Below are 288,358 nucleotides of genomic sequence, written 5' to 3'. Positions count from 1 at the left end.
AAAAGTGTCTCCTGCAACCCGTTCCCTTGGTGCTAGATGAACGAACGTCTCTCCACTTGCTCAGTTCTGAGAGATAAGTGTGTGTGAAAGCCGTCCTTCACCTAGCTTGTTGGGAACACAAAGTTTCTTTTCAGTTGCAAACTCCATTCCATACAGATATATGGGGAGGTACTAGCTCCAACTCGATTTGACAGTTAAAACTGCAGGAACTTCAAACTTGCACTAGGAAACAGACTGAGAAAGCTGAGAATAAGTGTCTCCTGCAACCCATTCCCTTGGTGCTAGATGAACGAACGTCTCTCCACTTGCTGTGTTCTGAGAGATAAGTGTGTGTGAAAGCCGTCCTTCACCTAGCTTGTTGGGAACACAAAGTTTCTTTTCAGTTGCAAACTCCATTCCATACATATATATAGAGAGGTACAGGCTCCAACTCGGTTTGACAGTGAAAACTGCAGGAACTTCAAACCGGCACTAGGAAACAGACTGAGAAAGCAGAGAAAAAGTGACTCCTGCAAACCGTTCCCTTGGTGCTAGATAAACGAACATCTCTCCACTTGCTCAGTTCTGAGAGATAAGTGTGTGTGAAGCCGTCCTTCACCTAGCTTGTTGGGAACACAAAGTTTCTTTTCAGTTGCAAACCCCATTCCATACATATATATGGGGAGGTAGAAACTCCAACTCGATTTTACAGTGAAAACTGCAAGAACTTCAAACCGGCACTAGGAAACAGACAGAGAAAGCAGAGAAAAAGTGTCTCCTGCAACCCGTTCCCTTGGTGCTAGATGAACGAACGTCTCTCCACTTGCTCAGTTCTGAGAGATAAGTGTGTGTGAAAGCCGTCCTTCACCTAGCTTGTTGGGAACACAAAGTTTCTTTTCAGTTGCAAACTCCATTCCATACATATATATGGGGAGGTACAGTCTCCAACTCGGTTTGACAGTGAAAACTGCAGGAACTTCAAACCGGCACTAGGAAACAGACTGAGAAAGCAGAGAAAAAGTGTCCCCTGCAAACCGTTCCCTTGGTGCTAGATGAACGAACGTCTCTCCACTTGCTCAGTTCTGAGAGATAAGTGTGTGTGAAAGCCGTTGTTCACATAGATTGTTGGGAACACAAAGTTTCTTTTCATTTGCAAACTCCATTCCATAGATATATATGGGGAGGTACAGTCTCCACCTCGGTTTGACAGTGAAAACTGCAGGAACTTCAAACCGGCACTATTAAACAGACTGAGAAAGCAGAGAAAAAGTGTCTCCTGCAACCCGTTCCCTTGGTGCAAGATGAACGAACGTCTCTCCACTTGCTCAGTTCTGAGAGATAAGTGTGTGTGAAAGCCGTCCTTCACCTAGCTTGTTGGGAACACAAAGTTTCTTTTCAGTTGCAAACCCCATTCCATAAATATATATGGGGAGGTAGAAACTCCAACTCGATTTTACATTGAAAACTGCAAGAACTTCAAACCGGCACTAGGAAACAGACAGAGAAAGCAGAGAAAAAGTGTCTCCTGCAACCCGTTCCCTTGGTGTTAGATGAACGAACGTCTCTCCACTTGCTCAGTTCTGAGAGATAAGTGTGTGTGAAAGCCGTCCTTCACCTAGCTTGTTGGGAACACAAAGTTTCTTTTCAGTTGCAAACTCCATTCCATACAGATATATGGGGAGGTACTAGCTCCAACTCGATTTGACAGTTAAAACTGCAGGAACTTCAAACTTGCACTAGGAAACAGACTGAGAAAGCTGAGAATAAGTGTCTCCTGCAACCCATTCCCTTGGTGCTAGATGAACGAACGTCTCTCCACTTGCTGTGTTCTGAGAGATAAGTGTGTGTGAAAGCCGTCCTTCACCTAGCTTGTTGGGAACACAAAGTTTCTTTTCAGTTGCAAACTCCATTCCATACATATATATAGAGAGGTACAGGCTCCAACTCGGTTTGACAGTGAAAACTGCAGGAACTTCAAACCGGCACTAGGAAACAGACTGAGAAATCAGAGAAAAAGTGTCTCCTGCAAACCGTTCCCTTGGTGCTAGATGAACGAACATCTCTCCACTTGCTCAGTTCTGAGAGATAAGTGTGTGTGAAGCCGTCCTTCACCTAGCTTGTTGGGAACACAAAGTTTCTTTTCAGTTGCAAACTCCATTCCATACATGTATATGGGGAGGTACAAGCTCTAACTCGTTTTGACAGTGAAAACTGCAGGAACTTCAAACCGGCACTAGGAAACAGACTGAGAAAACAGAGAAGAAGTGTCTCCTTCAACCCGTTTCCTTGGTGCTAGATGAACGAACGTCTCTCCACTTGCTCAGTTCTGAGAGATAAATGTGTGTGAAAGCCGTCCTTCAATTAGCTTGTTGGGAACACAAAGTTTCTTTCAGTTGCAAATCCATTCCATACATATATATGGGGAGGTACAGGCTCCAACTCGGTTTTACAGTGAAAACTGCAGGAACTTCAAACCGGCACTAGGAAACAGACTGAGAAAGCAGAGAAAAAGTGTCTCCTGCAACCTGTTCCCTTGGTGCTAGATGAACGAACATCTCTCCACTTGCTCAGTTCTGAGAGATAATTGTGTGTGAAAGCCGTCCTTCACCTAGCTTGTTGGGAACACAAAGTTTCTTTTCAGTTGCAAACTCCATTCCATACATGTATATGGGGAGGTACAAGCTCTAACTCGTTTTGACAGTGAAAACTGCAGGAACTTCAAACCGGCACTAGGAAACAGACTGAGAAAACAGAGAAGCAGTGTCTCCTTCAACCCGTTTCCTTGGTGCTAGATGAACGAACGTCTCTCCACTTGCTCAGTTCTGAGAGATAAGTGTGTGTGAAAGCCGTCCTTCAATTAGCTTTTGGGAACACAAAGTTTCTTTCAGTTGCAAACTCCATTCCATACATATATATGGGGAGGTTCAGTCTCCAACTCGGTTTTACAATGAAAACTGCAGGAACTTCAAACCGGCACTAGGAAACAGACTGAGAAAGCAGAGAAAAATTGTCTCCTGCAACCCGTTTACTTGGTGCTAGATGAACGAACGTCTCTCCACTTGCTCAGTTCCGAGAGATAAGTGTGTGTGAAAGCCGTCATTCAACTAGCTTGTTGGGAACACAAAGTTTCTTTTCAGTTGCAAACTCCATTCCATACATATATATGGGGAAGTACTAGCTCCAACTCGGTTTTACAGTGAAAACTGCAGGAACTTCAAACCGGCACTAGGAAACAGACTGAGAAAGCAGAGAAAAAGTGTCTCCTGCAACCCGTTCCCTTGGTGCTAGATGAACGAACGTCTCTCCACTTGCTCAGTTCCGAGAGATAGGTGTGTGTGAAAGCCGTCCTTCACCTAGCTTGTTGGGAACACAAAGTTTCTTTTCAGTTGCAAACTCCATTCCATACATATATATGGGGAGATACTAGCTCCAAATCGGTTTGACAGTGAAAACTGCAGGAACTTCAAACCGGCACTAGGAAACAGACTGAGAAAGCAGAGAAAAAGTGTCTCCTGCAACCCGTTCCCTTGGTACTAGATGAACGAACGTCTCTCCACTTGCTCAGTTCTGAGAGATAAGTGTGTGTGAAAGCCGTCCTTCACCTAGCTTGTTGGGAACCCAAAGTTTCTTTCAGTTGCAAACTCCTTTCCATACATATATATGGGAAGGTACAAGCTCCAACTCGGTTTTACAGTGAAAACTGCAGGAACTTCAAACCGGCAAGAGGAAACAGACTGAGAAAGCAGAGAAAAAGTGTCTCCTGCAACCTGTTCCCTTGGTGCTAAATGAACGAACGTCTCTCCACTTGATCAGTTGTGAGAGATAAGTGTGTGTGAAAGCCGCTCTTCACCTAGCTTGTTGGGAACACAAAGTTTCTTTTCAGTTGCAAACTCCATTCCATACATATATATGGGGAGGTAGAAACTCCAACTCGATTTTACAGTGAAAACTGCAGGAACTTCAAACCGGCACTAGGAAACAGACAGAGAAAGCAGAGAAAAGTGTCTCCTGCAACCCGTTCCCTTGGTGCTAGATGAACGAACGTCTCTCCACTTGCTCAGTTCTGAGAGATAAGTGTGTGTGAAAGCCGTCCTTCACCTAGCTTGTTGGGAACACAAAGTTTCTTTTCAGTTGCAAACTCCATTCCATACATATATATGGGGAGGTACAAGCTCCAACACGGTTTGACAGTGAAAACTGCAGGAACTTCAAACCGGCACTAGGAAACAGACTGAGAAAGCAGAGAAAAAGTGTCTCCTGCAACCCGTTCCCTTGGTGCTAGATGAACGAACGTCTCTCCACTTGCTCAGTTCTGAGAGATAAGTGTGTGTGAAAGCCGTCCTTCACCTAGCTTGTTGGGAACACAAAGTTTCTTTTCAGTTGCAAACTCCATTCCATACATATATATGGAGAGGTACAGGCTCCAACTCGGTTTGACAGTGAAAACTGCAGGAACTTCAAACCGGCACTAGGAAACAGACTGAGAAAGCAGAGAAAAAGTGTCTCCTTCAACCCATTCCCTTGGTGCTAGATGAACGAACTTCTCTCCACTTGCTCAGTTCTGAGAGATAAGTGTGTGTGAAAGCCGTCCTTCACCTAGCTTGTTGGGAACACAAAGATTCTTTTCAGTTGCAAACTCCATTCCATACAGATATATGGGGAGGTACTATCTCCAACTCGATATGACAGTTAAACTGCAGGAACTTCAAACTTGCACTAGGAAACAGACTGAGAAAGCTGAGAAAAAGTGTCTCCTGCAACCCATTCCCTTGGTGCTAGATGAACGAACGTCTCTCCACTTGCTGTGTTCTAAAAGATAAGTGTGTGTGAAAGCCGTCCTTCACCTAGCTTGTTGGGAACACAAAGTTTCTTTTCAGTTGCAAACTCCATTCCATACATATATATGGAGAGGTACAGTCTCCAACTCGGTTTTACAGTGAAAACTGCAGGAACTTAAAACCGGCACTAGGAAACAGACTGAGAAAGCAGAGAAAAAGTGTCTCCTGCAACCCGTTCCCTTGGTGCTAGATGAACGAACATCTCTCCACTTGTTCAGTTCTGAGAGATAAGTGTGTGTGAAGCCGTCCTTCACCTAGCTTGTTGGGAACACAAAGTTTCTTTTCAGTTGCAAACTCCATTCCATACATGTATATGGGGAGGTACAAGCTCTAACTCGGTTTGACAGTGAAAACTGCAGGAACTTCAAACCGGCACTAGGAAACAGACTGAGAAAACAGAGAATAAGTGTCTCCTTCAACCCGTTTCCTTGGTGCTAGATGAACGAACGTCTCTCCACTTGCTCAGTTCTGAGAGATAAGTGTGTGTGAAAACCGTCCTTCAATTAGCTTGTTGGGAACACAAAGTTTCTTTCAGTTGCAAACTCCATTCCATACATATTTATGGGGAGGTACAGGCTCCAACTCGGTTTTACAGTGAAAACTGCAGGAACTTCAAAACGGCACTAGGAAACAGACTGAGAAAGCAGAGAAAAAGTGTCTCCTGCAACCCTTTCCCTTGGTGCTAGATGAACGAACGTCTCTCCACTTGCTCAGTTCTGAGAGATAAGTGTGTGTGAAAGCCGTCCTTCACCTAGCTTGTTGGGAACACAAAGTTTCTTTTCAGTTGCAAACTCCATTCCATACATATATATGGGGAGATACTAGCTCCAAATCGGTTTGACAGTGAAAACTGCAGGAACTTCAAACCGGCACTAGGAAACACACTGAGAAAGCAGAGAAAAAGTGTCTCCTGCAACCCGTTCCCTTGGTGCTAGATGAACGAACGTCTCTCCACTTGCTCAGTTCTGAGAGATAAGTGTGTGTGAAAGCCGTCCTTCACCTAGCTTGTTGGGAACACAAAGTTTCTTTCAGTTGCAAACTCCTTTCCATACATATATATGGGGAAGTACAAGCTCCAACCCGGTTTTACAGTGAAAACTGCAGGAACTTCAAACCGGCACTAGGAAACAGACTGAGAATGCAGAGAAAATGTGTCTCCTGCAACCCGTTTCCTTGGTGTTAGATGAACGAACGTCTCTCCACTTGCTCAGTTCTGAGAGATAATTGTGTGTGAAAGCCGTCCTTCAACTAGCTTGTTGGGATCATAAAGTTTCTTTTCAGTTGCAAACTCCATTCCATACATATATATGGGGAGGTACTAGCTCCAACTCGATTTTACAGTGAAAACTGCAGGAACTTCAAACCGGCACTAGGAAACAGACTGAGAAAGCAGAGAAAAAGTGTCTCCTGCAACCCGTTCCCTTGGTGCTAGATGAACGAACGTCTCTCCACTTGCTCAGTTCTGAGAGATAAGTGTGTGTGAAAGCCGCTCTTCACCTAGCTTGTTGGGAACACAAAGTTTCTTTTTAGTTGCAAAGTCCATTCCATACATATATATGGGGAGATACTAGCTCCAAATCGGTTTGACAGTGAAAACTGCAGGAACTTCAAACCGGCACTAGGAAACAGACTGAGAAAGCAGAGAAAAAGTGTCTCCTGCAACCCGTTCCCTTGGTGCTAGATGAACGAACGTCTCTCCACTTGCTCTGTTCTGAGAGATAAGTGTGTGTGAAAGCCGTCCTTCACCTAGCATGTTGGGAACACAAAGTTTCTTTCAGTTGCAAACTCCTTTCCATACATATATATGGGGAGGTACAAGCTCCAACTCGGTTTGACAGTGAAAACTGCAGGAAATTCAAACCGGCACTAGGAAACAAACTGAGAATGCAGAGAAAAAGTGTCTCCTGCAACCCGTTTCCTTGGTGCTAGATGAACGAACGTCTCTCCACTTGCTCAGTTCTGAGAGATATTTGTGTGTGAAAGCCGTCCTTCAACTAGCTTGTTGGGAACACAAAGTTTCTTTTCAGTTGCAAACTCCATTCCATACATATATATGGGGAGGTACTAGCTCCAACTAGATTTTACAGTGAAAACTGCAGGAACTTCAAACCGGCACTAGGAAACAGACTGAGAAAGCAGAGAAAAAGTGTCTCCTGCAACCCGTTCCCTTGGTGCTAGATGAACGAACGTCTCTCCACTTGCTCAGTTCTGAGAGATAAGTGTGTGTGAAAGCCGTCCTTCACCTAGCTTGTTGGGAACACAAAGTTTCTTTTCAGTTGCAAACTCCATTCCATACATATATATGGGGAGGTAGAAACTCCAACTCGATTTTACAGTGAAAACTGCAAGAACTTCAAACCGGCACTAGGAAACAGACAGAGAAAACAGAGAAAAAGTGTCTCCTGCAACCCGTTCCCTTGGTGCTAGATGAACGATCGTCTCTCCACGTGCTCAGTTCTGAGAGATAAGTGTGTGTGAAAGCCGTCCTTCACCTAGCTTGTTGGGAACACAAAGTTTCTTTTCAGTTGCAAACTCCATTCCATACATATATATGGGGAGGTACAAGCTCCAACACTGTTTTACAGTGAAAACTGCAGGAACTTCAAACCGGCACTAGGAAACAGACTGAGAAAGCAGAGAAAAAGTGTCTCCTGCAACCCGTTCCCTTGGTGCTAGATGAACGAACGTCTCTCCACTTGCTCAGTTCTGAGAGATAAGTGTGTGTGAAAGCCGTCCTTCACCTAGCTTGTTGGGAACACAAAGTTTCTTTTCAGTTGCAAACTCCATTCCATAGATATATATGGAGAGGTACAGGCTCCAACTCAGTTTGACAGTGAAAACTGCAGGAACTTCAAACCGGCACTAGGAAACAGACTGAGAAAGCAGAGAAAAAGGGTCTCCTGCAACCCATTCCCTTGGTGCTAGATGAACGAACGTCTCTCCACTTGCTCAGTTCTGAGAGATAAGTGTGTGTGAAAGCCGTCCTTCACCTAGCTTGTTGGGAACACAAAGTTTCTTTTCAGTTGCAAACTCCATTCCATACATATATATGGAGAGGTACAGGCTCCAACTCAGTTTGATAGTGAAAACTGCAGGAACTTCAAACCGGCACTAGGAAACAGACTGAGAAAGCAGAGAAAAAGTGTCTCCTGCAACCCATTCCCTTGGTGCTAGATGAACGAACGTCTCTCCACTTCCTGTGTTCTGAGAGATAAGTGTGTGTGAAAGCCGTCCTTCACCTAGCTTGTTGGGAACACAAAGTTTCTTTTCAGTTGCAAACTCCATTCCATACATATATATGGAGAGGTACAGGCTCCAACTCGGTTTGACAGTGAAAACTGCAGGAACTTCAAACCGGCACTAGGAAACAGAATGAGAAAGCAGAGAAAAAGTGTCTCCTGCAACCCGTTCCCTTGGTGCTAGATGAACGAACGTCTCTCCACTTGCTCAGTTCTGAGACATAAGTGTGTGTAAAGCCGTCCTTCACCTATCTTGTTGGGAACACAAAGTTTCTTTTCAGTTGCAAACTCCATTCCATACATATATATGGGGAGGTACAAGCTCCAACTCTGTTTGACAGTGAAAACTGCAGGAACTTCAAACCGGCACTAGGAAACAGACTGGGAAAGCAGAGAAAAAGTGTCTGCTACAACCCGTTCCCTTGGTGCTAGATGAATGAAAGTCTCTCCACTTGCTCAGTTCTGAGAGATAAGTGTGTGTGAAAGCCGTCCTTCACCTAGCTTGTTGGGAACACAAAGTTTCTTTTCAGTTGCAAACTCCATTCCATACATATATATGGAGAGGTACAGGCTCCAACTCGGTTTGACAGTGAAAACTGCAGGAACTTCAAACTTGCACTAGGAAACAGACTGAGAAAGCTGAGAAAAAGTGTCTCCTGCAACCCATTCCCTTGGTGCTAGATGAACGAACGTCTCTCCACTTGCTCAGTTCTGAGAGATAAGTGTGTGTGAAAGCCGTCCTTCAATTAGCTTGTTGGGAACACAAAGTTTCTTTCAGTTGCAAACTCCATTCCATACATATATATGGGGCGGTACAGGCTCCAACTCGGTTTTACAGTGAAAACTGCAGGAACTTCAAACCGGCACTAGGAAACAGACTGAGAAAGCAGAGAAAAAGTGTCTCCTGCAACCCGTTTACTTGGTGCTAGATGAACGAACGTCTCTCCACTTGCTCAGTTCTGAGAGATAAGTGTGTGTGAAAGCCGTCCTTCAACTAGCTTGTTGGGAACACAAAGTTTCTTTTCAGTTGCAAACTCCATTCCATACATATATATGGGGAAGTACTAGCTCCAACTCGGTTTTACAGTGAAAACTGCAGGAACTTCAAACCGGCACTAGGAAACAGACTGAGAAAGCAGAGAAAAAGTGTCTCCTGCAACCCGTTCCCTTGGTGCTAGATGAACGAACGTCTCTCCACTTGCTCAGTTCTGAGAGATAAGTGTGTGTGAAAGCCGTCCTTCACCTAGCTTGTTGGGAACACAAAGTTTCTTTTCAGTTGCAAACTCCATTCCATACATATATATGGGGAGATACTAGCTCCAAATCGGTTTGACAGTGAAAACTGCAGGAACTTCATACCGGCACTAGGAAACAGACTGAGAAAGCAGAGAAAAAGTGTCTCCTGCAACCCGTTCCCTTGGTGCTAGATGAACGAACGTCTCTCCACTTGCACAGTTCTGAGAGATAAGTGTGTGTGAAAGCCGTCCTTCACCTAGCTTGTTGGGAACACAAAGTTTCTTTCAGTTGCAAACTCCATTCCATACATATATATGGGGAGGTACAAGCTCCAACTCGGTTTTACAGTGAAAACTGCAGGAACTTCAAACCGGCACTAGGAAACAGACTGAGAATGCAGAGAAAAAGTTTCTCCTGCAACCCGTTTCCTTGGTGCTAGATGAACGAACGTCTCTCCACTTGCTAAGTTCTGAGAGATAATTGTGTGTGAAAGCCGTCCTTCAACTAGCTTGTTGGGAACACAAAGTTTCTTTTCAGTTGCAAACTCCATTCCATACATATATATGGGGAGGTACTAGCTCCAACTCGATTTTACAGTGAAAACTGCAGGAACTTCAAACCGGCACTAGGAAACAGACTGAGAAAGCAGAGAAAAAGTGTCTCCTGCAACCCGTTCCCTTGGTGCTAGATGAACGAAAGTCTCTCCACTTGCTCAGTTCTGAGATAAGTGTGTGTGAAAGCCGTCCTTCACCTAGCTTGTTGGGAACACAAAGTTTCTTTTCAGTTGCAAACTCCATTCCATACATATATATGGGGAGGTAGAAACTCCAACTCGATTTTACAGTGAAAACTGCAAGAACTTCAAACCGGCACTAGGAAACAGACAGAGAAAACAGAGAAAAAGTGTCTCCTGCAACCCATTCCCTTGGTGCTAGATGAACGATCGTCTCTCCACTTGCTCAGTTCTGAGAGATAAGTGTGTGTGAAAGCCGTCCTTCACCTAGCTTGTTGGGAACACAAAGTTTCTTTTCAGTTGCAAACTCCATTCCATACATATATATGGGGAGGTACAAGCTCCAACTCGGTTTTACAGGGAAAACTGCAGGAACTTCAAACCGGCACTAGGAAACAGACTGAGAAAGCAGAGAAAAAGTGTCTCCTGCAACCCGTTCCCTTGGTACTAGATGAACGAAAGTCTCTCCACTTGCTCAGTTCTGAGAGATAAGTGTGTGTGAAAGCCGTCCTTCACCTAGCTTGTTGGGAACACAAAGTTTCTTTTCAGTTGCAAACTCCATTCCATACATGTATATGGGGAGGTACAAGCTCTAACTCGGTTTGACAGTGAAAACTGCAGGAACTTCAAACCGGCACTAGGAAACAGACTGAGAAAACAGAGAAGAAGTGTCTCCTTCAACCCGTTTCCTTGGTGCTAGATGAACGAACGTCTCTCCACTTGCTCAGTTCTGAGAGATAAGTGTGTGTGAAAGCCGTCCTTCAATTAGCTTGTTGGGAACACAAAGTTTCTTTCAGTTGCAAACTCCATTCCATACATATATATGGGGCGGTACAGGCTCCAACTCGGTTTTACAGTGAAAACTGCAGGAACTTCAAACCGGCACTAGGAAACAGACTGAGAAAGCAGAGAAATATTGTCTCCTGCAACCCGTTTACTTGGTGCTAGATGAACGAACGTCTCTCCACTTGCTCAGTTCCAAGAGATAAGTGTGTGTGAAAGCCGTACTTCAACTAGTTTGTTGGGAACACAAAGTTTCTTTTCAGTTGCAAACTCCATTCCATACATATATATGGGTAAGTACTAGCTCCAACTCGGTTTACAGTGAAAACTGCAGGAACTTCAAACCGGCACTAGGAAACAGACTGAGAAAGCAGAGAAAAAGTGTCTCCTGCAACCCGTTCCCTTGGTGCTAGATGAACGAACGTCTCTCCACTTGCTCAGTTCTGAGAGATAAGTGTGTGTGAAAGCCGTCCTTCACCTAGCTTGTTGGGAACACAAAGTTTCTTTTCAGTTGCAAACTCCATTCCATACATATATATGGGGAGATACTAGCTCCAAATCGGTTTGACAGTGAAAACTGCAGGAACTTCAAACCGGCACTAGGAAACAGAATGAGAAAGCAGAGAAAAAGTGTCTCCTGCAACCCGTTCCCTTGGTACTAGATGAACTAACGTCTCTCCACTTGCTCAGTTCTGAGAGATAAGTGTGTGTGAAAGCCGTCCTTCACCTAGCTTGTTGGGAACACAAAGTTTCTTTCAGTTGCAAACTCCTTTCCATACATATATATGGGGAAGTACAAGCTCCAACTCGGTTTTACAGTGAAAACTGCAGGAACTTCAAACCGGCACTAGGAAACAGACTGAGAATGCAGAGAAAAAGTGTCTCCTGCAACCCGTTTCCTTGGTGCTAGATGAACGAACGTCTCTCCAATTGCTCAGTTCTGAGAGATAATTGTGTGTGAAAGCCGTCCTTCAACTAGCTTGTTGGGAACACAAAGTTTCTTTTCAGTTGCAAACTCCATTCCATACATATATATGGGGAGGTACTAGCTCCAACTCGTTTTGACAGTGAAAACTGCAGGAACTTCAAACCGGCACTAGGAAACAGACTGAGAAAGCAGAGAAAAAGTGTCTCCTGCAACCCGTTCCCTTGGTGCTAGATGAACGAACGTCTCTCCACTTGCTCAGTTCTGAGAGATAAGTGTGTGTGAAAGCCGTCCTTCACCGAGCTTGTTGGGAACACAAAGTTTCTTTTCAGTTGCAAACTCCATTCCATACATATATATGGGGAGATACTAGCTCCAAATCGGTTTGACAGTGAAAACTGCAGGAACTTCAAACCGGCACTAGGAAACAGAATGAGAAAGCAGAGAAAAAGTGTCTCCTGCAACCCGTTCCCTTGGTGCTAGATGAACGAACGTCTCTCCACTTGCTCAGTTCTGAGAGATAAGTGTGTGTGAAAGCCGTCCTTCACCTAGCTTGTTGGGAACACAAAGTTTCTTTTCAGTTGCAAACTCCATTCCATACATATATATGGGGAGATACTAGCTCCAAATCGGTTTGACAGTGAAAACTGCAGGAACTTCAAACCGGCACTAGGAAACAGAATGAGAAAGCAGAGAAAAAGTGTCTCCTGCAACCCGTTCCCTTGGTACTAGATGAACTAACGTCTCTCCACTTGCTCAGTTCTGAGAGATAAGTGTGTGTGAAAGCCGTCCTTCAACTAGCTTGTTGGGAACACAAAGTTTCTTTCAGTTGCAAACTCCTTTCCATACATATATATGGGGAGGTACAAGCTCCAACTCGGTTTTACAGTGAAAACTGCAGGAACTTCAAACCGGCACTAGGAAACAGACTGAGAATGCAGAGAAAAAGTGTCTCCTGCAACCCGTTCCCTTGGTGCTAGATGAACGAACGTCTCTCCACTTGCTCAGTTCTGAGAGATAATTGTGTGTGAAAGCCGTCCTTCAACTAGCTTGTTGGGAACACAAAGTTTCTTTTCAGTTGCAAATTCCATTCCATACATATATATGGGGAGGTACTAGCTCCAACTCGATTTTACAGTGAAAACTGCAGGAACTTCAAACCGGCACTAGGAAACAGACTGAGAAAGCAGAGAAAAAGTGTCTCCTGCAACCCGTTCCCTTGGTGCTAGATGAACGAACGTCTCTCCACTTGCTCAGTTCTGAGAGATAAGTGTGTGTGAAAGCCGCTCTTCACCTAGCTTGTTGGGAACACAAAGTTTCTTTTTAGTTGCAAACTCCATTCCATACATATCTATGGGGAGATACTAGCTCCAAATCGGTTTGACAGTGAAAACTGCAGGAACTTCATACCGGCACTAGGAAACAAACTGAGAAAGCAGAGAAAAAGTGTCTCCTGCAACCCGTTCCCTTGGTGCTAGATGAACGAACGTCTCTCCACTTGCTCAGTTCTGAGAGATAAGTGTGTGTGAAAGCCGTCCTTCAACTAGCTTGTTGGGAACACAAAGTTTCTTTTCAGTTGCAAACTCCATTCCATACATATATATGGGGAGGTAGAAACTCCAACTCGATTTTACAGTGAAAACTGCAAGAACTTCAAACCAGCACTAGGAAACAGACAGAGAAAACAGAGAAAAAGTGTCTCCTGCAACCCGTTCCCTTGGTGCTAGATGAACGATCGTCTCTCCACTTGCTCAGTTCTGAGAGATAAGTGTGTGTGAAAGCCGTCCTTCACCTAGCTTGTTGGGAACACAAAGTTTCTTTTCAGTTGCAAACTCCATTCCATACATATATATGGGGAGGTACAGGCTCCAACTCGGTTTTACAGTGAAAACTGCAGGAACTTCAAACCGGCACTAGGAAACAGACTGAGAAAGCAGAGAAAAAGTGTCTCCTGCAACCCATTCCCTTGGTGCTAGATGAACGAACGTCTCTCCACTTGCTCAGTTCTGAGAGATAAGTGTGTGTGAAAGCCGTCCTTCACCTAGCTTGTTGGGAACACAAAGATTCTTTTCAGTTGCAAACTCCATTCCATACAGATATATGGGGAGGTACTAGCTCCAACTCGATTTGACAGTTAAAACTGCAGGAACTTCAAACTTGCACTAGGAAACAGACTGAGAAAGCAGAGAAAAAGTGTCTCCTGCAACCCGTTCCCTTGGTGCTAGATGAACGATCGTCTCTCCACTTGCTCAGTTCTGAGAGATAAGTGTGTGTGAAAGCCGTCCTTCACCTAGCTTGTTGGGAACACAAAGTTTCTTTTCAGTTGCAAACTCCATTCCATACATATATATGGGGAGGTACAGGCTCCAACTCGGTTTTACAGTGAAAACTGCAGGAACTTCAAACCGGCACTAGGAAACAGACTGAGAAAGCAGAGAAAAAGTGTCTCCTGCAACCCGTTCCCTTGGTGCTAGATGAACGAACGTCTCTCCACTTGCTCAGTTCTGAGAGATAAGTGTGTGTGAAAGCCGTCCTTCACCTAGCTTGTTGGGAACACAAAGATTCTTTTCAGTTGCAAACTCCATTCCATACAGATATATGGGGAGGTACTAGCTCCAACTCGATTTGACAGTTAAAACTGCAGGAACTTCAAACTTGCACTAGGAAACAGACTGAGAAAGCAGAGAAAAAGTGTCTCCTGCAACCCATTCCCTTGGTGCTAGATGAACGAAAGTCTCTCCACTTGCTGTGTTCTGAGAGATAAGTGTGTGTGAAAGCCGTCCTTCACCTAGCTTGTTGGGAACACAAAGTTTCTTTTCAGTTGCAAACTCCATTCCATACATATATATGGAGAGGTACAGGCTCCAACTCGGTTTGACAGTGAAAACTGCAGGAACTTCAAACCGGCACTAGGAAACAGACTGAGAAAGCAGGGAAAAGTTTCTCCTGCAACCCATTCCCTTGGTGCTAGATGAACGAACGTCTCTCCACTTGCTCAGTTCTGAGAGATAAGTGTGTGTGAAAGCCGTCCTTCACCTAGCTTGTTGGGAACACAAAGATTCTTTTCAGTTGCAAACTCCATTCCATACAGATATATGGGGAGGTACTAGCTCCAACTCGGTTTGACAGTTAAAACTGCAGGAACTTCAAACTTGCACTAGGAAACAGACTGAGAAAGCAGAGAAAAAGTGTCTCCTGCCACCTGTTTCCTTGGTGCTAGATGAACGAACGTCTCTCCACTTGCTCAGTTCTGAGAGATAAGTGTGTGTGAAAGCCGTCCTTCACCTAGCTTGTTGGGAACACAAAGTTTCTTTTCAGTTGCAAACTCCATTCCATACATATATATGGGGAGGTAGTAGCTCCAACTCGATTTTACAGTGAAAACTGCAGGAACTTCAAACCGGCACTAGGAAACAGACTGAGAAAGCAGAGAAAAATTGTCTCCTGCAACCCGTTCCCTTGGTGCTAGATGAACGAACGTCTCTCCACTTGCTCAGTTCTGAGAGATAAGTGTGTGTGAAAGCCGCTCTTCACCTAGCTTGTTGGGAACACAAAGTTTCTTTTTAGTTGCAAACTCCATTCCATACATATATATGGGGAGATACTAGCTCCAAATCGGTTTGACAGTGAAAACTGCAGGAACTTCATACCGGCATTAGGAAACAGACTGAGAAAGCAGAGAAAAAGTGTCTCCTGCAACCCGTTCCCTTGGTGCTAGATGAACAAACGTCTCTCCACTTGCTCAATGATGAGAGATAAGTGTGTGTGAAAGCCGTCCTTCACCTAGCTTGTTGGGAACACAAAGTTTCTTTTCAGTTGCAAACTCCATTCCATACATATATATGGAGAGGTACAGGCTCCAACTCGGTTTGACAGTGAAAACTGCAGGAACTTCAAACCGGCACTAGGAAACAGACTGAGAAAGCAGAGAAAAAGTGTCTCCTGCAACCCATTCCCTTGGTGCTAGATGAACGAACGTCTCTCCACTTGCTCAGTTCTGAGAGATAAGTGTGTGTGAAAGCCGTCCTTCACCTAGCTTGTTGGGAACACAAAGATTCTTTTCAGTTGCAAACTCCATTCCATACAGATATATGGGGAGGTACTAGCTCCAACTCGATTTGACAGTTAAAACTGCAGGAACTTCAAACTTGCACTAGGAAACAGACTGAGAAAGCAGAGAAAAAGTGTCTCCTGCAACCCATTCCCTTGGTGCTAGATGAACGAACGTCTCTCCACTTGCTCAGTTCTGAGAGATAAGTGTGTGTGAAAGACGTCCATCACTTAGCTTGTTGGGAACACAAAGTTTCTTTTCAGTTGCAAACTCCATTCCATACATATATATGGGGAGGTACAAGCTCCAAATCTGTTTGACAGTGAAAACTGAAGGAACTTCAAACCGGCACTAGGAAACAGACTGAGAAAGCAGAGAAAAGTGTCTCCTGCAACCCGTTCCCTTGGTGCTAGATGAACGAACGTCTCTCCACTTGCTCAGTTCTGAGAGATAAGTGTGTGTGAAAGCCGTCCTTCACAAAGCTTGTTGGGAACACAAAGTTTCTTTTCAGTTGCAAACTCCATTCCTTACATATATATGGGGATGTAGAAACTCCAACTCGGTTTGACAGTGAAAACTGCAGGAACTTCAAACCGGCACTAGGAAACAGACTGAGAAAGCAGAGAAAAAGTGTCTCCTGCAACCCGTTCCCTTGGTGCTAGATGAACGAACGTCTCTCCACTTGCTCATTTCTGAGCGATAAGTGTGTGTGAAAGCCGTCCTTCACCTAGCTTGTGGGGAACACAAAGTTTCTTTCAGTTGCAAACTCCATTCCATATATATATATATGGGAGGTACAAGCTCCAACTCGATTTTACAGTGAAAACTGCAGGAACTTCATACCGGCACTAGGAAACAAACTGAGAAAGCAGAGAAAAAGTGTCTCCTGCAACCCGTTCCCTTGGTGCTAGATGAACGAACGTCTCTCCACTTGCTCAGTTCTGAGAGATAAGTGTGTGTGAAAGCCGTCCTTCAACTAGCTTGTTGGGAACACAAAGTTTCTTTTCAGTTGCAAACTCCATTCCATACATATATATGGGGAGGTAGAAACTCCAACTCGATTTTACAGTGAAAACTGCAAGAACTTCAAACCAGCACTAGGAAACAGACAGAGAAAACAGAGAAAAAGTGTCTCCTGCAACCCGTTCCCTTGGTGCTAGATGAACGATCGTCTCTCCACTTGCTCAGTTCTGAGAGATAAGTGTGTGTGAAAGCCGTCCTTCACCTAGCTTGTTGGGAACACAAAGTTTCTTTTCAGTTGCAAACTCCATTCCATACATATATATGGGGAGGTACAGGCTCCAACTCGGTTTTACAGTGAAAACTGCAGGAACTTCAAACCGGCACTAGGAAACAGACTGAGAAAGCAGAGAAAAAGTGTCTCCTGCAACCCATTCCCTTGGTGCTAGATGAACGAACGTCTCTCCACTTGCTCAGTTCTGAGAGATAAGTGTGTGTGAAAGCCGTCCTTCACCTAGCTTGTTGGGAACACAAAGATTCTTTTCAGTTGCAAACTCCATTCCATACAGATATATGGGGAGGTACTAGCTCCAACTCGATTTGACAGTTAAAACTGCAGGAACTTCAAACTTGCACTAGGAAACAGACTGAGAAAGCAGAGAAAAAGTGTCTCCTGCAACCCGTTCCCTTGGTGCTAGATGAACGATCGTCTCTCCACTTGCTCAGTTCTGAGAGATAAGTGTGTGTGAAAGCCGTCCTTCACCTAGCTTGTTGGGAACACAAAGTTTCTTTTCAGTTGCAAACTCCATTCCATACATATATATGGGGAGGTACAGGCTCCAACTCGGTTTTACAGTGAAAACTGCAGGAACTTCAAACCGGCACTAGGAAACAGACTGAGAAAGCAGAGAAAAAGTGTCTCCTGCAACCCGTTCCCTTGGTGCTAGATGAACGAACGTCTCTCCACTTGCTCAGTTCTGAGAGATAAGTGTGTGTGAAAGCCGTCCTTCACCTAGCTTGTTGGGAACACAAAGATTCTTTTCAGTTGCAAACTCCATTCCATACAGATATATGGGGAGGTACTAGCTCCAACTCGATTTGACAGTTAAAACTGCAGGAACTTCAAACTTGCACTAGGAAACAGACTGAGAAAGCAGAGAAAAAGTGTCTCCTGCAACCCATTCCCTTGGTGCTAGATGAACGAAAGTCTCTCCACTTGCTGTGTTCTGAGAGATAAGTGTGTGTGAAAGCCGTCCTTCACCTAGCTTGTTGGGAACACAAAGTTTCTTTTCAGTTGCAAACTCCATTCCATACATATATATGGAGAGGTACAGGCTCCAACTCGGTTTGACAGTGAAAACTGCAGGAACTTCAAACCGGCACTAGGAAACAGACTGAGAAAGCAGGGAAAAGTTTCTCCTGCAACCCATTCCCTTGGTGCTAGATGAACGAACGTCTCTCCACTTGCTCAGTTCTGAGAGATAAGTGTGTGTGAAAGCCGTCCTTCACCTAGCTTGTTGGGAACACAAAGATTCTTTTCAGTTGCAAACTCCATTCCATACAGATATATGGGGAGGTACTAGCTCCAACTCGGTTTGACAGTTAAAACTGCAGGAACTTCAAACTTGCACTAGGAAACAGACTGAGAAAGCAGAGAAAAAGTGTCTCCTGCCACCCGTTTCCTTGGTGCTAGATGAACGAACGTCTCTCCACTTGCTCAGTTCTGAGAGATAAGTGTGTGTGAAAGCCGTCCTTCACCTAGCTTGTTGGGAACACAAAGTTTCTTTTCAGTTGCAAACTCCATTCCATACATATATATGGGGAGGTAGTAGCTCCAACTCGATTTTACAGTGAAAACTGCAGGAACTTCAAACCGGCACTAGGAAACAGACTGAGAAAGCAGAGAAAAATTGTCTCCTGCAACCCGTTCCCTTGGTGCTAGATGAACGAACGTCTCTCCACTTGCTCAGTTCTGAGAGATAAGTGTGTGTGAAAGCCGCTCTTCACCTAGCTTGTTGGGAACACAAAGTTTCTTTTTAGTTGCAAACTCCATTCCATACATATATATGGGGAGATACTAGCTCCAAATCGGTTTGACAGTGAAAACTGCAGGAACTTCATACCGGCATTAGGAAACAGACTGAGAAAGCAGAGAAAAAGTGTCTCCTGCAACCCGTTCCCTTGGTGCTAGATGAACAAACGTCTCTCCACTTGCTCAATGATGAGAGATAAGTGTGTGTGAAAGCCGTCCTTCACCTAGCTTGTTGGGAACACAAAGTTTCTTTTCAGTTGCAAACTCCATTCCATACATATATATGGAGAGGTACAGGCTCCAACTCGGTTTGACAGTGAAAACTGCAGGAACTTCAAACCGGCACTAGGAAACAGACTGAGAAAGCAGAGAAAAAGTGTCTCCTGCAACCCATTCCCTTGGTGCTAGATGAACGAACGTCTCTCCACTTGCTCAGTTCTGAGAGATAAGTGTGTGTGAAAGCCGTCCTTCACCTAGCTTGTTGGGAACACAAAGATTCTTTTCAGTTGCAAACTCCATTCCATACAGATATATGGGGAGGTACTAGCTCCAACTCGATTTGACAGTTAAAACTGCAGGAACTTCAAACTTGCACTAGGAAACAGACTGAGAAAGCAGAGAAAAAGTGTCTCCTGCAACCCATTCCCTTGGTGCTAGATGAACGAACGTCTCTCCACTTGCTCAGTTCTGAGAGATAAGTGTGTGTGAAAGACGTCCATCACTTAGCTTGTTGGGAACACAAAGTTTCTTTTCAGTTGCAAACTCCATTCCATACATATATATGGGGAGGTACAAGCTCCAAATCTGTTTGACAGTGAAAACTGAAGGAACTTCAAACCGGCACTAGGAAACAGACTGAGAAAGCAGAGAAAAGTGTCTCCTGCAACCCGTTCCCTTGGTGCTAGATGAACGAACGTCTCTCCACTTGCTCAGTTCTGAGAGATAAGTGTGTGTGAAAGCCGTCCTTCACAAAGCTTGTTGGGAACACAAAGTTTCTTTTCAGTTGCAAACTCCATTCCTTACATATATATGGGGATGTAGAAACTCCAACTCGGTTTGACAGTGAAAACTGCAGGAACTTCAAACCGGCACTAGGAAACAGACTGAGAAAGCAGAGAAAAAGTGTCTCCTGCAACCCGTTCCCTTGGTGCTAGATGAACGAACGTCTCTCCACTTGCTCATTTCTGAGCGATAAGTGTGTGTGAAAGCCGTCCTTCACCTAGCTTGTGGGGAACACAAAGTTTCTTTCAGTTGCAAACTCCATTCCATATATATATATATGGGAGGTACAAGCTCCAACTCGATTTTACAGTGAAAACTGCAGGAACTTCAAACCGGCACTAGGAAACAGACTGAGAAAGCAGAGAAAAAGTGTCTCCTGCAACCCGTTCCCTTGGTGCTACATGAACGAACGTCTCTCCACTTGCTCAGTTCCGAGAGATAAGGGTGTGTGAAAGCCGTCCTTCAACTAGCTTGTTGGGAACACAAAGTTTCTTTTCAGTTGCAAACTCCATTCCATACATATATATGGGGAGGTAGAAACTCCAACTCGTTTTGACAGTGAAAACTGCAGGAAATTCAAACCGGCACTAGGAAACAGACTGAGAAAGCAGAGAAAAAGTGTCTCCTGCAACCCGTTCCCTTGGTGCTAGATGAACGAACGTCTCTCCACTTGCTCAGTTCTGAGAGATAAGTGTGTGTGAAAGCCGTCCTTCACCTAGCTTGTTGGGAACACAAAGATTCTTTTCAGTTGCAAACTCCATTCCATACAGATATATGGGGAGGTATTAGCTCCAACTCGATTTGACAGTTAAAACTGCAGGAACTTCAAACTTGCACTAGGAAACAGACTGAGAAAGCAGAGAAAAAGTGTCTCCTGCAACCCATTCCCTTGGTGCTAGATGAACGCACGTCTCTCCACTTGCTCAGTTCTGAGAGATAAGTGTGTGTGAAAGCCGTCCATCACTTAGCTTGTTGGGAACACAAAGTTTCTTTTCAGTTGCAAACTCCATTCCATACATATATATGGGGAGGTACAAGCTCCAACTCTGTTTGACAGTGAAAACTGAAGGAACTTCAAACCGGCACTAGGAAACAGACTGAGAAAGCAGAGAAAAGTGTCTCCTGCAACCCGTTCCCTTGGTGCTAGATGAACGAACGTCTCTCCACTTGCTCAGTTCTGAGAGATAAGTGTGTGTGAAAGCCGTCCTTCACATAGCTTGTTGGGAACACAAAGTTTCTTTTCAGTTGCAAACTCCATTCCTTACATATATATGGGGATGTAGAAACTCCAACTCGGTTTGACAGTGAAAACTGCAGGAACTTCAAACCGGCACTAGGAAACAGACTGAGAAAGCAGAGAAAAAGTGTCTCCTGCAACCCGTTCCCTTGGTGCTAGATGAACGAACGTCTCTCCACTTGCTCATTTCTGAGAGATAAGTGTGTGTGAAAGCCGTCCTTCACCTAGCTTGTGGGGAACACAAAGTTTCTTTCAGTTGCAAACTCCATTCCATATATATATATATGGGAGGTACAAGCTCCAACTCGGTTTTACAGTGAAAACTGCAGGAACTTCAAACCGGCACTAGGAAACAGACTGAGAAAGCAGAGAAAAAGTGTCTCCTGCAACCCGTTCCCTTGGTGCTACATGAACGAACGTCTCTCCACTTGCTCAGTTCCGAGAGATAAGGGTGTGTGAAAGCCGTCCTTCAACTAGCTTGTTGGGAACACAAAGTTTCTTTTCAGTTGCAAACTCCATTCCATACATATATATGGGGAGGTAGAAACTCCAACTCGTTTTGACAGTGAAAACTGCAGGAAATTCAAACCGGCACTAGGAAACAGACTGAGAAAGCAGAGAAAAAGTGTCTCCTGCAACCCGTTCCCTTGGTGCTAGATGAACGAACGTCTCTCCACTTGCTCAGTTCTGAGAGATAAGTGTGTGTGAAAGCCGTCCTTCACCTAGCTTGTTGGGAACACAAAGTTTCTTTCAGTTGCAAACTCCTTTCCATACATATATATGGGGAGGTACGAGCTCCAACACGGTTTTACAGTGAAAACTGCAGGAACTTCAAACCGGCACTAGGAAACAGACTGAGAAAGCAGAGAAAAAGTGTCTCCTGCAACCCGTTCCCTTGGTGCTAGATGAACGAACGTCTCTCCACTTGCTCAGTTCTGAGAGATAATTGTGTGTGAAAGCCGTCCAACACTTAGCTTGTTGGGAACACAAAGTTTCTTTTCAGTTGCAAACTCCATTCCATACATATATATGGGGAGGTACAAGCTCCAACTCTGTTTGACAGTGAAAACTGCAGGAACTTCAAACCGGCACTAGGAAACAGACTGAGAAAACAGAGAAAAGGTGTCTCCTGCAACCCGTTCCCTTAGTGCTAGATGAACGAACGTCCCTCCACTTGCTCAGTTCCGAGATATAATTGTGTGTGAAAGCCGTCCTTCAACTATCTTGTTGGGAACACCAAGTTTCTTTACAGTTGCAAACACCTTTCCATAAATATATATGGGGAGGTACTAGCTCCAACTCGGTTTTACAGTGAAAACTGCAGGAACTTCAAACCGGCACTAGGAAACAGACTGAGAAAGCAGAGAAAAAGTGTCTCCTGCAACCCGTTCCCTTGGTGCTAGATGAACGAACGTCTCTCCACTTGCTCAGTTCTGAGTGATAAGTGTGTGTGAAAGCCGCTCTTCACCTAGCTTGTTGGGAACACAAAGTTTCTTTTCAGTTGCAAACTCCATTCCATACATATATATGGGGAGATACTAGCTCCAAATCCATTTGACAGTGAAAGCTGCAGGAACTTCAAACCGGCACTAGGAAACAGACTGAGAAAGCAGAGAAAAAGTGTCTCCTGCAACCCGTTCCCTTGGTGCTAGATGAACGAACGTCTCTCCACTTGCTCAGTTCTGAGTGATAAGTGTGTGTGAAAGCCGTCCTTCACCTAGCTTGTTGGGAACACAAAGTTTCTTTTCAGTTGCAAACTCCATTCCTTACATATATATGGGGAGGTACAAGCTCCAACTCTTTTTGACAGTGAAAACTGCAGGATATTCAAACCGGCACTAGGAAACAGACTGAGAAAGCAGAGAAAAAGTGTCCCGTGCATCCCGTTCCCTTGGTGCTAGATGAACGAACGTCTCTCCACTTGCTCAGTTCTGAGAGATAAGTGTGTGTGAAAGCCATCCTTCACCTAGCTTGTTGGGAACCCAAAGTTTCTTTTCAGTTGCAAACTCCATTCCATACATATATATGGGGAGGTAGAAACTCCAACTCGGTTTGAAGGTGAAAACTGAAGGATCTTCAAACCGGCACTAGGAAACAGACTGAGAAAGCAGAGAAAAAGTGTCTCCTGCAACCCATTCCCTTGATGCTAGATGAACGAACGTCTCTCCACTTGCTCAGTTCTGAGAGATTTGTGTGTGTGAAAGCCGTCCTTCACCTAGCTTTTTGGGAACACAAAGTTTCTTTTCAGTTGCAAACTCCATTCCATACATATATATGGGGAGGTAAAAGCTCCAACTCGGTTTGACAGTGAAAACTGCAGGAACTTCAAACCGGCACTAGGAAACAAATGAGAAAGCAGAGAAAAAGTGTCTCCTGCAACCCGTTCCATTGGTGCTAGATGAACGAACGTCTCTCCACTTGCTCAGTTCTGAGAGATAAGTGTGTGTGAAAGCCGCCCTTCACCTAGCTTGTTGGGAACACAAAGTTTCTTTTCAGTTGCAAACTCCATTCCATACATATATATGGAGAGGTACAGGCTCCAACTCGGTTTGACAGTGACAACTGCAGGAACTTCAAACCGGCACTAGGAAACAGACTGAGAAAGCAGAGAAAAAGTGTCTCCTGCAACCCGTTCCCTTGGTGCTAGATGAACGAACGTCTCTCCACTTGCTCAATTCTGAGAGATTTGTGTGTGTGAAAGCCGTTCTTCACCTAGCTTTTTGGGAACACAAAGTTTCTATTCAGTTGCAAACTCCATTCCATACATATATATAGGGAGGTAAAAGCTCCAACTCTTTTTGACAGTGAAAACTGCAGGAACTTCAAACCGGCACTAGGAAACAAATGAGAAAGCAGAGAAAAAGTGTCCCCGGCAACCCGTTCCATTGGTGCTAGATGAACGAACGTCTCTCCACATGCTCAGTTCTGAGAGATAAGTGTGTGTGAAAGCCGCCCTTCACCTAGCTGGTTGGGAACACAAAGTTTCTTTTCAGTTGCAAACTCCATTCCATACATATATATGGAGAGGTACAGGCTCCAACTCGGTTTGACAGTGACAACTGCAGGAACTTCAAAACGGCACTAGGAAACAGACTGAGAAAGAAGAGAAAAAGTGTCTCCTGCAACCCATTCCCTTGGTGCTAGATGAACGAATGTCTCTCCACTTGCTCAGTTCTGAAAGATAAGTGTGTGTGAAAGCCGTCCTTCACCTAGCTTGTTGGGAACACAAAGTTTCTTTTCAGTTGCAAACTCCATTCCATACATATATAAGGGGAGGTACAAGCTCCAACTCGGTTTTACAGTGAAAACTGCAGGAACTTCAAACCGGCACTAGGAAACAGACTGAGAAAGCAGAGAAAAAGTGTCTCCTGCAACCCGTTCCCTTGGTGCTAGATGAACGAATGTCTCTCCACTTGCTCAGTTCTGAGAGATAAGTGTGTGTGAAAGCCGTCCTTCACCTAGCTTGTTGGGAACACAAAGTTTCTTTTCAGTTGCAAACTCCATTCCATACAGATATATGGGGAGGTACAAGCTCCAACACGGTTTGACAGTTAAAACTGCAGGAACTTCAAACCGGCACTAGGAAACAGACTGAGAAAGCAGAGAAAAAGTGTCTCCTGCAACCCGTTCCCTTGGTGCTAGATGAACGAAAGTCTCTCCACTTGCTCAGTTCTGAGAGATAAGTGTGTGTGAAAGACGTCCTTCACCTAGCTTGTTGGGAACACAAAGTTTCTTTCAGTTGCAAACTCCATTCCATATATATATATGGGGAGGTACAAGCTCCAACTCGGTTTTACAGTGAAAACTGCAGGAACTTCAAACTGGCACTAGGAAACAGACTGAGAAAGCAGAGAAATAGTGACTACTGCAACCCGTTCCCTTGGTGCTAGATGAACGAACGTCTCTCCACTTGCTCAGTTCCGAGAGATAAGTGTGTGTGAAAGCCGTCCTTCACCTAGCTTGTTGGGAACACAAAGTTTCTTTTCAGTTGCAAACCCCATTCCATACATATATATGGGGAGATACTAGCTCCAAATCGGTTTTACAGTGAAAACTGCAGGAACTTCAAACCGGCATTAGGAAACAGAATGAGAAAGCAGAGAATAAGTGTCCCCTGCAACCCATTCCCTTGGTGCTAGATGAACGAACTTCTCTCCACTTGCTCAGTTCTGAGAGATAATTGTATGTGAAAGCCGTCCTTCACCTAGCTTGTTGGGAACACAAAGTTTCTTTTCAGTTGCAAACTCCATTCCATACATATATATGGGGAGGTAGAAGCTCCAACTCGGTTTGACAGTGAAAACTGCAGGAACTTCAAACCGGCACTAGGAAACAGAATGAGAAAGCAGAGAAAAAGTGTCTCCTGCAACCCGTTCCCTTGGTGCTAGATGAACGAACGTCTCTCAACTTGCTCAGTTCTGAGAGATAAGTGTGTGTGAAAGACGTCCTTCACCTAGCTTGTTGGGAACACAAAGTTTCTTTCAGTTGCAAACTCCACTCCATATATATATATGGGGAGGTACAAGCTCCAACTCGGTTTTACAGTGAAAACTGCAGGAACTTCAAACTGGCACTAGGAAACAGACTGAGAAAGCAGAGAAAAAGTGACTACTGCAACCCGTTCCCTTGGTGCTAGATGAACGAACGTCTCTCCACTTGCTCAGTTCCGAGAGTTAAATGTGTGTGAAAGCCGTCCTTCACCTAGCTTGTTGGGAACACAAAGTTTCTTTTCAGTTGCAAACCCCATTCCATACATATATATGGGGAGATACTAGCTCCAAATCGGTTTGACAGTGAAAACTGTAGGAACTTCAAACCGGCACTAGGAAACAGAATGAGAAAGCAGAGAATAAGTGTCTCCTGCAACCCATTCCCTTGGTGCTAGATGAACGAACGTCTCTCCACTTGCTCAGTTCTGAGAGATAATTGTATGTGAAAGCCGTCCTTCACCTAGCTTGTTGGGAACACAAAGTTTCTTTTCAGTTGCAAACTCCATTCCATACATATATATGGGGAGGTAGAAGCTCCAACTCTGTTTGACAGTGAAAACTGCAGGAACTTCAAACCGGCACTAGGAAACAGACTGAGAAAGCAGAGAAAAAGTGTCTCCTGCAACCCGTTCCCTTGGTGCTAGATGAACGAACGTCTCTCCACTTGCTCAGTTCTGAGAGATAAGTGTGTGTGAAAGCTGTCCTTCACCTAGCTTGTTGGGAACACAAAGTTTCTTTCAGTTGCAAACTCCATTCCATATATATATATGGGGAGGTACAAGCTCCAACTCGGTTTTACAGTGAAAACTGCAGGAACTTCAAACCGGCACTAGGAAACAGACTGAGAATGCAGAGAAAAAGTGTCTCCTGCAACCCGTTCCCTTGGTGCTAGATGAACGAACGTCTCTCCACTTGCTCAGTTCTGAGAGATAAGTGTGTGTGAAAGCCGTCCTTCAACTAGCTTGTTGGGAACACAAAGTTTCTTTCAGTTGCAAACTCCATTCCATACTTATATATGGGGAGATACAAGCTCCAACTCGGTTTGACAGTGAAAACTGCAGGAACTTGAAACCGGCACTAGGAAACATACTGAGAAAGCAGAGAAAAAGTGTCTCCTGCAACCCGTTCCCTTGGTGCTAGATGAACGAACGTCTCTCAACTTGCTCAGTTCCGAGAGATAATTGTGTGTGAAAGCCGTCCTTCAACTATCTTGTTGGGAACACAAAGTTTCTTTTCAGTTGCAAACTCCATTCCATACATATATATGGGGAGGTACTAGCTCCAACTTGGTTTCACAGTGAAAACTGCAGGAACTTCAAACCGGCACTAGGAAACAGACTGAGAAAGCAGAGAAAAAGTGTCACCTGCAACCCGTTCCCTTCGTGCTAGATGAACGAACGTCTCTCCACTTGCTCAGTTCTGAGAGATAAGTGTGTGTGAAAGCCGCTCTTCACCTTGCTTTTTGGGAACACAAAGTTTCTTTTCAGTTGCAAACTCCATTCCGTATAATATATGGGGAGATACTAGATCCAAATCGGTTTGACAGTGAAAACTGCAGGAACTTCAAACCGGCACTAGGGAACAGACTGAGAAAGCAGAGAAAAAGTGCATCCTGCAACCCGTTCCCTTGGTGCTAGATGAACGAACGTCTCACCACTTGCTCAGTTCTGAGAGATAAGTGTGTGTGAAAGCCGTCCTTCATCTAGCTTGTTGGGAACACAATGTTTCTTTCAGTTGCAAACTCCATTCCATACATATATATGGGGAGGTACTAGCTCCAACTCGGTTTACAGTGAAAACTGCAGGAACTTCAAACCGGCACTAGGAAACAGACTGAGAAAGCAGAGAAAAAGTGTCTCCTGCAACCCGTTCCCTTGGTGCTAGATGAACGAACGTCTCTCCACTTGCTCAATTCTGAGAGATTTGTGTGTGTGAAAGCCGTTCTTCACCTAGCTTTTTGGGAACACAAAGTTTCTATTCAGTTGCAAACTCCATTCCATACATATATATGGGGAGGTAAAAGCTCCAACTCGGTTTGACAGTGAAAACTGCAGGAACTTCAAACCGGCACTAGGAAACAAATGAGAAAGCAGAGAAAAAGTGTCCCCGGCAACCCGTTCCATTGGTGCTAGATGAACGAACGTCTCTCCACATGCTCAGTTCTGAGAGATAAGTGTGTGTGAAAGCCGCCCTTCACCTAGCTTGTTGGGAACACAAAGTTTCTTTTCAGTTGCAAACTCCATTCCATACATATATATGGAGAGGTACAGGCTCCAACTCGGTTTGACAGTGACAACTGCAGGAACTTCAAAACGGCACTAGGAAACAGACTGAGAAAGAAGAGAAAAAGTGTCTCCTGCAACCCATTCCCTTGGTGCTAGATGAACGAATGTCTCTCCACTTGCTCAGTTCTGAAAGATAAGTGTGTGTGAAAGCCGTACTTCACCTAGCTTGTTGGGAACACAAAGTTTCTTTTCAGTTGCAAACTCCATTCCATACATATATAAGGGGAGGTACAAGCTCCAACTCGGTTTTACAGTGAAAACTGCAGGAACTTCAAACCGGCACTAGGAAACAGACTGAGAAAGCAGAGAAATAGTGACTACTGCAACCCGTTCCCTTGGTGCTAGATGAACGAACGTCTCTCCACTTGCTCAGTTCCGAGAGATAAGTGTGTGTGAAAGCCGTCCTTCACCTAGCTTGTTGGGAACACAAAGTTTCTTTTCAGTTGCAAACCCCATTCCATACATATATATGGGGAGATACTAGCTCCAACTCGGTTTGACAGTGAAAACTGCAGGAACTTCAAACCGGCACTAGGAAACAGAATGAGAAAGCAGAGAAAAAGTGTCTCCTGCAACCCATTCCCTTGGTGCTAGATGAACGAACGTCTCTCAACTTGCTCAGTTCTGAGAGATAAGTGTGTGTGAAAGACGTCCTTCACCTAGCTTGTTGGGAACACAAAGTTTCTTTCAGTTGCAAACTCCACTCCATATATATATATGGGGAGGTACAAGCTCCAACTCGGTTTTACAGTGAAAACTGCAGGAACTTCAAACTGGCACTAGGAAACAGACTGAGAAAGCAGAGAAAAAGTGACTACTGCAACCCGTTCCCTTGGTGCTAGATGAACGAACGTCTCTCCACTTGCTCAGTTCCGAGAGTTAAATGTGTGTGAAAGCCGTCCTTCACCTAGCTTGTTGGGAACACAAAGTTTCTTTTCAGTTGCAAACCCCATTCCATACATATATATGGGGAGATACTAGCTCCAAATCGGTTTGACAGTGAAAACTGTAGGAACTTCAAACCGGCACTAGGAAACAGAATGAGAAAGCAGAGAATAAGTGTCTCCTGCAACCCATTCCCTTGGTGCTAGATGAACGAACGTCTCTCCACTTGCTCAGTTCTGAGAGATAATTGTATGTGAAAGCCGTCCTTCACCTAGCTTGTTGGGAACACAAAGTTTCTTTTCAGTTGCAAACTCCATTCCATACATATATATGGGGAGGTAGAAGCTCCAACTCTGTTTGACAGTGAAAACTGCAGGAACTTCAAACCGGCACTAGGAAACAGACTGAGAAAGCAGAGAAAAAGTGTCTCCTGCAACCCGTTCCCTTGGTGCTAGATGAACGAACGTCTCTCCACTTGCTCAGTTCTGAGAGATAAGTGTGTGTGAAAGCTGTCCTTCACCTAGCTTGTTGGGAACACAAAGTTTCTTTCAGTTGCAAACTCCATTCCATATATATATATGGGGAGGTACAAGCTCCAACTCGGTTTTACAGTGAAAACTGCAGGAACTTCAAACCGGCACTAGGAAACAGACTGAGAAAGCAGAGAAAAAGTGTCTCCTGCAACCCGTTCCCTTGGTGCTAGATGAACGAACGTCTCTCCACTTGCTCAGTTCTGAGAGATAAGTGTGTGTGAAAGCCGTCCTTCAACTAGCTTGTTGGGAACACAAAGTTTCTTTCAGTTGCAAACTCCATTCCATACTTATATATGGGGAGATACAAGCTCCAACTCGGTTTGACAGTGAAAACTGCAGGAACTTGAAACCGGCACTAGGAAACATACTGAGAAAGCAGAGAAAAAGTGTCTCCTGCAACCCGTTCCCTTGGTGCTAGATGAACGAACGTCTCTCAACTTGCTCAGTTCCGAGAGATAATTGTGTGTGAAAGCCGTCCTTCAACTATCTTGTTGGGAACACAAAGTTTCTTTTCAGTTGCAAACTCCATTCCATACATATATATGGGGAGGTACTAGCTCCAACTTGGTTTCACAGTGAAAACTGCAGGAACTTCAAACCGGCACTAGGAAACAGACTGAGAAAGCAGAGAAAAAGTGTCACCTGCAACCCGTTCCCTTCGTGCTAGATGAACGAACGTCTCTCCACTTGCTCAGTTCTGAGAGATAAGTGTGTGTGAAAGCCGCTCTTCACCTTGCTTTTTGGGAACACAAAGTTTCTTTTCAGTTGCAAACTCCATTCCGTATAATATATGGGGAGATACTAGATCCAAATCGGTTTGACAGTGAAAACTGCAGGAACTCCAAACCGGCACTAGGGAACAGACTGAGAAAGCAGAGAAAAAGTGCATCCTGCAACCCGTTCCCTTGGTGCTAGATGAACGAACGTCTCACCACTTGCTCAGTTCTGAGAGATAAGTGTGTGTGAAAGCCGTCCTTCATCTAGCTTGTTGGGAACACAATGTTTCTTTTCAGTTGCAAAGTCCGTTCCATACATATATATGGGGAGGTAGAAGCTCCAACTCGGTTTTACAGTGAAAACTGCAGGAACTTCAAACCGGCACTAGGAAACAGACTGAGAAAGCAGAGAAAAAGTGTCCCCTGCAACCCGTTCCCTTGGTGCTAGATGAACGAACGTCTCTCCACTTGCTCAGTTCTGAGAGATAAGTGTGTGTGAAAGCCTTCCTTCAACTAGCTTGTTGGGAACACAAAGTTTCTTTTCAGTTGCAAACTCCATTCCATACATATATATGGGGAGGTACAGGCTCCAACTCGGTTTTACAGTGAAAACTGCAGGAACTTCAAACCGGCACTAGGAAAGAGACTGAGAAAGCCGAGAAAAAGTGTCTCCTGCAACCCGTTCCCTTGGTGCTAGATGAACGAACGTCTCTCCACTTGCTCAGTTCTGAGAGATAAGTGTGTGTGAAAGCCGTCCTTCACCTAGCTTGTTGGGAACACAAAGTTTCTTTTCAGTTGCAAACTCCATTCCATACATATATATGGGGAGGTACAAGCTCCAACTCGGTTTGACAGTGAAAACTGCAGGAACTTCAAACCGGCACTAGGAAACAGACTGAGAAAGCCGAGAAAAAGTGTCTCCTGCAACCCGTTCCCTTGGTGCTAGATGAACGAACGTCTCTCCACTTGCTCAGTTCTGAGAGATAAGTGTGTGTGAAAGCCGTCCTTCACCTAGCTTGTTGGGAACACAAAGTTTCTTTTCAGTTGCAAACTCCATTCCATACATATATATGGGGAGGTACAAGCTCCAACTCGGTTTGACAGTGAAAACTGCAGGAACTTCCAACCGGCACTAGGAAACAGACTGAGAAAGCAGAGAAAAAGTGTACCCTGTAACCCGTTCCCTTGGTGCTAGATGAACGAACGTCTCTCCACTTGCTCAGTTCTGAGAGATAAGTGTGTGTGAAAGCCGTCCTTCACCTAGCTTGTTGGGAACACAAAGTTTCTTTTCAGTTGCAAACTCCATTCCATACAAATATATGCAGAGGTACTAGCTCCTACTCGGTTTGACAGTTAAAACTGCAGGAACTTCAAACCGGCACTAGGAAACAGACTGAGAAAGCAGAGAAATAGTGTCTCCTGCAACCCGTTCCCTTGGTGCTAGATGAAAGAACGTCTCTCCACTTGCTCAGTTCCGAGAGATAAGTGTGTGTGAAAGCCGTCCTTCAACTAGCTTGTTGGGAACACAAAGTTTCTTTTCAGTTACAAACTCCATTCCATACATATATATGGGGAGGTACAAGCTCCAACTCGGTTTGCCAGTGAAAACTGCAGGAACTTCCAACCGGCACTAGGAAACAGACTGAGAAAGCAGAGAAAAAGTGTCTCCTGCAACCCGTTCCCTTGGTGCTAGATGAACGAACGTCTCACCAATTGCTCAGTTCTGAGAGATAATTGTGTGTGAAAGCCGTCCTTCACCTAGCTTGTTGGGAACACAAATTTTCTTTTCAGTTGCAAACTTCATTCCATACATATATACGGGAGGTACAAGCTCCAACTCTGTTTGACAGTGAAAACTGCAGGAACTTCAACCCGGCACTAGGAAACAGACTGAGAAAGCAGAGAAAAAGTGTCTCCTGCAACCCGTTCCCTTGGTGCTAGATGAACGAACGTCTCTCCACTTGCTCAGTTCTGAGAGATAAGAGTGTGTGAAAGCCGTCCTTCAACTATCTTTTTGGGAACACAAAGTTTCTTTTCAGTTGCAAACTCCATTCCATATATATATATGGGGAGGTACAAGCTCCAACTCCGTTTTACAGTGAAAACTGCAGGAACTTCAAACCGGCACTAGGAAACAGACTGAGAAAGCAGAGAAAAAGTGTCTCCTGCAACCCGTTCCCTTGGTGCTAGATGAACGAACGTCTCTCCACTTGCTCAGTTCTGAGAGATAAGTGTGTGTGAAATCCGTCCTTCACCTAGCTTGTTGGGAACACAAAGTTTCTTTTCAGTTGCAAACTCCATTCCATACATATATATGGGGAGGTACTAGCTCCAACTCGGTTTTACAGTGAAAACTGCAGGAACTTCAAACCGGCACAAGGAAACAGACTAAGAAAGCAGAGAAAAAGTGTCACCTGCAACCCGTTCCCTTGGTGCTAGATGAACGAACGTCTCTCCACTTGCTCAGTTCTGAGAGATAAGTGTGTGTGAAAGCCGCTCTTCACCTAGCTTTTTGGGAACACAAAGTTTCTTTTCAGTTGCAAACTCCATTCCATACATATATATGGGGAGATACTAGCTCCAAATCGGTTTGACAGTGAAAACTGCAGGAACTTCAAACCGGCACTAGGAAACAGACTGAGAAATCAGAGAAAAAGTGTCTCCTGCAACCCGTTCCCTTGGTGCTAGATGAACGAACGTCTCTCCACTTGCTCTGTTCTGAGAGATAAGTGTGTGTGAAAGCCGTCCTTCACCTATCTTGTTGGGAACACAAAGTTTCTTTTCAGTTGCAAAGTCCATTCCATACATATATATGGGGAGGTGCAAGCTCCAACTCTGTTTGACAGTGAAAACTGCAGGAACTTCAAACCGGCACTAGGAAACAGACTGAGAAAGCAGAGAAAAAGTGTCTCCTGCAACCCGTTCCCTTGGTGCTAGATGAACGAACGTCTCTGCACTTGCTCAGTTCTGAGAGATAAGTGTGTGTGAAAGCCGTCCTTCAACTAGCTTGTTGGGAACACAAAGTTTCTTTTCCGTTGCAAACTCCATTCCATACATATATATGGGGAGGTACAGGCTCCAAATCGGTTTGACAGTGAAAACTGCAGGAACTTCAAACCGGCACTAGGAAACAGACTAAGAAAGCAGAGAAAAAGTGTCTCCTGCAACCCGTTCCCTTGGTGCTAGATGAACGAACGTCTCTCCACTTGCTCAGTTCTGAGAGATAAGTGTGTGTGAAAGCCGTCCTTCACCTAGCTTGTTGGGAACACAAAGTTTCTTTTCAGTTGCAAACTCCATTCCATACATATATATGGGGTGGTACTAGCTCCAACTCGGTTTTACAGTGAAAACTGCAGGAAATTCAAACCGGCACTAGGAAACAGACTGAGAAAGCAGAGAAAAAGTGTCTCCTGCAACCCGTTCCCTTGGTGCTAGATGAACGAACGTCTCTCCACTTGCTCAGTTCTGAGAGATAAGTGTGTGTGAAAGCCGTCCTTCACCTAGCTTGTTGGGAACACAAAGTTTCTTTTCAGTTGCAAACTTCATTCCATATATATATATGGGGAGGTGCAAGCTCCAACTCGGTTTTACAGTGAAAACTGCAGGAACTCCAAACCGGCACTAGGAAACAGACTGAGAAAGCAGAGAAAAAGTGTCTCCTGCAACCCGTTCCCTTGGTGCTAGATGAACGAACGTCTCTCCACTTGCTCAGTTCCGAGAGATAAATGTGTGTGAAAGCCGCCCTTCAACTAGCTTGTTGGGAACACAAAGATTCTTTTCAGTTGCAAACTCCATTCCATACATATATATGGGGAGGTACTAGCTCCAACTCGGTTTGACTGTGAAAACTGCAGGAACTTCAAACCGGCACTAGGAAACAGACTGAGAAAGCAGAGAAAAAGTGTCTCCTGAAACCCGTTCCCTTGGTGCTAGATGAACGAACGTCTCTCCACTTGCTCAGTTCCGAGAGATAAGTGTGTGTGTAAGCCGTCCTTCAACTATCTTGTTGGGAACAAAAAGTTTCTTTTCAGTTGCAAACTCCATTCCATACATATAAATTGGGAAGTACTAGCTCCAACTAGGTTTTACAGTGAAAACTGCAGGAACTTCAAACCGGCACTAGGAAACAGACTGAGAAAGCAGAGAAAAAGTGTCTCCTGCAACCCGTTCCCTTGGTGCTAGATGAACGAACGTCTCTCCACTTGCTAAGTTCTGAGAGGTAAGTGTGTGTGAAAGCCGTCCTTCACCTAGCTTGTTGGGAACAAAAAGTTTCTTTTCAGTTGCAAACTCCATTCCATACATATATATGGGGAGGTACTAGCTCCAACTCGGTTTTACAGTGAAAACTGCAGGAACTTCAAACCGGCACTAGGAAACACACTAAGAAAGCAGAGAAAAAGTGTCACCAGCAACCCGTTCCCTTGGTGCTAGATGAACGAACGTCTCTCCACTTGCTCAGTTCTGAGAGATAAGTGTGTGAGAAAGCCGCTCTTCACCTAGCTTTTTGGGAACACAAAGTTTCTTTTCAGTTGCAAACTCCTTTTCATACATATATATGGGGAGATACTAGCTCCAAATCGGTTTGAAGTGAAAACTGCAGGAACTTCAAACCGGCACTAGGAAACAGACTGAGAAAGCAGAGAAAAAGTGTCTCCTGCAACCCGTTCCCTTGGTGCTAGATGAACGAACGTCTCTCCACTTGCTCAGTTCTGAGAGATAAGTGTGTGTGAAAGCCGTCCTTCACCTAGCTTGTTGGGAATACAAAGTTTCTTTTCAGTTGCAAACTCCATTCCATACATATATATGGGGAGGTACAAGCTCCAACTCGGTTTGACAGTGAAAACTGCAGGAACTTCAAACCGGCACTAGGAAATAGACTGAGAAAGCAGAGAAATAGTGTCTCCTGCAACCCGTTCCCTTGGTGCTAGATGAAGGAACGTCTCTCCACTAGCTCAGTTCTGAAAGATAAGTGTGTGCGAAAGCCGTCCTTCACCTAGCTTGTTGGGAACACAAAGTTTCTTTTCAGTTGCAAACTCCATTCCATACATATATATGGGGAGGTACAGGCTCCAACTCGGTTTGACAGTGAAAACTGCAGGAACTTCAAACCGGAACTAGGAAACAGACTGAGAAAGCAGAGAAAAAGTGTCTCATGCAACAAGTTCACTTGGTGCTATATGAACGAACGTCTCTCCACTTGCTCAGTTCTGAGAGATAAGTGTGTGTGAAAGCCGTCCTTCACCTAGCTTGTTGGGAACACAAAGTATCTTTCAGTTGCAAACTCCATTAAATTCATATATATGGGGAGGTACAGGCTCCAACTCGGTTTTACAGTGAAAACTGCAGGAACCTCAAACCGGCACTAGGAAACAGACTCAGAAAGCAGAGAAAAAGTGTCTCCTGCAATCAGTTCCCTTGGTGCTAGAAAAACGAACGTCTCTCCACTTGCTCAGTTCTGAGAGATAAGTGTGTGTGAAAGCCGTCCTTCACCTAGCTTGTTGGGAACACAAAGTTTCTTTTCAGTTGCAAACTCCATTCCATACATATATACGGGGAGGTACAAGCTCCAACTCGGTTTGACAGTGAAAACTGCAGGAACTTCAAACCGGCACTAGGAAACAGACTGAGAAAGCAGAGAAAAAGTGTCTCCTGCAACCCATTCCCTTGGTGCTAGATGAACGAACGTCTCTCCACTTGCTCAGTTCTGAGAGATAAGTGTGTGTGAAAGCCGTCCTTCACCTAGCATGTTGGGAACACAAAGTTTCTTTCAGTTGCAAACTCCTTTCCATATATATATATGGGGAGATACAAGCTCCTACTCGGTTTTACAGTGAAAACTGCTGGAACTTCAAACCGGCACTAGGAAACAGACTGAGAAAGCAGAGAAAAAGTGTCTCCTGAAACCCGTTCCCTTGGTGCTAGATGAACGAACGTCTCTCCACTTGCTCAGTTCCGAGAGATAAGTGTGTGTGTAAGCCGTCCTTCAACTATCTTGTTGGGAAAAAAAAGTTTCTTTTCAGTTGCAAACTCCATTCCATACATATAAATTGGGAAGTACTAGCTCCAACTCGGTTTTACAGTGAAAACTGCAGGAACTTCAAACCGGCACTAGGAAACAGACTGAGAAAGCAGAGAAAAAGTGTCTCCTGCAACCCGTTCCCTTGGTGCTAGATGAACGAACGTCTCTCCACTTGCTCAGTTCTGAGAGATAAGTGTGTGTGAAAGCCGTCCTTCACCTAGCTTGTTGGGAACACAAAGTTTCTTTTCAGTTGCAAACTCCATTCCATACATATATATGGGGAGGTACTAGCTCCAGCTCGGTTTTACAGTGAAAACTGCAGGAACTTCAAACCGGCACTAGGAAACAGACTAAGAAAGCAGAGAAAAAGTGTCTCCTGCAACCCGTTCCCTTGGTGCTAGATGAACGAACGTCTCTGCACTTGCTCAGTTCTGAGAGATAAGTGTGTGTGAAATCCGTCCTTCACCTAGCTTGTTGGGAACACAAAGTTTCTTTTCAGTTGCAAACTCCATTCCATACATATATATGGGGAGATACTAGCTCCAAATCGGTTTGACAGTGAAAACTGCAGGAACTTCAAACCGGCACTAGGAAACAGACTGAGAAATCAGAGAAAAAGTGTTTCCTGCAACCCGTTCCCTTGGTGCTAGATGAACGAACGTCTCTCCACTTGCTCTGTTCTGAGAGATAAGTGTGTGTGAAAGCCGTCCTTCACCTATCTTGTTGGGAACACAAAGTTTCTTTTCAGTTGCAAACTCCATTCCATACATATATATGGGGAGGTGCAAGCTCCAACTCGGTTTGACAGTGAAAAGTGCAGGAACTTCAAACCGGCACTAGGAAACAGACTGAGAAAGCAGAGAAAAAGTGTCTCCTGCAACCCGTTCCCTTGGTGCTAGATGAACGAACGTCTCTGCACTTGCTCAGTTCTGAGAGATAAGTGTGTGTGAAAGCCGTCCTTCAACTAGCTTGTTGGGAACACAAAGTTTTTTTTCAGTTGCAAACTCCATTCCATACATATATATTGGGAGGTACAGGCTCCAAATCGGTTTGACAGTGAAAACTGCAGGAACTTCAAACCGGCACTAGGAAACACACTAAGAAAGCAGAGAAAAAGTGTCTCCTGCAACCCGTTCCCTTGGTGCTAGATGAACGAACGTCTCTCCACTTGCTCAGTTCTGAGAGATAAGTGTGTGTGAAAGCCGTCCTTCACCTAGCTTGTTGGGAACACAAAGTTTCTTTTCAGTTGCAAACTCCATTCCATACATATATATGGGGTGGTACTAGCTCCAAATCGGTTTTACAGTGAAAACTGCAGGAAATTCAAACCGGCACTAGGAAACAGACTGAGAAAGCAGAGAAAAAGTGTCCCCTGCAACCCGTTCCCTTGGTGCTAGATGAACGAACGTCTCTCCACTTGCTCAGTTCTGAGAGATAAGTGTGTGTGAAAGCCGTCCTTCACCTAGCTTGTTGGGAACACAAAGTTTCTTTTCAGTTGCAAACTCCATTCCATACATATATATGGGGAGGTACAAGCTCCAACTCGGTTTTACAGTGAAAACTGCAGGAACTTCAAACCGGCACTAGGAAACAGACTGAGAAAGCAGAGAAATAGTGTCTCCTGCAACCCGTTCCCTTGGTGCTAGATGAACGAACGTCTCTCCACTAGCTCAGTTCTGAGAGATAAGTGTGTGCGAAAGCCGTCCTTCAACTAGCTTGTTGGGAACACAAAGTTTCTTTTCAGTTGCAAACTCCATTCCATACATATATATGGGGAGGTACAGGCTCCAACTCGGTTTGACAGTGAAAACTGCAGGAACTTCAAACCGGAACTAGGAAACAGACTGAGAAAGCAGAGAAAAAGTGTCTCATGCAACGCGTTCACTTGGTGCTATATGAACGAACGTCTCTCCACTTGCTCAGTTCTGAGAGATAAGTGTGTGTGAAAGCCGTCCTTCACCTAGCTTGTTGGGAACACAAAGTATCTTTCAGTTGCAAACTCCATTCCATTCATATATATGGGGAGGTACAGGCTCCAACTCGGTTTTACAGTGAAAACTGCAGGAACCTCAAACCGGCACTAGGAAACAGACTGAGAAAGCAGAGAAAAAGTGTCTCCTGCAACCCGTTCCCTTGGTGCTAGATGAACGAACGTCTCTCCACTTGCTCAGTTCTGAGAGATAAGTGTGTGTGAAAGCCGTCCTTCACCAAGCATGTTGGGAACACAAAGTTTCTTTCAGTTGCAAACTCCTTTCCATACATATATATGGGGAGATACAAGCTCCTACTCGGTTTTACAGTGAAAACTGCAGGAACTTCAAACCGGCACTAGGAAACAGACTGAGAAAGCAGAGAAAAAGTGTCTCCTGAAACCCGTTCCCTTGGTGCTAGATGAACGAACGTCTCTCCACTTGCTCAGTTCCGAGAGATAAGTGTGTGTGTAAGCCGTCCTTCAACTATCTTGTTGGGAACAAAAAGTTTCTTTTCAGTTGCAAACTCCATTCCATACATATAAATTGGGAAGTACCTGCTCCATCTCGGTTTTACAGTGAAAACTGCAGGAACTTCAAACCGGCACTAGGAAACAGACTGAGAAAGCAGAGAAAAAGTGTCTCCTGCAACCCGTTCCCTTGGTGCTAGATGAACGAACGTCTCTCCACTTGCTCAGTTCTGAGAGATAAGTGTGTGTGAAAGCCGTCCTTCACCTAGCTTGTTGGGAACACAAAGTTTCTTTTCAGTTGCAAACTCCATTCCATACATATATATGGGGAGGTACTAGCTCCAACTCGGTTTTACAGTGAAAACTGCAGGAACTTCAAACCGGCACTAGGAAACAGACTAAGAAAGCAGAGAAAAAGTGTCTCCTGCAACCCGTCCCCTTGGTGCTAGATGAACGAACGTCTCTGCACTTGCTCAGTTCTGAGAGATAAGTGTGTGTGAAAGCCGTTCTTCAACTAGCTTGTTGGGAACACAAAGTTTCTTTTCAGTTGCAAACTCCATTCCATACATATATATGGGGAGGTACAGGCTCCAAATCGGTTTGACAGTGAAAACTGCAGGAACTTCAAACCGGCACTAGGAAACAGTCTAAGAAAGCAGAGAAAAAGTGTCTCCTGCAACCCGTTCCCTTGGTGCTAGATGAACGAACGTCTCTCCACTTGCTCAGTTCTGAGAGATAAGTGTGTGTGAAAGCCGTCCTTCACCTAGCTTGTTGGGAACACAAAGTTTCTTTTCAGTTGCAAACTCCATTCCATACATATATATGGGGTGGTACTAGCTCCAACTCGGTTTTACAGTGAAAACTGCAGGAAATTCAAACCGGCACTAGGAAACAGACTGAGAAAGCAGAGAAAAAGTGTCTCCTGCAACCCGTTCCCTTGGTGCTAGATGAACGAACGTCTCTCCACTTGCTCAGTTCTGAGAGATAAGTGTGTGTGAAAGCCGTCCTTCACCTAGCTTGTTGGGAACACAAAGTTTCTTTTCAGTTGCAAACTCCATTCCATATATAAATATGGGGAGGTACTAGCTCCAACTCGGTTTTACAGTGAAAACTGCAGGAACTCCAAACCGGCACTAGGAAACAGACTGAGAATGCAGAGAAAAAGTGTCACCTGCAACCCTTTCCCTTGGTGCTAGATGAACGAACGTCTCTCCACTTGCTCAGTTCTGAGAGATAAATGTGTGTGAAAGCCGCCCTTCAACTAGCTTGTTGGGAACACAAAGATTCTTTTCAGTTGCAAACTCCATTCCATACATATAAATTGGGAAGTACTAGCTCCAACTCGGTTTTACAGTGAAAACTGCAGGAACTTCAAACCGGCACTAGGAAACAGACTGAGAAAGCAGAGAAAAAGTGTCTCCTGCAACCCGTTCCCTTGGTGCTAGATGAACGAACGTCTCTCCACTTGCTAAGTTCTGAGAGATAAGTGTGTGTGAAAGCCGTCCTTCACCTAGCTTGTTGGGAACACAAAGTTTCTTTTCAGTTGCAAACTCCATTCCATACATATATATGGGGAGGTACTAGCTCCAACTCGGTTTTACAGTGAAAACTGCAGGAACTTCAAACCGGCACTAGGAAACAGACTGAGAAAGCAGAGAAAAAGTGTCACCTGCAACCCGTTCCCTTGGTGCTAGATGAACGAACGTCTCTCCACTTGCTCAGTTCTGAGAGATAAGTGTGTGTGAAAGCCGCTCTTCACCTAGCTTTTTGGGAACACAAAGTTTCTTTTCAGTTGCAAACTCCATTCCATACATATATATGGGGAGATACTAGCTCCAAATCGGTTTGACAGTGAAAACTGCAGGAACTTCAAACCGGCACTAGGAAACAGACTGAGAAATCAGAGAAAAAGTGTCTCCTGCAACCCGTTCCCTTGGTGCTAGATGAACGAACGTCTCTCCACTTACTCAGTTCTGAGAGATAAGTGTGTGTGAAAGCCGTCCTTCACCTATCTTGTTGGGAACACAAAGTTTCTTTTCAGTTGCAAAGTCCATTCCATACATATATATGGGGAGGTGCAAGCTCCAACAAGGTTTGACAGTGAAAAGTGCAGGAACTTCAAACCGGCACTAGGAAACAGACTGAGAAATCAGAGAAAAAGTGTCTCCTGCAACCCGTTCCCTTGGTGCTAGATGAACGAACGTCTCTGCACTTGCTCAGTTCTGAGAGATAAGTGTGTGTGAAAGCCGTCCTTCACCTAGCTTGTTGGGAACACAAAGTTTCTTTTCAGTTGCAAACTCCATTCCATACATATATATTGGGAGGTACAGGCTCCAAATCGGTTTGACAGTGAAAACTGCAGGAACTTCAAACCGGCACTAGGAAACACACTAAGAAAGCAGAGAAAAAGTGTCTCCTGCAACCCGTTCCCTTGGTGCTAGATGAACGAACGTCTCTCCACTAGCTCAGTTCTGAGAGATAAGTGTGTGCGAAAGCCGTCCTTCAACTAGCTTGTTGGGAACACAAAGTTTCTTTTCAGTTGCAAACTCCATTCCATACATATATATGGGGAGGTACAGGCTCCAACTCGGTTTGACAGTGAAAACTGCAGGAACTTCAAACCGGAACTAGGAAACAGACTGAGAAAGCAGAGAAAAAGTGTCTCATGCAACACGTTCACTTGGTGCTATATGAACGAACGTCTCTCCACTTGCTCAGTTCTGAGAGATAAGTGTGTGTGAAAGCCGTCCTTCACCTAGCTTGTTGGGAACACAAAGTATCTTTCAGTTGCAAACTCCATTCCATTCATATATATGTGGAGGTACAGGCTCCAACTCGGTTTTACAGTGAAAACTGCAGGAACCTCAAACCGGCACTAGGAAACAGACTCAGAAAGCAGAGAAAAAGTGTCTCCTGAAATCAGTTCCCTTGGTGCTAGAAAAACGAACGTCTCTCCACTTGCTCAGTTCTGAGAGATAAGTGTGTGTGAAAGCCGTCCTTCACCTAGCTTGTTGGGAACACAAAGTTTCTTTTCAGTTGCAAACTCCATTCCATACATATATACGGGGAGGTACAAGCTCCAACTCGGTTTGACAGTGAAAACTGCAGGAACTTCAAACCGGCACTAGGAAACAGACTGAGAAAGCAGAGAAAAAGTGTCTCCTGCAACCCGTTCCCTTGGTGCTAGATGAACGAACGTCTCTCCACTTGCTCAGTTCTGAGAGATAAGTGTGTGTGAAAGCCGTCCTTCACCAAGCATGTTGGGAACACAAAGTTTCTTTCAGTTGCAAACTCCTTTCCATACATATATATGGGGAGATACAAGCTCCTACTCGGTTTTACAGTGAAAACTGCAGGAACTTCAAACCGGCACTAGGAAACAGACTGAGAAAGCAGAGAAAAAGTGTCTCCTGAAACCCGTTCCCTTGGTGCTAGATGAACGAACGTCTCTCCACTTGCTCAGTTCCGAGAGATAAGTGTGTGTATAAGCCGTCCTTCAACTATCTTGTTGGGAACAAAAAGTTTCTTTTCAGTTGCAAACTCCATTCCATACATATAAATTGGGAAGTACTAGCTCCAACTCGGTTTTACAGTGAAAACTGCAGGAACTTCAAACCGGCACTAGGAAACAGACTGAGAAAGCAGAGAAAAAGTGTCTCCTGCAACCCGTTCCCTTGGTGCTAGATGAACGAACGTCTCTCCACTTGCTCAGTTCTGAGAGATAAGTGTGTGTGAAAGCCGTCCTTCACCTAGCTTGTTGGGAACACAAAGTTTCTTTTCAGTTGCAAACTCCATTCCATACATATATATGGGGAGGTACTAGCTCCAACTCGGTTTTACAGTGAAAACTGCAGGAACTTCAAACCGGCACTAGGAAACAGACTAAGAAAGCAGAGAAAAAGTGTCTCATGCAACCCGTCCCCTTGGTGCTAGATGAACGAACGTCTCTGCACTTGCTCAGTTCTGAGAGATAAGTGTGTGTGAAAGCCGTTCTTCAACTAGCTTGTTGGGAACACAAAGTTTCTTTTCAGTTGCAAACTCCATTCCATACATATATATGGGGAGGTACAGGCTCCAAATCGGTTTGACAGTGAAAACTGCAGGAACTTCAAACCGGCACTAGGAAACAGACTAAGAAAGCAGAGAAAAAGTGTCTCCTGCAACCCGTTCCCTTGGTGCTAGATGAACGAACGTCTCTCCACTTGCTCAGTTCTGAGAGATAAGTGTGTGTGAAAGCCGTCCTTCACCTAGCTTGTTGGGAACACAAAGTTTCTTTTCAGTTGCAAACTCCATTCCATACATATATATGGGGTGGTACTAGCTCCAACTCGGTTTTACAGTGAAAACTGCAGGAAATTCAAACCGGCACTAGGAAACAGACTGAGAAAGCAGAGAAAAAGTGTCTCCTGCAACCCGTTCCCTTGGTGCTAGATGAACGAACGTCTCTCCACTTGCTCAGTTCTGAGAGATAAGTGTGTGTGAAAGCCGTCCTTCACCTAGCTTGTTGGGAACACAAAGTTTCTTTTCAGTTGCAAACTCCATTCCATACATATATATGGGGTGGTACTAGCTCCAACTCGGTTTTACAGTGAAAACTGCAGGAAATTCAAACCGGCACTAGGAAACAGACTGAGAAAGCAGAGAAAAAGTGTCTCCTGCAACCCGTTCCCTTGGTGCTAGATGAACGAACGTCTCTCCACTTGCTCAGTTCTGAGAGATAAGTGTGTGTGAAAGCCGTCCTTCACCTAGCTTGTTGGGAACACAAAGTTTCTTTTCAGTTGCAAACTCCATTCCATATATATATATGGGGAGGTACAAGCTCCAACTCGGTTTTACAGTGAAAACTGCAGGATCTCCAAACCGGCACTAGGAAACAGACTGAGAAAGCAGAGAAAAAGTGTCTCCTGCAACCCGTTCCCTTGGTGCTAGATGAACGAACGTCTCTCCACTTGCTCAGTTCCGAGAGATAAATGTGTGTGAAAGCCGCCCTTCAACTAGCTTGTTGGGAACACAAAGTTTCTTTTCAGTTGCAAACTCCATTCCATACATATATATGGGGAGGTACTAGCTCCAACTCGGTTTGACTGTGAAAACTGCAGGAACTTCAAACCGGCACTAGGAAACAGACTGAGAAAGCAGAGAAAAAGTGTCTCCTGAAACCCGTTCCCTTGGTGCTAGATGAACGAACGTCTCTCCACTTGCTCAGTTCCGAGAGATAAGTGTGTGTGTAAGCCGTCCTTCAACTATCTTGTTGGGAACAAAAAGTTTCTTTTCAGTTGCAAACTCCATTCCATACATATAAATTGGGAAGTACTAGCTCCAACTCGGTTTTACAGTGAAAACTGCAGGAACTTCAAACCGGCACTAGGAAACAGACTGAGAAAGCAGAGAAAAAGTGTCTCCTGCAACCCGTTCCCTTGGTGCTAGATGAACGAACGTCTCTCCACTTGCTAAGTTCTGAGAGATAAGTGTGTGTGAAAGCCGTCCTTCACCTAGCTTGTTGGGAACACAAAGTTTCTTTTCAGTTGCAAACTCCATTCCATACATATATATGGGGAGGTACTAGCTCCAACTCGGTTTTACAGTGAAAACTGCAGGAACTTCAAACCGGCACTAGGAAACAGACTGAGAAATCAGAGAAAAAGTGTCTCCTGCAACCCGTTCCCTTGGTGCTAGATGAACGAACGTCTCTCCACTTGCTCTGTTCTGAGAGATAAGTGTGTGTGAAAGCCGTCCTTCACCTAGCTTGTTGGGAACACAAAGTTTCTTTTCAGTTGCAAAGTCCATTCCATACATATATATGGGGAGGTGCAAGCTCCAACTCGGTTTGACAGTGAAAAGTGCAGGAACTTCAAACCGGCACTAGGAAACAGACTGAGAAAGCAGAGAAAAAGTGTCTCCTGCAACCCGTTCCCTTGGTGCTAGATGAACGAACGTCTCTGCACTTGCTCAGTTCTGAGAGATAAGTGTGTGTGAAAGCCGTCCTTCAACTAGCTTGTTGGGAACACAAAGTTTTTTTTCAGTTGCAAACTCCATTCCATACATATATATTGGGAGGTACAGGCTCCAAATCGGTTTGACAGTGAAAACTGCAGGAACTTCAAACCGGCACTAGGAAACACACTAAGAAAGCAGAGAAAAAGTGTCTCCTGCAACCCGTTCCCTTGGTGCTAGATGAACGAACGTCTCTCCACTTGCTCAGTTCTGAGAGATAAGTGTGTGTGAAAGCCGTCCTTCACCTATCTTGTTGGGAACACAAAGTTTCTTTTCAGTTGCAAACTCCATTCCATACATATAAATTGGGAAGTACTAGCTCCAACTCGGTTTTACAGTGAAAACTGCAGGAACTTCAAACCGGCACTAGGAAACAGACTGAGAAAGCAGAGAAAAAGTGTCTCCTGCAACCCGTTCCCTTGGTGCTAGATGAACGAACGTCTCTCCACTTGCTAAGTTCTGAGAGATAAGTGTGTGTGAAAGCCGTCCTTCACCTAGCTTGTTGGGAACACAAAGTTTCTTTTCAGTTGCAAACTCCATTCCATACATATATATGGGGAGGTACTAGCTCCAACTCGGTTTTACAGTGAAAACTGCAGGAACTTCAAACCGGCACTAGGAAACAGACTGAGAAATCAGAGAAAAAGTGTCTCCTGCAACCCGTTCCCATGGTGCTAGATGAACGAACGTCTCTCCACTTGCTCTGTTCTGAGAGATAAGTGTGTGTGAAAGCCGTCCTTCACCTATCTTGTTGGGAACACAAAGTTTCTTTTCAGTTGCAAAGTCCATTCCATACATATATATGGGGAGGTGCAAGCTCCAACTCGGTTTGACAGTGAAAAGTGCAGGAACTTCAAACCGGCACTAGGAAACAGACTGAGAAAGCAGAGAAAAAGTGTCTCCTGCAACCCGTTCCCTTGGTGCTAGATGAACGAACGTCTCTGCACTTGCTCAGTTCTGAGAGATAAGTGTGTGTGAAAGCCGTCCTTCAACTAGCTTGTTGGGAACACAAAGTTTTTTTTCAGTTGCAAACTCCATTCCATACATATATATTGGGAGGTACAGGCTCCAAATCGGTTTGACAGTGAAAACTGCAGGAACTTCAAACCGGCACTAGGAAACACACTAAGAAAGCAGAGAAAAAGTGTCTCCTGCAACCCGTTCCCTTGGTGCTAGATGAACGAACGTCTCTCCACTTGCTCAGTTCTGAGAGATAAGTGTGTGTGAAAGCCGTCCTTCACCTAGCTTGTTGGGAACACAAAGTTTCTTTTCAGTTGCAAACTCCATTCCATACATATATATGGGGAGGTACTAGCTCCAACTCGGTTTTACAGTGAAAACTGCAGGAACTTCAAACCGGCACTAGGAAACAGACTAAGAAAGCAGAGAAAAAGTGTCTCCTGCAACCCGTCCCCTTGGTGCTAGATGAACGAACGTCTCTGCACTTGCTCAGTTCTGAGAGATAAGTGTGTGTGAAAGCCGTTCTTCAACTAGCTTGTTGGGAACACAAAGTTTCTTTTCAGTTGCAAACTCCATTCCATACATATATATGGGGAGGTACAAGCTCCAACTCGGTTTTACAGTGAAAACTGCAGGAACTCCAAACCGGCACTAGGAAACAGACTGAGAAAGCAGAGAAAAAGTGTCTCCTGAAACCCGTTCCCTTGGTGCTAGATGAACGAACGTCTCTCCACTTGCTCAGTTCCGAGAGATAAGTGTGTGTGTAAGCCGTCCTTCAACTATCTTGTTGGGAACAAAAAGTTTCTTTTCAGTTGCAAACTCCATTCCATACATATAAATTGGGAAGTACTAGCTCCAACTCGGTTTTACAGTGAAAACTGCAGGAACTTCAAACCGGCACTAGGAAACAGACTGAGAAAGCAGAGAAAAAGTGTCTCCTGCAACCCGTTCCCTTGGTGCTAGATGAACGAACGTCTCTCCACTTGCTAAGTTCTGAGAGATAAGTGTGTGTGAAAGCCGTCCTTCACCTAGCTTGTTGGGAACACAAAGTTTCTTTTCAGTTGCAAACTCCATTCCATACATATATATGGGGAGGTACTAGCTCCAACTCGGTTTTACAGTGAAAACTGCAGGAACTTCAAACCGGCACTAGGAAACAGACTGAGAAAGCAGAGAAAAAGTGTCTCCTGCAACCCGTTCCCTTGGTGCTAGATGAACGAACGTCTCTGCACTTGCTCAGTTCTGAGAGATAAGTGTGTGTGAAAGCCGTCCTTCAACTAGCTTGTTGGGAACACAAAGTTTTTTTTCAGTTGCAAACTCCATTCCATACATATATATTGGGAGGTACAGGCTCCAAATCGTTTTGACAGTGAAAACTGCAGGAACTTCAAACCGGCACTAGGAAACACACTAAGAAAGCAGAGAAAAAGTGTCTCCTGCAACCCGTTCCCTTGGTGCTAGATGAACGAACGTCTCTCCACTTGCTCAGTTCTGAGAGATAAGTGTGTGTGAAAGCCGTCCTTCACCTAGCTTGTTGGGAACACAAAGTTTCTTTTCAGTTGCAAACTCCATTCCATACATATATATGGGGAGGTACTAGCTCCAACTCGGTTTTACAGTGAAAACTGCAGGAACTTCAAACCGGCACTAGGAAACAGACTGAGAAAGCAGAGAAAATGTGTCTCCTGCAACCCGTTCCCTTGGTGCTAGATGAACGAACGTCTCTCCACTTGCTAAGTTCTGAGAGATAAGTGTGTGTGAAAGCCGTCCTTCACCTAGCTTGTTGGGAACACAAAGTTTCTTTTCAGTTGCAAACTCCATTCCATACATATATATGGGGAGGTACTAGCTCCAACTCGGTTTTACAGTGAAAACTGCAGGAACTTCAAACCGGCACTAGGAAACAGACTGAGAAATCAGAGAAAAAGTGTCTCCTGCAACCCGTTCCCTTGGTGCTAGATGAACGAACGTCTCTCCACTTGCTCTGTTCTGAGAGATAAGTGTGTGTGAAAGCCGTCCTTCACCTATCTTGTTGGGAACACAAAGTTTCTTTTCAGTTGCAAAGTCCATTCCATACATATATATGGGGAGGTGCAAGCTCCAACTCGGTTTGACAGTGAAAAGTGCAGGAACTTCAAACCGGCACTAGGAAACAGACTGAGAAAGCAGAGAAAAAGTGTCTCCTGCAACCCGTTCCCTTGGTGCTAGATGAACGAACGTCTCTGCACTTGCTCAGTTCTGAGAGATAAGTGTGTGTGAAAGCCGTCCTTCAACTAGCTTGTTGGGAACACAAAGTTTTTTTTCAGTTGCAAACTCCATTCCATACATATATATTGGGAGGTACAGGCTCCAAATCGGTTTGACAGTGAAAACTGCAGGAACTTCAAACCGGCACTAGGAAACACACTAAGAAAGCAGAGAAAAAGTGTCTCCTGCAACCCGTTCCCTTGGTGCTAGATGAACGAACGTCTCTCCACTTGCTCAGTTCTGAGAGATAAGTGTGTGTGAAAGCCGTCCTTCACCTAGCTAGTTGGGAACACAAAGTTTCTTTTCAGTTGCAAACTCCATTCCATACATATATATGGGGTGGTACTAGCTCCAACTCGGTTTTACAGTGAAAACTGCAGGAACTCCAAACCGGCACTAGGAAACAGACTGAGAAAGCAGAGAAAAAGTGTCTCCTGCAACCCGTTCCCTTGGTGCTAGATGAACGAACGTCTCTCCACTTGCTCAGTTCCGAGAGATAAATGTGTGTGAAAGCCGCCCTTCAACTAGCTTGTTGGGAACACAAAGTTTCTTTTCAGTTGCAAACTCCATTCCATACATATATATGGGGAGGTACTAGCTCCAACTCGGTTTGACTGTGAAAACTGCAGGAACTTCAAACCGGCACTAGGAAACAGACTGAGAAAGCAGAGAAAAAGTGTCTCCTGAAACCCGTTCCCTTGGTGCTAGATGAACGAACGTCTCTCCACTTGCTCAGTTCCGAGAGATAAGTGTGTGTGTAAGCCGTCCTTCAACTATCTTGTTGGGAACAAAAAGTTTCTTTTCAGTTGCAAACTCCATTCCATACATATAAATTGGGAAGTACTAGCTCCAACTCGGTTTTACAGTGAAAACTGCAGGAACTTCAAACCGGCACTAGGAAACAGACTGAGAAAGCAGAGAAAAAGTGTCTCCTGCAACCCGTTCCCTTGGTGCTAGATGAACGAACGTCTCTCCACTTGCTAAGTTCTGAGAGATAAGTGTGTGTGAAAGCCGTCCTTCACCTAGCTTGTTGGGAACACAAAGTTTCTTTTCAGTTGCAAACTCCATTCCATACATATATATGGGGAGGTACTAGCTCCAAATCGGTTTTACAGTGAAAACTGCAGGAACTTCAAACCGGCACTAGGAAACAGACTGAGAAAGCAGAGAAAAAGTGTCTCCTGCAACCCGTTCCCTTGGTGCTAGATGAACGAACGTCTCTCCACTTGCTCAGTTCTGAGAGATAAGTGTGTGTGAAAGCCGTCCTTCACCTAGCTTGTTGGGAACACAAAGTTTCTTTTCAGTTGCAAACTCCATTCCATACATATATATGGGGAGGTACTAGCTCCAACTCGGTTTTACAGTGAAAACTGCAGGAACTTCAAACCGGCACTAGGAAACAGACTGAGAAAGCAGAGAAAAAGTGTCTCCTGCAACCCGTTCCCTTGGTGCTAGATGAACGAACGTCTCTCCACTTGCTCAGTTCTGAGAGATAAGTGTGTGTGAAAGCCGTCCTTCACCTAGCTTGTTGGGAACACAAAGTTTCTTTTCAGTTGCAAACTCCATTCCATACATATATATGGGGAGGTACTAGCTCCAACTCGGTTTTACAGTGAAAACTGCAGGAACTTCAAACCGGCACTAGGAAACAGACTGAGAAAGCAGAGAAAAAGTGTCTCCTGCAACCCGTTCCCTTGGTGCTAGATGAACGAACGTCTCTCCACTTGCTCAGTTCTGAGAGATAAGTGTGTGTGAAAGCCGTCCTTCACCTATCTTGTTGGGAACACAAAGTTTCTTTTCAGTTGCAAAGTCCATTCCATACATATATATGGGGAGGTGCAAGCTCCAACTCGGTTTGACAGTGAAAAGTGCAGGAACTTCAAACCGGCACTAGGAAACAGACTGAGAAAGCAGAGAAAAAGTGTCTCCTGCAACCCGTTCCCTTGGTGCTAGATGAACGAACGTCTCTCCACTTGCTCAGTTCTGAGAGATAAGTGTGTGTGAAAGCCGTCCTTCACCTAGCTTGTTGGGAACACAAAGTTTCTTTTCAGTTGCAAACTCCATTCCATACATATATATGGGGAGGTACTAGCTCCAACTCGGTTTTACAGTGAAAACTGCAGGAACTTCAAACCGGCACTAGGAAACAGACTAAGAAAGCAGAGAATTAGTGTCTCCTGCAACCCGTCCCCTTGGTGCTAGATGAACGAACGTCTCTGCACTTGCTCAGTTCTGAGAGATAAGTGTGTGTGAAAGCCGTTCTTCAACTAGCTTGTTGGGAACACAAAGTTTCTTTTCAGTTGCAAACTCCATTCCATACATATATATGGGGAGGTACAGGCTCCAAATCGGTTTGACAGTGAAAACTGCAGGAACTTCAAACCGGCACTAGGAAACAGACTAAGAAAGCAGAGAAAAAGTGTCTCCTGCAACCCGTTCCCTTGGTGCTAGATGAACGAACGTCTCTCCACTTGCTCAGTTCTGAGAGATAAGTGTGTGTTAAAGCCGTCCTTCACCTAGATTGTTGGGAACACAAAGTTTCTTTTCAGTTGCAAACTCCATTCCATACATATATATGGGGTGGTACTAGCTCCAACTCGGTTTTACAGTGAAAACTGCAGGAAATTCAAACCGGCACTAGGAAACAGACTGAGAAAGCAGAGAAAAAGTGTCTCCTGCAACCCGTTCCCTTGGTGCTAGATGAACGAACGTCTCTCCACTTGCTCAGTTCTGAGAGATAAGTGTGTGTGAAAGCCGTCCTTCACCTAGCTTGTTGGGAACACAAAGTTTCTTTTCAGTTGCAAACTCCATTCCATATATATATATGGGGAGGTACAAGCTCCAACTCGGTTTTACAGTGAAAACTGCAGGAACTCCAAACCGGCACTAGGAAACAGACTGAGAAAGCAGAGAAAAAGTGTCTCCTGCAACCCGTTCCCTTGGTGCTAGATGAACGAACGTCTCTCCACTTGCTCAGTTCCGAGAGATAAATGTGTGTGAAAGCCGCCCTTCAACTAGCTTGTTGGGAACACAAAGTTTCTTTTCAGTTGCAAACTCCATTCCATACATATATATGGGGAGGTACTAGCTCCAACTCGGTTTGACTGTGAAAACTGCAGGAACTTCAAACCGGCACTAGGAAACAGACTGAGAAAGCAGAGAAAAAGTGTCTCCTGAAACCCGTTCCCTTGGTGCTAGATGAACGAACGTCTCTCCACTTGCTCAGTTCCGAGAGATAAGTGTGTGTGTAAGCCGTCCTTCAACTATCTTGTTGGGAACAAAAAGTTTCTTTTCAGTTGCAAACTCCATTCCATACATATAAATTGGGAAGTACTAGCTCCAACTCGGTTTTACAGTGAAAACTGCAGGAACTTCAAACCGGCACTAGGAAACAGACTGAGAAAGCAGAGAAAAAGTGTCTCCTGCAACCCGTTCCCTTGGTGCTAGATGAACGAACGTCTCTCCACTTGCTCTGTTCTGAGAGATAAGTGTGTGTGAAAGCCGTCCTTCACCTATCTTGTTGGGAACACAAAGTTTCTTTTCAGTTGCAAAGTCCATTCCATACATATATATGGGGAGGTGCAAGCTCCAACTCGGTTTGACAGTGAAAAGTGCAGGAACTTCAAACCGGCACTAGGAAACAGACTGAGAAAGCAGAGAAAAAGTGTCTCCTGCAACCCGTTCCCTTGGTGCTAGATGAACGAACGTCTCTGCACTTGCTCAGTTCTGAGAGATAAGTGTGTGTGAAAGCCGTCCTTCAACTAGCTTGTTGGGAACACAAAGTTTTTTTTCAGTTGCAAACTCCATTCCATACATATATATTGGGAGGTACAGGCTCCAAATCGGTTTGACAGTGAAAACTGCAGGAACTTCAAACCGGCACTAGGAAACACACTAAGAAAGCAGAGAAAAAGTGTCTCCTGCAACCCGTTCCCTTGGTGCTAGATGAACGAACGTCTCTCCACTTGCTCAGTTCTGAGAGATAAGTGTGTGTGAAAGCCGTCCTTCACCTATCTTGTTGGGAACACAAAGTTTCTTTTCAGTTGCAAACTCCATTCCATACATATAAATTGGGAAGTACTAGCTCCAACTCGGTTTTACAGTGAAAACTGCAGGAACTTCAAACCGGCACTAGGAAACAGACTGAGAAAGCAGAGAAAAAGTGTCTCCTGCAACCCGTTCCCTTGGTGCTAGATGAACGAACGTCTCTCCACTTGCTAAGTTCTGAGAGATAAGTGTGTGTGAAAGCCGTCCTTCACCTAGCTTGTTGGGAACACAAAGTTTCTTTTCAGTTGCAAACTCCATTCCATACATATATATGGGGAGGTACTAGCTCCAACTCGGTTTTACAGTGAAAACTGCAGGAACTTCAAACCGGCACTAGGAAACAGACTGAGAAAGCAGAGAAAAAGTGTCTCCTGCAACCCGTTCCCTTGGTGCTAGATGAACGAACGTCTCTCCACTTGCTCAGTTCTGAGAGATAAGTGTGTGTGAAAGCCGTCCTTCACCTAGCTTGTTGGGAACACAAAGTTTCTTTTCAGTTGCAAACTCCATTCCATACATATATATGGGGAGGTACTAGCTCCAACTCGGTTTTACAGTGAAAACTGCAGGAACTTCAAACCGGCACTAGGAAACAGACTGAGAAAGCAGAGAAAAAGTGTCTCCTGCAACCCGTTCCCTTGGTGCTAGATGAACGAACGTCTCTCCACTTGCTCAGTTCTGAGAGATAAGTGTGTGTGAAAGCCGTCCTTCACCTAGCTTGTTGGGAACACAAAGTTTCTTTTCAGTTGCAAACTCCATTCCATACATATATATGGGGAGGTACTAGCTCCAACTCGGTTTTACAGTGAAAACTGCAGGAACTTCAAACCGGCACTAGGAAACAGACTGAGAAAGCAGAGAAAAAGTGTCTCCTGCAACCCGTTCCCTTGGTGCTAGATGAACGAACGTCTCTCCACTTGCTCAGTTCTGAGAGATAAGTGTGTGTGAAAGCCGTCCTTCACCTATCTTGTTGGGAACACAAAGTTTCTTTTCAGTTGCAAAGTCCATTCCATACATATATATGGGGAGGTGCAAGCTCCAACTCGGTTTGACAGTGAAAAGTGCAGGAACTTCAAACCGGCACTAGGAAACAGACTGAGAAAGCAGAGAAAAAGTGTCTCCTGCAACCCGTTCCCTTGGTGCTAGATGAACGAACGTCTCTCCACTTGCTCAGTTCTGAGAGATAAGTGTGTGTGAAAGCCGTCCTTCACCTAGCTTGTTGGGAACACAAAGTTTCTTTTCAGTTGCAAACTCCATTCCATACATATATATGGGGAGGTACTAGCTCCAACTCGGTTTTACAGTGAAAACTGCAGGAACTTCAAACCGGCACTAGGAAACAGACTAAGAAAGCAGAGAATTAGTGTCTCCTGCAACCCGTCCCCTTGGTGCTAGATGAACGAACGTCTCTGCACTTGCTCAGTTCTGAGAGATAAGTGTGTGTGAAAGCCGTTCTTCAACTAGCTTGTTGGGAACACAAAGTTTCTTTTCAGTTGCAAACTCCATTCCATACATATATATGGGGAGGTACAGGCTCCAAATCGGTTTGACAGTGAAAACTGCAGGAACTTCAAACCGGCACTAGGAAACAGACTAAGAAAGCAGAGAAAAAGTGTCTCCTGCAACCCGTTCCCTTGGTGCTAGATGAACGAACGTCTCTCCACTTGCTCAGTTCTGAGAGATAAGTGTGTGTTAAAGCCGTCCTTCACCTAGATTGTTGGGAACACAAAGTTTCTTTTCAGTTGCAAACTCCATTCCATACATATATATGGGGTGGTACTAGCTCCAACTCGGTTTTACAGTGAAAACTGCAGGAAATTCAAACCGGCACTAGGAAACAGACTGAGAAAGCAGAGAAAAAGTGTCTCCTGCAACCCGTTCCCTTGGTGCTAGATGAACGAACGTCTCTCCACTTGCTCAGTTCTGAGAGATAAGTGTGTGTGAAAGCCGTCCTTCACCTAGCTTGTTGGGAACACAAAGTTTCTTTTCAGTTGCAAACTCCATTCCATATATATATATGGGGAGGTACAAGCTCCAACTCGGTTTTACAGTGAAAACTGCAGGAACTCCAAACCGGCACTAGGAAACAGACTGAGAAAGCAGAGAAAAAGTGTCTCCTGCAACCCGTTCCCTTGGTGCTAGATGAACGAACGTCTCTCCACTTGCTCAGTTCCGAGAGATAAATGTGTGTGAAAGCCGCCCTTCAACTAGCTTGTTGGGAACACAAAGTTTCTTTTCAGTTGCAAACTCCATTCCATACATATATATGGGGAGGTACTAGCTCCAACTCGGTTTGACTGTGAAAACTGCAGGAACTTCAAACCGGCACTAGGAAACAGACTGAGAAAGCAGAGAAAAAGTGTCTCCTGAAACCCGTTCCCTTGGTGCTAGATGAACGAACGTCTCTCCACTTGCTCAGTTCCGAGAGATAAGTGTGTGTGTAAGCCGTCCTTCAACTATCTTGTTGGGAACAAAAAGTTTCTTTTCAGTTGCAAACTCCATTCCATACATATAAATTGGGAAGTACTAGCTCCAACTCGGTTTTACAGTGAAAACTGCAGGAACTTCAAACCGGCACTAGGAAACAGACTGAGAAAGCAGAGAAAAAGTGTCTCCTGCAACCCGTTCCCTTGGTGCTAGATGAACGAACGTCTCTCCACTTGCTCTGTTCTGAGAGATAAGTGTGTGTGAAAGCCGTCCTTCACCTATCTTGTTGGGAACACAAAGTTTCTTTTCAGTTGCAAAGTCCATTCCATACATATATATGGGGAGGTGCAAGCTCCAACTCGGTTTGACAGTGAAAAGTGCAGGAACTTCAAACCGGCACTAGGAAACAGACTGAGAAAGCAGAGAAAAAGTGTCTCCTGCAACCCGTTCCCTTGGTGCTAGATGAACGAACGTCTCTGCACTTGCTCAGTTCTGAGAGATAAGTGTGTGTGAAAGCCGTCCTTCAACTAGCTTGTTGGGAACACAAAGTTTTTTTTCAGTTGCAAACTCCATTCCATACATATATATTGGGAGGTACAGGCTCCAAATCGGTTTGACAGTGAAAACTGCAGGAACTTCAAACCGGCACTAGGAAACACACTAAGAAAGCAGAGAAAAAGTGTCTCCTGCAACCCGTTCCCTTGGTGCTAGATGAACGAACGTCTCTCCACTTGCTCAGTTCTGAGAGATAAGTGTGTGTGAAAGCCGTCCTTCACCTATCTTGTTGGGAACACAAAGTTTCTTTTCAGTTGCAAACTCCATTCCATACATATAAATTGGGAAGTACTAGCTCCAACTCGGTTTTACAGTGAAAACTGCAGGAACTTCAAACCGGCACTAGGAAACAGACTGAGAAAGCAGAGAAAAAGTGTCTCCTGCAACCCGTTCCCTTGGTGCTAGATGAACGAACGTCTCTCCACTTGCTAAGTTCTGAGAGATAAGTGTGTGTGAAAGCCGTCCTTCACCTAGCTTGTTGGGAACACAAAGTTTCTTTTCAGTTGCAAACTCCATTCCATACATATATATGGGGAGGTACTAGCTCCAACTCGGTTTTACAGTGAAAACTGCAGGAACTTCAAACCGGCACTAGGAAACAGACTGAGAAATCAGAGAAAAAGTGTCTCCTGCAACCCGTTCCCTTGGTGCTAGATGAACGAACGTCTCTCCACTTGCTCTGTTCTGAGAGATAAGTGTGTGTGAAAGCCGTCCTTCACCTATCTTGTTGGGAACACAAAGTTTCTTTTCAGTTGCAAAGTCCATTCCATACATATATATGGGGAGGTGCAAGCTCCAACTCGGTTTGACAGTGAAAAGTGCAGGAACTTCAAACCGGCACTAGGAAACAGACTGAGAAAGCAGAGAAAAAGTGTCTCCTGCAACCCGTTCCCTTGGTGCTAGATGAACGAACGTCTCTGCACTTGCTCAGTTCTGAGAGATAAGTGTGTGTGAAAGCCGTCCTTCAACTAGCTTGTTGGGAACACAAAGTTTTTTTTCAGTTGCAAACTATATTCCATACATATATATTGGGAGGTACAGGCTCCAAATCGGTTTGACAGTGAAAACTGCAGGAACTTCAAACCGGCACTAGGAAACACACTAAGAAAGCAGAGAAAAAGTGTCTCCTGCAAACCGTTCCCTTGGTGCTAGATGAACGAACGTCTCTCCACTTGCTCAGTTCTGAGAGATAAGTGTGTGTGAAAGCCGTCCTTCACCTAGCTTGTTGGGAACACAAAGTTTCTTTTCAGTTGCAAACTCCATTCCATACATATATATGGGGTGGTACTAGCTCCAACTCGGTTTTACAGTGAAAACTGCAGGAAATTCAAACCGGCACTAGGAAACAGACTGAGAAAGCAGAGAAAAAGTGTCTCCTGCAACCCGTTCCCTTGGTGCTAGATGAACGAACGTCTCTCCACTTGCTCAGTTCTGAGAGATAAGTGTGTGTGAAAGCCGTCCTTCACCTAGCTTGTTGGGAACACAAAGTTTCTTTTCAGTTGCAAACTCCATTCCATATATATATATGGGGAGGTACAAGCTCCAACTCGGTTTTACAGTGAAAACTGCAGGAACTCCAAACCGGCACTAGGAAACAGACTGAGAAAGCAGAGAAATAGTGTCTCCTGCAACCCATTCCCTTGGGGCTAGATGAACGAACGTCTCTCCACTTGCTCAGTTCTGAGAGATAAGTGTGTGTGAAAGCCGTCCTTCACCTAGCATGTTGGGAACACAAAGTTTCTTTCAGTTGCAAACTCCTTTCCATACATATATATGGGGAGATACAAGCTCCAACTCGGTTTTACAGTGAAAACTGCAGGAACTTCAAACAGGCAATAGGAAACAGACTGAGAAAGCAGAGAAATAGTGTCTCCTGCAACCCGTTCCCTTGGTGCTAGATGAACGAACGTCTCTCCACTTGCTCAGTTCCGAGAGATAAGTGTGTGTGTAAGCCGTCCTTCAACTATCTTGTTGGGAACAAAAAGTTTCTTTTCAGTTGCAAACTCCATTCCATACATATAAATTGGGAAGTACTAGCTCCAACTCGGTTTTACAGTGAAAACTGCAGGAACTTCAAACCGGCACTAGGAAACAGACTGAGAAAGCAGAGAAAAAGTGTCTCCTGCAACCCGTTCCCTTGGTGCTAGATGAACGATCGTCTCTCCACTTGCTAAGTTCTGAGAGATAAGTGTGTGTGAAAGCCGTCCTTCACCTAGCTTGTTGGGAACACAAAGATTCTTTTCAGTTGCAAACTCCATTCCATACATATATATGGGGAGGTACTAGCTCCAACTCGGTTTTACAGTGAAAACTGCAGGAACTTCAAACCGGCACTAGGAAACAGACTGAGAAAGCAGAGAAAAAGTGTCTCCTGCAACCCGTTCCCTTGGTGCTAGATGAACGAACGTCTCTGCACTTGCTCAGTTCTGAGAGATAATTGTGTGTGAAAGCCGTCCTTCAACTAGCTTGTTGGGAACACAAAGTTTCTTTTCAGTTGCAAACTCCATTCCATACATATATATGGGGAGGTACAGGCTCCAAATCGGTTTGACAGTGAAAACTGCAGGAACTTCAAACCGGCACTAGGAAACAGACTAAGAAAGCAGAGAAAAAGTGTCTCCTGCAACCCGTTCCCTTGGTGCTAGATGAACGAACGTCTCTCCACTTGCTCAGTTCTGAGAGATAAGTGTGTGTGAAAGCCGTCCTTCACCTAGCTTGTTGGGAACACAAAGTTTCTTTTCAGTTGCAAACTCCATTCCATACATATATATGGGGAGGTAGAAGCTCCAACTCGGTTTTACAGTGAAAACTGCAGGAACTTCAAACCGGCACTAGGAAACAGACTGAGAAAGCAGAGAAATAGTGACTACTGCAACCCGTTCCCTTGGTGCTAGATGAACGAACGTCTCTCCACTTGCTCAGTTCTGAGAGATAAGTGTGTGTGAAAGACGTCCTTCACCTAGCTTGTTGGGAACACAAAGTTTCTTTCAGTTGCAAACTCCATTCCATATATATGTATGGGGAGGTACAAGCTCCAACTCGGTTGTACAGTGAAAACTGCAGGAACTTCAAACTGGCACTAGGAAACAGACTGAGAAAGCAGAGAAATAGTGACTACTGCAACCCGTTCCCTTGGTGCTAGATGAACGAACGTCTCTCCACTTGCTCAGTTCCGAGAGATATGTGTGTGTGAAAGCCGTCCTTCACCTAGCTTGTTGGGAACACAAAGTTTCTTTTCAGTTGCAAACCCCATTCCATACATATATATGGGGAGATACTAGCTCCAAATCGGTTTGACAGTGAAAACTGCAGGAACTTCAAACCGGCACTAGGAAACAGAATGAGAAAGCAGAGAATAAGTGTCTCCTGCAACCCATTCCCTTGGTGCTAGATGAACGAACGTCTCTCCACTTGCTCAGTTCTGAGAGATAATTGTATGTGAAAGCCGTCCTTCACCTAGCTTGTTGGGAACACAAAGTTTCTTTTCAGTTGCAAACTCCATTCCATACATATATATGGGGAGGTAGAAGCTCCAACTCGGTTTGACAGTGAAAACTGCAGGAACTTCAAACCGGCACTAGGAAACAGAATGAGAAAGCAGAGAAAAAGTGTCTCCTGCAACCCGTTCCCTTGGTGCTAGATGAACGAACGTCTCTCCACTTGCTCAGTTCTGAGAGATAAGTGTGTGTGAAAGACGTCCTTCACCTAGCTTGTTGGGAACACAAAGTTTCTTTCAGTTGCAAACTCCATTCCATATATATATATGGGGAGGTACAAGCTCCAACTCGGTTTTACAGTGAAAACTGCAGGAACTTCAGACTGGCACTAGGAAAAACACTAGGAAAGCAGAGAAAAAGTGACTACTGCAACCCATTCCCTTGGTGCTAGATGAACGAACGTCTCTCCACTTGCTCAGTTCCGAGAGATAAGTGTGTGTGAAAGCCGTCCTTCACGTAGCTTGTTGGGAACACAAAGTTTCTTTTCAGTTGCAAACCCCATTCCATACATATATATGGGGAGATACTAGCTCCAAATCTGTTTGACACTGAAAACTGCAGGAACTTCAAACCGGCACTAGGAAACAGACTGAGAAAGCAGAGAATAAGTGTCTCCTGCAACCCATTCCCTTGGTGCTAGATGAACGAACGTCTCTCCACTTGCTCAGTTCTGAGAGGTAATTGTATGTGAAAGCCGTCCTTCACCTAGCTTGTTGGGAACACAAAGTTTCTTTTCAGTTGCAAACTCCATTCCATACATATATATGGGGAGGAAAAAGCTCCAACTCGGTTTGACAGTGAAAACTGCAGGAACTTCAAACCGGCACTAGGAAACAAATGAGAAAGCAGAGAAAAAGTGTCTCCTGCAACCCGTTCCATTGGTGCTAGATGAACGAACGTCTCTCCACATGCTCAGTTCTGAGAGATAAGTGTGTGTGAAAGCCGCCCTTCACCTAGCTTGTTGGGAACACAAAGTTTCTTTTCAGTTGCAAACTCCATTCCATACATATATATGGAGAGGTACAGGCTCCAACTCGGCTTGACAGTGACAACTGCAGGAACTTCAAAACGGCACTAGGAAACAGACTGAGAAAGCAGAGAAAAAGTGTCTCCTGCAACCAGTTCCCTTGGTGCTAGATGAACGAATGTCTCTCCACTTGCTCAGTTCTGAGAGATAAGTGTGTGTGAAAGCCGTCCTTCACCTAGCTTGTTGGGAACACAAAGTTTCTTTTCATTTGCAAACTCCATTCCATACATATATATGGGGAGGTACAGGCTCCAACTCGGTTTTACAGTGAAAACTGCAGGAACTTCAAACCGGCACTAGGAAACAGCCTGAGAAAGCAGAGAAAAAGTGTCTCCTGCAACCCGTTCCCTTGGTGCTAGATGAACGAACGTCTCTCCACTTGCTCAGTTCTGAGAGATAAGTGTGTGTGAAAGACGTCCTTCACCTAGCTTGTTGGGAACACAAAGTTTCTTTCAGTTGCAAACTCCATTCCATATATATATATGGGGAGGTACAAGCTCCAACTCGGTTTTACAGTGAAAACTGCAGGAACTTCAAACTGGCACTAGGAAACAGACTGAGAAAGCAGAGAAAAAGTGACTACTGCAACCCGTTCCCTTGGTGCTAGATGAACGAACGTCTCTCCACTTGCTCAGTTCCGAGAGATAAATGTGTGTGAAAGCCGTCCTTCACCTAGCTTGTTGGGAACACAAAGTTTCTTTTCAGTTGCAAACCCCATTCCATACATATATATGGGGAGATACTAGCTCCAAATCGGTTTGACAGTGAAAACTGTAGGAACTTCAAACCGGCACTAGGAAACAGAATGAGAAAGCAGAGAATAAGTGTCTCCTGCAACCCATTCCCTTGGTGCTAGATGAACGAACGTCTCTCCACTTGCTCAGTTCTGAGAGATAATTGTATGTGAAAGCCGTCCTTCACCTAGCTTGTTGGGAACACAAAGTTTCTTTTCACTTGCCAACTCCATTCCATACATATATATGGGGAGGTAGAAGCTCCAACTCTGTTTGACAGTGAAAACTGCAGGAACTTCAAACCGGCACTAGGAAACAGACTGAGAAAGCAGAGAAAAAGTGTCTCCTGCAACCCGTTCCCTTGGTGCTAGATGAACGAACGTCTCTCCACTTGCTCAGTTCTGAGAGATAAGTGTGTGTGAAAGCTGTCCTTCACCTAGCTTGTTGGGAACACAAAGTTTCTTTCAGTTGCAAACTCCATTCCATATATATATATGGGGAGGTACAAGCTCCAACTCGGTTTTACAGTGAAAACTGCAGGAACTTCAAACCGGCACTAGGAAACAGACTGAGAAAGCAGAGAAAAAGTGTCTCCTGCAACCCGTTCCCTTGGTGCTAGATGAACGAACGTCTCTCCACTTGCTCAGTTCTGAGAGATAAGTGTGTGTGAAAGCCGTCCTTCAACTAGCTTGTTGGGAACACAAAGTTTCTTTCAGTTGCAAACTCCATTCCATACTTATATATGGGGAGATACAAGCTCCAACTCGGTTTGACAGTGAAAACTGCAGGAACTTGAAACCGGCACTAGGAAACATACTGAGAAAGCAGAGAAATAGTGTCTCCTGCAACCCGTTCTCTTGGTGCTAGATGAACGAACGTCTCTCCACTTGCTCAGTTCCGAGAGATAAGTGTGTGTGAAAGCCGTATTTCAACTATCTTGTTGGGAACACAAAGTTTCTTTTCAGTTGCAAACTCCATTCCATACATATATATGGGGAGGTACTAGCTCCAACTCGGTTTCACAGTGAAAACTGCAGGAACTTCAAACCGGCACTAGGAAACAGACTGAGAAAGCAGAGAAAAAGTGTCACCTGCAACCCGTTCCCTTCGTGCTAGATGAACGAACGTCTCTCCACTTGCTCAGTTCTGAGAGATAAGTGTGTGTGAAAGCCGCTCTTCACCTTGCTTTTTGGGAACACAAAGTTTCTTTTCAGTTGCAAACTCCATTCCATATATATATATGGGGAGATACTAGATCCAAATCGGTTTGACAGTGAAAACTGCAGGAACATCAAACCGGCACTAGGGAACAGACTGAGAAAGCAGAGAAAAAGTGCATCCTGCAACCCGTTCCCTTGGTGCTAGATGAACGAACGTCTCTCCACTTGCTCAGTTCTGAGAGATAAGTGTGTGTGAAAGCCGTCCTTCATCTAGCTTGTTGGGAACACAAAGTTTCTTTTCAGTTGCAAAGTCCATTCCATACATATATATGGGGAGGTAGAAGCTCCAACTCGGTTTTACAGTGAAAACTGCAGGAACTTCAAACCGGCACTAGGAAACAGACTGAGAAAGCAGAGAAAAAGTGTCCCCTGCAACCCGTTCCCTTGGTGCTAGATGAACGAACGTCTCTCCACTTGCTCAGTTCTGAGAGATAAGTGTGTGTGAAAGCCTTCCTTCACCTAGCTTGTTGGGAACACAAAGTTTCTTTTCAGTTGCAAACTCCATTCCATACATATATATGGGGAGGTACAGGCTCCAACTCGGTTTTACAGTGAAAACTGCAGGAACTTCAAACCGGCACTAGGAAAGAGACTGAGAAAGCAGAGAAAAAGTGTCTCCTGCAACCCGTTCCCTTGGTGCTAGATGAACGAACGTCTCTCCACTTGCTCAGTTCTGAGAGATAAGTGTGTGTGAAAGCCGTCCTTCACCTAGCTTGTTGGGAACACAAAGTTTCTTTTCAGTTGCAAACTCCATTCCATACAATTATATGCAGTGGTACAAGCTCCTACTCGGTTTGACAGTTAAAACTGCAGGAACTTCAAACCGGCACTAGGAAACAGACTGAGAAAGCAGAGAAAAAGTGTCTCCTGCAACCCGTTCCCTTGGTGTTAGATGAAAGAACGTCTCTCCACTTGCTCAGTTCTGAGAGATAAGTGTGTGTGAAAGCCGCTCTTCACCTTGCTTTTTGGGAACACAAAGTTTCTTTTCAGTTGCAAACTCCATTCCATATATATATATGGGGAGATACTAGATCCAAATCGGTTTGACAGTGAAAACTGCAGGAACATCAAACCGGCACTAGGGAACAGACTGAGAAAGCAGAGAAAAAGTGCATCCTGCAACCCGTTCCCTTGGTGCTAGATGAACGAACGTCTCTCCACTTGCTCAGTTCCGAGAGATAAGTGTGTGTGAAAGCCGTCCTTCATCTAGCTTGTTGGGAACACAATGTTTCTTTTCAGTTGCAAAGTCCATTCCATACATATATATGGGGAGGTAGAAGCTCCAACTCGGTTTGACAGTGAAAACTGCAGGAACTTCAAACCGGCACTAGGAAACAGACTGAGAAAGCAGAGAAAAAGTGTCCCCTGCAACCCGTTCCCTTGGTGCTAGATGAACGAACGTCTCTCCACTTGCTCAGTTCTGAGAGATAAGTGTGTGTGAAAGCCTTCCTTCACCTAGCTTGTTGGGAACACAAAGTTTCTTTTCAGTTGCAAACTCCATTCCATACATATATATGGGGAAGTACAGGCTCCAACTCGGTTTTACAGTGAAAACTGCAGGAACTTCAAACCGGCACTAGGAAACAGACTGAGAAAGCAGAGAAAAAGTGTCTCCTGCAACCCGTTCCCTTGGTGCTAGATGAACGAACGTCTCTCCACTTGCTCAGTTCTGAGAGATAAGTGTGTGTGAAAGCCGTCCTTCACCTAGCTTGTTGGGAACACAAAGTTTCTTTTCAGTTGCAAACTCCATTCCATACATATATATGGGGAGGTACAAGCTCCAACTCGGTTTGACAGTGAAAACTGCAGGAACTTCCAACCGGCACTAGGAAACAGACTGAGAAAGCAGAGAAAAAGTGTCCCCTGTAACCCGTTCCCTTGGTGCTAGATGAACGAACGTCTCTCCACTTGCTCAGTTCTGAGAGATAAGTGTGTGTGAAAGCCGTCCTTCACCTAGCTTGTTGGGAACACAAAGTTTCTTTTCAGTTGCAAACTCCATTCCATACAATTATATGCAGAGGTACTAGCTCCTACTCGGTTTGACAGTTAAAACTGCAGGAACTTCAAACCGGCACTAGGAAACAGACTGAGAAAGCAGAGAAAAAGTGTCTCCTGCAACCCGTTCCCTTGGTGCTAGATGAAAGAACGTCTCTCCACTTGCTCAGTTCCGAGAGATAAGTGTGTGTGAAAGCCGTCCTTCAACTAGCTTGTTGGGAACACAAAGTTTCTTTTCAGTTACAAACTCCATTCCATACATATATATGGGGAGGTACAAGCTCCAACTCGGTTTTACAGTGAAAACTGCAGGAACTTCAAACCGGCACTAGGAAACAGACTGAGAAAGCAGAGAAAAAGTGTCTCCTGCAACCCGTTCCCTTGGTGCTAGATGAACGAACGTCTCTCCACTTGCTCAGTTCTGAGAGATAAGTGTGTGTGAAAGCCGTACTTCACCTAGCTTGTTGGGAACACAAAGTTTCTTTTCAGTTGCAAACTCCATTCCATACATATATATGGGGTGGTACTAGCTCCAACTCGGTTTTACAGTGAAAACTGCAGGAACTTCAAACCGGCACTAGGAAACAGACTGAGAAAGCAGAGAAAAAGTGTCTCCTGCAACCCGTTCCCTTGGTGCTAGATGAACGAACGTCTCTCCACTTGCTCAGTTCTGAGAGATAAGTGTGTGTGAAAGCCGTACTTCACCTAGCTTGTTGGGAACACAAAGTTTCTTTTCAGTTGCAAACTCCATTCCATACATATATATGGGGTGGTACTAGCTCCAACTCGGTTTTACAGTGAAAACTGCAGGAAATTCAAACCGGCACTAGGAAACAGACTGAGAAAGCAGAGAAAAAGTGTCTCCTGCAACCCGTTCCCTTGGTGCTAGATGAACGAACGTCTCTCCACTTGCTCAGTTCTGAGAGATAAGTGTGTGTGAAAGCCGTCCTTCACCTAGCTTGTTGGGAACACAAAGTTTCTTTTCAGTTGCAAACTCCATTCCATATATATATATGGGGAGGTACAAGCTCCAACTCGGTTTTACAGTGAAAACTGCAGGAACTCCAAACCGGCACTAGGAAACAGACTGAGAAAGCAGAGAAAAAGTGTCTCCTGCAACCCGTTCCCTTGGTGCTAGATGAACGAACGTCTCTCCACTTGCTCAGTTCTGAGAGATAAGTGTGTGTGAAAGCCGTCCTTCAACTAGCTTGTTGGGAACACAAAGTTTCTTTTCAGTTGCAAACTCCATTCCATACATATATATGGGGTGGTACTAGCTCCAACTCGGTTTTACAGTGAAAACTGCAGGAAATTCAAACCGGCACTAGGAAACAGACTGAGAAAGCAGAGAAAAAGTGTCTCCTGCAACCCGTTCCCTTGGTGCTAGATGAACGAACATCTCTCCACTTGCTCAGTTCTGAGAGATAAGTGTGTGTGAAAGCCGTCCTTCACCTAGCTTGTTGGGAACACAAAGTTTCTTTTCAGTTGCAAACTCCATTCCATATATATATATGGGGAGGTACAAGCTCCAACTCGGTTTTACAGTGAAAACTGCAGGAACTCCAAACCGGCACTAGGAAACAGACTGAGAAAGCAGAGAAAAAGTGTCTCCTGCAACCCGTTCCCTTGGTGCTAGATGAACGAACGTCTCTCCACTTGCTCAGTTCCGAGAGATAAGTGTGTGCGAAAGCCGCCCTTCAACTAGCTTGTTGGGAACACAAAGTTTCTTTTCAGTTGCAAACTCCATTCCATACATATATATGGGGAGGTACTAGCTCCAACTCGGTTTGACTGTGAAAACTGCAGGAACTTCAAACCGGCACTAGGAAACAGACTGAGAAAGCAGAGAAAAAGTGTCTCCTGCAACCCGTTCCCTTGGTGCTAGATGAACGAACGTCTCTCCACTTGCTCAGTTCTGAGAGATAAGTGTGTGTGAAAGTCGCCCTTCACCTAGCTTGTTGGGAACACAAAGTTTCTTTTCAGTTGCAAACTCCATTCCATACATATATATGGGGAGGTAGAAGCTCCAGCTCGGTTTGACAGTGAAAACTGCAGGAACTTCAAACCGGCACTAGGAAACAGACTGAGAAAGCAGAGAAAAAGTGTCTCCTGCAACCCGTTCCCTTGGTGCTAGATGAACGAACGTCTCTCCACTTGCTCAGTTCTGAGAGATAAGTGTGTGTGAAAGCCGTCCTTCACCTAGCTTGTTGGGAATACAAAGTTTCTTTACAGTTGCAAACTCCATTCCATATATATATATGGGGAGGTACAAGCTCCAACTCGGTTTGACAGTGAAAACTGCAGGAACTTCAAACCGGAACTAGGAAACAGACAGAGAAAGCAGAGAAACAGTGTCTCCTACAACCCGTTCCCTTGGTGCTAGATGAACGAACGTCTCTCCACTTGCTCAATTCTGAGAGATAAGTGTGTGCGAAAGCCGTCCTTCACCTAGCTTGTTGGGAACACAAAGTTTCTTTTCAGTTGCAAACTCCATTCCATACATATATATGGGGAGGTACAGGCTCCAACTCGGTTTGACAGTGAAAACTGCAGGAACTTCAAACCGGAACTAGGAAACAGAATGAGAAAGCAGAGAAAAAGTGTCTCCTGCAACACGTTCACTTGGTGCTATATGAACGAACGTCTCTCCACTTGCTCAGTTCTGAGAGATAAGTGTGTGTGAAAGCCGTCCTTCACCTAGCTTGTTGGGAACACAAAGTATCTTTCAGTTGCAAACTCCATTCCATACATATATATGGGGAGGTAGAAGCTCCAACTCGGTTTTACAGTGAAAACTGCAGGAACCTCAAACCGGCACTAGGAAACAGACTCAGAAAGCAGAGAAAAAGTGTCTCCTGCAACCCGTTCCCTTGGTGCTAGATGAACGAACGTCTCTCCACTTGCTCAGTTCCGAGAGATAAGTGTGTGTGTAAGCCGTACTTCAACTATCTTGTTGGGAACAAAAAGTTTCTTTTCAGTTGCAAACTCCATTCCATACATATAAATTGGGAAGTACTAGCTCCAACTCGGTTTTACAATGAAAACTGCAGGAACTTCAAACCGGCACTAGGAAACAGACTGAGAAAGCAGAGAAAAAGTGTCTCTTGCAACCCGTTCCCTTGGTGCTAGATGAACGAACGTCTCTCCACTTGCTAAGTTCTGAGAGATAAGTGTGTGTGAAATCCGTCCTTCACCTAGCTTGTTGGGAACACAAAGTTTCTTTTCAGTTGCAAACTCCATTCCATACATATATATGGGGAGGTACTAGCTCCAACTCGGTTTTACAGTGAAAACTGCAGGAACTTCAAACCGGCACTAGGAAACAGACTGAGAAAGCAGAGAAAAAGTGTCTCCTGCAACCCGTTCCCTTGGTGCTAGATGAACGAACGTCTCTGCACTTGCTCAGTTCTGAGAGATAAGTGTGTGTGAAAGCCGTCCTTCAACTAGCTTGTTGGGAACACAAAGTTTCTTTTCAGTTGCAAACTCCATTCCATACATATATATGGGGAGGTACAGGCTCCAAATCGGTTTGACAGTGAAAACTGCAGGAACTTTAAACCGGCACTAGGAAACAGACTAAGAAAGCAGAGAAAAAGTGTCTCCTGCAACCCGTTCCCTTGGTGCTAGATGAACGAACGTCTCTCCACTTGCACAGTTCTGAGAGATAAGTGTGTGTGAAAGCCGTCCTTCACCTAGTTGTTGGGAACACAAAGTTTCTTTTCAGTTGCAAACTCCATTCCATACATATATATGGTGTGGTACTAGCTCCAACTCGGTTTTACAGTGAAAACTGCAGGAAATTCAAACCGGCACTAGGAAACAGACTGAGAAAGCAGAGAAAAAGTGTCTCCTGCAACCCGTTCCCTTGGTGCTAGATGAACGAACGTCTCTCCACTTGCTCAGTTCTGAGAGATAAGTGTGTGTGAAAGCCGTCCTTCACCTAGCTTGTTGGGAACACAAAGTTTCTTTTCAGTTGCAAACTCCATTCCATACATATATATGGGGAGATACAAGCTCCAAATCGGTTTTACAGTGAAAACTGCAGGAACTTCAAACCGGCACTAGGAAACAGACTGAGAAAGCAGAGAAAAAGTGTCTCCTGCAACCCGTTCCCTTGGTGCTAGATGAACGAACGTCTCTCCACTTGCTCAGTTCTGAGAGATAAGTGTGTGTGAAAGCCGTCCTTCACCTAGCTTGTTGGGAACACAAAGTTTCTTTTCAGTTGCAAACTCCATTCCATACATATATATGGGAAGGTACTAGCTCCAACTCGGTTTTCCAGAGAAAACTGCAGGAACTTCAAAACGGCACTAGGAAACAGACTGAGAAAGCAGAGAAAAAGTGTCTCCTGCAACCCGTTCCCTTGGTGCTAGATGAACGAACGTCTCTCCACTTGCTCAGTTCTGAGAGAAAAGTGTGTGTGAAAGCCATCCTTCACCTAGCTTGTTGGGAACACAAAGTTTCTTTTCAGTTGCAAACTCCATTCCATACATATATATGTGGAGGTACAAGCTCCTACTCGGTTTGACAGTGAAAACTGCAGGAATTTCAAACCGGCACTAGGAAACAGACTGAGAAAGCAGAGAAAAAGTGTCCCCTGCAACCCGTTCCCTTGGTGCTAGATGAACGAACGTCTCTCCACTTGCTCAGTTCTGAGAGATAAGTGTGTGTGGAAGCCTTCCTTCACATAGCTTGTTGGGAACACAAAGTTTCTTTTCAGTTCCAAACTCCATTCCATACATATATATGGGGAGGTACAAGCTCCAACTCGGTTTACAGTGAAAACTGCAGGAACTTCAAACCGGCACTAGGAAACAGACTGAGAAAGCAGAGAAAAAGTGTCTCCTGCAACCCGTTCCCTTGGTGCTAGATGAACGAACGTCTCTCCACTTGCTCAGTTCTGAGAGATAAGTGTGTGTGAAAGCCGTCCTTCACCAAGCTTGTTGGGAACACAAAGTTTCTTTTCTGTTGCAAACTCCATTCCATACATATATATGTGGAGGTACAAGCTCCTACTCGGTTTGACAGTGAAAACTGCAGGAATTTCAAACCGGCACTAGGAAACAGACTGAGAAAGCAGCGAAAAAGTGTCCCCTGCAACCCGTTCCCTTGGTGCTAGATGAACGAACGTCTCTCCACTTGCTCAGTTCTGAGAGATAAGTGTGTGTGGAAGCCTTCCTTCACCTAGCTTGTTGGGAACACAAAGTTTCTTTTCAGTTGCAATCTCCATTCCATACATATATATGGGGAGGTACTAGCTCCAACTCGGTTTACAGTGAAAACTGCAGGAACTTCAAACCGGCACTAGGAAACAGACTGAGAAAGCAGAGAAAAAGTGTCTCCTGCAAACCGTTCCCTTGGTGCTAGATGAACGAACGTCTCTCCACTTGCTCAGTTCTGAGAGATAAGTGTGTGTGAAAGCCGTCCTTCACCTAGCATGTTGGGAACACAAAGTTTCTTTCAGTTGCAAACTCCTTTCCATACATATAAATTGGGAAGTACTAGCTCCAACTCGGTTTTACAGTGAAAACTGCAGGAACTTCTAACCGGCACTAGGAAACAGACTGAGAAAGCAGAGAAAAAGTGTCTCCTGCAACCCGTTCCCTTGGTGCTAGATGAACGAACGTCTCTCCACTTGCTCAGTTCTGAGAGATAAGTGTGTGTGAAAGCCGTCCTTCACCTAGCTTGTTGGGAACACAAAGTTTCTTTTCAGTTGCAAACTCCATTCCATACATATATATGGGAAGGTACTAGCTCCAACTCGGTTTTCCAGAGAAAACTGCAGGAACTTCAAACGGCACTAGGAAACAGACTGAGAAAGCAGAGAAAAAGTGTCTCCTGAAACCCGTTCCCTTGGTGCTAGATGAACGAACGTCTCTCCACTTGCTCAGTTCTGAGAGAAAAGTGTGTGTGAAAGCCATCCTTCACCTAGCTTGTTGGGAACACAAAGTTTCTTTTCTGTTGCAAACTCCATTCCATACATATATATGTGGAGGTACAAGCTCCTACCCGGTTTGACAGTGAAAACTGCAGGAATTTCAAACCGGCACTAGGAAACAGACTGAGAAAGCAGAGAAAAAGTGTCCCCTGCAACCCGTTCCCTTGGTGCTAGATGAACGAACGTCTCTCCACTTGCTCAGTTCTGAGAGATAAGTGTGTGTGGAAGCCTTCCTTCACCTAGCTTGTTGGGAACACAAAGTTTCTTTTCAGTTGCAAACTCCATTCCATACATATATATGGGGAGGTACTAGCTCCAACTCGGTTTACAGTGAAAACTGCAGGAACTTCAACCCGGCACTAGGAAACAGACTGAGAAAGCAGAGAAAAAGTGTCTCCTGCAACCCGTTCCCTTGGTGCTAGATGAACGAACGTCTCTCCACTTGCTCAGTTCTGAGAGATAAGTGTGTGTGAAAGCCGTCCTTCACCTAGCATGTTGGGAACACAAAGTTTCTTTCAGTTGCAAACTTCTTTCCATACATATATATGGGGAGATACAAGCTCCAACTCGGTTTTACAGTGAAAACTGCAGGAACTTCAAACCGGAACTATGAAACAGACTGAGAAAGCAGAGAAAAAGTGTCTCCTGAAACCCGTTCCCTTGGTGCTAGATGAACGAACGTCTCTCCACTTGCTCAGTTCTGAGAGATAAGTGTGTGTGAAAGCCGCTCTTCACCTTGCTTTTTGGGAACACAAAGTTTCTTTTCAGTTGCAAACTCCATTCCATACATATATATGGGGAGGTAGAAGCTCCAACTCGGTTTTACAGTGAAAACTGCAGGAACTTCAAACCTGCACTAGGAAACAGACTGAGAAAGCACAGAAAAAGTGTCTCCTGCAACCCGTTCCCTTGGTGCTAGATGAACGAACGTCTCTCCACTTGCTCAGTTCTGAGAGATAAGTGTGTGTGAAAGCCGTACTTCACCTAGCTTGTTGGGAACACAAAGTTTCTTTTCAGTTGCAAACTCCATTCCATACATATATATGGGGTGGTACTAGCTCCAACTCGGTTTTACAGTGAAAACTGCAGGAACTTCAAACCGGCACTAGGAAACAGACTGAGAAAGCAGAGAAAAAGTGTCTCCTGCAACCCGTTCCCTTGGTGCTAGATGAACGAACGTCTCTCCACTTGCTCAGTTCTGAGAGATAAGTGTGTGTGAAAGCCGTACTTCACCTAGCTTGTTGGGAACACAAAGTTTCTTTTCAGTTGCAAACTCCATTCCATACATATATATGGGGTGGTACTAGCTCCAACTCGGTTTTACAGTGAAAACTGCAGGAAATTCAAACCGGCACTAGGAAACAGACTGAGAAAGCAGAGAAAAAGTGTCTCCTGCAACCCGTTCCCTTGGTGCTAGATGAACGAACGTCTCTCCACTTGCTCAGTTCTGAGAGATAAGTGTGTGTGAAAGCCGTCCTTCACCTAGCTTGTTGGGAACACAAAGTTTCTTTTCAGTTGCAAACTCCATTCCATATATATATATGGGGAGGTACAAGCTCCAACTCGGTTTTACAGTGAAAACTGCAGGAACTCCAAACCGGCACTAGGAAACAGACTGAGAAAGCAGAGAAAAAGTGTCTCCTGCAACCCGTTCCCTTGGTGCTAGATGAACGAACGTCTCTCCACTTGCTCAGTTCTGAGAGATAAGTGTGTGTGAAAGCCGTCCTTCAACTAGCTTGTTGGGAACACAAAGTTTCTTTTCAGTTGCAAACTCCATTCCATACATATATATGGGGTGGTACTAGCTCCAACTCGGTTTTACAGTGAAAACTGCAGGAAATTCAAACCGGCACTAGGAAACAGACTGAGAAAGCAGAGAAAAAGTGTCTCCTGCAAACCGTTCCCTTGGTGCTAGATGAACGAACGTCTCTCCACTTGCTCAGTTCTGAGAGATAAGTGTGTGTGAAAGCCGTCCTTCACCTAGCTTGTTGGGAACACAAAGTTTCTTTTGAGTTGCAAACTCCATTCCATATATATATATGGGGAGGTACAAGCTCCAACTCGGTTTTACAGTGAAAACTGCAGGAACTCCAAACCGGCACTAGGAAACAGACTGAGAAAGCAGAGAAAAAGTGTCTCCTGCAACCCGTTCCCTTGGTGCTAGATGAACGAACGTCTCTCCACTTGCTCAGTTCCGAGAGATAAGTGTGTGCGAAAGCCGCCCTTCAACTAGCTTGTTGGGAACACAAAGTTTCTTTTCAGTTGCAAACTCCATTCCATACATATATATGGGGAGGTACTAGCTCCAACTCGGTTTGACTGTGAAAACTGCAGGAACTTCAAACCGGCACTAGGAAACAGACTGAGAAAGCAGAGAAAAAGTGTCTCCTGCAACCCGTTCCCTTGGTGCTAGATGAACGAACGTCTCTCCACTTGCTCAGTTCTGAGAGATAAGTGTGTGTGAAAGTCGCCCTTCACCTAGCTTGTTGGGAACACAAAGTTTCTTTTCAGTTGCAAACTCCATTCCATACATATATATGGGGAGGTAGAAGCTCCAGCTCGGTTTGACAGTGAAAACTGCAGGAACTTCAAACCGGCACTAGGAAACAGACTGAGAAAGCAGAGAAAAAGTGTCTCCTGCAACCCGTTCCCTTGGTGCTAGATGAACGAACGTCTCTCCACTTGCTCAGTTCTGAGAGATAAGTGTGTGTGAAAGCCGTCCTTCACCTAGCTTGTTGGGAATACAAAGTTTCTTTACAGTTGCAAACTCCATTCCATATATATATATGGGGAGGTACAAGCTCCAACTCGGTTTGACAGTGAAAACTGCAGGAACTTCAAACCGGAACTAGGAAACAGACAGAGAAAGCAGAGAAACAGTGTCTCCTACAACCCGTTCCCTTGGTGCTAGATGAACGAACGTCTCTCCACTTGCTCAATTCTGAGAGATAAGTGTGTGCGAAAGCCGTCCTTCACCTAGCTTGTTGGGAACACAAAGTTTCTTTTCAGTTGCAAACTCCATTCCATACATATATATGGGGAGGTACAGGCTCCAACTCGGTTTGACAGTGAAAACTGCAGGAACTTCAAACCGGAACTAGGAAACAGACTGAGAAAGCAGAGAAAAAGTGTCTCCTGCAACCCGTTCCCTTGGTGCTAGATGAACGAACGTCTCTCCACTTGCTCAGTTCCGAGAGATAAGTGTGTGTGTAAGCCGTACTTCAACTATCTTGTTGGGAACAAAAAGTTTCTTTTCAGTTGCAAACTCCATTCCATACATATAAATTGGGAAGTACTAGCTCCAACTCGGTTTTACAATGAAAACTGCAGGAACTTCAAACCGGCACTAGGAAACAGACTGAGAAAGCAGAGAAAAAGTGTCTCCTGCAACCCGTTCCCTTGGTGCTAGATGAACGAACGTCTCTCCACTTGCTAAGTTCTGAGAGATAAGTGTGTGTGAAATCCGTCCTTCACCTAGCTTGTTGGGAACACAAAGTTTCTTTTCAGTTGCAAACTCCATTCCATACATATATATGGGGAGGTACTAGCTCCAACTCGGTTTTACAGTGAAAACTGCAGGAACTTCAAACCGGCACTAGGAAACAGACTGAGAAAGCAGAGAAAAAGTGTCTCCTGCAACCCGTTCCCTTGGTGCTAGATGAACGAACGTCTCTGCACTTGCTCAGTTCTGAGAGATAAGTGTGTGTGAAAGCCGTCCTTCAACTAGCTTGTTGGGAACACAAAGTTTCTTTTCAGTTGCAAACTCCATTCCATACATATATATGGGGAGGTACAGGCTCCAAATCGGTTTGACAGTGAAAACTGCAGGAACTTTAAACCGGCACTAGGAAACAGACTAAGAAAGCAGAGAAAAAGTGTCTCCTGCAACCCGTTCCCTTGGTGCTAGATGAACGAACGTCTCTCCACTTGCACAGTTCTGAGAGATAAGTGTGTGTGAAAGCCGTCCTTCACCTAGTTGTTGGGAACACAAAGTTTCTTTTCAGTTGCAAACTCCATTCCATACATATATATGGTGTGGTACTAGCTCCAACTCGGTTTTACAGTGAAAACTGCAGGAAATTCAAACCGGCACTAGGAAACAGACTGAGAAAGCAGAGAAAAAGTGTCTCCTGCAACCCGTTCCCTTGGTGCTAGATGAACGAACGTCTCTCCACTTGCTCAGTTCTGAGAGATAAGTGTGTGTGAAAGCCGTCCTTCACCTAGCTTGTTGGGAACACAAAGTTTCTTTTCAGTTGCAAACTCCATTCCATACATATATATGGGGAGATACAAGCTCCAAATCGGTTTTACAGTGAAAACTGCTGGAACTTCAAACCGGCACTAGGAAACAGACTGAGAAAGCAGAGAAAAAGTGTCTCCTGCAACCCGTTCCCTTGGTGCTAGATGAACGAACGTCTCTCCACTTGCTCAGTTCTGAGAGATAAGTGTGTGTGAAAGCCGTCCTTCACCTAGCTTGTTGGGAACACAAAGTTTCTTTTCAGTTGCAAACTCCATTCCATACATATATATGGGAAGGTACTAGCTCCAACTCGGTTTTCCAGAGAAAACTGCAGGAACTTCAAAACGGCACTAGGAAACAGACTGAGAAAGCAGAGAAAAAGTGTCTCCTGCAACCCGTTCCCTTGGTGCTAGATGAACGAACGTCTCTCCACTTGCTCAGTTCTGAGAGAAAAGTGTGTGTGAAAGCCATCCTTCACCTAGCTTGTTGGGAACACAAAGTTTCTTTTCTGTTGCAAACTCCATTCCATACATATATATGTGGAGGTACAAGCTCCTACTCGGTTTGACAGTGAAAACTGCAGGAATTTCAAACCGGCACTAGGAAACAGACTGAGAAAGCAGAGAAAAAGTGTCCCCTGCAACCCGTTCCCTTGGTGCTAGATGAACGAACGTCTCTCCACTTGCTCAGTTCTGAGAGATAAGTGTGTGTGGAAGCCTTCCTTCACATAGCTTGTTGGGAACACAAAGTTTCTTTTCAGTTCCAAACTCCATTCCATACATATATATGGGGAGGTACAAGCTCCAACTCGGTTTACAGTGAAAACTGCAGGAACTTCAAACCGGCACTAGGAAACAGACTGAGAAAGCAGAGAAAAAGTGTCCCCTCAACCCGTTCCCTTGGTGCTAGATGAACGAACGTCTCTCCACTTGCTCAGTTCTGAGAGATAAGTGTGTGTGAAAGCCGTCCTTCACCAAGCTTGTTGGGAACACAAAGTTTCTTTTCTGTTGCAAACTCCATTCCATACATATATATGTGGAGGTACAAGCTCCTACTCGGTTTGACAGTGAAAACTGCAGGAATTTCAAACCGGCACTAGGAAACAGACTGAGAAAGCAGCGAAAAAGTGTCCCCTGCAACCCGTTCCCTTGGTGCTAGATGAACGAACGTCTCTCCACTTGCTCAGTTCCGAGAGATAAGTGTGTGCGAAAGCCGCCCTTCAACTAGCTTGTTGGGAACACAAAGTTTCTTTTCAGTTGCAAACTCCATTCCATACATATATATGGGGAGGTACTAGCTCCAACTCGGTTTGACTGTGAAAACTGCAGGAACTTCAAACCGGCACTAGGAAACAGACTGAGAAAGCAGAGAAAAAGTGTCTCCTGCAACCCGTTCCCTTGGTGCTAGATGAACGAACGTCTCTCCACTTGCTCAGTTCTGAGAGATAAGTGTGTGTGAAAGTCGCCCTTCACCTAGCTTGTTGGGAACACAAAGTTTCTTTTCAGTTGCAAACTCCATTCCATACATATATATGGGGAGGTAGAAGCTCCAGCTCGGTTTGACAGTGAAAACTGCAGGAACTTCAAACCGGCACTAGGAAACAGACTGAGAAAGCAGAGAAAAAGTGTCTCCTGCAACCCGTTCCCTTGGTGCTAGATGAACGAACGTCTCTCCACTTGCTCAGTTCTGAGAGATAAGTGTGTGTGAAAGCCGTCCTTCACCTAGCTTGTTGGGAATACAAAGTTTCTTTACAGTTGCAAACTCCATTCCATATATATATATGGGGAGGTACAAGCTCCAACTCGGTTTGACAGTGAAAACTGCAGGAACTTCAAACCGGAACTAGGAAACAGACAGAGAAAGCAGAGAAACAGTGTCTCCTACAACCCGTTCCCTTGGTGCTAGATGAACGAACGTCTCTCCACTTGCTCAATTCTGAGAGATAAGTGTGTGCGAAAGCCGTCCTTCACCTAGCTTGTTGGGAACACAAAGTTTCTTTTCAGTTGCAAACTCCATTCCATACATATATATGGGGAGGTACAGGCTCCAACTCGGTTTGACAGTGAAAACTGCAGGAACTTCAAACCGGAACTAGGAAACAGACTGAGAAAGCAGAGAAAAAGTGTCTCCTGCAACACGTTCACTTGGTGCTATATGAACGAACGTCTCTCCACTTGCTCAGTTCTGAGAGATAAGTGTGTGTGAAAGCCGTCCTTCACCTAGCTTGTTGGGAACACAAAGTATCTTTCAGTTGCAAACTCCATTCCATACATATATATGGGGAGGTACTAGCTCCAACTCGGTTTTACAGTGAAAACTGCAGGAACTTCAAACCGGCACTAGGAAACAGACTGAGAAAGCAGAGAAAAAGTGTCTCCTGCAACCCGTTCCCTTGGTGCTAGATGAACGAACGTCTCTGCACTTGCTCAGTTCTGAGAGATAAGTGTGTGTGAAAGCCGTCCTTCAACTAGCTTGTTGGGAACACAAAGTTTCTTTTCAGTTGCAAACTCCATTCCATACATATATATGGGGAGGTACAGGCTCCAAATCGGTTTGACAGTGAAAACTGCAGGAACTTTAAACCGGCACTAGGAAACAGACTAAGAAAGCAGAGAAAAAGTGTCTCCTGCAACCCGTTCCCTTGGTGCTAGATGAACGAACGTCTCTCCACTTGCACAGTTCTGAGAGATAAGTGTGTGTGAAAGCCGTCCTTCACCTAGTTGTTGGGAACACAAAGTTTCTTTTCAGTTGCAAACTCCATTCCATACATATATATGGTGTGGTACTAGCTCCAACTCGGTTTTACAGTGAAAACTGCAGGAAATTCAAACCGGCACTAGGAAACAGACTGAGAAAGCAGAGAAAAAGTGTCTCCTGCAACCCGTTCCCTTGGTGCTAGATGAACGAACGTCTCTCCACTTGCTCAGTTCTGAGAGATAAGTGTGTGTGAAAGCCGTCCTTCACCTAGCTTGTTGGGAACACAAAGTTTCTTTTCAGTTGCAAACTCCATTCCATACATATATATGGGGAGATACAAGCTCCAAATCGGTTTTACAGTGAAAACTGCAGGAACTTCAAACCGGCACTAGGAAACAGACTGAGAAAGCAGAGAAAAAGTGTCTCCTGCAACCCGTTCCCTTGGTGCTAGATGAACGAACGTCTCTCCACTTGCTCAGTTCTGAGAGATAAGTGTGTGTGAAAGCCGTCCTTCACCTAGCTTGTTGGGAACACAAAGTTTCTTTTCAGTTGCAAACTCCATTCCATACATATATATGGGAAGGTACTAGCTCCAACTCGGTTTTCCAGAGAAAACTGCAGGAACTTCAAAACGGCACTAGGAAACAGACTGAGAAAGCAGAGAAAAAGTGTCTCCTGCAACCCGTTCCCTTGGTGCTAGATGAACGAACGTCTCTCCACTTGCTCAGTTCTGAGAGAAAAGTGTGTGTGAAAGCCATCCTTCACCTAGCTTGTTGGGAACACAAAGTTTCTTTTCTGTTGCAAACTCCATTCCATACATATATATGTGGAGGTACAAGCTCCTACTCGGTTTGACAGTGAAAACTGCAGGAATTTCAAACCGGCACTAGGAAACAGACTGAGAAAGCAGAGAAAAAGTGTCCCCTGCAACCCGTTCCCTTGGTGCTAGATGAACGAACGTCTCTCCACTTGCTCAGTTCTGAGAGATAAGTGTGTGTGGAAGCCTTCCTTCACATAGCTTGTTGGGAACACAAAGTTTCTTTTCAGTTCCAAACTCCATTCCATACATATATATGGGGAGGTACAAGCTCCAACTCGGTTTACAGTGAAAACTGCAGGAACTTCAAACCGGCACTAGGAAACAGACTGAGAAAGCAGAGAAAAAGTGTCTCCTGCAACCCGTTCCCTTGGTGCTAGATGAACGAACGTCTCTCCACTTGCTCAGTTCTGAGAGATAAGTGTGTGTGAAAGCCGTCCTTCACCAAGCTTGTTGGGAACACAAAGTTTCTTTTCTGTTGCAAACTCCATTCCATACATATATATGTGGAGGTACAAGCTCCTACTCGGTTTGACAGTGAAAACTGCAGGAATTTCAAACCGGCACTAGGAAACAGACTGAGAAAGCAGCGAAAAAGTGTCCCCTGCAACCCGTTCCCTTGGTGCTAGATGAACGAACGTCTCTCCACTTGCTCAGTTCTGAGAGATAAGTGTGTGTGGAAGCCTTCCTTCACCTAGCTTGTTGGGAACACAAAGTTTCTTTTCAGTTGCAATCTCCATTCCATACATATATATGGGGAGGTACTAGCTCCAACTCGGTTTACAGTGAAAACTGCAGGAACTTCAAACCGGCACTAGGAAACAGACTGAGAAAGCAGAGAAAAAGTGTCTCCTGCAAACCGTTCCCTTGGTGCTAGATGAACGAACGTCTCTCCACTTGCTCAGTTCTGAGAGATAAGTGTGTGTGAAAGCCGTCCTTCACCTAGCATGTTGGGAACACAAAGTTTCTTTCAGTTGCAAACTCCTTTCCATACATATAAATTGGGAAGTACTAGCTCCAACTCGGTTTTACAGTGAAAACTGCAGGAACTTCTAACCGGCACTAGGAAACAGACTGAGAAAGCAGAGAAAAAGTGTCTCCTGCAACCCGTTCCCTTGGTGCTAGATGAACGAACGTCTCTCCACTTGCTCAGTTCTGAGAGATAAGTGTGTGTGGAAGCCTTCCTTCACATAGCTTGTTGGGAACACAAAGTTTCTTTTCAGTTGCAAACTCCATTCCATACATATATATGGGAAGGTACTAGCTCCAACTCGGTTTTCCAGAGAAAACTGCAGGAACTTCAAAACGGCACTAGGAAACAGACTGAGAAAGCAGAGAAAAAGTGTCTCCTGAAACCCGTTCCCTTGGTGCTAGATGAACGAACGTCTCTCCACTTGCTCAGTTCTGAGAGAAAAGTGTGTGTGAAAGCCATCCTTCACCTAGCTTGTTGGGAACACAAAGTTTCTTTTCTGTTGCAAACTCCATTCCATACATATATATGTGGAGGTACAAGCTCCTACCCGGTTTGACAGTGAAAACTGCAGGAATTTCAAACCGGCACTAGGAAACAGACTGAGAAAGCAGAGAAAAAGTGTCCCCTGCAACCCGTTCCCTTGGTGCTAGATGAACGAACGTCTCTCCACTTGCTCAGTTCTGAGAGATAAGTGTGTGTGGAAGCCTTCCTTCACGTAGCTTGTTGGGAACACAAAGTTTCTTTTCAGTTGCAAACTCCATTCCATACATATATATGGGGAGGTACCAGCTCCAACTCGGTTTACAGTGAAAACTGCAGGAACTTCAAACCGGCACTAGGAAACAGACTGAGAAAGCAGAGAAAAAGTGTCTCCTGCAACCCGTTCCCTTGGTGCTAGATGAACGAACGTCTCTCCACTTGCTCAGTTCTGAGAGATAAGTGTGTGTGAAAGCCGTCCTTCACCTAGCATGTTGGGAACACAAAGTTTCTTTCAGTTGCAAACTCCTTTCCATACATATATATGGGGAGATACAAGCTCCAACTCGGTTTTACAGTGAAAACTGCAGGAACTTCAAACCGGAACTATGAAACAGACTGAGAAAGCAGAGAAAAAGTGTCTCCTGAAACCCGTTCCCTTGGTGCTAGATGAACGAACGTCTCTCCACTTGCTCAGTTCTGAGAGATAAGTGTGTGTGAAAGCCGCTCTTCACCTTGCTTTTTGGGAACACAAAGTTTCTTTTCAGTTGCAAACTCCATTCCATACATATATATGGGGAGGTACTAGCTCCAACTCGGTTTGACTGTGAAAACTGCAGGAACTTCAAACCGGCACTAGGAAACAGACTGAGAAAGCAGAGAAAAAGTGTCTCCTGCAACCCGTTCCCTTGGTGCTAGATGAACGAACGTCTCTCCACTTGCTCAGTTCTGAGAGATAAGTGTGTGTGAAAGCCGTCCTTCAACTAGCTTGTTGGGAACACAAAGTTTCTTTTCAGTTGCAAACTCCATTCCATACATATATATGGGGTGGTACTAGCTCCAACTCGGTTTTACAGTGAAAACTGCAGGAAATTCAAACCGGCACTAGGAAACAGACTGAGAAAGCAGAGAAAAAGTGTCTCCTGCAACCCGTTCCCTTGGTGCTAGATGAACGAACGTCTCTCCACTTGCTCAGTTCTGAGAGATAAGTGTGTGTGAAAGCCGTCCTTCACCTAGCTTGTTGGGAACACAAAGTTTCTTTTCAGTTGCAAACTCCATTCCATATATATATATGGGGAGGTACAAGCTCCAACTCGGTTTTACAGTGAAAACTGCAGGAACTCCAAACCGGCACTAGGAAACAGACTGAGAAAGCAGAGAAAAAGTGTCTCCTGCAACCCGTTCCCTTGGTGCTAGATGAACGAACGTCTCTCCACTTGCTCAGTTCCGAGAGATAAGTGTGTGCGAAAGCCGCCCTTCAACTAGCTTGTTGGGAACACAAAGTTTCTTTTCAGTTGCAAACTCCATTCCATACATATATATGGGGAGGTACTAGCTCCAACTCGGTTTGACTGTGAAAACAGCAGGAACTTCAAACCGGCACTAGGAAACAGACTGAGAAAGCAGAGAAAAAGTGTCTCCTGCAACCCGTTCCCTTGGTGCTAGATGAACGAACGTCTCTCCACTTGCTCAGTTCTGAGAGATAAGTGTGTGTGAAAGTCGCCCTTCACCTAGCTTGTTGGGAACACAAAGTTTCTTTTCAGTTGCAAACTCCATTCCATACATATATATGGGGAGGTAGAAGCTCCAGCTCGGTTTGACAGTGAAAACTGCAGGAACTTCAAACCGGCACTAGGAAACAGACTGAGAAAGCAGAGAAAAAGTGTCTCCTGCAACCCGTTCCCTTGGTGCTAGATGAACGAACGTCTCTCAACTTGCTCAGTTCTGAGAGATAAGTGTGTGTGAAAGCCGTCCTTCACCTAGCTTGTTGGGAATACAAAGTTTCTTTACAGTTGCAAACTCCATTCCATATATATATATGGGGAGGTACAAGCTCCAACTCGGTTTGACAGTGAAAACTGCAGGAACTTCAAACCGGAACTAGGAAACAGACAGAGAAAGCAGAGAAACAGTGTCTCCTACAACCCGTTCCCTTGGTGCTAGATGAACGAACGTCTCTCCACTTGCTCAGTTCTGAGAGATAAGTGTGTGCGAAAGCCGTCCTTCACCTAGCTTGTTGGGAACACAAAGTTTCTTTTCAGTTGCAAACTCCATTCCATACATATATATGGGGAGGTACAGGCTCAAACTCGGTTTGACAGTGAAAACTGCAGGAACTTCAAACCGGAACTAGGAAACAGACTGAGAAAGCAGAGAAAAAGTGTCTCCTGCAACACGTTCAATTGGTGCTATATGAACGAACGTCTCTCCACTTGCTCAGTTCTGAGAGATAAGTGTGTGTGAAAGCCGTCCTTCACCTAGCTTGTTGGGAACACAAAGTATCTTTCAGTTGCAAACTCCATTCCATACATATATATGGGGAGGTAGAAGCTCCAACTCGGTTTTACAGTTAAAACTGCAGGAACCTCAAACCGGCACTAGGAAACAGACTCAGAAAGCAGAGAAAAAGTGTCTCCTGCAACCCGTTCCCTTGGTGCTAGATGAACGAACGTCTCTCCACTTGCTCAGTTCCGAGAGATAAGTGTGTGTGTAAGCCGTACTTCAACTATCTTGTTGGGAACAAAAAGTTTCTTTTCAGTTGCAAACTCCATTCCATACATATAAATTGGGAAGTACTAGCTCCAACTCGGTTTTACAATGAAAACTGCAGGAACTTCAAACCGGCACTAGGAAACAGACTGAGAAAGCAGAGAAAAAGTGTCTCCTGCAACCCGTTCCCTTGGTGCTAGATGAACGAACGTCTCTCCACTTGCTAAGTTCTGAGAGATAAGTGTGTGTGAAATCCGTCCTTCACCTAGCTTGTTGGGAACACAAAGTTTCTTTTCAGTTGCAAACTCCATTCCATACATATATATGGGGAGGTACTAGCTCCAACTCGGTTTTACAGTGAAAACTGCAGGAACTTCAAACCGGCACTAGGAAACAGACTGAGAAAGCAGAGAAAAAGTGTCTCCTGCAAACCGTTCCCTTGGTGCTAGATGAACGAACGTCTCTGCACTTGCTCAGTTCTGAGAGATAAGTGTGTGTGAAAGCCGTCCTTCAAATAGCTTGTTGGGAACACAAAGTTTCTTTTCAGTTGCAAACTCCATTCCATACATATATATGGGGAGGTACAGGCTCCAAATCTGTTTGACAGTGAAAACTGCAGGAACTTTAAACCGGCACTAGGAAACAGACTAAGAAAGCAGAGAAAAAGTGTCTCCTGCAACCCGTTCCCTTGGTGCTAGATGAACGAACGTCTCTCCACTTGCACAGTTCTGAGAGATAAGTGTGTGTGAAAGCCGTCCTTCACCTAGTTGTTGGGAACACAAAGTTTCTTTTCAGTTGCAAACTCCATTCCATACATATATATGGTGTGGTACTAGCTCCAACTCGGTTTTACAGTGAAAACTGAAGGAAATTCAAACCGGCACTAGGAAACAGACTGAGAAAGCAGAGAAAAAGTGTCTCCTGCAACCCGTTCCCTTGGTGCTAGATGAACGAACGTCTCTCCACTTGCTCAGTTCTGAGAGATAAGTGTGTGTGAAAGCCGTCCTTCACCTAGCTTGTTGGGAACACAAAGTTTCTTTTCAGTTGCAAACTCCATTCCATACATATATATGGGGAGATACAAGCTCCAAATCGGTTTTACAGTGAAAACTGCAGGAACTTCAAACCGGCACTAGGAAACAGACTGAGAAAGCAGAGAAAAAGTGTCTCCTGCAACCCGTTCCCTTGGTGCTAGATGAACGAACGTCTCTCCACTTGCTCAGTTCTGAGAGATAAGTGTGTGTGAAAGCCGTCCTTCACCTAGCTTGTTGGGAACACAAAGTTTCTTTTCAGTTGCAAACTCCATTCCATACATATATATGGGAAGGTACTAGCTCCAACTCGGTTTTCCAGAGAAAACTGCAGGAACTTCAAAACGGCACTAGGAAACAGACTGAGAAAGCAGAGAAAAAGTGTCTCCTGAAACCCGTTCCCTTGGTGCTAGATGAACGAACGTCTCTCCACTTGCTCAGTTCTGAGAGAAAAGTGTGTGTGAAAGCCATTCTTCACCTAGCTTGTTGGGAACACAAAGTTTCTTTTCTGTTGCAAACTCCATTCCATACATATATATGTGGAGGTACAAGCTCCTACTCGGTTTGACAGTGAAAACTGCAGGAATTTCAAACCGGCACTAGGAAACAGACTGAGAAAGCAGAGAAAAAGTGTCCCCTGCAACCCGTTCCCTTGGTGCTAGATGAACGAACGTCTCTCCACTTGCTCAGTTCTGAGAGATAAGTGTGTGTGGAAGCCTTCCTTCACATAGCTTGTTGGGAACACAAAGTTTCTTTTCAGTTCCAAACTCCATTCCATACATATATATGGGGAGGTACAAGCTCCAACTCGGTTTACAGTGAAAACTGCAGGAACTTCAAACCGGCACTAGGAAACAGACTGAGAAAGCAGAGAAAAAGTGTCTCCTGCAACCCGTTCCCTTGGTGCTAGATGAACGAACGTCTCTCCACTTGCTCAGTTCTGAGAGATAAGTGTGTGTGAAAGCCGTCCTTCACCAAGCTTGTTGGGAACACAAAGTTTCTTTTCTGTTGCAAACTCCATTCCATACATATATATGTGGAGGTACAAGCTCCTACTCGGTTTGACAGTGAAAACTGCAGGAATTTCAAACCGGCACTAGGAAACAGACTGAGAAAGCAGCGAAAAAGTGTCCCCTGCAACCCGTTCCCTTGGTGCTAGATTAACGAACGTCTCTCCACTTGCTCAGTTCTGAGAGATAAGTGTGTGTGGAAGCCTTCCTTCACCTAGCTTGTTGGGAACACAAAGTTTCTTTTCAGTTGCAAACTCCATTCCATACATATATATGGGGAGGTACTAGCTCCAACTCGGTTTACAGTGAAAACTGCAGGAACTTCAAACCGGCACTAGGAAACAGACTGAGAAAGCAGAGAAAAAGTGTCTCCTGCAAACCGTTCCCTTGGTGCTAGATGAACGTACGTCTCTCCACTTGCTCAGTTCTGAGAGATAAGTGTGTGTGAAAGCCGTCCTTCACCTAGCATGTTGGGAACACAAAGTTTCTTTCAGTTGCAAACTCCTTTCCATACATATAAATTGGGAAGTACTAGCTCCAACTCGGTTTTACAGTGAAAACTGCAGGAACTTCTAACCGGCACTAGGAAACAGACTGAGAAAGCAGAGAAAAAGTGTCTCCTGCAACCCGTTCCCTTGGTGCTAGATGAACGAACGTCTCTCCACTTGCTCAGTTCTGAGAGATAAGTGTGTGTGAAAGCCGTCCTTCACCTAGCTTGTTGGGAACACAAAGTTTCTTTTCAGTTGCAAACTCCATTCCATACATATATATGGGAAGGTACTAGCTCCAACTCGGTTTTCCAGAGAAAACTGCAGGAACTTCAAAACGGCACTAGGAAACAGACTGAGAAAGCAGAGAAAAAGTGTCTCCTGAAACCCGTTCCCTTGGTGCTAGATGAACGAACGTCTCTCCACTTGCTCAGTTCTGAGAGAAAAGTGTGTGTGAAAGCCATCCTTCACCTACCTTGTTGGGAACACAAAGTTTCTTTTCTGTTGCAAACTCCATTCCATACATATATATGTGGAGGTACAAGCTCCTACTCGGTTTGACAGTGAAAACTGCAGGAATTTCAAACCGGCACTAGGAAACAAACTGAGAAAGCAGAGAAAAAGTGTCCCCTGCAACCCGTTCCCTTGGTGCTAGATGAACGAACGTCTCTCCACTGCTCAGTTCTGAGAGATAAGTGTGTGTGGAAGCCTTCCTTCACCTAGCTTGTTGGGAACACAAAGTTTCTTTTCAGTTGCAAACTCCATTCCATACATATATATGGGGAGGTACTAGCTCCAACTCGGTTTACAGTGAAAACTGCAGGAACTTCAAACCGGCACTAGGAAACAGACTGAGAAAGCAGAGAAAAAGTGTCTCCTGCAACCCGTTCCCTTGGTGCTAGATGAACGAACGTCTCTCCACTTGCTCAGTTCTGAGAGATAAGTGTGTGTGAAAGCCGTCCTTCACCTAGCATGTTGGGAACACAAAGTTTCTTTCAGTTGCAAACTCCTTTCCATACATATATATGGGGAGATACAAGCTCCAACTCGGTTTTACAGTGAAAACTGCAGGAACTTCAAACCGGCACTATGAAACAGACTGAGAAAGCAGAGAAATAGTGTCTCCAGAAACCCGTTCCCTTGGTGCTAGATGAACGAACGTCTCTCCACTTGCTCAGTTCTGAGAGATAAGTGTGTGTGAAAGCCTCTCTTCACCTTGCTTTTTGGGAACACAAAGTTTCTTTTCAGTTGCAAACTCCATTCCATATATATATATGGGGAGATACTAGATCCAATTCGGTTTGACAGTGAAAACTGCAGGAACTTCAAACCGGCACTAGGAAACAGACTGAGAAAGCAGAGAAAAAGTGTCTCCTGCCACCAGTTCCCTTGGTGCTAGATGAACGAACGTCTCTCCACTTGCTCAGTTCTGAGAGATAAGTGTGTGTGAAAGCCGTCCTTCAACTAGCTTGTTGGGAACACAAAGTTTCTTTTCAGTTGCAAACTCCATTCCATACATATATATGGGAAGGTACTAGCTCCAACTCGGTTTTCCAGAGAAAACTGCAGGAACTTCAAAACGGCACTAGGAAACAGACTGAGAAAGCAGAGAAAAAGTGTCTCCTGAAACCCGTTCCCTTGGTGCTAGATGAACGAACGTCTCTCCACTTGCTCAGTTCTGAGAGATAAGTGTGTGTGAAAGCCGTCCTTCACCTAGCTTGTTGGGAACACAAAGTTTCTTTTCTGTTGCAAACTCCATTCCATACATATATATGTGGAGGTACAAGCTCCTACTCGGTTTGACAGTGAAAACTGCAGGAATTTCAAACCGGCACTAGGAAACAGACTGAGAAAGCAGAGAAAAAGTGTCCCCTGCAACCCGTTCCCTTGGTGCTAGATGAACGAACGTCTCTCCACTTGCTCAGTTCTGAGAGATAAGTGTGTGTGGAAGCCTTCCTTCACCTAGCTTGTTGGGAACACAAAGTTTCTTTTCAGTTGCAAACTCCATTCCATACATATATATGGGGAGGTACTAGCTCCAACTCGGTTTACAGTGAAAACTGCAGGAACTTCAAACCGGCACTAGGAAACAGACTGAGAAAGCAGAGAAAAAGTGTCTCCTGCAACCCGTTCCCTTGGTGCTAGATGAACGAACGTCTCTCCACTTGCTCAGTTCTGAGAGATAAGTGTGTGTGAAAGCCGTCCTTCACCTAGCATGTTGGGAACACAAAGTTTCTTTCAGTTGCAAACTCCTTTCCATACATATATATGGGGAGATACAAGCTCCAACTCGGTTTTACAGTGAAAACTGCAGGAACTTCAAACCGGCACTAGGAAACAGACTGAGAAAGCAGAGAAAAATTGTCACCTGCAACCCGTTCCCTTGGTGCTAGATGAACGAACGTCTCTCCACTTGCTCAGTTCCGAGAGATAAGTGTGTGTGTAAGCCGTCCTTCAACTATCTTGTTGGGAACACAAAGTTTCTTTTCAGTTGCAAACTCCATTCCATACATATAAATTGGGAAGTACTAGCTCCAACTCGGTTTTACAGTGAAAACTGCAGGAACTTCTAACCGGCACTAGGAAACAGACTGAGAAAGCAGAGAAAAAGTGTCTCCTGCAACCCGTTCCCTTGGTGCTAGATGAACGAACGTCTCTCCACTTGCTCAGTTCTGAGAGATAAGTGTGTGTGAAAGCCGTCCTTCACCTAGCTTGTTGGGAACACAAAGTTTCTTTTCAGTTGCAAACTCCATTCCATACATATATATGGGAAGGTACTAGCTCCAACTCGGTTTTCCAGAGAAAACTGCAGGAACTTCAAAACGGCACTAGGAAACAGACTGAGAAAGCAGAGAAAAAGTGTCTCCTGAAACCCGTTCCCATGGTGCTAGATGAACGAACGTCTCTCCACTTGCTCAGTTCTGAGAGAAAAGTGTGTGTGAAAGCCATCCTTCACCTAGCTTGTTGAGAACTCAAAGTTTCTTTTCTGTTGCAAACTCCATTCCATACATATATATGTGGAGGTACAAGCTCCTACTCGGTTTGACAGTGAAAACTGCAGGAATTTCAAACCGGCACTAGGAAACAGACTGAGAAAGCAGAGAAAAAGTGTCCCCTGCAAACCGTTCCCTTGGTGCTAGATGAACGAACGTCTCTCCACTTGCTCAGTTCTGAGAGATAAGTGTGTGTGGAAGCCTTCCTTCACCTAGCTTGTTGGGAACACAAAGTTTCTTTTCAGTTGCAAACTCCATTCCATACATATATATGGGGAGGTACTAGCTCCAACTCGGTTTACAGTGAAAACTGCAGGAACTTCAAACCGGCACTAGGAAACAGACTGAGAAAGCAGAGAAAAAGTGTCTCCTGCAACCCGTTCCCTTGGTGCTAGATGAACGAACGTCTCTCCACTTGCTCAGTTCTGAGAGATAAGTGTGTGTGAAAGCCGTCCTTCACCTAGCATGTTGGGAACACAAAGTTTCTTTCAGTTGCAAACTCCTTTCCATACATATATATGGGGAGATACAAGCTCCAACTCGGTTTTACAGTGAAAACTGCAGGAACTTCAAACCGGCACTAGGAAACAGACTAAGAAAGCAGAGAAAAAGTGTCTTCTGCAACCCGTTCCCTTGGTGCTAGATGAACGAACGTCTCTCCACTTGCTCAGTTCCGAGAGATAAGTGTGTGTGTAAGCCGTCCTTCAACTATCTTGTTGGGAACACAAAGTTTCTTTTCAGTTGCAAACTCCATTCCATACATATAAATTGGGAAGTACTAGCTCCAACTCGGTTTTACAGTGAAAACTGCAGGAACTTCAAACCGGCACTAGGAAACAGACTGAGAAAGCAGAGAAAAAGTGTCTCCTGCAACCCGTTCCCTTGGTGCTAGATGAACGAACGTCTCTCCACTTGCTCAGTTCTGAGAGATAAGTGTGTGTGAAAGCCTTCCTTCACGTAGCTTGTTGGGAACACAAAGTTTCTTTTCAGTTGCAAACTCCATTCCATACATATATATGGGGAGGTACAGGCTCCAACTCGGTTTGACAGTGAAAACTGCAGGAACTTCAAACCGGCACTAGGAAACAGACTGAGAAAGCCGAGAAAAAGTGTCTCCTGCAACCCGTTCCCTTGGTGCTAGATGAACGAACGTCTCTCCACTTGCTCAGTTCTGAGAGATAAGTGTGTGTGAAAGCCGTCCTTCACCTAGCTTGTTGAGAACACAAAGTTTCTTTTCAGTTGCAAACTCCATTCCATACATATATATGGGGAGGTACAAGCTCCAACTCGGTTTGACAGTGAAAACTGCAGGAACTTCCAACCGGCACTAGGAATCAGACTGAGAAAGCAGAGAAAAAGTGTCTCCTGTAATCCTTTCCCTTGGTGCTAGATGAACGAACGTCTCTCCACTTGCTCAGTTCTGAGAGATAAGTGTGTGTGAAAGCCGTCCTTCACCTAGCTTGTTGGGAACACAAAGTTTCTTTTCAGTTGCAAACTCCATTCCATACAAATATATGCAGAGGTACTAGCTCCTACTCGGTTTGACAGTTAAAACTGCAGGAACTTCCAACCGGCACTAGGAAACAGACTGAGAAAGCAGAGAAAAAGTGTCTCCTGCAACCCGTTCCCTTGGTGCTAGATGAACGAACGTCTCTCCACTTGCTCAGTTCTGAGAGATAAGTGTGTGTGAAAGCCGTCCTTCACCTAGCTTGTTGGGAACACAATGTTTCTTTCAGGTGCAAACTCCTTTCCATACATATATATGGGGAGATAAAAGCTCTAACTCGGTTTTACAGTGAAAACTGCAGGAACTTCAAACCGGCACTAGGAAACAGACTGAGAAAGCAGAGAAAAAGTGTCTCCTGCAACCCGTTCCCTTGGTGCTAGATGAACGAACGTCTCTCCACTTGCTCAGTTCTGAGAGATAAGTGTGTGTGAAAGCCGTACTTCAACTATCTTTTTGGGAACACAAAGTTTCTTTTCAGTTGCAAACTCCATTCCATATATATATATGGGGAGGTACAAGCTCCAACTCCGTTTTACAGTGAAAACTGCAGGAACTTCAAACCGGCACTAGGAAACAGACTGAGAAAGCAGAGAAAAAGTGTCTCCTGCAACCTGTTCCCTTGGTGCTAGATGAACGAACGTCTCTCCACTTGCTCAGTTCCGAGAGATAAATGTGTGTGAAAGCCGCCCTTCAACTAGCTTGTTGGGAACACAAAGTTTCTTTTCAGTTGCAAACTCCATTCCATACATATATATGGGGAGGTACTAGCTCCAACTCGGTTTGACTGTGAAAACTGCAGGAACTTCAAACCGGCACTAGGAAACAGACTGAGAAAGCAGAGAAAAAGTGTCTCCTGCAACCCGTTCCCTTGGTGCTAGATGAACGAACGTCTCTCCACTTGCTCAGTTCTGAGAGATAAGTGTGTGTGAAAGCCGCACTTCACCTAGCTTGTTGGGAACACAAAGTTTCTTTTCAGTTCCAAACTCCATTCCATACATATATATGGGGAGGTACTAGCTCCAACTCAGTTTGACAGTGAAAACTGCAGGAACTTCAAACCGGCACTAGGAAACAGACTGAGAAAGCAGAGAAAAAGTGTCTCCTGCAACCCGTTCCCTTGGTGCTAGATGAACGAACGTCTCTCCACTTGCTCAGTTCTGAGAGATAAGTGTGTGTGAAAGCCGTCCTTCACCTAGCTTGTTGGGAATACAAAGTTTCTTTTCAGTTGCAAACTCCATTCCATACATATATATGGGGAGGTACAAGCTCCAACTCGGTTGACAGTGAAAACTGCAGGAACTTCAAACCGGCACTAGGAAACAGACTGAGAAAGCAGAGAAATAGTGTCTCCTGCAACCCGTTCCCTTGGTGCTAGATGAACGAATGTCTCTCCACTTGCTCAGTTCTGAGAGATAAGTGTGTGCGAAAGCCGTCCTTCACCTAGATTGTTGGGAACACAAAGTTTCTTTTCAGTTGCAAACTCCATTCCATACATATATATGGGGAGGTACAGGCTCCAACTCGGTTTGACAGTGAAAACTGCAGGAACCTCAAACCGGCACTAGGAAACAGACTCAGAAAGCAGAGAAAAAGTGTCTCATGCAACACGTTCACTTGGTGCTATATGAACGAACGTCTCTCCACTTGCTCAGTTCTGAGAGATAAGTGTGTGTGAAAGCCGTCCTTCACCTAGCTTGTTGGGAACACAAAGTATCTTTCAGTTGCAAACTCCATTCCATTCATATATATGGGGAGGTACAGGCTCCAACTCGGTTTTACAGTGAAAACTGCAGGAACCTCAAACCGGCACTAGGAAACAGACTCAGAAAGCAGAGAAAAAGTGTCTCCTGCAATCAGTTCCCTTGGTGCTAGAAAAACGAACGTCTCTCCACTTGCTCAGTTCTGAGAGATAAGTGTGTGTGAAAGCCGTCCTTCACCTAGCTTGTTGGGAACACAAAGTTTCTTTTCAGTTGCAAACTCCATTCCATACATATATACGGGGAGGTACAAGCTCCAACTCGGTTTGACAGTGAAAACTGCAGGAACTTCAAACCGGCACTAGGAAACAGACTGAGAAAGCAGAGAAAAAGTGTCTCCTGCAACCCATTCCCTTGGTGCTAGATGAACGAACGTCTCTCCACTTGCTCAGTTCTGAGAGATAAGTGTGTGTGAAAGCCGTCCTTCACCTAGCATGTTGGGAACACAAAGTTTCTTTCAGTTGCAAACTCCTTTCCATACATATATATGGGGAGATACAAGCTCCAACTCGGTTTTACAGTGAAAACTGCAGGAACTTCAAACCGGCACTAGGAAACAGACTAAGAAAGCAGAGAAAAAGTGTCACCTGCAACCCGTTCCCTTGGTGCTAGATGAACGAACGTCTCTCCACTTGCTCAGTTCTGAGAGATAAGTGTGTGTGTAAGCCGTCCTTCAACTATCTTGTTGGGAACAAAAAGTTTCTTTTCAGTTGCAAACTCCATTCCATACATATAAATAGGGAAGTACTAGCTCCAACTCGGTTTTACAGTGAAAACTGCAGGAACTTCAAACCGGCACTAGGAAACAGACTGAGAAAGCAGAGAAAAAGTGTCTCCTGCAACCCGTTCCCTTGGTGCTAGATGAACGAACGTCTCTCCACTTGCTAAGTTCTGAGAGATAAGTGTGTGTGAAAGCCGTCCTTCAACTAGCTTGTTGGGAACACAAAGTTTCTCTTCAGTTGCAAACTCCATTCCATACATATATATGGGGAGGTACTAGCTCCAACTCGGTTTTACAGTGAAAACTGCAGGAACTTCAAACCGGCACTAGGAAACAGACTAAGAAAGCAGAGAAAAAGTGTCACCTGCAACCCGTTCCCTTGGTGCTAGATGAACGAACGTCTCTCCACTTGCTCAGTTCTGAGAGATAAGTGTGTGTGAAAGCCGCTCTTCACCTAGCTTTTTGGGAACACAAAGTTTCTTTTCAGTTGCAAACTCCATTCCATACATATATATGGGGAGATACTAGCTCCAAATCGGTTTGACAGTGAAAACTGCAGGAACTTCAAACTGGCACTAGGAAACAGACTGAGAAATCAGAGAAAAAGTGTCTCCTGCAACCCGTTCCCTTGGTGCTAGATGAACGAACGTCTCTCCACTTGCTCTGTTCTGAGAGATAAGTGTGTGTGAAAGCCGTCCTTCACCTATCTTGTTGGGAACACAAAGTTTCTTTTCAGTTGCAAAGTCCATTCCATACATATATATGGGGAGGTGCAAGCTCCAACTCGGTTTGACAGTGAAAAGTGCAGGAACTTCAAACCGGCACTAGGAAACAGACTGAGAAAGCAGAGAAAAAGTGTCTCCTGCAACCCGTTCCCTTGGTGCTAGATGAACGAACGTCTCTGCACTTGCTCAGTTCTAAGAGATAAGTGTGTGTGAAAGCCGTCCTTCAACTAGCTTGTTGGGAACACAAAGTTTCTTTTCAGTTGCAAACTCCATTCCATACATATATATGGGGAGGTACAGGCTCCAAATCGGTTTGACAGTGAAAACTGCAGGAACTTCAAACCGGCACTAGGAAACAGACTGAGAAAGCAGAGAAAAAGTGTCTCCTGCAACCCGTTCCCTTGGTGCTAGATGAACGAACGTCTCTCCACTTGCTCAGTTCTGAGAGATAAGTGTGTGTGAAAGCCGTCCTTCACCTAGCTTGTTGGGAACACAAAGTTTCTTTTCAGTTGCAAACTCCATTCCATACATATATATGGGGAGGTAGAAGCTCCAACTCGGTTTTACAGTGAAAACTGCAGGAAATTCAAACCGGCACTAGGAAACAGACTGAGAAAGCAGAGAAAAAGTGTCTCCTGCAACCCGTTCCCTTGGTGCTAGATGAACGAACGTCTCTCCACTTGCTCAGTTCTGAGAGATAAGTGTGTGTGAAAGCCGTCCTTCACCTAGCTTGTTGGGAACACAAAGTTTCTTTTCAGTTGCAAACTCCATTCCATATATATATATGGGGAGGTACAAGCTCCAACTCGGTTTTACAGTGAAAACTGCAGGAACTCCAAACAGGCACTAGGAAACAGACTGAGAAAGCAGAGAAAAAGTGTCTCCTGCAACCCGTTCCCTTGGTGCTAGATGAACGAACGTCTCTCCACTTGCTCAGTTCTGAGAGATAAGTGTGTGTGAAAGCCGTCCTTCACCTAGCTTGTTGGGAACACAAAGTATCTTTCAGTTGCAAACTCCATTCCATTCATATATATGGGGAGGTACAGGCTCCAACTCGGTTTTACAGTGAAAACTGCAGGAACCTCAAACCGGCACTAGGAAACAGACTCAGAAAGCAGAGAAAAAGTGTCTCCTGCAATCAGTTCCCTTGGTGCTAGAAAAACGAACGTCTCTCCACTTGCTCAGTTCTGAGATTTAAGTGTGTGTGAAAGCCGTCCTTCACCTAGCTTGTTGGGAACACAAAGTTTCTTTTCAGTTGCAAACTCCATTCCATACATATATACGGGGAGGTACAAGCTCCAACTCGGTTTGACAGTGAAAACTGCAGGAACTTCAAACCGGCACTAGGAAACAGACTGAGAAAGCAGAGAAAAAGTGTCTCCTGCAACCCATTCCCTTGGTGCTAGATGAACGAACGTCTCTCCACTTGCTCAGTTCTGAGAGATAAGTGTGTGTGAAAGCCGTCCTTCACCTAGCATGTTGGGAACACAAAGTTTCTTTCAGTTGCAAACTCCTTTCCATACATATATATGGGGAGATACAAGCTCCAACTCGGTTTTACAGTGAAAACTGCAGGAACTTCAAACCGGCACTAGGAAACAGACTAAGAAAGCAGAGAAAAAGTGTCACCTGCAACCCGTTCCCTTGGTGCTAGATGAACGAACGTCTCTCCACTTGCTCAGTTCTGAGAGATAAGTGTGTGTGTAAGCCGTCCTTCAACTATCTTGTTGGGAACAAAAAGTTTCTTTTCAGTTGCAAACTCCATTCCATACATATAAATTGGGAAGTACTAGCTCCAACTCGGTTTTACAGTGAAAACTGCAGGAACTTCAAACCGGCACTAGGAAACAGACTGAGAAAGCAGAGAAAAAGTGTCTCCTGCAACCCGTTCCCTTGGTGCTAGATGAACGAACGTCTCTCCACTTGCTAAGTTCTGAGAGATAAGTGTGTGTGAAAGCCGTCCTTCAACTAGCTTGTTGGGAACACAAAGTTTCTCTTCAGTTGCAAACTCCATTCCATACATATATATGGGGAGGTACTAGCTCCAACTCGGTTTTACAGTGAAAACTGCAGGAACTTCAAACCGGCACTAGGAAACAGACTAAGAAAGCAGAGAAAAAGTGTCACCTGCAACCCGTTCCCTTGGTGCTAGATGAACGAACGTCTCTCCACTTGCTCAGTTCTGAGAGATAAGTGTGTGTGAAAGCCGCTCTTCACCTAGCTTTTTGGGAACACAAAGTTTCTTTTCAGTTGCAAACTCCATTCCATACATATATATGGGGAGATACTAGCTCCAAATCGGTTTGACAGTGAAAACTGCAGGAACTTCAAACTGGCACTAGGAAACAGACTGAGAAATCAGAGAAAAAGTGTCTCCTGCAACCCGTTCCCTTGGTGCTAGATGAACGAACGTCTCTCCACTTGCTCTGTTCTGAGAGATAAGTGTGTGTGAAAGCCGTCCTTCACCTATCTTGTTGGGAACACAAAGTTTCTTTTCAGTTGCAAAGTCCATTCCATACATATATATGGGGAGGTGCAAGCTCCAACTCGGTTTGACAGTGAAAAGTGCAGGAACTTCAAACCGGCACTAGGAAACAGACTGAGAAAGCAGAGAAAAAGTGTCTCCTGCAACCCGTTCCCTTGGTGCTAGATGAACGAACGTCTCTGCACTTGCTCAGTTCTAAGAGATAAGTGTGTGTGAAAGCCGTCCTTCAACTAGCTTGTTGGGAACACAAAGTTTCTTTTCAGTTGCAAACTCCATTCCATACATATATATGGGGAGGTACAGGCTCCAAATCGGTTTGACAGTGAAAACTGCAGGAACTTCAAACCGGCACTAGGAAACAGACTGAGAAAGCAGAGAAAAAGTGTCTCCTGCAACCCGTTCCCTTGGTGCTAGATGAACGAACGTCTCTCCACTTGCTCAGTTCTGAGAGATAAGTGTGTGTGAAAGCCGTCCTTCACCTAGCTTGTTGGGAACACAAAGTTTCTTTTCAGTTGCAAACTCCATTCCATACATATATATGGGGAGGTAGAAGCTCCAACTCGGTTTTACAGTGAAAACTGCAGGAAATTCAAACCGGCACTAGGAAACAGACTGAGAAAGCAGAGAAAAAGTGTCTCCTGCAACCCGTTCCCTTGGTGCTAGATGAACGAACGTCTCTCCACTTGCTCAGTTCTGAGAGATAAGTGTGTGTGAAAGCCGTCCTTCACCTAGCTTGTTGGGAACACAAAGTTTCTTTTCAGTTGCAAACTCCATTCCATATATATATATGGGGAGGTACAAGCTCCAACTCGGTTTTACAGTGAAAACTGCAGGAACTCCAAACCGGCACTAGGAAACAGACTGAGAAAGCAGAGAAAAAGTGTCTCCTGCAACCCGTTCCCTTGGTGCTAGATGAACGAACGTCTCTCCACTTGCTCAGTTCTGAGAGATAAGTGTGTGTGAAAGCCGTCCTTCACCTAGCTTGTTGGGAACACAATGTTTCTTTCAGGTGCAAACTCCTTTCCATACATATATATGGGGAGATAAAAGCTCTAACTCGGTTTTACAGTGAAAACTGCAGGAACTTCAAACCGGCACTAGGAAACAGACTGAGAAAGCAGAGAAAAAGTGTCTCCTGCAACCCGTTCCCTTGGTGCTAGATGAACGAACGTCTCTCCACTTGCTCAGTTCTGAGAGATAAGTGTGTGTGAAAGCCGTCCTTCAACTATCTTTTTGGGAACACAAAGTTTCTTTTCAGTTGCAAACTCCATTCCATATATATATATGGGGAGGTACAAGCTCCAACTCCGTTTTACAGTGAAAACTGCAGGAACTTCAAACCGGCACTAGGAAACAGACTGAGAAAGCAGAGAAAAAGTGTCTCCTGCAACCCGTTCCCTTGGTGCTAGATGAACGAACGTCTCTCCACTTGCTCAGTTCCGAGAGATAAATGTGTGTGAAAGCCGCCCTTCAACTAGCTTGTTGGGAACACAAAGTTTCTTTTCAGTTGCAAACTCCATTCCATACATATATATGGGGAGGTACTAGCTCCAACTCGGTTTGACTGTGAAAACTGCAGGAACTTCAAACCGGCACTAGGAAACAGACTGAGAAAGCAGAGAAAAAGTGTCTCCTGCAACCCGTTCCCTTGGTGCTAGATGAACGAACGTCTCTCCACTTGCTCAGTTCTGAGAGATAAGTGTGTGTGAAAGCCGCCCTTCACCTAGCTTGTTGGGAACACAAAGTTTCTTTTCAGTTCCAAACTTCATTCCATACATATATATGGGGAGGTACTAGCTCCAACTCAGTTTGACAGTGAAAACTGCAGGAACTTCAAACCGGCACTAGGAAACAGACTGAGAAAGCAGAGAAAAAGTGTCTCCTGCAACCCGTTCCCTTGGTGCTAGATGAACGAACGTCTCTCCACTTGCTCAGTTCTGAGAGATAAGTGTGTGTGAAAGCCGTCCTTCACCTAGCTTGTTGGGAATACAAAGTTTCTTTTCAGTTGCAAACTCCATTCCATACATATATATGTGGAGGTACAAGCTCCAACTCGGTTGACAGTGAAAACTGCAGGAACTTCAAACCGGCACTAGGAAACAGACTGAGAAAGCAGAGAAATAGTGTCTCCTGCAACCCGTTCCCTTGGTGCTAGATGAACGAATGTCTCTCCACTTGCTCAGTTCTGAGAGATAAGTGTGTGCGAAAGCCGTCCTTCACCTAGCTTGTTGGGAACACAAAGTTTCTTTTCAGTTGCAAACTCCATTCCATACATATATATGGGGAGGTACAGGCTCCAACTCGGTTTGACAGTGAAAACTGCAGGAACCTCAAACCGGCACTAGGAAACAGACTCAGAAAGCAGAGAAAAAGTGTCTCATGCAACACGTTCACTTGGTGCTATATGAACGAACGTCTCTCCACTTGCTCAGTTCTGAGAGATAAGTGTGTGTGAAAGCCGTCCTTCACCTAGCTTGTTGGGAACACAAAGTATCTTTCAGTTGCAAACTCCATTCCATTCATATATATGGGGAGGTACAGGCTCCAACTCGGTTTTACAGTGAAAACTGCAGGAACCTCAAACCGGCACTAGGAAACAGACTCAGAAAGCAGAGAAAAAGTGTCTCCTGCAATCAGTTCCCTTGGTGCTAGAAAAACGAACGTCTCTCCACTTGCTCAGTTCTGAGAGATAAGTGTGTGTGAAAGCCGTCCTTCACCTAGCTTGTTGGGAACACAAAGTTTCTTTTCAGTTGCAAACTCCATTCCATACATATATACGGGGAGGTACAAGCTCCAACTCGGTTTGACAGTGAAAACTGCAGGAACTTCAAACCGGCACTAGGAAACAGACTGAGAAAGCAGAGAAAAAGTGTCTCCTGCAACCCATTCCCTTGGTGCTAGATGAACGAACGTCTCTCCACTTGCTCAGTTCTGAGAGATAAGTGTGTGTGAAAGCCGTCCTTCACCTAGCATGTTGGGAACACAAAGTTTCTTTCAGTTGCAAACTCCTTTCCATACATATATATGGGGAGATACAAGCTCCAACTCGGTTTTACAGTGAAAACTGCAGGAACTTCAAACCGGCACTATGAAACAGACTGAGAAAGCAGAGAAAAAGTGTCTCCTGAAACCCGTTCCCTTGGTGCTAGATGAACGAACGTCTCTCCACTTGCTCAGTTCCGAGAGATAAGTGTGTGTGTAAGCCGTCCTTCAACTATCTTGTTGGGAACAAAAAGTTTCTTTTCAGTTGCAAACTCCATTCCATACATATAAATTGGGAAGTACTAGCTCCAACTCGGTTTTACAGTGAAAACTGCAGGAACTACAAACCGGCACTAGGAAACAGACTGAGAAAGCAGAGAAAAAGTGTCTCCTGCAACCCGTTCCCTTGGTGCTAGATGAACGAACGTCTCTCCACTTGCTAAGTTCTGAGAGATAAGTGTGTGTGAAAGCCGTCCTTCAACTAGCTTGTTGGGAACACAAAGTTTCTCTTCAGTTGCAAACTCCATTCCATACATATATATGGGGAGGTACTAGCTCCAACTCGGTTTTACAGTGAAAACTGCAGGAACTTCAAACCGGCACTAGGAAACAGACTAAGAAAGCAGAGAAAAAGTGTCACCTGCAACCCGTTCCCTTGGTGCTAGATGAACGAACGTCTCTCCACTTGCTCAGTTCTGAGAGATAAGTGTGTGTGAAAGCCGCTCTTCACCTAGCTTTTTGGGAACACAAAGTTTCTTTTCAGTTGCAAACTCCATTCCATACATATATATGGGGAGATACTAGCTCCAAATCGGTTTGACAGTGAAAACTGCAGGAACTTCAAACTGGCACTAGGAAACAGACTGAGAAATCAGAGAAAAAGTGTCTCCTGCAACCCGTTCCCTTGGTGCTAGATGAACGAACGTCTCTCCACTTGCTCTGTTCTGAGAGATAAGTGTGTGTGAAAGCCGTCCTTCACCTATCTTGTTGGGAACACAAAGTTTCTTTTCAGTTGCAAAGTCCATTCCATACATATATATGGGGAGGTGCAAGCTCCAACTCGGTTTGACAGTGAAAAGTGCAGGAACTTCAAACCGGCACTAGGAAACAGACTGAGAAAGCAGAAAAAAAGTGTCTCCTGCAACCCGTTCCCTTGGTGCTAGATGAACGAACGTCTCTGCACTTGCTCAGTTCTAAGAGATAATTGTGTGTGAAAGCCGTCCTTCAACTAGCTTGTTGGGAACACAAAGTTTCTTTTCAGTTGCAAACTCCATTCCATACATATATATGGGGAGGTACAGGCTCCAAATCGGTTTGACAGTGAAAACTGCAGGAACTTCAAACCGGCACTAGGAAACAGACTGAGAAAGCAGAGAAAAAGTGTCTCCTGCAACCCGTTCCCTTGGTGCTAGATGAACGAACGTCTCTCCACTTGCTCAGTTCTGAGAGATAAGTGTGTGTGAAAGCCGTCCTTCACCTAGCTTGTTGGGAACACAAAGTTTCTTTTCAGTTGCAAACTCCATTCCATACATATATATGGGGTGGTACTAGCTCCAACACGGTTTTACAGTGAAAACTGCAGGAACTCCAAACCGGCACTAGGAAACAGACTGAGAAAGCAGAGAAAAAGTGTCTCCTGCAACCCGTTCCCTTGGTGCTAGATGAACGAACGTCTCTCCACTTGCTCAGTTCCGAGAGATAAATGTGTGTGAAAGCCGCCCTTCAACTAGCTTGTTGGGAACACAAAGTTTCTTTTCAGTTGCAAACTCCATTCCATACATATATATGGGGAGGTACTAGCTCCAACTCGGTTTGACGGTGAAAACTGCAGGAACTTCAAACCGTCACTAGGAAACAGACTGAGAAAGCAGAGAAAAAGTGTCTCCTGCAACCCGTTCCCTTGGTGCTAGATGAACGAACGTCTCTCCACTTGCTCAGTTCTGAGAGATAAGTGTGTGTGAAAGTCGCCCTTCACCTAGCTTGTTGGGAACACAAAGTTTCCTTTCAGTTTTAAACTCCATTCCATACATATATATGGGGAGGTAGAAGCTCCAGCTCGTTTTGACAGTGAAAACTGCAGGAACTTCAAACCGGCACTAGGAAACAGACTGAGAAAGCAGAGAAATAGTGTCTCATGCAACACGTTTACTTGGTGCTATATGAACGAACGTCTCTACACTTGCTCAGTTCTGAGAGATAAGTGTGTGTGACAGCCGTCCTTCACCTAGCTTGTTGGGAACACAAAGTATCTTTCAGTTGCAAACTCCTTTCCATACATATATATGGGGAGATACAAGCTCCAACTCGGTTTTACAGTGAAAACTGCAGGAACCTCAAACCGGCACTAGGAAACAGACTCAGAAAGCAGAGAAAAAGTGTCTAGTGCAATCAGTTCCCTTGGTGCTAGAAAAACGAACGTCTCTCCACTTGCTCAGTTCTGAGAGATAATTGTGTGTGAAAGCCGTCCTTCACCTAGCTTGTTGGGAACACAAAGTTTCTTTTCAGTTGCAAACTCCATTCCATACATATATACGGGGAGGTACAAGCTCCAACTCGGTTTGACAGTGAAAACTGCAGGAACTTCAAACCGGCACTAGGAAACAGACTGAGAAAGCAGAGAAAAAGTGTCTCCTGCAACCCATTCCCTTGGTGCTAGATGAACGAACGTCTCTCCACTTGCTCAGTTCTGAGAGATAAGTGTGTGTGAAAGCCGTCCTTCACCTAGCATGTTGGGAACACAAAGTTTCTTTCAGTTGCAAACTCCTTTCCATACATATATATGGGGAGATACAAGCTCCAACTCGGTTTTACAGTGAAAACTGCAGGAACTTCAAACCGGCACTAGGAAACAGACTGAGAAAGCAGAGAAAAAGTGTCTCCTGCAACCCGTTCCCTTGGTGCTAGATGAACGAACGTCTCTCCACTTGCTCAGTTCCGAGAGATAAGTGTGTGTGTAAGCCGTCCTTCAACTATCTTGTTGGGAACAAAAAGTTTCTTTTCAGTTGCAAACTCCATTCCATACATATAAATTGGGAAGTACTAGCTCCAACTCGGTTTTACAGTGAAAACTGCAGGAACTTCAAACCGGCACTAGGAAACAGACTGAGAAAGCAGAGAAAAAGTGTCTCCTGCAACCTGTTCCCTTGGTGCTAGATGAACGAACGTCTCTCCACTTGCTAAGTTCTGAGAGATAAGTGTGTGTGAAAGCCGTCCTTCACCTAGCTTGTTGGGAACACAAAGTTTCTTTTCAGTTGCAAACTCCATTCCATACATATACATGGGGAGGTACTAGCTCCAACTCGGTTTTACAGTGAAAACTGCAGGAACTTCAAACCGGCACTAGGAAACAGACTGAGAAAGCAGAGAAAAAGTGTCTCCTGCAACCCGTTCCCTTGGTGCTAGATGAACGAACGTCTCTGCACTTGCTCAGTTCTGAGAGATAAGTGTGTGTGAAAGCCGTCCTTCAACTAGCTTGTTGGGAACACAAAGATTCTTTTCAGTTGCAAACTCCATTCCATACATATATATGGGGAGGTACAGGCTCCAAATCGGTTTGACAGTGAAAACTGCAGGAACTTCAAGCCGGCACTAGGAAACACACTAAGAAAGCAGAGAAAAAGTGTCTCCTGCAACCCGTTCCCTTGGTGCTAGATGAACGAACGTCTCTCCACTTGCTCAGTTCTGAGAGATAAGTGTGTGTGAAAGCCGTCCTTCACCTAGCTTGTTGGGAACACAAAGTTTCTTTTCAGTTGCAAACTCCATTCCATACATATATATGGGGTGGTACTAGCTCCAACTCGGTTTTACAGTGAAAACTGCAGGAAATTCAAACCGGCACTAGGAAACAGACTGAGAAAGCAGAGAAAAAGTGTCTCCTGCAACCCGTTCCCTTGGTGCTAGATGAACGAACGTCTCTCCACTTGCTCAGTTCTGAGAGATAAGTGTGTGTGAAAGCCGTCCTTCACCTAGCTTGTTGGGAACACAAAGTATCTTTCAGTTGCAAACTCCATTCCATTCATATATATGGGGAGGTACAGGCTCCAACTCGGTTTTACAGTGAAAACTGCAGGAACCTCAAACCGGCACTAGGAAACAGACTCAGAAAGCAGAGAAAAAGTGTCTCCTGCAATCAGTTCCCTTGGTGCTAGAAAAACGAACGTCTCTCCACTTGCTCAGTTCTGAGAGATAAGTGTGTGTGAAAGCCGTCCTTCACCTAGCTTGTTGGGAACACAAAGTTTCTTTTCAGTTGCAAACTCCATTCCATACATATATACGGGGAGGTACAAGCTCCAACTCGGTTTGACTGTGAAAACTGCAGGAACTTCAAACCGGCACTAGGAAACAGACTGAGAAAGCAGAGAAAAAGTGTCTCCTGCAACCCATTCCCTTGGTGCTAGATGAACGAACGTCTCTCCACTTGCTCAGTTCTGAGAGATAAGTGTGTGTGAAAGCCGTCCTTCACCTAGCATGTTGGGAACACAAAGTTTCTTTCAGTTGCAAACTCCTTTCCATACATATATATGGGGAGATACAAGCTCCAACTCGGTTTTACAGTGAAAACTGCAGGAACTTCAAACCGGCACTATGAAACAGACTGAGAAAGCAGAGAAAAAGTGTCTCCTGAAACCCGTTCCCTTGGTGCTAGATGAACGAACGTCTCTCCACTTGCTCAGTTCCGAGAGATAAGTGTGTGTGTAAGCCGTCCTTCAACTATCTTGTTGGGAACAAAAAGTTTCTTTTCAGTTGCAAACTCCATTCCATACATATAAATTGGGAAGTACTAGCTCCAACTCGGTTTTACAGTGAAAACTGCAGGAACTTCAAACCGGCACTAGGAAACAGACTGAGAAAGCAGAGAAAAAGTGTCTCCTGCAACCCGTTCCCTTGGTGCTAGATGAACGAACGTCTCTCCACTTGCTAAGTTCTGAGAGATAAGTGTGTGTGAAAGCCGCTCTTCACCTAGCTTTTTGGGAACACAAAGTTTCTTTTCAGTTGCAAACTCCATTCCATACATATATATGGGGAGATACTAGCTCCAAATCGGTTTGACATTGAAAACTGCAGGAACTTCAAACTGGCACTAGGAAACAGACTGAGAAATCAGAGAAAAAGTGTCTCCTGCAACCCGTTCCCTTGGTGCTAGATGAACGAACGTCTCTCCACTTGCTCTGTTCTGAGAGATAAGTGTGTGTGAAAGCCGTCCTTCACCTATCTTGTTGGGAACACAAAGTTTCTTTTCAGTTGCAAAGTCCATTCCATACATATATATGGGGAGGTGCAAGCTCCAACTCGGTTTGACAGTGAAAAGTGCAGGAACTTCAAACCGGCACTAGGAAACAGACTGAGAAAGCAGAGAAAAAGTGTCTCCTGCAACCCGTTCCCTTGGTGCTAGATGAACGAACGTCTCTGCACTTGCTCAGTTCTAAGAGATAAGTGTGTGTGAAAGCCGTCATTCAACTAGCTTGTTGGGAACACAAAGTTTCTTTTCAGTTGCAAACTCCATTCCATACATTTATATGGGGAGGTACAGGCTCCAAATCGGTTTGACAGTGAAAACTGCAGGAACTTCAAACCGGCACTAGGAAACAGACTGAGAAAGCAGAGAAAAAGTGTCTCCTGCAACCCGTTCCCTTGGTGCTAGATGAACGAACGTCTCTCCACTTGCTCAGTTCTGAGAGATAAGTGTGTGTGAAAGCCGTCCTTCACCTAGCTTGTTGGGAACACAAAGTTTCTTTTCAGTTGCAAACTCCATTCCATACATATATATGGGGTGGTACTAGCTCCAACTCGGTTTTACAGTGAAAACTGCAGGAAATTCAAACCGGCACTAGGAAACAGACTGAGAAAGCAGAGAAAAAGTGTCTCCTGCAACCCGTTCCCTTGGTGCTAGATGAACGAACGTCTCTCCACTTGCTCAGTTCTGAGAGATAAGTGTGTGTGAAAGCCGTCCTTCACCTAGCTTGTTGGGAACACAAAGTTTCTTTTCAGTTGCAAACTCCATTCCATATATATATATGGGGAGGTACAAGCTCCAACTCGGTTTTACAGTGAAAACTGCAGGAACTCCAAACCGGCACTAGGAAACAGACTGAGAAAGCAGAGAAAAAGTGTCTCCTGCAACCCGTTCCCTTGGTGCTAGATGAATGAACGTCTCTCCACTTGCTCAGTTCCGAGAGATAAATGTGTGTGAAAGCCGCCCTTCAACTAGCTTGTTGGGAACACAAAGTTTCTTTTCAGTTGCAAACTCCATTCCATACATATATATGGGGAGGTACTAGCTCCAACTCGGTTTGACTGTGAAAACTGCAGGAACTTCAAACCGTCACTAGGAAACAGACTGAGAAAGCAGAGAAAAAGTGTCTCCTGCAACCCGTTCCCTTGGTGCTAGATGAACGAACGTCTCTCCACTTGCTCAGTTCTGAGAGATAAGTGTGTGTGAAAGTCGCCCTTCACCTAGCTTGTTGGGAACACAAAGTTTCTTTTCAGTTTTAAACTCCATTCCATACATATATATGGGGAGGTAGAAGCTCCAGCTCGTTTTGACTGTGAAAACTGCAGGAACTTCAAACCGGCACTAGGAAACAGACTGAGAAAGCAGAGAAAAAGTGTCTCATGCAACACGTTTACTTGGTGCTATATGAACGAACGTCTCTACACTTGCTCAGTTCTGAGAGATAAGTTTGTGTGACAGCCGTTCTTCACCTAGCTTGTTGGGAACACAAAGTATCTTTCAGTTGCAAACTCCTTTCCATACATATATATGGGGAGATACAAGCTCCAACTCGGTTTTACAGTGAAAACTGCAGGAACCTCAAACCGGCACTAGGAAACAGACTCAGAAAGCAGAGAAAAAGTGTCTCCTGCAATCAGTTCCCTTGGTGCTAGAAAAACGAACGTCTCTCCACTTGCTCAGTTCTGAGAGATAATTGTGTGTGAAAGCCGTCCTTCACCTAGCTTGTTGGGAACACAAAGTTTCTTTTCAGTTGCAAACTCCATTCCATACATATATACGGGGAGGTACAAGCTCCAACTCGGTTTGACAGTGAAAACTGCAGGAACTTCAAACCGGCACTAGGAAACAGACTGAGAAAGCAGAGAAAAAGTGTCTCCTGCAACCCATTCCCTTGGTGCTAGATGAACGAACGTCTCTCCACTTGCTCAGTTCTGAGAGATAAGTGTGTGTGAAAGCCGTCCTTCACCTAGCATGTTGGGAACACAAAGTTTCTTTCAGTTGCAAACTCCTTTCCATACATATATATGGGGAGATACAAGCTCCAACTCGGTTTTACAGTGAAAACTGCAGGAACTTCAAACCGGCACTAGGAAACAGACTGAGAAAGCAGAGAAAAAGTGTCTCCTGCAACCCGTTCCCTTGGTGCTAGATGAACGAACGTCTCTCCACTTGCTCAGTTCCGAGAGATAAGTGTGTGTGTAAGCCGTCCTTCAACTATCTTGTTGGGAACAAAAAGTTTCTTTTCAGTTGCAAACTCCATTCCATACATATAAATTGGGAAGTACTAGCTCCAACTCGGTTTTACAGTGAAAACTGCAGGAACTTCAAACCGGCACTAGGAAACAGACTGAGAAAGCAGAGAAAAAGTGTCTCCTGCAACCCGTTCCCTTGGTGCTAGATGAACGAACGTCTCTCCACTTGCTAAGTTCTGAGAGATAAGTGTGTGTGAAAGCCGTCCTTCACCTAGCTTGTTGGGAACACAAAGTTTCTTTTCAGTTGCAAACTCCATTCCATACATATATATGGGGAGGTACTAGCTCCAACTCGGTTTTACAGTGAAAACTGCAGGAACTTCAAACCGGCACTAGGAAACAGACTGAGAAAGCAGAGAAAAAGTGTCTCCTGCAACCCGTTCCCTTGGTGCTAGATGAACGAACGTCTCTGCACTTGCTCAGTTCTGAGAGATAAGTGTGTGTGAAAGCCGTCCTTCAACTAGCTTGTTGGGAACACAAAGTTCCTTTTCAGTTGCAAACTCCATTCCATACATATATATGGGGAGGTACAGGCTCCAAATCGGTTTGACAGTGAAAACTGCAGGAACTTCAAACCGGCACTAGGAAACACACTAAGAAAGCAGAGAAAAAGTGTCTCCTGCAACCCGTTCCCTTGGTGCTAGATGAACGAACGTCTCTCCACTTGCTCAGTTCTGAGAGATAAGTGTGTGTGAAAGCCGTCCTTCACCTAGCTTGTTGGGAACACAAAGTTTCTTTTCAGTTGCAAACTCCATTCCATACATATATATGGGGTGGTACTAGCTCCAACTCGGTTTTACAGTGAAAACTGCAGGAAATTCAAACCGGCACTAGGAAACAGACTGAGAAAGCAGAGAAAAAGTGTCTCCTGCAACCCGTTCCCTTGGTGCTAGATGAACGAACGTCTCTCCACTTGCTCAGTTCTGAGAGATAAGTGTGTGTGAAAGCCGTCCTTCACCTAGCTTTTTGGGAACACAAAGTTTCTTTTCAGTTGCAAACTCCATTCCATACATATATATGGGGAGGTAGAAGCTCTAAATCGGTTTTACAGTGAAAACTGCAGGAACTTCAAACCGGCACTAGGAAACAGACTGAGAAAGCAGAGAAAAAGTGTCTCCTGCAACCCGTTCCCTTGGTGCTAGATGAACGAACGTCTCTCCACTTGCTCAGTTCTGAGAGATAAGTGTGTGTGAAAGCCGTCCTTCACCTAGCTTGTTGGGAACACAAAGTTTCTTTTCAGTTGCAAACTCCATTCCATACATATATATGGGAAGGTACTAGCTCCAACTCGGTTTTCCAGAGAAAACTGCAGGAACTTCAAAACGGCACTAGGAAACAGACTGAGAAAGCAGAGAAAAAGTGTCTCCTGCAACCCGTTCCCTTGGTGCTAGATGAACGAACGTCTCTCCACTTGCTCAGTTCAGAGAGAAAAGTGTGTGTGAAAGCCATCCTTCACCTAGCTTGTTGGGAACACAAAGTTTCTTTTCAGTTGCAAACTCCATTCCATACATATATATGTGGAGGTACAAGCTCCTACTCGGTTTGACAGTGAAAACTGCTGGAATTTCAAACCGGCACTAGGAAACAGACTGAGAAAGCAGAGAAAAAGTGTCCCCTGCAACCCGTTCCCTTGGTGCTAGATGAACGAACGTCTCTCCACTTGCTCAGTTCTGAGAGATAAGTGTGTGTGGAAGCCTTCCTTCACCTAGCTTGTTGGGAACACAAAGTTTCTTTTCAGTTGCAAACTCCATTCCATACATATATATGGGGAGGTACAAGCTCCAACTCGGTTTACAGTGAAAACTGCAGGAACTTCAAACCGGCACTAGGAAACAGACTGAGAAAGCAGAGAAAAAATGTCTCCTGCAACCCGTTCCCTTGGTGCTAGATGAACGAACGTCTCTCCACTTGCTCAGTTCTTAGAGATAAGTGTGTGTGAAAGCCGTCCTTCACCTAGCATGTTGGGAACACAAAGTTTCTTTCAGTTGCAAACTCCTTTCCATACATATATATGGGGAGATACAAGCTCCAACTCGGTTTTACAGTGAAAACTGCAGGAACTTCAAACCGGCACTAGGAAACAGACTGAGAAAGCAGAGAAAAAGTGTCTCCTGCAACCCGTTCCCTTGGTGCTAGATGAACGAACGTCTCTCCACTTGCTCAGTTCTGAGAGATAAGTGTGTGTGAAAGCCGTCCTTCACCTAGCTTGTTGGGAACACAAAGTTTCTTTTCAGTTGCAAAGTCCATTCCATACATATATATGGGGAGGTGCAAGCTCCAACTCGGTTTGACAGTGAAAAGTGCAGGAACTTCAAACCGGCACTAGGAAACAGACTGAGAAAGCAGAGAAAAAGTGTCTCCTGCAACCCGTTCCCTTGGTGCTAGATGAACGAACGTCTCTCCACTTGCTCAGTTCTGAGAGATAAGTGTGTGTGAAAGCCGTCCTTCAACTAGCTTGTTGGGAACACAAAGTTTCTTTTCAGTTGCAAACTCCATTCCATACATATATATGGGGAGGTACAGGCTCCAAATCGGTTTGACAGTGAAAACTGCAGGAACTTCAAACCGGCACTAGGAAACAGACTAAGAAAGCAGAGAAAAAGTGTCTCCTGCAACCCGTTCCCTTGGTGCTAGATGAACGAACGTCTCTGCACTTGCTCAGTTCTGAGAGATAAGTGTGTGTGAAAGCCGTCCTTCAACTAGCTTGTTGGGAACACAAAGTTTCTTTTCAGTTGCAAACTCCATTCCATACATATATATGGGGTGGTACTAGCTCCAACTCTGTTTTACAGTGAAAACTGCAGGAAATTCAAACCGGCACTAAGAAACAGACTGAGAAAGCAGAGAAAAAGTGTCTCCTGCAACCCGTTCCCTTGGTGCTAGATGAACGAACGTCTCTCCACTTGCTCAGTTCTGAGAGATAAGTGTGTGTGAAAGCCGTCCTTCACCTAGCTTGTTGGGAACACAAAGTTTCTTTTCAGTTGCAAACTCCATTCCATATATATATATGGGGAGGTACAAGCTCCAACTCGGTTTTACAGTGAAAACTGCAGGAACTCCAAACCGGCACTAGGAAACAGACTGAGAAAGAAGAGAAAAAGTGTCTCCTGCAACCCGTTCCCTTGGTGCTAGATGAACGAACGTCTCTCCACTTGCTCAGTTCCGAGAGATAAATGTGTGTGAAAGCCGCCCTTCAACTAGCTTGTTGGGAACACAAAGTTTCTTTTCAGTTGCAAACTCCATTCCATACATATATATGGGGAGGTACTAGCTCCAACTCGGTTTGACTGTGAAAACTGCAGGAACATCAAACCCGCACTAGGAAACAGACTGAGAAAGCAGAGAAAAAGTGTCTCCTGCAACCCGTTTCCTTGGTGCTAGATGAACGAACGTCTCTCCACTTGCTCAGTTCTGAGAGATAAGTGTGTGTGAAAGTCGCCCTTCACCTAGCTTGTTGGGAACACAAAGTTTCTTTTCAGTTGCAAACTCCATTCCATACATATATATGGGGAGGTAGAAGCTCCAGCTCGGTTTGACAGTGAAAACTGCAGGAACTTCAAACCGGCACTAGGAAACAGACTGAGAAAGCAGAGAAAAAGTGTCTCCTGCAACCCGTTCCCTTAGTGCTAGATGAACGAACGTCTCTCCACTTGCTCAGTTCCGAGAGATAAATGTGTGTGAAAGCCGCCCTTCAACTAGCTTGTTGGGAACACAAAGTTTCTTTTCAGTTGCAAACTCCATTCCATACATATATATGGGGAGGTACAAGCTCCAACTCGGTTTGACAGTGAAAACTGCAGGAACTTCAAACCGGCACTAGGAAACAGACAGAGAAAGCAGAGAAAAAGTGTCTCCTGCAACCCGTTCCCTTGGTGCTAGATGAACGAACGTCTCTCCACTTGCTCAGTTCTGAGAGATAAGTGTGTGCGAAAGCCGTCCTTCACCTAGCTTGTTGGGAACACAAAGTTTCTTTTCAGTTGCAAACTCCATTCCATACATATATATGGGGAGGTACAGGCTCCAACTCGGTTTGACAGTGAAAACTGCAGGAACTTCAAACCGAAACTAGGAAACAGACTGAGAAAGCAGAGAAAAAGTGTCTCATGCAACACGTTCACTTGGTGCTATATGAACGAACGTCTCTCCACTTGCTCAGTTCTGGGAGATAAGTGTGTGTGAAAGCCGTCCTTCACCTAGCTTGTAGGGAACACAAAGTATCTTTCAGTTGCAAACTCCATTCCATACATATATATGGGGAGGTACAGGCTCCAACTCGGTTTTACAGTGAAAACTGCAGGAACCTCAAACCGGCACTAGGAAACAGACTCAGAAAGCAGAGAAAAAGTGTCTCCTGCAATCAGTTCCCTTGGTGCTAGAAAAACGAACGTCTCTCCACTTGCTCAGTTCTGAGAGATAATTGTGTGTGAAAGCCGTCCTTCACCTAGCTTGTTGGGAACACAAAGTTTCTTTTCAGTTGCAAACTCCATTCCATACATATATACGGGGAGGTACAAGCTCCAACTCGGTTTGACAGTGAAAACTGCAGGAACTTCAAACCGGCACTAGGAAACAGACTGAGAAAGCAGAGAAAAAGTGTCTCCTGCAACCCATTCCCTTGGTGCTAGATGAACGAACGTCTCTCCACTTGCTCAGTTCTGAGAGATAAGTGTGTGTGAAAGCCGTCCTTCACCTAGCATGTTGGGAACACAAAGTTTCTTTCAGTTGCAAACTCCTTTCCATACATATATATGGGGAGATACAAGCTCCAACACGGTTTTACAGTGAAAACTGCAGGAACTTCAAACCGGCACTAGGAAACAGACTGAGAAAGCAGAGAAAAAGTGTCTCCTGCAACCCGTTCCCTTGGTGCTAGATGAACGAACGTCTCTCCACTTGCTCAGTTCCGAGAGATAAGTGTGTGTGTAAGCCGTCCTTCAACTATCTTGTTGGGAACAAAAAGTTTCTTTTCAGTTGCAAACTCCATTCCATACATATAAATTGGGAAGTACTAGCTCCAACTCGGTTTTACAGTGAAAACTGCAGGAACTTCAAACCGGCACTAGGAAACAGACTGAGAAAGCAGAGAAAAAGTGTCTCCTGCAACCCGTTCCCTTGGTGCTAGATGAACGAACGTCTCTCCACTTGCTCAGTTCTGAGAGATAAGTGTGTGTGAAAGCCGTCCTTCACCTAGCTTGTTGGGAACACAAAGTTTCTTTTCAGTTGCAAACTCCATTCCATACATATATATGGGGAGGTACTAGCTCCAACTCGGTTTTACAGTGAAAACTGCAGGAACTTCAAACCGGCACTAGGAAACAGACTGAGAAAGCAGAGAAAAAGTGTCTCCTGCAACCCGTTCCCTTGGTGCTAGATGAACGAACGTCTCTGCACTTGCTCAGTTCTGAGAGATAAGTGTGTGTGAAAGCCGTCCTTCACCTAGCTTGTTGGGAACACAAAGTTTCTTTTCAGTTACAAACTCCATTCCATACATATATATGGGGAGGTACAGGCTCCAAATCGGTTTGACAGTGAAAACTGCAGGAACTTCAAACCGGCACTAGGAAACAGACTAAGAAAGCAGAGAAAAAGTGTCTCCTGCAACCCGTTCCCTTGGTGCTAGATGAACGAACGTCTCTCCACTTGCTCAGTTCTGAGAGATAAGTGTGTGTGAAAGCCGTCCTTCACCTAGCTTGTTGGGAACACAAAGTTTCTTTTCAGTTGCAAACTCCATTCCATACATATATATGGGGTGGTACTAGCTCCAACTCGGTTTTACAGTGAAAACTGGAGGAAATTCAAACCGGCACTAGGAAACAGAATGAGAAAGCAGAGAAAAAGTGTCTCCTGCAACCCGTTCCCTTGGTGCTAGATGAACGAACGTCTCTCCACTTGCTCAGTTCTGAGAGATAAGTGTGTGTGAAAGCCGTCCTTCACCTAGCTTGTTGGGAACACAAAGTTTCTTTTCAGTTGCAAACTCCATTCCATACATATATATGGGGAGTTAGAAGCTCTAAATCGGTTTTACAGTGAAAACTGCAGGAACTTCAAACCGGCACTAGGAAACAGACTGAGAAAGCAGAGAAAAAGTGTCTCCTGCAACCCGTTCCCTTGGTGCTAGATGAACGAACGTCTCTCCACTTGCTCAGTTCTGAGAGATAAGTGTGTGTGAAAGCCGTCCTTCACCTAGCTTTTTGGGAACACAAAGTTTCTTTTCAGTTGCAAACTCCATTCCATACATATATATGGGAAGGTACTAGCTCCAACTCGGATTTCCAGAGAAAACTGCAGGAACTTCAAAACGGCACTAGGAAACAGACTGAGAAAGCAGAGAAAAAGTGTCTCCTGCAACCCGTTCCCTTGGTGCTAGATGAACGAACGTCTCTCCACTTGCTCAGTTCTGAGAGAAAAGTGTGTGTGAAAGCCGTCCTTCACCTAGCTTGTTGGGAACACAAAGTATCTTTCAGTTGCAAACTCCATTCCATACATATATATGGGGAGGTACAGGCTCCAACTCGGTTTTACAGTGAAAACTGCAGGAAACTCAAACCGGCACTAGGAAACAGACTCAGAAAGCAGAGAAAAAGTGTCTCCTGCTATCAGTTCCCTTGGTGCTAGAAAAACGAACGTCTCTCCACTTGCTCAGTTCTGAGAGATAATTGTGTGTGAAAGCCGTCCTTCACCTAGCTTGTTGGGAACACAAAGTTTCTTTTCAGATGCAAACTCCAATCCATACATATATACGGGGAGGTACAAGCTCCAACTCGGTTTGACAGTGAAAACTGCAGGAACTTCAAACCGGCACTAGGAAACAGACTGAGAAAGCAGAGAAAAAGTGTCTCCTGCAACCCATTCCCTTGGTGCTAGATGAACGAACGTCTCTCCACTTGCTCAGTTCTGAGAGATAAGTGTGTGTGAAAGCCGTCCTTCACCTAGCATGTTGGGAACACAAAGTTTCTTTCAGTTGCAAACTCCTTTCCATACATATATATGGGGAGATACAAGCTCCAACTCGGTTTTACAGTGAAAACTGCAGGAACTTCAAACCGGCACTAGGAAACAGACTGAGAAAGCAGAGAAAAAGTGTCTCCTGCAACCCGTTCCCTTGGTGCTAGATGAACGAACGTCTCTCCACTTGCTCAGTTCCGAGAGATAAGTGTGTGTGTAAGCCGTCCTTCAACTATCTTGTTGGGAACAAAAAGTTTCTTTTCAGTTGCAAATTCCATTCCATACATATAAATTGGGAAGTACTAGCTCCAACTCGGTTTTACAGTGAAAACTGCAGGAACTTCAAACCGGCACTAGGAAACAGACTGAGAAAGCAGAGAAAAAGTGTCTCCTGCAACCCGTTCCCTTGGTGCTAGATGAACGAACGTCTCTCCACTTGCTAAGTTCTGAGAGATAAGTGTGTGTGAAAGCCGTCCTTCACCTAGCTTGTTGGGAACACAAAGTTTCTTTTCAGTTGCAAACTCCATTCCATACATATATATGGGGAGGTACTAGCTCCAACTCGGTTTTACAGTGAAAACTGCAGGAACTTCAAACCGGCACTAGGAAACAGACTGAGAAAGCAGAGAAAAAGTGTCTCCTGCAACCCGTTCCCTTGGTGCTAGATGAACGAACGTCTCTGCACTTGCTCAGTTCTGAGAGATAAGTGTGTGTGAAAGCCGTCCTTCAACTAGCTTGTTGGGAACACAAAGTTCCTTTTCAGTTGCAAACTCCATTCCATACATATATATGGGGAGGTACAGGCTCCAAATCGGTTTGACAGTGAAAACTGCAGGAACTTCAAACCGGCACTAGGAAACACACTAAGAAAGCAGAGAAAAAGTGTCTCCTGCAACCCGTTCCCTTGGTGCTAGATGAACGAACGTCTCTCCACTTGCTCAGTTCTGAGAGATAAGTGTGTGTGAAAGCCGTCCTTCACCTAGCTTGTTGGGAACACAAAGTTTCTTTTCAGTTGCAAACTCCATTCCATACATATATATGGGGTGGTACTAGCTCCAACTCGGTTTTACAGTGAAAACTGCAGGAAATTCAAACCGGCACTAGGAAACAGACTGAGAAAGCAGAGAAAAAGTGTCTCCTGCAACCCGTTCCCTTGGTGCTAGATGAACGAACGTCTCTCCACTTGCTCAGTTCTGAGAGATAAGTGTGTGTGAAAGCCGTCCTTCACCTAGCTTTTTGGGAACACAAAGTTTCTTTTCAGTTGCAAACTCCATTCCATACATATATATGGGGAGGTAGAAGCTCTAAATCGGTTTTACAGTGAAAACTGCAGGAACTTCAAACCGGCACTAGGAAACAGACTGAGAAAGCAGAGAAAAAGTGTCTCCTGCAACCCGTTCCCTTGGTGCTAGATGAACGAACGTCTCTCCACTTGCTCAGTTCTGAGAGATAAGTGTGTGTGAAAGCCGTCCTTCACCTAGCTTGTTGGGAACACAAAGTTTCTTTTCAGTTGCAAACTCCATTCCATACATATATATGGGAAGGTACTAGCTCCAACTCGGTTTTCCAGAGAAAACTGCAGGAACTTCAAAACGGCACTAGGAAACAGACTGAGAAAGCAGAGAAAAAGTGTCTCCTGCAACCCGTTCCCTTGGTGCTAGATGAACGAACGTCTCTCCACTTGCTCAGTTCAGAGAGAAAAGTGTGTGTGAAAGCCATCCTTCACCTAGCTTGTTGGGAACACAAAGTTTCTTTTCAGTTGCAAACTCCATTCCATACATATATATGTGGAGGTACAAGCTCCTACTCGGTTTGACAGTGAAAACTGCTGGAATTTCAAACCGGCACTAGGAAACAGACTGAGAAAGCAGAGAAAAAGTGTCCCCTGCAACCCGTTCCCTTGGTGCTAGATGAACGAACGTCTCTCCACTTGCTCAGTTCTGAGAGATAAGTGTGTGTGGAAGCCTTCCTTCACCTAGCTTGTTGGGAACACAAAGTTTCTTTTCAGTTGCAAACTCCATTCCATACATATATATGGGGAGGTACAAGCTCCAACTCGGTTTACAGTGAAAACTGCAGGAACTTCAAACCGGCACTAGGAAACAGACTGAGAAAGCAGAGAAAAAATGTCTCCTGCAACCCGTTCCCTTGGTGCTAGATGAACGAACGTCTCTCCACTTGCTCAGTTCTTAGAGATAAGTGTGTGTGAAAGCCGTCCTTCACCTAGCATGTTGGGAACACAAAGTTTCTTTCAGTTGCAAACTCCTTTCCATACATATATATGGGGAGATACAAGCTCCAACTCGGTTTTACAGTGAAAACTGCAGGAACTTCAAACCGGCACTAGGAAACAGACTGAGAAAGCAGAGAAAAAGTGTCTCCTGCAACCCGTTCCCTTGGTGCTAGATGAACGAACGTCTCTCCACTTGCTCAGTTCTGAGAGATAAGTGTGTGTGAAAGCCGTCCTTCACCTAGCTTGTTGGGAACACAAAGTTTCTTTTAAGTTGCAAAGTCCATTCCATACATATATATGGGGAGGTGCAAGCTCCAACTCGGTTTGACAGTGAAAAGTGCAGGAACTTCAAACCGGCACTAGGAAACAGACTGAGAAAGCAGAGAAAAAGTGTCTCCTGCAACCCGTTCCCTTGGTGCTAGATGAACGAACGTCTCTCCACTTGCTCAGTTCTGAGAGATAAGTGTGTGTGAAAGCCGTCCTTCAACTAGCTTGTTGGGAACACAAAGTTTCTTTTCAGTTGCAAACTCCATTCCATACATATATATGGGGAGGTACAGGCTCCAAATCGGTTTGACAGTGAAAATTGCAGGAACTTCAAACCGGCACTAGGAAACAGACTAAGAAAGCAGAGAAAAAGTGTCTCCTGCAACCCGTTCCCTTGGTGCTAGATGAACGAACGTCTCTGCACTTGCTCAGTTCTGAGAGATAAGTGTGTGTGAAAGCCGTCCTTCAACTAGCTTGTTGGGAACACAAAGTTTCTTTTCAGTTGCAAACTCCATTCCATACATATATATGGGGTGGTACTAGCTCCAACTCTGTTTTACAGTGAAAACTGCAGGAAATTCAAACCGGCACTAAGAAACAGACTGAGAAAGCAGAGAAAAAGTGTCTCCTGCAACCCGTTCCCTTGGTGCTAGATGAACGAACGTCTCTCCACTTGCTCAGTTCTGAGAGATAAGTGTGTGTGAAAGCCGTCCTTCACCTAGCTTGTTGGGAACACAAAGTTTCTTTTCAGTTGCAAACTCCATTCCATATATATATATGGGGAGGTACAAGCTCCAACTCGGTTTTACAGTGAAAACTGCAGGAACTCCAAACCGGCACTAGGAAACAGACTGAGAAAGCAGAGAAAAAGTGTCTCCTGCAACCCGTTCCCTTGGTGCTAGATGAACGAACGTCTCTCCACTTGCTCAGTTCCGAGAGATAAATGTGTGTGAAAGCCGCCCTTCAACTAGCTTGTTGGGAACACAAAGTTTCTTTTCAGTTGCAAACTCCATTCCATACATATATATGGGGAGGTACTAGCTCCAACTCGGTTTGACTGTGAAAACTGCAGGAACTTCAAACCCGCACTAGGAAACAGACTGAGAAAGCAGAGAAAAAGTGTCTCCTGCAACCCGTTTCCTTGGTGCTAGATGAACGAACGTCTCTCCACTTGCTCAGTTCTGAGAGATAAGTGTGTGTGAAAGTCGCCCTTCACCTAGCTTGTTGGGAACACAAAGTTTCTTTTCAGTTGCAAACTCCATTCCATACATATATATGGGGAGGTAGAAGCTCCAGCTCGGTTTGACAGTGAAAACTGCAGGAACTTCAAACCGGCACTAGGAAACAGACTGAGAAAGCAGAGAAAAAGTGTCTCCTGCAACCCGTTCCCTTAGTGCTAGATGAACGAACGTCTCTCCACTTGCTCAGTTCCGAGAGATAAATGTGTGTGAAAGCCGCCCTTCAACTAGCTTGTTGGGAACACAAAGTTTCTTTTCAGTTGCAAACTCCATTCCATACATATATATGGGGAGGTACAAGCTCCAACTCGGTTTGACAGTGAAAACTGCAGGAACTTCAAACCGGCACTAGGAAACAGACAGAGAAAGCAGAGAAAAAGTGTCTCCTGCAACCCGTTCCCTTGGTGCTAGATGAACGAACGTCTCTCCACTTGCTCAGTTCTGAGAGATAAGTGTGTGCGAAAGCCGTCCTTCACCTAGCTTGTTGGGAACACAAAGTTTCTTTTCAGTTGCAAACTCCATTCCATACATATATATGGGGAGGTACAGGCTCCAACTCGGTTTGACAGTGAAAACTGCAGGAACTTCAAACCGAAACTAGGAAACAGACTGAGAAAGCAGAGAAAAAGTGTCTCATGCAACACGTTCACTTGGTGCTATATGAACGAACGTCTCTCCACTTGCTCAGTTCTGGGAGATAAGTGTGTGTGAAAGCCGTCCTTCACCTAGCTTGTAGGGAACACAAAGTATCTTTCAGTTGCAAACTCCATTCCATACATATATATGGGGAGGTACAGGCTCCAACTCGGTTTTACAGTGAAAACTGCAGGAACCTCAAACCGGCACTAGGAAACAGACTCAGAAAGCAGAGAAAAAGTGTCTCCTGCAATCAGTTCCCTTGGTGCTAGAAAAACGAACGTCTCTCCACTTGCTCAGTTCTGAGAGATAATTGTGTGTGAAAGCCGTCCTTCACATAGCTTGTTGGGAACACAAAGTTTCTTTTCAGTTGCAAACTCCATTCCATACATATATACGGGGAGGTACAAGCTCCAACTCGGTTTGACAGTGAAAACTGCAGGAACTTCAAACCGGCACTAGGAAACAGACTGAGAAAGCAGAGAAAAAGTGTCTCCTGCAACCCATTCCCTTGGTGCTAGATGAACGAACGTCTCTCCACTTGCTCAGTTCTGAGAGATAAGTGTGTGTGAAAGCCGTCCTTCACCTAGCATGTTGGGAACACAAAGTTTCTTTCAGTTGCAAACTCCTTTCCATACATATATATGGGGAGATACAAGCTCCAACACGGTTTTACAGTGAAAACTGCAGGAACTTCAAACCGGCACTAGGAAACAGACTGAGAAAGCAGAGAAAAAGTGTCTCCTGCAACCCGTTCCCTTGGTGCTAGATGAACGAACGTCTCTCCACTTGCTCAGTTCCGAGAGATAAGTGTGTGTGTAAGCCGTCCTTCAACTATCTTGTTGGGAACAAAAAGTTTCTTTTCAGTTGCAAACTCCATTCCATACATATAAATTGGGAAGTACTAGCTCCAACTCGGTTTTACAGTGAAAACTGCAGGAACTTCAAACCGGCACTAGGAAACAGACTGAGAAAGCAGAGAAAAAGTGTCTCCTGCAACCCGTTCCCTTGGTGCTAGATGAACGAACGTCTCTCCACTTGCTAAGTTCTGAGAGATAAGTGTGTGTGAAAGCCGTCCTTCACCTAGCTTGTTGGGAACACAAAGTTTCTTTTCAGTTGCAAACTCCATTCCATACATATATATGGGGAGGTACTAGCTCCAACTCGGTTTTACAGTGAAAATTGCAGGAACTTCAAACCGGCACTAGGAAACAGACTGAGAAAGCAGAGAAAAAGTGTCTCCTGCAACCCGTTCCCTTGGTGCTAGATGAACGAACGTCTCTGCACTTGCTCAGTTCTGAGAGATAAGTGTGTGTGAAAGCCGTCCTTCACCTAGCTTGTTGGGAACACAAAGTTTCTTTTCAGTTACAAACTCCATTCCATACATATATATGGGGAGGTACAGGCTCCAAATCGGTTTGACAGTGAAAACTGCAGGAACTTCAAACCGGCACTAGGAAACAGACTAAGAAAGCAGAGAAAAAGTGTCTCCTGCAACCCGTTCCCTTGGTGCTAGATGAACGAACGTCTCTCCACTTGCTCAGTTCTGAGAGATAAGTGTGTGTGAAAGCCGTCCTTCACCTAGCTTGTTGGGAACACAAAGTTTCTTTTCAGTTGCAAACTCCATTCCATACATATATATGGGGTGGTACTAGCTCCAACTCGGTTTTACAGTGAAAACTGGAGGAAATTCAAACCGGCACTAGGAAACAGAATGAGAAAGCAGAGAAAAAGTGTCTCCTGCAACCCGTTCCCTTGGTGCTAGATGAACGAACGTCTCTCCACTTGCTCAGTTCTGAGAGATAAGTGTGTGTGAAAGCCGTCCTTCACCTAGCTTGTTGGGAACACAAAGTTTCTTTTCAGTTGCAAACTCCATTCCATACATATATATGGGGAGTTAGAAGCTCTAAATCGGTTTTACAGTGAAAACTGCAGGAACTTCAAACCGGCACTAGGAAACAGACTGAGAAAGCAGAGAAAAAGTGTCTCCTGCAACCCGTTCCCTTGGTGCTAGATGAACGAACGTCTCTCCACTTGCTCAGTTCTGAGAGATAAGTGTGTGTGAAAGCCGTCCTTCACCTAGCTTTTTGGGAACACAAAGTTTCTTTTCAGTTGCAAACTCCATTCCATACATATATATGGGAAGGTACTAGCTCCAACTCGGATTTCCAGAGAAAACTGCAGGAACTTCAAAACGGCACTAGGAAACAGACTGAGAAAGCAGAGAAAAAGTGTCTCCTGCAACCCGTTCCCTTGGTGCTAGATGAACGAACGTCTCTCCACTTGCTCAGTTCTGAGAGAAAAGTGTGTGTGAAAGCCGCCCTTCACCTAGCTTGTTGGGAACACAAAGTATCTTTCAGTTGCAAACTCCATTCCATACATATATATGGGGAGGTACAGGCTCCAACTCGGTTTTACAGTGAAAACTGCAGGAAACTCAAACCGGCACTAGGAAACAGACTCAGAAAGCAGAGAAAAAGTGTCTCCTGCTATCAGTTCCCTTGGTGCTAGAAAAACGAACGTCTCTCCACTTGCTCAGTTCTGAGAGATAATTGTGTGTGAAAGCCGTCCTTCACCTAGCTTGTTGGGAACACAAAGTTTCTTTTCAGATGCAAACTCCAATCCATACATATATACGGGGAGGTACAAGCTCCAACTCGGTTTGACAGTGGAAACTGCAGGAACTTCAAACCGGCACTAGGAAACAGACTGAGAAAGCAGAGAAAAAGTGTCTCCTGCAACCCATTCCCTTGGTGCTAGATGAACGAACGTCTCTCCACTTGCTCAGTTCTGAGAGATAAGTGTGTGTGAAAGCCGTCCTTCACCTAGCATGTTGGGAACACAAAGTTTCTTTCAGTTGCAAACTCCTTTCCATACATATATATGGGGAGATACAAGCTCCAACTCGGTTTTACAGTGAAAACTGCAGGAACTTCAAACCGGCACTAGGAAACAGACTGAGAAAGCAGAGAAAAAGTGTCTCCTGCAACCCGTTCCCTTGGTGCTAGATGAACGAACGTCTCTCCACTTGCTCAGTTCCGAGAGATAAGTGTGTGTGTAAGCCGTCCTTCAACTATCTTGTTGGGAACAAAAAGTTTCTTTTCAGTTGCAAATTCCATTCCATACATATAAATTGGGAAGTACTAGCTCCAACTCGGTTTTACAGTGAAAACTGCAGGAACTTCAAACCGGCACTAGGAAACAGACTGAGAAAGCAGAGAAAAAGTGTCTCCTGCAACCCGTTCCCTTGGTGCTAGATGAACGAACGTCTCTCCACTTGCTAAGTTCTGAGAGATAAGTGTGTGTGAAAGCCGTCCTTCACCTAGCTTGTTGGGAACACAAAGTTTCTTTTCAGTTGCAAACTCCATTCCATACATATATATGGGGAGGTACTAGCTCCAACTCGGTTTTACAGTGAAAACTGCAGGAACTTCAAACCGGCACTAGGAAACAGACTGAGAAAGCAGAGAAAAAGTGTCTCCTGCAACCCGTTCCCTTGGTGCTAGATGAACGAACGTCTCTGCACTTGCTCAGTTCTGAGAGATAAGTGTGTGTGAAAGCCGTCCTTCAACTAGCTTGTTGGGAACACAAAGTTTCTTTTCAGTTGCAAACTCCATTCCATACATATGTATGGGGAGATACAGGCTCCAAATCGGTTTGACAGTGAAAACTGCAGGAACTTCAAACCGGCACTAGGAAACAGACTAAGAAAGCAGAGAAAAAGTGTCTCCTGCAACCCGTTCCCTTGGTGCTAGATGAACGAACGTCTCTCCACTTGCTCAGTTCTGAGAGATAAGTGTGTGTGAAAGCCGTCCTTCACCTAGCTTGTTGGGAACACAAAGTTTCTTTTCAGTTGCAAACTCCATTCCATACATATATATGGGGAGGTAGAAGCTCTAAATCGGTTTTTACAGTGAAAACTGCAGGAACTTCAAACCGGCACTAGGAAACAGACTGAGAAAGCAGAGAAAAAGTGTCTCCTGCAACCCGTTCCCTTGGTGCTAGATGAACGAACGTCTCTCCACTTGCTCAGTTCTGAGAGATAAGTGTGTGTGAAAGCCGTCCTTCACCTAGCTTGTTGGGAACACAAAGTTTCTTTTCAGTTGCAAACTCCATTCCATACATATATATGGGAAGGTACTAGCTCCAACTCGGTTTTCCAGAGAAAACTGCAGGAACTTCAAAACGGCACTAGGAAACAGACTGAGAAAGCAGAGAAAAAGTGTCTCCTGCAACCCGATCCCTTGGTGCTAGATGAACGAACGTCTCTCCACTTGCTCAGTTCTGAGAGAAATGTGTGTGTGAAAGCCATCCTTCACCTAGCATGTTGGGAACACAAAGTTTCTTTTCAGTTGCAAACTCCATTCCATACATATATATGTGGAGGTACAAGCTCCTACTCGGTTTGACAGTGAAAACTGCCGGAATTTCAAACCGGCACTAGGAAACAGACTGAGAAAGCAGAGAAAAAGTGTCTCCTGCAACCCGTTCCCTTGGTGCTAGATGAACGAACGTCTCTCCACTTGCTCAGTTCTGAGAGATAAGTGTGTGTGAAAGCCGTCCTTCACCTAGCTTGTTGGGAACACAAAGTTTCTTTTCAGTTGCAAAGTCCATTCCATACATATATATGGGGAGGTGCAAGCTCCAACTCGGTTTGACAGTGAAAACTGCAGGAACTTCAAACCGGCACTAGGAAACAGACTGAGAAAGCAGAGAAAAAGTGTCTCCTGCAACCCGTTCCCTTGGTGCTAGATGAACGAACGTCTCTGCACTTGCTCAGATCTGAGAGATAAGTGTGTGTGAAAGCCGTCCTTCAACTAGCTTGTTGGGAACACAAAGTTTCTTTTCAGTTGCAAACTCCATTCCATACATATATATGGGGAGGTACAGGCCCCAAATCGGTTTGACAGTGAAAACTGCAGGAACTTCAAACCGACACTAGGAAACAGACTAAGAAAGCAGAGAAAAAGTGTCTCCTGCAACCCGTTCCCTTGGTGCTAGATGAACGAACGTCTCTCCACTTGCTCAGTTCTGAGAGATAAGTGTGTGTGAAAGCCGTCCTTCACCTAGCTTGTTGGGAACACAAAGTTTCTTTTCAGTTGCAAACTCCATTCCATACATATATATGGGGTGGTACTAGCTCCAACTCGGTTTTACAGTGAAAACTGCAGGAAATTCAAACCGGCACTAGGAAACAGACTGAGAAAGCAGAGAAAAAGTGTCTCCTGCAACCCGTTCCCTTGGTGCTAGATGAACGAACGTCTCTCCACTTGCTCAGTTCTGAGAGATAAGTGTGTGTGAAAGCCGTCCTTCACCTAGCTTGTTGGGAACACAAAGTTTCTTTTCAGTTGCAAACTCCATTCCATATATATATATGGGGAGGTACAAGCTCTAACTCGGTTTTACAGTGAAAACTGCAGGAACTCCAAACCGGCACTAGGAAACAGACTGAGAAAGCAGAGAAAAAGTGTCTCCTGCAACCCGTTCCCTTGGTGCTACATGAACGAACGTCTCTCCACTTGCTCAGTTCCGAGAGATAAATGTGTGTGAAAGCCGCCCTTCAACTAGCTTGTTGGGAACACAAAGTTTCTTTTCAGTTGCAAACTCCATTCCATACATATATATGGGGAGGTACTAGCTCCAACTCGGTTTGACTGTGAAAACTGCAGGAACTTCAAACCCGCACTAGGAAACAGACTGAGAAAGCAGAGAAAAAGTGTCTCCTGCAACCCGTTTCCTTGGTGCTAGATGAACGAACGTCTCTCCACTTGCTCAGTTCTGAGAGATAAGTGTGTGTGAAAGTCGCCCTTCACCTAGCTTGTTGGGAACACAAAGTTTCTTTTCAGTTGCAAACTCCATTCCATACATATATATGGGGAGGTAGAAGCTCCAGCTCGGTTTGACAGTGAAAACTGCAGGAACTTCAAACCGGCACTAGGAAACAGACTGAGAAAGCAGAGAAAAAGTGTCTCCTGCAACCCGTTCCCTTGGTGCTAGATGAACGAACGTCTCTCCACTTGCTCAGTTCTGAGAGATAAGTGTGTGTGAAAGCCGTCCTTCACCTAGCTTGTTGGGAATACAAAGTTTCTTTTCAGTTGCAAACTCCATTCCATACATATATATGGGGAGGTACAAGCTCCAACTCGGTTTGACAGTGAAAACTGCAGGAACTTCAAACCGGCACTAGGAACAGACAGAGAAAGCAGAGAAAAAGTGTCTCCTGCAACCCGTTCCCTTGGTGCTAGATGAACGAACGTCTCTCCACTTGCTCAGTTCTGAGAGATAAGTGTGTGCGAAAGCCGTCCTTCACCTAGCTTGTTGGGAACACAAAGTTTCTTTTCAGTTGCAAACTCCATTCCATACATATATATGGGGAGGTACAGGCTCCAACTCGGTTTGACAGTGAAAACTGCAGGAACTTCAAACCGGAACTAGGAAACAGACTGAGAAAGCAGAGAAAAAGTGTCTCATGCAACACGTTCACTTGGTGCTATATGAACGAACGTCTCTCCACTTGCTCAGTTCTGAGAGATAAGTGTGTGTGAAAGCCGTCCTTCACCTAGCTTGTAGGGAACACAAAGTATCTTTCAGTTGCAAACTCCATTCCATACATATATATGGGGAGGTACAGGCTCCAACTCGGTTTTACAGTGAAAACTGCAGGAACCTCAAACCGGCACTAGGAAACAGACTCAGAAAGCAGAGAAAAAGTGTCTCCTGCAATCAGTTCCCTTGGTGCTAGAAAAACGAACGTCTCTCCACTTGCTCAGTTCTGAGAGATAATTGTGTGTGAAAGCCGTCCTTCACCTAGCTTGTTGGGAACACAAAGTTTCTTTTCAGTTGCAAACTCCATTCCATACATATATACGGGGAGGTACAAGCTCCAACTCGGTTTGACAGTGAAAACTGCAGGAACTTCAAACCGGCACTAGGAAACAGACTGAGAAAGCAGAGAAAAAGTGTCTCCTGCAACCCATTCCCTTGGTGCTAGATGAACGAACGTCTCTCCACTTGCTCAGTTCTGAGAGATAAGTGTGTGTGAAAGCCGTCCTTCACCTAGCATGTTGGGAACACAAAGTTTCTTTCAGTTGCAAACTCCTTTCCATACATATATATGGGGAGATACAAGCTCCAACCCGGTTTTACAGTGAAAACTGCAGGAACTTCAAACCGGCACTAGGAAACAGACTGAGAAAGCAGAGAAAAAGTGTCTCCTGCAACCCGTTCCCTTGGTGCTAGATGAACGAACGTCTCTCCACTTGCTCAGTTCCGAGAGATAAGTGTGTGTGTAAGCCGTCCTTCAACTATCTTGTTGGGAACAAAAAGTTTCTTTTCAGTTGCAAACTCCATTCCATACATATAAATTGGGAAGTACTAGCTCCAACTCGGTTTTACAGTGAAAACTGCAGGAACTTCAAACCGGCACTAGGAAACAGACTGAGAAAGCAGAGAAAAAGTGTCTCCTGCAACCCGTTCCCTTGGTGCTAGATGAACGAACGTCTCTCCACTTGCTCAGTTCTGAGAGATAAGTGTGTGTGAAAGCCGTCCTTCACCTAGCTTGTTGGGAACACAAAGTTTCTTTTCAGTTGCAAACTCCATTCCATACATATATATGGGGAGGTACTAGCTCCAACTCGGTTTTACAGTGAAAACTGCAGGAACTTCAAACCGGCACTAGGAAACAGACTGAGAAAGCAGAGAAAAAGTGTCTCCTGCAACCCGTTCCCTTGGTGCTAGATGAACGAACGTCTCTGCACTTGCTCAGTTCTGAGAGATAAGTGTGTGTGAAAGCCGCCCTTCACCTAGCTTGTTGGGAACACAAAGTTTCTTTTCAGTTACAAACTCCATTCCATACATATATATCGGGAGGTACAGGCTCCAAATCGGTTTGACACTGAAAACTGCAGGAATTTCAAACCGGCACTAGGAAACAGACTAAGAAAGCAGAGAAAAAGTGTCTCCTGCAACCCGTTCCCTTGGTGCTAGATGAACGAACGTCTCTCCACTTGCTCAGTTCTGAGAGATAAGTGTGTGTGAAAGCCGTCCTTCACCTAGCTTGTTGGGAACACAAAGTTTCTTTTCAGTTGCAAACTCCATTCCATACATATATATGGGGAGGTAGAAGCTCTAAATCGGTTTTACAGTGAAAACTGCAGGAATTTCAAACCGGCACTAGGAAACAGAATGAGAAAGCAGAGAAAAAGTGTCTCCTGCAACCCGTTCCCTTGGTGCTAGATGAACGAACGTCTCTCCATTTGCTCAGTTCTGAGAGATAAGTGTGTGTGAAAGCCGTCCTTCACCTAGCTTGTTGGGAACACAAAGTTTCTTTTCAGTTGCAAACTCCATTCCATACATATATATGGGGAGGTAGAAGCTCTAAATCGGTTTTACAGTGAAAACTGCAGGAACTTCAAACCGGCACTAGGAAACAGACTGAGAAAGCAGAGAAAAAGTGTCTCTGCAACCCGTTCCCTTGGTGCTAGATGAACGAACGTCTCTCCACTTGCTCAGTTCTGAGAGATAAGTGTGTGTGAAAGCCGTCCTTCACCTAGCTTTTTGGGAACACAAAGTTTCTTTTCAGTTGCAAACTCCATTCCATACATATATATGGGAAGGTACTAGCTCCAACACGGTTTTCCAGAGAAAACTGCAGGAACTTCAAAACGGCACTAGGAAACAGACTGAGAAAGCAGAGAAAAAGTGTCTCCTGCAACCCGTTCCCTTGGTGCTAGATGAACGAACGTCTCTCCACTTGCTCAGTTCCGAGAGATAAGTGTGTGTGTAAGCCGTCCTTCAACTATCTTGTTGGGAACAAAAAGTTTCTTTTCAGTTGCAAACTCCATTCCATACATATAAATTGGGAAGTACTAGCTCCAACTCGGTTTTACAGTGAAAACTGCAGGAACTTCAAACCGGCACTAGGAAACAGACTGAGAAAGCAGAGAAAAAGTGTCTCCTGCAACCCGTTCCCTTGGTGCTAGATGAACGAACGTCTCTCCACTTGCTAAGTTCTGAGAGATAAGTGTGTGTGAAAGCCGTCCTTCACCTAGCTTGTTGGGAACACAAAGTTTCTTTTCAGTTGCAAACACCATTCCATACATATATATGGGGAGGTACTAGCTCCAACTCGGTTTTACAGTGAAAACTGCAGGAACTTCAAACCGGCACTAGGAAACAGACTGAGAAAGCAGAGAAAAAGTGTCTCCTGCAACCCGTTCCCTTGGTGCTAGATGAACGAACGTCTCTGCACTTGCTCAGTTCTGAGAGATAAGTGTGTGTGAAAGCCGTCCTTCACCTAGCTTGTTGGGAACACAAAGTTTCTTTTCAGTTGCAAACTCCATTCCATACATATATATGGGGAGGTACAGGCTCCAAATCGGTTTGACAGTGAAAACTGCAGGAACTTCAAACCGGCACTAGGAAACAGACTAAGAAAGCAGAGAAAAAGTGTCTCCTGCAACCCGTTCCCTTGGTGCTAGATGAACGAACGTCTCTCCACTTGCTCAGTTCTGAGAGATAAGTGTGTGTGAAAGCCGTCCTTCACCTAGCTTGTTGGGAACACAAAGTTTCTTTTCAGTTGCAAACTCCATTCCATACATATATATGGGGTGGTACTAGCTCCAACTCGGTTGTACAGTGAAAACTGCAGGAAATTCAAACCGGCACTAGGAAACAGACTGAGAAAGCAGAGAAAAAGTGTCTCCTGCAACCCGTTCCCTTGGTGCTAGATGAACGAACGTCTCTCCACTTGCTCAGTTCTGAGAGAAAAGTGTGTGTGAAAGCCGTCCTTCACCTAGCTTTTTGGGAACACAAAGTTTCTTTTCAGTTGCAAACTCCATTCCATACATATATATGGGGAGGTAGAAGCTCTAAATCGGTTTTACAGTGAAAACTGCAGGAACTTCAAACCGGCACTAGGAAACAGACTGAGAAAGCAGAGAAAAAGTGTCTCCTGCAACCCGTTCCCTTGGTGCTAGATGAACGAACGTCTCTCCACTTGCTCAGTTCTGAGAGATAAGTGTGTGTGAAAGCCGTCCTTCACCTAGCTTGTTGGGAACACAAATTTTCTTTTCAGTTGCAAACTCCATTCCATACATATATATGGGAAGGTACTAGCTCCAACTCGGTTTTCCAGAGAAAACTGCAGGAACTTCAAAACGGCACTAGGAAACAGACTGAGAAAGCAGAGAAAAAGTGTCTCCTGCAACCCGTTCCCTTGGTGCTAGATGAACGAACGTCTCTCCACTTGCTCAGTTCTGAGAGAAAAGTGTGTGTGAAAGCCATCCTTCACCTAGCTTGTTGGGAACACAAAGTTTCTTTTCAGTTGCAAACTCCATTCCATACATATATATGGGAAGGTACTAGCTCCAACTCGGTTTTCCAGAGAAAACTGCAGGAACTTCAAAACGGCACTAGGAAACAGACTGAGAAAGCAGAGAAAAAGTGTCTCCTGCAACCCGTTCCCTTGGTGCTAGATGAACGAACGTCTCTCCACTTGCTCAGTTCAGAGAGAAAAGTGTGTGTGAAAGCCATCCTTCACCTAGCTTGTTGGGAACACAAAGTTTCTTTTCAGTTGCAAACTCCAATCCATATATATATATGTGGAGGTACAAGCTCCTACTCGGTTTGACAGTGAAAACTGCAGGAATTTCAAACCGGCACTAGGAAACAGACTGAGAAAGCAGAGAAAAAGTGTCCCCTGCAACCCGTTCCCTTGGTGCTAGATGAACGAACGTCTCTCCACTTGCTCAGTTCTGAGAGATAAGTGTGTGTGGAAGCCTTCCTTCACCTAGCTTGTTGGGAACACAAAGTTTCTTTTCAGTTGCAAACTCCATTCCATACATATATATGGGGAGGTACTAGCTCCAACTCGGTTTACAGTGAAAACTGCAGGAACTTCAAACCGGCACTAGGAAACAGACTGAGAAAGCAGGGAAAAAGTGTCTCCTGCAACCCGTTCCCTTGGTGCTAGCTGAACGAACGTCTCTCCACTTGCTCAGTTCTGAGACATAAGTGTGTGTGAAAGCCGTCCTTCACCTAGCATGTTGGGAACACAAAGTTTCTTTCAGTTGCAAACTCCTTTCCATACATATATATGTGGAGATACAAGCTCCAACTCGGTTTTACAGTGAAAACTGCAGGAACTTCAAACCGGCACTAGGAAACAGACTGAGAAAGCAGAGAAAAAGTGTCTTCTGCAACCCGTTCCCTTGGTGCTAGATGAACGAACGTCTCTCCACTTGCTCAGTTCTGAGAGATAAGTGTGTGTGAAAGCCGTCCTTCACCTAGCTTGTTGGGAACACAAAGTTTCTTTTAAGTTGCAAAGTCCATTCCATACATATATATGGGGAGGTGCAAGCTCCAACTCGGTTTGACAGTGAAAAGTGCAGGAACTTCATACCGGCACTAGGAAACAGACTGAGAAAGCAGAGAAAAAGTGTCTCCTGCAACCCGTTCCCTTGGTGCTAGATGAACGAACGTCTCTGCACTTGCTCAGTTCTGAGAGATAAGTGTGTGTGAAAGCCGTCCTTCAACTAGCTTGTTGGGAACACAAAGTTTCTTTTCAGTTGCAAACTCCATTCCATACATATATATGGGGAGGTACAGGCTCCAAATCGGTTTGACAGTGAAAACTGCAGGAACTTCAAACCGGCACTAGGAAACAGACTAAGAAAGCAGAGAAAATGTGTCTCCTGCAACCCGTTCCCTTGGTGCTAGATGAACGAACGTCTCTCCACTTGCTCAGTTCTGATAGATAAGTGTGTGTGAAAGCCGTCCTTCACCTAGCTTGTTGGGAACACAAAGTTTCTTTTCAGTTGCAAACTCCATTCCATACATATATACGGGGTGGTACTAGCTCCAACTCGGTTTTACAGTGAAAACTGCAGGAAATTCAAACCGGCACTAGGAAACAGACTGAGAAAGCAGAGAAAAAGTGTCTCCTGCAACCCGTTCCCTTGGTGCTAGATGAACGAACGTCTCTCCACTTGCTCAGTTCTGAGAGATAAGTGTGTGTGAAAGCCGTCCTTCACCTAGCTTGTTGGGAACACAAAGTTTCTTTTCAGTTGCAAACTCCATTCCATATATATATATGGGGAGGTACAAGCTCCAACTCGGTTTTACAGTGAAAACTGCAGGAACTCCAAACCGGCACTAGGAAACAGACTGAGAAAGCAGAGAAAAAGTGTCTCCTGCAACCCGTTCCCTTGGTGCTAGATGAACGAACGTCTCTCCACTAGCTCAGTTCCGAGAGATAAATGTGTGTGAAAGCCGCCCTTCAACTAGCTTGTTGGGAACACAAAGTTTCTTTTCAGTTGCAAATTCCATTCCATACATATATATGGGGAGGTACTAGCTCCAAATCTGTTTTACAGTGAAAACTGCAGGAACTTCAAACCGGCACTAGGAAACAGACTGAGAAAGCAGAGAAAAAGTGTCTCCTGCAACCCGTTTCCTTGGTGCTAGATGAACGAACGTCTCTCCACTTGCTCAGTTCTGAGAGATAAGTGTGTGTGAAAGTCGCCCTTCACCTAGCTTGTTGGGAACACAAAGTTTCTTTTCAGTTGCAAACTCCATTCCATACTTATATATGGGGAGGTAGAAGCTCCAGCTCGGTTTGACAGTGAAAACTGCAGGAACTTCAAACCGGCACTAGGAAACAGACTGAGAAAGCAGAGAAAAAGTGTCTCCTGCAACCCGTTCCCTTGGTGCTAGATGAACGAACGTCTCTCCACTTGCTCAGTTCTGAGAGATAAGTGTGTGTGAAAGCCGTCCTTCACCTAGCTTGTTGGGAATACAAAGTTTCTTTTCAGTTGCAAACTCCATTCCATACATATATATGGGGAGGTACAAGCTCCAACTCGGTTTGACAGTGAAAACTGCAGGAACTTCAAACCGGCACTAGGAAACAGACAGAGAAAGCAGAGAAACAGTGTCTCCTGCAACCCGTTCCCTTGGTGCTAGATGAACGAACGTCTCTCCACTTGCTCAGTTCTGAGAGATAAGTGTGTGCGAAAGCCGTCCTTCACCTAGCTTGTTGGGAACACAAAGTTTCTTTTCAGTTGCAAACTCCATTCCATACATATATATGGGGAGGTACAGGCTCCAACTCGGTTTGACAGTGAAAACTGCAGGAACTTCAAACCGGAACTAGGAAACAGACTGAGAAAGCAGAGAAAAAGTGTCTCATGCAACACGTTCACTTGGTGCTATATGAACGAACGTCTCTCCACTTGCTCAGTTCTGAGAGATAAGTGTGTGTGAAAGCCGTCCTTCACCTAGCTTGTTGGGAACACAAAGTTTCTTTTCAGTTACAAACTCCATTCCATACATATATATGGGGAGGTACAGGCTCCAAATCGGTTTGACAGTGAAAACTGCAGGAACTTCAAACCGGCACTAGGAAACAGACTAAGAAAGCAGACAAAAAGTGTCTCCTGCAACCCGTTCCCTTGGTGCTAGATGAACGAACGTCTCTCCACTTGCTCAGTTCTGAGAGATAAGTGTGTGTGAAAGCCGTCTTTCACCTAGCTTGTTGGGAACACAAAGTTTCTTTTCAGTTGCAAACTCCATTCCATACATATATATGGGGTGGTACTAGCTCCAACTCGGTTTTACAGTGAAAACTGGAGGAAATTCAAACCGGCACTAGGAAACAGAATGAGAAAGCAGAGAAAAAGTGTCTCCTGCAACCCGTTCCCTAGGTGCTAGATGAACGAACGTCTCTCCACTTGCTCAGTTCTGAGAGATAAGTGTGTGTGAAAGCCGTCCTTCACCTAGCTTGTTGGGAACACAAAGTTTCTTTTCAGTTGCAAACTCCATTCCATACATATATATGGGGAGGTAGAAGCTCTAAATCGGTTTTACAGTGAAAACTGCAGGAACTTCAAACCGGCACTAGGAAACAGACTGAGAAAGCAGAGAAAAAGTGTCTCCTGCAACCCGTTCCCTTGGTGCTAGATGAACGAACGTCTCTCCACTTGCTCAGTTCTGAGAGATAAGTGTGTGTGAAAGCCGTCCTTCACCTAGCTTTTTGGGAACACAAAGTTTCTTTTCAGTTGCAAACTCCATTCCATACATATATATGGGAAGGTACTAGCTCCAACTCGGTTTTCCAGAGAAAACTGCAGGAACTTCAAAACGGCACTAGGAAACAGACTGAGAAAGCAGAGAAAAAGTGTCTCCTGCAACCCGTTCCCTTGGTGCTAGATGAACGAACGTCTCTCCACTTGCTCAGTTCTGAGAGAAAAGTGTGTGTGAAAGCCGTCCTTCACCTAGCTTGTTGGGAACACAAAGTATCTTTCAGTTGCAAACTCCATTCCATACATATATATGGGGAGGTACAGGCTCCAACTCGGTTTTACAGTGAAAACTGCAGGAACCTCAAACCGGCACTAGGAAACAGACTCAGAAAGCAGAGAAAAAGTGTCTCCTGCTATCAGTTCCCTTGGTGCTAGAAAAACGAACGTCTCTCCACTTGCTCAGTTCTGAGAGATAATTGTGTGTGAAAGCCGTCCTTCACCTAGCTTGTTGGGAACACAAAGTTTCTTTTCAGATGCAAACTCCATTCCATACATATATACGGGGAGGTACAAGCTCCAACTCGGTTTGACAGTGAAAACTGCAGGAACTTCAAACCGGCACTATGAAACAGACTGAGAAAGCAGAGAAAAAGTGTCTCCTGCAACCCATTCCCTTGGTGCTAGATGAACGAACGTCTCTCCACTTGCTCAGTTCTGAGAGATAAGTGTGTGTGAAAGCCGTCCTTCACCTAGCATGTTGGGAACACAAAGTTTCTTTCAGTTGCAAACTCCTTTCCATACATATATATGGGGAGATACAAGCTCCAACTCGGTTTTACAGTGAAAACTGCAGGAACTTCAAACCGGCACTAGGAAACAGACTGAGAAAGCAGAGAAAAAGTGTCTCCTGCAACCCGTTCCCTTGGTGCTAGATGAACGAACGTCTCTCCACTTGCTCAGTTCCGAGAGATAAGTGTGTGTGTAAGCCGTCCTTCAACTATCTTGTTGGTAACAAAAAGTTTCTTTTCAGTTGCAAACTCCATTCCATACATATAAATTGGGAAGTACTAGCTCCAACTCGGTTTTACAGTGAAAACTGCAGGAACTTCAAACCGGCACTAGGAAACAGACTGAGAAAGCAGAGAAAAAGTGTCTCCTGCAACCCGTTCCCTTGGTGCTAGATGAACGAACGTCTCTCCACTTGCTAAGTTCTGAGAGATAAGTGTGTGTGAAAGCCGTCCTTCACCTAGCTTGTTGGGAACACAAAGTTTCTTTTCAGTTGCAAACTCCATTCCATACATATATATGGGGAGGTACTAGCTCCAACTCGGTTTTACAGTGAAAACTGCAGGAACTTCAAACCGGCACTAGGAAACAGACTGAGAAAGCAGAGAAAAAGTGTCTCCTGCAACCCGTTCCCTTGGTGCTAGATGAACGAACGTCTCTGCACTTGCTCAGTTCTGAGAGATAAGTGTGTGTGAAAGCCGTCCTTCAACTAGCTTGTTGGGAACACAAAGTTTCTTTTCAGTTGCAAACTCCATTCCATACATATATATGGGGAGGTACAGGCTCCAAATCGGTTTGACAGTGAAAACTGCAGGAACTTCAAACCGTCACTCGGAAACAGACTGAGAAAGCAGAGAATAAGTGTCTCCTGCAACCCGTTCCCTTGGTGCTAGATGAACGAACGTCTCTCCACTTGCTCAGTTCTGAGAGATAAGTGTGTGTGAAAGCCGTCCTTCACCTAGCTTGTTGGGAACACAAAGTTTCTTTTCAGTTGCAAACTCCATTCCATACATATATATGGGGTGGTACTAGCTCCAACTAGGTTTTACAGTGAAAACTGCAGGAAATTCAAACCGGCACTAGGAAACAGACTGAGAAAGCAGAGAAAAAGTGTCTCCTGCAACCCGTTCCCTTGGTGCTAGATGAACGAACGTCTCTCCACTTGCTCAGTTCTGAGAGATAAGTGTGTGCGAAAGCCGTCCTTCACCTAGCTTGTTGGGAACACAAAGTTTCTTTTCAGTTGCAAACTCCATTCCATACATATATATGGGGAGGTACAGGCTCCAACTCGGTTTGACAGTGAAAACTGCAGGAACTTCAAACCGGAACTAGGAAACAGACTGAGAAAGCAGAGAAAAAGTGTCTCATGCAACACGTTCACTTGGTGCTATATGAACGAACGTCTCTCCACTTGCTCAGTTCTGAGAGATAAGTGTGTGTGAAAGCCGTCCTTCACCTAGCTTGTAGGGAACACAAAGTATCTTTCAGTTGCATACTCCATTCCATACATATATATGGGGAGGTACAGGCTCCAACTCGGTTTTACAGTGAAAACTGCAGGAACCTCAAACCGGCACTAGGAAACAGACTCAGAAAGCAGAGAAAAAGTGTCTCCTGCAATCAGTTCCCTTGGTGCTAGAAAAACGAACGTCTCTCCACTTGCTCAGTTCTGAGAGATAATTGTGTGTGAAAGCCGTCCTTCACCTAGCTTGTTGGGAACACAAAGTTTCTTTTCAGTTGCAAACTCCATTCCATATATATATATGGGGAGGTACAAGCTCCAACTCGGTTTTACAGTGAAAACTGCAGGAACTCCAAACCGGCACTAGGAAACAGACTGAGAAAGCAGAGAAAAAGTGTCTCCTGCAACCCGTTCCCTTGGTGCTAGATGAACGAACGTCTCTCCACTTGCTCAGTTCCGAGAGATAAATGTGTGTGAAAGCCGCCCTTCAACTAGCTTGTTGGGAACACAAAGTTTCTTTTCAGTTGCAAACTCCATTCCATACATATATATGGGGAGGTACTAGCTCCAACTCGGTTTGACTGTGAAAACTGCAGGAACTTCAAACCCGCAATAGGAAACAGACTGAGAAAGCAGAGAAAAAGTGTCTCCTGCAACCCGTTTCCTTGGTGCTAGATGAACGAACGTCTCTCCACTTGCTCAGTTCTGAGAGATAAGTGTGTGTGAAAGTCGCCCTTCACCTAGCTTGTTGGGAACACAAAGTTTCTTTTCAGTTGCAAACTCCATTCCATACATATATATGGGGAGGTAGAAGCTCCAGCTCGGTTTGACAGTGAAAACTGCAGGAACTTCAAACCGGCACTAGGAAACAGACTGAGAAAGCAGAGAAAAAGTGTCTCCTGCAACCCGTTCCCTTGGTGCTAGATGAACGAACGTCTCTCCACTTGCTCAGTTCTGAGAGATAAGTGTGTGCGAAAGCCGTCCTTCACCTAGCTTGTTGGGAACACAAAGTTTCTTTTCAGTTGCAAACTCCATTCCATACATATATATGGGGAGGTACAGGCTCCAACTCGGTTTGACAGTGAAAACTGCAGGAACTTCAAACCGGAACTAGGAAACAGACTGAGAAAGCAGAGAAAAAGTGTCTCATGCAACACGTTCACTTGGTGCTATATGAACGAACGTCTCTCCACTTGCTCAGTTCTGAGAGATAAGTGTGTGTGAAAGCCGTCCTTCACCTAGCTTGTAGGGAACACAAAGTATCTTTCAGTTGCATACTCCATTCCATACATATATATGGGGAGGTACAGGCTCCAACTCGGTTTTACAGTGAAAACTGCAGGAACCTCAAACCGGCACTAGGAAACAGACTCAGAAAGCAGAGAAAAAGTGTCTCCTGCAATCAGTTCCCTTTTTGCTAGAAAAACGAACGTCTCTCCACTTGCTCAGTTCTGAGAGATAATTGTGTGTGAAAGCCGTCCTTCACCTAGCTTGTTGGGAACACAAAGTTTCTTTTCAGTTGCAAACTCCATTCCATACATATATACGGGGAGGTACAAGCTCCAACTCGGTTTGACAGTGAAAACTGCAGGAACTTCAAACCGGCACTAGGAAACAGACTGAGAAAGCAGAGAAAAAGTGTCTCCTGCAACCCGTTCCCTTGGTGCTAGATGAACGAACGTCTCTCCACTTGCTCAGTTCTGAGAGATAAGTGTGTGTGAAAGCCGTCCTTCACCTAGCATGTTGGGAACACAAAGTTTCTTTCAGTTGCAAACTCCTTTCCATACATATATATGGGGAGATACAAGCTCCAACTCGGTTTTACAGTGAAAACTGCAGGAACTTCAAACCGGCACTAGGAAACAGACTGAGAAAGCAGAGAAAAGTGTCTCCTGCAACCCGTTCCCTTGGTGCTAGATGAACGAACGTCTCTCCACTTGCTCAGTTCCGAGAGATAAGTGTGTGTGTAAGCCGTCCTTCAACTATCTTGTTGGGAACAAAAAGTTTCTTTTCAGTTGCAAACTCCATTCCATACATATAAATTGGGAAGTACTAGCTCCAACTCGGGTTTACAGTGAAAACTGCAGGAACTTCAAACCGGCACTAGGAAACAGACTGAGAAAGCAGAGAAAAATTGTCTCCTGCAACCCGTTCCCTTGGTGCTAGATGAACGAACGTCTCTCCACTTGCTAAGTTCTGAGAGATAAGTGTGTGTGAAAGCCGTCCTTCACCTAGCTTGTTGGGAACACAAAGTTTCTTTTCAGTTGCAAACTCCATTCCATACATATATATGGGGAGGTACTAGCTCCAACTCGGTTTTACAGTGAAAACTGCAGGAACTTCAAACCGGCACTAGGAAACAGACTGAGAAAGCAGAGAAAAAGTGTCTCCTGCAACCCGTTCCCTTGGTGCTAGATGAACGGACGTCTCTGCACTTGCTCAGTTCTGAGAGATAAGTGTGTGTGAAAGCCGCCCTTCACCTAGCTTGTTGGGAACACAAAGTTTCTTTTCAGTTACAAACTCCATTCCATACATATATATCGGGAGGTACAGGCTCCAAATCGGTTTGACACTGAAAACTGCAGGAACTTCAAACCGGCACTAGGAAACAGACTAAGAAAGCAGAGAAAAAGTGTCTCCTGCAACCCGTTCCCTTGGTGCTAGATGAACGAACGTCTCTCCACTTGCTCAGTTCTGAGAGATAAGTGTGTGTGAAAGCCGTCCTTCACCTAGCTTGTTGGGAACACAAAGTTTCTTTTCAGTTGCAAACTCCATTCCATACATATATATGGGGAGGTACTAGCTCCAACTCCGTTTTACAGTGAAAACTGGAGGAAATTCAAACCGGCACTAGGAAACAGAATGAGAAAGCAGAGAAAAAGTGTCTCCTGCAACCCGTTCCCTTGGTGCTAGATGAACGAACGTCTCTCCATTTGCTCAGTTCTGAGAGATAAGTGTGTGTGAAAGCCGTCCTTCACCTAGCTTGTTGGGAACACAAAGTTTCTTTTCAGTTGCAAACTCCATTCCATACATATATATGGGGAGGTAGAAGCTCTAAATCGGTTTTACAGTGAAAACTGCAGGAACTTCAAACCGGCACTAGGAAACAGACTGAGAAAGCAGAGAAAAAGTGTCTCCTGCAACCCGTTCCCTTGGTGCTAGATGAACGAACGTCTCTCCACTTGCTCAGTTCTGAGAGATAAGTGTGTGTGAAAGCCGTCCTTCACCTAGCTTTTTGGGAACACAAAGTTTCTTTTCAGTTGCAAACTCCATTCCATACATATATATGGGAAGGTACTAGCTCCAACACGGTTTTCCAGAGAAAACTGCAGGAACTTCAAAACGGCACTAGGAAACAGACTGAGAAAGCAGAGAAAAAGTGTCTCCTGCAACCCGTTCCCTTGGTGCTAGATGAACGAACGTCTCTCCACTTGCTCAGTTCTGAGAGAAAAGTGTGTGTGAAAGCCGTCCTTCACCTAGCTTGTTGGGAACACAAAGTATCTTTCAGTTGCAAACTCCATTCCATACATATATACGGGGAGGTACAAGCTCCAACTCGGTTTGACAGTGAAAACTGCAGGAACTTCAAACCGGCACTAGGAAACAGACTGAGAAAGCAGAGAAAAAGTGTCTCCTGCAACCCATTCCCTTGGTGCTAGATGAACGAACGTCTCTCCACTTGCTCAGTTCTGAGAGATAAGTGTGTGTGAAAGCCGTCCTTCACCTAGCATGTTGGGAACACAAAGTTTCTTTCAGTTGCAAACTCCTTTCCATACATATATATGGGGAGATACAAGCTCCAACTCGGTTTTACAGTGAAAACTGCAGGAACTTCAAACCGGCACTAGGAAACAGACTGAGAAAGCAGAGAAAAAGTGTCTCCTGCAACCCGTTCCCTTGGTGCTAGATGAACGAACGTCTCTCCACTTGCTCAGTTCCGAGAGATAAGTGTGTGTGTAAGCCGTCCTTCAACTATCTTGTTGGGAACAAAAAGTTTCTTTTCAGTTGCAAACTCCATTCCATACATATAAATTGGGAAGTACTAGCTCCAACTCGGTTTTACAGTGAAAACTGCAGGAACTTCAAACCGGCACTAGGAAACAGACTGAGAAAGCAGAGAAAAAGTGTCTCCTGCAACCCGTTCCCTTGGTGCTAGATGAACGAACGTCTCTCCACTTGCTAAGTTCTGGGAGATAAGTGTGTGTGAAAGCCGTCCTTCACCTAGCTTGTTGGGAACACAAAGTTTCTTTTCAGTTGCAAACCTGATTCCATACATATATATGGGGAGGTACTAGCTCCAACTCGGTTTTACAGTGAAAACTGCAGGAACTTCAAACCGGCACTAGGAAACAGACTGAGAAAGCAGAGAAAAAGTGTCTCCTGCAACCCGTTCCCTTGGTGCTAGATGAACGAACGTCTCTGCACTTGCTCAGTTCTGAGAGATAAGTGTGTGTGAAAGCCGTCCTTCAACTAGCTTGTTGGGAACACAAAGTTTCTTTTCAGTTGCAAACTCCATTCCATACATATATATGGGGAGGTACAGGCTCCAAATCGGTTTGACAGTGAAAACTGCAGGAACTTCAACCCGGCACTAGGAAACAGACTAAGAAAGCAGAGAAAAAGTGTCTCCTGCAACCCGTTCCCTTGGTGCTAGATGAACGAACGTCTCTCCACTTGCTCAGTTCTGAGAGATAAGTGTGTGTGAAAGCCGTCCTTCACCTAGCTTGTTGGGAACACAAAGTTTCTTTTCAGTTGCAAACTCCATTCCATACATATATATGGGGTGGTACTAGCTCCAACTCGGTTTTACAGTGAAAACTGCAGGAAATTCAAACCGGCACTAGGAAACAGACTGAGAAAGCAGAGAAAAAGTGTCTCCTGCAACCCGTTCCCTTGGTGCTAGATGAACGAACGTCTCTCCACTTGCTCAGTTCTGAGAGAAATGTGTGTGTGAAAGCCGTCCTTCACCTAGCTTTTTGGGAACACAAAGTTTCTTTTCAGTTGCAAACTCCATTCCATACATATATATGGGGAGGTAGAAGCTCTAAATCGGTTTTACAGTGAAAACTGCAGGAACTTCAAACCGGCACTAGGAAACAGACTGAGAAAGCAGAGAAAAAGTGTCTCCTGCAACCCGTTCCCTTGGTGCTAGATGAACGAACGTCTCTCCACTTGCTCAGTTCTGAGAGATAAGTGTGTGTGAAAGCCGTCCTTCACCTAGCTTTTTGGGAACACAAATTTTCTTTTCAGTTGCAAACTCCATTCCATACATATATATGGGAAGGTACTAGCTCCAACTCGGTTTTCCAGAGAAAACTGCAGGAACTTCAAAACGGCACTAGGAAACAGACTGAGAAAGCAGAGAAAAAGTGTCTCCTGCAACCCGTTCCCTTGGTGCTAGATGAACGAACGTCTCTCCACTTGCTCAGTTCTGAGAGAAAAGTGTGTGTGAAAGCCATCCTTCACCTAGCTTGTTGGGAACACAAAGTTTCTTTTCAGTTGCAAACTCCATTCCATACATATATATGGGAAGGTACTAGCTCCAACTCTGTTTTCCAGAGAAAACTGCAGGAACTTCAAAACGGCACTAGGAAACAGACTGAGAAAGCAGAGAAAAAGTGTCCCCTGCAACCCGTTCCCTTGGTGCTAGATGAACGAACGTCTCTCCACTTGCTCAGTTCTGAGAGATAAGTGTGTGTGGAAGCCTTCCTTCACCTTGCTTGTTGGGAACACAAAGTTTCTTTTCAGTTGCAAACTCCATTCCATACATATATATGGGGAGGTACTAGCTCCAACTCGGTTTACAGTGAAAACTGCAGGAACTTCAAACCGGCACTAGGAAACAGACTGAGAAAGCAGGGAAAAAGTGTCTCCTGCAACCCGTTCCCTTGGTGCTAGATGAACGAACGTCTCTCCACTTGCTCAGTTCTGAGAGATAAGTGTGTGTGAAAGCCGTCCTTCACCTAGCATGTTGGGAACACAAAGTTTCTTTCAGTTGCAAACTCCTTTCCATACATATATATGTGGAGATACAAGCTCCAACTCGGTTTTACAGTGAAAACTGCAGGAACTTCAAACCGGCACTAGGAAACAGACTGAGAAAGCAGAGAAAAAGTGTCTTCTGCAACCCGTTCCCTTGGTGCTAGATGAACGAACGTCTCTCCACTTGCTCAGTTCTGAGAGATAAGTGTGTGTGAAAGCCGTCCTTCACCTAGCTTGTTGGGAACACAAAGTTTCTTTTCAGTTGCAAAGTCCATTCCATACATATATATGGGGAGGTGCAAGCTCCAACTCGGTTTGACAGTGAAAAGTGCAGGAACTTCAAACCGGCACTAGGAAACAGACTGAGAAAGCAGAGAAAACGTGTCTCCTGCAACCCGTTCCCTTGGTGCTAGATGAACGAACGTCTCTGCACTTGCTCAGTTCTGAGAGATAAGTGTGTGTGAAAGCCGTCCTTCAACTAGCTTGTTGGGAACACAAAGTTTCTTTTCAGTTGCAAACTCCATTCCATACATATATATGGGGAGGTACAGGCTCCAAATCGGTTTGACAGTGAAAACTGCAGGAACTTCAAACCGGCACTAGGAAACAGACTAAGAAAGCAGAGAAAAAGTGTCTCCTGCAACCCGTTCCCTTGGTGCTAGATGAACGAACGTCTCTCCACTTGCTCAGTTCTGAGAGATAAGTGTGTGTGAAAGCCGTCCTTCACCTAGCTTGTTGGGAACACAAAGTTTCTTTTCAGTTGCAAACTCCATTCCATACATATATATGGGGTGGTACTAGCTCCAACTCGGTTTTACAGTGAAAACTGCAGGAAATTCAAACCGGCACTAGGAAACAGACTGAGAAAGCAGAGAAAAAGTGTCTCCTGCAACCCGTTCCCTTGGTGCTAGATGAACGAACGTCTCTCCACTTGCTCAGTTCTGAGAGATAAGTGTGTGTGAAAGCCGTCCTTCACCTAGCTTGTTGGGAACACAAAGTTTCTTTTCAGTTGCAAACTCCATTCCATATATATATATGGGGAGGTACAAGCTCCAACTCGGTTTTACAGTGAAAACTGCAGGAACTCCAAACCGGCACTAGGAAACAGACTGAGAAAGCAGAGAAAAAGTGTCTCCTGCAACCCGTTCCCTTGGTGCTAGATGAACGAACGTCTCTCCACTAGCTCAGTTCCGAGAGATAAATGTGTGTGAAAGCCGCCCTTCAACTAGCTTGTTGGGAACACAAAGTTTCTTTTCAGTTGCAAATTCCATTCCATACATATATATGGGGAGGTACTAGCTCCAACTCTGTTTTACAGTGAAAACTGCAGGAACTTCAAACCGGCACTAGGAAACAGACTGAGAAAGCAGAGAAAAAGTGTCTCCTGCAACCCGTTTCCTTGGTGCTAGATGAACGAACGTCTCTCCACTTGCTCAGTTCTGAGAGATAAGTGTGTGTGAAAGTCGCACTTCACCTAGCTTGTTGGGAACACAAAGTTTCTTTTCAGTTGCAAACTCCATTCCATACATATATATGGGGAGGTAGAAGCTCCAGATCGGTTTGACAGTGAAAACTGCAGGAACTTCAAACCGGCACTAGGAAACAGACTGAAAAAGCAGAGAAAAAGTGTCTCCTGCAACCCGTTCCCTTGGTGCTAGATGAACGAACGTCTCTCCACTTGCTCAGTTCTGAGAGATAAGTGTGTGTGAAAGCCGTCCTTCACCTAGCTTGTTGGGAATACAAAGTTTCTTTTCAGTTGCAAACTCCATTCCATACATATATATGGGGAGGTACAAGCTCCAACTCGGTTTTACAGTGAAAACTGCAGGAACTTCAAACCGGCACTAGGAAACAGACAGAGAAAGCAGAGAAACAGTGTCTCCTGCAACCCGTTCCCTTGGTGCTAGATGAACGAACGTCTCTCCACTTGCTCAGTTCTGAGAGATAAGTGTGTGCGAAAGCCGTCCTTCACCTAGCTTGTTGGGAACACAAAGTTTCTTTTCAGTTGCAAACTCCATTCCATACATATATATGGGGAGGTACAGGCTCCAAATCGGTTTGACAGTGAAAACTGCAGGAACTTCAAACCGGAACTAGGAAACAGACTGAGAAAGCAGAGAAAAAGTGTCTCATGCAACACGTTCACTTGGTGCTATATGAACGAACGTCTCTCCACTTGCTCAGTTCTGAGAGATAAGTGTGTGTGAAAGCCGTCCTTCACCTAGCTTGTTGGGAACACAAAGTATCTTTCAGTTGCAAACTCCATTCCATACATATATATGGGGAGGTACAGGCTCCAACTCGGTTTTACAGTGAAAACTGCAGGAACCTCAAACCGGCACTAGGAAACAGACTCAGAAAGCAGAGAAAAAGTGTCTCCTGCAATCAGTTCCCTTGGTGCTAGAAAAACGAACGTCTCTCCACTTGCTCAGTTCTGAGAGATAATTGTGTTGAAAGCCGTCCTTCACCTAGCTTGTTGGGAACACAAAGTTTCTTTTCAGTTGCAAACTCCATTCCATACATATATACGGGGAGGTACAAGCTCCAACTCGGTTTGACAGTGAAAACTGCAGGAACTTCAAACCGGCACTAGGAAACAGACTGAGAAAGCAGAGAAAAAGTGTCTCCTGCAACCCATTCCCTTGGTGCTAGATGAACGAACGTCTCTCCACTTGCTCAGTTCTGAGAGATAAGTGTGTGTGAAAGCCGTCCTTCACCTAGCATGTTGGGAACACAAAGTTTCTTTCAGTTGCAAACTCCTTTCCATACATATATATGGGGAGATACAAGCTCCAACTCGGTTTTACAGTGAAAACTGCAGGAATTTCAAACCGGCACTAGGAAACAGACTGAGAAAGCAGAGAAAAAGTGTCTCCTGCAACCCGTTCCCTTGGTGCTAGATGAACGAACGTCTCTCCACTTGCTCAGTTCCGAGAGATAAGTGTGTGTGTAAGCCGTCCTTCAACTATCTTGTTGGGAACAAAAAGTTTCTTTTCAGTTGCAAACTCCATTCCATACATATAAATTGGGAAGTACTAGCTCCAACTCGGGTTTACAGTGAAAACTGCAGGAACTTCAAACCGGCACTAGGAAACAGACAGAGAAAGCAGAGAAAAAGTGTCTCCTGCAACCCGTTCCCTTGGTGCTAGATGAACGAACGTCTCTCCACTTGCTAAGTTCTGAGAGATGTGTGTGTGAAAGCCGTCCTTCACCTAGCTTGTTGGGAACACAAAGTTTCTTTTCAGTTGCAAACTCCATTCCATACATATATATGGGGAGGTACTAGCTCCAACTCGGTTTTACAGTGAAAACTGCAGGAACTTCAAACCGGCACTAGGAAACAGACTGAGAAAGCAGAGAAAAAGTGTCTCCTGCAACCCGTTCCCTTGGTGCTAGATGAACGAACGTCTCTGTACTTGCTCAGTTCTGAGAGATAAGTGTGTGTGAAAGCCGTCCTTCACCTAGCTTGTTGGGAACACAAAGTTTCTTTTCAGTTACAAACTCCATTCCATACATATATATGGGGAGGTACAGGCTCCAAATCGGTTTGACAGTGAAAACTGCAGGAACTTCAAACCGGCACTAGGAAACAGACTAAGAAAGCAGAGAAAAAGTGTCTCCTGCAACCCGTTCCCTTGGTGCTAGATGAACGAACGTCTCTCCACTTGCTCAGTTCTGAGAGATAAGTGTGTGTGAAAGCCGTCCTTCACCTAGCTTGTTGGGAACACAAAGTTTCTTTTCAGTTGCAAACTCCATTCCATACATATATATGGGGTGTTACTAGCTCCAACTCGGTTTGACAGTGAAAACTGCAGGAACTTCAAACCGGCACTAGGAAACAGAATGAGAAAGCAGAGAAAAAGTGTCTCCTGCAACCCGTTCCCTTGGTGCTAGATGAACGAACGTCTCTCCACTTGCTCAGTTCTGAGAGATAAGTGTGTGTGAAAGCCGTCCTTCACCTAGCTTGTTGGGAACACAAAGTTTCTTTTCAGTTGCAAACTCCATTCCATACATATATATGGGGAGATACTAGCTCCAAATCGTTTTGACAGTGAAAACTGCAGGAAGTTAAAACCGGCACTAGGAAACAGACTGAGAAAGCAGAGAAAAAGAGTCTCCTGCAACCCGTCCCTTGGTGCTAGATGAAAGAACGTCTCTCCACTTGCTCTGTTCTGAGAGATAAGTGTGTGTTAAAGCCGTCCTTCACCTATCTTGTTGGGAACACAAAGTTTCTTTTCAGTTGCAAAGTCCATTCCATACATATATATGGGGAGGTGCAAGCTCCAACTCGGTTTAACAGTGAAAAGTGCAGGAACTTCAAACCGGCACTAGGAAACAGACTGAGAAAGCAGAGAAAAAGTGTCTCCTGCAACCCGTTCCCTTGGTGCTAGATGAACGAACGTCTCTGCACTTGCTCAGTTCTGAGAGATAAGTGTGTGTGAAAGCCGTCCTTCAACTAGCTTGTTGGGAACACAAAGTTTCTTTTCAGTTGCAAACTCCATTCCATACATATATATGGGGAGGTACAGGCTCCAAATCGGTTTGACAGTGAAAACTGCAGGAACTTCAACCCGGCACTAGGAAACAGACTAAGAAAGCAGAGAAAAAGTGTCTCCTGCAACCCGTTCCCTTGGTGCTAGATGAACGAACGTCTCTCCACTTGCTCAGTTCTGAGAGATAAGTGTGTGTGAAAGCCGTCCTTCACCTAGCTTGTTGGGAACACAAAGTTTCTTTTCAGTTGCAAACTCCATTCCATACATATATATGGGGTGGTACTAGCTCCAACTCAGTTTTACAGTGAAAACTGCAGGAAATTCAAACCGGCACTAGGAAACAGACTGAGAAAGCAGAGAAAAAGTGTCTCCTGCAACCCGTTCCCTTGGTGCTAGATGAACGAACGTCTCTCCACTTGCTCAGTTTTGAGAGATAAGTGTGTGTGAAAGCCGTCCTTCACCTAGCTTGTTGGGAACACAAAGTTTCTTTTCAGTTGCAAACTCCATTCCATACATATATATGGGGAGGTAGAAGCTCTAAATCGGTTTTACAGTGAAAACTGCAGGATCTTCAAACCGGCACTAGAAAACAGACTGAGAAAGCAGAGAAAAAGTGTCTCCTGCAACCCGTTCCCTTGGTGCTAGATGAACGAACGTCTCTCCACTTGCTCAGTTCTGAGAGATAAGTGTGTGTGAAAGCCGTCCTTCACCTAGCTTTTTGGGAACACAAAGTTTCTTTTCAGTTGCAAACTCCATTCCATACATATATATGGGAAGGTACTAGCTCCAACTCGGTTTTCCAGAGAAAACTGCAGGAACTTCAAAACGGCACTAGGAAACAGACTGAGAAAGCAGAGAAAAAGTGTCTCCTGCAACCCGTTCCCTTGGTGCTAGATGAACGAACGTCTCTCCACTTGCTCAGTTCTGAGAGAAAAGTGTGTGTGAAAGCCATCCTTCACCTAGCTTGTTGGGAACACAAAGTTTCTTTTCAGTTGCAAACTCCATTCCATACATATATATGTGGAGGTACAAGCTCCTACTCGGTTTGACAGTGAAAACTGCAGGAATTTCAAACCGGCACTAGGAAACAGACTGAGAAAGCAGAGAAAAAGTGTCCCCTGCAACCCGTTCCCTTGGTGCTAGATGAACGAACGTCTCTCCACTTGCTCAGTTCTGAGAGATAAGTGTGTGTGGAAGCCTTCCTTCACCTAGCTTGTTGGGAACACAAAGTTTCTTTTCAGTTGCAAACTCCATTCCATACATATATATGGGGAGGTACTAGCTCCAACTCGGTTTACAGTGAAAACTGCAGGAACTTCAAACCGGCACTAGGAAACAGACTGAGAAAGCAGAGAAAAAGTGTCTCCTGCAACCCGTTCCCTTGGTGCTAGATGAACGAACGTCTCTCCACTTGCTCAGTTCTGAGAGATAAGTGTGTGTGAAAGCCGTCCTTCACCTAGCTTGTTGGGAACACAAAGTTTCTTTTCCGTTGCAAATTCCATTCCATAGATATATATGGGAAGGTAGAAGCTCTAAATCGGTTTTACAGTGAAAACTGCAGGAACTTCAAACCGGCACTAGGAAACAGACTGAGAAAGCAGAGAAGTAGTGTCACCTGCAACCCGTTCCCTTGGTGCTAGATGAACGAACCTCTCTCCAATCGCTCAGTTGTGAGAGATAAGTGTGTGTGAAAGCCGTCCTTCACCTAGCTTGTTGGGAACACAAAGTTTCTTTTCAGTTGCAAACTCCATTCCATACATATATATGGGGAGGTACTAGCTCCAACTATGTTTTACAGTGAAAACTGCAGGAACTTCAAAACTGCACTAGGAAACAGACTGAAAAAGCAGAGAAAATGTGTCTCCTGCAACCCGTTCCCTTGGTGCTAGATGAACGAACGTCTCTCCACTTGCTCAGTTCTGAGAGATAAGTGTGTGTGAAAGCCGTCCTTCACCTAGCTTGTTGGGAACACAAAGTTTCTTTTCAGTTGCAAACTCCATTCCATACATATATATGTGGAGGTACAAGCTCCTACTCGGTTTGACAGTGAAAACTGCAGGAATTTCAAACCGGCACTAGGAAACAGACTGAGAAAGCAGAGAAAAAGTGTCCCCTGCAACACGTTCCCTTGGTGCTAGATGAACGAACGTCTCTCCACTTGCTCAGTTCTGAGAGATAAGTGTATGTGAAAGCCTTCCTTCACCTAGCTTTTTGGGAACACAAAGTTTCTTTTCAGTTGCAAACTCCATTCCATACATATATATGGGGAGATAGTAGCTCCAACTAGGTTTACAGTGAAAACTGCAAGAACTTCATACCGGCACTAGGAAACAGACTGAGAAAGCAGAGAAAAAGTGTCTCCTCATCCCGTTCCCTTGGTGCTAGATGAACGAACGTCTCTCCACTTGCTCAGTTCTAAGAGGTAAGTGTGTGTGAATACCATACTTCAACTAGCTTGTTGGGAACACAAAGTTTCTTTTCAGTTGCAAACTCCACTCCATACATATATATGGGGAGGTAGAAGCTCCAACTCGGTTTTACAGTGAAAACTGCAGGAACTTCAAACCGGCACTAGGAAACAGACTGAGAAATCAGAGAAAAAGTGTCTCCTGCAAACCGTTCCCCTGGTGCTAGATGAACGAACGTCTCTCCACTTGCTCAGTTCTGAGAGATAAGTGTGTGTGAAAGCCGTCCTTCAACTAGCTTGTTGGGAACACAAAGTTTCTTTTCAGTTGCAAACTCCATTCCATACATATATATGGGGAGGTACTAGCTCCAACTCTGTTTTACAGTGAAAACTGCAGGAACTTCAAACCGGCACTAGGAAACAGACTGAGAAACAGAGAAAAAGTGTCTCCTGCAACCTGTTCCCTTGGTGCTAGATGAACGAACGTCTCTGCACTTGCTCAGTTCTGAGAGATAAGTGTGTGTGAAAGCCGTCCTTCAACTAGCTTGTTGGGAACCCATAGTTTCTTTTCAGTTGCAAACTCCATTCCATACATATATATGGGGAGGTACTAGCTCCAACTCGGTTTTACAGTGAAAACTGCAGGAACTTCAAACCGGCACTAGGAAACAGACTGAGAAAGCAGAGAAAAAGTGTCTCCTGCAACCCGTTCCCTTGGTGCTAGATGAACGAACGTCTCTCAACTTGCTCAGATCTGAGAGATAAGGGTGTGTGAAAGCCGTCCTTCACCTAGCTTGTGGGGAACACAAAGTTCCTTTTCAGTTGTAAACTCCATTCCATACATATATATGAGGAGGTACTAGCTCCAAATCGGTTTTACAGTGAAAACTGCAGGAACTTCAAAACGGCACTAGGAAACAGACTGAGAAAGCAGAGAAAAAGTGTCTCCTGCAACCCGTTCCCTTGGTGCTAGATGAACGAACGTCTCTCCACTTGCTCAGTTCTGAGAGATAAGTGTGTGTGAAAGCCGTCCTTCACCTAGCTTGTTGGGAACACAAAGTTTCTTTTCCGTTGCAAATTCCATTCCATAGATATATATGGGAAGGTAGAAGCTCTAAATCGGTTTTACAGTGAAAACTGCAGGAACTTCAAACCGGCACTAGGAAACAGACTGAGAAAGCAGAGAAGTAGTGTCTCCTGCAACCCGTTCCCTTGGTGCTAGATGAACGAACCTCTCTCCAATCGCTCAGTTGTGAGAGATAAGTGTGTGTGAAAGCCGTCCTTCACCTAGCTTGTTGGGAACACAAAGTTTCTTTTCAGTTGCAAACTCCATTCCATACATATATATGGGGAGGTACTAGCTCCAACTATGTTTTACAGTGAAAACTGCAGGAACTTCAAAACTGCACTAGGAAACAGACTGAAAAAGCAGAGAAAATGTGTCTCCTGCAACCCGTTCCCTTGGTGCTAGATGAACGAACGTCTCTCCACTTGCTCAGTTCTGAGAGATAAGTGTGTGTGAAAGCCGTCCTTCACCTAGCTTGTTGGGAACACAAAGTTTCTTTTCAGTTGCAAACTCCATTCCATACATATATATGTGGAGGTACAAGCTCCTACTCGGTTTGACAGTGAAAACTGCAGGAATTTCAAACCGGCACTAGGAAACAGACTGAGAAAGCAGAGAAAAAGTGTCCCCTGCAACACGTTCCCTTGGTGCTAGATGAACGAACGTCTCTCCACTTGCTCAGTTCTGAGAGATAAGTGTATGTGAAAGCCTTCCTTCACCTAGCTTTTTGGGAACACAAAGTTTCTTTTCAGTTGCAAACTCCATTCCATACATATATATGGGGAGATAGTAGCTCCAACTAGGTTTACAGTGAAAACTGCAAGAACTTCATACCGGCACTAGGAAACAGACTGAGAAAGCAGAGAAAAAGTGTCTCCTCATCCCGTTCCCTTGGTGCTAGATGAACGAACGTCTCTCCACTTGCTCAGTTCTAAGAGGTAAGTGTGTGTGAATACCGTCCTTCAACTAGCTTGTTGGGAACACAAAGTTTCTTTTCAGTTGCAAACTCCACTCCATACATATATATGGGGAGGTAGAAGCTCCAACTCGGTTTTACAGTGAAAACTGCAGGAACTTCAAACCGGCACTAGGAAACAGACTGAGAAATCAGAGAAAAAGTGTCTCCTGCAAACCGTTCCCTTGGTGCTAGATGAACGAACGTCTCTCCACTTGCTCAGTTCTGAGAGATAAGTGTGTGTGAAAGCCGTCCTTCAACTAGCTTGTTGGGAACACAAAGTTTCTTTTCAGTTGCAAACTCCATTCCATACATATATATGGGGAGGTACTAGCTCCAACTCTGTTTTACAGTGAAAACTGCAGGAACTTCAAACCGGCACTAGGAAACAGACTGAGAAACAGAGAAAAAGTGTCTCCTGCAACCTGTTCCCTTGGTGCTAGATGAACGAACGTCTCTCCACTTGCTCAGTTCTGAGAGATAAGTGTGTGTGAAAGCCGTCCTTCACCTAGCTTTTTGGGAACCCATAGTTTCTTTTCAGTTGCAAACTCCATTCCATACATATATATGGGGAGGTACTAGCTCCAACTCGGTTTTACAGTGAAAACTGCAGGAACTTCAAACCGGCACTAGGAAACAGACTGAGAAAGCAGAGAAAAAGTGTCTCCTGCAACCCGTTCCCTTGGTGCTAGATGAACGAACGTCTCTCAACTTGCTCAGATCTGAGAGATAAGGGTGTGTGAAAGCCGTCCTTCACCTAGCTTGTGGGGAACACAAAGTTCCTTTTCAGTTGTAAACTCCATTCCATACATATATATGAGGAGGTACTAGCTCCAAATCGGTTTTACAGTGAAAACTGCAGGAACTTCAAACCGGCACTAGGAAACAGACTGAGAAAGCAGAGAAAAAGTGTCTCCTGCAACCCGTTCCCTTGGTGCTAGATGAACGAACGTCTCTCCACTTGCTCAGTTATGAGAGATAAGTGTGTGTGAAAGCCGTCCTTCACCTAGCTTGTTGGGAAAACAAAGTTTCTTTTCAGTTGCAAACTCCATTCCATACATATATATGGGGAGGTAGAAGCTCTAAATCGGTTTTACAGTGAAAACTGCAGGAACTTCAAACCGGCACTAGGAAACAGACTAAGAATTCAGAGAAAAAGTGTCTCCTGCAACCCGTTCCCTTGGTGCTAGATGAACGAACGTCTCTCCACTTGCTCAGTTCTGAGAGATAAGTGTGTGTGAAAGCCTTCCTTCACCTAGCTTGTTGGGAACACAAAGTTTCTTTTCAGTTGCAAACTCCATTCCATACATATATATGGGGAGGTACTAGCTCCAACTCGGTTTTACAGTGAAAACTGCAGGAACTTCAAACCGGCACTAGGAAACAGACTGAGAAAGCAGAGAAAAAGTGTCTCCTGCAACCCGTTCCCTTGGTGCTAGATGAACGAACGTCTCTCCACTTGCTCAGTTCTGAGAGATAAGTGTGTGTGAAAGCCGTCCTTCACCTAGCTTGTTGGGAACACAAAGTTTCTTTTCAGTTGCAAACTCCATTCCATACATATATATGGGGAGGTAGAAGCTCCAACTCGGTTTTACAGTGAAAACTGCAGGAACTTCAAACCGGCACTAGGAAACAGACTGAGAAAGCAGAGAAAAAGTGTCTCCTGCAACCCGTTCCATTGGTGCTAGATGAACGAACGTCTCTCCACTTGCTCAGTTCTGAGAGATAAGTGTGTGTGAAAGCCGTCCTTCACCTAGCTTGTTGGGAACACATAGTTTCTTTTCAGTTGCAAACTCCATTCCATACATATATATGGGGAGGTACTAGCTCCAACTCGGTTTTACAGTGAAAACTGCAGGAACATCAAACCGGCACTAGGATACAGACTGAGAAAGCAGAGAAAAAGTGTCTCCTGCAACCCGTTCCCTTGGTGCTAGATGAACGAACGTCTCACAACTTGCTCAGTTCTGAGAGATAAGTGTGTGTGAAAGCCGTCCTTCACCTAGCTTGTTGGGAACACAAAGTTCCTTTTCAGTTGCAAACTCCATTCCATACATATATATGGGGAGGTACTAGCTCCAACTCGGTTTTACACTGAAAACTGCAGGAACTTCATACCGGCACTAGGAAACAGACTGAGAAAGCAGAGAAAAAGTGTCTCCTACAACCCGTTCCCTTGGTGCTAGATGAACGAACGTCTCTCCACTTGCTCAGTTCTGAGAGATAAGTGTGTGTGAAAGCCGTCCTTCACCTAGCTTGTTGGGAACACAAAGTTACTTTTCAGTTGCAAACACCATTCCATACATATATATGGGGAGGTACTAGATCCAACTCGGTTTTACAGTGAAAACTGCAGGAACTTCAAACCGGCACTAGGAAACAGACTGAGAAAGCAGAGAAAAAGTGTCTCCTGCAACCCGTTCCCTTGGTGCTAGATGAACGAACGTCTCTCCACTTGCTCAGTTCTGAGAGATAAGTGTGTGTGAAAGCCTTCCTTCACCTAGCTTGTTGGGAACACAAAGTTTCTTTTCAGTTGCAAACTCCATTCCATACATATATATGGGGAGGTACTAGCTCCAACTCTGTTTTACAGTGAAAACTGCAGGAACTTCAAACCGGCACTAGGAAACAGACTGAGAAAGCAGAGAAAAAGTGTCTCCAGCAACCCGTTCCCTTGGTGCTAGATGAACGAACGTCTCTCCACTTGCTCAGTTCTGAGAGATAAGTGTGTGTGAAAGCCATCCTTCACCTAGCTTGTTGGGAACACAAAGTTTCTTTTCAGTTGCAAACACCATTCCATACATATATATGGGGAGGTACTAGCTCCAACTCGGTTTTACAGTGAAAACTGCAGGAACTTCAAACCGGCACTAGGAAACAGACTGAGAAAGCAGAGAAAAAGTGTCTCCTGCAACCCGTTCCCTTGGTGCTAGATGAACGAACGTCTCTGCACTTGCTCAGTTCTGAGAGATAAGTGTGTGTGAAAGCCGTCCTTCAACTAGCTTGTTGGGAACACAAAGTTTCTTTTCAGTTGCAAACTCCATTCCATACATATATATGGGGAGGTACAGGCTCCAAATCGGTTTGACAGTGAAAACTGCAGGAACTTCAACCCGGCACTAGGAAACAGACTAAGAAAGCAGAGAAAAAGAGTCTCCTGCAACCCGTTCCCTTGGTGCTAGATGAACGAACGTCTCTCCACTTGCTCAGTTCTGAGAGATAAGTGTGTGTGAAAGCCGTCCTTCACCTAGCTTGTTGGGAACACAAAGTTTCTTTTCAGTTGCAAACTCCATTCCATACATATATATGGGGTGGTACTAGCTCCAACTCAGTTTTACAGTGAAAACTGCAGGAAATTCAAACCGGCACTAGGAAACAGACTGAGAAAGCAGAGAAAAAGTGTCTCCTGCAACCCGTTCCCTTGGTGCTAGATGAACGAACGTCTCTCCACTTGCTCAGTTTTGAGAGATAAGTGTGTGTGAAAGCCGTCCTTCACCTAGCTTGTTGGGAACACAAAGTTTCTTTTCAGTTGCAAACTCCATTCCATACATATATATGGGGAGGTAGAAGCTCTAAATCGGTTTTACAGTGAAAACTGCAGGATCTTCAAACCGGCACTAGAAAACAGACTGAGAAAGCAGAGAAAAAGTGTCTCCTGCAACCCGTTCCCTTGGTGCTAGATGAACGAACGTCTCTCCACTTGCTCAGTTCTGAGAGATAAGTGTGTGTGAAAGCCGTCCTTCACCTAGCTTTTTGGGAACACAAAGTTTCTTTTCAGTTGCAAACTCCATTCCATACATATATATGGGAAGGTACTAGCTCCAACTCGGTTTTCCAGAGAAAACTGCAGGAACTTCAAAACGGCACTAGGAAACAGACTGAGAAAGCAGAGAAAAAGTGTCTCCTGCAACCCGTTCCCTTGGTGCTAGATGAACGAACGTCTCTGCACTTGCTCAGTTCTGAGAGATAAGTGTGTGTGAAAGCCGTCCTTCAACTAGCTTGTTGGGAACACAAAGTTTCTTTTCAGTTGCAAACTCCATTCCATACATATATATGGGGAGGTACAGGCTCCAAATCGGTTTGACAGTGAAAACTGCAGGAACTTCAACCCGGCACTAGGAAACAGACTAAGAAAGCAGAGAAAAAGAGTCTCCTGCAACCCGTTCCCTTGGTGCTAGATGAACGAACGTCTCTCCACTTGCTCAGTTCTGAGAGATAAGTGTGTGTGAAAGCCGTCCTTCACCTAGCTTGTTGGGAACACAAAGTTTCTTTTCAGTTGCAAACTCCATTCCATACATATATATGGGGTGGTACTAGCTCCAACTCAGTTTTACAGTGAAAACTGCAGGAAATTCAAACCGGCACTAGGAAACAGACTGAGAAAGCAGAGAAAAAGTGTCTCCTGCAACCCGTTCCCTTGGTGCTAGATGAACGAACGTCTCTCCACTTGCTCAGTTTTGAGAGATAAGTGTGTGTGAAAGCCGTCCTTCACCTAGCTTGTTGGGAACACAAAGTTTCTTTTCAGTTGCAAACTCCATTCCATACATATATATGGGGAGGTAGAAGCTCTAAATCGGTTTTACAGTGAAAACTGCAGGATCTTCAAACCGGCACTAGAAAACAGACTGAGAAAGCAGAGAAAAAGTGTCTCCTGCAACCCGTTCCCTTGGTGCTAGATGAACGAACGTCTCTCCACTTGCTCAGTTCTGAGAGATAAGTGTGTGTGAAAGCCGTCCTTCACCTAGCTTTTTGGGAACACAAAGTTTCTTTTCAGTTGCAAACTCCATTCCATACATATATATGGGAAGGTACTAGCTCCAACTCGGTTTTCCAGAGAAAACTGCAGGAACTTCAAAACGGCACTAGGAAACAGACTGAGAAAGCAGAGAAAAAGTGTCTCCTGCAACCCGTTCCCTTGGTGCTAGATGAACGAACGTCTCTCCACTTGCTCAGTTCTGAGAGAAAAGTGTGTGTGAAAGCCATCCTTCACCTAGCTTGTTGGGAACACAAAGTTTCTTTTCAGTTGCAAACTCCATTCCATACATATATATGTGGAGGTACAAGCTCCTACTCGGTTTGACAGTGAAAACTGCAGGAATTTCAAACCGGCACTAGGAAACAGACTGAGAAAGCAGAGAAAAAGTGTCCCCTGCAACCCGTTCCCTTGGTGCTAGATGAACGAACGTCTCTCCACTTGCTCAGTTCTGAGAGATAAGTGTGTGTGGAAGCCTTCCTTCACCTAGCTTGTTGGGAACACAAAGTTTCTTTTCAGTTGCAAACTCCATTCCATACATATATATGGGGAGGTACTAGCTCCAACTCGTTTTACAGTTAAAACTGCAGGAACTTCAAACCGGCACTAGGAAACAGACTGAGAAAGCAGAGAAAAAGTGTCTCCTGCAACCCGTTCCCTTGGTGCTAGATGAACGAACGTCTCTCCACTTGCTCAGTTCTGAGAGATAAGTGTGTGTGAAAGCCGTCCTTCACCTAGCTTGTTGGGAACACAAAGTTTCTTTTCCGTTGCAAATTCCATTCCATAGATATATATGGGAAGGTAGAAGCTCTAAATCGGTTTTACAGTGAAAACTGCAGGAACTTCAAACCGGCACTAGGAAACAGACTGAGAAAGCAGAGAAGTAGTGTCTCCTGCAACCCGTTCCCTTGGTGCTAGATGAACGAACCTCTCTCCAATCGCTCAGTTGTGAGAGATAAGTGTGTGTGAAAGCCGTCCTTCACCTAGCTTGTTGGGAACACAAAGTTTCTTTTCAGTTGCAAACTCCATTCCATACATATATATGGGGAGGTACTAGCTCCAACTATGTTTTACAGTGAAAACTGCAGGAACTTCAAAACTGCACTAGGAAACAGACTGAGAAACAGAGAAAAAGTGTCTCCTCATCCCGTTCCCTTGGTGCTAGATGAACGAACGTCTCTCCACTTGCTCAGTTCTAAGAGGTAAGTGTGTGTGAATACCGTCCTTCAACTAGCTTGTTGGGAACACAAAGTTTCTTTTCAGTTGCAAACTCCACTCCATACATATATATGGGGAGGTAGAAGCTCCAACTCGGTTTTACAGTGAAAACTGCAGGAACTTCAAACCGGCACTAGGAAACAGACTGAGAAATCAGAGAAAAAGTGTCTCCTGCAAACCGTTCCCTTGGTGCTAGATGAACGAACGTCTCTCCACTTGCTCAGTTCTGAGAGATAAGTGTGTGTGAAAGCCGTCCTTCAACTAGCTTGTTGGGAACACAAAGTTTCTTTTCAGTTGCAAACTCCATTCCATACATATATATGGGGAGGTACTAGCTCCAACTCTGTTTTACAGTGAAAACTGCAGGAACTTCAAACCGGCACTAGGAAACAGACTGAGAAACAGAGAAAAAGTGTCTCCTGCAACCTGTTCCCTTGGTGCTAGATGAACGAACGTCTCTCCACTTGCTCAGTTCTGAGAGATAAGTGTGTGTGAAAGCCGTCCTTCACCTAGCTTTTTGGGAACCCATAGTTTCTTTTCAGTTGCAAACTCCATTCCATACATATATATGGGGAGGTACTAGCTCCAACTCGGTTTTACAGTGAAAACTGCAGGAACTTCAAACCGGCACTAGGAAACAGACTGAGAAAGCAGAGAAAAAGTGTCTCCTGCAACCCGTTCCCTTGGTGCTAGATGAACGAACGTCTCTCAACTTGCTCAGATCTGAGAGATAAGGGTGTGTGAAAGCCGTCCTTCACCTAGCTTGTTGGGAACACAAAGTTCCTTTTCAGTTGTAAACTCCATTCCATACATATATATGAGGAGGTACTAGCTCCAAATCGGTTTTACAGTGAAAACTGCAGGAACTTCAAAGCGGCACTAGGAAACAGACTGAGAAAGCAGAGAAAAAGTGTCTCCTGCAACCCGTTCCCTTGGTGCTAGATGAACGAACGTCTCTCCACTTGCTCAGTTCTGAGAGATAAGTGTGTGTGAAAGCCGTCCTTCACCTAGCTTGTTGGGAAAACAAAGTTTCTTTTCAGTTGCAAACTCCATTCCATACATATATATGGGGAGGTAGAAGCTCTAAATCGGTTTTACAGTGAAAACTGCAGGAACTTCAAACCGGCACTAGGAAACAGACTAAGAAATCAGAGAAAAAGTGTCTCCTGCAACCTGTTCCCTTGGTGCTAGATGAACGAACGTCTCTCCACTTGCTAAGTTCTGAGAGATAAGTGTGTGTGAAAGCCTTCCTTCACCTAGCTTGTTGGGAACACAAAGTTTCTTTTCAGTTGCAAACTCCATTCCATACATATATATGGGGAGGTACTAGCTCCAACTCGGTTTTACAGTGAAAACTGCAGGAACTTCAAACCGGCACTAGGAAACAGACTGAGAAAGCAGAGAAAAAGTGTCTCCTGCAACCCGTTCCCTTGGTGCTAGATGAACGAACGTCTCTCCACTTGCTCAGTTCTGAGAGATAAGTGTGTGTGAAAGCCGTCCTTCACCTAGCTTGTTGGGAACACAAAGTTTCTTTTCAGTTGCAAACTCCATTCCATACATATATATGGGGAGGTAGAAGCTCCAACTCGGTTTTACAGTGAAAACTGCAGGAACTTCAAAGCGGCACTAGGAAACAGACTGAGAAAGCAGAGAAAAAGTGTCTCCTGCAACCCGTTCCCTTGGTGCTAGATGAACGAACGTCTCTCCACTTGCTCAGTTCTGAGAGATAAGTGTGTGTGAAAGCCGTCCTTCACCTAGCTTGTTGGGAAAACAAAGTTTCTTTTCAGTTGCAAACTCCATTCCATACATATATATGGGGAGGTAGAAGCTCTAAATCGGTTTTACAGTGAAAACTGCAGGAACTTCAAACCGGCACTAGGAAACAGACTAAGAAATCAGAGAAAAAGTGTCTCCTGCAACCTGTTCCCTTGGTGCTAGATGAACGAACGTCTCTCCACTTGCTAAGTTCTGAGAGATAAGTGTGTGTGAAAGCCTTCCTTCACCTAGCTTGTTGGGAACACAAAGTTTCTTTTCAGTTGCAAACTCCATTCCATACATATATATGGGGAGGTACTAGCTCCAACTCGGTTTTACAGTGAAAACTGCAGGAACTTCAAACCGGCACTAGGAAACAGACTGAGAAAGCAGAGAAAAAGTGTCTCCTGCAACCCGTTCCCTTGGTGCTAGATGAACGAACGTCTCTCCACTTGCTCAGTTCTGAGAGATAAGTGTGTGTGAAAGCCGTCCTTCACCTAGCTTGTTGGGAACACAAAGTTTCTTTTCAGTTGCAAACTCCATTCCATACATATATATGGGGAGGTAGAAGCTCCAACTCGGTTTTACAGTGAAAACTGCAGGAACTTCAAACCGGCACTAGGAAACAGACTGAGAAAGCAGAGAAAAAGTGTCTCCTGCAACCCATTCCCTTGGTGCTAGATGAACGAACGTCTCTCCACTTGCTCAGTTCTGAGAGATAAGTGTGTGTGAAAGCCGTCCTTCACCTAGCTTGTTGGGAACACAAAGTTTCTTTTCAGTTGCAAACTCCATTCCATACATATATATGGGGAGGTACTAGCTCCAACTCGGTTTTACAGTGAAAACTGCAGGAACTTCAAACCGGCACTAGGAAACAGACTGAGAAAGCAGAGAAAAAGTGTCTCCTGCAACCCGTTCCCTTGGTGCTAGATGAACGAACGTCTCACAACTTGCTCAGTTCTGAGAGATAAGTGTGTGTGAAAGCCGTACTTCACCTAGCTTGTTGGGAACACAAAGTTCCTTTTCAGTTGCAAACTCCATTCCATACATATATATGGGGAGGTACTAGCTCCAACTCGGTTTTACACTGAAAACTGCAGGAACTTCATACCGGCACTAGGAAACAGACTGAGAAAGCAGAGAAAAAGTGTCTCCTACAACCCGTTCCCTTGGTGCTAGATGAACGAACGTCTCTCCACTTGCTCAGTTCTGAGAGATAAGTGTGTGTGAAAGCCGTGCTTCACCTAGCTTGTTGGGAACACAAAGTTTCTTTTCAGTTGCAAACTCCATTCCATACATATATATGGGGAGGTACTAGCTCCAACTCGGTTTTACAGTGAAAACTGCAGGAACTTCAAACCGGCACTAGGAAACAGACTGAGAAAGCAGAGAAAAAGTGTCTCCTGCAACCCGTTCCCTTGGTGCTAGATGAACGAACGTCTCTCCACTTGCTCAGTTCTGAGAGATAAGTGTGTGTGAAAGCCTTCCTTCACCTAGCTTGTTGGGAACACAAAGTTTCTTTTCAGTTGCAAACTCCATTCCATACATATATATGGGGAGGTACTAGCTCCAACTCTGTTTTACAGTGAAAACTGCAGGAACTTCAAACCGGCACTAGGAAACAGACTGAGAAAGCAGAGAAAAAGTGTCTCCAGCAACCCGTTCCCTTGGTGCTAGATGAACGAACGTCTCTCCACTTGCTCAGTTCTGAGAGATAAGTGTGTGTGAAAGCCATCCTTCACCTAGCTTGTTGGGAACACAAAGTTTCTCTTCAGTTGCAAACACCATTCCATACATATATATGGGGAGGTACTAGCTCCAACTCGGTTTTACAGTGAAAACTGCAGGAACTTCAAACCGGCACTAGGAAACAGACTGAGAAAGCAGAGAAAAAGTGTCTCCTGCAACCCGTTCCCTTGGTGCTAGATGAACGAACGTCTCTCCACTTGCTCAGTTCTGAGAGATAAGTGTGTGTGAAAGCCTTCCTTCACCTAGCTTGTTGGGAACACAAAGTTTCTTTTCAGTTGCAAACTACATTCCATACATATATATGGGGAGGTACTAGCTCCAACTCGGTTTTACAGTGAAAACTGCAGGAAATTCAAACCGGCACTAGGAAACAGACTGAGAAAGCAGAGAAAAAGTGTCTCCTGCAACCCGTTCCTTTGGTGCTAGAGGAACGAACGTCTCTCCACTTGCTCAGTTCTGAGAGATAAGTGTGTGTGAAAGCCGTCCTTCACCTAGCTTTTTGGGAACACAAAGTTTCTTTTCAGTTGCAAACTCCATTGCATACATATATATGGGGAGGTAGAAGCTCTAAATCGGTTTTACAGTGAAAACTGCAGGAATTTCAAACCGGCACTAGGAAACAGACTGAGAAAGCAGAGTAAAAGTTTCTCCTGCAACCCGTTCCCTTGGTGCTAGATGAACGAACGTCTCTCCACTTGCTCAGTTCTGAGAGATAAGTGTGTGTGAAAGCCGTCCTTAACCTAGCTTGTTGGGAACACAAAGTTCCTTTTCAGTTGCAAACTCCATTCCATACATATATATGGGGAGGTACTAGCTCCAACTCTATTTTACAGTGAAAACTGCAGGAACTTCAAACCGGCACTAGGAAACAGACTGAGAAACAGAGAAAAAGTGTCTCCTGCAACCTGTTCCCTTGGTGCTAGATGAACGAAAGTCTCTCCACTTGCTCAGTTCTTAGAGATAAGTGTGTGTGAAAGCCGTCCTTCACCTAGCTTGTTGGGAACACATAGTATCTTTTCAGTTGCAAACTCCATTCCATACATATATATGGGGAGGTACTAGCTCCAACTCGGTTTTACAGTGAAAACTGCAGGAACTTCAAACCGGCACTAGGAAACAGACTGAGAAAGCAGAGAAAAAGTGTCTCCTGCAACCCGTTCCCTTGGTGCTAGATGAACGAACGTCTCTCAACTTGCTAAGTTCTGAGAGATAAGTGTGTGTGAAAGCCGTCCTTCACCTAGCTTGTTGGGAACACAAAGTTCCTTTTCAGTTGCAAACTCCATTCCATACATATATATGAGGAGGTACTAGCTCCAAATCGGTTTTACAGTGAAAACTGCAGGAACTTCAAACCGGCACTAGGAAACAGACTGAGAAAGCTGAGAAAAAGTGTCTCCTGCAACCCGTTCCCTTGGTGCTAGATGAACGAACGTCTCTCCACTTGCTCAGTTCTGAGAGATAAGTGGGTGTGAAAGCCGTCCTTCACCTAGCTTGTTGGGAACACAAAGTTTCTTTTCAGTTGCAAACTCCATTCCATACATATATATGGGGAGGTAGAAGCTCTAAATCGGTGTTACAGTGAAAACTGCAGGAACTTCAAACCGGCACTAGGAAACAGACAAAGAATGCAGAGAAAAAGTGTCTCCTTCAACCTGTTCCCTTGGTGCTAGTTGAACGAACGTCTCTCCACTTGCTCAGTTCTGAGAGATATGTGTGTGTGAAAGCCTTCCTTCACCTAGCTTGTTGGGAACAGAAAGTTTCTTTTCAGTTGCAAACTCCATTCCATACATATATATGGGGAGGTACTAGCTCCAACTCGGTTTTACAGTGAAAACTGCAGGAACTTCAAACCGGCACTAGGAAACAGACTGAGAAAGCAGAGAAAAAGTGTCTCCTGCAACCCGTTCCCTTGGTGCTAGATGAACGAACGTCTCTCCACTTGCTCAGTTCTGAGAGATAACTGTGTGTGAAAGCCGTCCTTCACCTAGCTTGTTGGGAACACAAAGTTTCTTTTCAGTTGCAAACTCCATTCCATACATATATATGGGGAGGTAGAAGCTCCAACTCGGTTTTACAGTGAAAACTGCAGGAACTTCAAACCGGCACTAGGAAACAGACTGAGAAAGCAGAGAAAAAGTGTCTCCTGCAACCCGTTCCCTTGGTGCTAGATGAACGAACGTCTCTCCACTTGCTCAGTTCTGAGAGATAAGTGTGTGTGAAAGCCGTCCTTCACCTAGCTTGTTGGGAACACATAGTTTCTTTTCAGTTGCAAACTCCATTCCATACTTATATATGGGGAGGTACTAGCTCCAACTCGGTTTTACAGTGAAAACTGCAGGAACTTCAAACCGGCACTAGGAAACAGACTGAGAAAGCAGAGAAAAAGTGTCTCCTGCAACCCGTTCCCTTGGTGCTAGATGAACGAACGTCTCACAACTTGCTCAGTTCTGAGAGATAAGTGTGTGTGAAAGCCGTCCTTCACCTAGCTTGTTGGGAACACAAAGTTCCTTTTCAGTTGCAAACTGCATTCCATACATATATATGGGGAGGTACTAGCTCCAACTCGGTTTTACACTGAAAACTGCAGGAACTTCATACCGGCACTAGGAAACAGACTGAGAAAGCAGAGAAAAAGTGTCTCCTGCAACCCGTTCCCTTGGTGCTAGATGAACGAACGTCTCTCCACTTGCTCAGTTCTGAGAGATAAGTGTGTGTGAAAGCCGTCCTTCACCTAGCTTGTTGGGAACACAAAGTTTCTTTTCAGTTGCAAACTCCATTCCATACATATATATGGGGAGGTACTAGCTCCAACTCGGTTTTACAGTGAAAACTGCACGAACTTCAAACCGGCACTAGGAAACAGACTGAGAAAGCAGAGAAAAAGTGTCTCCTGCAACCCGTTCCCTTGGTGCTAGATGAACGAACGTCTCTCAACTTGCTCAGTTCTGAGAGATAAGTGTGTGTGAAAGCCGTCCTTCACCTAGCTTGTTGGGAACACAAAGTTCCTTTTCAGTTGTAAACTCCATTCCATACATATATATGAGGAGGTACTAGCTCCAAATCGGTTTTACAGTGAAAACTGCAGGAACTTCAAACCGGCACTAGGAAACACACTGAGAAAGCAGAGAAAAAGTGTCTCCTGCATCCCGTTCCCTTGGTGCTAGATGAACGAACGTCTCTCCACTTGCTCAGTTCTGAGAGATAAGTGTGTGTGAAAGCCGTCCTTCACCTAGCTTGTTGGGAACACAAAGTTTCTTTTCAGTTGCAAACTCCATTCCATACATATATATGGGGAGGTACTAGCTCCAACTCGGTTTTACAGTGAAAACTGCAGGAACTTCAAACCGGCACTAGGAAACAGACTCAGAAAGCAGAGAAAAAGTGTCTCCTGCAACCCGTTCCCTTGGTGCTAGATGAACGAACGTCTCTCCACTTGCTCAGTTCTGAGAGATAAGTGTGTGTGAAAGCCGTCCTTCACCTAGCTTGTTGGGAACACAAAGTTTCTTTTCAGTTGCAAACTCCATTCCATACATATATATGGGGAGGTAGAAACTCCAACTCGGTTTTACAGTGAAAACTGCAGGAACTTCAAACCGGCACTAGGAAACAGACTGAGAAAGCAGAGAAAAAGTGTCTCCTGCAACCCGTTCCCTTGGTGCTAGATGAACGAACGTCTCTCCACTTGCTCAGTTCTGAGAGATAAGTGTGTGTGAAAGCCGTCCTTCACCTAGCTTGTTGGGAACACATAGTTTCTTTTCAGTTGCAAACTCCATTCCATACATATATATGGGGAGGTACTAGCTCCAACTCGGTTTTACAGTGAAAACTGCAGGAACTTCAAACCGGCACTAGGAAACAGACTGAGAAAGCAGAGAAAAAGTGTCTCCTGCAACCCGTTCCCTTGGTGCTAGATGAACGAACGTCTCACAACTTGCTCAGTTCTGAGAGATAAGTGTGTGTGAAAGCCGTCCTTCACCTAGCTTGTTGGGAACACAAAGTTCCTTTTCAGTTGCAAACTCCATTCCATACATATATATGGGGAGGTACTAGCTCCAACTCGGTTTTACACTGAAAACTGCAGGAACTTCATACCGGCACTAGGAAACAGACTGAGAAAGCAGAGAAAAAGTGTCTCCTGCAACCCGTTCCCTTGGTGCTAGATGAACGAACGTCTCTCCACTTGCTCAGTTCTGAGAGATAAGTGTGTGTGAAAGCCGTCCTTCACCTAGCTTGTTGGGAACACAAAGTTTCTTTTCAGTTGCAAACTCCATTCCATACATATATATGGGGAGGTACTAGCTCCAACTCGGTTTTACAGTGAAAACTGCACGAACTTCAAACCGGCACTAGGAAACAGACTGAGAAAGCAGAGAAAAAGTGTCTCCTGCAACCCGTTCCCTTGGTGCTAGATGAACGAACGTCTCTCCACTTGCTCAGTTCTGAGAGATAAGTGTGTGTGAAAGCCTTCCTTCACCTAGCTTGTTGGGAACACAAAGTTTCTTTTCAGTTGCAAACTCCATTCCATACATATATATGGGGAGGTACTAGCTCCAACACTGTTTTACAGTGAAAACTGCAGGAACTTCAAACCGGCACTAGGAAACACACTGAGAAAGCAGAGAAAAAGTGTCTCCAGCAACCCGTTCCCTTGGTGCTAGATGAACGAACGTCTCTCCACTTGCTCAGTTCTGAGAGATAAGTGTGTGTGAAAGCCATCATTCACCTAGCTTGTTGGGAACACAAAGTTTCTTTTCAGTTGCAAACACCATTCCATATATATATATGGGGAGGTACTAGTTCCAACTCGGTTTTACAGTGAAAACTGCAGGAACTTCAAACCGGCACTAGGAAACAGACTGAGAAAGCAGAGAAAAAGTGTCTCCTGCAACCCGTTCCCTTGGTGCTAGATGAACGAACGTCTCTCCACTTGCTCAGTTCTGAGAGATAAGTGTGTGTGAAAGCCTTCCTTCACCTAGCTTGTTGGGAACACAAAGTTTCTTTTCAGTTGCAAACTCCATTCCAAACATATATATGGGGAGGTACTAGCTCCAACTCGGTTTTACAGTGAAAACTGCAGGAACTTCAAACCGGCACTAGGAAACAGACTGAGAAAGCAGAGAAAAAGTGTCTCCTGCAACCCGTTCCTTTGGTGCTAGAGGAACGAACGTCTCTCCACTTGCTCAGTTCTGAGAGATAAGTGTGTGTGAAAGCCGTCCTTCACCTAGCTTTTTGGGAACACAAAGTTTCTTTTCAGTTGCAAACTCCATTGCATACATATATATGGGGAGGTAGAAGCTCTAAATCGGTTTTACAGTGAAAACTGCAGGAATTTCAAACCGGCACTAGGAAACAGACTGAGAAAGCAGAGTAAAAGTGTCTCCTGCAACCCGTTCCCTTGGTGCTAGATGAACGAACGTCTCTCCACTTGCTCAGTTCTGAGAGATAAGTGTGTGTGAAAGCCGTCCTTCACCTAGCTTGTTGGGAACACATAGTTTCTTTTCAGTTGCAAACTCCATTCCATACATATATATGGGGAGGTACTAGCTCCAACTCGGTTTTACAGTGAAAACTGCAGGAACTTCAAACCGGCACTAGGAAACAGACTGAGAAAGCAGAGAAAAAGTGTCTCCTGCAACCCGTTCCCTTGGTGCTAGATGAACGAACGTCTCACAACTTGCTCAGTTCTGAGAGATAAGTGTGTGTGAAAGCCGTCCTTCACCTAGCTTGTTGGGAACACAAAGTTCCTTTTCAGTTGCAAACTCCATTCCATACATATATATGGGGAGGTACTAGCTCCAACTCGGTTTTACACTGAAAACTGCAGGAACTTCATACCGGCACTAGGAAACAGACTGAGAAAGCAGAGAAAAAGTGTCTCCTGCAACCCGTTCCCTTGGTGCTAGATGAACGAACGTCTCTCCACTTGCTCAGTTCTGAGAGATAAGTGTGTGTGAAAGCCGTCCTTCACCTAGCTTGTTGGGAACACAAAGTTTCTTTTCAGTTGCAAACTCCATTCCATACATATATATGGGGAGGTACTAGCTCCAACTCGGTTTTAGAGTGAAAACTGCACGAACTTCAAACCGGCACTAGGAAACAGACTGAGAAAGCAGAGAAAAAGTGTCTCCTGCAACCCGTTCCCATGGTGCTAGATGAACGAACGTCTCTCCACTTGCTCAGTTCTGAGAGATAAGTGTGTGTGAAAGCCTTCCTTCACCTAGCTTGTTGGGAACACAAAGTTTCTTTTCAGTTGCAAACTCCATTCCATACATATATATGGGGAGGTACTAGCTCCAACTCTGTTTTACAGTGAAAACTGCAGGAACTTCAAACCGGCACTAGGAAACACACTGAGAAAGCAGAGAAAAAGTGTCTCCAGCAACCTGTTCCCTTGGTGCTAGATGAACGAACGTCTCTCCACTTGCTCAGTTCTGAGAGATAAGTGTGTGTGAAAGCCATCATTCACCTAGCTTGTTGGGAACACAAAGTTTCTTTTCAGTTGCAAACACCATTCCATACATATATATGGGGAGGTACTAGCTCCAACTCGGTTTTACAGTGAAAACTGCAGGAACTTCAAACCGGCACTAGGAAACAGACTGAGAAAGCAGAGAAAAAGTGTCTCCTGCAACCCGTTCCCTTGGTGCTAGATGAACGAACGTCTCTCCACTTGCTCAGTTCTGAGAGATAAGTGTGTGTGAAAGCCTTCCTTCACCTAGCTTGTTGGGAACACAAAGTTTCTTTTCAGTTGCAAACTCCATTCCATACATATATATGGGGAGGTACTAGCTCCAACACTGTTTTACAGTGAAAACTGCAGGAACTTCAAACCGGCACTAGGAAACACACTGAGAAAGCAGAGAAAAAGTGTCTCCAGCAACCCGTTCCCTTGGTGCTAGATGAACGAACGTCTCTCCACTTGCTCAGTTCTGAGAGATAAGTGTGTGTGAAAGCCATCATTCACCTAGCTTGTTGGGAACACAAAGTTTCTTTTCAGTTGCAAACACCATTCCATACATATATATGGGGAGGTACTAGCTCCAACTCGGTTTTACAGTGAAAACTGCAGGAACTTCAAACCGGCACTAGGAAACAGACTGAGAAAGCAGAGAAAAAGTGTCTCCTGCAACCCGTTCCCTTGGTGCTAGATGAACGAACGTCTCTCCACTTGCTCAGTTCTGAGAGATAAGTGTGTGTGAAAGCCTTCCTTCACCTAGCTTGTTGGGAACACAAAGTTTCTTTTCAGTTGCAAACTCCATTCCATACATATATATGGGGAGGTACTAGCTCCAACTCGGTTTTACAGTGAAAACTGCAGGAACTTCAAACCGGCACTAGGAAACAGACTGAGAAAGCAGAGAAAAAGTGTCTCCTGCAACCCGTTCCTTTGGTGCTAGAGGAACGAACGTCTCTCCACTTGCTCAGTTCTGAGAGATAAGTGTGTGTGAAAGCCGTCCTTCACCTAGCTTTTTGGGAACACAAAGTTTCTTTTCAGTTGCAAACTCCATTGCATACATATATATGGGGGAGGTAGAAGCTCTAAATCGGTTTTACAGTGAAAACTGCAGGAATTTCAAACCGGCACTAGGAAACAGACTGAGAAAGCAGAGTAAAAGTGTCTCCTGCAACCCGTTCCCTTGGTGCTAGATGAACGAACGTCTCTCCACTTGCTCAGTTCTGAGAGATAAGTGTGTGTGAAAGCCGTCCTTCACCTAGCTTGTTGGGAACACAAAGTTCCTTTTCAGTTGCAAACTCCATTCCATACATATATATGGGGAGGTACTAGCTCCAACTCTGTTTTACAGTGAAAACTGCAGGAACTTCAAACCGGCACTAGGAAACAGACTGAGAAACAGAGAAAAAGTGTCTCCTGCAACCTGTTCCCTTGGTGCTAGATGAACGAACGTCTATCCACTTGCTCAGTTCTGAGAGATAAGTGTGTGTGAAAGCCTTCCTTCACCTAGCTTGTTGGGAACACAAAGTTCCTTTTCAGTTGCAAACTCCATTCCATACATATATATGGGGAGGTACTAGCTCCAACTCGGTTTTACACTGAAAACTGCAGGAACTTCATACCGGCACTAGGAAACAGACTGAGAAAGCAGAGAAAAAGTGTCTCCTGCAACCCGTTCCCTTGGTGCTAGATGAACGAACGTCTCTCCACTTGCTCAGTTCTGAGAGATAAGTGTGTGTGAAAGCCGTCCTTCACCTAGCTTGTTGGGAACACAAAGTTTCTTTTCAGTTGCAAACTCCATTCCATACATATATATGGGGAGGTACTAGCTCCAACTCGGTTTTACAGTGAAAACTGCAGGAACTTCAAACCGGCACTAGGAAACAGACTGAGAAAGCAGAGAAAAAGTGTCTCCTGCAACCCGTTCCCTTGGTGCTAGATGAACGAACGTCTCTCCACTTGCTCAGTTCTGAGAGATAAGTGTGTGTGAAAGCCTTCCTTCACCTAGCTTGTTGGGAACACAAAGTTTCTTTTCAGTTGCAAACTCCATTCCATACATATATATGGGGAGGTACTAGCTCCAACTCTGTTTTACAGTGAAAACTGCAGGAACTTCAAACCGGCACTAGGAAACAGACTGAGAAAGCAGAGAAAAAGTGTCTCCAGCAACCCGTTCCCTTGGTGCTAGATGAACGAACGTCTCTCCACTTGCTCAGTTCTGAGAGATAAGTGTGTGTGAAAGCCATCCTTCACCTAGCTTGTTGGGAACACAAAGTTTCTTTTCAGTAGCAAACACCATTCCATACATATATATGGGGAGGTACTAGCTCCAACTCGGTTTTACAGTGAAAACTGCAGGAACTTCAAACCGGCACTAGGAAACAGACTGAGAAAGCAGAGAAAAAGTGTCTCCTGCAACCCGTTCCCTTGGTGCTAGATGAACGAACGTCTCTCCACTTGCTCAGTTCTGAGAGATAAGTGTGTGTGAAAGCCTTTCTTCACCTAGCTTGTTGGGAACACAAAGTTTCTTTTCAGTTGCAAACTCCATTCCATACATATATATGGGGAGGTACTAGCTCCAACTCGGTTTTACAGTGAAAACTGCAGGAAATTCAAACCGGCACTAGGAAACAGACTGAGAAAGCAGAGAAAAAGTGTCTCCTGCAACCCGTTCCTTTGGTGCTAGAGGAACGAACGTCTCTCCACTTGCTCAGTTCTGAGAGATAAGTGTGTGTGAAAGCCGTCCTTCACCTAGCTTTTTGGGAACACAAAGTTTCTTTTCAGTTGCAAACTCCATTGCATACATATATATGGGGAGGTAGAAGCTCTAAATCGGTTTTACAGTGAAAACTGCAGGAATTTCAAACCGGCACTAGGAAACAGACTGAGAAAGCAGAGTAAAACTTTCTCCTGCAACCCGTTCCCTTGGTGCTAGATGAACGAACGTCTCTCCACTTGCTCAGTTCTGAGAGATAAGTGTGTGTGAAAGCCGTCCTTCACCTAGCTTGTTGGGAACACAAAGTTCCTTTTCAGTTGCAAACTCCATTCCATACATATATATGGGGAGGTACTAGCTCCAACTCTGTTTTACAGTGAAAACTGCAGGAACTTCAAACCGGCACTAGGAAACAGACTGAGAAACAGAGAAAAAGTGTCTCCTGCAACCTGTTCCCTTGGTGCTAGATGAACGAACGTCTATCCACTTGCTCAGTTCTGAGAGATAAGTGTGTGTGAAAGCCTTCCTTCACCTAGCTTGTTGGGAACACAAAGTTTCTTTTCCGTTGCAAATTTCATTCCATACATATATATGGGGAGGTAGAAGCTCCAAATCGGTTTTACAGTGAAAACTGCAGGAACTTCAAACCGGCACTAGGAAACAGACTGAGAAATCAGAGAAAAAGTGTCTCCTGCAAACCGTTCCCTTGGTGCTAGATGAACGAACGTCTCTCCACTTGCTCAGTTCTGAGAGATAAGTGTGTGTGAAAGCCGTCCTTCAACTAGCTTTTTGGGAACACAAAGTTTCTTTTCAGTTGCAAACTCCATTCCATACATATATATGGGAAGGTACAAACTCCAAGTCGGTGTTACAGTGAAAACTGCAGGAACTTCAGAACGGCACTAGGAAACAGACTGAGAAAGCAGAGTAAAAGTGACTACTGCAACCCGTTCCCTTGGTGCTAGATGAACGAACGTCTCTCCACTTGCTCAGTTCTGTGAGATAAGTGTGTGTGAAAGCCGTCCTTCACCTAGCTTGTTGGGAACACAAAGATCCTTTTCAGTTGCAAACTCCATTCCATACATATATATGGGGAGGTACTAGCTCCAACTCTGTTTTACAGTGAAAACTGCAGGAACTTCAAACCGGCACTAGGAAACAGACTGAGAAACAGAGAAAAAGTGTCTCCTGCAACCTGTTCCCTTGGTGCTAGATGAACGAACGTCTCTCCACTTGCCCAGTTCTGAGAGATAAGTGTGTGTGAAAGCCGTCCTTCACCTAGCTTGTTGGGAACACATAGTTTCTTTTCAGTTGCAAACTCCATTCCATATATATATATGGGGAGGTACTAGCTCCAACTCGGTTTTACAGTGAAAACTGAAGGAACTTCAAACCGGCACTAGGAAACAGACTGAGAAAGCAGAGAAAAAGTGTCTCCTGCAAACCGTTCCCTTGGTGCTAGATGAACGAACGTCTCTCAACTTGCTAAGTTCTGAGAGATAAGTGTGTGTGAAAGCCGTCCTTCAACTAGCTTGTTGGGAACACAAAGTTCCTTTTCAGTTGCAAACTCCATTCCATACATATATATGAGGAGGTACTAGCTCCAAATCGGTTTTACAGTGAAAACTGCAGGAACTTCAAACCGGCACTAGGAAACAGACTGAGAAAGCTGAGAAAAAGTGTCTCCTGCAACCCGTTCCCTTGGTGCTAGATGAACGAACGTCTCTCCACTTGCTCAGTTCTGAGAGATAAGTGTGTGTGAAAGCCGTCCTTCACCTAGCTTGTTGGGAACACAAAGTTTCTTTTCAGTTGCAAACTCCATTCCATACATATATATGGGGAGGTACAAACTCCAAGTCGGTGTTACAGTGAAAACTGCAGGAACTTCAAAACGGCACTAGGAAACAGACTGAGAAAGCAGAGTAAAAGTGACTACTGCAACCCGTTCCCTTGGTGCTAGATGAACGAACGTCTCTCCACTTGCTCAGTTCTGAGAGATAAGTGTGTGTGAAAGCCGTCCTTCACCTAGCTTGTTGGGAACACAAAGATCCTTTTCAGTTGCAAACTCCATTCCATACATATATATGGGGAGGTACTAGCTCCAACTCTGTTTTACAGTGAAAACTGCAGGAACTTCAAACCGGCACTAGGAAACAGACTGAGAAACAGAGAAAAAGTGTCTCCTGCATCCTGTTCCCTTGGTGCTAGATGAACGAACGTCTCTCCACTTGCTCAGTTCTGAGAGATAAGTGTGTGTGAAAGCCGTCCTTCACCTAGCTTGTTGGGAACACATAGTATCTTTTCAGTTGCAAACTCCATTCCATACATATATATGGGGAGGTACTAGCTCCAACTCGGTTTTACAGTGAAAACTGCAGGAACTTCAAACCGGCACTAGGAAACAGACTGAGAAAGCAGAGAAAAAGTGTCTCCTGCAACCCGTTCCCTTGGTGCTAGATGAACGAACGTCTCTCAACTTGCTAAGTTCTGAGAGATAAGTGGGTGTGAAAGCCGTCCTTCACCTAGCTTGTTGGGAACACAAAGTTCCTTTTCAGTTGCAAACTCCATTCCATACATATATATGAGGAGGTACTAGCTCCAAATCGGTTTTACAGTGAAAACTGCAGGAACTTCAAACCGGCACTAGAAAACAGACTGAGAAAGCTGAGAAAAAGTGTCTCCTGCAACCCGTTCCCTTGGTGCTAGATGAACGAACGTCTCTCCACTTGCTCAGTTCTGAGAGATAAGTGTGTGTGAAAGCCGTCCTTCACCTAGCTTGTTGGGAACACAAAGTTTCTTTTCAGTTGCAAACTCCATTCCATACATATATATGGGGAGGTAGAAGCTCTAAATCGGTTTTACAGTGAAAACTGCAGGAACTTCAAACCGGCACTAGGAAACAGACTAAGAAAGCAGAGAAAAAGTGTCTCCTTCAACCTGTTCCCTTGGTGCTAGTTGAACGAACGTCTCTCCACTTGCTCAGTTCTGAGAGATATGTGTGTGTGAAAGCCTTCCTTCACCTAGCTTGTTGGGAACACAAAGTTTCTTTTCAGTTGCAAACTCCATTCCATACATATATATGGGGAGGTACTAGCTCCAACTCGGTTTTACAGTGAAAACTGCAGGAACTTCAAACCGGCACTAGGAAACAGACTGAGAAAGCAGAGAAAAAGTGTCTCCTGCAACCCGTTCCCTTGGTGCTAGATGAACGAACGTCTCTCCACTTGATCAGTACTGAGAGATAACTGTGTGTGAAAGCCGTCCTTCACCTAGCTTGTTGGGAACACAAAGTTTCTTTTCAGTTGCAAACTCCATTCCATACATATATATGGGGAGGTAGAAGCTCCAACTCGGTTTTACAGTGAAAACTGCAGGAACTTCAAACCGGCACTAGGAAACAAACTGAGAAAGCAGAGAAAAAGTGTCTCCTGCAACCCGTTCCCTTGGTGCTAGATGAACGAACGTCTCTCCACTTGCTCAGTTCTGAGAGATAAGTGTGTGTGAAAGCCGTCCTTCACCTAGCTTGTTGGGAACACATAGTTTCTTTTCAGTTGCAAACTCCATTCCATACTTATATATGGGGAGGTACTAGCTCCAACTCGGTTTTACAGTGAAAACTGCAGGAACTTCAAACCGGCACTAGGAAACAGACTGAGAAAGCAGAGAAAAAGTGTCTCCTGCAACCCGTTCCCTTGGTGCTAGATGAACGAACGTCTCACAACTTGCTCAGTTCTGAGAGATAAGTGTGTGTGAAAGCCGTCCTTCACCTAGCTTGTTGGGAACACAAAGTTCCTTTTCAGTTGCAAACTGCATTCCATACATATATATGGGGAGGTACTAGCTCCAACTCGGTTTTACACTGAAAACTGCAGGAACTTCATACCGGCACTAGGAAACAGACTGAGAAAGCAGAGAAAAAGTGTCTCCTGCAACCCGTTCCCTTGGTGCTAGATGAACGAACGTCTCTCCACTTGCTCAGTTCTGAGAGATAAGTGTGTGTGAAAGCCGTCCTTCACCTAGCTTGTTGGGAACACAAAGTTTCTTTTCAGTTGCAAACTCCATTCCATACATATATATGGGGAGGTACTAGCTCCAACTCGGTTTTACAGTGAAAACTGCAGGAACTTCAAACCGGCACTAGGAAACAGACTGAGAAAGCAGAGAAAAAGTGTCTCCTGCAACCCGTTCCCTTGGTGCTAGATGAACGAACGTCTCTCCACTTGCTCAGTTCTGAGAGATAAGTGTGTGTGAAAGCCGTCCTTCACCTAGCTTGTTGGGAACACAAAGTTCCTTTTCAGTTGCAAACTCCATTCCATACATATATATGAGGAGGTACTAGCTCCAAATCGGTTTTACAGTGAAAACTGCAGGAACTTCAAACCGGCACTAGAAAACAGACTGAGAAAGCTGAGAAAAAGTGTCTCCTGCAACCCGTTCCCTTGGTGCTAGATGAACGAACGTCTCTCCACTTGCTCAGTTCTGAGAGATAAGTGTGTGTGAAAGCCGTCCTTCACCTAGCTTGTTGGGAACACAAAGTTTCTTTTCAGTTGCAAACTCCATTCCATACATATATATGGGGAGGTAGAAGCTCTAAATCGGTTTTACAGTGAAAACTGCAGGAACTTCAAACCGGCACTAGGAAACAGACTAAGAAAGCAGAGAAAAAGTGTCTCCTTCACCCTGTTCCCTTGGTGCTAGTTGAACGAACGTCTCTCCACTTGCTCAGTTCTGAGAGATATGTGTGTGTGAAAGCCTTCCTTCACCTAGCTTGTTGGGAACACAAAGTTTCTTTTCAGTTGCAAACTCCATTCCATACATATATATGGGGAGGTACTAGCTCCAACTCGGTTTTACAGTGAAAACTGCAGGAACTTCAAACCGGCACTAGGAAACAGACTGAGAAAGCAGAGAAAAAGTGTCTCCTGCAACCCGTTCCCTTGGTGCTAGATGAACGAACGTCTCTCCACTTGATCAGTACTGAGAGATAACTGTGTGTGAAAGCCGTCCTTCACCTAGCTTGTTGGGAACACAAAGTTTCTTTTCAGTTGCAAACTCCATTCCATACATATATATGGGGAGGTAGAAGCTCCAACTCGGTTTTACAGTGAAAACTGCAGGAACTTCAAACCGGCACTAGGAAACAGACTGAGAAAGCAGAGAAAAAGTGTCTCCTGCAACCCGTTCCCTTGGTGCTAGATGAACGAACGTCTCTCCACTTGCTCAGTTCTGAGAGATAAGTGTGTGTGAAAGCCGTCCTTCACCTAGCTTGTTGGGAACACATAGTTTCTTTTCAGTTGCAAACTCCATTCCATACTTATATATGGGGAGGTACTAGCTCCAACTCGGTTTTACAGTGAAAACTGCAGGAACTTCAAACCGGCACTAGGAAACAGACTGAGAAAGCAGAGAAAAAGTGTCTCCTGCAACCCGTTCCCTTGGTGCTAGATGAACGAACGTCTCACAACTTGCTCAGTTCTGAGAGATAAGTGTGTGTGAAAGCCGTCCTTCACCTAGCTTGTTGGGAACACAAAGTTCCTTTTCAGTTGCAAACTGCATTCCATACATATATATGGGGAGGTACTAGCTCCAACTCGGTTTTACACTGAAAACTGCAGGAACTTCATACCGGCACTAGGAAACAGACTGAGAAAGCAGAGAAAAAGTGTCTCCTGCAACCCGTTCCCTTGGTGCTAGATGAACGAACGTCTCTCCACTTGCTCAGTTCTGAGAGATAAGTGTGTGTGAAAGCCGTCCTTCACCTAGCTTGTTGGGAACACAAAGTTTCTTTTCAGTTGCAAACTCCATTCCATACATATATATGGGGAGGTACTAGCTCCAACTCGGTTTTACAGTGAAAACTGCAGGAACTTCAAACCGGCACTAGGAAACAGACTGAGAAAGCAGAGAAAAAGTGTCTCCTGCAACCCGTTCCCTTGGTGCTAGATGAACGAACGTCTCTCCACTTGCTCAGTTCTGAGAGATAAGTGTGTGTGAAAGCCTTCCTTCACCTAGCTTGTTGGGAACACAAAGTTTCTTTTCAGTTGCAAACTCCATTCCATACATATATATGGGGAGGTACTAGCTCCAACTCTGTTTTACAGTGAAAACTGCAGGAACTTCAAACCGGCACTAGGAAACAGACTGAGAAAGCAGAGAAAAAGTGTCTCCTGCAACCAGTTCCCTTGGTGCTAGATGAACGAACGTCTCTCCACTTGCTCAGTTCTGAGAGATAAGTGTGTGTGAAAGCCTTCCTTCACCTAGCTTGTTGGGAACACAAAGTTTCTTTTCAGTTGCAAACTCCATTCCATACATATATATGGGGAGGTACTAGCTCCAACTCGGTTATACAGTGAAAACTGCAGGAAATTCAAACCGGCACTTGGAAACAGACTGAGAAAGCAAGAAAAAGTGTCTCCTGCAAACCGTTCCTTTGGTGCTAGAGGATCGAACGTCTCTCCACTTGCTCAGTTCTGAGAGATATGTGTGTGTGAAAGCCGTCCTTCACCTAGCTTGTTGGGAACACAAAGTTTCTTTTCAGTTGCAAACTCCATTCCATACTTATATATGGGGAGGTAGAAGCTCTAAATCGGTTTTACAGTGAAAACTGCAGGAACTTCAAACCGGCACTAGGAAACAGACTGAGAAAGCAGAGTAAAAATTTCTCCTGCAACCCGTTCCCTTGGTGCTAGATGAACGAACGTCTCTCCACTTGCTCAGTTCTGAGAGATAAGTGTGTTTGAAAGCCGTCCTTCACCTAGCTTGTTGGGAACACAAAGTTCGTTTTCAGTTGCAAACTCTATTCCATACATATATATGGGGAGGTACTAGCTCCAAATCTGTTTTACAGTGAAAACTGCAGGATCTTCAAACCGGCACTAGGAAACAGACTGAGAAACAGAGAAAAAGTGTCTCCTGCAACCTGTTCCCTTGGTGCTAGATGAACGAACGTCTCTCCACTTGCTCAGTTCTGAGAGATAAGTGTGTGTGAAAGCCTTCCATCACCTAGCTTGTTGGGAACACAAAGTTTCTTTTCCGTTGCAAATTCCATTCCATACATATATATGGGAAGGTAGAAGCTCTAAATCGGTTTTACAGTGAAAACTGCAGGAACTTCAAACCGGCACTAGGAAACAGACTGAGAAAGCAGAGAAATAGTGTCTCCTGCAACCCGTTCCCTTGGTGCTAGATGAACGAACCTCTCTCCACTCGCTCAGTTGTGAGAGATAGGTGTGTGTGAAAGCCGTCCTTCACCTAGCTTGTTGGGAACACAAAGTTTCTTTTCAGTTGCAAGCTCCATTCCATACATATATATGGGGAGGTACAAACTCCAACTCGGTGTTACAGTGAAAACTGCAGGAACTTCAAAACGGCACTAGGAAACAGACTGAGAAAGCAGAGTAAAAGTTTTTCCTGCAACCCGTTCTCTTGGTGCTAGATGAACGAACGTCTCTCCACTTGCTCAGTTCTGAGAGATAAGTGTGTGTGAAAGCCTTCCTTCACCTAGCTGTTGGGAACACAAAGTTCCTTTTCAGTTGCAAACTCCATTCCATACATATATATGGGGAGGTACTAGCTCCAACTCTGTTTTACAGTGAAAACTGCAGGAACTTCAAATCGGCACTAGGAAACAGACTGAGAAACAGAGAAAAAGTGTCTCCTGCAACCTGTTCCCTTGGTGCTAGATGAACGAACGTCTCTCCACTTGCTCAGTTCTGAGAGATAAGTGTGTGTGAAAGCCTTCCTTCACCTAGCTTGTTGGGAACACAAAGTTTCTTTTCAGTTGCAAACTCCATTCCATACATATATATGGGGAGGTACTAGCTCCAACTCGGTTTTACAGTGAAAACTGCAGGAACTTCAAACCGGCACTAGGAAACAGACTAAGAAAGCAGAGAAAAAGTGTCTCCTGCAACCCGTTCCCTTGGTGCTAGATGAACGAACGTCTCTCCACTTGCTCAGTTCTGAGAGATAAGTGTGTGTGAAAGCCGTCCTTCACCTAGCTTGTTGGGAAGACAAAGTTTCTTTTCAGTTGCAAACTCCATTCCATACATATATATGGGGAGGTAGAAGCTCCAACTCGGTTTTACACTGAAAACTGCAGGAACTTCATACCGGCACTAGGAAACAGACTGAGAAAGCAGAGAAAAAGTGTCTCCTGCAACCCGTTCCCTTGGTGCTAGATGAACGAACGTCTCTCCACTTGCTCAGTTCTGAGAGATAAGTGTGTGTGAAAGCCGTCCTTCACCTTGCTTGTTGGGAACACATAGTTTCTTTTCAGTTGCAAACTCCATTCCATACATATATATGGGGAGGTACTAGCTCCAACTCGGTTTTACAGTGAAAACTGCAGGAACTTCAAACCGGCACTAGGAAACAGACTGAGAAAGCAGAGAAAAAGTGTCTCCTGCAACCCGTTCCCTTGGTGCTAGATGAACGAACGTCTCTCCACTTGCTCAGTTCTGAGAGATAAGTGTGTGTGAAAGCCGTCCTTCACCTAGCTTGTTGGGAACACAAAGTTTCTTTTCAGTTGCAATCTCCATTCCATACATATATATGGGGAGGTACTAGCTCCAACTCGGTTTTACAGTGAAAACTGCAGGAACTTCAAACCGGCACTAGGAAACAGACTGAGAAAGCAGAGAAAAAGTGTCTCCAGCAACCCGTTCCCTTGGTGCTAGATGAACGAACGTCTCTCCACTTGCTCAGTTCTGAGAGATAAGTGTGTGTGAAAGCCTTCCTTCACCTAGCTTGTTGGGAACACAAAGTTTCTTTTCAGTTGCAAACTCCATTCCATACATATATATGGGGAGGTACTAGCTCCAACTCGGTTTTTCAGTGAAAACTGCAGGAAATTCAAACCGGCACTAGGAAAAAGACTGAGAAAGCAGAGAAAAAGTGTCTCCTGCAACCCGTTCCTTTGGTGCTAGAGGAACGAACGTCTCTCCACTTGCTCAGTTCTGAGAGATAAGTGTGTGTGAAAGCCGTCCTTCAACTAGCTTGTTGGGAACACAAAGTTTCTTTTCAGTTGCAAACTCCATTCCATACATATATATGGGGAGGTAGAAGCTCTAAATCGGTTTTACAGTGAAAACTGCAGGAACTTCAAACCGGCACTAGGAAACAGACTGAGAAAGCAGAGAAAAAGTGTCTCCTGCAACCCGTTCCCTTGGTGCTAGATGAACGAACGTCTCTCCACTTGCTCAGTTCTGAAAGATAAGTGTGTGTGAAAGCCGTCCTTCACCTAGCTTGTTGGGAACACAAAGTTTCTTTTCAGTTGCAAACTCCATTCCATACGTATATATGGGGAGGTAGAAGCTCTAAATCGGTTTTACAGTGAAAACTGCAGGAACTTCAAACCGGCACTCGGAAACAGACTAAGAAAGCAGAGAAAAAGTTTCTCCTGCAACCTGTTCCCTTGGTGCTAGATGAACGAACGTCTCTCCACTTGCTCAGTTCTGAGAGATAAGTGTGTGTGAAAGCCTTCCTTCACCTAGCTTGTTGGGAACACAAAGTTTCTTTTCAGTTGCAAACTCCATTCCATACATATATATGGGGAGGTAATAGCTCCAACTCGGTTTTACAGTGAAAACTGCAGGAACTTCAAACCGGCACTAGGAAACACACTGAGAAAGCATAGAAAAAGTGTCTCCTGCAACCCGTTCCCTTGGTGCTAGATGAACGAACGTCTCTCCACTTGCTCAGTTCTGAGAGATAAGTGTGTGTGAAAGCCGTCCTTCACCTAGCTTGTTGGGAACACAAAGTTCCTTTTCAGTTGCAAACTGCATTCCATACATATATATGGGGAGGTACTAGCTCCAACTCGGTTTTACACTGAAAACTGCAGGAACTTCATACCGGCACTAGGAAACAGACTGAGAAAGCAGAGAAAAAGTGTCTCCTGCAACCCGTTCCCTTGGTGCTAGATGAACGAACGTCTCTCCACTTGCTCAGTTCTGAGAGATAAGTGTGTGTGAAAGCCGTCCTTCACCTAGCTTGTTGGGAACACAAAGTTTCTTTTCAGTTGCAAACTCCATTCCATACATATATATGGGGAGGTACTAGCTCCAACTCGGTTTTACAGTGAAAACTGCAGGAACTTCAAACCGGCACTAGGAAACAGACTGAGAAAGCAGAGAAAAAGTGTCTCCTGCAACCCGTTCCCTTGGTGCTAGATGAACGAACGTCTCTCCACTTGCTCAGTTCTGAGAGATAAGTGTGTGTGAAAGCCTTCCTTCACCTAGCTTGTTGGGAACACAAAGTTTCTTTTCAGTTGCAAACTCCATTCCATACATATATATGGGGAGGTACTAGCTCCAACTCTGTTTTACAGTGAAAACTGCAGGAACTTCAAACCGGCACTAGGAAACAGACTGAGAAAGCAGAGAAAAAGTGTCTCCTGCAACCCGTTCCCTTGGTGCTAGATGAACGAACGTCTCTCCACTTGCTCAGTTCTGAGAGATAAGTGTGTGTGAAAGCCTTCCTTCACCTAGCTTGTTGGGAACACAAAGTTTCTTTTCAGTTGCAAACTCCATTCCATACATATATATGGGGAGGTACTAGCTCCAACTCGGTTATACAGTGAAAACTGCAGGAAATTCAAACCGGCACTTGGAAACAGACTGAGAAAGCAGAGAAAAAGTGTCTCCTGCAAACCGTTCCTTTGGTGCTAGAGGATCGAACGTCTCTCCACTTGCTCAGTTCTGAGAGATATGTGTGTGTGAAAGCCGTCCTTCACCTAGCTTGTTGGGAACACAAAGTTTCTTTTCAGTTGCAAACTCCATTCCATACTTATATATGGGGAGGTAGAAGCTCTAAATCGGTTTTACAGTGAAAACTGCAGGAACTTCAAACCGGCACTAGGAAACAGACTGAGAAAGCAGAGTAAAAATTTCTCCTGCAACCCGTTCCCTTGGTGCTAGATGAACGAACGTCTCTCCACTTGCTCAGTTCTGAGAGATAAGTGTGTTTGAAAGCCGTCCTTCACCTAGCTTGTTGGGAACACAAAGTTCCTTTTCAGTTGCAAACTCTATTCCATACATATATATGGGGAGGTACTAGCTCCAAATCTGTTTTACAGTGAAAACTGCAGGATCTTCAAACCGGCACTAGGAAACAGACTGAGAAACAGAGAAAAAGTGTCTCCTGCAACCTGTTCCCTTGGTGCTAGATGAACGAACGTCTCTCCACTTGCTCAGTTCTGAGAGATAAGTGTGTGTGAAAGCCTTCCATCACCTAGCTTGTTGGGAACACAAAGTTTCTTTTCCGTTGCAAATTCCATTCCATACATATATATGGGAAGGTAGAAGCTCTAAATCGGTTTTACAGTGAAAACTGCAGGAACTTCAAACCGGCACTAGGAAACAGACTGAGAAAGCAGAGAAATAGTGTCTCCTGCAACCCGTTCCCTTGGTGCTAGATGAACGAACCTCTCTCCACTCGCTCAGTTGTGAGAGATAGGTGTGTGTGAAAGCCGTCCTTCACCTAGCTTGTTGGGAACACAAAGTTTCTTTTCAGTTGCAAGCTCCATTCCATACATATATATGGGGAGGTACAAACTCCAACTCGGTGTTACAGTGAAAACTGCAGGAACTTCAAAACGGCACTAGGAAACAGACTGAGAAAGCAGAGTAAAAGTTTTTCCTGCAACCCGTTCTCTTGGTGCTAGATGAACGAACGTCTCTCCACTTGCTCAGTTCTGAGAGATAAGTGTGTGTGAAAGCCTTCCTTCACCTAGCTGTTGGGAACACAAAGTTCCTTTTCAGTTGCAAACTCCATTCCATACATATATATGGGGAGGTACTAGCTCCAACTCTGTTTTACAGTGAAAACTGCAGGAACTTCAAATCGGCACTAGGAAACAGACTGAGAAACAGAGAAAAAGTGTCTCCTGCAACCTGTTCCCTTGGTGCTAGATGAACGAACGTCTCTCCACTTGCTCAGTTCTGAGAGATAAGTGTGTGTGAAAGCCTTCCTTCACCTAGCTTGTTGGGAACACAAAGTTTCTTTTCAGTTGCAAACTCCATTCCATACATATATATGGGGAGGTACTAGCTCCAACTCGGTTTTACAGTGAAAACTGCAGGAACTTCAAACCGGCACTAGGAAACAGACTGAGAAAGCAGAGAAAAAGTGTCTCCAGCAACCCGTTCCCTTGGTGCTAGATGAACGAACGTCTCTCCACTTGCTCAGTTCTGAGAGATAAGTGTGTGTGAAAGCCTTCCTTCACCTAGCTTGTTGGGAACACAAAGTTTCTTTTCAGTTGCAAACTCCATTCCATACATATATATGGGGAGGTACTAGCTCCAACTCGGTTTTTCAGTGAAAACTGCAGGAAATTCAAACCGGCACTAGGAAAAAGACTGAGAAAGCAGAGAAAAAGTGTCTCCTGCAACCCGTTCCTTTGGTGCTAGAGGAACGAACGTCTCTCCACTTGCTCAGTTCTGAGAGATAAGTGTGTGTGAAAGCCGTCCTTCAACTAGCTTGTTGGGAACACAAAGTTTCTTTTCAGTTGCAAACTCCATTCCATACATATATATGGGGAGGTAGAAGCTCTAAATCGGTTTTACAGTGAAAACTGCAGGAACTTCAAACCGGCACTAGGAAACAGACTGAGAAAGCAGAGAAAAAGTGTCTCCTGCAACCCGTTCCCTTGGTGCTAGATGAACGAACGTCTCTCCACTTGCTCAGTTCTGAAAGATAAGTGTGTGTGAAAGCCGTCCTTCACCTAGCTTGTTGGGAACACAAAGTTTCTTTTCAGTTGCAAACTCCATTCCATACGTATATATGGGGAGGTAGAAGCTCTAAATCGGTTTTACAGTGAAAACTGCAGGAACTTCAAACCGGCACTCGGAAACAGACTAAGAAAGCAGAGAAAAAGTTTCTCCTGCAACCTGTTCCCTTGGTGCTAGATGAACGAACGTCTCTCCACTTGCTCAGTTCTGAGAGATAAGTGTGTGTGAAAGCCTTCCTTCACCTAGCTTGTTGGGAACACAAAGTTTCTTTTCAGTTGCAAACTCCATTCCATACATATATATGGGGAGGTAATAGCTCCAACTCGGTTTTACAGTGAAAACTGCAGGAACTTCAAACCGGCACTAGGAAACACACTGAGAAAGCATAGAAAAAGTGTCTCCTGCAACCCGTTCCCTTGGTGCTAGATGAACGAACGTCTCTCCACTTGCTCAGTTCTGAGAGATAAGTGTGTGTGAAAGCCGTCCTTCACCTAGCTTGTTGGGAACACAAAGTTCCTTTTCAGTTGCAAACTGCATTCCATACATATATATGGGGAGGTACTAGCTCCAACTCGGTTTTACACTGAAAACTGCAGGAACTTCATACCGGCACTAGGAAACAGACTGAGAAAGCAGAGAAAAAGTGTCTCCTGCAACCCGTTCCCTTGGTGCTAGATGAACGAACGTCTCTCCACTTGCTCAGTTCTGAGAGATAAGTGTGTGTGAAAGCCGTCCTTCACCTAGCTTGTTGGGAACACAAAGTTTCTTTTCAGTTGCAAACTCCATTCCATACATATATATGGGGAGGTACTAGCTCCAACTCGGTTTTACAGTGAAAACTGCAGGAACTTCAAACCGGCACTAGGAAACAGACTGAGAAAGCAGAGAAAAAGTGTCTCCTGCAACCCGTTCCCTTGGTGCTAGATGAACGAACGTCTCTCCACTTGCTCAGTTCTGAGAGATAAGTGTGTGTGAAAGCCTTCCTTCACCTAGCTTGTTGGGAACACAAAGTTTCTTTTCAGTTGCAAACTCCATTCCATACATATATATGGGGAGGTACTAGCTCCAACTCTGTTTTACAGTGAAAACTGCAGGAACTTCAAACCGGCACTAGGAAACAGACTGAGAAAGCAGAGAAAAAGTGTCTCCTGCAACCCGTTCCCTTGGTGCTAGATGAACGAACGTCTCTCCACTTGCTCAGTTCTGAGAGATAAGTGTGTGTGAAAGCCTTCCTTCACCTAGCTTGTTGGGAACACAAAGTTTCTTTTCAGTTGCAAACTCCATTCCATACATATATATGGGGAGGTACTAGCTCCAACTCGGTTATACAGTGAAAACTGCAGGAAATTCAAACCGGCACTTGGAAACAGACTGAGAAAGCAGAGAAAAAGTGTCTCCTGCAAACCGTTCCTTTGGTGCTAGAGGATCGAACGTCTCTCCACTTGCTCAGTTCTGAGAGATATGTGTGTGTGAAAGCCGTCCTTCACCTAGCTTGTTGGGAACACAAAGTTTCTTTTCAGTTGCAAACTCCATTCCATACTTATATATGGGGAGGTAGAAGCTCTAAATCGGTTTTACAGTGAAAACTGCAGGAACTTCAAACCGGCACTAGGAAACAGACTGAGAAAGCAGAGTAAAAATTTCTCCTGCAACCCGTTCCCTTGGTGCTAGATGAACGAACGTCTCTCCACTTGCTCAGTTCTGAGAGATAAGTGTGTTTGAAAGCCGTCCTTCACCTAGCTTGTTGGGAACACAAAGTTCCTTTTCAGTTGCAAACTCTATTCCATACATATATATGGGGAGGTACTAGCTCCAAATCTGTTTTACAGTGAAAACTGCAGGATCTTCAAACCGGCACTAGGAAACAGACTGAGAAACAGAGAAAAAGTGTCTCCTGCAACCTGTTCCCTTGGTGCTAGATGAACGAACGTCTCTCCACTTGCTCAGTTCTGAGAGATAAGTGTGTGTGAAAGCCTTCCATCACCTAGCTTGTTGGGAACACAAAGTTTCTTTTCCGTTGCAAATTCCATTCCATACATATATATGGGAAGGTAGAAGCTCTAAATCGGTTTTACAGTGAAAACTGCAGGAACTTCAAACCGGCACTAGGAAACAGACTGAGAAAGCAGAGAAATAGTGTCTCCTGCAACCCGTTCCCTTGGTGCTAGATGAACGAACCTCTCTCCACTCGCTCAGTTGTGAGAGATAGGTGTGTGTGAAAGCCGTCCTTCACCTAGCTTGTTGGGAACACAAAGTTTCTTTTCAGTTGCAAGCTCCATTCCATACATATATATGGGGAGGTACAAACTCCAACTCGGTGTTACAGTGAAAACTGCAGGAACTTCAAAACGGCACTAGGAAACAGACTGAGAAAGCAGAGTAAAAGTTTTTCCTGCAACCCGTTCTCTTGGTGCTAGATGAACGAACGTCTCTCCACTTGCTCAGTTCTGAGAGATAAGTGTGTGTGAAAGCCTTCCTTCACCTAGCTGTTGGGAACACAAAGTTCCTTTTCAGTTGCAAACTCCATTCCATACATATATATGGGGAGGTACTAGCTCCAACTCTGTTTTACAGTGAAAACTGCAGGAACTTCAAATCGGCACTAGGAAACAGACTGAGAAACAGAGAAAAAGTGTCTCCTGCAACCTGTTCCCTTGGTGCTAGATGAACGAACGTCTCTCCACTTGCTCAGTTCTGAGAGATAAGTGTGTGTGAAAGCCTTCCTTCACCTAGCTTGTTGGGAACACAAAGTTTCTTTTCAGTTGCAAACTCCATTCCATACATATATATGGGGAGGTACTAGCTCCAACTCGGTTTTACAGTGAAAACTGCAGGAACTTCAAACCGGCACTAGGAAACAGACTAAGAAAGCAGAGAAAAAGTGTCTCCTGCAACCCGTTCCCTTGGTGCTAGATGAACGAACGTCTCTCCACTTGCTCAGTTCTGAGAGATAAGTGTGTGTGAAAGCCGTCCTTCACCTAGCTTGTTGGGAAGACAAAGTTTCTTTTCAGTTGCAAACTCCATTCCATACATATATATGGGGAGGTAGAAGCTCCAACTCGGTTTTACACTGAAAACTGCAGGAACTTCATACCGGCACTAGGAAACAGACTGAGAAAGCATAGAAAAAGTGTCTCCTGCAACCCGTTCCCTTGGTGCTAGATGAACGAACGTCTCTCCACTTGCTCAGTTCTGAGAGATAAGTGTGTGTGAAAGCCGTCCTTCACCTTGCTTGTTGGGAACACATAGTTTCTTTTCAGTTGCAAACTCCATTCCATACATATATATGGGGAGGTACTAGCTCCAACTCGGTTTTACAGTGAAAACTGCAGGAACTTCAAACCGGCACTAGGAAACAGACTGAGAAAGCAGAGAAAAAGTGTCTCCTGCAACCCGTTCCCTTGGTGCTAGATGAACGAACGTCTCTCCACTTGCTCAGTTCTGAGAGATAAGTGTGTGTGAAAGCCGTCCTTCACCTAGCTTGTTGGGAACACAAAGTTTCTTTTCAGTTGCAAACTCCATTCCATACATATATATGGGGAGGTACTAGCTCCAACTCGGTTTTACAGTGAAAACTGCAGGAACTTCAAACCGGCACTAGGAAACAGACTGAGAAAGCAGAGAAAAAGTGTCTCCAGCAACCCGTTCCCTTGGTGCTAGATGAACGAACGTCTCTCCACTTGCTCAGTTCTGAGAGATAAGTGTGTGTGAAAGCCTTCCTTCACCTAGCTTGTTGGGAACACAAAGTTTCTTTTCAGTTGCAAACTCCATTCCATACATATATATGGGGAGGTACTAGCTCCAACTCGGTTTTTCAGTGAAAACTGCAGGAAATTCAAACCGGCACTAGGAAAAAGACTGAGAAAGCAGAGAAAAAGTGTCTCCTGCAACCCGTTCCTTTGGTGCTAGAGGAACGAACGTCTCTCCACTTGCTCAGTTCTGAGAGATAAGTGTGTGTGAAAGCCGTCCTTCAACTAGCTTGTTGGGAACACAAAGTTTCTTTTCAGTTGCAAACTCCATTCCATACATATATATGGGGAGGTAGAAGCTCTAAATCGGTTTTACAGTGAAAACTGCAGGAACTTCAAACCGGCACTAGGAAACAGACTGAGAAAGCAGAGAAAAAGTGTCTCCTGCAACCCGTTCCCTTGGTGCTAGATGAACGAACGTCTCTCCACTTGCTCAGTTCTGAAAGATAAGTGTGTGTGAAAGCCGTCCTTCACCTAGCTTGTTGGGAACACAAAGTTTCTTTTCAGTTGCAAACTCCATTCCATACGTATATATGGGGAGGTAGAAGCTCTAAATCGGTTTTACAGTGAAAACTGCAGGAACTTCAAACCGGCACTCGGAAACAGACTAAGAAAGCAGAGAAAAAGTTTCTCCTGCAACCTGTTCCCTTGGTGCTAGATGAACGAACGTCTCTCCACTTGCTCAGTTCTGAGAGATAAGTGTGTGTGAAAGCCTTCCTTCACCTAGCTTGTTGGGAACACAAAGTTTCTTTTCAGTTGCAAACTCCATTCCATACATATATATGGGGAGGTAATAGCTCCAACTCGGTTTTACAGTGAAAACTGCAGGAACTTCAAACCGGCACTAGGAAACACACTGAGAAAGCATAGAAAAAGTGTCTCCTGCAACCCGTTCCCTTGGTGCTAGATGAACGAACGTCTCTCCACTTGCTCAGTTCTGAGAGATAAGTGTGTGTGAAAGCCGTCCTTCACCTAGCTTGTTGGGAACACAAAGTTTCTTTTCAGTTGCAAACTCCATTCCATACATATATATGGGGAAGTAGAAGCTCCAACTCGGTTTTACAGTGAAAACTGCAGGAACTTCAAACCGGCACTAGGAAACAGACTGAGAAAGCAGAGAAAAAGTGTCTCCTGCAACCCGTTCCCTTGGTGCTAGATGAACGAACGTCTCTCCACTTGCTCAGTTCTGAGAGATAAGTGTGTGTGAAAGCCGTCCTTCACCTAGCTTGTTGGGAACACATAGATTCTTTTCAGTTGCAAACTCCATTCCATACATATATATGGGGAGGTACTAGCTCCAACTCGGTTTTACAGTGAAAACTGCAGGAACTTCAAACCGGCACTAGGAAACAGACTGAGAAAGCAGAGAAAAAGTGTCTCCTGCAACCCGTTCCCTTGGTGCTAGATGAACGAACGTCTCACAACTTGCTCAGTTCTGAGAGATAAGTGTGTGTGAAAGCCATCCTTCACCTAGCTTGTTGGGAACACAAAGTTCCTTTTCAGTTGCAAACTGCATTCCATACATATATATGGGGAGGTACTAGCTCCAACTCGGTTTTACAGTGAAAACTGCAGGAAATTCAAACCGGCACTACGAAACAGACTGAGAAACATTGAAAAAGTGTCTCCTGCAACCTGTTCCCTTGGTGCTAGATGAACGAACGTCTCTCCACTTGCTCAGTTCTGAGAGATAAGTGTGTGTGAAAGCCGTCCTTCACCTAGCTTGTTGGGAACACATAATTTCTTTTCAGTTGCAAACTCCATTCCATACATATATATGGGGAGGTACTAGCTCCAACTCGGTTTTACAGTGAAAACTGCAGGAACTTCAAACCGGCACTAGGAAACAGACTGAGAAAGCAGAGAAAAAGTTTCTCCTGCAACCCGTTCCCTTGGTGCTAGATGAACGAACGTCTCTCCACTTGCTCAGTTCTGAGAGATAAGTGTGTGTGAAAGCCGTCCTTCACCTAGCTTGTTGGGAACACATAGTTTCTTTTCAGTTGCAAACGCCATTCCATACATATATATGGGGAGGTACTAGCTCCAACTCGGTTTTACAGTGAAAACTGCAGGAACTTCACACCGGCACTAGGAAACAGACTGAGAAAGCAGAGAAAAAGTGTCTCCTGCAACCTGTTCCCTTGGTGCTAGATGAACGAACGTCTCTCCACTTGCTCAGTTCTGAGAGATAAGTGTGTGTGAAAGCCTTCCTTCATCTAGCTTGTTGGGAACACAAAGTTTCTTTTCAGTTGCAAACTCCATTCCATACATATATATGGGGAGGTACTAGCTCCAACTCGGTTTTACAGTGAAAACTTCAGGAACTTCAAACCGGCACTAGGAAACAGACTGAGAAAGCAGAGAAAAAGTGTCTCCTGCAACCCGTTCCCTTGGTGCTAGATGAAGGAACGTCTCTCCACTTGCTCAGTTCTGAGAGATAAGTGTGTGTGAAAGCCGTCCTTCACCTAGCTTGTTGGGAACACAAAGTTTCTTTTCAGTTGCAAACTCCATTCCATACATATATATGGGGAGGTACTAGCTCCAACTCGGTTTTACAGTGAAAACTCCAGGAACTTCAAACCGGCACTAGGAAACAGACTGAGAAAGCAGAGAAAAAGTGTCTACTGCAACCCGTTCCCGTGGTGCTAGATGAAGGAACGTCTCTCCACTTGCTTAGTTCTGAGAGATAAGTGTGTGTGAAAGCCGTCCTTCACCTAGCTTGTTGGGAACACAAAGTTTCTTTTCAGTTGCAAACTCCATTCCATACATATATATGGGGAGGTACAAGCTCCAACTCGGGTTTACAGTGAAAACTGCAGGAACTTCAAACCGGCACTAGGAAACAGACTGAGAAAGCAGAGAAAAAGTGTCTCCTGCAACCCGTTCCCTTGGTGCTAGATGAACGAACGTCTCTCCACTTGCTCAGTTCTGAGAGATAAGTGTGTGTGAAAGCCGTACTTCACCTAGCTTGTTGGGAACACAAAGTTTCTTTTCAGTTGCAAACTCCATTCCATACATATATATGGGGAGGTACTAGCTCCAACTCGGTTTTACAGTGAAAACTGCAGGACCTTCAAACCGGCACTAGGAAACAGACTGAGAAAGCAGAGAAAAAGTGTCTCCTGCAACCCGTTCCCTTGGTGCTAGATGAACGAACGTCTCTCCACTTGCTCAGTTCTGAGAGATAAGTGTGTGTGAAAGCCGTCCTTCACCTATCTTGTTGGGAACACAAAGTTTCTTTTCAGTTGCAAACTCCATTCCATACATATATATGGGGAGGTACTAGCTCCAACTCGGTTTTATAGTGAAAACTGCAGGAACTTCAAACCGGCACTAGGAAACAGACTGAGAAAGCAGAGAAAAATTGTCTCCTGCAACCCGTTCCCTTGGTGCTAGATGAACGAACGTCTCTCCACTTGCTCAGTTCTGAGAGATAAGTGTGTGTGAAAGCCGTCCTTCACCTAGCTTGCTGGGAACACAAAGTTTCTTTTCAGTTGCAAACTCCATTCCATACATATATATGGGGAGGTACTAGCTCCAACTCGGTTTTACAGTGAAAACTGCAGGAACTTCCAAACGGCACTAGGAAACAGACTGAGAAAGCAGAGAAAAAGTGTCTCCTGCAACCCGTTCCCTTGGTGCTAGATGAACGAACGTCTCTCCACTTGCTCAGTTCTGAGAGATAAGTGTGTGTGAAAGCCGTCCTTCACCTAGCTTGTTGGGAACACAAAGTTTCTTTTCAGTTGCAAACTCCATTCCATACATATATATGGGGAGGTACTAGCTCCAAATCGGTTTTATAGTGAAAACTGCAGGAACTTCAAACCGGCACTTGGAAACAGACTGAGAAACAGAGAAAAAGTGTCTCCTGCAACCCGTTCCCTTGGTGCTAGATGAACGAACGTCTCTCCACTTGCTCAGTTCTGAGAGATAAGTGTGTGTGAAAGCCGTCCTTCACCTAGCTTGCTGGGAACACAAAGTTTCTTTTCAGTTGCAAACTCCATTCCATACATATATATGGGGAGGTACTAGCTCCAACTCGGTTTTATAGTGAAAACTGCAGGAACTTCCAAACGGCACTAGGAAACAGACTGAGAAAGCAGAGAAAAAGTGTCTCCTGCAACCCGTTCCCTTGGTGCTAGATGAACGAACGTCTCTCCACTTGCTCAGTTCTGAGAGATAAGTGTGTGTGAAAGCCGTCCTTCACCTAGCTTGTTGGGAACACAAAGTTTCTTTACAGTTGCAAACTCCATTCCATACATATATATGGGGAGGTACTAGCTCCAACTCGGTTTTACAGTGAAAACTGCAGGAACTTCAAACCGGCACTAGGAAACAGACTGAGAAAGCAGAGAAAAAGTGTCTCCTGCAACCCGTTCCCTTGGTGCTAGATGAACGAACGTCTCTCCACTTGCTCAGTTCTGAGAGATAAGTGTGTGTGAAAGCCTTCCTTCACCTAGCTTGTTGGGAACACAAAGTTTCTTTTCAGTTGCAAACTCCATTCCATACATATATATGGGAGGTACTAGCTCCAACTCGGTTTTACAGTGAAAACTGCAGGAAATTCATGCCGGCACTAGGAAACAGACTGAGAAAGCAGAGAAAAAGTGTCTCCTGCAACCCGTTCCCTTAGTTCTAGATGAACGAACGTCTCTACACTTGCTCAGTTCTGAGAGATAAGTGTGTGTGAAAGCCGTCCTTCACCTAGCTTGTTGGGAACACAAAGTTTCTTTTCAGTTGCAAACTCCATTCCATACATATATATGGGGAGGTACTAGCTCCAACTCGGTTTTACAGTGAAAACTGCAGGAACTTCAAACCGGCACTAGGAAACAGACTGAGAAAGCAGAGAAAAAGTGTCTCCTGCAACCCGTTCCCTTGGTGTTAGATGAATGAAAGTCTCTCCACTTGCTCAGTTCTGAGAGATAAGTGTGTGTGAAAGCCGTCCTTCACCTATCTTGTTGGGAACACAAAGTTTCTTTTCAGTTGCAAACTCCATTCCATACATATATATGGGGAGGTACTAGCTCCAACTCGGTTTTATAGTGAAAACTGCAGGAACTTCAAACCGGCACTAGGAAACAGACTGAGAAAGCAGAGAAAAAGTGTCTCCTGCAATCCGTTCCCTTGGTGCTAGATGAACGAACGTCTCTCCACTTGCTCAGTTCTGAGAGATAAGTGTGTGTGAAAGCCGTCCTTCAACTAGCTTGTTGGGAACACAAAGTTTCTTTTCAGTTGCAAACTCCATTCCATACATATATATGGGGAGGTACTAGCTCCAACTCGGTTTTACAGTGAAAACTGCAGGAACTTCAAACCGGCACTAGGAAACAGACTGAGAAAGCAGAGAAAAAGTGTCTCCTGCAACCCGTTCCCGTGGTGCTAGATGAAGGAACGTCTCTCCACTTGCTCAGTTCTGAGAGATAAGTGTGTGTGAAAGCCGTCCTTCACCTAGCTTGTTGGGAACACAAAGTTTCTTTTCAGTTGCAAACTCCATTCCATACATATATATGGGAAGGTACAAGCTCCAACTCTGTTTTACAGTGAAAACTGCAGGAACTTCAAACCGGCACTAGGAAACAGACTGAGAAAGCAGAGAAAAAGTGTCTCCTGCAACCCGTTCCCTTGGTGCTAGATGAACGAACGTCTCTCCACTTGCTCAGTTCTGAGAGATAAGTGTGTGTGAAAGCCGTCCTTCACCTAGCTTGTTGGGAACACAAAGTTTCTTTTCAGTTGCAAACTCCATTCCATACATATATATAGGGAGGTACTAGCTCCAACTCGGTTTTACAGTGAAAACTGCAGGAACTTCAAACCGGCACTAGGAAACAGACTGAGAAAGCAGAGAAAAAGTGTCTCCTGCAACCCGTTCCCTTGGTGCTAGATGAACGAACGTCTCTCCACTTGCTCAGTTCTGAGAGATAAGTGTGTGTGAAAGCCGTCCTTCAACTATCTTGTTGGGAACACAAAGTTTCTTTTCAGTTGCAAAATCCATTCCATACATATATATGGGAAGGTACTAGCTCCAAATCGGTTTTATAGTGAAAACTGCAGGAACTTCAAACCGGCACTAGGAAACAGACTGAGAAAGCAGAGAAAAAGTGTCTCCTGCAACCCGTTCCCTTGGTGCTAGATGAACGAACGTCTCTCCACTTGCTCAGTTCTGAGAGATAAGTGTGTGTGAAAGCCGTCCTTCACCTAGCTTGTTGGGAACACAAAGTTTCTTTACAGTTGCAAACTCCATTCCATACATATATATGGGGAGGTACTAGCTCCAACTCGGTTTTACAGTGAAAACTGCAGGAACTTCAAACCGGCACTAGGAAACAGACTGAGAAAGCATAGAAAAAGTGTCTCCTGCAACCCGTTCCCTTGGTGCTAGATGAACGAACGTCTCTCCACTTGCTCATTTCTGAGAGATAAGTGTGTGTGAAAGCCGTCCTTCAACTAGCTTGTTGGGAACACAAAGTTTCTTTTCAGTTGCAAACTCCATTCCATACATATATATGGGGAGGTAGAAGCTCCAACTCGGTTTTACAGTGAAAACTGCAGGAACTTCAAACCGGCACTAGGAAACAGACTGAGAAAGCAGAGAAAAATTGTCTCCTGCAACCCGTTCCCTTGGTGCTAGATGAACGAACGTCTCTCCACTTGCTCAGTTCTGAGAGATAAGTGTGTGTGAAAGCCGTCCTTCACCTAGCTTGTTGGGAACACATAGTTTCTTTTCAGTTGCAAACTCCATTCCATACATATATATGGGGAGGTACTAGCTCCAACTCGGTTTTACAGTGAAAACTGCAGGAACTTCAAACCGGCACTAGGAAACAGACTGAGAAAGCAGAGAAAAAGTGTCTCCTGCAACCCGTTCCCTTGGTGCTAGATGAACGAACGTCTCACAACTTGCTCAGTTCTGAGAGATAAGTGTGTGTGAAAGCCATCCTTCACCTAGCTTGTTGGGAACACAAAGTTCCTTTTCAGTTGCAAACTGCATTCCATACATATATATGGGGAGGTACTAGCTCCAACTCGGTTTTACAGTGAAAACTGCAGGAAATTCAAACCGGCACTACGAAACAGACTGAGAAACATTGAAAAAGTGTCTCCTGCAACCTGTTCCCTTGGTGCTAGATGAACGAACGTCTCTCCACTTGCTCAGTTCTGAGAGATAAGTGTGTGTGAAAGCCGTCCTTCACCTAGCTTGTTGGGAACACATAGTTTCTTTTCAGTTGCAAACTCCATTCCATACATATATATGGGGAGGTACTAGCTCCAACTCGGTTTTACAGTGAAAACTGCAGGAACTTCAAACCGGCACTAGGAAACAGACTGAGAAAGCAGAGAAAAAGTTTCTCCTGCAACCCGTTCCCTTGGTGCTAGATGAACGAACGTCTCTCCACTTGCTCAGTTCTGAGAGATAAGTGTGTGTGAAAGCCGTCCTTCACCTAGCTTGTTGGGAACACATAGTTTCTTTTCAGTTGCAAACTCCATTCCATACATATATATGGGGAGGTACTAGCTCCAACTCGGTTTTACAGTGAAAACTGCAGGAACTTCAAACCGGCACTAGGAAACAGACTGAGAAAGCAGAGAAAAAGTGTCTCCTGCAACCCGTTCCCTTGGTGCTAGATGAACGAACGTCTCTCCACTTGCTCAGTTCTGAGAGATAAGTGTGTGTGAAAGCCGTCCTTCACCTAGCTTGTTGGGAACACAAAGTTTCTTTTCAGTTGCAAACTCCATTCCATACATATATATGGGGAGGTAGAAGCTTTAAATCTGTTTTACAGTGAAAACTGCAGGAACTTCAAACCGGCACTAGGAAACAGACTGAGAAAGCAGAGAAAAAGTGTCTCCTGCAACCCGTTCCCTTGGTGCTAGATGAACGAACGTCTCTCCACTTGCTCAGTTCTGAGAGATAAGTGTGTGTGAAAGCCGTCCTTCACCTAGCTTTTTGGGAACACAAAGTTTCTTTTCAGTTGCAAACTCCATTCCATACATATATATGGGGAGGTAGAAGCTCTAAATCGGTTTTACAGTGAAAACTGCAGGAACATCAAACCGGCACTAGGAAACAGACTGAGAAAGCAGAGAAAAAGTGTCTCCTGCAACCTGTTCCCTTGGTGCTAGATGAACGAACGTCTCTCCACTTGCTCAGTTCTGAGAGATAAGTGTGTGTGAAAGCCTTCCTTCAACTAGCTTGTTGGGAACACAAAGTTTCTTTTCAGTTGCAAACTCCATTCCATACATATATATGGGGAGGTACTAGCTCCAACTCGGTTTTACAGTGAAAACTGCAGGAACTTCAAACATGCACTAGGAAACAGACTGAGAAAGCAGAGAAAAAGTGTCTCCTGCAAACCGTTCCCTTGGTGCTAGATGAAGGAACGTCTCTCCACTTACTCAGTTCTGAGAGATAAGTGTGTGTGAAAGCCGTCCTTCACCTAGCTTGTTGGGAACACAAAGTTTCTTTTCAGTTGCAAACTCCATTCCATACATATATATGGGGAGGTACTAGCTCCAACTCGGTTTTACAGTGAAAACTGCAGGAACTTCACACCGGCACTAGGAAACAGACTGAGAAAGCAGAGAAAAAGTGTCTCCTGCAACCTGTTCCCTTGGTGCTAGATGAACGAACGTCTCTCCACTTGCTCAGTTCTGAGAGATAAGTGTGTGTGAAAGCCTTCCTTCATCTAGCTTGTTGGGAACACAAAGTTTCTTTTCAGTTGCAAACTGCATTCCATACATATATATGGGGAGGTACTAGCTCCAACTCGGTTTTACAGTGAAAACTGCAGGAACTTCAAACCGGCACTAGGAAACAGACTGAGAAAGCAGAGAAAAAGTGTCTCCTGCAACCCGTTCCCTTGGTGCTAGATGAAGGAACGTCTCTCCACTTGCTCAGTTCTGAGAGATAAGTGTGTGTGAAAGCCGTCCTTCACCTAGCTTGTTGGGAACACAAAGTTTCTTTTCAGTTGCAAACTCCATTCCATACATATATATGGGGAGGTACTAGCTCCAACTCGGTTTTACAGTGAAAACTGCAGGAACTTCAAACCGGCACTAGGAAACAGACTGAGAAAGCAGAGAAAAAGTGTCTACTGCAACCCGTTCCCGTGGTGCTAGATGAAGGAACGTCTCTCCACTTGCTTATTTCTGAGAGATAAGTGTGTGTGAAAGCCGTCCTTCACCTAGCTTGTTGGGAACACAAAGTTTCTTTTCAGTTGCAAACTCCATTCCATACATATATATGGGGAGGTACAAGCTCCAACTCTGTTTTACAGTGAAAACTGCAGGAACTTCAAACCGGCACTAGGAAACAGACTGAGAAAGCAGAGAAAAAGTGTCTCCTGCAACCCGTTCCCTTGGTGCTAGATGAACGAACGTCTCTCCACTTGCTCAGTTCTGAGAGATAAGTGTGTGTGAAAGCCGTCCTTCACCTAGCTTGTTGGGAACACAAAGTTTCTTTTCAGTTGCAAACTCCATTCCATACATATATATGGGGAGGTACTAGCTCCAACTCGGTTTTACAGTGAAAACTGCAGGAACTTCAAACCGGCACTAGGAAACAGACTGAGAAAGCAGAGAAAAAGTGTCTCCTGCAACCCGTTCCCTTGGTGCTAGATAAACGAACGTCTCTCCACTTGCTCAGTTCTGAGAGATAAGTGTGTGTGAAAGCCGTCCTTCACCTATCTTGTTGGGAACACAAAGTTTCTTTTCAGTTGCAAGCTCCATTCCATACATATATATGGGGAGGTACTAGCTCCAACTCGGTTTTATAGTGAAAACTGCAGGAACTTCAAACCGGCACTAGGAAACAGACTGAGAAAGCAGAAAAAAATTGTCTCCTGCAACCCGTTCCCTTGGTGCTAGATGAACGAACGTCTCTCCACTTGCTCAGTTCTGAGAGATAAGTGTGTGTGAAAGCCGTCCTTCACCTAGCTTGCTGGGAACACAAAGTTTCTTTTCAGTTGCAAACTCCATTCCATACATATATATGGGGAGGTACTAGCTCCAACTCGGTTTTACAGTGAAAACTGCAGGAACTTCCAAACGGCACTAGGAAACAGACTGAGAAAGCAGAGAAAAAGTGTCTCCTGCAACCCGTTCCCTTGGTGCTAGATGAACGAACGTCTCTCCACTTGCTCAGTTCTGAGAGATAAGTGTGTGTGAAAGCCGTCCTTCACCTAGCTTGTTGGGAACACAAAGTTTCTTTTCAGTTGCAAACTCCATTCCATACATATATATGGGGAGGTACTAGCTCCAACTCGGTTTTATAGTGAAAACTGCAGGAACTTCAAACCGGCACTAGGAAACAGACTGAGAAAGCAGAGAAAAAGTGTCTCCTGCAACCCGTTCCCTTGGTGCTAGATGAACGAACGTCTCTCCACTTGCTCAGTTCTGAGAGATAAGTGTGTGTGAAAGCCGTCCTTCACCTAGCTTGCTGGGAACACAAAGTTTCTTTTCAGTTGCAAACTCCATTCCATACATATATATGGGGAGGTACTAGCTCCAACTCGGTTTTACAGTGAAAACTGCAGGAACTTCCAAACGGCACTAGGAAACAGACTGAGAAAGCAGAGAAAAAGTGTCTCCTGCAACCCGTTCCCTTGGTGCTAGATGAACGAACGTCTCTCCACTTGCTCAGTTCTGAGAGATAAGTGTGTGTGAAAGCCGTCCTTCACCTAGCTTGTTGGGAACACAAAGTTTCTTTACAGTTGCAAACTCCATTCCATACATATATATGGGGAGGTACTAGCTCCAACTCGGTTTTACAGTGAAAACTGCAGGAACTTCAAACCGGCACTAGGAAACAGACTGAGAAAGCAGAGAAAAAGTGTCTCCTGCAACCCGTTCCCTTGGTGCTAGATGAACGAACGTCTCTCCACTTGCTCAGTTCTGAGAGATAAGTGTGTGTGAAAGCCTTCCTTCACCTAGCTTGTTGGGAACACAAAGTTTCTTTTCAGTTGCAAACTCCATTCCATACATATATATGGGAGGTACTAGCTCCAACTCGGTTTTACAGTGAAAACTGCAGGAAATTCATGCCGGCACTAGGAAACAGACTGAGAAAGCAGAGAAAAAGTGTCTCCTGCAAACCGTTCCCTTAGTGCTAGATGAACGAACGTCTCTACACTTGCTCAGTTCTGAGAGATAAGTGTGTGTGAAAGCCGTCCTTCACCTAGCTTGTTGGGAACACAAAGTTTCTTTTCAGTTGCAAACTCCATTCCATACATATATATGGGGAGGTACTAGCTCCAACTCGGTTTTACAGTGAAAACTGCAGGAACTTCAAACCGGCACTAGGAAACAGACTGAGAAAGCAGAGAAAAAGTGTCTCCTGCAACCCGTTCCCTTGGTGTTAGATGAATGAATGTCTCTCCACTTGCTCAGTTCTGAGAGATAAGTGTGTGTGAAAGCCGTCCTTCACCTATCTTGTTGGGAACACAAAGTTTCTTTTCAGTTGCAAACTCCATTCCATACATATATATGGGGAGGTCCAACTCCAACTCGGTTTTATAGTGAAAACTGCAGGAACTTCAAACCGGCACTAGGAAACAGACTGAGAAAGCAGAGAAAAAGTGTCTCCTGCAACCTGTTCCCTTGGTGCTAGATGAACGAACGTCTCTCCACTTGCTCAGTTCTGAGAGATAAGTGTGTGTGAAAGCCTTCCTTCATCTAGCTTGTTGGGAACACAAAGTTTCTTTTCAGTTGCAAACTCCATTCCATACATATATATGGGGAGGTACTAGCTCCAACTCGGTTTTACAGTGAAAACTGCAGGAACTTCAAACCGGCACTAGGAAACAGACTGAGAAAGCAGAGAAAAAGTGTCTCCTGCAACCCGTTCCCTTGGTGCTAGATGAACGAACGTCTCTCCACTTGCTCAGTTCTGAGAGATAAGTGTGTGTGAAAGCCGTCCTTCACCTAGCTTGTTGGGAACACAAAGTTTCTTTTCAGTTGCAAACTCCATTCCATACATATATATGGGGAGGTACTAGCTCCAACTCGGTTTTACAGTGAAAACTGCAGGAACTTCAAACCGGCACTAGGAAACAGACTGAGAAAGCAGAGAAAAAGTGTCTCCTGCAACCCGTTCCCGTGGTGCTAGATGAACGAACGTCTCTCCACTTGCTTAGTTCTGAGAGATAAGTGTGTGTGAAAGCCGTCCTTCACCTAGCTTGTTGGGAACACAAAGTTTCTTTTCAGTTGCAAACTCCATTCCATACATATATATGGGGAGGTACTAGCTCCAACTCGGTTTTACAGTGAAAACTGCAGGAACTTCAAACCGGCACTAGGAAACAGACTGAGAAAGCAGAGAAAAAGTGTCTCCTGCAACCCGTTCCCTTGGTGCTAGATGAACGAACGTCTCTCCACTTGCTCAGTTCTGAGAGATAAGTGTGTGTGAAAGCCGTCCTTCACCTAGCTTGTTGGGAACACAAAGTTTCTTTACAGTTGCAAACTCCATTCCATACATATATATGGGGAGGTACTAGCTCCAACTCGGTTTTACAGTGAAAACTGCAGGAACTTCAAACCGGCACTAGGAAACAGACTGAGAAAGCAGAGAAAAAGTGTCTCCTGCAACCCGTTCCCTTGGTGCTAGATGAACGAAAGTCTCTCCACTTGCTCAGTTCTGAGAGATAAATGTGTGTGAAAGCCTTCCTTCACCTAGCTTGTTGGGAACACAAAGTTTCTTTTCAGTTGCAAACTCCATTCCATACATATATATGGGAGGTACTAGCTCCAACTCGGTTTTACAGTGAAAACTGAAGGAAATTCATGCCGGCACTAGGAAACAGACTGAGAAAGCAGAGAAAAAGTGTCTCCTGCAAACCGTTCCCTTAGTGCTAGATGAACGAACGTCTCTACACTTGCTCAGTTCTGAGAGATAAGTGTGTGTGAAAGCCGTCCTTCACCTAGCTTGTTGGGAACACAAAGTTTCTTTTCAGTTGCAAACTCCATTCCATACATATATATGGGGAGGTACTAGCTCCAACTCGGTTTTACAGTGAAAACTGCAGGAACTTCAAACCGGCACTAGGAAACAGACTGAGAAAGCAGAGAAAAAGTGTCTCCTGCAACCCGTTCCCTTGGTGTTAGATGAATGAATGTCTCTCCACTTGCTCAGTTCTGAGAGATAAGTGTGTGTGAAAGCCGTCCTTCACCTATCTTGTTGGGAACACAAAGTTTCTTTTCAGTTGCAAACTCCATTCCATACATATATATGGGGAGGTACTAGCTCCAACTCGGTTTTATAGTGAAAACTGCAGGAACTTCAAACCGGCACTAGGAAACAGACTGAGAAAGCAGAGAAAAAGTGTCTCCTGCAACCCGTTCCCTTGGTGCTAGATGAAGGAACGTCTCTCCACTTGCTCAGTTCTGAGAGATAAGTGTGTGTGAAAGCCGTCCTTCACCTAGCTTGTTGGGAACACAAAGTTTCTTTTCAGTTGCAAACTCCATTCCATACATATATATGGGGAGGTACTAGCTCCAACTCGGTTTTACAGTGAAAACTGCAGGAACTTCAAACCGGCACTAGGAAACAGACTGAGAAAGCAGAGAAAAAGTGTCTACTGCAACCCGTTCCCGTGGTGCTAGATGAAGGAACGTCTCTCCACTTGCTTAGTTCTGAGAGATAAGTGTGTGTGAAAGCCGTCCTTCACCTAGCTTGTTGGGAACACAAAGTTTCTTTTCAGTTGCAAACTCCATTCCATACATATATATGGGGAGGTACAAGCTCCAACTCTGTTTTACAGTGAAAACTGCAGGAACTTCAAACCGGCACTAGGAAACAGACTGAGAAAGCAGAGAAAAAGTGTCTCCTGCAACCCTTTCCCTTGGTGCTAGATGAACGAACGTCTCTCCACTTGCTCAGTTCTGAGAGATATGTGTGTGTGAAAGCCGTACTTCACCTAGCTTGTTGGGAACACAAAGTTTCTTTTCAGTTGCAAACTCCATTCCATACATATATATGGGGAGGTACTAGCTCCAACTCGGTTTTACAGTGAAAACTGCAGGACCTTCAAACCGGCACTAGGAAACAGACTGAGAAAGCAGAGAAAAAGTGTCTCCTGCAACCCGTTCCCTTGGTGCTAGATGAACGAACGTCTCTCCACTTGCTCAGTTCTGAGAGATAAGTGTGTGTGAAAGCCGTCCTTCACCTATCTTGTTGGGAACACAAAGTTTCTTTTCAGTTGCAAACTCCATTCCATACATATATATGGGGAGGTACTAGCTCCAACTCGGTTTTATAGTGAAAACTGCAGGAACTTCAAACCGGCACTAGGAAACAGACTGAGAAAGCAGAGAAAAATTGTCTCCTGCAACCCGTTCCCTTGGTGCTAGATGAACGAACGTCTCTCCACTTGCTCAGTTCTGAGAGATAAGTGTGTGTGAAAGCCGTCCTTCACCTATCTTGTTGGGAACACAAAGTTTCTTTTCAGTTGCAAACTCCATTCCATACATATATATGGGGAGGTACTAGCTCCAACTCGGTTTTACAGTGAAAACTGCAGGAACTTCCAAACGGCACTAGGAAACAGACTGAGAAAGCAGAGAAAAAGTGTCTCCTGCAACCCGTTCCCTTGGTGCTAGATGAACGAACGTCTCTCCACTTGCTCAGTTCTGAGAGATAAGTGTGTGTGAAAGCCGTCCTTCACCTAGCTTGTTGGGAACACAAAGTTTCTTTTCAGTTGCAAACTCCATTCCATACATATATATGGGGAGGTACTAGCTCCAAATCGGTTTTATAGTGAAAACTGCAGGAACTTCAAACCGGCACTAGGAAACAGACTGAGAAACAGAGAAAAAGTGTCTCCTGCAACCCGTTCCCTTGGTGCTAGATGAACGAACGTCTCTCCACTTGCTCAGTTCTGAGAGATAAGTGTGTGTGAAAGCCGTCCTTCACCTAGCTTGCTGGGAACACAAAGTTTCTTTTCAGTTGCAAACTCCATTCCATACATATATATGGGGAGGTACTAGCTCCAACTCGGTTTTATAGTGAAAACTGCAGGAACTTCCAAACGGCACTAGGAAACAGACTGAGAAAGCAGAGAAAAAGTGTCTCCTGCAACCCGTTCCCTTGGTGCTAGATGAACGAACGTCTCTCCACTTGCTCAGTTCTGAGAGATAAGTGTGTGTGAAAGCCGTCCTTCACCTAGCTTGTTGGGAACACAAAGTTTCTTTACAGTTGCAAACTCCATTCCATACATATATATGGGGAGGTACTAGCTCCAACTCGGTTTTACAGTGAAAACTGCAGGAACTTCAAACCGGCACTAGGAAACAGACTGAGAAAGCAGAGAAAAAGTGTCTCCTGCAACCCGTTCCCTTGGTGCTAGATGAACGAACGTCTCTCCACTTGCTCAGTTCTGAGAGATAAGTGTGTGTGAAAGCCTTCCTTCACCTAGCTTGTTGGGAACACAAAGTTTCTTTTCAGTTGCAAACTCCATTCCATACATATATATGGGAGGTACTAGCTCCAACTCGGTTTTACAGTGAAAACTGCAGGAAATTCATGCCGGCACTAGGAAACAGACTGAGAAAGCAGAGAAAAAGTGTCTCCTGCAACCCGTTCCCTTAGTGCTAGATGAACGAACGTCTCTACACTTGCTCAGTTCTGAGAGATAAGTGTGTGTGAAAGCCGTCCTTCACCTAGCTTGTTGGGAACACAAAGTTTCTTTTCAGTTGCAAACTCCATTCCATACATATATATGGGGAGGTACTAGCTCCAACTCGGTTTTACAGTGAAAACTGCAGGAACTTCAAACCGGCACTAGGAAACAGACTGAGAAAGCAGAGAAAAAGTGTCTCCTGCAACCCGTTCCCTTGGTGTTAGATGAACGAACGTCTCTCCACTTGCTCAGTTCTGAGAGATAAGTGTGTGTGAAAGCCGTCCTTCACCTATCTTGTTGGGAACACAAAGTTTCTTTTCAGTTGCAAACTCCATTCCATACATATATATGGGGAGGTACTAGCTCCAACTCGGTTTTATAGTGAAAACTGCAGGAACTTCAAACCGGCACTAGGAAACAGACTGAGAAAGCAGAGAAAAAGTGTCTCCTGCAATCCGTTCCCTTGGTGCTAGATGAACGAACGTCTCTCCACTTGCTCAGTTCTGAGAGATAAGTGTGTGTGAAAGCCGTCCTTCAACTAGCTTGTTGGGAACACAAAGTTTCTTTTCAGTTGCAAACTCCATTCCATACATATATATGGGGAGGTACTAGCTCCAACTCGGTTTTACAGTGAAAACTGCAGGAACTTCAAACCGGCACTAGGAAACAGACTGAGAAAGCAGAGAAAAAGTGTCTCCTGCAACCCGTTCCCGTGGTGCTAGATGAAGGAACGTCTCTCCACTTGCTCAGTTCTGAGAGATAAGTGTGTGTGAAAGCCGTCCTTCACCTAGCTTGTTGGGAACACAAAGTTTCTTTTCAGTTGCAAACTCCATTCCATACATATATATGGGAAGGTACAAGCTCCAACTCTGTTTTACAGTGAAAACTGCAGGAACTTCAAACCGGCACTAGGAAACAGACTGAGAAAGCAGAGAAAAAGTGTCTCCTGCAACCCGTTCCCTTGGTGCTAGATGAACGAACGTCTCTCCACTTGCTCAGTTCTGAGAGATAAGTGTGTGTGAAAGCCGTCCTTCACCTAGCTTGTTGGGAACACAAAGTTTCTTTTCAGTTGCAAACTCCATTCCATACATATATATAGGGAGGTACTAGCTCCAACTCGGTTTTACAGTGAAAACTGCAGGAACTTCAAACCGGCACTAGGAAACAGACTGAGAAAGCAGAGAAAAAGTGTCTCCTGCAACCCGTTCCCTTGGTGCTAGATGAACGAACGTCTCTCCACTTGCTCAGTTCTGAGAGATAAGTGTGTGTGAAAGCCGTCCTTCAACTATCTTGTTGGGAACACAAAGTTTCTTTTCACTTGCAAACTCCATTCCATACATATATATGGGAAGGTACTAGCTCCAAATCGGTTTTATAGTGAAAACTGCAGGAACTTCAAACCGGCACTAGGAAACAGACTGAGAAAGCAGAGAAAAAGTGTCTCCTGCAACCCGTTCCCTTGGTGCTAGATGAACGAACGTCTCTCCACTTGCTCAGTTCTGAGAGATAAGTGTGTGTGAAAGCCGTCCTTCAACTAGCTTGTTGGGAACACAAAGTTTCTTTTCAGTTGCAAACTCCATTCCATACATATATATGAGGAGGTACTACCTCAAACTCGGTTTTACACTGAAAACTGCAGGAACTTCCAAACGGCACTAGGAAACAGACTGAGAAAGCAGAGAAAAAGTGTCTCCTGCAACCCGTTCCCTTGGTGCTAGATGAACGAACGTCTCTCCACTTGCTCAGTTCTGAGAGATAAGTGTGTGTGAAAGCCGTCCTTCACCTAGCTTGTTGGGAACACAAAGTTTCTTTACAGTTGCAAACTCCATTCCATACATATATATGGGGAGGTACTAGCTCCAACTCGGTTTTACAGTGAAAACTGCAGGAACTTCAAACCGGCACTAGGAAACAGACTGAGAAAGCAGAGAAAAAGTGTCTCCTGCAACCCGTTCCCTTGGTGCTAGATGAACGAACGTCTCTCCACTTGCTCAGTTCTGAAAGATAAGTGTGTGTGAAAGCCGTCCTTCACCTAGCTTGTTGGGAACACAAAGTTTCTTTTCAGTTGCAAACTCCATTCCATACGTATATATGGGGAGGTAGAAGCTCTAAATCGGTTTTACAGTGAAAACTGCAGGAACTTCAAACCGGCACTAGGAAACAGACTAAGAAAGCAGAGAAAAAGTTTCTCCTGCAACCTGTTCCCTTGGTGCTAGATGAACGAACGTCTCTCCACTTGCTCAGTTCTGAGAGATAAGTGTGTGTGAAAGCCTTCCTTCACCTAGCTTGTTGGGAACACAAAGTTTCTTTTCAGTTGCAAACTCCATTCCATACATATATATGGGGAGGTACTAGCTCCAACTCGGTTTTACAGTGAAAACTGCAGGAACTTCAAACCGGCACTAGGAAACACACTGAGAAAGCATAGAAAAAGTGTCTCCTGCAACCCGTTCCCTTGGTGCTAGATGAACGAACGTCTCTCCACTTGCTCATTTCTGAGAGATAAGTGTGTGTGAAAGCCGTCCTTCAACTAGCTTGTTGGGAACACAAAGTTTCTTTTCAGTTGCAAACTCCATTCCATACATATATATGGGGAGGTAGAAGCTCCAACTCGGTTTTACAGTGAAAACTGCAGGAACTTCAAACCGGCACTAGGAAACAGACTGAGAAAGCAGAGAAAAATTGTCTCCTGCAACCCGTTCCCTTGGTGCTAGATGAACGAACGTCTCTCCACTTGCTCAGTTCTGAGAGATAAGTGTGTGTGAAAGCCGTCCTTCACCTAGCTTGTTGGGAACACATAGTTTCTTTTCAGTTGCAAACTCCATTCCATACATATATATGGGGAGGTACTAGCTCCAACTCGGTTTTACAGTGAAAACTGCAGGAACTTCAAACCGGCACTAGGAAACAGACTGAGAAAGCAGAGAAAAAGTGTCTCCTGCAACCCGTTCCCTTGGTGCTAGATGAACGAACGTCTCACAACTTGCTCAGTTCTGAGAGATAAGTGTGTGTGAAAGCCATCCTTCACCTAGCTTGTTGGGAACACAAAGTTCCTTTTCAGTTGCAAACTGCATTCCATACATATATATTCGGAGGTACTAGCTCCAACTCGGTTTTACAGTGAAAACTGCAGGAAATTCAAACCGGCACTACGAAACAGACTGAGAAACATTGAAAAAGTGTCTCCTGCAACCTGTTCCCTTGGTGCTAGATGAACGAACGTCTCTCCACTTGCTCAGTTCTGAGAGATAAGTGTGTGTGAAAGCCGTCCTTCACCTAGCTTGTTGGGAACACATAGTTTCTTTTCAGTTGCAAACTCCATTCCATACATATATATGGGGAGGTACTAGCTCCAACTCGGTTTTACAGTGAAAACTGCAGGAACTTCAAACCGGCACTAGGAAACAGACTGAGAAAGCAGAGAAAAAGTTTCTCCTGCAACCCGTTCCCTTGGTGCTTGATGAACGAACGTCTCTCCACTTGCTCAGTTCTGAGAGATAAGTGTGTGTGAAAGCCGTCCTTCACCTAGCTTGTTGGGAACACATAGTTTCTTTTCAGTTGCAAACTCCATTCCATACATATATATGGGGAGGTACTAGCTCCAACTCGGTTTTACAGTGAAAACTGCAGGAACTTCAAACCGGCACTAGGAAACAGACTGAGAAAGCAGAGAAAAAGTGTCTCCTGCAACCCGTTCCCTTGGTGCTAGATGAACGAACGTCTCTCCACTTGCTCAGTTCTGAGAGATAAGTGTGTGTGAAAGCCGTCCTTCACCTAGCTTGTTGGGAACACAAAGTTTCTTTTCAGTTGCAAACTCCATTCCATACATATATATGGGTAGGTAGAAGCTTTAAATCTGTTTTACAGTGAAAACTGCAGGAACTTCAAACCGGCACTAGGAAACAGACTGAGAAAGCAGAGAAAAAGTGTCTCCTGCAAACCGTTCCCTTGGTGCTAGATGAACGAACGTCTCTCCACTTGCTCAGTTCTGAGTGATAAGTGTGTGTGAAAGCCGTCCTTCACCTAGCTTTTTGGGAACACAAAGTTTCTTTTCAGTTGCAAACTCCATTCCATACATATATATGGGGAGGTAGAAGCTCTAAATCGGTTTTACAGTGAAAACTGCAGGAACATCAAACCGGCACTAGGAAACAGACTGAGAAAGCAGAGAAAAAGTGTCTCCTGCAACCTGTTCCCTTGGTGCTAGATGAACGAACGTCTCTCCACTTGCTCAGTTCTGAGAGATATGTGTGTGTGAAAGCCTTCCTTCAACTAGCTTGTTGGGAACACAAAGTTTCTTTTCAGTTGCAAACTCCATTCCATACATATATATGGGGAGGTACTAGCTCCAACTCGGTTTTACAGTGAAAACTGCAGGAACTTCAAACCGGCACTAGGAAACAGACTGAGAAAGCAGAGAAAAAGTGTCTCCTGCAAACCGTTCCCTTGGTGCTAGATGAAGGAACGTCTCTCCACTTACTCAGTTCTGAGAGATAAGTGTGTGTGAAAGCCGTCCTTCACCTAGCTTGTTGGGAACACAAAGTTTCTTTTCAGTTGCAAACTCCATTCCATACATATATATGGGGAGGTACTAGCTCCAACTCGGTTTTACAGTGAAAACTGCAGGAACTTCACACCGGCACTAGGAAACAGACTGAGAAAGCAGAGAAAAAGTGTCTCCTGCAACCTGTTCCCTTGGTGCTAGATGAACGAACGTCTCTCCACTTGCTCAGTTCTGAGAGATAAGTGTATGTGAAAGCCTTCCTTCATCTAGCTTGTTGGGAACACAAAGTTTCTTTTCAGTTGCAAACTCCATTCCATACATATATATGGGGAGGTACTAGCTCCAACTCGGTTTTACAGTGAAAACTGCAGGAACTTCAAACCGGCACTAGGAAACAGACTGAGAAAGCAGAGAAAAAGTGTCTCCTGCAACCCGTTCCCTTGGTGCTAGATGAAGGAACGTCTCTCCACTTGCTCAGTTCTGAGAGATAAGTGTGTGTGAAAGCCGTCCTTCACCTAGCTTGTTGGGAACACAAAGTTTCTTTTCAGTTGCAAACTCCATTCCATACATATATATGGGGAGGTACTAGCTCCAACTCGGTTTTACAGTGAAAACTGCAGGAACTTCAAACCGGCACTAGGAAACAGACTGAGAAAGCAGAGAAAAAGTGTCTACTGCAACCCGTTCCCGTGGTGCTAGATGAAGGAACGTCTCTCCACTTGCTTAGTTCTGAGAGATAAGTGTGTGTGAAAGCCGTCCTTCACCTAGCTTGTTGGGAACACAAAGTTTCTTTTCAGTTGCAAACTCCATTCCATACATATATATGGGGAGGTACAAGCTCCAACTCTGTTTTACAGTGAAAACTGCAGGAACTTCAAACCGGCACTAGGAAACAGACTGAGAAAGCAGAGAAAAAGTGTCTCCTGCAACCCGTTCCCTTGGTGCTAGATGAACGAACGTCTCTCCACTTGCTCAGTTCTGAGAGATAAGTGTGTGTGAAAGCCGTCCTTCACCTAGCTTGTTGGGAACACAAAGTTTCTTTTCAGTTGCAAACTCCATTCCATACATATATATGGGGAGGTACTAGCTCCAACTCGGTTTTACAGTGAAAACTGCAGGAACTTCAAACCGGCACTAGGAAACAGACTGAGAAAGCAGAGAAAAAGTGTCTCCTGCAACCCGTTCCCTTGGTGCTAGATGAACGAACGTCTCTCCACTTGCTCAGTTCTGAGAGATAAGTGTGTGTGAAAGCCGTCCTTCACCTATCTTGTTGGGAACACAAAGTTTCTTTTCAGTTGCAAACTCCATTCCATACATATATATGGGGAGGTGCAAGCTCCAACTCGGTTTTATAGTGAAAACTGCAGGAACTTCAAACCGGCACTAGGAAACAGACTGAGAAAGCAGAGAAAAATTGTCTCCTGCAACCCGTTCCCTTGGTTCTAGATGAACGAACGTCTCTCCACTTGCTCAGTTCTGAGAGATAAGTGTGTGTGAAAGCCGTCCTTCACCTAGCTTGCTGGGAACACAAAGTTTCTTTTCAGTTGCAAACTCCATTCCATACATATATATGGGGAGGTACTAGCTCCAACTCGGTTTTACAGTGAAAACTGCAGGAACTTCCAAACGGCACTAGGAAACAGACTGAGAAAGCAGAGAAAAAGTGTCTCCTGCAACCCGTTCCCTTGGTGCTAGATGAACGAACGTCTCTCCACTTGCTCAGTTCTGAGAGATAAGTGTGTGTGAAAGCCGTCCTTCACCTAGCTTGTTGGGAACACAAAGTTTCTTTTCAGTTGCAAACTCCATTCCATACATATATATGGGGAGGTACTAGCTCCAACTCGGTTTTATAGTGAAAACTGCAGAAACTTCAAACCGGCACTAGGAAACAGACTGAGAAAGCAGAGAAAAAGTGTCTCCTGCAACCCGTTCCCTTGGTGCTAGATGAACGAACGTCTCTCCACTTGCTCAGTTCTGAGAGATAAGTGTGTGTGAAAGCCGTCCTTCACCTAGCTTGCTGGGAACACAAAGTTTCTTTTCAGTTGCAAACTCCATTCCATACATATATATGGGGAGGTACTAGCTCCAACTCGGTTTTACAGTGAAAACTGCAGGAACTTCCAAACGGCACTAGGAAACAGACTGAGAAAGCAGAGAAAAAGTGTCTCCTGCAACCCGTTCCCTTGGTGCTAGATGAACGAACGTCTCTCCACTTGCTCAGTTCTGAGAGATAAGTGTGTGTGAAAGCCGTCCTTCACCTAGCTTGTTGGGAACACAAAGTTTCTTTACAGTTGCAAACTCCATTCCATACATATATATGGGGAGGTACTAGCTCCAACTCGGTTTTACAGTGAAAACTGCAGGAACTTCAAACCGGCACTAGGAAACAGACTGAGAAAGCAGAGAAAAAGTGTCTCCTGCAACCCGTTCCCTTGGTGCTAGATGAACGAACGTCTCTCCACTTGCTCAGTTCTGAGAGATAAGTGTGTGTGAAAGCCTTCCTTCACCTAGCTTGTTGGGAACACAAAGTTTCTTTTCAGTTGCAAACTCCATTCCATACATATATATGGGAGGTACTAGCTCCAACTCGGTTTTACAGTGAAAACTGCAGGAAATTCATGCCGGCACTAGGAAACAGACTGAGAAAGCAGAGAAAAAGTGTCTCCTGCAAACCGTTCCCTTAGTGCTAGATGAACGAACGTCTCTACACTTGCTCAGTTCTGAGAGATAAGTGTGTGTGAAAGCCGTCCTTCACCTAGCTTGTTGGGAACACAAAGTTTCTTTTCAGTTGCAAACTCCATTCCATACATATATATGGGGAGGTACTAGCTCCAACTCGGTTTTACAGTGAAAACTGCAGGAACTTCAAACCGGCACTAGGAAACAGACTGAGAAAGCAGAGAAAAAGTGTCTCCTGCAACCCGTTCCCTTGGTGTTAGATGAATGAATGTCTCTCCACTTGCTCAGTTCTGAGAGATAAGTGTGTGTGAAAGCCGTCCTTCACCTATCTTGTTGGGAACACAAAGTTTCTTTTCAGTTGCAAACTCCATTCCATACATATATATGGGGAGGTACTAGCTCCAACTCGGTTTTATAGTGAAAACTGCAGGAACTTCAAACCGGCACTAGGAAACAGACTGAGAAAGCAGAGAAAAAGTGTCTCCTGCAACCCGTTCCCTTGGTGCTAGATGAACGAACGTCTCTCCACTTGCTCAGTTCTGAGAGATAATTGTGTGTGAAAGCCGTCCTTCAACTAGCTTGTTGGGAACACAAAGTTTCTTTTCAGTTGCAAACTCCATTCCATACATATATATGGGGAGGTACTAGCTCCAACTCGGTTTTACAGTGAAAACTGCAGGAACTTCAAACCGGCACTAGGAAACAGACTGAGAAAGCAGAGAAAAAGTGTCTCCTGCAACCCGTTCCCGTGGTGCTAGATGAAGGAACGTCTCTCCACTTGCTCAGTTCTGAGAGATAAGTGTGTGTGAAAGCCGTCCTTCACCTAGCTTGTTGGGAACACAACGTTTCTTTTCAGTTGCAAACTCCATTCCATACATATATATGGGGAGGTACTAGCTCCAACTCTGTTTTACAGTGAAAACTGCAGGAACTTCAAACCGGCACTAGGAAACAGACTGAGAAAGCAGAGAAAAAGTGTCTCCTGCAACCCGTTCCCTTGGTGCTAGATGAACGAACGTCTCTCCACTTGCTCAGTTCTGAGAGATAAGTGTGTGTGAAAGCCGTCCTTCACCTAGCTTGTTGGGAACACAAAGTTTCTTTTCAGTTGCAAACTCCATTCCATACATATATATGGGGAGGTACTAGCTCCAACTCGGTTTTACAGTGAAAACTGCAGGAACTTCAAACCGGCACTAGGAAACAGACTGAGAAAGCAGAGAAAAAGTGTCTCCTGCAACCCGTTCCCTTGGTGCTACATGAACGAACGTCTCTCCACTTGCTCAGTTCTGAGAGATAAGTGTGTGTGAAAGCCGTCCTTCACCTATATTGTTGGGAACACAAAGTTTCTTTTCAGTTGCAAACTCCATTCCATACATATATATGGGAAGGTACTAGCTCCAAATCGGTTTTATAGTGAAAACTGCAGGAACTTCAAACCGGCACTAGGAAACAGACTGAGAAAGCAGAGAAAAAGTGTCTCCTGCAACCCGTTCCCTTGGTGCTAGATGAACGAACGTCTCTCCACTTGCTCAGTTCTGAGAGATAAGTGTGTGTGAAAGCCGTCCTTCAACTAGCTTGTTGGGAACACAAAGTTTCTTTTCAGTTGCAAACTCCATTCCATACATATATATGAGGAGGTACTACCTCAAACTCGGTTTTACAGTGAAAACTGCAGGAACTTCCAAACGGCACTAGGAAACAGACTGAGAAAGCAGAGAAAAAGTGTCTCCTGCAACCCGTTCCCTTGGTGCTAGATGAACGAACGTCTCTCCACTTGCTCAGTTCTGAGAGATAAGTGTGTGTGAAAGCCGTCCTTCACCTAGCTTGTTGGGAACACAAAGTTTCTTTACAGTTGCAAACTCCATTCCATACATATATATGGGGAGGTACTAGCTCCAACTCGGTTTTACAGTGAAAACTGCAGGAACTTCAAACCGGCACTAGGAAACAGACTGAGAAAGCAGAGAAAAAGTGTCTCCTGCAACCCGTTCCCTTGGTGCTAGATGAACGAACGTCTCTCCACTTGCTCAGTTCTGAGAGATAAGTGTGTGTGAAAGCCTTCCTTCACCTAGCTTGTTGGGAACACAAAGTTTCTTTTCAGTTGCAAACTCCATTCCATACATATATATGGGAGGTACCAGCTCCAACTCGGTTTTACAGTGAAAACTGCAGGAAATTCATGCCGGCACTAGGAAACAGACTGAGAAAGCAGAGAAAAAGTGTCTCCTGCAACCCGTTCCCTTAGTGCTAGATGAACGAACGTCTCTACACTTGCTCAGTTCTGAGAGATATGTGTGTGTGAAAGCCGTCCTTAACCTAGCTTGTTGGGAACACAAAGTTTCTTTTCAGTTGCAAACTCCATTCCATACATATATATGGGGAGGTAGAAGCTCTAAATCGGTTTTACAGTGAAAACTGCAGGAACTTCAAACCGGCACTAGGAAACAGACTGAGAAAGCAGAGAAAAAGTGTCTCCTGCAACACGTTCCCTTGGTGTTAGATGAATGAAAGTCTCTCCACTTGCTCAGTTCTGAGAGATAAGTGTGTGTGAAAGCCGTCCTTTACCTAGCTTGTTGGGAACACAAAGTTTCTTTTCAGTTGCAAACTCCATTCCATACATATATAAGGGGAGGTAGAAGCTCCAACTCGGTTTTACAGTGAAAACTGCAGGAACTTCAAACCGGCACTAGGAAACAGACTGAGAAAGCAGAGAAAAGTGTCTCCTGCAACCCGTTCCCTTGGTGGTAGATGAACGAAAGACTCTCCACTTGCTCAGTTCTGAGAGATAAGTGTGTGTGAAAGCCGTCTTTCAACTAGCTTGTTGGGAACACAAAGTTTCTTTTCAGTGGCAAACTCCATTCCATACATATATATGGGGAGGTAGAAGCTCTAAATCGGTTTTACAGTGAAAACTGCAGGAACTTCAAACCGGCACTAGGAAACAGACTGAGAAAGCAGAGAAAAAGTGTCTCCTGCAACCCGTTCCCGTGGTGCTAGATGAATGAACGTCTCTCCACTTGCTCAGTTCTGAGAGATAAGTGTGTGTGAAAGCCGTCCTTCACCTAGCTTGTTGGGAACACAAAGTTTCTTTTCAGTTGCAAACTCCATTCCATACATATATATGGGGAGGTACAAGCTCCAACTCTGTTTTACAGTGAAAACTGCAGGAACTTCAAACCGGCACTAGGAAACAGACTGAGAAAGCAGAGAAAAAGTGTCTCCTGCAACCCGTTCCCTTGGTGCTAGAAGAACGAACGTCTCTCCACTTGCTCAGTTCTGAGAGATAAGTGTGTGTGAAAGCCGTCCTTCACCTAGCTTGTTGGGAACACAAAGTTTCTTTTCAGTTGCAAACTCCATTCCATACATATATATGGGGAGGTAGAAGCTCTAAATCTGTTTTACAGTGAAAACTGCAGGAACTTCAAACCGGCACTAGGAAACAGACTGAGAAAGCAGAGAAAAAGTGTCTCCTGCAACCCGTTCCTTTGGTGCTAGATGAACGAACGTCTCTCCACTTGCTCAGTTCTGAGAGATAATTGTGTGTGAAAGCCGTCCTTCACCTATCTTGTTGGGAACACAAAGTTTCTTTTCAGTTGCAAACTCCATTCCATACATATATATGGGGAGGTACTAACTCCAACTCGGTTTTACAGTGAAAACTGCAGGAACTTCAAACCGGCACTAGGAAACAGACTGAGAAAGCAGAGAAAAAGTGTCTCCTGCAACCCTTTCCATTGGTGCTAGATGAACGAACGTCTCTCCACTTGCTCAGTTCTGAGAGATAAGTGTGTGTGAAAGCCGTCCTTCACCTAGCTTGTTGGGAACACAAAGTTTCTTTTCAGTTGCAAACTCCATTCCATACATATATATGTGGAGGTTCAAGCTCCTACTCGGTTTGACAGTGAAAACTGCAGGAACTTCAAACCGGCACTAGGAAACAGACTGAGAAAACAGAGAAAAAGTGTCACCTGCAACCCGTTCCCTTGGTGCTAGATGAACGAACGTCTCTCCACTTGCTCAGTTCTGAGAGATAAGTGTGTGTGAAAGCCGTCCTTCACCTAGCTTGTTGGGAACACAAAGTTTCTTTTCAGTTGCAAACTCCATTCCATACATATATATGGGGAGGTACAAGCTCCAACTCTGTTTTACAGTGAAAACTGCAGGAACTTCAAACCGGCACTAGGAAACAGACTGAGAAAGCAGAGAAAAAGTGTCTCCTGCAACCCGTTCCCTTGGTGCTAGATGAACGAACGTCTCTCCACTTGCTCAGTTCTGAGAGATAAGTGTGTGTGAAAGCCGTCCTTCACCTAGCTTGTTGGGAACACAAAGTTTCTTTTCAGTTGCAAACTCCATTCCATACATATATATGGGGAGGTACTAGCTCCAACTGGGTTTTACAGTGAAAACTGCAGGAACTTCAAACCGGCACTAGGAAACAGACTGAGAAAGCAGAGAAAAAGTGTCTCCTGCAACCCGTTCCCTTGGTGCTAGATGAACGAACGTCTCTCCACTTGCTCAGTTCTGAGAGATAAGTGTGTGTGAAAGCCGTCCTTCACCTATCTTGTTGGGAACACAAAGTTTCTTTTCAGTTGCAAACTCCATTCCATACATATATATGGGGAGGTACTAGCTCCAACTCGGTTTTATAGTGAAAACTGCAGGAACTTCAAACCGGCACTAGGAAACAGACTGAGAAAGCAGAGAAAAAGTGTCTCCTGCAACCCGTTCCCTTGGTGCTAGATGAACGAACGTCTCTCCACTTGCTCAGTTCTGAGAGATAAGTGTGTGTGAAAGCCGTCCTTCACCTAGCTTGTTGGGAACACAAAGTTTCTTTTCAGTTGCAAACTCCATTCCATACATATATATGGGGAGGTACTAGGTCCAACTGGGTTTTACAGTGAAAACTGCAGGAACTTCAAACCGGCACTAGGAAACAGACTGAGAAAGCAGAGAAAAAGTGTCTCCTGCAACCCGTTCCCTTGGTGCTAGATGAACGAACGTCTCTCCACTTGCTCAGTTCTGAGAGATAAGTGTGTGTGAAAGCCGTCCTTCACCTATCTTGTTGGGAACACAAAGTTTCTTTTCAGTTGCAAACTCCATTCCATACATATATATGGGGAGGTACTAGCTCCAACTCGGTTTTATAGTGAAAACTGCAGGAACTTCAAACCGGCACTAGGAAACAGACTGAGAAAGCAGAGAAAAAGTGTCTCCTGCAACCCGTTCCCTTGGTGCTAGATGAACGAACGTCTCTCCACTTGCTCAGTTCTGAGAGATAAGTGTGTGTGAAAGCCGTCCTTCACCTAGCTTGTTGGGAACACAAAGTTTCTTTTCAGTTGCAAACTCCATTCCATACATATATATGTGGAGGTACAAGCTCCTACTCGGTTTGACAGTGAAAACTGCAGGAACTTCAAACCGGCACTAGGAAACAGACTGAGAAAACAGAGAAAAAGTGTCACCTGCAACCCGTTCCCTTGGTGCTAGATGAACGAACGTCTCTCCACTTGCTCAGTTCTGAGAGATAAGTGTGTGTGAAAGCCGTCCTTCACCTAGCTTGTTGGGAACACAAAGTTTCTTTTCAGTTGCAAACTCCATTCCATACATATATATGGGGAGGTACTAGCTCCAACTCGGTTTTATAGTGAAAACTGCAGGAACTTCAAACCGGCACTAGGAAACAGACTGAGAAAGCAGAGAAAAAGTGTCTCCTGCAACCCGTTCCCTTGGTGCTAGATGAACGAACGTCTCTCCACTTGCTCAGTTCTGAGAGATAAGTGTGTGTGAAAGCCGTCCTTCACCTAGCTTGTTGGGAACACAAAGTTTCTTTTCAGTTGCAAACTCCATTCCATACATATATATGTGGAGGTACAAGCTCCTACTCGGTTTGACAGTGAAAACTGCAGGAACTTCAAACCGGCACTAGGAAACAGACTGAGAAAACAGAGAAAAAGTGTCACCTGCAACCCGTTCCCTTGGTGCTAGATGAACGAACGTCTCTCCACTTGCTCAGTTCTGAGAGATAAGTGTGTGTGAAAGCCGTCCTTCACCTAGCTTGTTGGGAACACAAAGTTTCTTTTCAGTTGCAAACTCCAATCCATACATATATATGGGGAGGTACAAGCTCCAACTCTGTTTTACAGTGAAAACTGCAGGAACTTCAAACCGGCACTAGGAAACAGACTGAGAAAGCAGAGAAAAAGTGTCTCCTGCAACCCGTTCCCTTGGTGCTAGATGAACGAACGTCTCTCCACTTGCTCAGTTCTGAGAGATAAGTGTGTGTGAAAGCCGTCCTTCACCTAGCTTGTTGGGAACACAAAGTTTCTTTTCAGTTGCAAACTCCATTCCATACATATATATGGGGAGGTACTAGCTCCAACTGGGTTTTACAGTGAAAACTGCAGGAACTTCAAACCGGCACTAGGAAACAGACTGAGAAAGCAGAGAAAAAGTGTCTCCTGCAACCCGTTCCCTTGGTGCTAGATGAACGAACGTCTCTCCACTTGCTCAGTTCTGAGAGATAAGTGTGTGTGAAAGCCGTCCTTCACCTATCTTGTTGGGAACACAAAGTTTCTTTTCAGTTGCAAACACCATTCCATACATATATATGGGGAGGTACTAGCTCCAACTCGGTTTTATAGTGAAAACTGCAGGAACTTCAAACCGGCACTAGGAAACAGACTGAGAAAGCAGAGAAAAAGTGTCTCCTGCAACCCGTTCCCTTGGTGCTAGATGAACGAACGTCTCTCCACTTGCTCAGTTCTGAGAGATAAGTGTGTGTGAAAGCCGTCCTTCAACTAGCTTGTTGGGAACACAAAGTTTCTTTTCAGTTGCAAACTCCATTCCATACATATATATGGGGAGGTACTAGTTCCAACTCGGTTTTACAGTGAAAACTGCAGGAATTTCAAAACGGCTCTAGGAAACAGACTGAGAAAGCAGAGAAAAAGTGTCTCCTGCAACCCGTTCCCTTGGTGCTAGATGAACGAACGTCTCTCCACTTGCTCAGTTCTGAGAGATATGTGTGTGTGAAAGCCGTCCTTCACCTATCTTGTTGGGAACACAAAGTTTCTTTTCAGTTGCAAACTCCATTCCATACATATATATGGGAAGGTACTAGCTCCAACTCGGTTTTATAGTGAAAACTGCAGGAACTTCAAACCGGCACTAGGAAACAGACTGAGAAAGCAGAGAAAAAGTGTCTCCTGCAACCCGTTCCCTTGGTGCTAGATGAACGAACGTCTCTCCACTTGCTCAGTTCTGAGAGATAAGTGTGTGTGAAAGCCGTCCTTCAACTAGCTTGTTGGGAACACAAAGTTTCTTTTCAGTTGCAAACTCCATTCCATACATATATATGAGGAGGTACTACCTCAAACTCGGGTTTACAGTGAAAACTGCAGGAACTTCCAAACGGCACTAGGAAACAGACTGAGAAAGCAGAGAAAAAGTGTCTCCTGCAACCCGTTCCCTTGGTGCTAGATGAACGAACGTCTCTCCACTTGCTCAGTTCTGAGAGATAAGTGTGTGTGAAAGCCGTCCTTCACCTAGCTTGTTGGGAACACAAAGTTTCTTTACAGTTGCAAACTCCATTCCATACATATATATGGGGAGGTACTAGCTCCAACTCGGTTTTACAGTGAAAACTGCAGGAACTTCAAACCGGCACTAGGAAACAGACTGAGAAAGCAGAGAAAAAGTGTCTCCTGCAACCCGTTCCCTTGGTGGTAGATGAACGAAAGACTCTCCACTTGCTCAGTTCTGAGAGATAAGTGTGTGTGTAAGCCGTCCTTCAACTAGCTTGTTGGGAACACAAAGTTTCTTTTCAGTGGCAAACTCCATTCCATACATATATATGGGGAGGTAGAAGCTCTAAATCGGTTTTACAGTGAAAACTGCAGGAACTTCAAACCGGCACTAGGAAACAGACTGAGAAAGCAGAGAAAAAGTGTCTCCTGCAACCCGTTCCCGTGGTGCTAGATGAACGAACGTCTCTCCACTTGCTCAGTTCTGAGAGATAAGTGTGTGTGAAAGCCGTCCTTCACCTAGCTTGTTGGGAACACAAAGTTTCTTTTCAGTTGCAAACTCCATTCCATACATATATATGGGGAGGTACAAGCTCCAACTCTGTTTTACAGTGAAAACTGCAGGAACTTCAAACCGGCACTAGGAAACAGACTGAGAAAGCAGAGAAAAAGTGTCTCCTGCAACCCGTTCCCTTGGTGCTAGATGAACGAACGTCTCTCCACTTGCTCAGTTCTGAGAGATAAGTGTGTGTGAAAGCCGTCCTTCACCTATCTTGTTGGGAACACAAAGTTTCTTTTCAGTTGCAAACTCCATTCCATACATATATATGGGGAGGTACTAGCTCCAACTCGGTTTTATAGTGAAAACTGCAGGAACTTCAAACCGGCACTAGGAAACAGACTGAGAAAGCAGAGAAAAAGTGTCTCCTGCAACCCGTTCCCTTGGTGCTAGATGAACGAACGTCTCTCCACTTGCTCAGTTCTGAGAGATAAGTGTGTGTGAAAGCCGTCCTTCAACTAGCTTGTTGGGAACACAAAGTTTCTTTTCAGTTGCAAACTCCATTCCATACATATATATGGGGAGGTACTAGTTCCAACTCGGTTTTACAGTGAAAACTGCAGGAATTTCAAAACGGCTCTAGGAAACAGACTGAGAAAGCAGAGAAAAAGTGTCTCCTGCAACCCGTTCCCTTGGTGCTAGATGAACGAACGTCTCTCCACTTGCTCAGTTCTGAGAGATATGTGTGTGTGAAAGCCGTCCTTCACCTATCTTGTTGGGAACACAAAGTTTCTTTTCAGTTGCAAACTCCATTCCATACATATATATGGGAAGGTACTAGCTCCAACTCGGTTTTATAGTGAAAACTGCAGGAACTTCAAACCGGCACTAGGAAACAGACTGAGAAAGCAGAGAAAAAGTGTCTCCTGCAACCCGTTCCCTTGGTGCTAGATGAACGAACGTCTCTCCACTTGCTCAGTTCTGAGAGATAAGTGTGTGTGAAAGCCGTCCTTCAACTAGCTTGTTGGGAACACAAAGTTTCTTTTCAGTTGCAAACTCCATTCCATACATATATATGAGGAGGTACTACCTCAAACTCGGGTTTACAGTGAAAACTGCAGGAACTTCCAAACGGCACTAGGAAACAGACTGAGAAAGCAGAGAAAAAGTGTCTCCTGCAACCCGTTCCCTTGGTGCTAGATGAACGAACGTCTCTCCACTTGCTCAGTTCTGAGAGATAAGTGTGTGTGAAAGCCGTCCTTCACCTAGCTTGTTGGGAACACAAAGTTTCTTTACAGTTGCAAACTCCATTCCATACATATATATGGGGAGGTACTAGCTCCAACTCGGTTTTACAGTGAAAACTGCAGGAACTTCAAACCGGCACTAGGAAACAGACTGAGAAAGCAGAGAAAAAGTGTCTCCTGCAACCCGTTCCCTTGGTGGTAGATGAACGAAAGACTCTCCACTTGCTCAGTTCTGAGAGATAAGTGTGTGTGTAAGCCGTCCTTCAACTAGCTTGTTGGGAACACAAAGTTTCTTTTCAGTGGCAAACTCCATTCCATACATATATATGGGGAGGTAGAAGCTCTAAATCGGTTTTACAGTGAAAACTGCAGGAACTTCAAACCGGCACTAGGAAACAGACTGAGAAAGCAGAGAAAAAGTGTCTCCTGCAACCCGTTCCCGTGGTGCTAGATGAACGAACGTCTCTCCACTTGCTCAGTTCTGAGAGATAAGTGTGTGTGAAAGCCGTCCTTCACCTAGCTTGTTGGGAACACAAAGTTTCTTTTCAGTTGCAAACTCCATTCCATACATATATATGGGGAGGTACAAGCTCCAACTCTGTTTTACAGTGAAAACTGCAGGAACTTCAAACCGGCACTAGGAAACAGACTGAGAAAGCAGAGAAAAAGTGTCTCCTGCAACCCGTTCCCTTGGTGCTAGATGAACGAACGTCTCTCCACTTGCTCAGTTCTGAGAGATAAGTGTGTGTGAAAGCCGTCCTTCACCTAGCTTGTTGGGAACACAAAGTTTCTTTTCAGTTGCAAACTCCATTCCATACATATATATGGGGAGGTAGAAGCACTAAATCTGTTTTACAGTGAAAACTGCAGGAACTTCAAACCGGCACTAGGAAACAGACTGAGAAAGCAGAGAAAAAGTGTCTCCTGCAACCCGTTCCCTTGGTGCTAGATGAACGAACGTCTCTCCACTTGCTCAGTTCTGAGAGATAAGTGTGTGTGAAAGCCGTCCTTCACCTAGCTTGTTGGGAACACAAAGTTTCTTTTCAGTTGCAAACTCCATTCCATACATATATATGGGGAGGTACAAGCTCCAACTCTGTTTTACAGTGAAAACTGCAGGAACTTCAAACCGGCACTAGGAAACAGACTGAGAAAGCAGAGAAAAAGTGTCTCCTGCAACCCGTTCCCTTGGTGCTAGATGAACGAACGTCTCTCCACTTGCTCAGTTCTGAGAGATAAGTGTGTGTGAAAGCCGTACTTCACCTAGCTTGTTGGGAACACAAAGTTTCTTTTCAGTTGCAAACTCCATTCCATACATATATATGGGGAGGTACTAGCTCCAACTGGGTTTTACAGTGAAAACTGCAGGAACTTCAAACCGGCACTAGGAAACAGACTGAGAAAGCAGAGAAAAAGTGTCTCCTGCAACCCGTTCCCTTGGTGCTAGATGAACGAACGTCTCTCCACTTGCTCAGTTCTGAGAGATAAGTGTGTGTGAAAGCCGTCCTTCACCTATCTTGTTGGGAACACAAAGTTTCTTTTCAGTTGCAAACTCCATTCCATACATATATATGGGGAGGTACTAGCTCCAACTCGGTTTTATAGTGAAAACTGCAGGAACTTCAAACCGGCACTAGGAAACAGACTGAGAAAGCAGAGAAAAAGTGTCTCCTGCAACCCGTTCCTTTGGTGCTAGATGAACGAACGTCTCTCCACTTGCTCAGTTCTGAGAGATAAGTGTGTGTGAAAGCCGTCCTTCAACTAGCTTGTTGGGAACACAAAGTTTCTTTTCAGTTGCAAACTCCATTCCATACATATATATGGGGAGGTACTAGCTCCAACTCGGTTTTACAGTGAAAACTGCAGGAACTTCAAACCGGCACTAGGAAACAGACTGAGAAAGCAGAGAAAAAGTGTCTCCTGCAACCCGTTCCCGTGGTGCTAGATGAAGGAACGTCTCTCCACTTGCTTAGTTCTGAGAGATAAGTGTGTGTGAAAGCCGTCCTTCACCTAGCTTGTTGGGAACACAAAGTTTCTTTTCAGTTGCAAACTCCATTCCATACATATATATGGGGAGGTACAAGCTCCAACTCTGTTTTACAGTGAAAACTGCAGGAACTTCAAACCGGCACTAGGAAACAGACTGAGAAAGCAGAGAAAAAGTGTCTCCTGCAACCCGTTCCCTTGGTGCTAGATGAACGAACGTCTCTCCACTTGCTCAGTTCTGAGAGATAAGTGTGTGTGAAAGCCGTCCTTCACCTAGCTTGTTGGGAACACAAAGTTTCTTTTCAGTTGCAAACTCCATTCCATACATATATATGGGGAGGTACAAGCTCCAACTCTGTTTTACAGTGAAAACTGCAGGAACTTCAAACCGGCACTAGGAAACAGACTGAGAAAGCAGAGAAAAAGTGTCTCCTGCAACCCGTTCCCTTGGTGCTAGATGAACGAACGTCTCTCCACTTGCTCAGTTCTGAGAGATAAGTGTGTGTGAAAGCCGTCCTTCACCTAGCTTGTTGGGAACACAAAGTTTCTTTTCAGTTGCAAACTCCATTCCATACATATATATGGGGAGGTAGAAGCACTAAATCTGTTTTACAGTGAAAACTGCAGGAACTTCAAACCGGCACTAGGAAACAGACTGAGAAAGCAGAGAAAAAGTGTCTCCTGCAACCCGTTCCTTTGGTGCTAGATGAACGAACGTCTCTCCACTTGCTCAGTTCTGAGAGATAATTGTGTGTGAAAGCCGTCCTTCACCTATCTTGTTGGGAACACAAAGTTTCTTTTCAGTTGCAAACTCCATTCCATACATATATATGGGGAGGTACTAGCTCCAACTCGGTTTTACAGTGAAAACTGCAGGAACTTCAAACCGGCACTAGGAAACAGACTGAGAAAGCAGAGAAAAAGTGTCTCCTGCAACCCTTTCCATTGGTGCTAGATGAACGAACGTCTCTCCACTTGCTCAGTTCTGAGAGATAAGTGTGTGTGAAAGCCGTCCTTCACCTAGCTTGTTGGGAACACAAAGTTTCTTTTCAGTTGCAAACTCCATTCCATACATATATATGTGGAGGTACAAGCTCCTACTCGGTTTGACAGTGAAAACTGCAGGAACTTCAATCCGGCACTAGGAAACAGACTGAGAAAACAGAGAAAAAGTGTCACCTGCAACCCGTTCCCTTGGTGCTAGATGAACGAACGTCTCTCCACTTGCTCAGTTCTGAGAGATAAGTGTGTGTGAAAGCCGTCCTTCACCTAGCTTGTTGGGAACACAAAGTTTCTTTTCAGTTGCAAACTCCATTCCATACATATATATGGGGAGGTACTAGCTCCAACTCGGTTTTATAGTGAAAACTGCAGGAACTTCAAACCGGCACTAGGAAACAGACTGAGAAAGCAGAGAAAAAGTGTCTCCTGCAACCCGTTCCCTTGGTGCTAGATGAACGAACGTCTCTCCACTTGCTCAGTTCTGAGAGATAAGTGTGTGTGAAAGCCGTCCTTCAACTAGCTTGTTGGGAACACAAAGTTTCTTTTCAGTTGCAAACTCCATTCCATACATATATATGGGGAGGTACTAGCTCCAACTCGGTTTTACAGTGAAAACTGCAGGAACTTCAAACCGGCACTAGGAAACAGACTGAGAAAGCAGAGAAAAAGTGTCTCCTGCAACCCGTTCCCGTGGTGCTAGATGAAGGAACGTCTCTCCACTTGCTTAGTTCTGAGAGATAAGTGTGTGTGAAAGCCGTCCTTCACCTAGCTTGTTGGGAACACAAAGTTTCTTTTCAGTTGCAAACTCCATTCCATACATATATATGGGGAGGTACTAGCTCCAACTCGGTTTTATAGTGAAAACTGCAGGAACTTCAAACCGGCACTAGGAAACAGACTGAGAAAGCAGAGAAAAAGTGTCTCCTGCAACCCGTTCCCTTGGTGCTAGATGAACGAACGTCTCTCCACTTGCTCAGTTCTGAGAGATAAGTGTGTGTGAAAGCCGTCCTTCACCTAGCTTGTTGGGAACACAAAGTTTCTTTTCAGTTGCAAACTCCATTCCATACATATATATGGGGAGGTACAAGCTCCAACTCTGTTTTACAGTGAAAACTGCAGGAACTTCAAACCGGCACTAGGAAACAGACTGAGAAAGCAGAGAAAAAGTGTCTCCTGCAACCCGTTCCCTTGGTGCTAGATGAACGAACGTCTCTCCACTTGCTCAGTTCTGAGAGATAAGTGTGTGTGAAAGCCGTCCTTCACCTAGCTTGTTGGGAACACAAAGTTTCTTTTCAGTTGCAAACTCCATTCCATACATATATATGGGGAGGTACTAGCTCCAACTGGGTTTTACAGTGAAAACTGCAGGAACTTCAAACCGGCACTAGGAAACAGACTGAGAAAGCAGAGAAAAAGTGTCTCCTGCAACCCGTTCCCTTGGTGCTAGATGAACGAACGTCTCTCCACTTGCTCAGTTCTGAGAGATAAGTGTGTGTGAAAGCCGTCCTTCACCTGTCTTGTTGGGAACACAAAGTTTCTTTTCAGTTGCAAACTCCATTCCATACATATATATGGGGAGGTACTAGCTCCAACTCGGTTTTATAGTGAAAACTGCAGGAACTTCAAACCGGCACTAGGAAACAGACTGAGAAAGCAGAGAAAAAGTGTCTCCTGCAACCCGTTCCCTTGGTGCTAGATGAACGAACGTCTCTCCACTTGCTCAGTTCTGAGAGATAAGTGTGTGTGAAAGCCGTCCTTCAACTAGCTTGTTGGGAACACAAAGTTTCTTTTCAGTTGCAAACTCCATTCCATACATATATATGGGGAGGTACTAGCTCCAACTCGGTTTTACAGTGAAAACTGCAAGAATTTCAAAACGGCTCTAGGAAACAGACTGAGAAAGCAGAGAAAAAGTGTCTCCTGCAACCCGTTCCCTTGGTGCTAGATGAACGAACGTCTCTCCACTTGCTCAGTTCTGAGAGATAAGTGTGTGTGAAAGCCGTCCTTCACCTATCTTGTTGGGAACACAAAGTTTCTTTTCAGTTGCAAACTCCATTCCATACATATATATGGGGAGGTACTAGCTCCAACTCGGTTTTACAGTGAAAACTGCAAGAATTTCAAAACGGCTCTAGGAAACAGACTGAGAAAGCAGAGAAAAAGTGTCTCCTGCAACCCGTTCCCTTGGTGCTAGATGAACGAACGTCTCTCCACTTGCTCAGTTCTGAGAGATAAGTGTGTGTGAAAGCCGTCCTTCACCTATCTTGTTGGGAACACAAAGTTTCTTTTCAGTTGCAAACTCCATTCCATACATATATATGGGAAGGTACTAGCTCCAAATCGGTTTTATAGTGAAAACTGCAGGAACTTCAAACCGGCACTAGGAAACAGACTGAGAAAGCAGAGAAAAAGTGTCTCCTGCAACCCGTTCCCTTGGTGCTAGATGAACGAACGTCTCTCCACTTGCTCAGTTCTGAGAGATAAGTGTGTGTGAAAGCCGTCCTTCACCTATCTTGTTGGGAACACAAAGTTTCTTTTCAGTTGCAAACTCCATTCCATACATATATATGGGGAGGTACTAGCTCCAACTCGGTTTTACAGTGAAAACTGCAGGAACTTCAAACCGGCACTAGGAAACAGACTGAGAAAGCAGAGAAAAAGTGTCTCCTGCAACCCGTTCCCGTGGTGCTAGATGAAGGAACGTCTCTCCACTTGCTTAGTTCTGAGAGATAAGTGTGTGTGAAAGCCGTCCTTCACCTAGCTTGTTGGGAACACAAAGTTTCTTTTCAGTTGCAAACTCCATTCCATACATATATATGGGGAGGTACTAGCTCCAACTCGGTTTTATAGTGAAAACTGCAGGAACTTCAAACCGGCACTAGGAAACAGACTGAGAAAGCAGAGAAAAAGTGTCTCCTGCAACCCGTTCCCTTGGTGCTAGATGAACGAACGTCTCTCCACTTGCTCAGTTCTGAGAGATAAGTGTGTGTGAAAGCCGTCCTTCACCTAGCTTGTTGGGAACACAAAGTTTCTTTTCAGTTGCAAACTCCATTCCATACATATATATGGGGAGGTACAAGCTCCAACTCTGTTTTACAGTGAAAACTGCAGGAACTTCAAACCGGCACTAGGAAACAGACTGAGAAAGCAGAGAAAAAGTGTCTCCTGCAACCCGTTCCCTTGGTGCTAGATGAACGAACGTCTCTCCACTTGCTCAGTTCTGAGAGATAAGTGTGTGTGAAAGCCGTCCTTCACCTAGCTTGTTGGGAACACAAAGTTTCTTTTCAGTTGCAAACTCCATTCCATACATATATATGGGGAGGTACTAGCTCCAACTGGGTTTTACAGTGAAAACTGCAGGAACTTCAAACCGGCACTAGGAAACAGACTGAGAAAGCAGAGAAAAAGTGTCTCCTGCAACCCGTTCCCTTGGTGCTAGATGAACGAACGTCTCTCCACTTGCTCAGTTCTGAGAGATAAGTGTGTGTGAAAGCCGTCCTTCACCTGTCTTGTTGGGAACACAAAGTTTCTTTTCAGTTGCAAACTCCATTCCATACATATATATGGGGAGGTACTAGCTCCAACTCGGTTTTATAGTGAAAACTGCAGGAACTTCAAACCGGCACTAGGAAACAGACTGAGAAAGCAGAGAAAAAGTGTCTCCTGCAACCCGTTCCCTTGGTGCTAGATGAACGAACGTCTCTCCACTTGCTCAGTTCTGAGAGATAAGTGTGTGTGAAAGCCGTCCTTCAACTAGCTTGTTGGGAACACAAAGTTTCTTTTCAGTTGCAAACTCCATTCCATACATATATATGGGGAGGTACTAGCTCCAACTCGGTTTTACAGTGAAAACTGCAAGAATTTCAAAACGGCTCTAGGAAACAGACTGAGAAAGCAGAGAAAAAGTGTCTCCTGCAACCCGTTCCCTTGGTGCTAGATGAACGAACGTCTCTCCACTTGCTCAGTTCTGAGAGATAAGTGTGTGTGAAAGCCGTCCTTCACCTATCTTGTTGGGAACACAAAGTTTCTTTTCAGTTGCAAACTCCATTCCATACATATATATGGGAAGGTACTAGCTCCAAATCGGTTTTATAGTGAAAACTGCAGGAACTTCAAACCGGCACTAGGAAACAGACTGAGAAAGCAGAGAAAAAGTGTCTCCTGCAACCCGTTCCCTTGGTGCTAGATGAACGAACGTCTCTCCACTTGCTCAGTTCTGAGAGATAAGTGTGTGTGAAAGCCGTCCTTCAACTAGCTTGTTGGGAACACAAAGTTTCTTTTCAGTTGCAAACTCCATTCCATACATATATATGAGGAGGTACTACCTCAAACTCGGTTTTACAGTGAAAACTGCAGGAACTTCCAAACGGCACTAGGAAACAGACTGAGAAAGCAGAGAAAAAGTGTCTCCTGCAACCCGTTCCCTTGGTGCTAGATGAACGAACGTCTCTCCACTTGCTCAGTTCTGAGAGATAAGTGTGTGTGAAAGCCGTCCTTCACCTAGCTTGTTGGGAACACAAAGTTTCTTTACAGTTGCAAACTCCATTCCATACATATATATGGGGAGGTACTAGCTCCAACTCGGTTTTACAGTGAAAACTGCAGGAACTTCAAACCGGCACTAGGAAACAGACTGAGAAAGCAGAGAAAATGTGTCTCCTGCAACCCGTTCCCTTGGTGCTAGATGAACGAACGTCTCTCCACTTGCTCAGTTCTGAGAGATAAGTGTGTGTGAAAGCCGTCCTTTATCTAGCTTGTTGGGAACACAAAGTTTCTTTTCAGTTGCAAACTCCATTCCATACATATATAAGGGGAGGTAGAAGCTCCAACTCGGTTTTACAGTGAAAACTGCAGGAACTTCAAACCGGCACTAGGAAACAGACTGAGAAAGCAGAGAAAAAGTGTCTCCTGCAACCCGTTCCCTTGGTGGTAGATGAACGAAAGACTCTCCACTTGCTCAGTTCTGAGAGATAAGTGTGTGTGAAAGCCGTCCTTCAACTAGCTTGTTGGGAACACAAAGTTTCTTTTCAGTGGCAAACTCCATTCCATACATATATATGGGGAGGTAGAAGCTCTAAATCGGTTTTACAGTGAAAACTGCAGGAACTTCAAACCGGCACTAGGAAACAGACTGAGAAAGCAGAGAAAAAGTGTCTCCTGCAACCCGTTCCCTTGGTGCTAGATGAACGAACGTCTCTCCACTTGCTCAGTTCTGAGAGATAAGTGTGTGTGAAAGCCGTCCTTCACCTAGCTTGTTGGGAACACAAAGTTTCTTTTCAGTTGCAAACTCCATTCCATACATATATATGGGGAGGTAGAAGCACTAAATCTGTTTTACAGTGAAAACTGCAGGAACTTCAAACTGGCACTAGGAAACAGACTGAGAAAGCAGAGAAAAAGTGTCTCCTGCAACCCGTTCCTTTGGTGCTAGATGAACGAACGTCTCTCCACTTGCTCAGTTCTGAGAGATAATTGTGTGTGAAAGCCGTCCTTCACCTATCTTGTTGGGAACACAAAGTTTCTTTTCAGTTGCAAACTGCATTCCATACATATATATGGGGAGGTACTAGCTCCAACTTGGTTTTACAGTGAAAACTGCAGGAACTTCAAACCGGCACTAGGAAACAGACTGAGAAAGCAGAGAAAAAGTGTCTCCTGCAACCCTTTCCATTGGTGCTAGATGAACGAACGTCTCTCCACTTGCTCAGTTCTGAGAGATAAGTGTGTGTGAAAGCCGTCTTTCACCTGTCTTGTTGGGAACACAAAGTTTCTTTTCAGTTGCAAACTCCATTCCATACATATATATGGGGAGGTACTAGCTCCAACTCGGTTTTATAGTGAAAACTGCAGGAACTTCAAACCGGCACTAGGAAACAGACTGAGAAAGCAGAGAAAAAGTGTCTCCTGCAACCCGTTCCCTTGGTGCTAGATGAACGAACGTCTCTCCACTTGCTCAGTTCTGAGAGATAAGTGTGTGTGAAAGCCGTCCTTCAACTAGCTTGTTGGGAACACAAAGTTTCTTTTCAGTTGCAAACTCCATTCCATACATATATATGGGGAGGTACTAGCTCCAACTCGGTTTTACAGTGAAAACTGCAAGAATTTCAAAACGGCTCTAGGAAACAGACTGAGAAAGCAGAGAAAAAGTGTCTCCTGCAACCCGTTCCCTTGGTGCTAGATGAACGAACGTCTCTCCACTTGCTCAGTTCTGAGAGATAAGTGTGTGTGAAAGCCGTCCTTCACCTATCTTGTTGGGAACACAAAGTTTCTTTTCAGTTGCAAACTCCATTCCATACATATATATGGGAAGGTACTAGCTCCAAATCGGTTTTATAGTGAAAACTGCAGGAACTTCAAACCGGCACTAGGAAACAGACTGAGAAAGCAGAGAAAAAGTGTCTCCTGCAACCCGTTCCCTTGGTGCTAGATGAACGAACGTCTCTCCACTTGCTCAGTTCTGAGAGATAAGTGTGTGTGAAAGCCGTCCTTCAACTAGCTTGTTGGGAACACAAAGTTTCTTTTCAGTTGCAAACTCCATTCCATATATATATATGAGGAGGTACTACCTCAAACTCGGTTTTACAGTGAAAACTGCAGGAACTTCCAAACGGCACTAGGAAACAGACTGAGAAAGCAGAGAAAAAGTGTCTCCTGCAACCCGTTCCCTTGGTGCTAGATGAACGAACGTCTCTCCACTTGCTCAGTTCTGAGAGATAAGTGTGTGTGAAAGCCGTCCTTCACCTAGCTTGTTGGGAACACAAAGTTTCTTTACAGTTGCAAACTCCATTCCATACATATATATGGGGAGGTACTAGCTCCAACTCGGTTTTACAGTGAAAACTGCAGGAACTTCAAACCGGCACTAGGAAACAGACTGAGAAAGCAGAGAAAATGTGTCTCCTGCAACCCGTTCCCTTGGTGCTAGATGAACGAACGTCTCTCCACTTGCTCAGTTCTGAGAGATAAGTGTGTGTGAAAGCCGTCCTTTACCTAGCTTGTTGGGAACACAAAGTTTCTTTTCAGTTGCAAACTCCATTCCATACATATATAAGGGGAGGTAGAAGCTCCAACTCGGTTTTACAGTGAAAACTGCAGGAACTTCAAACCGGCACTAGGAAACAGACTGAGAAAGCAGAGAAAAAGTGTCTCCTGCAACCCGTTCCCTTGGTGGTAGATGAACGAAAGACTCTCCACTTGCTCAGTTCTGAGAGATAAGTGTGTGTGAAAGCCGTCCTTCAACTAGCTTGTTGGGAACACAAAGTTTCTTTTCAGTGGCAAACTCCATTCCATACATATATATGGGGAGGTAGAAGCTCTAAATCGGTTTTACAGTGAAAACTGCAGGAACTTCAAACCGGCACTAGGAAACAGACTGAGAAAGCAGAGAAAAAGTGTCTCCTGCAACCCGTTCCCTTGGTGCTAGATGAACGAACGTCTCTCCACTTGCTCAGTTCTGAGAGATAAGTGTGTGTGAAAGCCGTCCTTCACCTAGCTTGTTGGGAACACAAAGTTTCTTTTCAGTTGCAAACTCCATTCCATACATATATATGGGGAGGTAGAAGCACTAAATCTGTTTTACAGTGAAATCTGCAGGAACTTCAAACTGGCACTAGGAAACAGACTGAGAAAGCAGAGAAAAAGTGTCTCCTGCAACCCGTTCCTTTGGTGCTAGATGAACGAACGTCTCTCCACTTGCTCAGTTCTGAGAGATAATTGTGTGTGAAAGCCGTCCTTCACCTATCTTGTTGGGAACACAAAGTTTCTTTTCAGTTGCAAACTCCATTCCATACATATATATGGGGAGGTACTAGCTCCAACTTGGTTTTACAGTGAAAACTGCAGGAACTTCAAACCGGCACTAGGAAACAGACTGAGAAAGCAGAGAAAAAGTGTCTCCTGCAACCCTTTCCATTGGTGCTAGATGAACGAACGTCTCTCCACTTGCTCAGTTCTGAGAGATAAGTGTGTGTGAAAGCCGTCCTTCACCTAGCTTGTTGGGAACACAAAGTTTCTTTTCAGTTGCAAACTCCATTCCATACATATATATGTGGAGGTACAAGCTCCTACTCGGTTTGACAGTGAAAACTGCAGGAACTTCAATCCGGCACTAGGAAACAGACTGAGAAAACAGAGAAAAAGTGTCACCTGCAACCCGTTCCCTTGGTGCTAGATGAACGAACGTCTCTCCACTTGCTCAGTTCTGAGAGATAAGTGTGTGTGAAAGCCGTCCTTCAACTAGCTTGTTGGGAACACAAAGTTTCTTTTCAGTTGCAAACTCCATTCCATACATATATATGGGGAGGTACAAGCTCCAACTCTGTTTTACAGTGAAAACTGCAGGAACTTCAAACCGGCACTAGGAAACAGACTGAGAAAGCAGAGAAAAAGTGTCTCCTGCAACCCGTTCCCTTGGTGCTAGATGAACGAACGTCTCTCCACTTGCTCAGTTCTGAGAGATAAGTGTGTGTGAAAGCCGTCCTTCACCTAGCTTGTTGGGAACACAAAGTTTCTTTTCAGTTGCAAACTCCATTCCATACATATATATGGGGAGGTACTAGCTCCAACTGGGTTTTACAGTGAAAACTGCAGGAACTTCAAACCGGCACTAGGAAACAGACTGAGAAAGCAGAGAAAAAGTGTCTCCTGCAACCCGTTCCCTTGGTGCTAGATGAACGAACGTCTCTCCACTTGCTCAGTTTTGAGAGATAAGTGTGTGTGAAAGCCGTCCTTCACCTATCTTGTTGGGAACACAAAGTTTCTTTTCAGTTGCAAACTCCATTCCATACATATATATGGGGAGGTACTAGCTCCAACTCGGTTTTATAGTGAAAACTGCAGGAACTTCAAACCGGCACTAGGAAACAGACTGAGAAAGCAGAGAAAAAGTGTCTCCTGCAACCCGTTCCCTTGGTGCTAGATGAACGAACGTCTCTCCACTTGCTCAGTTCTGAGAGATAAGTGTGTGTGAAAGCCGTCCTTCAACTAGCTTGTTGGGAACACAAAGTTTCTTTTCAGTTGCAAACTCCATTCCATACATATATATGGGGAGGTACTAGCTCCAACTCGGTTTTACAGTGAAAACTGCAGGAACTTCAAACCGGCACTAGGAAACAGACTGAGAAAGCAGAGAAAAAGTGTCTCCTGCAACCCGTTCCCGTGGTGCTAGATGAAGGAACGTCTCTCCACTTGCTTAGTTCTGAGAGATAAGTGTGTGTGAAAGCCGTCCTTCACCTAGCTTGTTGGGAACACAAAGTTTCTTTTCAGTTGCAAACTCCATTCCATACATATATATGGGGAGGTACAAGCTCCAACTCTGTTTTACAGTGAAAACTGCAGGAACTTCAAACCGGCACTAGGAAACAGACTGAGAAAGCAGAGAAAAAGTGTCTCCTGCAACCCGTTCCCTTGGTGCTAGATGAACGAAAGTCTCTCCACTTGCTCAGTTCTGAGAGATAAGTGTGTGTGAAAGCCGTCCTTCACCTAGCTTGTTTGGAACACAAAGTTTCTTTTCAGTTGCAAACTCCATTCCATACATATATATGGGGAGGTACTAGCTCCAACTCGGTTTTACAGTGAAAACTGCAGGAACTTCAAACCGGCACTAGGAAACAGACTGAGAAAGCAGAGAAAAAGTGTCTCCTGCAACCCGTTCCCTTGGTGCTAGATGAACGAACGTCTGTCCACTTGCTCAGTTCTGAGAGATAAGTGTGTGTGAAAGCCGTCCTTCACCTATCTTGTTGGGAACACAAAGTTTCTTTTCAGTTGCAAACTCCATTCCATACATATATATGGGTAGGTACTAGCTCCAACTCGGTTTTATAGTGAAAACTGCAGGAACTTCAAACCGGCACTAGGAAACAGACTGAGAAAGCAGAGAAAAAGTGTCTCCTGCAACCCGTTCCCTTGGTGCTAGATGAACGAACGTCTGTCCACTTGCTCAGTTCTGAGAGATAAGTGTGTGTGAAAGCCGTCCTTCACCTATCTTGTTGGGAACACAAAGTTTCTTTTAAGTTGCAAACTCCATTCCATACATATATATGGGTAGGTACTAGCTCCAACTCGGTTTTATAGTGAAAACTGCAGGAACTTCAAACCGGCACTAGGAAACAGACTGAGAAAGCAGAGAAAAAGTGTCTCCTGCAACCCGTTCCCTTGGTGCTAGATGAACGAACGTCTCTCCACTTGCTCAGTTCTGAGAGATAAGTGTGTGTGAAAGCCGTCCTTCACCTAGCTTGCTGGGAACACAAAGTTTCTTTTCAGTTGCAAACTCCATTCCATACATATATATGGGGAGGTACTAGCTCCAACTCGGTTTTACAGTGAAAACTGCAGGAACTTCCAAACGGCACTAGGAAACAGACTGAGAAAGCAGAGAAAAAGTGTCTCCTGCAACCCGTTCCCTTGGTGCTAGATGAACGAACGTCTCTCCACTTGCTCAGTTCTGAGAGATAAGTGTGTGTGAAAGCCGTCCTTCACCTAGCTTGTTGGGAACACAAAGTTTCTTTTCAGTTGCAAACTCCATTCCATACATATATATGGGGAGGTACTAGCTCCAACTCGGTTTTATAGTGAAAACTGCAGGAACTTCAAACCGGCACTAGGAAACAGACTGAGAAAGCAGAGAAAAAGTGTCTCCTGCAACCCGTTCCCTTGGTGCTAGATGAACGAACGTCTCTCCACTTGCTCAGTTCTGAGAGATAAGTGTGTGTGAAAGCCGACCTTCACCTAGCTTGCTGGGAACACAAAGTTTCTTTTCAGTTGCAAACTCCATTCCATACATATATATGGGGAGGTACTAGCTCCAACTCGGTTTTACAGTGAAAACTGCAGGAACTTCCAAACGGCACTAGGAAACAGACTGAGAAAGCAGAGAAAAAGTGTCTCCTGCAACCCGTTCCCTTGGTGCTAGATGAACGAACGTCTCTCCACTTGCTCAGTTCTGAGAGATAAGTGTGTGTGAAAGCCGTCCTTCACCTAGCTTGTTGGGAACACAAAGTTTCTTTTCAGTTGCAAACTCCATTCCATACATATATATGGGGAGGTACTAGCTCCAACTCGGTTTTATAGTGAAAACTGCAGGAACTTCAAACCGGCACTAGGAAACAGACTGAGAAAGCAGAGAAAAAGTGTCTCCTGCAACCCGTTCCCTTGGTGCTAGATGAACGAACGTCTCTCCACTTGCTCAGTTCTGATAGATAAGTGTGTGTGAAAGCCGTCCTTCACCTAGCTTGCTGGGAACACAAAGTTTCTTTTCAGTTGCAAACTCCATTCCATACATATATATGGGGAGGTACTAGCTCCAACTCGGTTTTACAGTGAAAACTGCAGGAACTTCAAACCGGCACTAGGAAACAGACTGAGAAAGCAGAGAAAAAGTGTCTCCTGCAACCCGTTCACTTGGTGCTAGATGAACGAACGTCTCTCCACTTGCTCAGTTCTGAGAGATAAGTGTGTGTGAAAGCCTTCCTTCACATAGCTTGTTGGGAACACAAAGTTTCTTTTCAGTTACAAACTCCATTCCATACATATATATGGGAGGTACTAGCTCCAACTCGGTTTTACAGTGAAAACTGCAGGAAATTCATGCCGGCACTAGGAAACAGACTGAGAAAGCAGAGAAAAAGTGTCTCCTGCAACCCGTTCCCTTAGTGCTAGATGAACGAACGTCTCTACACTTGCTCAGTTCTGAGAGATAAGTGTGTGTGAAAGCCGTCCTTCACCTAGCTTGTTGGGAACACAAAGTTTCTTTTCAGTTGCAAACTCCATTCCATACATATATATGGGGAGGTAGAAGCTCTAAATCGGTTTTACAGTGAAAACTGCAGGAACTTCAAACCGGCACTAGGAAACAGACTGAGAAAGCAGAGAAAAAGTGTATCCTGCAACCCGTTCCCTTGGTGTTAGATGAATGAAAGTCTCTCCACTTGCTCAGTTCTGAGAGATAAGTGTGTGTGAAAGCCGTCCTTCACCTATCTTGTTGGGAACACAAAGTTTCTTTTCAGTGGCAAACTCCATTCCATACATATATATGGGGAGGTACTAGCTCCAACTCGGTTTTATAGTGAAAACTGCAGGAACTTCAAACCGGCACTAGGAAACAGACTGAGAAAGCAGAGAAAAAGTGTCTCCTGCAACCCGTTCCCTTGGTGCTAGATGAACGAACGTCTCTCCACTTGCTCAGTTCTGAGAGATAAGTGTGTGTGAAAGCCGTCCTTCAACTAGCTTGTTGGGAACACAAAGTTTCTTTTCAGTTGCAAACTCCATTCCATACATATATATGGGGTGGTACTAGCTCCAACTCGGTTTTACAGTGAAAACTGCAGGAACTTCAAACCGGCACTAGGAAACAGACTGAGAAAGCAGAGAAAAAGTGTCTCCTGCAACCCGTTCCCGTGGTGCTAGATGAAGGAACGTCTCTCCACTTGCTCAGTTCTGAGAGATAAGTGTGTGTGAAAGCCGTCCTTCACCTAGCTTGTTGGGAACACAAAGTTTCTTTTCAGTTGCAAACTCCATTCCATACATATATATGGGAAGGTACAAGCTCCAACTCTGTTTTACAGTGAAAACTGCAGGAACTTCAAACCGGCACTAGGAAACAGACTGAGAAAGCAGAGAAAAAGTGTCTCCTGCAACCCGTTCCCTTGGTGCTAGATGAACGAACGTCTCTCCACTTGCTCAGTTCTGAGAGATAAGTGTGTGTGAAAGCCGTCCTTCACCTAGCTTGTTGGGAACACAAAGTTTCTTTTCAGTTGCAAACTCCATTCCATACATATATATGGGGAGGTACTAGCTCCAACTCGGTTTTACAGTGAAAACTGCAGGAACTTCAAACCGGCACTAGGAAACAGACTGAGAAAGCAGAGAAAAAGTGTCTCCTGCAACCCGTTCCCTTGGTGCTAGATGAACGAACGTCTCTCCACTTGCTCAGTTCTGAGAGATAAGTGTGTGTGAAAGCCGTCCTTCACCTATCTTGTTGGGAACACAAAGTTTCTTTTCAGTTGCAAACTCCATTCCATACATATATATGGGAAGGTACTAGCTCCAACTCGGTTTTATAGTGAAAACTGCAGGAACTTCAAACCGGCACTAGGAAACAGACTGAGAAAGCAGAGAAAAAGTGTCTCCTGCAACCCGTTCCCTTGGTGCTAGATGAACGAACGTCTCTCCACTTGCTCAGTTCTGAGAGATAAGTGTGTGTGAAAGCCGTCCTTCAACTAGCTTGTTGGGAACACAAAGTTTCTTTTCAGTTGCAAACTCCATTCCATACATATATATGAGGAGGTACTACCTCAAACTCGGTTTTACAGTGAAAACTGCAGGAACTTCCAAACGGCACTAGGAAACAGACTGAGAATGCAGAGAAAAAGTGTCTCCTGCAACCCGTTCCCTTGGTGCTAGATGAACGAACGTCTCTCCACTTGCTCAGTTCTGAGAGATAAGTGTGTGTGAAAGCCGTCCTTCACCTAGCTTGTTGGGAACACAAAGTTTCTTTACAGTAGCAAACTCCATTCCATACATATATATGGGGAGGTACTAGCTCCAACTCGGTTTTACAGTGAAAACTGCAGGAACTTCAAACCGGCACTAGGAAACAGACTGAGAAAGCAGAGAATAAGTGTCTCCTGCAACCCGTTCCCTTGGTGCTAGATGAACGAACGTCTCTCCACTTGCTCAGTTCTGAGAGATAAGTGTGTGTGAAAGCCGTCCTTCACCTAGCTTGTTGGGAACACAAAGTTTCTTTTCAGTTGCAAACTCCATTCCATACATATATATGGGAGGTACTAGCTCCAACTCGGTTTTACAGTGAAAACTGCAGGAAATTCATGCCGGCACTAGGAAACAGACTGAGAAAGCAGAGAAAAAGTGTCTCCTGCAACCCGTTCCCTTAGTGCTAGATGAACGAACGTCTCTACACTTGCTCAGTTCTGAGAGATATGTGTGTGTGAAAGCCGTCCTTCACCTAGCTTGTTGGGAACACAAAGTTTCTTTTCAGTTGCAAACTCCATTCCATACATATATATGGGGAGGTAGAAGCTCTAAATCGGTTTTACAGTGAAAACTGCAGGAACTTCAAACCGGCACTAGGAAACAGACTGAGAAAGCTGAGAAAAAGTGTCTCCTGCAACCCGTTCCCTTTTTGTTAGATGAATGAAAGTCTCTCCACTTGCTCAGTTCCGAGAGATAAGTGTGTGTGAAAGCCGTCCTTTACCTAGCTTGTTGGGAACACAAAGTTTCTTTTCAGTTGCAAACTCCATTCCATACATATATAAGGGGAGGAAGAAGCTCCAACTCGGTTTTACAGTGAAAACTGCAGGAACTTCAAACCGGCACTAGGAAACAGACTGAGAAAGCAGAGAAAAAGTGTCTCCTGCAACCCGTTCCCTTGGTGGTAGATGAACGAAAGACTCTCCACTTGCTCAGTTCTGAGAGATAAGTGTGTGTGAAAGCCGTCCTTCAACTAGCTTGTTGGGAACACAAAGTTTCTTTTCAGTGGCAAACTCCATTCCATACATATATATGGGGAGGTAGAAGCTCTAAATCGGTTTTACAGTGAAAACTGCAGGAACTTCAAACCGGCACTAGGAAACAGACTGAGAAAGCAGAGAAAAAGTGTCTCCTGCAACCCGTTCCCGTGGTGCTAGATGAACGAACGTCTCTCCACTTGCTCAGTTCTGAGAGATAAGTGTGTGTGAAAGCCGTCCTTCACCTAGCTTGTTGGGAACACAAAGTTTCTTTTCAGTTGCAAACTCCATTCCATACATATATATGGGGAGGTACAAGCTCCAACTCTGTTTTACAGTGAAAACTGCAGGAACTTCAAACCGGCACTAGGAAACAGAATGAGAAAGCAGAGAAAAAGTGTCTCCTGCAACCCGTTCCCTTGGTGCTAGATGAACGAACCTCTCTCCACTTGCTCAGTTCTGAGAGATAAGTGTGTGTGAAAGCCGTCCTTCACCTAGCTTGTTGGGAACACAAAGTTTCTTTTCAGTTGCAAACTCCTATCCATACATATATATGGGGAGGTAGAAGCTCTAAATCTGTTTTACAGTGAAAACTGCAGGAACTTCAAACCGGCACTAGGAAACAGACTGAGAAAGCAGAGAAAAAGTGTCTCCTGCAACCCGTTCCTTTGGTGCTAGATGAACGAACGTCTCTCCACTTGCTCAGTTCTGGAGATAAGTGTGTGTGAAAGCCGTCCTTCACCTAGCTTGTTGGGAACACAAAGTTTCTTTTCAGTTGCAAACTCCATTCCATACATATATATGGGAAGGTACAAGCTCCAACTCTGTTTTACAGTGAAAACTGCAGGAACTTCAAACCGGCACTAGGAAACAGACTGAGAAAGCAGAGAAAAAGTGTCTCCTGCAACCCGTTCCCTTGGTGCTAGATGAACGAACGTCTCTCCACTTGCTCAGTTCTGAGAGATAAGTGTGTGTGAAAGCCGTCCTTCACCTAGCTTGTTGGGAACACAAAGTTTCTTTTCAGTTGCAAACTCCATTCCATACATATATATGGGAAGGTACTAGCTCCAACTCTGTTTTACAGTGAAAACTGCAGGAACTTCAAACCGGCACTAGGAAACAGACTGAGAATGCAGAGAAAAAGTGTCTCCTGCAACCCGTTCCCTTGGTGCTAGATGAACGAACGTCTCTCCACTTGCTCAGTTCTGAGAGATAAGTGTGTGTGAAAGCCGTCCTTCAACTAGCTTGTTGGGAACACAAAGTTTCTTTTCAGTTGCAAACTCCATTCCATACATATATATGAGGAGATACTACCTCAAACTCGGTTTTACAGTGAAAACTGCAGGAACTTCCAAACGGCACTACGAAACAGACTGAGAAAGCAGAGAAAAAGTGTCTCCTGCAACCCGTTCCCTTAGTGCTAGATGAACGAACGTCTCTACACTTGCTCAGTTCTGAGAGATATGTGTGTGTGAAAGCCGTCCTTCACCTAGCTTGTTGGGAACACAAAGTTTCTTTTCAGTTGCAAACTCCATTCCATACATATATATGGGGAGGTAGAAGCTCTAAATCGGTTTTACAGTGAAAACTGCAGGAACTTCAAACCGGCACTAGGAAACAGACTGAGAAAGCAGAGAAAAAGTGTCTCCTGCAACCCGTTCCCTTGGTGTTAGATGAATGAAAGTCTCTCCACTTGCTCAGTTCTGAGAGATAAGTGTGTGTGAAAGCCGTCCTTTACCTAGCTTGTTGGGAACACAAAGTTTCTTTTCAGTTGCAAACTCCATTCCATACATATATAAAGGGAGGTAGTAGCTCCAACTCGGTTTTACAGTGAAAACTGCAGGAACTTCAAACCGGCACTAGGAAACAGACTGAGAAAGCAGAGAAAAAGTGTCTCCTGCAACCCGTTCCCGTGGTGCTAGATGAACGAACGTCTCTCCACTTGCTCAGTTCTGAGAGATAAGTGTGTGTGAAAGCCGTCCTTCACCTAGCTTGTTGGGAACACAAAGTTTCTTTTCAGTTGCAAACTCCATTCCATACATATATATGGGGAGGTACAAGCTCCAACTCTGTTTTACAGTGAAAACTGCAGGAACTTCAAACCGGCACTAGGAAACAGAATGAGAAAGCAGAGAAAAAGTGTCTCCTGCAACCCGTTCCCTTGGTGCTAGATGAACGAACGTCTCTCCACTTGCTCAGTTCTGAGAGATAAGTGTGTGTGAAAGCCGTCCTTCACCTAGCTTGTTGGGAACACAAAGTTTCTTTTCAGTTGCAAACTCCATTCCATACATATATATGGGGAGGTAGAAGCTCTAAATCTGTTTTACAGTGAAAACTGCAGGAACTTCAAACCGGCACTAGGAAACAGACTGAGAAAGCAGAGAAAAGTGTCTCCTGCAACCCGTTCCTTTGGTGCTAGATGAACGAACGTCTCTCCACTTGCTCAGTTCTGAGAGATAAGTGTGTGTGAAAGCCGTCCTTCACCTAGCTTGTTGGGAACACAAAGTTTCTTTTCAGTTGCAAACTCCATTCCATACATATATATGGGAAGGTACAAGCTCCAACTCTGTTTTACAGTGAAAACTGCAGGAACTTCAAACCGGCACTAGGAAACAGACTGAGAAAGCAGAGAAAAAGTGTCTCCTGCAACCCGTTCCCTTGGTGCTAGATGAACGAACGTCTCTCCACTTGCTCAGTTCTGAGAGATAAGTGTGTGTGAAAGCCGTCCTTCACCTAGCTTGTTGGGAACACAAAGTTTCTTTTCAGTTGCAAACTCCATTCCATACATATATATGGGGAGGTACTAGCTCCAACTCGGTTTTACAGTGAAAACTGCAGGAACTTCAAACCGGCACTAGGAAACAGACTGAGAAAGCAGAGAAAAAGTGTCTCCTGCAACCCGTTCCCTTGGTGCTAGATGAACGAACGTCTCTCCACTTGCTCAGTTCTGAGAGATAAGTGTGTGTGAAAGCCGTCCTTCACCTAGCTTGTTGGGAACACAAAGTTTCTTTTCAGTTGCAAACTCCATTCCATACATATATATGGGAAGGTACTAGCTCCAACTCGGTTTTATAGTGAAAACTGCAGGAACTTCAAACCGGCACTAGGAAACAGACTGAGAATGCAGAGAAAAAGTGTCTCCTGCAACCCGTTCCCTTGGTGCTAGATGAACGAACGTCTCTCCACTTGCTCAGTTCTGAGAGATAAGTGTGTGTGAAAGCCGTCCTTCAACTAGCTTGTTGGGAACACAAAGTTTCTTTTCAGTTGCAAACTCCATTCCATACATATATATGAGGAGATACTACCTCAAACTCGGTTTTACAGTGAAAACTGCAGGAACTTCCAAACGGCACTAGGAAACAGACTGAGAAAGCAGAGAAAAAGTGTCTCCTGCAACCCGTTCCCTTGGTGCTAGATGAACGAACGTCTCTCCACTTGCTCAGTTCTGAGAGATAAGTGTGTGTGAAAGCCGTCCTTCACCTAGCTTGTTGGGAACACAAAGTTTCTTTACAGTTGCAAACTCCATTCCATACATATATATGGGGAGGTACTAGCTCCAACTCGGTTTTACAGTGAAAACTGCAGGAACTTCAAACCGGCACTAGGAAACAGACTGAGAAAGCAGAGAAAAAGTGTCTCCTGCAACCCGTTCCCTTGGTGCTAGATGAACGAACGTCTCTCCACTTGCTCAGTTCTGAGAGATAAGTGTGTGTGAAAGCCTTCCTTCACCTAGCTTGTTGGGAACACAAAGTTTCTTTTCAGTTGCAAACTCCATTCCATACATATATATGGGAGGTACTAGCTCCAACTCGGTTTTACAGTGAAAACTGCAGGAAATTCATGCCGGCACTAGGAAACAGACTGAGAAAGCAGAGAAAAAGTGTCTCCTGCAACCCGTTCCCTTAGTGCTAGATGAACGAACGTCTCTACACTTGCTCAGTTCTGAGAGATATGTGTGTGTGAAAGCCGTCCTTCACCTAGCTTGTTGGGAACACAAAGTTTCTTTTCAGTTGCAAACTCCATTCCATACATATATATGGGGAGGTAGAAGCTCTAAATCCGTTTTACAGTGAAAACTGCAGGAACTTCAAACCGGCACTAGGAAACAGACTGAGAAAGCAGAGAAAAAGTGTCTCCTGCAACCCGTTCCCTTGGTGTTAGATGAATGAAAGTCTCTCCACTTGCTCAGTTCTGAGAGATAAGTGTGTGTGAAAGCCGTCCTTTACCTAGCTTGTTGGGAACACAAAGTTTCTTTTCAGTTGCAAACTCCATTCCATACATATATAAAGGGAGGTAGTAGCTCCAACTCGGTTTTACAGTGAAAACTGCAGGAACTTCAAACCGGCACTAGGAAACAGACTGAGAAAGCAGAGAAAAAGTGTCTCCTGCAACCCGTTCCCTTGGTGCTAGATGAACGAAAGACTCTCCACTTGCTCAGTTCTGAGAGATAAGTGTGTGTGAAAGCCGTCCTTCAACTAGCTTGTTGGGAACACAAAGTTTCTTTTCAGTGGCAAACTCCATTCCATACATATATATGGGGAGGTAGAAGCTCTAAATCGGTTTTACAGTGAAAACTGCAGGAACTTCAAACCGGCACTAAGAAACAGGCTGAGAAAGCAGAGAAAAAGTGTCTCCTGCATCCCGTTCCCGTGGTGCTAGATGAACGAACGTCTCTCCACTTGCTCAGTTCTGAGAGATAAGTGTGTGTGAAAGCCGTCCTTCACCTAGCTTGTTGGGAACACAAAGTTTCTTTTCAGTTGCAAACTCCATTCCATACATATATATGGGGAGGTACAAGCTCCAACTCTGTTTTACAGTGAAAACTGCAGGAACTTCAAACCGGCACTAGGAAACAGACTGAGAAAGCAGAGAAAAAGTGTCTCCTGCAACCCGTTCCCTTGGTGCTAGATGAACGAACGTCTCTCCACTTGCTCAGTTCTGAGAGATAAGTGTGTGTGAAAGCCGTCCTTCACCTAGCTTGTTGGGAACACAAAGTTTCTTTTCAGTTGCAAACTCCATTCCATACATATATATGGGGAGGTAGAAGCTCTAAATCTGTTTTACAGTGAAAACTGCAGGAACTTCAAACCGGCACTAGGAAACAGACTGAGAAAGCAGAGAAAAAGTGTCTCCTGCAACCCGTTCCTTTGGTGCTAGATGAACGAACGTCTCTCCACTTGCTCAGTTCTGAGAGATAATTGTGTGTGAAAGCCGTCCTTCACCTATCTTGTTGGGAACACAAAGTTTCTTTTCAGTTGCAAACTCCATTCCATACATATATATGGGGAGGTATTAGCTCCAACTCGGTTTTACAGTGAAAACTGCAGGAACTTCAAACCGGCACTAGGAAACAGACTGAGAAAGCAGAGAAAAAGTGTCTCCTGCAACCCGTTCCATTGGTGCTAGATGAACGAACGTCTCTCCACTTGCTCAGTTCTGAGAGATAAGTGTGTGTGAAAGCCGTCCTTCACCTAGCTTGTTGGGAACACAAAGTTTCTTTTCAGTGGCAAACTCCATTCCATACATATATATGGGGAGGTAGAAGCTCTAAATCGGTTTTACAGTGAAAACTGCAGGAACTTCAAACCGGCACTAAGAAACAGGCTGAGAAAGCAGAGAAAAAGTGTCTCCTGCATCCCGTTCCCGTGGTGCTAGATGAACGAACGTCTCTCCACTTGCTCAGTTCTGAGAGATAAGTGTGTGTGAAAGCCGTCCTTCACCTAGCTTGTTGGGAACACAAAGTTTCTTTTCAGTTGCAAACTCCATTCCATACATATATATGGGGAGGTACAAGCTCCAACTCTGTTTTACAGTGAAAACTGCAGGAACTTCAAACCGGCACTAGGAAACAGACTGAGAAAGCAGAGAAAAAGTGTCTCCTGCAACCCGTTCCCTTGGTGCTAGATGAACGAACGTCTCTCCACTTGCTCAGTTCTGAGAGATAAGTGTGTGTGAAAGCCGTCCTTCACCTAGCTTGTTGGGAACACAAAGTTTCTTTTCAGTTGCAAACTCCATTCCATACATATATATGGGGAGGTAGAAGCTCTAAATCTGTTTTACAGTGAAAACTGCAGGAACTTCAAACCGGCACTAGGAAACAGACTGAGAAAGCAGAGAAAAAGTGTCTCCTGCAACCCGTTCCTTTGGTGCTAGATGAACGAAGGTCTCTCCACTTGCTCAGTTCTGAGAGATAATTGTGTGTGAAAGCCGTCCTTCACCTATCTTGTTGGGAACACAAAGTTTCTTTTCAGTTGCAAACTCCATTCCATACATATATATGGGGAGGTATTAGCTCCAACTCGGTTTTACAGTGAAAACTGCAGGAACTTCAAACCGGCACTAGGAAACAGACTGAGAAAGCAGAGAAAAAGTGTCTCCTGCAACCCGTTCCATTGGTGCTAGATGAACGAACGTCTCTCCACTTGCTCAGTTCTGAGAGATAAGTGTGTGTGAAAGCCGTCCTTCACCTAGCTTGTTGGGAACACAAAGTTTCTTTTCAGTTGCAAACTCCATTCCATACATATATATGTGGAGGTACAAGCTCCTACTCGGTTTGACAGTGAAAACTGCAGGAACTTCAAACCGGCACTAGGAAACAGACTGAGAAAACAGAGAAAAAGTGTCACCTGCAACCCGTTCCCTTGGTGCTAGATGAACGAACGTCTCTCCACTTGCTCAGTTCTGAGAGATAAGTGTGTGTGAAAGCCTTCCTTCACCTATCTTGTTGGGAACACAAAGTTTCTTTTCAGTTGCAAACTCCATTCCATACATATATATGGGGAGGTACGAGCTCCAACTCGGTTTACAGTGAAAACTGCAGGAACTTCAAACCGGCACTAGGAAACAGACTGAGAAAGCAGAGAAAAAGTGTCTCCTGCAACCCGTTCCCTTGGTGCTAGATGAACGAACGTCTCTCCACTTGCTCAGTTCTGAGAGATAAGTGTGTGTGAAAGCCGTCCTTCACATAGCTTGTTGGGAACACAAAGTTTCTTTTCAGTTGCAAACTCCATTCCATACATATATATGGGGAGGTACTAGCTCCAACTGGGTTTTACAGTGAAAACTGCAGGAACTTCAAACCGGCACTAGGAAACAGACTGAGAAAGCAGAGAAAAAGTGTCTCCTGCAACCCGTTCCCTTGGTGCTAGATGAACGAACGTCTCTCCACTTGCTCAGTTCTGAGAGATAAGTGTGTGTGAAAGCCGTCCTTCAACTAGCTTGTTGGTAACACAAAGTTTGTTTTCAGTTGCAAACTCCATTCCATACATATATATGGGGAGGTACTAGCTCCAACTGGGTTTTACAGTGAAAACTGCAGGAACTTCAAACCGGAACTAGGAAACAGACTGAGAAACAGAGAAAAAGTGTCTCCTGCACACCGTTCCCTTGGTGCTAGATGAACGAACGTCTCTCCACTTGCTCAGTTCTGAGAGATAAGTGTGTGTGAAAGCCGTCCTTCACCTAGCTTGTTGGGAACACAAAGTTTCTTTTCAGTTGCAAACTCCATTCCATACATATATATGGGGAGGTACTAGCTCCAACTCCGTTTTACAGTGAAAACTGCAGGAAATTCAAACCGGCACTAGGAAACTGACTGAGAAATCAGAGAAAAAGTGTCTCCTGCAACCCGTTCCCTTGGTGCTAGATGAACGAACGTCTCTCCACTTGCTCAGTTCTGAGAGATAAGTGGGTGTGAAAGCCGTCCTTCACCTAGCTTGTTGGGATCACAAAGTTTCTTTTCAGTTGCAAACTCCATTCCATACATATATATGTGGAGGTACAAGCTCCTACTCGGTTTGACAGTGAAAACTGCAGGAATTTCAAACCGGCACTAGGAAACAGACTGAGAAAGCAGAGAAAAAGGGTCCCCTGCATCCCGTTCCCTTGGTGCTAGATGAACGAACGTCTCTCCACTTGCTCAGTTCTGAGAGACAAGTGTGTGTGAAAGCCTTCCTTCACCTAGCTTGTTGGCAACACAAAGTTTCTTTTCAGTTGCAAACTCCATTCCATACATATATATGGGGAGGTACGAGCTCCAACTCGGTTTACAGTGAAAACTGCAGGAACTTCAAACCGGCACTAGGAAACAGACTGAGAAAGCAGAGAAAAAGTGTCTCCTGCCACCCGTTCCCTTGGTGCTAGATGAACGAAAGTCTCTCCACTTGCTCAGTACTGAGAGATAAGTGTGTGTGAAAGCCGTCCTTCACCTAGCTTGTTGGGAACACAAAGTTTCTTTTCAGTTGCAAACTCCATTCCATACATATATATGGGTAGGTAGAAGCTCCAACTCGGTTTTACAGTGAAAACTGCAGGAACTTCAAACCGGCACTAGGAAACAGACTGAGAAAGCAGAGAAAAATTGTCTCCTGCAACCCGTTCCCTTGGTGCTAGATGAACGAACGTCTCTCCACTTGCTCAGTTCTGAGAGATAATTGTGTGTGAAAGCCGTCCTTCAACTAGCTTGTTGGGAACACAAAGTTTCTTTTCAGTTGCAAACTCCATTCCATACATATATATGGGGAGGTACTAGCTCCAACTCGGTTTTACAGTGAAAACTGCAGGAACTTCAAATCGGCACTAGGAAACAGACTGAGAAAGCAGAGTAAAAGTGTCTCCTGCAACCCGTTCCCTTGGTGCTAGATGAACGAACGTCTCTCCACTTGCTCAGTTCTGAGAGATAAGTGTGTGTGAAAGCCGTCCTTCACCTAGCTTGTTGGGAACACAAAGTTTCTTTTCAGTTGCAAACTCCATTCCATACACATATATGGGGAGGTACTAGCTCCAAGTCTGTTTTACAGTGAAAACTGCAGGAACTTCAAACCGTCACTAGGAAACAGACTGAGAAAGCAGAGAAAAAGTGTCTCCTGCAACCCGTTCCCTTGGTGCTAGATGAACGAACGTCTCTCCACTTGCTCAGTTCTGAGAGATAAGTGTGTGTGAAAGCCTTCCTTCACCTAGCTTGTTGGGAACACATAGTTTCTTTTCAGTTGCAAACTCCATTCCATACATATATATGGGGAGGTACCAGCTCCAACTCGGTTTTACAGTGAAAACTGCAGGAAATTCAAACTGGCACTAGGAAACAGACTGAGAAAGCAGAGAAAAAGTGTCTCCTGCAACCCGTTCCCTTGGTGCTAGATGAACGAACGTCTCTCCACTTGATCAGATCTGAGAGACAGTGTGTGTGAAAGCCGTACTTCACCTAGCTTGTTGGGAACACAAAGTTTCTTTTCAGTGGCAAACTTCATTCCATACATATATATGGGGAGGTAGAAGCTCTAAATCGGTTTTACAGTGAAAACTGCAGGAACTTCAAACCGGCACTAGGAAACAGACTGAGAAAGCAGAGTAAAAGTGTCTCCTGCAACCCGTTCCCGAGGTGCTAGATGAACGAACGTCTCTCCACTTGCTCAGTTCTGAGAGATAAGTGTGTGTGAAAGCCTTCCTTCACCTAGCTTGTTGGGAACACAAAGTTTCTTTTCAGTTGCAAACTCCATTCCATACATATATATGGGGAGGTACAAGCTTCAACTCTGTTTTACAGTGAAAACTGCAGGAAATTCAAACCGGCACTAGGAAACAGACTGAGAAAGCAGAGAAAAAGTGTCTCCTGCAACCCGTTCCCTTGGTGCTAGATGAACGAACGTCTCTCCACTTGCTCAGTTCTGAGAGATAAGTGTGTGTGAAAGCCGTCCTTCACCTAGCTTGTTGGGAACACAAAGTTTCTTTTCAGTTGCAAACTCCATTCCATACATATATATGGGGAGGTACTAGCTCCAAATCGGTTTTACAGTGAAAACTGCAGGAACTTCAAACCGGCACTAGGAAACAGACTGAGAAAGCAGAGAAAAAGTGTCTCCTGCAACCCGTTCCCTTGGTGCTAGATGAACGAACGTCTCTCCACTTGATCAGTTCTGAGAGATAAGTGTGTGTGAAAGCCTTCCTTCACCTAGCTTGTTGGGAACACAAAGGTTCTTTTCAGTTGCAAACTCCATTCCATACATATATATGGGGAGGTACCAGCTCCAATTCGGTTTTACAGTGAAAACTGCAGGAACTTCAAATCGGCACTAGGAAACAGACTGAGAAAGCAGAGAAATAGTGTCTCCTGCAACCCGTTCCCTTGGTGCTAGATGAACGAAAGTCTCACAACTTGCTAAGTTCTGAGAGATAAGTGTGTGTGAAAGCCGTCCTTCACCTAGCTTGTTGGGAACACAAAGTTTCTTTTCAGTTGCAAACTCCATTCCATACATATATATGGGGAGGTACTAGCTCCAACTCGGTTTTACAGTGAAAACTGCAGGAACTTCAAACCGGCACTAGGAAACAGACTGAGAAAGCAGAGAAAAAGTGTCTCTTGCAACCCGTTCCCTTGGTGCTAGATGAACGAACATCTCTCCACTTGCTCAGTTCTGAGATATAAGTGTGTGTGAAAGCCGTCCTTCACCTAGCTTGTTGGGAACACAAAGTTTCTTTTCAGTTGCAAACTCCATTCCATACATATATATGGGGAGGTAGAAGCTCTAAATCAATTTTACAGTGAAAACTGCAGGAACTTCAAACCGGCACTAGGAAACAGACTGAGAAAGCAGAGAAAAAATGTCTCCTGCAACCCGTTCCCTTGGTGTTAGATGAATGAACGTCTCTCCACTTGCTCAGTTCTGAGAGATAAGTGTGTGTGAAAGCCGTCCTTCACCTAGCTTGTTGGGAACACAAAGTTTCTTTTCAGTTGCAAACTCCATTCCATACATATATAAGGGGAGGTAGAAGCTCCAACTCGGTTTTACAGTGAAAACTGCAGGAACTTAAAACCGGCACTAGGAAACAGACTGAGAAAGCAGAGAAAAAGTGTCTCCTGCAACCCGTTCCCTTGGTGCTAGATGAACGAAAGTCTCTCCACTTGCTCAGTTCTGAGAGATAAGTGTGTGTGAAAGCCGTACTTCAACTAGCTTGTTGGGAACACAAAGTTTCTTTTCAGTTGCAAACTCCATTCCATACATATATATGAGGAGGTATTAGCTCCAACTCGGTTTTACAGTGAAAACTGCAGGAACTTCAAACCGGCACTAGGAAACAGACTGAGAAAGCAGAGAAAATATGTCTCCTGCAACCCGTTCCCTTGGTGCTAGATGAACGAACGTCTCTCCACTTGCTCAGTTCTGAGAGAAAAGTGTGTGTGAAAGCCTTCCTTCAACTAGCTTGTTGGGAACACAAAGTTTCTTTTCAGTTGTAAACTCCATTCCATACATATATATGGGGAGGTACTAGCTCCAACTCTGTTTTACAGTGAAAACTGCAGGAACTTCAAACCGGCACTAGGAAACAGACTGAGAAAGCAGAGAAATAGTGTCTCCTGCAACCCGTTCCCTTGGTGCTAGATGAACGAACGTCTCTCCACTTGCTCAGTTCTGAGAGATAAGTGTGTGTGAAAGCCGTCCTTCACCTAGCTTGTTGGGAACACAAAGTTTCTTTTCAGTTGCAAACTCCATTCCATACATATATATGGGGAGGTACTAGCTCCAACTCCGTTTTATAGTGAAAACTGCAGGAACTTCAAACCGGCACTAGGAAACAGACTGAGAAAGCAGAGAAAAAGTGTCTCCTGCAACCCGTTCCCTTGGTGCTAGATGAACGAACGTCTCTCCACTTGCTCAGTTCTGAGAGATAAGTGTGTGTGAAAGCCTTCCTTCACCTAGCTTGTTGGGAACACAATGTTTCTTTTCAGTTGCAAACTCCATTCCATACATATATATGGGAGGTACTAGCTCCAACTCGGTTTTACAGTGAAAACTGCAGGAAATTCATACCGGCACTAGGAAACAGACTGAGGAAGCAGAGAAAAAGTGTCTCCTGCAAACCGTTCCCTTAGTGCTAGATGAACGAACGTCTCTACACTTGCTCAGTTCTGAGAGATAAGTGTGTGTGAAAGCCGTCCTTCACCTAGCTTGTTGGGAACACAAAGTTTCTTTTCAGTTGCAAACTCCATTCCATACATATATATGGGGAGGTACTAGCTCCAACTCGGTTTTACAGTGAAAACTGCAGGAACTTCAAACCGGCACTAGGAAACAGACTGAGTAACCAGAGAAAAAGTGTCTCCTGCAAACCGTTCCCTTGGTGCTAGATGAACGAACGTCTCTCCACTTGCTCAGTTCTGAGAGATAAGTGTGTGAAAGCCTTCCTTCACCTAGCTTGTTGGGAACACAAAGTTTCTTTTCAGTTGCAAACTCCATTCCATACATATATAGGGGAGGTACTAGCTCCAACTCGGTTTTACAGTGAAAACTGCAGGAACTTCAAACCGGCACTAGGAAACAGACTGAGAAAGCAGAGAAAAAGTGTCTCCTGCAACCCGTTCCCTTGGTGCTAGATGAACGAACGTCTCTCCACTTGCTCAGTTCTGAGAGATAATTGTGTGTGAAAGCCTTCCTTCACCTAGCTTGTTGGGAACACAAAGTTTCTTTTCAGTTGCAAACTCCATTCCATACATATATATGGGGAGATACTAGCTCCAACTCGGTTTTACAGTGAAAACTGCAGGAACTTCAAACCGGCACTAGGAAACAGACTGAGAAAGCAGAGGAAAAGTGTCTCCTGCAACCCGTTCCCTTGGTGCTAGATGAACGAAAGTCTCTCCACTTGCTCAGTTCTGAGAGATAAGTGTGTGTGAAAGCCGTCCTTCACATAGCTTGTTGGGAACACATAGTTTCATTTCAGTTGCAAACTCCATTCCATACATATATATGGGGAGGTACTAGCTCCAATTCGGTTTTACAGTGAAAACTGCAGGAACTTCAAACCGGCACTAGGAAACAGACTGAGAAAGCAGAGAAAAAGTGTCTGCTGCAACCCGTTCCCTTGGTGCTAGATGAACGAATGTCTCTCCATTTGATCAGTTCTGAGAGATAAGTGTGTGTGAAAGCCTTCCTTCAACTAGCTTGTTGGGAACACAAAGTTTCTTTTCAGTTGCAAACTCCATTCCATACATATATATGGGGAGGTACCACCTCCAATTCGGTTTTACAGTGAAAAGTGCAGGAACTTCAAATCGGCACTAGGAAACACACTGAGAAAGCAGAGAAATAGTGTCTCCTGCAACCCGTTCCCTTGGTGCTAGATGAACGAACGTCTCTCCACTTGCTCAGTTCTGAGAGATAAGTGTGTGTGAAAGCCGTCCTTCACCTAGCTTGTTGGGAACACAAAGTTTCTTTTCAGTTGCAAACTCCATTCCATACATATATATGGGGAGGTACTAGCTCCAACTCGGTTTTACAGTGAAAACTGCAGGAACTTCAAACCGGCACTAGGAAACAGACTGAGAAAGCAGAGAAATAGTGTCTCCTGCAACCCGTTCCCTTGGTGCTAGATGAACGAACGTCTCTCCACTTGCTCAGTTCTGAGAGATAAGTGTGTGTGAAAGCCGTCCTTCACCTAGCTTGTTGGGAACACAAAGTTTCTTTTCAGTTGCAAACTCCATTCCATACATATATATGGGGAGGTACTAGCTCCAACTCCGTTTTATAGTGAAAACTGCAGGAACTTCAAACCGGCACTAGGAAACAGACTGAGAAAGCAGAGAAAAAGTGTCTCCTGCAACCCGTTCCCTTGGTGCTAGATGAACGAACGTCTCTCCACTTGCTCAGTTCTGAGAGATAAGTGTGTGTGAAAGCCTTCCTTCACCTAGCTTGTTGGGAACACAATGTTTCTTTTCAGTTGCAAACTCCATTCCATACATATATATGGGAGGTACTAGCTCCAACTCGGTTTTACAGTGAAAACTGCAGGAAATTCATACCGGCACTAGGAAACAGACTGAGGAAGCAGAGAAAAAGTGTCTCCTGCAAACCGTTCCCTTAGTGCTAGATGAACGAACGTCTCTACACTTGCTCAGTTCTGAGAGATAAGTGTGTGTGAAAGCCGTCCTTCACCTAGCTTGTTGGGAACACAAAGTTTCTTTTAAGTTGCAAACTCCATTCCATACATATATATGGGGAGGTACTAGCTCCAACTCGGTTTTACAGTGAAAACTGCAGGAACTTCAAACCGGCACTAGGAAACAGACTGAGTAACCAGAGAAAAAGTGTCTCCTGCAAACCGTTCCCTTGGTGCTAGATGAACGAACGTCTCTCCACTTGCTCAGTTCTGAGAGATAAGTGTGTGAAAGCCTTCCTTCACCTAGCTTGTTGGGAACACAAAGTTTCTTTTCAGTTGCAAACTCCATTCCATACATATATAGGGGAGGTACTAGCTCCAACTCGGTTTTACAGTGAAAACTGCAGGAACTTCAAACCGGCACTAGGAAACAGACTGAGAAAGCAGAGAAAAAGTGTCTCCTGCAACCCGTTCCCTTGGTGCTAGATGAACGAACGTCTCTCCACTTGCTCAGTTCTGAGAGATAATTGTGTGTGAAAGCCTTCCTTCACCTAGCTTGTTGGGAACACAAAGTTTCTTTTCAGTTGCAAACTCCATTCCATACATATATATGGGGAGATACTAGCTCCAACTCGGTTTTACAGTGAAAACTGCAGGAACTTCAAACCGGCACTAGGAAACAGACTGAGAAAGCAGAGGAAAAGTGTCTCCTGCAACCCGTTCCCTTGGTGCTAGATGAACGAAAGTCTCTCCACTTGCTCAGTTCTGAGAGATAAGTGTGTGTGAAAGCCGTCCTTCACATAGCTTGTTGGGAACACATAGTTTCTTTTCAGTTGCAAACTCCATTCCATACATATATATGGGGAGGTACTAGCTCCAATTCTGTTTTACAGTGAAAACTGCAGGAACTTCAAACCGGCACTAGGAAACAGACTGAGAAAGCAGAGAAAAAGTGTCTGCTGCAACCCGTTCCCTTGGTGCTAGATGAACGAATGTCTCTCCATTTGATCAGTTCTGAGAGATAAGTGTGTGTGAAAGCCTTCCTTCACCTAGCTTGTTGGGAACACAAAGTTTCTTTTCAGTTGCAAACTCCATTCCATACATATATATGGGGAGGTACCACCTCCAATTCGGTTTTACAGTGAAAAGTGCAGGAACTTCAAATCGGCACTAGGAAACACACTGAGAAAGCAGAGAAATAGTGTCTCCTGCAACCCGTTCCCTTGGTGCTAGATGAACGAACGTCTCTCCACTTGCTCAGTTCTGAGAGATAAGTGTGTGTGAAAGCCGTCCTTCACCTAGCTTGTTGGGAACACAAAGTTTCTTTTCAGTTGCAAACTCCATTCCATACATATATATGGGGAGGTACTAGCTCCAACTCGGTTTTACAGTGAAAACTGCAGGAACTTCAAACCGGCACTAGGAAACAGACTGAGAAAGCAGAGAAAAAGTGTCCCTTGCAATCCGTTCCCTTGGTGCTAGATGAACGAACGTCTCTCCACTTGCTCAGTTCTGAGAGATAAGTGTGTGTGAAAGCCGTCCTTCACCTCGCTTGTTGGGAACACAAAGTTTCTTTTCAGTTGCAAACTCCATTCCATACATATATATGGGGAGGTAGAAGCTCTAAATCGGTTTTACAGTGAAAACTGCAGGAACTTCAAACCGGCACTAGGAAACAGACTGAGAAAGCAGAGAAAAAATGTCTCCTGCAACCCGTTCCCTTGGTGTTAGATGAATGAACGTCTCTCCACTTGCTCAGTTCTGAGAGATAAGTGTGTGTGAAAGCCGTCCTTCACCTAGCTTGTTGGGAACACAAAGTTTCTTTTCAGTTGCAAACTCCATTCCATACATATATAAGGGGAGGTAGAAGCTCCAACTCTGTTTTACAGTGAAAACTGCAGGAACTTCAAACCGGCACTAGGAAACAGACTGAGAAAGCAGAGAAAATGTGTCTCCTGCAACCCGTTCCCTTGGTGCTAGATGAACGAAAGTCTCTCCACTTGCTCAGTTCTGAGAGATAAGTGTGTGTGAAAGCCGTCCTTCAACTAGCTTGTTGGGAACACAAAGTTTCTTTTCAGTTGCAAACTCCATTCCATACATATATATGGGGAGGTACTAGCTCCAACTCGGTTTTTCAGTGAAAACTGCAGGAACTTCAAACCGGCACTAGGAAACAGACTGAGAAAGCAGAGTAAAAGTGTCTCCTGCAACCCGTTCCCTTGGTGCTAGATTAACGAACGTCTCTCCACTTGCTCAGTTCTGAGAAATAAGTGTGTGTGAAAGCCGTCCTTCACCTAGCTTGTTGGGAACACAAAGTTTCTTTTCAGTTGCAAACTCCATTCCATACATATATATGAGGAGGTATTAGCTCCAACTCGGTTTTACAGTGAAAACTGCAGGAACTTCCAACCGGCACTAGGAAACAGACTGAGAAAGCAGAGAAAATGTGTCTCCTGCAACCCGTTCCTTTGGAGCTAGATGAACGAACGTCTCTCCACTTGCTCAGTTCTGAGAGAAAAGTGTGTGTGAAAGCCTTCCTTCAACTAGCTTGTTGGGAACACAAAGTTTCTTTTCAGTTGCAAACTCCATTCCATACATATATATGGGGAGGTACTAGCTCCAACTATGTTTTACAGTGAAAACTGCAGGATCTTCAAACAGGCACTAGGAAACAGACTGAGAAAGCAGAGAAAAAGTGTCTCCTGCCACCCGTTCCCTTGGTGCTAGATGAACGAACGTCTCTCCACTTGCTCAGTTCTGAGAGATAAGTGTGTGTGAAAGCCGTCCTTCACCTAGCTTGTTGGGAACACAAAGTTTCTTTTCAGTTGCAAACTCCATTCAATACATATATATGGGGAGGTAAAGGGTCCAACTCGGGTTTACAGTGAAAACTGCAGGAACTTCAAACCGGCACTAGGAAACAGACTGAGAAAGCAGAGAAAAAGTGTCTCCTGCAACCCGTTCCCTTGGTGCTAGATGAACGAACGTCTCTCCACTTGCTCAGTTCTGAGAGATAAGTGTGTGTGAAAGCCGTCCTTCACCTAGCTTGTTGGGAACACAAAGTTTCTTTTTAGTTGCAAACTCCATTCCATACATATATATGGGGAGGTACTAGCTCCAACTCGGTTTTACAGTGAAAACTGCAGGAATTTCAAACCGGCACTAGGAAACAGACTGAGAAAGCAGAGAAAAAGTGTCTCCTGCAACACGTTCCCTTGGTGCTAGATGAACGAACGTCTCTCCACTTGCTCAGTTCTGAGAGATAATTGTGTGTGAAAGCCTTCCTTCACCTAGCTTGTTGGGAACACAAAGTTTCTTTTCAGTTGCAAACTCCATTCCATACATATATATGGGGAGGTACTAGCTCCAACTCGGTTTTACAGTGAAAACTGCAGGAACTTCAAACCGGCACTAGGAAACAGACTGAGAAAGCAGAGAAAAAGTGTCTCCTGCAACCCGTTCCCTTGGTGCTAGATGAACGAACGTCTCTCCACTTGCTCAGTTCTGAGAGATAAGTGTTTGTGAAAGCCGTCCTTCACCTAGCTTGTTGGGAACACAAAGTTTCTTTTCAGTTGCAAACTCCATTCAATACATATATATGGGGAGGTACTAGCTCCAACTCTGTTTTACAGTGAAAACTGCCGGAACTTCAAACCGGCACTAGGAAACAGACTGAGAAAGCAGAGAAAAAGTGTCTCCTGCAACCCGTTCCCTTGGTGCTAGATGAACGAACGTCTCTACACTTGCTCAGTTCTGAGAGATAAGTGTTTGTGAAAGCCGTCCTTCACCTAGCTTGTTGGGAACACAAAGTTTCTTTTCAGTTGCAAACTCCATTCAATATATATATATGGGGAGGTACAAGCTCCAACTCGGGTTTACAGTGAAAACTGCAGGAACTTCAAACCGGCACTAGGAAACAGACTGAGAAAGCAGAGAAAAAGTGTCTCCTGCAACCCGTTCCCTTGGTGCTAGATGAACGAACGTCTCTCCACTTGCTCAGTTCTGAGAGATAAGTGTGTGTGAAAGCCGTCCTTCACCTAGCTTGTTGGGAACACAAAATTTCTTTTCAGTTGCAAACTCCATTCCATACATATATATGGGGAGGTACTAGCTCCAACTCGGTTTTACAGTGAAAACTGCAGGAACTTCAAACCGGCACTAGGAAACAGACTGAGAAAGCAGAGAAAAAGTGTCTCCTGCAACCCGTTCCCTTGGTGCTAGATGAACGAACGTCTCTCCACTTGCTCAGTTCTGAGAGATAAGTGTGTGTGAAAGCCGTCCTTCACCTAGCTTGTTGGGAACACAAAGTTTCTTTTCAGTTGCAAACTCCATTCAATACATATATATGGGGAGGTACTAGCTCCAACTCGGGTTTACAGTGAAAACTGCAGGAACTTCAAACCGGCACTAGGAAACAGACTGAGAAAGCAGAGAAAAAGTGTCTCCTGCAACCCGTTCCCTTGGTGCTAGATGAACGAACGTCTCTCCACTTGCTCAGTTCTGAGAAATATGTGTGTGTGAAAGCCGTCCTTCAACTAGCTTGTTGGGAACACAAAGTTTCTTTTCAGTTGCAAACTCCATTCCATACATATATATGGGGAGGTACTAGCTCCAACTCTGTTTTACAGTGAAAACTGCAGGAACTTCAAACCGGCACTAGGAAACAGACTGAGAAAGCAGAGAAAAAGTGTCTCCTGCAAACCGTTCCCTTGGTGCTAGATGAACGAACGTCTCTCCACTTGCTCAGTTCTGAGAGATAAGAGTGTGTGAAAGCCGTCCTTCACCTAGCTTGTTGGGAACACAAAGTTTCTTTTCAGTTGCAAACTCCATTCCATACATATATATGGGGAGGTACTAGCTCCAAATCGGTTTTACAGTGAAAACTGCAGGAACTTCAAACCGGCACTAGGAAACAGACTGAGAAAGCAGAGAAAAAGTGTCTCCTGCAACCCGTTCCCTTGGTGCTAGATGAACGAACGTCTCTCCACTTGCTCAGTTCTGAGAGATAAGTGTGTGTGAAACCGTCCTTCACCTAGCTTGTTGGGAACACAAAGTTTCTTTTCAGTTGCAAACTCCATTCAATACATATATATGGGGAGGTACTAGCTCCAACTCGGTTTTACAGTGAAAACTGCAGGAACTTCAAACCGGCACTAGGAAACAGAGTGAGAAAGCAGAGAAAAAGTGTCTCCTGCAACCCGTTCCCTTGGTGCTAGATGAACGAACGTCTCTACACTTGCTCAGTTCTGAGAGATAAGTGTTTGTGAAAGCCGTCCTTCACCTAGCTTGTTGGGAACACAAAGTTTCTTTTCAGTTGCAAACTCCATTCCATACATATATATGGGGAGGTACTAGCTCCAACTCTGTTTTACAGTGAAAACTGCAGGAACTTCAAACCGGCACTAGGAAACAGACTGAGAAAGCAGAGAAAAAGTGTCTCCTGCAACCCGTTCCCTTGGTGCTTGATGAACGAACGTCTCTACACTTTCTCAGTTCTGAGAGATAAGTGTTTGTGAAAGCCGTCCTTCACCGAGCTTGTTGGGAACACAAAGTTTCTTTTCAGTTGCAAACTCCATTCCATACATATATATGGGGAGGTACTAGCTCCAACTCGGTTTTACAGTGAAAACTGAAGGAACTTCAAACCGGCACTAGGAAACAGACTGAGAAAGCAGAGAAAAAGTGTCTCCTGCAACCCGTTCCCTTGGTGCTAGATGAACGAACGTCTCTCCACTTGCTCAGTTCTGAGAGATAAGTGTGTGTGAAAGCCGTCCTTCACCTAGCTTGTTGGGAACACAAAGTTTCTGTTCAGTTGCAAACTCCATTCAATACATATATATGGGGAGGTACAAGCTCCAACTCGGGTTTACAGTGAAAACTGCAGGAACTTCAAACCGGCACTAGGAAACAGACTGAGAAAGCAGAGAAAAAGTGTCTCCTTCAACCCGTTCCCTTGGTGCTAGATGAACGAACGTCTCTCCACTTGCTCAGTTCTGATAGATAAGTGTGTGTGAAAGCCGTCCTTCACCTAGCTTGTTGGGAACACAAAGTTTCTTTTCAGTTGCAAACTCCATTCCATACATATATATGGGGAGGTACTAGCTCCAACTCGGTTTGACAGTGAAAACTGCAGGAACTTCAAACCGGCACTAGGAAACAGACTGAGAAAGCAGAGAAAAAGTGTCTCCTGCAAACCGTTCCCTTGGTGCTAGATGAACGAACGTCTCTCCACTTGCTCAGTTCTGAGAGATAAGAGTGTGTGAAAGCCGTCCTTCACCTAGCTTGTTGGGAACACAAAGTTTCTTTTCAGTTGCAAACTCCATTCCATACATATATATGGGGAGGTACTAGCTCCAACTCGGTTTTACAGTGAAAACTGCAGGAACTTCAAACCGGCACTAGGAAACAGACTGAGAAAGCAGAGAAAAAGTGTCTCCTGCAACCCGTTCCCTTGGTGCTAGATGAACGAACGTCTCTCCACTTGCTCAGTTCTGAGAGATAAGTGTGTGTGAAACCGTCCTTCACATAGCTTGTTGGGAACACAAAGTTTCTTTTCAGTTGCAAACTCCATTCAATACATATATATGGGGAGGTACTAGCTCCAAATCGGTTTTACAGTGAAAACTGCAGGAACTTCAAACCGGCACTAGGAAACAGACTGAGAAAGCAGAGAAAAAGTGTCTCCTGCAACCCGTTCCCTTGGTGCTAGATGAACGAACGTCTCTACACTTGCTCAGTTCTGAGAGATAAGTGTTTGTGAAAGCCGTCCTTCACCTAGCTTGTTGGGAACACAAAGTTTCTTTTCAGTTGCAAACTCCATTCCATACATATATATGGGGAGGTACTAGCTCCAACTCTGTTTTACAGTGAAAACTGCAGGAACTTCAAACCGGCACTAGGAAACAGACTGAGAAAGCAGAGAAAAAGTGTCTCCTGCAACCCGTTCCCTTGGTGCTAGATGAACGAACGTCTCTACACTTGCTCAGTTCTGAGAGATAAGTGTTTGTGAAAGCCGTCCTTCACCGAGCTTGTTGGGAACACAAAGTTTCTTTTCAGTTGCAAACTCCATTCCATACATATATATATCGGGAGGTACTAGCTCCAACTCGGTTTTACAGTGAAAACTGCAGGAACTTCAAACCGGCACTAGGAAACAGACTGAGAAAGCAGAGAAAAAGTGTCTCCTGCAACCCGTTCCCTTGGTGCTAGATGAACGAACGTCTCTCCACTTGCTCAGTTCTGAGAGATAAGTGTGTGTGAAAGCCGTCCTTCACCTAGCTTGTTGGGAACACAAAGTTTCTTTTCAGTTGCAAACTCCATTCCATACATATATATGGGGAGGTACTAGCTCCAACTCTGTTTTACAGTGAAAACTGCAGGAACTTCAAACCGGCACTAGGAAACAGACTGAGAAAGCAGAGAAAAAGTGTCTCCTGCAACCCGTTCCCTTGGTGCTAGATGAACGAACGTCTCTCCACTTGCTCAGTTCTGAGAGATAAGTGTGTGTGAAAGCCGTCCTTCACATAGCTTGTTGGGAACACAAAGTTTCTTTTCAGTTGCAAACTCCATTCCATATATATATATGGGGAGGTACTAGCTCCAACTCTGTTTTACAGTGAAAACTGCAGGAACTTCAAACCGGCACTAGGAAACAGACTGAGAAAGCAGAGAAAAAGTGTCTCCTGCAACCCGTTCCCTTGGTGCTAGATGAACGAAAGTCTCTCCACTTGCTCAGTTCTGAGAGATAAGTGTGTGTGAAAGCCGTCCTTCACCTAGCTTGTTGGGAACACAAAGTTTCTTTTCAGTTGCAAACTCCATTCAATACATATATATGGGGAGGTACTAGCTCCAACTCGGGTTTACAGTGAAAACTGCAGGAACTTCAAACCGGCACTAGGAAACAGACTGAGAAAGCAGAGAAAAAGTGTCTCCTGCAACCCGTTCCCTTGGTGCTAGATGAACGAACGTCTCTCCACTTGCTCAGTTCTGAGAGATAAGTGTGTGTGAAAGCCGTCCTTCACCTAGCTTGTTGGGAACACAAAGTTTCTTTTCAGTTGCAAACTCCATTCCATACATATATATGAGGAGGTACTACCTCAAACTCGGTTTTACAGTGAAAACTGCAGGAACTTCCAAACGGCACTAGGAAACAGACTGAGAAAGCAGAGAAAAAGTGTCTCCTGCAACCCGTTCCCTTGGTGCTTGATGAACGAACGTCTCTACACTTGCTCAGTTCTGAGAGATAAGTGTTTGTGAAAGCCGTCCTTCACCGAGCTTGTTGGGAACACAAAGTTTCTTTTCAGTTGCAAACTCCATTCCATACATATATATGGGGAGGTACTAGCTCCAACTCGGTTTTACAGTGAAAACTGCAGGAACTTCAAACCGGCACTAGGAAACAGACTGAGAAAGCAGAGAAAAAGTGTCTCCTGCAACCCGTTCCCTTGGTGCTAGATGAACGAACGTCTCTCCACTTGCTCAGTTCTGAGAGATAAGTGTGTGTGAAAGCCGTCCTTCACCTAGCTTGTTAGGAACACAAAGTTTCTTTTCAGTTGCAAACTCCATTCAATACATATATATGGGGAGGTACAAGCTCCAACTCGGGTTTACAGTGAAAACTGCAGGAACTTCAAACCGGCACTAGGAAACAGACTGAGAAAGCAGAGAAAAAGTGTCTCCTGCAACCCGTTCCCTTGGTGCAAGATGAACGAACGTCTCTCCACTTGCTCAGTTCTGAGAGATAAGTGTGTGTGAAAGCCGTCCTTCACCTAGCTTGTTGGGAACACAAAATTTCTTTTCAGTTGCAAACTCCATTCCATACATATATATGGTGAGGTACTAGCTCCAACTCTGTTTTACAGTGAAAACTGCAGGAACTTCAAACCGGCACTAGGAAACAGACTGAGAAAGCAGAGAAAAAGTGTCTCCTGCAACCCGTTCCCTTGGTGCTAGATGAACGAACGTCTCTCCACTTGCTCAGTTCTGAGAGATAAGTGTGTGTGAAAGCCGTCCTTCACATAGCTTGTTGGGAACACAAAGTTTCTTTTCAGTTGCAAACTCCATTCCATACATATATATGGGGAGGTACTAGCTCCAACTCTGTTTTACAGTGAAAACTGCAGGAACTTCAAACCGGCACTAGGAAACAGACTGAGAAAGCAGAGAAAAAGTGTCTCCTGCAACCCGTTCCCTTGGTGCTAGATGAACGAAAGTCTCTCCACTTGCTCAGTTCTGAGAGATAAGTGTGTGTGAAAGCCTTCCTTCACCTAGCTTGTTGGGAACACAAAGTTTCTTTTCAGTTGCAAACTCCATTCAATACATATATATGGGGAGGTACTAGCTCCAACTCGGGTTTACAGTGAAAACTGCAGGAACTTCAAACCGGCACTAGGAAACAGACTGAGAAAGCAGAGAAAAAGTGTCTCCTGCAACCCGTTCCCTTGGTGCTAGATGAACGAACGTCTCTCCACTTGCTCAGTTCTGAGAGATAAGTGTGTGTGAAAGCCGTCCTTCACCTAGCTTGTTGGGAACACAAAGTTTCTTTTCAGTTGCAAACTCCATTCCATACATATATATGAGGAGGTACTACCTCAAACTCGGTTTTACAGTGAAAACTGCAGGAACTTCCAAACGGCACTAGGAAACAGACTGAGAAAGCAGAGAAAAAGTGTCTCCTGCAACCCGTTCCCTTGGTGCTAGATGAACGAACGTCTCTCCACTTGCTCAGTTCTGAGAGTTAAGTGTGTGTGAAAGCCTTCCTTCACCTAGCTTGTTGGGAACACAAAGTTTCTTTACAGTTGCAAACTCCATTCCATACATATATATGGGGAGGTACTAGCTCCAACTCGGTTTTACAGTGAAAACTGCAGGAACTTCAAACCGGCACTAGGAAACAGACTGAGAAAGCAGAGAAAAAGTGTCTCCTGCAACCCGTTCCCTTGGTGCTAGATGAACGAACGTCTCTCCACTTGCTCAGTTCTGAGAGATAAGTGTGTGTGAAAGCCTTCCTTCACCTAGCTTGTTGGGAACACAAAGTTTCTTTTCAGTTGCAAACTCCATTCCATACATATATATGGGAGGTACTAGCTCCAACTCGGTTTTACAGTGAAAACTGCAGGAAATTCATGCCGGCACTAGGAAACAGACTGAGAAAGCAGAGAAAAAGTGTCTCCTGCAACCCGTTCCCTTAGTGCTAGATGAACGAACGTCTCTACACTTGCTCAGTTCTGAGAGATATGTGTGTGTGAAAGCCGTCCTTCACCTAGCTTGTTGGGAACACAAAGTTTCTTTTCAGTTGCAAACTCCATTCCATACATATATATGGGGAGGTAGAAGCTCTAAATCGGTTTTACAGTGAAAACTGCAGGAACTTCAAACCGGCACTAGGAAACAGACTGAGAAAGCAGAGAAAAAGTGTCTCCTGCAACCCGTACCCTTGGTGTTAGATGAATGAAAGTCTCTCCACTTGCTCAGTTCTGAGAGATAAGTGTGTGTGAAAGCCGTCCTTTACCTAGCTTGTTGGGAACACAAAGTTTCTTTTCAGTTGCAAACTCCATTCCATACATATATAAGGGGAGGTAGAAGCTCCAACTCGGTTTTACAGTGAAAACTGCAGGAACTTCAAACCGGCACTAGGAAACAGACTGAGAAAGCAGAGAAAAGTGTCTCCTGCAACCCGTTCCCTTGGTGGTAGATGAACGAAAGACTCTCCACTTGCTCAGTTCTGAGAGATAAGTGTGTGTGAAAGCCGTCCTTCAACTAGCTTGTTGGGAACACAAAGTTTCTTTTCAGTGGCAAACTCCATTCCATACATATATATGGGGATGTAGAAGCTCTAAATCGGTTTTACAGTGAAAACTGCAGGAACTTCAAACCGGCACTAGGAAACAGACTGAGAAAGCAGAGAAAAAGTGTCTCCTGCAACCCGTTCCCGTGGTGCTAGATGAACGAACGTCTCTCCACTTGCTCAGTTCTGAGAGATAAGTGTGTGTGAAAGCCGTCCTTCACCTAGCTTGTTGGGAACACAAAGTTTCTTTTCAGTTGCAAACTCCATTCTATACATATATATGGGGAGGTACAAGCTCCAAATCTGTTTTACAGTGAAAACTGCAGGAACTTCAAACCGGCACTAGGAAACAGACTGAGAAAGCAGAGAAAAAGTGTCTCCTGCAACCCGTTCCCTTGGTGCTAGATGAACGAACGTCTCTCCACTTGCTCAGTTCTGAGAGATAAGTGTGTGTGAAAGCCGTCCTTCACCTAGCTTGTTGGGAACACAAAGTTTCTTTTCAGTTGCAAACTCCATTCCATACATATATATGGGGAGGTAGAAGCTCTAAATCTGTTTTACAGTGAAAACTGCAGGAACTTCAAACCGGCACTAGGAAACAGACTGAGAAAGCAGAGAAAAAGTGTCTCCTGCAACCCGTTCCCTTGGTGCTAGATGAACGAACGTCTCTCCACTTGCTCAGTTCTGAGAGATAAGTGTGTGTGAAAGCCGTCCTTCACCTAGCTTGTTGGGAACACAAAGTTTCTTTTCAGTTGCAAACTCCTTTCCATACATATATATGGGAAGGTACTAGCTCCAACTCGGTTTTATAGTGAAAACTGCAGGAACTTCAAACCGGCACTAGGAAACAGACTGAGAAAGCAGAGAAAAAGTGTCTCCTGCAAACCGTTCCCTTGGTGCTAGATGAACGAACGTCTCTCCACTTGCTCAGTTCTGAGAGATAAGTGTGTGTGAAAGCCGTCCTTCAACTAGCTTGTTGGGAACACAAAGTTTCTTTTCAGTTGCAAACTCCATTCCATACATATATATGAGGAGGTACTACCTCAAACTCGGTTTTACAGTGAAAACTGCAGGAACTTCCAAACGGCACTAGGAAACAGACTGAGAAAGCTGAGAAAAAGTGTCTCCTGCAACCCGTTCCCTTGGTGCTAGATGAACGAACGTCTCTCCACTTGCTCAGTTCTGAGAGATAAGTGTGTGTGAAAGCCGTCCTTCACCTAGCTTGTTGGGAACACAAAGTTTCTTTACAGTTGCAAACTCCATTCCATACATATATATGGGGAGGTACTAGCTCCAACTCGGTTTTACAGTGAAAACTGCAGGAACTTCAAACCGGCACTAGGAAACAGACTGAGAAAGCAGAGAAAAAGTGTCCCCTGCTACCCGTTCCCTTGGTGCTAGATGAACGAACGTCTCTCCACTTGCTCAGTTCTGAGAGATAAGTGTGTGTGAAAGCCTTCCTTCACCTAGCTTGTTGGGAACACAAAGTTTCTTTTCAGTTGCAAACTCCATTCCATACATATATATGGGAGGTACTAGCTCCAACTCGGTTTTACAGTGAAAACTGCAGGAAATTCATGCCGGCACTAGGAAACAGACTGAGAAAGCAGAGAAAAAGTGCCTCCTGCAACCCGTTCCCTTAGTGCTAGATGAACGAACGTCTCTACACTTGCTCAGTTCTGAGAGATATGTGTGTGTGAAAGCCGTCCTTCACCTAGCTTGTTGGGAACACAAAGTTTCTTTTCAGTTGCAAACTCCATTCCATACATATATATGGGGAGGTAGAAGCTCTAAATCGGTTTTACAGTGAAAACTGCAGGAACTTCAAACCGGCACTAGGCAACAGACTGAGAAAGCAGTGAAAAAGTGTCTCCTGCAACCCGTTCCCTTGGTGTTAGATGAATGAAAGTCTCTCCACTTGCTCAGTTCTGAGAGATAAGTGTGTGTGAAAGCCGTCCTTTACCTAGCTTGTTGGGAACACAAAGTTTCTTTTCAGTTGCAAACTCCATTCCATACATATATAAGGGGAGGTAGAAGCTCCAACTCGGTTTTACAGTGAAAACTGCAGTAACTTCAAACCGGCACTAGGAAACAGACTGAGAAAGCAGAAAAAAAGTGTCTCCTGCAACCCGTTCCCTTGGTGGTAGATGAACGAAAGACTCTCCATTTGCTCAGTTCTGAGAGATAAGTGTGTGTGAAAGCCGTCCTTCAACTAGCTTGTTGGGAACACAAAGTTTCTTTTCAGTGGCAAACTCCATTCCATACATATATATGGGGAGGTAGAAGCTCTAAATCGATTTTACAGTGAAAACTGCAGGAACTTCAAACCGGCACTAGGAAACAGACTGAGAAAGCAGAGAAAAAGTGTCTCCTGCAACCCGTTCCCGTGGTGCTAGATGAACGAACGTCTCTCCACTTGCTCAGTTCTGAGAGATAAGTGTGTGTGAAAGCCGTCCTTCACCTAGCTTGTTGGGAACACAAAGTTTCTTTTCAGTTGCAAACTCCATTCCATACATATATATGGGGAGGTACAAGCTCCAACTCTGTTTTACAGTGAAAACTGCAGGAACTTCAAACCGGCACTAGGAAACTGACTGAGAAAGCAGAGAAAAAGTGTCTCCTGCAACCCGTTCCCTTGGTGCTAGATGAACGAACGTCTCTCCACTTGCTCAGTTCTGAGAGATAAGTGTGTGTGAAAGCCGTCCTTCACCTAGCTTGTTGGGAACACAAAGTTTCTTTTAAGTTGCAAACTCCATTCCATACATATATATGGGGAGGTAGAAGCTCTAAATCTGTTTTACAGTGAAAACTGCAGGAACTTCAAACCGGCACTAGGAAACAGACTGAGAAAGCAGAGAAAAAGTGTCTCCTGCAACCCGTTCCTTTGGTGCTAGATGAACGAACGTCTCTCCACTTGCTCAGTTCTGAGAGATAATTGTGTGTGAAAGCCGTCCTTCACCTATCTTGTTGGGAACACAAAGTTTCTTTTCAGTTGCAAACTCCATTCCATACATATATATGGGGAGGTACTAGCTCCAACTCGGTTTTACAGTGAAAACTGCAGGAACTTCAAACCGGCACTAGGAAACAGACTGAGAAAGCAGAGAAAAAGTGTCTCCTGCAACCCGTTCCATTGGTGCTAGATGAACGAACGTCTCTCCACTTGCTCAGTTCTGAGAGATAAGTGTGTGTGAAAGCCGTCCTTCACCTAGATTGTTGGGAACACAAAGTTTCTTTTCAGTTGCAAACTCCATTCCATACATATATATGTGGAGGTACAAGCTCCTACACGGTTTGACAGTGAAAACTGCAGGAACTTCAAACCGGCACTAGGAAACAGACTGAGAAAACAGAGAAAAAGTGTCACCTGCAACCCGTTCCCTTGGTGCTAGATGAACGAACGTCTCTCCACTTGCTCAGTTCTGAGAGATAAGTGTGTGTGAAAGCCATCCTTCACCTATCTTGTTGGGAACACAAAGTTTCTTTTCAGTTGCAAACTCCATTCCATACATATATATGGGGAGGTACGAGCTCCAACTCGGTTTACAGTGAAAACTGCAGGAACTTCAAACCGGCACTAGGAAACAGACTGAGAAAGCAGAGAAAAAGTGTCTCCTGCCACCCGTTCCCTTGGTGCTAGATGAACGAACGTCTCTCCACTTGCTCAGTTCTGAGAGATAAGTGTGTGTGAAAGCCATCCTTCACATAGCTTGTTGGGAACACAAAGTTTCTTTTCAGTTGCAAACTCCATTCCATACATATATATGGGGAGGTACTAGCTCCAACTGGGTTTTACAGTGAAAACTGCAGGAACTTCAAACCGGCACTAGGAAACAGACTGAGAAAGCAGAGAAAAAGTGTCTCCTGCAACCCGTTCCCTTGGTGCTAGATGAACGAACGTCTCTCCACTTGCTCAGTTCTGAGAGATAAGTGTGTGTGAAAGCCGTCCTTCAACTAGCTTGTTGGTAACACAAAGTTTGTTTTCAGTTGCAAACTCCATTCCATACATATATATGGGGAGGTACTAGCTCCAACTGGGTTTTACAGTGAAAACTGCAGGAACTTCAAACCGGAACTAGGAAACAGACTGAGAAACAGAGAAAAAGTGTATCCTGCACACCGTTCCCTTGGTGCTAGATGAACGAACGTCTCTCCACTTGCTGAGTTCTGAGAGATAATTGTGTGTGAAAGCCTTCCTTCAACTAGCTTGTTGGGAACACAAAGTTTCTTTTCAGTTGCAAACTCCATTCCATACATATATATGAGGAGGTACTACCTCAAACTCGGTTTTACAGTGAAAACTGCAGGAACTTCCAAACGGCACTAGGAAACAGACTGAGAAAGCAGAGAAAAAGTGTCTCCTGCAACCCGTTCCCTTGGTGCTAGATGAACGAACGTCTCTCCACTTGCTCAGTTCTGAGAGATAAGTGTGTGTGAAAGCCGTCCTTCACCTAGCTTGTTGGGAACACAAAGTTTCTTTACAGTTGCAAACTCCATTCCATACATATATATGGGGAGGTACTAGCTCCAACTCGGTTTTACAGTGAAAACTGCAGGAACTTCAAACCGGCACTAGGAAACAGACTGAGAAAGCAGAGAAAAAGTGTCTCCTGCTACCCGTTCCCTTGGTGCTAGATGAACGAACGTCTCTCCACTTGCTCAGTTCTGAGAGATAAGTGTGTGTGAAAGCCTTCCTTCACCTAGCTTGTTGGGAACACAAAGTTTCTTTTCAGTTGCAAACTCCATTCCATACATATATATGGGAGGTACTAGCTCCAACTCGGTTTTACAGTGAAAACTGCAGGAAATTCATGCCGGCACTAGGAAACAGACTGAGAAAGCAGAGAAAAAGTGCCTCCTGCAACCCGTTCCGTTAGTGCTAGATGAACGGACGTCTCTACACTTGCTCAGTTCTGAGAGATATGTGTGTGTGAAAGCCGTCCTTCACCTAGCTTGTTGGGAACACAAAGTTTCTTTTCAGTTGCAAACTCCATTCCATACATATATATGGGGAGGTAGAAGCTCTAAATCGGTTTTACAGTGAAAACTGCAGGAACTTCAAACCGGCACTAGGAAACAGACTGAGAAAGCAGAGAAAAAGTGTCTCCTGCAACCCGTTCCCTTGGTGTTAGATGAATGAAAGTCTCTCCACTTGCTCAGTTCTGAGAGATAAGTGTGTGTGAAAGCCGTCCTTTACCTAGCTTGTTGGGAACACAAAGTTTCTTTTCAGTTGCAAACTCCATTCCATACATATATAAGGGGAGGTAGAAGCTCCAACTCGGTTTTACAGTGAAAACTGCAGTAACTTCAAACCGGCACTAGGAAACAGACTGAGAAAGCAGAGAAAAAGTGTCTCCTGCAACCCGTTCCCTTGGTGGTAGATGAACGAAAGACTCTCCATTTGCTCAGTTCTGAGAGATAAGTGTGTGTGAAAGCCGTCCTTCAACTAGCTTGTTGGGAACACAAAGTTTCTTTTCAGTGGCAAACTCCATTCCATACATATATATGGGGAGGTAGAAGCTCTAAATCGATTTTACAGTGAAAACTGCAGGAACTTCAAACCGGCACTAGGAAACAGACTGAGAAAGCAGAGAAAAAGTGTCTCCTGCAACCCGTTCCCGTGGTGCTAGATGAACGAACGTCTCTCCACTTGCTCAGTTCTGAGAGATAAGTGTGTGTGAAAGCCGTCCTTCACCTAGCTTGTTGGGAACACAAAGTTTCTTTTCAGTTGCAAACTCCATTCCATACATATATATGGGGAGGTACAAGCTCCAACTCTGTTTTACAGTGAAAACTGCAGGAACTTCAAACCGGCACTAGGAAACTGACTGAGAAAGCAGAGAAAAAGTGTCTCCTGCAACCCGTTCCCTTGGTGCTAGATGAACGAACGTCTCTCCACTTGCTCAGTTCTGAGAGATAAGTGTGTGTGAAAGCCGTCCTTCACCTAGCTTGTTGGGAACACAAAGTTTCTTTTAAGTTGCAAACTCCATTCCATACATATATATGGGGAGGTAGAAGCTCTAAATCTGTTTTACAGTGAAAACTGCAGGAACTTCAAACCGGCACTAGGAAACAGACTGAGAAAGCAGAGAAAAAGTGTCTCCTGCAACCCGTTCCTTTGGTGCTAGATGAACGAACGTCTCTCCACTTGCTCAGTTCTGAGAGATAATTGTGTGTGAAAGCCGTCCTTCACCTATCTTGTTGGGAACACAAAGTTTCTTTTCAGTTGCAAACTCCATTCCATACATATATATGGGGAGGTACTAGCTCCAACTCGGTTTTACAGTGAAAACTGCAGGAACTTCAAACCGGCACTAGGAAACAGACTGAGAAAGCAGAGAAAAAGTGTCTCCTGCAACCCGTTCCATTGGTGCTAGATGAACGAACGTCTCTCCACTTGCTCAGTTCTGAGAGATAAGTGTGTGTGAAAGCCGTCCTTCACCTAGCTTGTTGGGAACACAAAGTTTCTTTTCAGTTGCAAACTCCATTCCATACATATATATGTGGAGGTACAAGCTCCTACACGGTTTGACAGTGAAAACTGCAGGAACTTCAAACCGGCACTAGGAAACAGACTGAGAAAACAGAGAAAAAGTGTCACCTGCAACCCGTTCCCTTGGTGCTAGATGAACGAACGTCTCTCCACTTGCTCAGTTCTGAGAGATAAGTGTGTGTGAAAGCCTTCCTTCACCTATCTTGTTGGGAACACAAAGTTTCTTTTCAGTTGCAAACTCCATTCCATACATATATATGGGGAGGTACGAGCTCCAACTCGGTTTACAGTGAAAACTGCAGGAACTTCAAACCGGCACTAGGAAACAGACTGAGAAAGCAGAGAAAAATTGTCTCCTGCCACCCGTTCCCTTGGTGCTAGATGAACGAACGTCTCTCCACTTGCTCAGTTCTGAGAGATAAGTGTGTGTGAAAGCCGTCCTTCACATAGCTTGTTGGGAACACAAAGTTTCTTTTCAGTTGCAAACTCCATTCCATACATATATATGGGGAGGTACTAGCTCCAACTGGGTTTTACAGTGAAAACTGCAGGAACTTCAAACCGGCACTAGGAAACAGACTGAGAAAGCAGAGAAAAAGTGTCTCCTGCAACCCGTTCCCTTGGTGCTAGATGAACGAACGTCTCTCCACTTGCTCAGTTCTGAGAGATAAGTGTGTGTGAAAGCCGTCCTTCAACTAGCTTGTTGGTAACACAAAGTTTGTTTTCAGTTGCAAACTCCATTCCATACATATATATGGGGAGGTACTAGCTCCAACTGGGTTTTACAGTGAAAACTGCAGGAACTTCAAACCGGAACTAGGAAACAGACTGAGAAACAGAGAAAAAGTGTCTCCTGCACACCGTTCCCTTGGTGCTAGATGAACGAACGTCTCTCCACTTGCTGAGTTCTGAGAGATAAGTGTGTGTGAAAGCCTTCCTTCAACTAGCTTGTTGGGAACACAAAGTTTCTTTTCAGTTGCAAACTCCATTCCATACATATATATGGGGAGGTACTAGCTCCAACTCGGTTTTACAGTGAAAACTGCAGGAAATTCAAACCGGCACTAGGAAACAGACTGAGAAATCAGAGAAAAAGTGTCTCCTGCAACCCGTTCCCTTGGTGCTAGATGAACGAACGTCTCTCCACTTGCTCAGTTCTGAGAGATAATTGGGTGTGAAAGCCGTCCTTCACCTAGCTTGTTGGGAACACAAAGTTTCTTTTCAGTTGCAAACTCCATTCCATACATATATATGTGGAGGTACAAGCTCCTACTCGGTTTGACAGTGAAAACTGCAGGAATTTCAAACCGGCACTAGGAAACAGACTGAGAAAGCAGAGAAAAAGGGTCCCCTGCATCCCGTTCCCTTGGTGCTAGATGAACGAACGTCTCTCCACTTGCTCAGTTCTGAGAGACAAGTGTGTGTGAAAGCCTGCCTTCACCTAGCTTGTTGGCAACACAAAGTTTCTTTTCAGTTGCAAACTCCATTCCATACATATATATGGGGAGGTACGAGCTCCAACACGGTTTACAGTGAAAACTGCAGGAACTTCAAACCGGCACTAGGAAACAGACTGAGAAAGCAGAGAAAAAGTGTCTCCTGCCACCCGTTCCCTTGGTGCTAGATGAACGAAAGTCTCTCCACTTGCTCAGTACTGAGAGATAAGTGTGTGTGAAAGCCGTCCTTCACCTAGCTTGTTGGGAACACAAAGTTTCTTTTCAGTTGCAAACTCCATTCCATACATATATATGGGTAGGTAGAAGCTCCAAATCGGTTTTACAGTGAAAACTGCAGGAACTTCAAACCGGCACTAGGAAACAGACTGAGAAATCAGAGAAAAAGTGTCTCCTGCAACCCGTTCCCTTGGTGCTAGATGAACGAACGTCTCTCCACTTGCTCAGTTCTGAGAGATAAGTGTGTGTGAAAGCCGTCCTTCAACTAGCTTGTTGGGAACACAAAGTTTCTTTTCAGTTGCAAACTCCATTCCATACATATATATGGGGAGGTACTAGCTCCAACTCGGTTTTACAGTGAAAACTGCTGGAACTTCAAATCGGCACTAGGAAACAGACTGAGAAAGCAGAGTAAAAGTGTCTCCTGCAAACCGTTCCCTTGGTGCTAGATGAACGAACGTCTCTCCACTTGCTCAGTTCTGAGAGATAAGTGTGTGTGAAAGCCGTCCTTCACCTAGCTTGTTGGGAACACAAAGTTTCTTTTCAGTTGCAAACTCCATTCCATACATATATATGGGGAGGTACTAGCTCCAAGTCTGTTTTACAGTGAAAACTGCAGGAACTTCAAACCGTCACTAGGAAACAGACTGAGAAAGCAGAGAAAAAGTGTCTCCTGCAACCCGTTCCCTTGGTGCTAGATGAACGAACGTCTCTCCACTTGCTCAGTTCTGAGAGATAAGTGTGTGTGAAAGCCTTCCTTCACCTAGCTTGTTGGGAACACAAAGTTCCTTTTCAGTTGCAAACTCCATTCCATACATATATATGGGGAGGTACAAGCTCCAACTCTGTTTTACAGTGAAAACTGCAGGAAATTCAAACCGGCACTAGGAAACAGACTGAGAAAGCAGAGAAAAAGTGTCTCCTGCAACCCGTTCCCTTGGTGCTAGATGAACGAACGTCTCTCCACTTGCTCAGTTCTGAGAGATAAGTGTGTGTGAAAGCCGTACTTCACCTAGCTTGTTGGGAACACAAAGTTTCTTTTCAGTTGCAAACTCCATTCCATACATATATATGGGGAGGTACTAGCTCCAACTCGGTTTTACAGTGAAAACTGCAGGAACTTCAAACCGGCACTAGGAAACAGACTGAGAAAGCAGAGAAAAAGTGTCTCCTGCAACCCGTTCCCTTGGTGCTAGATGAACGAACGTCTCTCCACTTGATCAGTTCTGAGAGATAACTGTGTGTGAAAGCCTTCCTTCACCTAGCTTGTTGGGAACACAAAGGTTCTTTTCAGTTGCAAACTCCATTCCATACATATATATGGGGAGGTACCAGCTCCAATTCGGTTTTACAGTGAAAACTGCAGGAACTTCAAATCGGCACTAGGAAACAGACTGAGAAAGCAGAGAAATAGTGTCTCCTGCAACCCGTTCCCTTGGTGCTAGATGAACGAACGTCTCACAACTTGCTCAGTTCTGAGAGATAATTGTGTGTGAAAGCCGTCCTTCACCTAGCTTGTTGGGAACACAAAGTTTCTTTTCAGTTGCAAACTCCATTCCATACATATATATGGGGAGGTACTAGCTCCAACTCGGTTTTACAGTGAAAACTGCAGGAACTTCAAACCGGCACTAGGAAACAGACTGAGAAAGCAGAGAAAAAGTGTCTCTTGCAACCCGTTCCCTTGGTGCTAGATGAACGAACGTCTCTCCACTTGCTGAGTTCTGAGAGATAAGTGTGTGTGAAAGCCTTCCTTCACCTAGCTTGTTGGGAACACAAAGTTTCTTTTCAGTTGCAAACTCCATTCCATACATATATATGGGGAGGTACTAGCTCCAACTCGGTTTTACAGTGAAAACTGCAGGAAATTCAAACCGGCACTAGGAAATAGACTGAGAAATCAGAGAAAAAGTGTCTCCTGCAACCCGTTCCCTTGGTGCTAGATGAACGAACGTCTCTCCACTTGCTCAGTTCTGAGAGATAAGTGGGTGTAAAAGCCGTCCTTCACCTAGCTTGTTGGGAACACAAAGTTTCTTTTCAGTTGCAAACTCCATTCCATACATATACATGTGGAGGTACAAGCTCCTACTCGGTTTGACAGTGAAAACTGCAGGAATTTCAAACCGGCACTAGGAAACAGACTGAGAAAGCAGAGAAAAAGGGTCCCCTGCATCCCGTTCCCTTGGTGCTAGATGAACGAACGTCTCTCCACTTGCTCAGTTCTGAGAGACAAGTGTGTGTGAAAGCCTTCCTTCACCTAGCTTGTTGGCAACACAAAGTTTCTTTTCAGTTGCAAACTCCATTCCATACATATATATGGGGAGGTACGAGCTCCAACAAGGTTTACAGTGAAAACTGCAGGAACTTCAAACCGGCACTAGGAAACAGACTGAGAAAGCAGAGAAAAAGTGTCTCCTGCAACCCGTTCCCTTGGTGCTAGATGAACGAACGTCTCTCCACTTGCTCAGTTCTGAGAGATAAGTGTGTGTGAAAGCCGTCCTTCACCTAGCTTGTTGGGAACACAAAGTTCCTTTTCAGTTGCAAACTCCATTCCATACATATATATGGGGAGGTACAAGCTCCAACTCTGTTTTACAGTGAAAACTGCAGGAAATTCAAACCGGCACTAGGAAACAGACTGAGAAAGCAGAGAAAAAGTGTCTCCTGCAACCCGTTCCCTTGGTGCTAGATGAACGAACGTCTCTCCACTTGCTCAGTTCTGAGAGATAAGTGTGTGTGAAAGCCGTACTTCACCTAGCTTGTTGGGAACACAAAGTTTCTTTTCAGTTGCAAACTCCATTCCATACATATATATGGGGAGGTACTAGCTCCAACTCGGTTTTACAGTGAAAACTGCAGGAACTTCAAACCGGCACTAGGAAACAGACTGAGAAAGCAGAGAAAAAGTGTCTCCTGCAACCCGTTCCCTTGGTGCTAGATGAACGAACGTCTCTCCACTTGATCAGTTCTGAGAGATAAGTGTGTGTGAAAGCCTTCCTTCACCTAGCTTGTTGGGAACACAAAGGTTCTTTTCAGTTGCAAACTCCATTCCATACATATATATGGGGAGGTACCAGCTCCAATTCGGTTTTACAGTGAAAACTGCAGGAACTTCAAATCGGCACTAGGAAACAGACTGAGAAAGCAGAGAAATAGTGTCTCCTGCAACCCGTTCCCTTGGTGCTAGATGAACGAACGTCTCACAACTTGCTCAGTTCTGAGAGATAATTGTGTGTGAAAGCCGTCCTTCACCTAGCTTGTTGGGAACACAAAGTTTCTTTTCAGTTGCAAACTCCATTCCATACATATATATGGGGAGGTACTAGCTCCAACTCGGTTTTACAGTGAAAACTGCAGGAACTTCAAACCGGCACTAGGAAACAGACTGAGAAAGCAGAGAAAAAGTGTCTCTTGCAACCCGTTCCCTTGGTGCTAGATGAACGAACGTCTCTCCACTTGCTGAGTTCTGAGAGATAAGTGTGTGTGAAAGCCTTCCTTCACCTAGCTTGTTGGGAACACAAAGTTTCTTTTCAGTTGCAAACTCCATTCCATACATATATATGGGGAGGTACTAGCTCCAACTCGGTTTTACAGTGAAAACTGCAGGAAATTCAAACCGGCACTAGGAAATAGACTGAGAAATCAGAGAAAAAGTGTCTCCTGCAACCCGTTCCCTTGGTGCTAGATGAACGAACGTCTCTCCACTTGCTCAGTTCTGAGAGATAAGTGTGTGTAAAAGCCGTCCTTCACCTATCTTGTTGGGAACACAAAGTTTCTTTTCAGTTGCAAACTCCATTCCATACATATACATGTGGAGGTACAAGCTCCTACTCGGTTTGACAGTGAAAACTGCAGGAATTTCAAACCGGCACTAGGAAACAGACTGAGAAAGCAGAGAAAAAGGGTCCCCTGCATCCCGTTCCCTTGGTGCTAGATGAACGAACGTCTCTCCACTTGCTCAGTTCTGAGAGACAAGTGTGTGTGAAAGCCTTCCTTCACCTAGCTTGTTGGCAACACAAAGTTTCTTTTCAGTTGCAAACTCCATTCCATACATATATATGGGGAGGTACGAGCTCCAACAAGGTTTACAGTGAAAACTGCAGGAACTTCAAACCGGCACTAGGAAACAGACTGAGAAAGCAGAGAAAAAGTGTCTCCTGCCACCCGTTCCCTTGGTGCTAGATGAACGAAAGTCTCTCCACTTGCTCAGTACTGAGAGATAAGTGTGTGTGAAAGCCGTCCTTCACCTAGCTTGTTGGGAACACAAAGTTTCTTTTCAGTTGCAAACTCCATTCCATACATATATATGGGTAGGTAGAAGCTCCAACTCGGTTTTACAGTGAAAACTGCAGGAACTTCAAACCGGCACTAGGAAACAGACTGAGAAATCAGAGAAAAAGTGTCTCCTGCAACCCGTTCCCTTGGTGCTAGATGAACGAACGTCTCTCCACTTGCTCAGTTCTGAGAGATAAGTGTGTGTGAAAGCCGTCCTTCAACTAGCTTGTTGGGAACACAAAGTTTCTTTTCAGTTGCAAACTCCATTCCATACATATATATGGGGAGGTACTAGCTCCAACTCGGTTTTACAGTGAAAACTGCAGGAACTTCAAATCGGCACTAGGAAACAGACTGAGAAAGCAGAGTAAAAGTGTCTCCTGCAAACCGTTCCCTTGGTGCTAGATGAACGAACGTCTCTCCACTTGCTCAGTTCTGAGAGATAAGTGTGTGTGAAAGCCGTCCTTCACCTAGCTTGTTGGGAACACAAAGTTTCTTTTCAGTTGCAAACTCCATTCCATACATATATATGGGGAGGTACTAGCTCCAAGTCTGTTATACAGTGAAAACTGCAGGAACTTCAAACCGTCACTAGGAAACAGACTGAGAAAGCAGAGAAAAAGTGTCTCCTGCAACCCGTTCCCTTGGTGCTAGATGAACGAACGTCTCTCCACTTGCTCAGTTCTGAGAGATAAGTGTGTGTGAAAGCCTTCCTTCACCTAGCTTGTTGGGAACACAAAGTTCCTTTTCAGTTGCAAACTCCATTCCATACATATATATGGGGAGGTACAAGCTCCAACTCTGTTTTACAGTGAAAACTGCAGGAAATTCAAACCGGCACTAGGAAACAGACTGAGAAAGCAGAGAAAAAGTGTCTCCTGCAACCCGTTCCCTTGGTGCTAGATGAACGAACGTCTCTCCACTTGCTCAGTTCTGAGAGATAAGTGTGTGTGAAAGCCGTCCTTCACCTAGCTTGTTGGGAACACAAAGTTTCTTTTCAGTTGCAAACTCCATTCCATACACATATATGGGGAGGTACTAGCTCCAACTCGGTTTTACAGTGAAAACTGCAGGAACTTCAAACCGGCACTAGGAAACAGACTGAGAAAGCAGAGAAAAAGTGTCTCCTGCAACCCGTTCCCTTGGTGCTAGATGAACGAACGTCTCTCCACTTGATCAGTTCTGAGAGATAAGTGTGTGTGAAAGCCTTCCTTCACCTAGCTTGTTGGGAACACAAAGGTTCTTTTCAGTTGCAAACTCCATTCCATACATATATATGGGGAGGTACCAGCTCCAATTCGGTTTTACAGTGAAAACTGCAGGAACTTCAAATCGGCACTAGGAAACAGACTGAGAAAGCAGAGAAATAGTGTCTCCTGCAACCCGTTCCCTTGGTGCTAGATGAACGAACGTCTCACAACTTGCTCAGTTCTGAGAGATAAGTGTGTGTGAAAGCCGTCCTTCACCTAGCTTGTTGGGAACACAAAGTTTCTTTTCAGTTGCAAACTCCATTCCATACATATATATGGGGAGGTACTAGCTCCAACTCGGTTTTACAGTGAAAACTGCAGGAACTTCAAACCGGCACTAGGAAACAGACTGAGAAAGCAGAGAAAATTGTCTCTTGCAACCCGTTCCCTTGGTGCTAGATGAACGAACATCTCTCCACTTGCTCAGTTCTGAGAGATAAGTGTGTGTGAAAGCCGTCCTTCACCTAGCTTGTTGGGAACACAAAGTTTCTTTTCAGTTGCAAACTCCATTCCATACATATATATGGGGAGGTAGAAGCTCTAAATCAATTTTACAGTGAAAACTGCAGGAACTTCAAACCGGCACTAGGAAACAGACTGAGAAAGCAGAGAAAAAATGTCTCCTGCAACCCGTTCCCTTGGTGTTAGATGAATGAACGTCTCTCCACTTGCTCAGTTCTGAGAGATAAGTGTGTGTGAAAGCCGTCCTTCACCTAGCTTGTTGGGAACACAAAGTTTCTTTTCTGTTGCAAACTCCATTCCATACATATATAAGGGGAGGTAGAAGCTCCAACTCGGTTTTACAGTGAAAACTGCAGGAACTTCAAACCGGCACTAGGAAACAGACTGAGAAAGCAGAGAAAAAGTGTCTCCTGCAACCCGTTCCCTTGGTGCTAGATGAACGAAAGTCTCTCCACTTGCTCAGTTCTGAGAGATAAGTGTGTGTGAAAGCCGTACTTCAACTAGCTTGTTGGGAACACAAAGTTTCTTTTCAGTTGCAAACTCCATTCCATACATATATATGAGGAGGTATTAGCTCCAACTCGGTTTTATAAGTGAAAACTGCAGGAACTTCAAACCGGCACTAGGAAACAGACTGAGAAAGCAGAGAAAATGTGTCTCCTGCAACCCGTTCCCTTGGTGCTAGATGAACGAACGTCTCTCCACTTGCTCAGTTCTGAGAGAAAAGTGTGTGTGAAAGCCTTCCTTCAACTAGCTTGTTGGGAACACAAAGTTTCTTTTCAGTTGTAAACTCCATTCCATACATATATATGGGGAGGTACTAGCTCCAACTCTGTTTTACAGTGAAAACTGCAGGAACTTCAAACCGGCACTAGGAAACAGACTGAGAAAGCAGAGAAAAAGTGTCTCCTGCAACCCGTTCCCTTGGTGCTAGATGAACGAACGTCTCTCCACTTGCTCAGTTCTGAGAGATAAGTGTGTGTGAAAGCCGTCCTTCACCTAGCTTGTTGGGAACACAAAGTTTCTTTTCAGTTGCAAACTCCATTCCATACATATATATGGGGAGGTACTAGCTCCAACTCCGTTTTACAGTGAAAACTGCAGGAACTTCAAACCGGCACTAGGAAACAGACTGAGAAAGCAGAGAATAAGTGTCTCCTGCAACCCGTTCCCTTGGTGCTAGATGAACGAACGTCTCTCCACTTGCTCAGTTCTGAGAGATAAGTGTGTGTGAAAGCCGTCCTTCACCTAGCTTGTTGGGAACACAAAGTTTCTTTTCAGTTGCAAACTCCATTCCATACATATATATGGGGAGGTACTAGCTCCAACTCCGTTTTACAGTGAAAACTGCAGGAACTTCAAACCGGCACTAGGAAACAGACTGAGAAAGCAGAGAAAAAGTGTCTCCTGCAACCCGTTCCCTTGGTGCTAGATGAACGAACGTCTCTTCACTTGCTCAGTTCTGAGAGATAAGTGTGTGTGAAAGCCTTCCTTCACCTAGCTTGTTGGGAACACAATGTTTCTTTTCAGTTGCAAACTCCATTCCATACATATATATGAGAGGTACTAGCTCCAACTCGGTTTTACAGTGAAAACTGCAGGAAATTCATACCGGCACTAGGAAACAGACTGAGAAAGCAGAGAAAAAGTGTCTCCTGCAAACCGTTCCCTTAGTGCTAGATGAACGAACGTCTCTACACTTGCTCAGTTCTGAGAGATAAGTGTGTGTGAAAGCCGTCCTTCACCTAGCTTGTTGGGAACACAAAGTTTCTTTTCAGTTGCAAACTCCATTCCATACATATATATGGGGAGGTACTAGCTCCAACTCGGTTTTACAGTGAAAACTGCAGGAACTTCAAACCGGCAGTAGGAAACAGACTGAGAAACCAGAGAAAAAGTGTCTCCTGCAAACCGTTCCCTTGGTGCTAGATGAACGAACGTCTCTCCACTTGCTCAGTTCTGAGAGATAAGTGTGTGAAAGACTTCCTTCACCTAGCTTGTTGGGAACACAAAGTTTCTTTTCAGTTGCAAACTCCATTCCATACATATATAGGGGAGGTACTAGCTCCAACTCGGTTTTACAGTGAAAACTGCAGGAACTTCAAACCGGCACTAGGAAACACACTGAGAAAGCAGAGAAAAAGTGGCTCCTGCAACCCGTTCCCTTGGTGCTAGATGAACGAACGTCTCTCCACTTGCTCAGTTCTGAGAGATAATTGTGTGTGAAAGCCTTCCTTCACCTAGCTTGTTGGGAACACAAAGTTTCTTTTCAGTTGCAAACTCCATTCCATACATATATATGGGGAGGTACTAGCTCCAACTCGGTTTTACAGTGAAAACTGCAGGAACTTCAAACCGGCACTAGGAAACAGGCTGAGAAAGCAGAGGAAAAGTGTCTCCTGCAACCCGTTCCCTTGGTGCTAGATGAACGAAAGTCTCTCCACTTGCTCAGTTCTGAGAGATAAGTGTGTGTGAAAGCCGTCCTTCACATAGCTTGTTGGGAACACATAGTTTCTTTTCAGTTGCAAACTCCATTCCATACATATATATGGGGAGGTACTAGCTCCAATTCGGTTTTACAGTGAAAACTGCAGGAACTTCAAACCGGCACTAGGAAACAGACTGAGAAAGCAGAGAAAAAGTGTCTGCTGCAACCCGTTCCCTTGGTGCTAGATGAACGAATATCTCTCCACTTGATCAGTTCTGAGAGATAAATGGGTGTGAAAGCCTTCCTTCACCTAGCTTGTTGGGAACACAAAGTTTCTTTTCAGTTGCAAACTCCATTCCATACATATATATGGGGAGGTACCAGCTCCAATTCGGTTTTACAGTGAAAAGTGCAGGAACTTCAAATCGGCACTAGGAAACACACTGAGAAAGCAGAGAAATAGTGTCTCCTGCAACCCGTTCCCTTGGTGCTAGATGAACGAACGTCTCTCCACTTGCTCAGTTCTGAGAGATAAGTGTGTGTGAAAGCCGTCCTTCACCTAGCTTGTTGGGAACACAAAGTTTCTTTTCAGTTGCAAACTCCATTCCATACATATATATGGGGAGGTACTAGCTCCAACTCGGTTTTACAGTGAAAACTGCAAGAACTTCAAACCGGCACTAGGAAACAGACTGAGAAAGCAGAGAAAAAGTGTCTCTTGCAATCCGTTCCCTTGGTGCTAGATGAACGAACGTCTCTCCACTTGCACAGTTCTGAGAGATAAGTGTGTGTGAAAGCCGTCCTTCACCTCGCTTGTTGGGAACACAAAGTTTCTTTTCAGTTGCAAACTCCATTCCATACATATATATGGGGAGGTAGAAGCTCTAAATCGGTTTTACAGTGAAAACTGCAGGAACTTCAAACCGGCACTAGGAAACAGACTGAGAAAGCAGAGAAAAAATGTCTCCTGCAACCCGTTCCCTTGGTGTTAGATGAATGAACGTCTCTCCACTTGCTCAGTTCTGAGAGATAAGTGTGTGTGAAAGCCGTCCTTCACCTAGCTTGTTGGGAACACAAAGTTTCTTTTCAGTTGCAAACTCCATTCCATACATATATAAGGGGAGGTAGAAGCTCCAACTCGGTTTTACAGTGAAAACTGCAGGAACTTCAAACCGGCACTAGGAAACAGACTGAGAAAGCAGAGAAAAAGTGTCTCCTGCAACCCGTTCCCTTGGTGCTAGATGAACGAAAGTCTCTCCACTTGCTCAGTTCTGAGAGATAAGTGTGTGTGAAAGCCGTCCTTCAACTAGCTTGTTGGGAACACAAAGTTTCTTTTCAGTTGCAAACTCCATTCCATACATATATATGGGGAGGTACTAGCTCCAACTCGGTTTTTCAGTGAAACCTGCAGGAACTTCAAACCGGCACTAGGAAACAGACTGAGAAAGCAGAGTAAAAGTGTCTCCTGCAACCCGTTCCCTTGGTGCTAGATGAACGAACGTCTCTCCACTTGCTCAGTTCTGAGAGATAAGTGTGTGTGAAAGCCGTCCTTCACCTAGCTTGTTGGGAACACAAAGTTTCTTTTCAGTTGCAAACTCCATTCCATACATATATATGAGGAGGTATTAGCTCCAACTCGGTTTTACAGTGAAAACTGCAGGAACTTCAAACCGGCACTAGGAAACAGACTGAGAAAGCAGAGAAAATGTGTCTCCTGCAACCCGTTCCTTTGGAGCTAGATGAACGAACGTCTCTCCACTTGCTCAGTTCTGAGAGAAAAGTGTGTGTGAAAGCCTTCCTTCAACTAGCTTGTTGGGAACACAAAGTTTCTTTTCAGTTGCAAACTCCATTCCATACATATATATGGGGAGGTACTAGCTCCAACTATGTTTTACAGTGAAAACTGCAGGATCTTCAAACCGGCACTAGGAAACAGACTGAGAAAGCAGAGAAAAAGTGTCTCCTGCAACCCGTTCCCTTGGTGCTAGATGAACGAACGTCTCTCCACTTGCTCAGTTCTGAGAGATAAGTGTGTGTGAAAGCCGTCCTTCACCTAGCTTGTTGGGAACACAAAGTTTCTTTTCAGTTGCAAACTCCATTCAATACATATATATGGGGAGGTAAAAGGTCCAACTCGGGTTTACAGTGAAAACTGCAGGAACTTCAAACCGGCACTAGGAAACAGACTGAGAAAGCAGAGAAAAAGTGTCTCCTGCAACCCGTTCCCTTGCTGCTAGATGAACGAACGTCTCTCCACTTGCTCAGTTCTGAGAGATAAGTGTGTGTGAAAGCCGTCCTTCACCTAGCTTGTTGGGAACAAAAAGTTTCTTTTCAGTTGCAAACTCCATTCCATACATATATATGGGGAGGTACTAGCTCCAACTCGGTTTTACAGTGAAACTGCAGGAACTTCAAACCAGCACTAGGAAACAAACTGAGAAAGCAGAGAAAAAGTGTCTCCTGCAACCCGTTCCCTTGGTGCTAGATGAACGAACGTCTCTCCACTTGCTCATTTCTGAGAGATAAGTGTGTGTGAAAGCCTACCTTCACCTAGCTTGTTGGGAACACAAAGTTTCTTTTCAGTTGCAAACACCATTCCATACATATATATGGGGAGGTACTACCTCCAACTCGGTTTTACAGTGAAAACTGCAGGAACTTCAAACCGGCACTAGGAAACAGACTGAGAAAGCAGAGAAAAAGTGTCTCCTGCAACCCGTTCCCTTGGTGCTAGATGAACGAACGTCTCTCCACTTGCTCAGTTCTGAGAGATAAGTGTGTGAAAGCCGTCCTTCACCTAGCTTGTTGGGAACACAAAGTTTCTTTTTAGTTGCAAACTCCATTCCATACATATATATGGGGAGGTACTAGCTCCAACTCGGTTTTACAGTGAAAACTGCAGGAATTTCAAACCGGCACTAGGAAACAGACTGAGAAAGCAGAGAAAAAGTGTCTCTTGCAACACGTTCCCTTGGTGCTAGATGAACGAACGTCTCTCCACTTGCTCAGTTCTGAGAGATAAGTGTGTGTGAAAGCCTTCCTTCACCTAGCTTGTTGGGAACACAAAGTTTCTTTTCAGTTGCAAACTCCATTCCATACATATATATGGGGAGGTACTAGCTCCAACTCGGTTTTACAGTGAAAACTGCAGGAACTTCAAACCGGCACTAGGAAACAGACTGAGAAAGCAGAGAAAAAGTGTCTCCTGCAACCCGTTCCCTTGGTGCTAGATGAACGAACGTCTCTACACTTGCTCAGTTCTGAGAGATAAGTGTTTGTGAAAGCCGTCCTTCACCTAGCTTGTTGGGAACACAAAGCTTCTTTTCAGTTGCAAACTCCATTCCATACATATATATGGGGAGGTACTAGCTCCAACTCTGTTTTACAGTGAAAACTGCAGGAACTTCAAACCGGCACTAGGAAACAGACTGAGAAAGCAGAGAAAAAGTGTCTCCTGCAACCCGTTCCCTTGGTGCTAGATGAACGAACGTCTCTACACTTGCTCAGTTCTGAGAGATAAGTGTTTGTGAAAGCCGTCCTTCACCTATCTTGTTGGGAACACAAAGTTTCTTTTCAGTTGCAAACTCCATTCAATACATATATATGGGGAGGTACAAGCTCCAACTCGGGTTTACAGTGAAAACTGCAGGAACTTCAAACCGGCACTAGGAAACAGACTGAGAAAGCAGAGAAAAAGTTTCTCCTGCAACCCGTTCCCTTGGTGCTAGATGAACGAACGTCTCTCCACTTGCTCAGTTCTGAGAGATAAGTGTGTGTGAAAGCCGTCCTTCACCTAGCTTGTTGGGAACACAAAGTTTCTTTTCAGTTGCAAACTCCATTCCATACATATATATGGGGAGGTACTAGCTCCAACTCTGTTTTACAGTGAAAACTGCAGGAACTTCAAACCGGCACTAGGAAACAGACTGAGAAAGCAGAGAAAAAGTGTCTCCTGCAACCCGTTCCCTTGGTGCTAGATGAACGAACGTCTCTCCACTTGCTCAGTTCTGAGAGATAAGTGTGTGTGAAAGCCGTCCTTCACATAGCTTGATGGGAACACAAAGTTTCTTTTCAGTTGCAAACTCCATTCCATACATATATATGGGGAGGTACTAGCTCCAACTCTGTTTTACAGTGAAAACTGCAGGAACTTCAAACCGGCACTAGGAAACAGACTGAGAAAGCAGAGAAAAAGTGTCTCCTGCAACCCGTTCCCTTGGTGCTAGATGAACGAACGTCTCTCCACTTGCTCAGTTCTGAGAGATAAGTGTGTGTGAAAGCCGTCCTTCACCTAGCTTGTTGGGAACACAAAGTTTCTTTTCAGTTGCAAACTCCATTCAATACATATATATGGGGAGGTACTAGCTCCAACTCGGGTTTACAGTGAAAACTGCAGGAACTTCAAACCGGCACTAGGAAACAGACTGAGAAAGCAGAGAAAAAGTGTCTCCTGCAACCCGTTCCCTTGGTGCTAGATGAACGAACGTCTCTCCACTTGCTCAGTTCTGAGAGATAAGTGTGTGTGAAAGCCGTCCTTCAACTAGCTTGTTGGGAACACAAAGTTTCTTTTCAGTTGCAAACTCCATTCCATACATATATATGGGGAGGTACTAGCTCCAACTCGGTTTTACAGTGAAAACTGCAGGAACTTCAAACCGGCACTAGGAAACAGACTGAGAAAGCAGAGAAAAAGTGTCTCCTGCAAACCGTTCCCTTGGTGCTAGATGAACGAACGTCTCTCCACTTGCTCAGTTCTGAGAGATAAGTGTGTGTGAAAGCCGTCCTTCACCTAGCTTGTTGGGAACACAAAGTTTCTTTTCAGTTGCAAACTCCATTCCATACATATATATGGGGAGGTACTAGCTCCAACTCGGTTTTACAGTGAAAACTGCAGGAACTTCAAACCGGCACTAGGAAACAGACTGAGAAAGCAGAGAAAAAGTGTCTCCTGCAAACCGTTCCCTTGGTGCTAGATGAACGAACGTCTCTCCACTTGCTCAGTTCTGAGAGATAAGTGTGTGTGAAACCGTCCTTCACATAGCTTGTTGGGAACACAAAGTTTCTTTTCAGTTGCAAACTCCATTCAATACATATATATGGGGAGGTACTAGCTCCAACTCGGTTTTACAGTGAAAACTGCAGGAACTTCAAACCGGCACTAGGAAACAGAGTGAGAAAGCAGAGAAAAAGTGTCTCCTGCAACCCGTTCCCTTGGTGCTAGATGAACGAAAGTCTCTACACTTGCTCAGTTCTGAGAGATAAGTGTTTGTGAAAGCCGTCCTTCACCTAGCTTGTTGGGAACACAAAGTTTCTTTTCAGTTGCAAACTCCATTCCATACATATATATGGGGAGGTACTAGCTCCAACTCTGTTTTACAGTGAAAACTGCAGGAACTTCAAACCGGCACTAGGAAACAGACTGAGAAAGCAGAGAAAAAGTGTCTCCTGCAACCCGTTCCCTTGGTGCTTGATGAACGAACGTCTCTACACTTGCTCAGTTCTGAGAGATAAGTGTTTGTGAAAGCCGTCCTTCACCGAGCTTGTTGGGAACACAAAGTTTCTTTTCAGTTGCAAACTCCATTCCATACATATATATGGGGAGGTACTAGCTCCAACTCGGTTTTACAGTGAAAACTGCAGGAACTTCAAACCGGCACTAGGAAACAGACTGAGAAAGCAGAGAAAAAGTGTCTCCTGCAACCCGTTCCCTTGGTGCTAGATGAACGAAAGTCTCTCCACTTGCTCAGTTCTGAGAGATAAGTGTGTGTGAAAGCCGTCCTTCACCTAGCTTGTTGGGAACACAAAGTTTCTTTTCAGTTGCAAACTCCATTCAATACTTATATATGGGGAGGTACAAGCTCCAACTCGGGTTTACAGTGAAAACTGCAGGAACTTCAAACCGGCACTAGGAAACAGACTGAGAAAGCAGAGAAAAAGTGTCTCCTGCAACCCGTTCCCTTGGTGCTAGATGAACGAACGTCTCTCCACTTGCTCAGTTCTTAGAGATAAGTGTGTGTGAAAGCCGTCCTTCACATAGCTTGTTGGGAACACAAAGTTTCTTTTCAGTTGCAAACTCCATTCCATACATATATATGGGGAGGTACTAGCTCCAACTCTGTTTTACAGTGAAAACTGCAGGAACTTCAAACCGGCACTAGGAAACAGACTGAGAAAGCAGAGAAAAAGTGTCTCCTGCAACCCGTTCCCTTGGTGCTAGATGAACGAACGTCTCTCCACTTGCTCAGTTCTGAGAGATAAGTGTGTGTGAAAGCCGTCCTTCACCTAGCTTGTTGGGAACACAAAGTTTCTTTTCAGTTGCAAACTCCATTCAATACATATATATGGGGAGGTACTAGCTCCAACTCGGGTTTACAGTGAAAACTGCAGGAACTTCAAACCGGCACTAGGAAACAGACTGAGAAAGCAGAGAAAAAGTGTCTCCTGCAACCCGTTCCCTTGGTGCTAGATGAACGAACGTCTCTCCACTTGCTCAGTTCTGAGAGATAAGTGTGTGTGAAAGCCGTCCTTCACCTAGCTTGTTGGGAACACAAAGTTTCTTTTCAGTTGCAAACTCCATTCCATACATATATATGGGGAGGTACTAGCTCCAACTCTGTTTTACAGTGAAAACTGCAGGAACTTCAAACCGGCACTAGGAAACAGACTGAGAAAGCAGAGAAAAAGTGTCTCCTGCAACCCGTTCCCTTGGTGCTAGATGAACGAACGTCTCTCCACTTGCTCAGTTCTGAGAGATAAGTGTGTGTGAAAGCCGCCCTTCACCTAGCTTGTTGGGAACACAAAGTTTCTTTTCAGTTGCAAACTCCATTCCATACATATATATGGGGAGGTACTAGCTCCAACTCGGTTTTACAGTGAAAACTGCAGGAACTTCAAACCGGCACTAGGAAACAGACTGAGAAAGCAGATAAAAAGTATCTCCTGCAACCCGTTCCCTTGGTGCTAGATGAACGAACGTCTCTCCACTTGCTCAGTTCTGAGAGATAAGTGTGTGTGAAACCGTCCTTCACCTAGCTTGTTGGGAACACAAAGTTTCTTTTCAGTTGCAAACTCCATTCCATACATATATATGGGGAGGTACTAGCTCCAACTCGGGTTTACAGTGAAAACTGCAGGAACTTCAAACCGGCACTAGGAAACAGACTGAGAAAGCAGATAAAAAGTATCTCCTGCAACCCGTTCCCTTGGTGCTAGATGAACGAACGTCTCTCCACTTGCTCAGTTCTGAGAGATAAGTGTGTGTGAAACCGTCCTTCACCTAGCTTGTTGGGAACACAAAGTTTCTTTTCAGTTGCAAACTCCATTCCATACATATATATGGGGAGGTACTAGCTCCAACTCTGTTTTACAGTGAAAACTGCAGGAACTTCAAACCGGCACTAGGAAACAGACTGAGAAAGCAGAGAAAAAGTGTCTCCTGCAACCCGTTCCCTTGGTGCTAGATGAACGAACGTCTCTCCACTTGCTCAGTTCTGAGAGATAAGTGTGTGTGAAAGCCGTCCTTCACCTAGCTTGTTGGGAACACAAAGTTTCTTTTCAGTTGCAAACTCCATTCAATACATATATATGGGGAGGTACTAGCTCCAACTCGGGTTTACAGTGAAAACTGCAGGAACTTCAAACCGGCACTAGGAAACAGACTGAGAAAGCAGAGAAAAAGTGTCTCCTGCAACCCGTTCCCTTGGTGCTAGATGAACGAACGTCTCTCCACTTGCTCAGTTCTGAGAGATAAGTGTGTGTGAAAGCCGTCCTTCACCTAGCTTGTTGGGAACACAAAGTTTCTTTTCAGTTGCAAACTCCATTCCATACATATATATGGGGAGGTACTAGCTCCAACTCTGTTTTACAGTGAAAACTGCAGGAACTTCAAACCGGCACTAGGAAACAGACTGAGAAAGCAGAGAAAAAGTGTCTCCTGCAACCCGTTCCCTTGGTGCTAGATGAACGAACGTCTCTCCACTTGCTCAGTTCTGAGAGATAAGTGTGTGTGAAAGCCGTCCTTCACCTAGCTTGTTGGGAACACAAAGTTTCTTTTCAGTTGCAAACTCCATTCCATACATATATATGGGGAGGTACTAGCTCCAACTCGGTTTTACAGTGAAAACTGCAGGAACTTCAAACCGGCACTAGGAAACAGACTGAGAAAGCAGATAAAAAGTATCTCCTGCAACCCGTTCCCTTGGTGCTAGATGAACGAACGTCTCTCCACTTGCTCAGTTCTGAGAGATAAGTGTGTGTGAAACCGTCCTTCACCTAGCTTGTTGGGAACACAAAGTTTCTTTTCAGTTGCAAACTCCATTCAATACATATATATGGGGAGGTACTAGCTCCAACTCGGGTTTACAGTGAAAACTGCAGGAACTTCAAACCGGCACTAGGAAACAGACTGAGAAAGCAGAGAAAATGTGTCTCCTGCAACCCGTTCCTTTGGTGCTAGATGAACGAACGTCTCTCCACTTGCTCAGTTCTGAGAGAAAACTGTGTGTGAAAGCCTTCCTTCAACTAGCTTGTTGGGAACACAAAGTTTCTTTTCAGTTGCAAACTCCATTCCATACATATATATGGGGAGGTACTAGCTCCAACTCTGTTTTACAGTGAAAACTGCAGGAACTTCAAACCGGCACTAGGAAACAGACTGAGAAAGCAGAGAAAATGTGTCTCCTGCAACCCGTTCCCTTGGTGCTAGATGAACGAACGTCTCTCCACTTGCTCAGTTCTGAGAGATAAGTGTGTGTGAAAGCCGTCCTTCACCTAGCTTGTTGGGAACACAAAGTTTCTTTTCAGTTGCAAACTCCATTCCATACATATATATGGGGAGGTACTAGCTCCAACTCTGTTTTACAGTGAAAACTGCAGGAACTTCAAACCGGCACTAGGAAACAGACTGAGAAAGCAGAGAAAAAGTGTCTCCTGCAACCCGTTCCCTTGGTGCTAGATGAACGAACGTCTCTCCACTTGCTCAGTTCTGAGAGATAAGTGTGTGTGAAAGCCGTCCTTCAACTAGCTTGTTGGGAACACAAAGTTTCTTTTCAGTTGCAAACTCCATTCCATGCATATATATGGGGAGGTACTAGCTCCAAATCGGTTTTACAGTGAAAACTGCAGGAACTTCCAAACGGCACTAGGAAACAGACTGAGAAAGCAGAGAAAAAGTGTCTCCTGCAACCCGTTCCCTTGGTGCTAGATGAACGAACGTCTCTCCACTTGCTCAGTTCTGAGAGATAAGTGTGTGTGAAAGCCTTCCTTCACCTAGCTTGTTGGGAACACAAAGATTCTTTTCAGTTGCAAACTCCATTCCATACATATATATGGGGAGGTACTAGCTCCAACTCGGTTTTACAGTGAAAACTGCACGAACTTCAAACCGGCACTAGGAAACAGACTGAGAAAGCAGAGAAAAAGTGTCTCTTGCAAACCGTTCCCTTGGTGCTAGATGAACGAACGTCTCTCCACTTGCTCAGTTCTGAGAGATAAGTGTGTGTGAAAGCCGTACTTCACCTCGCTTGTTGGGAACACAAAGTTTCTTTTCAGTTGCAAACTCCATTCCATACATATATATGGGGAGGTAGAAGCTCTAAATCGGTTTTACAGTGAAAACTGCAGGAACTTCAAACCGGCACTAGGAAACAGACTGAGAAAGCAGAGAAAAAATATCTCCTGCAACCCGTTCCCTTGGTGTTAGATGAATGAACGTCTCTCCACTTGCTCAGTTCTGAGAGATAAGTGTGTGTGAAAGCCGTCCTTCACCTAGCTTGTTGGGAACACAAAGTTTCTTTTCAGTTGCAAACTCCATTCCATAAATATATAAGGGGAGGTAGAAGCTCCAACTCGGTTTTACAGTGAAAATTGCAGGAACTTCAAACCGGCACTAGGAAACAGACTGAGAAAGCAGAGAAAAAGTGTCTCCTGCAACCCGTTCCCTTGGTGCTAGATGAACGAAAGTCTCTCCACTTGCTCAGTTCTGAGAGATAAGTGTGTGTGAAAGCCGTCCTTCAACTAGCTTGTTGGGAACACAAAGTTTCTTTTCAGTTGCAAACTCCATTCCATACATATATAAGGGGAGGTACTAGCTCCAACTCGGTTTTACAGTGAAAACTGCACGAACTTCAAACCGGCACTAGGAAACAGACTGAGAAAGCAGAGTAAAAGTGTCTCCTGCAACCCGTTCCCTTGGTGCTAGATGAACGAACGTCTCTGCACTTGCGCAGTTCTGAGAAATAAGTGTGTGTGAAAGCCGTCCTTCACCTAGCTTGTTGGGAACACAAAGTTTCTTTTCAGTTGCAAACTCCATTCCGTAAATATATATGAGGAGGTATTAGCTCCAACTCGGTTTTACAGTGAAAACTGCAGGAACTTCAAACCGGCACTAGGAAACAGACTGAGAAAGCAGAGAAAATGTGTCTCCTGCAACCCGTTCCTTTGGAGCTAGATGAACGAAAGTCTCTCCACTTGCTCAGTTCTGAGAGAAAAGTGTGTGTGAAAGCCTTCCTTCAACTAGCTTGTTGGGAACACAAAGTTTCTTTTCAGTTGCAAACTCCATTCAATGCATATATATGGGGAGGTAAAAGCTCCAACTCGGGTTTACAGTGAAAACTGCAGGAACTTCAAACCGGCACTAGGAAACAAACTGAGAAAGCAGAGAAAAAGTGTCTCCTGCAACCCGTTCCCTTGGTGCTAGATGAACGAACGTCTCTCCACTTGCTCAGTTCTGAGAGATAAGTGTGTGTGAAAGCCGTCCTTCACCTAGCTTGTTGGGAACACAAAGTTTCTTTTCAGTTGCAAACTCCATTCAATGCATATATATGGGGAGGTAAAAGCTCCAACTCGGGTTTACAGTGAAAACTGCAGGAACTTCAAACCGGCACTAGGAAACAGACTGAGAAAGCAGAGAAAAAGTGTCTCCTGCAACCCGTTCCCTTGGTGCTAGATGAACGAACGTCTCTCCACTTGCTCAGTTCTGAGAGATAAGTGTGTGTGAAAGCCGTCCTTCACCAGGGTTGTTGGGAACACAAAGTTTCTTTTCAGTTGCAAACTCCATTCCATACATATATATGGGGAGGTGCTAGCTCCAACTCGGTTTTACAGTGAAACTGCAGGAACTTCAAACCAGCACTAGGAAACAGACTGAGAAAGCAGAGAAAAAGTGTCTCCTGCAACCCGTTCCCTTGGTGCTAGATGAACGAACGTCTCTCCACTTGCTCAGTTCTGAGAGATAAGTGTGTGTGAAAGCCTAACTTCACCTAGCTTGTTGGGAACACAAAGTTTCTTTTCAGTTGCAAACTCCATTCCATACATATATATGGGGAGGTACTAGCTCCAACTCGGTTTTACAGTGAAAACTGCAGGAATATCAAACCGGCACTAGGAAACAGACTGAGAAAGCAGAGAAAAAGTGTCTCCTGCAACACGTTCCCTTGGTGTTAGATGAACGAACGTCTCTCCACTTGCTCAGTTCTGAGAGATAAGTGTGTGTGAAAGCCTTGCTTCACCTAGCTTGTTGGGAACACAAAGTTTCTTTTCAGTTGCAAACTCCATTCCATACATATATATGGGGAGGTACTAGCTCCAACTCGGTTTTACAGTGAAAACTGCAGGAACTTCAAACCGGCACTAGGAAACAGACTGAGAAAGCAGAGAAAAAGTGTCTCCTGCAACCCGTTCCCTTGGTGCTAGATGAACGAACGTCTCTCCACTTGCTCAGTTCTGAGAGATAAGTGTGTGTGAAAGCCGTCCTTCACCTAGCTTGTTGGGAACACAAAGTTTCTTTTCAGTTGCAAACTCCATTCCATACATATATATGGGGAGGTACAAGCTCCAACTCGGGTTTACAGTGAAAACTGCAGGAACTTCAAACCGGCACTAGGAAACAGACTGAGAAAGCAGAGAAAAAGTGTCTCCTGCAACCCGTTCCCTTGGTGCTAGATGAACGAACGTCTCTCCACTTGCTCAGTTCTGAGAGATAAGTGTGTGTGAAAGCCGTCCTTCAACTAGCTTGTTGGGAACACAAAGTTTCTTTTCAGTTGCAAACTCCATTCCATACATATATATGGGGAGGTACTAGCTCCAACTCTGTTTTACAGTGAAAACTGCAGGAACTTCAAACCGGCACTAGGAAACAGACTGAGAAAGCAGAGAAAAAGTGTCTCCTGCAACCCGTTCCCTTGGTTCTAGATGAACGAACGTCTCTCCACTTGCTCAGTTCTGAGAGATAAGTGTGTGTGAAAGCCGTCCTTCACCTAGCTTGTTGGGAACACAAAGTTTCTTTTCAGTTGCAAACTCCATTCCATACATATATATGGGGAGGTACTAGCTCCAACTCGGTTTTACAGTGAAAACTGCAGGAACTTCAAACCGGCACTAGGAAACAGACTGAGAAAGCAGAGAAAAAGTGTCTCCTGCAACCCGTTCCCTTGGTGCTAGATGAACGAACGTCTCTCCACTTGCTCAGTTCTGAGAGATAAGTGTGTGTGAAACCGTCCTTCACATAGCTTGTTGGGAACACAAAGTTTCTTTTCAGTTGCAAACTCCATTCAATACATATATATGGGGAGGTACTAGCTCCAACTCGGTTTTACAGTGAAAACTGCAGGAACTTCAAACCGGCACTAGGAAACAGACTGAGAAAGCAGAGAAAAAGTGTCTCCTGCAACCCGTTCCCTTGGTGCTAGATGAACGAACGTCTCTACACTTGCTCAGTTCTGAGAGATAAGTGTTTGTGAAAGCCGTCCTTCAACTAGCTTGTTGGGAACACAAAGTTTCTTTTCAGTTGCAAACTCCATTCCATACATATATATGGGGAGGTACTAGCTCCAACTCTGTTTTACAGTGAAAACTGCAGGAACTTCAAACCGGCACTAGGAAACAGACTGAGAAAGCTGAGAAAAAGTGTCTCCTGCAACCCGTTCCCTTGGTGCTAGATGAACGAACGTCTCTCCACTTGCTCAGTTCTGAGAGATAAGTGTGTGTGAAAGCCTTCCTTCACCTAGCTTGTTGGGAACACAAAGTTTCTTTTCAGTTGCAAACTCCATTCCATACATATATATGGGGAGGTACCAGCTCCAATTCGGTTTTACAGTGAAAACTGCAGGAACTTCAAATCGGCACTAGGAAACAGACTGAGAAAGCAGAGAAAAAGTGTCTCCTGCAACCCGTTCCCTTGGTGCTAGATGAACGAACGTCTCTCCACTTGCTCAGTTCTGAGAGATAAGTGTGTGTGAAAGCCGTCCTTCACCTAGCTTGTTGGGAACACAAAGTTTCTTTTCAGTTGCAAACTCCATTCTATACATATATATGGGGAGGTACTAGCTCCAACTCGGTTTTACAGTGAAAACTGCAGGAACTTCAAACCGGCACTAGGAAACAGACTGAGAAAGCAGAGAAAAAGTGTCTCTTGCAAACCGTTCCCTTGGTGCTAGATGAACGAACGTCTCTCCACTTGCTCAGTTCTGAGAGATAAGTGTGTGTGAAACCGTCCTTCACCTAGCTTGTTGGGAACACAAAGTTTCTTTTCAGTTGCAAACTCCATTCAATACATATATATGGGGAGGTACAAGCTCCAACTCGGGTTTACAGTGAAAACTGCAGGAACTTCAAACCGGCACTAGGAAACAGACTGAGAAAGCAGAGAAAATGTGTCTCCTGCAAACCGTTCCTTTGGTGCTAGATGAACGAACGTCTCTCCACTTGCTCAGTTCTGAGAGAAAAGTGTGTGTGAAAGCCTTCCTTCAACAAGCTTGTTGGGAACACAAAGATTCTTTTCAGTTGCAAACTCCATTCCATACATATATATGGAGAGGTACTAGCTCCAACTCTGTTTTACAGTGAAAACTGCAGGAACTTCAAACCGGCACTAGGAAACAGACTGAGAAAGCAGAGAAAAAGTGTCTCCTGCAACCCGTTCCCTTGGTGCTAGATGAACGAACGTCTCTCCACTTGCTCAGTTCTGAGAGATAAGTGTGTGTGAAAGCCGTCCTTCACCTAGCTTGTTGGGAACACAAAGTTTCTTTTCAGTTGCAAACTCCATTCCATACATATATATGGGGAGGTACTAGCTCCAACTCCGTTTTACAGTGAAAACTGCAGGAACTTCAAACCGGCACTAGGAAACAGACTGAGAAAGCAGAGAAAAAGTGTCTCCTGCAACCCGTTCCCTTGGTGCTAGATGAACGAACGTCTCTCCACTTGCTCAGTTCTGAGAGATAAGTGTGTGTGAAATCCGTCCTTCAACTAGCTTGTTGGGAACACAAAGTTTCTTTTCAGTTGCAAACTGCATTCCATGCATATATATGGGGAGGTACTAGCTCCAAATCGGTTTTTCAGTGAAAACTGCAGGAACTTCCAAACGGCACTAGGAAACAGACTGAGAAAGCAGAGAAAAAGTGTCTCCTGCAACCCGTTCCCTTGGTGCTAGATGAACGAACGTCTCTCCACTTGCTCAGTTCTGAGAGATAAGTGTGTGTGAAAGCCTTCCTTCACCTAGCTTGTTGGGAACACAAAGTTTCTTTTCAGTTGCAAACTCCATTCCATACATATATATGGGGAGGTACTAGCTCCAACTCGGTTTTTCAGTGAAAACTGCACGAACTTCAAACCGGCACTAGGAAACAGACTGAGAAAGCAGAGGAAAAGTGTCCCCTGCAACCCGTTCCCTTGGTGCTAGATGAACGAAAGTCTCTCCACTTGCTCAGTTCTGAGAGATAAGTGTGTGTGAAAGCCGTCCTTCACATAGCTTGTTGGGAACACATAGTTTCTTTTCAGTTGCAAACTCCATTCCATACATATATATGGGGAGGTACTAGCTCCAACTCGGTTTTACAGTGAAAACTGCACGAACTTCAAACCGGCACTAGGAAACAGACTGAGAAAGCAGAGAAAAAGTGTCTCTTGCAAACCGTTCCCTTGGTGCTAGATGAACGAACGTCTCTCCACTTGCTCAGTTCTGAGAGATAAGTGTGTGTGAAAGCCGTCCTTCACCTCGCTTGTTGGGAACACAAAGTTTCTTTTCAGTTGCAAACTCCATTCCATACATATATATGGGGAGGTACTAGCTCCAAATCGGTTTTTCAGTGAAAACTGCAGGAACTTCCAAACGGCACTAGGAAACAGACTGAGAAAGCAGAGAAAAAGTGTCTCCTGCAATCCGTTCCCTTGGTGCTAGATGAACGAACGTCTCTCCACTTGCTCAGTTCTGAGAGATAAGTGTGTGTGAAAGCCTTCCTTCACCTAGCTTGTTGGGAACACAAAGTTTCTTTTCAGTTGCAAACTCCATTCCATACATATATATGGGGAGGTACTATCTCCAACTCGGTTTTACAGTGAAAACTGCAGGAACTTCAAACCGGCACTAGGAAACAGACTGAGAAAGCAGAGGAAAAGTGTCTCCTGCAACCCGTTCCCTTGGTGCTAGATGAACGAAAGTCTCTCCACTTGCTCAGTTCTGAGAGATAAGTGTGTGTGAAAGCCGTCCTTCACATAGCTTGTTGGGAACACATAGTTTCTTTTCAGTTGCAAACTCCATTCCATACATATATATGGGGAGGTACTAGCTCCAACTCGGTTTTACAGTGAAAACTGCACGAACTTCAAACCGGCACTAGGAAACAGACTGAGAAAGCAGAGAAAAAGTGTCTCCTGCAAACCGTTCCCTTGGTGCTAGATGAACGAACGTCTCTCCACTTGCTCAGTTCTGAGAGATAAGTGCGTGTGAAAGCCGTCCTTCACCTAGGTTGTTGGGAACACAAAGTTTCTTTTCAGTTGCAAACTCCATTCCATACATATATATGGGGAGGTACTAGCTCCAACTCGGTTTTACAGTGAAACTGCAGGAACTTCAAACCAGCACTAGGAAACAG

The sequence above is a fragment of the Camelus bactrianus genome, chromosome 3 (assembly GCF_048773025.1).
Source record: "Camelus bactrianus isolate YW-2024 breed Bactrian camel chromosome 3, ASM4877302v1, whole genome shotgun sequence".
In the NCBI taxonomy this organism is placed as follows: domain Eukaryota; kingdom Metazoa; phylum Chordata; class Mammalia; order Artiodactyla; family Camelidae; genus Camelus; species Camelus bactrianus.
The sequence above is the reverse complement of the archived record's forward strand: the minus strand, read 5'-3'. Positions refer to the sequence as shown.